Genomic DNA, 235850 nt, shown 5'->3' on the forward strand with positions numbered 1-235850 from the left:
TATTTTTATTTTTTTTTTTTTGCCCCCTTCCTTTTCCTTGGTGGCTCACTGGGCCCGATTGGGACCTGGTGAGGATCTTGTTTGACAAGCACTTTGCTAACTTTAGTCTGTGGCTGCACCGCACCGCAGGCCGAAAAGTCACAGCTCTGACCCCGTGCGGCATGCAGATGTATGTACGATGTACCCTGTATGACAATTAATTGTACATGGGTCTCTGTCTCTCGGTACTGTTCCGTAGCGTGCGTGGAAAAGAAATATCCGAAATCCCGGAGGATAACATAACAATTGACATTTCACACAACTTTATTATTCTCGCCCTGGCTTCCCCTAGCTAAAGGCACTAGTCACTTTTTCACCCTAGCATAAGGATTGTCGAAGGTTTCTGAGAGGATTGCCCTGGGCTGAAAAGGGGTGGGGGTGGGATCAGAGCTGTATGTGTAAGTAAGGGATATATCCAGCTCGTTTAATTTCACAAGATGCACAACGCAAGGACATACAATATTTTTTCTTCTTCTCATATAGGGATTGGATTGGATTGTCTTGTGCATCTTTGACTCTTCAGTGCTTCGTGGTCTCTCTCTATATGAAATATGGGATGATGTCTGTGCTGGGCTTCTCTTCATGATAGTACCCATCGCATTTGGGGTTGCCTTGCTTGATTATCGAGATACGATTATGCCGATCGGTTAATGTCATGCGATGATACTGCATGATTCAAAGCCAAGACGATCATCATACGCTGTGTAACTACTATCCCACCTCCATCATATGTCCAGCTCTTGTTGCGCCCTACTCTCGCCTTATACGAAAGGAATACGCTCAAACCCACTTGTGGACTATCGACATGGGACCATGATATCACACCGGGCCTTCTCCCTGGAATTGTATAGCACGCGTCTCCTGTGTCCACAGGCTCGTCCAGCTGCCCAGTATAGTTCTATACTAGGTACTCGTCCTTTCAGAATTCAAATAGATAGTGATAATATACTATGGAGTCATCTGAGCTAGGGCAAACCGATGTCACACATCGTGGGTGTGGGGGCACACATGCCGAATGACTCGACATGTATTTGGTCGGCGACCTTCATGACTAGTATGGGTATTCCGAAGCTAAGCATAGACATGGAATAAACTAGTGCGCTGTAGGTTCCTGATCTATCAACAGCTTATCCCCTCCTATACTAAGTTCATCTACCAGCTCCCACATAGTAACTAACACCCTCCAACAACATTGGCTCCTCCCATATAGCCAAATCCGACCCATAAAATATAGTTCCCAAACTCAGGAATCCATGCCCGTTTCGAATACGGCGTAGCGTATCCATATCCTCTTCAAAATCCCCATTTGTACAACGCAATGCCTCCAAATCCTCACAGAGTTTAGACTTCAAGGCAATGCTGATGAAAGGTTTACGGAACCGAAAATAACAATTCCAGATCAAGTTTGTTCCCCGTCCGGTAAGGGGCCCATAAACCCCATTTGGTCAAGCTCCGTCCGGGTCTGCCTTCAGCTGGCCTATGAGGGGGCTCCAGGGGGCTCCGTATACCATACCCTGTTCGGAACTTGAGGTTTCCGATACGGACCGAAAGAGTCTCGCCCCACTACTCCCGTTGACCAGGGACTAGCGGATTAGCGCTGCTACCGGGGGTTAGAGGTTAATGGAGCAAACTGGCATATGAATAACAGGTTTGGGACCTATGTGGCTATGAACCTGAACTAGTTCTCATCGAGTGGGATTTTTCCCGAGCATTCGCCGAGTTAGGGTTCTTGCGTCTTTTTCTTTTTTTTTTCTTCTTTTGGCGTTTTTTGTTCTTTGCTTTTGGGTACTTCAAAGTTCACGTTGTCTCTTTTCACTTTCCATTTTGGGCGATCATTCGAGGCTCCCATCTAGCCATACGAAGGCTAGCTGAATTGAATAGGCTCTTGTCACACGATTGTCATCGTTCTTCGAGGTGAATTTCGAGAACGTTTCTGGCCTTGTTTAGTCTCCCGCCCATACTCCTGTAGTGAAAGTAAACATTAGCCGCTCTTATCATGAGGTAGTATCTGTCAACCTAAAAAAGCGATCATTACATATGTACCCTATCGTCGGCGCGCATCCGATTCGGGCCAAGCACCTGAAGAGATTGCTGATCAGGGTTGGGGGTGTCCCCACAGACCACTGATAATCTAACCCTAACTACGCATGCTCGACTCAAGGCAAAAAACGGCGTTCCAACGTGCTTCGAAATTGAAACCGCTCTTATCCCGTCGCACGGCCCCTGATTCCCACGGGACATTGCAAATTAAGCATGCGGATGGGAAATTCCAAACTCTATACCGGAATTCCCATGCACAATATTAGGGCTCGGCGTTCTCCGGATCCGAGGGAGTGTTCCATGTGGAGTTCTGAAGCACTATCTGGTACGTATCTATATGTTATAGGGTAGACCGACTATTCGGAAAGTAAAAATAATAGTAATAATAAAAAAAAAAATTCAGAAAACAGAAAACGGCAGCAAAAGCCACCACCAGTTACATACTTTACCCAGAGTAGCCAGGAGGGGACTCGGGATTTGCTTTGTCATCGGAAGTTGTTGTACCAGAGTTTTTGTTGACTACTGTGTACGAATCGGAGCTTCATCTTGGATTTGGTTTAGTTTAGGTTGTGCTTGAGGATCATCGCCATCTGTGAGGGATGGACGGGGGTAGGTGCTGTGCATTGTTTCTCGTTCCTGGAGTGATCTGCGCTTTTGCCTTCTGCATTTCTTCTTTTACGTTTTGAGTTTGGACTGTCAATGTGACCTCATCGGAAACTGGTGGGACACACTTTCGGTTTATGTTTCCCCTTTGCCCTGGGTTCCTTCAACCGTGTTAGTCCTACTAGTTTGTGGTAGTTTAGAACTGCTCGCCGTAGTTGAATTGGTTTGTGGTGAGATGACCTCATGATTTCCGAGGACAAAAGCCGGTGCATCATAAGATGACCTTGGATTCAAAGAGGCGAAAAAAAAAACCTACCAAGTAAAAATAAGAATAATAAAATAGAATAGAAAATAAGAATCAATGGACAACAAGCCTGAAGGCTTAACCAGGCGGCTGAGAGGGATTTTCCTCGTTGTTCAAGAAGCGGTAAGAATTAGTAGGGAATCCTCAACAACTCAGTTCAGTAGCCACCTATGACCAACGGTGACTTGTTGTTGAGTTATGGTGACAGTGCAGAGTCACGTCCGCCGCTACTACCCTAATACCCATGTCTACCACCCTCCCAGGTGAAGGGCTTGTTGCGCATCCATCGTGCCACCTCCGGATTAAAGGCAACAAATCACAACGGGCGCTGGAGGACGGAGGATTCGAAAGACAGCGGATTTTAGACAGTGCGTACCAGGTGTCAGTGGAGTGGTCCACCTCTCGTGTACTTTCAAAGCCAATCACCTCCTCATCACCCTTGCATGGCTCAAAAACCAATGCAAGACTTGCTATGTTTAGCATCTTAGATCGGCCGCTAGGCTCGATCGGGTGCCATTGATGGGAACTTTTGGAGTCGTGAAAGTTGTGCTTGCTGGGGTCCGACGAGCATAGTACAGAGCTACTTCACCTACCTTGGTTCATAGGAGAGATAGTAGCATAGTCTTAATTGTTGGCACCTTGCCGACTCTGGTATGCAGCTCAACTCACTGCCGTTTTAACGTTCCCGTGGCATGGGAGGGAATTGGAACTAGTCGACATTAGCCTTCCTTTCAACCTATCGTCAGGCACCGATCTCATCGTAAGGCATCCACCCTTGGGTTTGCTTTCTTTTGTTCGACAAGAATAGATCTGGAATGCTGCATTTTGACAGAGCCGCCGCCACAGCGTGGGCTGACTGTAGTGTCGTTTTACACGACAGGGCATGCGAATCATCAGTCTGACCGGTCGTGACCTTGACGGCTCGTGTTCGTCTTCGCAGGGTCCAAGTCCCGTAGCCAAATAAACTTTTTTACCACCCAACTTAGTGGAGATATTATTAGAGATACTGCGATGATTGGTTTGTACGCGACTTATCAAAAGTATTTTGGGTCGTTAAGTTAAAGAACTAGCAGAATAACAGGTCAATCTTGGAAAGCTTTCTTGATCCATTTACCAGAGTTGGGTTCCATAGATCGCAGGTGGAGTCAAAAACCGGAGGCGTCTACCTACTTGGCTAGGAAAAAGAGAAGCAAAAGAGCAAAAGGCGGAAAACCGGGACGGCTGCTTGGATGGTAGCCCTTAGTCACCGGTCGAACAAAAGTCTCCCGGTTGTTAGGCTTCTCTCAGTGGCTCCATTCAACGATGGGTACCGTACAATTTGATTTGTCAAGACAAAGCCATGCGTCTTTTGAGGTCCCGAGGCTTCTTTTTCTTTCCTTTTCTTTTTTTTTTTTTCCCACCTCCACCGGAAGTCGGTCATCGATAAGTATACGGCATGTCCTCGGGAGATAGGCTGAGAAGTATGGAGTAACTTCTTAAAATCGGGACGGGGCATTCCCAAAGGGGAAAAGACCAGGATAAGGGCGAAATGTCGGATTAACTACATTTCGAATCTTCTGCCCCGGGCTCCAAATTAAGAAACTTCCAATAGGAGAGATAGGTTTTGAGGTTCCAAGTTGGCACCTGGGGGACAGAAGTTGCCCGATGTGGAAAGGGGCATGGGTGGGGTAGGAGCCTTCTTCCAGAGAACTAATAATATGCCATGGTTATGATGGGTTAGGGCATTGTTCCCTACGGTGCCTTTTGTATTATTTTAATTGATTTCTTTTCTTTTCTTTTTTTTCATTTTTTTTTGTCCTGCATATCGATTCTGCTACTCGTTTTACCTTGAGACAGCTTGGTTCTACCGAGGTATCAAGCTTGTCAATCCGTAAGGCGTAGGGCGTGAGAACTTGACGCACTTCGCATTCGTTATCCTGAGCTTTCTTCTATATGTACTAGTTATCACATCTCGGTGTCTGCTAGGGTGACTACTACTAGGTTCGATCATACTCCATCTAATTGGACTGGTGCTCCGAGTGGGTCTTCGTGAATAATGCATACCGAGGCACTTAACTTACTCCGTACATAGTGCAGAAAGAAGCAAAGAAACTGAATGGAAAGGTAGGGTTACGGGTCAGAGGAGAGAAGGCGGAAAAGAGGCGGTGCAAATCTGATGCTGCCACTATAACCATAGTAGCTCCCGTCAAGTACCAAGGTTCTTTAGTCAAATGAGGTCATTTCACATTTTCTGATTAGTTAACAGGGCGAAAAAAAAGAGAGAGGGTGAGAAAAAAAGCCGATCCGAGATATTATTTTTTTTTTTGAGAAAACACTGAAGAACAGAAAATTGATTAAAATACGCATCAAGAGAGAGAGAGAGAGAGAGCGTGTGTGTGTAAGTAAAAAAAGAAAGAAAGACTACTATCCTCCTGCTGGATAACTTGGACTCATCATCTTATCTTTTGACAACGTACATAAAAGGCGTAAATAAACGAAAGCCACCGGGTCATGGGAAGACCCTCAGCATTCTAACCGGCCCATAGACATTGTTGAATCCAAATCCTTCTGTGTACGGAGTTCCAAAGGTCTCTTTCTCCCATGACCCTCCATCCACTTCCCCTTCTGCAGCCCTGACTGATCCCATGCTTTTCCACCCTCTGGGTGGATCCACAGGCTCAAGGCGGCGTGGACCGCCCGAACGGTGTCTGCTGCTATTCTTTGCTAGCACCCTTGCTAGTAGGCTTCTGGATTTGGATTGGGTATTGAGGGTTTTCCTTCGAATCATATTTGCATTTGTTATTATTTTAGACCTGAGCTAACCTACCTTCAGAAAGAACACCCCCTCCACACACACTTTTTTCTTTTTTTTCTTTTTTTTTTCTTTTCTTCCCTTTCTCCCTCTTTCTTTTTGGCCGGTATGCTTTTCCCACCTCTTCCGAGAACTACCCATAGTACGCTATCTTCCGTCCTGATGGAATGTATCCAGACTAGTAGCTTGGTTATCCACGAACCACAAAATTGAGGACGGGCGGTTAAAAGAAAGACCCGAAAAAAAGGATAAGTGAATAATACAACCGAAAAGAAATCCTAAAAAATAAGACAATACTACCGAAATAAAAAGAAAGGAAAAGGGCCGCCATGAGGTCACTTTTTCTTTCTGCCTTCTGTGGATCTCCGAAGGAAGGCGGACACCGCGGAAACTTCGTCGAAGAATATTATGGAGACCGTCCATTCTCACGCTCTCCATGGACGGACTGGTAACGGTTCAGATGTGGTGTGGAGGAGGGAAACCCAAGAACCTTCGACTGGAGCAAAAACCCAGCAATTACTCTCCTTCAATCCGACCAGAATCACTAACTATACTAGTAATGGGCTCCGCCGGAGGTCATGCTCCATAAATACATCCTCCGTTACTATACCGAAATACCTATGGATATCTGGTTTAGCAATGGTAATAATAATTATTAGAATCAATAATACTCAATCACTAAACGGATTAAAAAAAATATATTAAAATCATAACAATAATAGTACTGGTAATTATAACAACCCAACTTTCAACACGATTATAGTAAGTGATCTAAAAAAAAAAAATTAAAAGATAAAAAATATGAAGCAAGAGCCATGAAGGAAAATTAGAATGAAATTAAAATATTTGATCTATATAAATTAGAATATGGAAGGAAGTAAAAAAGAAGAAAAAATTGAAAGAATTATAATAAGAACAAGAATCATAAATCACCGTCAATTTTTTTTTTAAGAAAAATCCCAGTTTTACATCAAAAGATCCCTGGGTGTCAAATCCTCTACTATTTACTTGACTTTTACCAACCTCATTCAAGCCCCAGTATTACTGAGTACATCTTACTGCTGCCTTTTGACCAGCCTATAACCACCCTCGATTCTTTACTTGTTCCCTCTTACTTTGCATCCCCGCCACACTAAGACTAAGGACCAGCATCCTTTTCCAGTGCCCTTAACCACCCCATCCCTCGGCCTTAGTGCTAAAAGGGAAAAAAATAATATATCTCTCGTCACCTCGTACTGGTCCCTTGTCTGGTTTGGCCTTTTCTTTTTTTAAACCCTTTAAACTTCTCACCTCCTCTTCCCCGTTTTATTATTACTTATCCTTCCCCCCCCCCCCCTCCCTCTTGGTTTCCTGTTATGGCACCTTGAACGGATTCGACAACTACTTCTCTTACTTTCGTTTTTACACTCGCTCATCGCACGTTCGTCATCACACTCGCTTTGTGTTTTATCGAAACTATATAACGTTCGCTACGTTGGTTGACGAAGAAGAATAACAATTTCAAAAAAGGAAAAAGAAAAAGAAAATACGAGAAGGTCTAATCAGAAACAGTGGAAGAGAAGCCGGAGAAAAAAAGAAAATAAGATCAGGTTCACAGGGAAAGGAAGAGAAGGAAGTGGATGCATTGACGGTTTTACTTGCACTTCTATATACTATTGGATCATCACGGGATATCGCGCTCGCTCTTCGTTCGACGACTTCCGTTTTGCTACTTCTGCCTGGACGTCGATTCCGTGCAAATCCGACTGATTCATCCTTGGCATCTCATTTCGACAAGAAAGAAAGGTTGTCTAGGAGGATTGCCTTTTGATTGACTGGCAGTCATTTTTACTTATTCCGTGCGCACTATTCAACTGCCGTTTGTCGGCTCTCAAAAAGGCTCACAAGCTATAGAGAAAGGACCCGCAACCTCGTTTGTACTCCGGGAGGGACATCAAGATCGTCAAGTTGTGCCCCCAGTCCACGACTCTCCTCCGTCATCTACTCTCTTACTCAAGCCTTTGTCTGGTCTCGATTCCTTCCAAGGGTGGGCCTCTAACCGGTTATCTACCAATCTTCGTACTATTTCGATCTGGGCCTACAGCATCGTGAATCATTGTCTCGGTTAACAGCACCTTTTGATTACGAAAGTCCCAGCAAAGTTCTCAAGTGAGCTCCTGGAGAATCGAAAGGGCTTTAAATTCGCTGGAGGGAGTAATCTCTTAAGGTTAGTTTAATTATCCCCTTTGCCACTGATGCCATGGTGCCTTGCATCCGTCCCCTGCCTTTTGGGCTCCTTGCTTCTCCCAGGTCGTGCCCTTGGGGCACAAGGGCCCCCAGGAAAATTAGGACCCATGATGGACTTTCCCAGGTGCTTGTCATTTCCCCGAATGGTTTTGCTCCCCTAGTCCCGGATGTTTGTTATTGACATTCTTATGGCGTAGGCTATTTCGTCAGATATTTGGTGACGGTGAACTTTGCATAATAGCTTTCCGCTAGCCTCGCCTGCGGTTTTGAATCCTTTATTACTCTTGGTCAATCCTACTAGCTTATGCAGCAAGCCGATTCCTTTCACCTTTGGACGGTTCGTACTCATTAGCTAGGTAGTTCGTGGCCCCAACTGTCTTTCAGTTCACCTGGGTCTTGTCGGCTCCAAAGAGTAAAACCTCTTTTGTTTCTGTCTGCGTCGACTTGATACCACTCACTCGTTGAGATTGGCCTGCGCAATTCAGTCATTGTCTCGCCAGCCTGGACCGTACGTGGAATTATCATACGTCCTTCGCAGATGCAAACTGGGTCCCTATAGGTGGCTTTTCAAGCAGCATTTGTTAGCGTGGCTTATCTCCAGCTCTCGTCCTGCAGCCATCCTTTCCGGTCTCACACTCCGTCGTTGGATGCTGGTCGTTGATTCGAAGCCCGTTGTTGCGTATTCCTTGTTGAGCCTGACAGCCGCTTCGTGTCGTCACTCGTTTTGTCTCGGAGAGCAATTAAAGACTCTCCGCCATCCTATCGTTTCCCCAGTTAAATTCGCTGTCATTCGCTTCTAAGCGGTTGTGTTTCGTTGCAGTTTCTGCAACACCTTCAAGCTGGCTTACTCGAAGGCACACGGTGTTTTGGTACGTCGATATACTTCGTCCTGTCTCTCCTTTTGCTGCCCAATTGTCCCTGTTCCAACCATCTTGCCTTGCTTTTCTCTCTTGTGTTTAAGAAGCTATGTTATTTTCCAGTCTCGCTAGAGACTCCCAAATTGTCCTGTTGTCTCGAAAACACTGGACGTCTGTTAACATCTTCACTTCACAGTTCGACCCTGATTTCCAAACCCCGTTGATTCTAGACGAATCCTTAGATTTATCAGACACTGAAGAGTCACGGTTTATCGGTTCGCTATCAGACGGCCTGTTGGCCAAGTCTGAACCTATCTTGTCTATGTCTACCCTTCAGAAGCCTCCACAGGCGGCCTTGCTCGGTAAGTTTGCTCGGGACTGGTATTCCGGTGCTTTATTTAGAGAAACCTGGTGGCGCCACCCTTTCTTGTTTGAGACAGAATTGCTGACTATATATCTAGATTACGAATCTGCTAGGTCCGTACAAGATGGTGCCTCCTATTCCAGTTTCGGTCAGGCCCCATACGTGACGAGTACACCAATGGTGCCATCTCCCATGGCCGACCATGCGAGTCAAATATCCGACTGTGTCCCATACATGGGAAATCAAGAATATGCCAGCTCTTACGAAGACAGTCGGTCACCCATGCTAGGTGGCGAATCCCGTCAACTGCCAGAGGTTATCTCTTATTCTCCTCAAAGAGGGTCAGAAGGGACTCGGGTATTCGTGCAAATCCAGTCCCCATATGACCTTCACACTTCATCTTATGCAACTCTTTACCTGGTTTTTGGTTCCAAGAAGTGCGAGTGTGTGCCGCATTTCCTAGGATTCCAGGGCTCTTTGTTTCAGTATGCTCTCTCGGTGGACACCCCTCCATTCATCTCGACGGGCTCGCCATCTTTCGCCGTGCCCTTGCAAGTGGCGATGAATGCTCAAAACGAGTGTCCTTCTACCACCCTTCAGGTTGGTGTATATACCTATGAGAACGCTTCCCATCCCTCGCCGTCGGACGAGTCCCGAAAGAGGATCGTGTCATACTCGGAGGAACCTAGGTCAGGCAAGAGGACGACTGGGCCGCCAATCCATGGCAAGGAGCAGCCGCCAGCCTACTCTTACTCGCCTTATTTGCAATCGTTGCCTGGGATGAATGGCTTCGTCGCTCCATACCACCCAACCTCGTCACCCCGAGTTGCTCCCGCGCAGTACTCGACTGTAACGGCAACGTCACAGTCCAACATCCGAGCACCCTCGCCCCTCGCTCCTTCATGGAGCCCTTCATACGTGACTGTTCACGGTGATTCCAGAGCTCCTGGGTTCGCTTATGCCCACAGCCTCCGCCACCAAAAGCCAACTTCCCCCGGGCGGATTACCAACCCAACGCTTATTCGCACCTCCACACTGCAACAGTCAAGCGGACTTAGTCATCACACCCAGTCGTTCAACCCCTATGCCATGTATCCCTCGAAGGCGATCTTGAAGCTCAATGGCAGCTTGGACTCGATGACAGAAAGCTGGACTAAAGAGGAGCGCGAGACCAAGAGGCGCTTGGTTCAATTCACTCGTATGCAAAGTGGGAGCACCATCCATGCGGACTTTAACCCCGTTACTCCTGAAGATCGTGCTCCCAACAGTATCTGCATTAGTTGCATCTACTGGGATGGCAAAGATGAATGCTTCATAACGAGTGTGGATACCATTTACCTGCTTGAGTCGCTTGTTGGTGTTAGGTTCACCGTGGAGGAGAAGAATCGTATTCGCAGGAACCTGGAAGGCTTCAGGCCACTTACCGTTTCGAAATCAAAAGCCGATAGCGAGGATTTCTTCAAGGTGATCATGGGCTTCCCTGCGCCAAAGCCACGCAATATCGAGAAGGATGTCAAAGTATTCCCTTGGCGGATACTCGGTCATGCACTAAAGAAGATCATTGGTAAATACGTAAGTGGTGGATTCCTTCTGCTGCAAATCTTTGACGCAAACACTGACGTACTTGGGTCATAGTCCGCAAGCTACTCTTCGACTGCTGGGGCGCTTCCCACACCCATCAGCTCAACTTATACAAGTAATGGAGCTGCATCGGACTCTGGCACTGAACCCCCGAACGCGGCATCCCCACAGTCTGTCTCGGACACTGGTCCATCAACTACCTATGGTGCCCATGTGGCAGCCGCAGCATACTCCCCTCCAGCACATCACCCTGGGCATTCCATGACCGGCACTCATGAGCTGCGGGCTGTGCTACCTGCTGTTAGCCAACCCTACCATCCTATGGCTGCCCCCTATTCTTATCCAGCCGTCTGCCAACAACAGAGTCAACTTGGTCTCACTGCACCTGTTAGTAGGACTTGGGAGATCAACCCTCTCATCAACGCTCCTGGCACAAATGGAGGCCCCACATACAACTACTTGACCCCAATGTCATACTCCGTTCAAGACCCGTCTCATTAAGCCGGGACCTCTATAATACGTTATCCCTTTTTCAATCGCATTGCACGGCGTTTTCGGTTTTGTGCGTTCGAGTTTATCCTTCCTGATATCCCATTATCGTCACTCCTTTTTTAAGCCACGGCGCTAGGTCAATAACCATGTCTAACATGTTGGGGCTATTTTGAGTTGGCTTCAGCGTGTTCTTTGATGATCATTTACATGATCGACGTCTCTCCTTTCATTCTTCATGTCTTAATGCCCCATTCTTTTCGTCATTTAAAGCCTGTTGACATGACGCATTTTAGACGATCTGTTGTCCGTTCCCTCCAGCATTTGCATTATATAGGGGCATTGGGATTTCACTCCTTTCCGGAAATTGTACAATTATTTTTGGCATAGCATGGCGCTGCTGTCGTTCCTTTTGGTTTCGCAGGTCTGGGTATTTGGAATTTATGGGTGGGATGGCGAAGGAAAAGTGTGCAATGTGTTTTGTTTTTCTGATGCGCCGTGGTTCACTTGTGCCTTGAGCATAGTGAGACTTCAGGCAGACTTTGTGTTCTTTTACTTATTTGGATCGACCTCGACTATATATGCATAGCTTTGGCGTCTGTGAATACCGCTATATTTTGTTTTTGTTTTTGTCTTTGTTGATTGATTGATTGATTGATTGATTGATTGATTGATTGATTGATTGATTGATTGATTGATTGATTGATTGATTGATTGATTGATTGATTGATCGATCGATTCCATTCAACCACATCTGTGTTATTGATTGACTTGAGAATGGCTTTATAGTATAGTACCAAGATTCCGCCCATTAATAATAGCTGATTGTTTCTGTTTTATGTACGGAAGGAATACTTGGTGATAACTCGAGCCCTAATCTCCGGACCCTATCCCGTACCTCCGATGGTACCGTACAATCGATACATACCGTACGGGAAGAGAATTCCTGACCGGGCTTATCTTATCGCCACATCACCTGACTCGGCGGGACAGCGGCGATGGCAATTTGAATGCAGAGACCAGATGCGCCATGACTCAAAACGCAGCGTGACTTTAGCCGGGACTTCATTTCCTCCTTCTCCATTGACCCCCTCATATCCCACCCATTAACTGACCTAATTGACACTCCGGGGATCCACTTCACCCCTTTATCTTCCTGCCCGTTCGCAAAGTCAACTGTCCCTGGACCCTTCCCCTCACTCACCACCGCCACCATGGAAGGCATCAAGAAGACCTTTGCCAAGGCTAAGCAGGAGAAGCGCGCCGCCTTGGTAGCGTATTTCACTGCCGGATATCCCACCGTCGAGGAGACTGTGGATATCCTCCTTGGCTTGGAAAATGGAGGCGCTGGTACGTGACAGCTCCCCCATACTATACCCCGCCACTTATCAGTCTCGTTTTGGAATGCAGTTCGCTGACGCAATGGGGCGAGGTATACAGACATTATCGAAATGGGAGTGCCCTTCACTGACCCCATCGCCGACGGACCGACAATTCAGAAGGCTAACACCAAGGCATTGGAGAACGGCGTCACAGTCACAACTGTCCTTGAGAAGGTCAGGGAAGCCCGCCGTAGAGGTCTCCAAGTGCCGATCCTTTTGATGGGCTACTACAACCCTATGATGCGTTATGGTGAGGAACGTATGCTCAAGGACTGCAGGGAGGCTGGTGTCAATGGTTTCATTATGGTCGATTTGCCCCCTGAGGAAGCTGTGCGTTTCAGAGAACACTGCACCAGCAATGGGTAAGTGAACGTCTTCGCATGATACTCCCTACTTGCTCGTTTGAATGGCAATGTGTTGACATCTTGTACAGCCTTTCTTTCGTCCCCCTCATTGCCCCCGCGACGTCAGAGTCCCGCATGAAGCTCCTGTGCAAGATCGCCGATTCTTTCATCTACGTCGTTTCGAGAATGGGCGTCACCGGTGCCACCGGAAAACTCAGCGCAAACCTTCCTGAGCTTTTGTCTCGTGTTCACAACTGGTCTGGCAATGTGCCAGCTGCCCTAGGGTTCGGTGTCAGTACTCGCGAGCACTTCCTGACTGTACAGGATCTAGCCGAGGGGTGTGTTATTGGTAGCCAGATTATCACGGTCTTGGGTCAAGCCCCTGCTGGTCAGGCGGCTAAGCATGCCGAGGAATACCTCTCCAGTGTTACCGGTCGCAAACTGGAGAGGGATGCGCAGGGTGCAATTATACGCCAGGTCAATGTGATCGACTTCGTGGAGAAGAAGGAGCAGCAGGCCATCTCCCAACCCACAGCCGTTGTCACTGATGTCGATGCTCCTTCGGGCCCGGGATTGGCCGATCAACTCGAAGCTCTCAATGGCGGAAACCCTTCTGCGCAGCCACAGCGTTTTGGTGAGTTCGGTGGACAGTATGTTCCCGAATCCCTCATGGACTGCCTGGCCGAGTTGGAGCGGGGATTCGCAGAGGCTTTGAACGACCCCAAGTTCTGGGAGGAATACCGTTCTTACTACCCATATATGGGCAGACCTAGCAGCCTTCATCTTGCCAACCGTCTTACAGAGCATGTTGGAGGCGCAAACATTTGGTTGAAGCGTGAGGATCTTAACCACACCGGAAGTCACAAGATCAACAACGCACTAGGCCAGATCCTCCTTGCCCGGAGACTGGGCAAAACGAGAATCATTGCTGAAACAGGCGCTGGCCAGCACGGTGTTGCTACTGCGACTGTCTGCGCTAAGTTCGGCATGGAATGTGTTGTCTACATGGGTGCAGAAGACGTTCGCCGTCAAGCCCTGAACGTTTTCCGTATGAAGCTCCTCGGTGCCTCTGTGGTGGCCGTTGATGCTGGAAGCCGTACCCTGCGTGATGCCGTCAATGAGGCCCTCCGTGCCTGGGTTGTTGATCTGGACACCACTCATTACATCATTGGCTCTGCAATTGGACCTCACCCCTACCCAACCATTGTGCGTACGTTCCAGTCCGTCATTGGTGACGAGACTAAGCAGCAAATGATGGAGCAAATCGGCAAGCTACCCGATGCAGTCGTTGCTTGTGTCGGTGGTGGCAGCAACGCCGTCGGCATGTTCTACCCCTTCTCCAAGGACACCAGCGTCAAGCTCCTGGGTGTCGAAGCTGGAGGTGACGGTGTCGACACTGACAGACACTCCGCCACCCTCTCTGGCGGTAGCAAGGGCGTGTTGCACGGTGTCCGCACCTACGTTTTGCAGGACGAGCACGGCCAAATCTCCGAGACCCACTCTATCTCCGCCGGTCTCGACTACCCCGGTGTCGGCCCGGAACTGAGCAACTGGAAGGACAGCGACCGCGCCCAGTTCATCGCCGCCACCGACGCCCAAGCCCTCGCCGGCTTCCGCGCCCTCGCCCAATATGAGGGTATCATCCCTGCCCTGGAATCCTCTCACGCCATCCACGGCGCCATGGAACTCGCCAAGACCATGAAGAAGGGCGAGAACATCGTCCTCAACCTCAGCGGCAGAGGTGACAAGGATGTCCAGAGCGTTGCCGATGAACTTCCCCGCCTGGGTCCCAAGATCGGCTGGGATCTGCGTTTCTAAAAAGCTTGCTACTACTACGCGAGGCTTAAACACCTATTGGTTTGATCTATTTTAGATATCCGGGCTTCGTATAGTCCTACGGTTGATTGATTCGATAGACACTCGCTGATGAGTGATGATAAAATACAGAGAAAAGTTTCTTTACTTAGCGCGTTTCTTATGACGTCTTTTCGGGGTTCATTGTTTTTAAGATCTGTTTTGGATATCCAGCATGCAGCCTAGGTGTTGTTTAGATTCATTATCCTTTTCTTTTTTCTTTTTCTATTCCTTATCACTCTATTTTGTCACACCGGTACCAGTAGATTATTCCCTACATACGTATCCAGCGTCATCAAGAGGGTGAACAAGGAAATGACCAATATGAGCTATATGATATACAACTACGATGAAGAGTATATGCAAAGTTCGTAGCGGACAAAGACAGACGAATAGCTTAACATGCAATGATAAAGCAAACACGAATAGATATCTCGGGATAAAAAGAAAACCGCCCGCCGCCGTCATCCTTCTTCTCATCTTCGGGAATTCAGTTCATTTATGAGATGAATCGAACCTAGGTCTCAATGAGATCACCAGTCGACGACTTAGTTTGTTCAGGGACGCTGTTGTCCCTCGTGTCCTTGTTGGCGATCTTACGGGAGGAGCGAGCGTAGAATTCGTCCAGGACGCGCTTGGGGATACGGTTGAGGAGGTCCTTAGGGTAGATGCGGAGCAGGTTCCAGGCAATGTCTAGGGAGTCATAGATACTGCGCGATTCGTAGGGGGACTGGCTGATGAAGGTCTTCTCGAACTTCTCCAAGAATTCGAGGGACAACTTGTCTTCGGAGGACAAGGCTTCCTCACCGACGACTGCCTTCATGGCGGCTGTTGTGATAATTTTTGTCAGTACCGCATGGCTTTTTGGGACTCATGGTGGGGGTGACTAACCGGCATCTCGTCCAATAGCGTACTTGGCGTACAGCTGGTTGGACACATCAGAGTGGTCCTTACGGGTACGACCCTCACCAATGGCAGACTTCATCAGACGCGACAGGGATGGAAGGACGTTAATTGGGGGGTAGACACCCTTGTTGTACAGCTGACGATCAATGAAGATCTGGCCCTCAGTAATGTAGCCTGTCAAGTCGGGAATAGGGTGGGTGATATCTGATACAAGGTCAACACACTGTTTCTCTGATCGAAGGAGGGAAACACACCATCGTTAGGCATAGTCAGAATAGGAATCTGAGTGATAGATCCATTACGACCCTCTACACGTCCAGCACGCTCGTAGATAGTGGACAAGTCAGTGTACATGTAACCGGGGTAGCCACGACGACCGGGCACTTCTTCTCTGGCAGCGGAGACTTCACGAAGAGCATCACAATAGGCCGAAAGATCAGTCATGATAACCAGGACGTGCTTCTCCAATTGATAAGCGTAATATTCGGCGGTTGTCAGGGCAAGACGAGGGGTAATGATACGTTCAATGCTAAAGCAAATAGTCAGTATCGCATGTACAGTAAACGCAGAAGGACCCCGAGTATTGGATGATGAACGTACGTAGGGTCGTTAGCCAAGTTCAGGAACAGCGTGACACGCTCCATACTGCCGTTCTCCTCGAAATCACGGGTGAAGAAACGGCTAGTCTCCATGTTAACACCCATAGCGGCGAAGACGATCGAGAAGTTCTCTTCGTGTCCATCGTGGACGTCCTTAGTCGGCTTGCCGACCAAGCCAGCCTGGCGACAAATCTGGGCAGCAATTTCGTTGTGTGGAAGACCAGAAGCGGAGAAAATAGGAATCTTCTGACCACGGGCAATAGAGTTCATGGTGTCGATGGCAGAGATACCGGTGGAGATCATTTCTTCGGGGTACACCTTTACACCATCCCGTTAGCGATCTATAGCTCCGTCATCGAAACCACTAGGGCATAGCGGGCGCATACTCTCGAGTAAGGGTTAATAGGTTGGCCGTTGATATCCAAATAATCCTCCGCCAGCACCTTAGGGCCCTTATCAATGGCGCGACCCGAACCATCGAATACACGACCCAGCATGTCCTCCGACACACCCAGCTTTAAGCTGTGGCCGCTGAACTCGACCTTGGTCTAAGACAAAGTCAGCATGACGATCCAGCAAGGTGTGCAACAACCCAAAAAGATTATTGCCGTTGTAGTATACCTTCTTGACATCAATACCCGGAGTACCTTCGAACACCTAGCCGGAAAGCCACGTTAATGCTCCGCCCGAAAGCAACTTGTATTAAAAACTTATGTTCTAGAGTAATTCGCACCTGAACGACGGCTCTGTTTCCTATTCACCGGATATCTGAGTTAGCTTCTCTGATCGATCCTGCCAGGGCCTCTTCTGGATAAGCTCAACATACCTCTAGCCTCCAGGACCTGACCAGACCGTTCGGTACCATCAGGAAGAGTCAGGGATACAATCTCGTTGTATCGGGGAAATTTAACCTAAGCCAACACCATTGTGAGCTTAAATACTTGACATGAAAGCTTCTTCAGCTTGTCATCTAAGACACAGTGGAGGGGCATACATTATCCAAGATGACCAGCGGTCCGTTAATACCTGCGATCGTATTGTAGCGAATACGAGGCTTGACGGAAGTCATTCTGGGGTCAACGAATTCGGACGCCATGGCTGCAGAGTTCCTGACCAGCTGCCGAGAATGGATACAGGAGGGGGCCGCGAAGGAGAGGGTGGGGAGTGAAGGAAGAGGAGCTCCTGACGTCGGGGCCAAGTGAGATCGTACGTAGTCCGATATGATGGCTGGTCTCCGCAGTCGTTGGGCGGTGACCCGTGCACGTGATACCAGCTCGAGCTATGACATCGCCTACAAACATACACATTGTTACATATATAACCGATGAGACACAATTTTAGCTGTCTAGGGGACTCGTCCCAACTCATTATGTTTTATTCTGATATTCAAATGTCATGAGGATATCCTTGTGCTGATCGTTGTCATATCAAACTGACCCCTTAACCACATGGAACTATGCGTGTAGGGACGCCATTCAAAAAAAAGAAGAAATGAAAAGAGAAAAGCAGTATTCATGCGATGATAAGAGAAACAGAAAGAAAGATAGGCAAAAGGGCATCTTCGTCCATCATGGTAACAATAATTCATAATCATACAGGTTGAGAATTGAAGGTAAATGATCGAGAAAGTGCGTGAAAAAAAGACCTGCGCCGTGTGGCTAGAAACCGTCCAGCTATCCGAAATGCAAACGCGAGAGGTGTGCTGTCAACCTAATCCACCTTTGCCATTGCAAGCTTCTTGGGTGTTGACAGATTATTTGACAAACGAATGTTCGTCTTCTTGGTCTTGGATTGCTTCTTCAGCTTCTTCCGGGCAACCATGACCGGAACCGAAGAATGCGTGACCAAATAATTGGAAAATGACCCGAGAAGTACACTGCAGGGCATTAGCTTTTGTAGGTGCTTTCGAGTAGGATGATGAATAATTACCCTTTCAGAGCGCTCCGGCCCCTGGCGCCGACAATGACCAGGGTTGGCTCAAGCCCATCGATCTAGAAAACAAGAAAGATGTCAGTCGCTTCGAGTAAGGGCAAAGGGGAAAAGGTCCATAGTTGCACCACGTACAGCTTCGGTAATCATATGTTTAGGGCTCTTGCAATGGATCACCTCAACGGCAACCCGTACTTGTAACAGAGTCTTTCTGAGGAGTCGGACACACGTTTGTGAGATAACTTCAACCGCATGAACGCGTTCGGACTCCGCTTTGGACATCCCCCGAGAATCGACAGAGCCGGGTTTGCTGTCTGTTCCAGAGCCCAGTCGGCTCAAGAGCGCACGCGATAAATTAGTGGACGAATCGTTTTGCGATTGCTGCGCCGTCTCTTCGGTCTGCGACCCCACAACGGCCGCAGCATCCTGCATGGCTTTGGCGCCCTCCCCAATTTGAACGGAGGTTGGCGCACCGGTCTCTTCATGAATAGCACAAACAGCAAACATCGTGTCGCCATCTCGAAGGATCGTGCCGATCGTCCATTCCAGGGCATAAACGGATTCTTCACTGAGGTCCGTAGTTACCAGATACTTGCGCTGTCGGCGACGACCACTTTCCGTTTGTTCTGATAGGCCGGTATAGTCACCGCGGATGATAGTCCGGATAGACCTATTGTGCACGGAACTGTCAATGGTGGACATTTGGATTCCGAGTTTTTGCGCCCGTTTTATGTCGGACAACTCCGCCTCATCTTCCGATCCAAAGGGGGTATTTGCCGCCGAAGCAGTGTCGAAGCTTGTTCGAGGATGAACCTCAGGCTTCTTCGGGATTGGGCCCTGTTTCGCCGAATGAGTATACTCCGATTTTTCAGACTTGTCGTCGGGGCTATCCGCCGAAGCTTCTATTGATATGTTAGTGATTACATAAGAGATAAAAGCGAGCAGAGGGGCACATACGCTCTTTCGAATCGGTCGTTGAGAAGCTTGTTTCATTGTCCCCGATAGGAGTAGCACGGTCTGGCGTTTTCTTTCGTCCACGCTCGGAACTAGCCTCATCATCGCTCGAGGTAGAATCATCGACTTCCTCTTCACTGGTTTCAATTAGGTTATTTTCGCTGTCGTACATGTCTTTCTCCAAACGTTCATCTCCAGGCGTTGGCGAACGGACATCGTCGTCAGATGATTGGCGGCGAGCTGCCGGTCTAACAGGTTGCTGTTTACTAGCGCTCTCTATCTCCGTCGGCTTCGACTTTTCTGCTGTCGGCTTGGTCGACTGGGATGCCGGGCTTCGAGAGCTCGGGCTGAGCCAGCGATTCTTTGGGGACAAGCGCGAGTCCAACGAGGTCCCGCGCGCTGAGTTGTTCCGTGACGAGCTTCTCCCTCTCGTGAAACTCGGCAATCCGACCCGTATATCCAGACCGGACATCACCGCTGCCATGGCGTTCCTGCCCTGCAGGGCCTTGGTGGGCGGTTTTTCCTGTGCCTGGCTCGCACGCCGTTGAGAGAGGACACTAGGCGGCATTGTGACTGAATCGTCCCAGCGGATACTCGGCCGGGGTCTATTATTATTATCGGTTTTGCTATCCTTGGTGACCGAAAGCGGGTCGCTGGATCTGCGGGGAGCGTCCTCGGAATCAGTGGAAGATTTCTTCTGCGGGAGGGGCGGGGGAGCCACGGCCGATGTCGTGCGTCGTGGGGTGGAAGTTTTTTTGACAGGAGGAGGTGCAGTGCTAGACGTAGTTGTGACCAGAGGTTCATGCCAGCTGCGTCGCGCGGAAGGGGGAGTCACGCCGACGCCAATGCCGGCGATGGACCCATGCCGTGGAGGCAGGGCCCCAGGCGATGGAGCAATATCCAGCAGGCTCCGCGCTGGGGCCGTCGGGGTTGTTCTGTGGTTCCGCCGCGAGCCCGTACCGTTGCGACCTTCATATTCATGAACAAGCTCACGGCGCTCTTCTTCCAGAGCGGTTTCCAGCGACATTGCGGCGGGTTTCCTACTGTAGTAGTGCTGCATCGTGGGTGGCGCCGCTGCGGCGGTTGATAAGCTGTGGAGAACCGAGTCGTACCAGAATCAAGAGGCTGGCCAAACAGCTGTGGAATGTGGAGATCGACCGCCTAATGACGGCTTTAGCTCGGGTCTGGACGGGGGCGTCCGCACTTCCGCATTCAGCGGCGGACGCTGTTTGGTCGTGCTAGTATAAACCGTATAGTGTGCAAATTGGAGGGGGGGGGGGGGGTTTGGTTCTGAAGAAGATCAACAAAACCACACTGTGGGTTGTTTGAAGAAGAAGAAACTGTCAAGTCGATCCAAATGCCACCACCGTCTTTAGTCGGTAGTTTTAAAAACTCAACGACTCCTCTTCCACGTGTAGGCAGCCGTGTCTATCACGGGCGATCTTCCACTAGTTTCTCTCCGGTCGCTGCCAAGAAGAGGAGACTTGTTTTGGCTTGAATCACAATGGTCCTTGGGAGGGCTTGTTTAGGGTGAGGAGGGACGTCGCCACTACTATGGTGGTGGTAATTCGAAGCGACGACGATTGGTGTTCAAGGAGTAAGAGGGGTTATAATCAATTATTATTGGGCGCTGTTAAGCTCGCAAGTTTGTCTGCAAGGGACCTTTTTTTCAGTTAGCACCCATGGCAGGAGCTCTCCAGCGTCCAGAGGGTCTTCTTCTGCTTCTTTGTCCCCGAGGAATCCACTTTCACGACCGTCGGGCCACGGAATGAATCAAAGAAACTTCGCAGTGATCAGCAACCAGAGTCGATGCCGCAAAGGATATTTGACAGAAAGTTTCAATGCAAAAAGGGGATCAGCCGAAAAATCCAAAGACAAGAAAAAAGTAAGAAAAAAAAAGGATCCCAGAGAACTCAAGAGGCACTCACCAAGAGCTCGGGCATTTATGGCGGGGCAACAGCGAGAGGGATTTGATCTGGGTTTCTGAGGGGAGAACCGAAAGGGGGGGAAGAATAAAACATAATTTAGACAAGAAAAAAAAAAAGAAGAAAAGAAGATCCAATGTCAAAAGGGCTGAACTCTATGCCGGCGATGTCATGAGTATCACTCCCTCATTTGGTGTCACTTCCAATCCCTTGCGTCTATCACAAGGTGCATGAAGACGAGACGGTGGCTTAACCCGAGTGAAGTTACTAGGATTTCAATGGGTACCAACGCCGTTACACGAGAATCAATTGTAGCCTAATGGTTCATTCACGCCATTGCCAATCATCGCCTCTTCAAGAGGAATCTAGATAATAATAATTGACCAGGGATGGTACTGCTGGCTCGTATTACCCTACAACTGTCGGGACTCTATGTAGATGTAGAACAATGGGCTCACGGTGCGCTAATCATGATGTTAAGATGCCCTTCGATAGAACTACCAACAAAAAAAAAAAAAAGGAGTCATTAGTTTCGTCTTTATGACATATGTCTTGTAACATGAAGAGTCCAGGTCGTTCGAATCTCGCTGTATGACGACGAAGTTCCCTAAAATAAAACAACCAGCAGGACCAAGAAATATCCGTATGGGTCTCCCAGAACTCCTACTCCAGAAAAACAATGGCCAGTATCAACAAACAAAAAGAAGCAAGAGGAAGTTCCAAAACAGCCAACGGGGTTCTGTCCACGCGCATCGCTTATGTAGCCCTCTTCTTTTTCGAGCTGCGTCGAGCTGCGGTGGCTTCAAAAGCTTCTTCAGGAGGCTCCTCAAATTTCGCCCCTCGTTTCTTGCCAGGGGCATATTTCGCCTCGAGTTTATCAAAGAAGGACTCGGCACGGGAAGCCTGTCGCTGCTGAATCAGAGCGACTAGATCGCTGTCATCCATAGCAGAGGTCTTCTTTTTCTTTCCCTTCTTCGCCTTAGTAGTCCCCTTGACTTCTTCCTTCTCCTCAAGTTCTTTAGCAGCCTCCTCGGCCTCTTTGGCTTCCTTCTGTGCACGTTTGAATCTCTGCTGTCGCTTCCTTTCCGGCTCCTCAGAGTACTTCTTGTACTTCTCAACCTTGCCATCGGCAATCGCCTTGTCAATGAGGGCGCGGAAGCGTTCATCGTCATCAAGCACGTTACACAACATTACCGACTCATAAATCTTGTCCATATCGCCTCGGTATTTCTCAAACGCCGCGAGCAGGTCGCTCTCTTCCTCTTCCGAGCCCTGATACTCCTGCTTGAATTTATCGAGCGCCTTTACATCGATTGCACTCGAAAATTGTTCACGATAGAAGTCTGTCCAGTTGAAGTCGTCATCCTCGTCCACTGCCTCGGCGGTACTGCCTGTCAGGTCGAATCGGCGGCGACGTCGCTCGTCCGACAGAATCGCATAGGCGAAGGCGATCTGCTGGAACTTCTTGTTTGCTTCTTGTTTTTGATCCTCGGGGGCCTTGTCTATTGTATTGTTAGAATAGGGTCACTTTTCTCACGGTTTTCTTATTCTGAGGTATCAAGTATAAATAGTACACTCAGGCCAAGGATATGTAAATGGGCGTTACTCACCAGGATGATGCTTCAACGCCAGCTTCCTGTATGCGGATTTGATCTGATCTGCAGTCGCATCCCCTTGAACCCCCAAGGTCTCATAGAGGTCAGTCTCAAGGGGAGCCTCTTCAGGGATATCGGGGACGTCATCTTCGTGTGGCATAATGAAAGGTAGAAAGAAGTGTGAAACGAAAGCCACAGAATAGATAATGATCACAGCTCACCGCCTCCCAAAGATCCAGTAGGACCGAAAGAGCAGAGAAGGAATGGGGGCACAGGACAAGAAAACACTCACAGAGAAGGCGAAGTGAATTGATTCACAGCAACAGACGCGTTGAGACGCGCCCATTGGGAAAACCATTTTGCTTACCCAACTGGGTTAGATCGGCCAATGGAGCTCTCCCCGCCTTCGATGTCATTGATCTTTAATTTATTTCCGTTTAGTCTTTCACACTTAAATTTATTTAACTTCGGTTCTCTGATGTATATACCAGTTTGATACCTTAAATCGTTGTTTTCTCTCCTTGAAACATTGCTATATATATATATATATACATATTTTCTATACATGACCATCATGCAATCCCCACACGTCAAATACCTTCGAGAATGCCTCTCTCTGGCCGAAAAATCCCCACCCCGCCCGACCAACTTTCGCGTCGGCGCCATCCTCGTCTCCCGCAAAGAAGGCGATTACAAGACTGAAGACGACCGGATCGTCTCGACCGGCTACACAATGGAACTAGCGGGTAATACACACGCCGAGCAGTGCTGTCTGTCTAACTACGCCGCCGTGCATTCCGTGCCAGAAGACCGCGTGTGGGAGGTATTGCCATCTGAACCAGACCGAAAGCTAGTCATGTACGTCACAATGGAGCCATGCGGGAAGCGACTGTCGGGCAATCTGCCATGTGTGCAGAGGGTTATCCGGACTCGTCAGGGGGATCGCAAGGGCATCCAGAAGGTCTATTTTGGGGTCAAGGAGCCGGGGACGTTTGTCGGTGGCTCAGAGGGGTGTAAGATGTTGACCGCGGCCGGGATTGATTGGCAGGTTGTCAATGGACTGGAGAAGGATATTCTGGAGGTGGCGGTGGCTGGACATGAGAATCGCGAAGAGGAGGTCAAGGCCGCTTTGGACACAGTTGAGACCAACCTAGATGACATCAGCGACGACGAGCGGCGCAGACAGCAGGAAGCGCAAAGGAATCCAAAGAAAAGAATGGTGGAAGCCAACTTGCTCAGCTGATCCAGCTGTCCTAGCACGAGATACATGCGATATGACGGAGCATGAATGATAGTTAGAGATAACGTATTATACATACTACTAGTACATACTACCACCTGCCTGACACTGCAGCTATGGTGGCCCCCTCGCGTGAAACGCAGTCACATGCCTCAACAATCATGCCAACGTTTCTTCCAAGCTCCAGGGTCAGCCGCTATCCCTGCGCCGAGAAGGATTTAGTTATCTGCAGCTTTCTCTTGGCATTGATGGCATCGATTGTGGTTGAGCTGCAGCAGTTAGCCATTATCTTATCTTACCCCACATCTTTTCCGCCGGAAAAAGGCGTCTCCACGAATTTCCGCTGCATAACGACCGAGACATTGTACCCAAGGTCGCGTACTGCGCAGTACACTGTCCGACAGGCTAAGTGGATGGAAATTAGGGATAAATTACAGTCCTAGCGGCCTATATCATGCAGAGCCAACGACGACCATACCGCTCCCACAAAGTCCCCGCGTGTGAGCGCTGTCGCCGTTTCAAGCGTCGATGTACCGGTGGAACTCCAGACCAGCCCTGTGTGCTATGCAGCCTACAGGAAGTTCCTTGTATAATATCTAGTAGTCCTAAATCGTCGTCTAGGCCCCGCCGCGGAGTGAAGCATGACCAGCGACGTACCCAGACATCACGAATTGCACCCTTCACTCCCATTGATAAAGTACCGTCACCGGCTCCGGCCGATGGAGAAGTCGGCCAAGAACATATCGGGCGTGACTATCATGGCTCACCAGGTCAAGATCAATCTAAGGTCGAACTATCCATGTTTGCCAGTCCTGTCATCTCCGAAGACATAAAAATCCTGGAGCGATACATGTCTTCTAAATCCAGTTCGCTATCGACTGGAGAAAGAAGTGGGTCCTCGGATACTCCGATGGTGTACCTTAGAGCTCCCCGGCGGAGAGAAGGCCTGTCGATGGCAGCGAATCCGGGGAAGCGACAGAAAGAGATAGTATTGCAAGTCCTTCAACCGTATACCGATGAACTGATCAGACTGTACGCCAGCTACCCCTTGGGATCTATTACACCACTAACATTTGGTAAGGTATTTCGAGGAGATCCACCCAGCGTTCCCTCTCCTTGATGAGCAACTATTCATGGAGTTGTATAAAGCCGGCGACAAGCTGTCACCAGTCCTAGTCTGCTATTTCTTTTCCGTGTCCTTAATCCTTTGGCATCATTCGCCTGTGCTCAGGCAATTTCCGAAGCCGGACATATATTTTATATGGAACCTGGCTGTGGAGGCTTTGCAACAGGACTTTCTAGCCCCTGCATTGTCGACCATGTACTCGGTGTTATTGGACATGGGTGGGCGACCTATCTATTCCATGCTTGTGAACATCATCAACAACGGCCGAGCCGTTACCCTAGCTCAGACTCTAGGGCTAAACCGTGACCCGACTCATTGGAGACGGCCCAAGAGCGAAAAATCGCTGCGTATTCGTCTCTGGTGGGCAGTCGTCATTCATGACCGCTGGTTAGTGAGCTTCTACCTCCTTTGGTGATAATTTTCTCTAACCAAACTTGCAGGTCGAGTTTTGCCCATGGCATCAGTCCAACCATAACCAAAGCTAGATACGATGTACCCATCCCTATGCTAGAGGATATAATCACAGATTCAAATCAATCGGACACACGCATCAAAGCTGCAAACTCATTCATCCACCTTTGCACCCTCACCGAAATCCTGGGAGAAGTTCTACCACTAGTCTATGACTTAAACCTCAACCCAAAGGAGACCTGGAAGCAGATCCGCCGTTTCGAGACAGACCTAGACGAATGGGAAGATCGTCTGCCGAACTACCTCCGCCGTGATCATGACGAGAACACGAGAGTGTCTGGATCAAGCAGTCTACAACTAAGTTATCTTGCCGTCCGATTACTGCTGAACCGAATCTCTCTGCATGTTAGTAATCCCTTTCATGCTCAACACCACCTCCATGGAAAGCAATGCTAAAAAGTGGCCAAAATCAAGGCAGCAGCCCTATCAACAGACATCGACCGTCTCCAAACCACACGCTACCACCTCTCCCAGCTCCGCAAATCTGCCCAAGAGATCGTAAACTACGTCTGCTCCCTCACCAAAGCCCAATTACAAGAATTCTGGCTTCCATGTATGTACCCACCCACACGCCCCTCCACATTCCCTTGAAGTGCCCCCTCCCACATACCCCCCCCCTGACATCAAGACCACCAAATCCAGATACAGCCCACCACCTAATCTTAACCGTAATAATCCTCCTGCGTTGCACCATCGAATCAACGGACAAAATTATAATCTCAACCTGCAAAACAAGCCTCCAACACCTCTGGACGACGCTCCAAACCGCCGCCGAAGACGGCTGGGATCTGGCGACGATGTGCATCTCGCAGTGTAAGGAGTCGGTGTCGAAGGTTCTTGATGGCGATGTAAGGGGGCCCAATGTTGTTGGCGGTGAGGAGCACCAGCAGTTACACCAGCAGCAGGGAGGAGATGGGAGACTACTTCCTATTCAGGGCGATGGGAGGAGTCCTGCAATGCAGAGTATGGGCGGGGGGGAGTTGTTGCCGGATATACTTCCTTTTTCGAATCCGGATATCTCGTTCGATAACCAGTGGGATTTCGGGTCGTTGTATGGGCTGGGGTGGATGGGGATGGATGGATTTGGGGCTTATGAGGCCGGGAATCAGGGGGCATTTTGATTTGTTGTATGAGGATGTATTGTATAGAACGGTTATGGACTCAATGTAGGCATGATGTGTGTATTTTCATTGTGCAAAGGTATAGATACCAGAGTGTGGAAGAAACACAGGAGATCAATATCAATTAATCTTCTGACCCTGTCCCTCATACCTCCAATTACTGACATACGCGTCCGTAGTCCCCAATCCACCATTACTCGTAGCGTAAACTCCAACAAGCGTACCTGATGCCATCAGTACATCGTTTCCTTTCCAGGCAACCCAGAAAAGAAGAGAGAAAGGAAGGAAGGAAGGGACTTACCAGTAAACCTCCCGGTATCACCACTAACAATCCTCGAATCCGCATACCCAACGACGGCCTTCTGAGCCGGCGTCTTGACCGACGCAACAGAGAATTCATACTGGGCATCACTCACAGCTTGGATCTGGAACCGGATCGGCTCTCCCCTCCACCCCTCCGGAACAGGCACGATCTTTCCCGGAAGCGAACCTTCATAGTTCCCATGGCCTTCGACCCGGAGTCGGAATGCCGGGGAGGATGTTCCGTTTTGCGATGATAGTAATACGAGGCCCAGGTCGACGTGTTGGGCCTGGGTGAGGAAGAGGGTGACGCCGGCTTCTTCATCGGTGACCTGAGGGTCGAATGCAACGTCCACACTGTAGGTGAACAGAGTATCTGTTTGGCGACGGGTAATGAGAGTTATACCCTGGTCTGGAGTGAAGGACGCATCTCCCGTGATGTTGTAGAGGGAGGGTGTCAAACGGAGGGTATTCGGGTGGTCCGGTGGAGATACAGCGAAGTTCGAAGTCTGCGGATACCGCCAATACAAGAAATGAGAAGGGATCGAGTCTCCCGGAGCAAAAGTAACTTTATCTGGCTCGTCGACAAAGTGCCCGTCGCCTTTTACGTCCTTATTCTCTCGAGGCAGCGGTCCTCGCATCTGGCCTCGCACCGGCTGGACAACGGGCCACTCTCCTTCGTCCCAGGTAGCAGGGGCCAGAACCGTCTCGCGGCCCATGGGGTAGTTCTTCCATTCGGGTCCGGACCGGGTGCTGAGGGCCACGGCCCACCAGTTTCCGGTCCCATCTTGGAACAAGTCGGCGTGGCCGACTGTTTGGAAGTACTGGGTCGTATTCCTGTTCGTTAGGATTGGATTATGGGGACATAGCTCCCACGGCCCGGTGCGTTTCTTGGAACGGACCATTGTCTCTGCATGGTTGAGCTCGGTGCCTCCTTCGGCGATCATCAGGTAATAGTAGTCGTCCTTGCGGTACAGATGGGGTCCTTCGGGCGAGGCACCCCCCGTTCCGTTCCAGAGGTAGGTTACGGGGCCGGTTTCCCCGGTTTGGAGGTCGAGGGAGTAGTGCTGGATTCGGGCGTCGTCAGCTGAGGTGACATATACGGTGCCGTCGTCGTCCCAGAAGATGTCCGGGTCGATGCCCCGGACAGAGAATTCCAGTGGGTCGCTCCATGCGGCGTCACTGTAGGGATCCGATGAGGTGAAGACGAGGCCTTTAACCTCTGGGCCGAGGAAGGAGACTATCAGGTAGAAGGTTCCATCGCGGTAGCGGAGTGTTGGTGCGTAGATTCCTCCTTGTTGATTTGTGGTGTCGCTAAGGGATGGGATTTGGCTAGGTCTGTTGAAGACGTTGCTGACTAGTTTCCAACTTTGGAGATCTTTTGTGGCATAGATTGGGAGTCCGGGGAATGCGATGAACGTCGATGTCACGCAGAAGATTGTGTCGTCTTCCTTGACATAGACACATGACGGATCAGAGTGCCATCCGGGCAGGATTGGATTTGTGTATGGCGACAGTCCAGTTGGTTGGCAAAGGGTGGAAGTCGCCAATGCTAAAAAGGACAACGTCGAGAATCCAGGGGACCACATGATGCTCGAGAAGTGTTTACTGGTCCATTGTTGGTGTTGGAGCAAGCTCTATCAGCGACTCTTATACCTGGGGGTAAATTGTGGGGAAATGGGGCTACTGCCGATCATTAGATATTGAATCCAGAACATTAACCGATTGACGCACAACGGCATGTGTATTCAGGCTAAAAGGTTGACTGCCTTGTATGGATGAATATAAAGCCACTAATCAACTTGTTACCCCGCGCATCTGTGGGGAACAGGCAAGAAAATCGGCCGATATGGGCAGGGTAAACATGGATTCTTTCGGGACAGTCAGAGCCGAGTACTCGGGTGTTGCGCTCTTCTCCTCATGTTCTGCTTAGGCCTTTTGCAAAACGCTTGACCAGTCTTCTTTTTTCATCCATTGTTCCAAACTAGTCATTGGGCAGTCTATTCCAGCCTAATCGCATCGTAAATGAGCACCGATTGCATGAAAGAGCTCGAAGATTGGAAAGAAGCATGGTCTAACTTACTTTTCGGATATCTACCGCATGCAGTAGCTCTCTTTCACCACCATCGTACCCCGGCTCGGTCGAATATGCAAACATGTCCCCCACTTCCCGACCAAATTCTGCATCGGGTGTTCGATCTATTAATTCTCCCAACGAGATCTGCCGATAGGATGCTCGCACTGAGTTCACCTCACTCCACAATCTCATATACTCCGCCCAGCTGCACGTCGTGCCTTCAGCCATGTAACTCTTCCCAGGCGGCATCTTAGCCACCGCGTACACAAAATGCCCCATATCCGCATTGACATGGAAATGAGGTACCACTGCGTCTGGAGCAGTAGGGAACGTCATCTCAATGGAGCCATCATTAGCTCTCCCGAAGTAAGCATCTGGGACCAGCTTATAGCTGGACATGAAATATCCCGTCTGCACGCAAGACATCTTCCGAGACAGCTCTGGGTGATTACTTTGCACGTAGCTTGGGAAGACGTCTGCCTTCGCATCAAAATGGTACAGCTCTTCGAATTTGCCCCCGCTACACCTCCCAGCGTGGCTCAACGTCGACACAATAAATCCATTTTCATCTAAAGTGTCGACAGTTGCTGCTGCCGCGTCGGCAATATTCTTGCCCTGTTGGTATTCAACATCGTAGGCGTACCTGCGGCAGGATATGCCCAGCTCAGCAGCCTTCTGCCGGCAGTCTGCTCGGAAGAACGGCTCCCAGTAATTGGTGACGCTGAAAATAACGTTGGCACCTGCAAAAGCTGACTTTAGGCTAGCCGCATCGTCGAGGTTAGCCTGGACAATCTCTATCCCCTGCGCAGCGAGCTCCTGGGATTTGCTCGAAGAGGGGTTGCGCGTTAGGCCCCGGACATGATAAGTGGGGTCCTGGAGGAATCGCTGAACAACAGAACCACCTTGATTCCCTGTAACACCAACGATGCAGATCGTTTTAGTGGGATGCATTATGCTGAATATAGTCTATCTCTATCCGGAATTACTCGCTGAGGCTGTATTTTCCGTGGACATGAACGCAGTTGGAATAATCAATGGAAGCTTTTGCCCCGCGTCGTATGGGAGATTAGGTGTGGGACCACATGATCCCTCATCACCTGGTTGTCGTGTCCAAGTGGCTCTTTAAAAACTTGGTGAGAATTGCTGGTTATGGATTGACCAGCGTCTTTGCTGTATCTGCTACTGCATTTCATTGCTCCGACTCTGGATTACCAAGGCAGTGTTCAACCTTTGACTGCAACACTTATATAAGCCTGAATTCAGCCCCGCTTATTGAGCTAAAGATTTATATCAAGATCCATCATTTATTCACGTTGTTCGCCGCCATCTCTATATTTCACTATGCTTTAGAAAGCATGCGACTGGAATGTCTCCTCTTGGATGACGGTTGAGCATCCACTGTTGGAAAGTAGCAATTTAGTCTAGTTTTTATCTTGAGAAACTAGGGAAGAAGAAGAAGAAGAAGAAGAAGAAGAAGAAGAAGAGGATGAGGAAGAAGAGGAGGAAGAAGAATATTTCACAAAAACAAAGCTCAATAATGGTCAATGGTTGAACTGTGAGTTACTTGCTATGGGCTAATAATGCAGCGCTCTAGCGAATATATATCATCTTCTACTATTACGAAATCCTTTAATTTCCCAAACCAATAAACCTTAGATTAGCCCTCATTTAAACAAAGTTCCCCTCAAATCTAAGTCAATATCCGCTCAGCACTATATAAAATCTCCCAAATCCTCACAAGAAGCTCACATATACAATAGTAATAATAGGTCACGATGAGATCTGACATCATACTGCAGCCTAAGGCACTACCAAAAACACCCCTCGATAGTAAACACACGTGACTAACCGATAGCATGATCGGCGCCTACCAGAAACAAAGCAACCCCAAGACCGAACCTCAACAGTCCCATCCCCCATCATCCACAGCCGGAAAAATGACCCGATGGCGACAGTCGACGATGGCGAACTCGTCTTTTACCCGGCATTCTGCTTCCGAGCATCCCCGACGCATTTCGCCTGGGTAAAGATGGGAGCAGTAGATGTGCATTTACTTAAAAGGAGGGCTGGATTTGAAGGTATGATTTTACCGTTATTTTCAACCGTTTTGTGGGTCATTCGCGGGTTTGTTGCTTTGCTTTGAACCTGGGTGTTTATTTTCGTTTTGGATTGTTTCCCTTGGGGAAGGAGGTGTGCTCGTTTGTTTTGATTGGGATTGTCGAATTGTATCCCAGATTTGAATGGCGCCGCTTCAATAAGCAACATGCACGGCCTTATTCTTTCAGGGCGCCGGATTTCCATATCTCATGTTAAGGATTCGTTGCTCGATTGTCGGTGTAGCATACATAGGTTATAGAAGACTACGTCTAACGTCCAATTTAGACCAATCCACATTCTTCTACATGAACCACCCTATCCGCTTCGTCTCTCTAGTCGGTATCATCGTCGCCAGGACAGAATACCCCACGCTAACCATCCTCACGGTTGACGACAGCAGTGGCGCAACAATCGACATCATTGTCCTCAAAGCTCCAGTTACCGATGACGATGGTGACCAGTCCGTTCAAAGCGGCAGAAGAGGGGGCCTGCAGTCTGCATGTGCGACTAAACATGTCGCAGCTACAAATAAGACAACCGTGGATACAACGGCCTTGGTCCCAGGTGTCGTGGTGCAGGTGAAGGGGACGTTATCGATGTTTCGGGCTACAATGCAGATTCAATTGGAGCGGGTTTCCGTGGTCCAGGACACAAACGCCGAAATACAATTTCTGGATCAGCGGAGTCGATATCTTGTTGAGGTGCTTTCTGTGCCGTGGAGTTTGGCGGAAGAGGAGGTTGAGCGATTGCGGTCCGAGGCGGATGATGAAGAGGAGAGACTTGAGGAGGAGCAGGAGAGGATAAAAAGACGGCAGCGAAGACGGATTGAGCGGGAGGAGAAGGACCAGAGGAGAATCCAGAAGTTATGGGAGCGAGAAGAGAGACTCAGAGCCAAGGAGGCTTTGTATAGCCGGGATGCTGGAGCAAAATTCATGCGTGAATTCGAGGAAAGAAAAGTATAGTACAGTCGAAGCAGTCATATTGAATGCTGTGTTGTGCCACCCTACCGAAAAAAAAAAATATTCTAGACTCAACATGGCTTGAGCAGAAGTATCACAGTGCCAAGAAAAGCACAACTTAATGATATGTTACATGCAGCGGAACTAAATAGACATGGCCGTAACACATAACTCATTGCAAGAAATGACTCGCTGGCCGCAAAAGCAAACAACAAATAAGAAAAATAAAGAGTGCATCATGGGAATCACTTTAAATTTCAAATCACGGCAGAACAGGTAAAGGAGGGGACAGAAAAAAGAACAAATGAAGATGCTAAAGCCACGATGGGGTTCGTTTCGGGTCATCACTTATAAGTATACGTCTTGTAGTCATATCCACTACCGCTGCCAACTGGGCCTCCTTGGCTACCGAGTGCGTCGCGATAGTAGCCTTCTTCTCCATCCCAGCTGCTTCGATGGGGAAGGTAGTCGTTATATTTGTTCTTCTCGCGTTCCCGTTCACGCTCTCGGAGAGACTCGTACAGTCGTTGGTCTTCATCGCGACTAGAGTCTCGGTAGAATCGATTGTCTTCACGTACGTCTCCTGAGCTGGTGGAGGCGCCAGAACGGTAATAGTGATTATCGTCGACTTCGTATCCAGAGTTACCATTGTATCCCAGCAAATCACCCTCAGAGTGTCTGTATTCACTACCTATCCGGGATCCTCGTGGCGGGCTCCCTGACCGCCTCATGGTGGTTAGAGGAGGCTGAGTAGTGCTTGGTCGAACGTAGGTAGGGTCAAGGCCCTGAGACTCTGAAGCTCTGGGCTCCGAGGAAGCTAAAGTATCCCTTGAAACGGAGCCTGCGGAGAACGAGGATGTATGTCGATGGGTAGGTTCTTGAAAGTCACTATACTCCTTTCCACCTCCTGGATGTACGGAGTATGGTTTCCTCTGTCGTTCTATGGGACGCGAAGGAATGTCGAGTTCTTCCTCGTCACTGTCTACCGCCGTGGAAACAGACGCCTGGTATGGCTTTCGTTCTCGCTCACTGTGTGAAGGGCCTGGAGCGGCAGTGGATGTGGCAGAGCCTTCGTGATGCGCTTTGAATTTCTCAAACTCCTTATCCAAGTCAACTCTGCAATGCTCCTGTATACACTCCTTGATATGTTCTTGCACCTCAGACTTTAGTATTTTTTCGAAAGGGAACAACGATTGTGGGATCTCCTTAGGAAACCTCTCCTTTCTGTTGTCTGGATTGCTAATAGGCATGTTCAGCACGGCTTTCTGCAGTCGCTTATATTCCGTCTCGGGGTTGACTTGTATCATCAAGGTAGCCCATGTCTCAAAGCCTCGCGGCGTGAGGCCAGGGATATATGGTCTATCATGGAACTGATTCTCTTCCTGCACGAGATGGTGTTCGGCTTTGACCTCTCGGAACAATCTCGAAACATGTGACGTCTCATCATCGAAGATATCTAAGTGGCAAAGGTTATCTGTGCCCACTCACAAAGAGTACCAAACCCAACTTACATTTCCAAGGATAATAGTCCCCTGGTACTCTGGTGTCTTCATAAAACCTTTGTAGCTTTGCGGGAAGTATGACTAGACTGTTTTTGGGTTCATAGTCTTCGATCTGGCATCAGGTTAGATGAAGAATTCATCAACTTATAGTAATACTAACCAAGTGAACAGCAATCCCACGCAAGACCTGAGTCAGCTTCTTAGTTGGCTTTCCATCCTCAAAAAGTGTCCCCCATATTCTTTCTAGCGTCGTCAACTCCGTGACGGTGGCCTCTCTCGACGGCGGTTTTGGTCGGGATTCCATTCTCTGGCTATGTTCACTCATCTGACTAGCTGGAGATCCTCGTCTCTCTGATGGCAGCGCCGGGGATGCTCTGGGTTGGAGATGGGGGCTGCCGGAGTATCCCGTGGACGGTGGTCGTGGTTGATAAGCGGGATTATCATAGGCGACGTGGGGCGACGAGACTGAAGTATCTTGTGTCGCCATGACCGGAGAAGAGGCGAAGTCATTGGGGTAGGTAGGATGTGCCTCAGTTGCCCATTGTTTGGGCGGCCGAGGCGGGGGCTGCGGGGCCTGGTATTGGTCGGTTTGTAGGTTCTCCAAGCCTGTCTCTTTGAGCTGTTGGATGACATTCGCCGTTATCTGGGTCAAAACCTCCGGGGATAGATAGGTAGATGTGTCAGCTTTGTGAAATGCGGAGTTAACAGCCTCGTTGATCCTCCCATTGTAGGGCTGTTGCCAGGTATGCGGCTGCGTTGGGGGAGGTTGAACATCCGCGTATGGATTTGCTGGGGGTGGAGGAGGAACTTGAGGTTGCGGCATATTGTGGTGCTCATGGCCATACTGAGATGGATAAGGCGGCGTGTAAGACGAAGCGCGGGGCTCGTTTAGATTCATTTGATTCGCATTGCCCGGTTGATAGGAAGGGGCCGGGTTATTCTGATATCCATCGTAAGCCATAAGGATAATGGTCTTGGGCGTCGAGTCGCTTGTCGTGTATTTCCTTCGCGAGGTGGTCGGATTGGAAGTGATCGATACGGTTAGAAAAGGGAAACGATAAATGAATCAAGCGATAAATTACGGCCGAATCGCAAGTGGCGAAGTCTTTGGTTGTACTACGTGGCTTTTGTGTGCGCAAAGAAAAAGAAGAGCGAAAAGAGTGACAAAGACCAAGTGACGATATGGAGGGGTCTTGCGGGGAGTGGAGCGTGAAACAACTCGGATGTGTGTGTATGAATGAACTTGAACCATCACACAGTTGCAGCTGCCCAGAGAAAGCGTGAAATGCAAAAGCCTGATAACAAAGCAGCAGCAGGAAAAAAAAATCATTGCATTGTTTTGGGATAGAGACAGAGAATAATAATCGTATAATAAATCATGAGGAACAGAAAGAGTTTAAACGTTGAACTAATTTGATCGCAGCCGCCAACGCCAGCCATACGTCACCGCCCATGCACATCTCCAGATGCATCGTACTTTTTTTGGTTCCTCATCTGTGACCCTCATCAATGTAGTAGCTAGCGCCGAGGACTCATAACTGGTGTGCTAATGTTGCGAGATGAATTGCGCGATGTATTGCGAGAGGCCGACGCTGCTTTGCTAGAGGCTCTACTACTAGGGGACCTTGAAGAGCTCGTTTTCTTGGAAGTGGTGTAATCGACCTCGTGGTCTTTCCACCAGCTCCTTCTCCTCGGAGTCACTGTCGTCCCAATCTTCCGTATCAAGATCTGCGGCGCCGCTCAACCCCAATGCTCGAGTCAAGAGCCATTGCATTTCTAACAGTTCAAAAGACGGCAGAGGATATTCATCAGGGTCAGTTGTTGTGATTGTTATAATATCCCCTGAATAAATCTGCTTTCCTGATTTACAGTTGAAAAGCTTAATCCTTTTCCCGGTATGACCGAGATTCGATGGGGTAGATGGTATTGTCTTAAGATCAATTGTCTTTCTGTGTTTTGATATAGGGATCCAGAAAAACCGTACTGTCAAGATTTTACGGTTGACAGATACTTCGAGTGGCTGTAAAGTAAAACGAGCTCTGCCCCACAAACCATGAGAGTCCCGGAGAGGCACAGAACATTCTGTAATATTCCGTTTTCACCCATGACAGCATTCTTCCATTTCTGGATCGTATCTAGATGCCAAAAAGATTCGAGATACTGCAAAAACAGTTCCTGTTCAGTTTTTGACTTGCCCATCATGCTGTACGGATAGATATGTGCGACTTCAATAGGTCCTTCTTTACCGGTGAGTACACAACATCTATCCCGTATGACGCACTAACTAGTGTTAGCTGTGCTTCTATGTATACTGTGACAGGTAACAGATACAAACTTACCATTTCCTTTATGGACTCCGAGCGTTTTCTCTTTAGTGTTTTCGCTGGGTCTATATTGCGCACACGACTGGCCCCTTGGCATAGATTAGTATACTCAAAAGGTAGAAGGGTATATTACCTACACTGCATTAAGACCCGACGGTTGGGACCCGTTAGTGCCATTAAAAGTGGCCCTCTTTTCATACTACACAAATCCTCAAGTTATTCTATATCGGATAACCACAGCAGTGCCCAAGTTGTGCTTTCGAATTCCGGTACTATTGAGCCGAGCTTTTCAATCAGCTCACGTCGGCGAATATCCGATACCTCAGGCACAGCATCAGCATCAACAGCAGTGTTTTCTGACGCCACGATGATGTTAAGGGAACACAAAAGGTGTCAACAACAGAATGGGTGAGTGACGTCTGCTACTGCAGTCCGTCAAGACAGCAAAGGAGCTGTGACGATGCAAATGATCCTTGGAACAATGACCGTAGACCACTGTATCTCATCCAGTAGGTGGTTGGACTGGAAGGTTGGTAGGAAGCAGATCAGCAGGAAGGTTCAGAGCAGATCAGTGCCGCGAGCTTTGACAGGAGCAGCAATGGTGTTAGGCGATGAGACATAGCGATAAAAGAGAAATAGTGGAGGGGAGACAAATTTAACAAATTTACAAGTAACAGACAACCCGCTTGATGAGGATGTTGTCTTAGGATGTGAGTACTAGTACTAGTAGTAGTACTATTGTGTACAGTGTGTCCGTATAGTACTGTAACCCTGGAGGTGATGGATAAAAGGAAGGGAAGGAGGGCGAGGATTGGAGGCATCGTGTGTGGGTCCGAGAATACTAAGCGAATCAGGTAACAAGGGCAGGGGCTCGGTGGGTCAGTGGGGATGATCGACTCCAGCAGTGACGCCATTTCATAGGCCTTATCTAAATTTTGATTGATTTTAGAGCTTTAAATAGCTTCATTTATGAATGATTTAATTGCTTGAAGTGCTTTATTTTCTAAAATTTCTACCTGCCACTCGGATCCTCAGGGGTAAGTCAGTAGACCAGAACCAAGCCCCCCAAAATATTGACACGAAAACTCCTTTTAAGACCGATTTATATTTCTTCCAGGCCCTCAGAATGCCACGAATTCCATGGAAATTTGAAATTCAAATGACATATACCCTGGCTGAGCCAAAATATCATGAGGTCCTACAAGAGGTGCCTTAGGGGCTTGGCGGGTTAACCACGGCAATGTCCCATTTGGAATCAGTGGGTTGCTTTTACCGGACTCAACCACGGTTCCTGCTAACTTAGAGAAAATCCTCGATGTCAGCATGTTCACCCTTTTCATATGCCACATTCTCTCTGGTAGGGGCGGGGGTGCGTGATGTCCAGGGTTCGCTTCTCTCAACTCGCATTTTCTGGGCACAAGTGCGAGTCAGTTCTAAACCATTGTAGCGTCAATTATATCAGCCTTACCGGAATCTTTGCGAAGTTCGATGTTTTTTTCTGCGCTGAAGCTGAGGGTTTGCCGGCCCGAAAAGTATTTACTTGCGCAGAACTAGCCTCGATGCCCCAAGATGCCCACCCAGAGTGCACGCTTCTCGGCGCTGCGGTAGGCATGCTAAGGCGATGGGACATTCCCTGTTGGTAGTATCCAATATATTCACGCTCTTTGCTCTTAGTGGGAGGGTTGCCTTGAGGGCATTCGGGCTCAACCCAGACTCCGCCCCCTACGGAGTAGTCATCGTCATCCTCTTCCTCTTCCCCGTACCCAGTACTGTATGCGTAACCGTCGTCTGCCTGGCTCTTCGAGTCCGTTAATGTGATGAAAAGTTTGTCTACGCAAGGTAGGTTAATCTTAGTAGGGGACTTACGGACGTGGTAGTATCTTGAGCGGTGGACATATCGCTTTCTGCTAGCAGTTTTTGTTCCTCGAGAACAGGCTCAGTTTCCGTATGGTTCTGCACACAAGCCAAGCACCTCTATGAAGAACCACCATTAGCTTTGTAAAATAGACGCAGGAATGTTTTTCAAGACTTACTGCATGATCACGATCATGCCTCTGGTTCTTTGCAAACTCCTCAAGACCCTTGGTTTCGTCGCAAATGACGCACCGAAGCTCTACGGTCTGACCACCTACGCATTCTCTGCATTTGGCGTGTCCACGACCAGTGAGGGCTCGACCGCCTTTGACGACTATGGCATTTCGCAGGGCATCGAGCTGTCTCTTAGAATATGCGCTCTGCATGCGCATTTTGTTGCATGTCATGCACTTGACTCTGTAACAGAATAGCTGTAAGCTTCGTAAACTTCAGCTAAATAATGAAGGAGCCGTCGAACCTGTCGGGGATTACCACCCTCTCAAGCCTAGTGTTGTTAGCGAGTAAGTCCATTTCCTATGGGTCCGGTACGCAGACAAGGGTCAGCTTACTGTCTCTTGATAGCATCGCTATAGCCACCAGCATATGCGTTTCTCACTTTGTCGCCCATCGTGATATAAGTGGAAGACAAGGACAGATCTCAGAGGGGGATACGCGTGGAGCCAGACGAAGTGAAAAGGTCTGTATTAGACGATGACTAGGGGACGAGCTAAATAGTGATGCTGAAGAGATGATGTAAGAGTGTTAAAGATGAGTGAAATGTAGTTTGTGCTGGGTGGAGACAGAGCTCAAAGTTGAAATATGTGACTTAAGGACACAAGAACAGGCCAGCGCAGAGAATAGACGTGTTTTATAGAATGTTGCAAAGACGGCAATAAGCCCATTCAAGGTGAGGATTAGAGACCGTTGTGAAAGAGCAATGAATGAGCTTTTATTTTGACTAGAAGTCTACCTCTCAAGAAAGCGAGATGAGAAGAAGGGACCCGCTGGATGTGTGAGAGTAGTATTAAGATTCACCTCGCCTCCTGTTGCATTCACTCTGTTTGAATTCTGCCCATGGTAACCATATACATATTGTTTGGAGTGTTTGTGTGACAAGTATGCCAAACGGGAGGTATGCCTTAGATACACCCACTAGTACGTCGTGATAATTAAGTTGCAGAATATCTGGTCTCTAGGCTCCAGGTGAACATTCTCGTGGAAAGTCAGTTAGAAGTGGCTTTGGCTGAGTAAAATATATATCTGAAAAGAGACAATTTAATAAATAATTGAATGCTAATTAAATCGCCTTATTTGTTTATTGTCTGTAGTTTCGTCTTGCGTAGCAGGAAGTATACTCAGAAGCCCCAATAGCTCTTGGCTTTTGTTTTCTGAGACTCTTTGCAGTAGAAATGAAGCTTCCCCATTAAGGGCCAGATAAAGCTTTTTCGAGAAGTAAAAGTATTGAGAGCATGGAACCAAGGTAAGCTGGATCGAATCCTGTCTGCCCCAAGTGAATTCTTAATGTGCTTGCTCTGAGTTGCTGATGACACGTCAACCCAGGAAGCTTGTTGTCTTTTCTGTCAAGCAAGATATGCACAATTCAGTACCTTCATGAGATGATCGATCTCTATAGACTTGTGTAGCCTAGTGTTATTGCCGTCCATTGGCTTCACAGTCAATACAGAGCCCATCTGGAAGAAGTGTGTCGGGGTCCATATCTGCTCTGGCACAATCTTCATGGATGTTGACGTGCATTTCCTTTTTAAGCTAGCATATTTTCATTTTGTTTATCTTTGATTTTTATTTCTGTTTTGTATGTCTAATCTCTGCTGACAGTCACTGGACCCAAAGAGTCCTGTATGAAGTGGGCCAGTGCCCTTTAATCCAGCCCGTACCCGAACTATTTGCTCACAACAGTAGTAGATGCATATCGGGAAATTCAGTCATCATGAATGACTCAAGGAAGCGCCAAAGTCACGCGTGTGTTGACATATGGGCTGACGTTGCACGCCTCGTATATACTGCAAGGGCTACTGGGACGGGGGTCAGATGATACAGTTCGCCAGTGGCCAGGAGTCGATAGACACGGCTACTGAGGTGCATGTATAGAGAATAGTATGATCCGACACATAGCTTTGTTCTTTCATCTAGACAGAACGTTCATCTGCTTTGTCGTTAGTCTGCGCTCGAAGATATGCCGAGCTAACATGTGGATTTCCGAGGAGTTCAAGCGACATCGCCATGCAGAGACCATTTCTCGGAGTGCTTTACAAAGGATCTGGAAGTCATATGCTCCCAACATACCATACCTAAGTCTACTGAACGGAAAGTGGTAAACTGGCGGATACGGAGTCCCTGGTGGCCGGACAATTTCCCCTAGCGATTTGCTGGATACTAGGGGTAAGCAACAGAGTAGTATCTGACCCGAGGCATCATCTGTTGTGCATGCACGATAGTTGATAGGCCCCCAAGTTACCATCATGCTCTTTCTGTCAGAACAATACTAGTAGCTTGCTAAACTATTATCTTACAACCCAACCAACCAGAATTCTTGCAGCGCCTGTTCGGTCTGGAGTCCGTGAGCACAAGACAAAGTAGCCCTGCATGTAGCTCTCACCGAATGCAAGAAATGCGGTAATACAGGGGGCGAAGACTGGTGAAATAGACCAACCCGAGTTTATGCCTACCATACTGTGAGAGAAGCAGCGCAGACAACCACCTGACAGTCCAATAAGAATGACCAAATGATTGAGATGGCTACTGCACATGCCAACCCAAGCATAACCTAGCCTAAATGCGTATAGTCAGTCCATGGAAGAATAGTGTTGCAAATTTCTGTTACAAAGATATCGAAAACGACGGACACCCATGAATAGTGGCGAAGGAACCATAGAGCATCAATATAGGTGGGAAGGTTATCGAACTCTATGAAAGGGACTTGGGTTTTCGGCACCTGACCAGGAATGGTATGATCAGTCTCACTAATCGAAGACAACACGAGAGTGTCCATGGTTTCATCTTTCTAGACACTCGGGATTCGGCCATTGAAAAGGAGAAACGACAATCGCAATGACTTATCTCGAAGAACGATGCGCGGCCCGCACTCTTCGAGGTTTCCTAATTTGGGTCAAGGTCCTAGTGTCAATGGCTGAGTAGCTACTGAGCGTTCATATTAGATTTACTGCGAGATTTAATGAGATTGAGAGAAGCCCGAGAAGCTGAATCGGAATATTTTTATCTTATTTAATTATATTTTACCTGAAGTTCTTTTTTCTTTTTTTTTTTTCCTTTTGTGCTTTGTTTTGCCCCGTATCGTTTGACCTGCCAACTTAGGAATGATGATATTACAGAAGGACAATGTTATGGCAGAGGGTTTCTTGGTGTTCTTTTTTTGGAATTGTACAAAGCGGTTTGTGCCCAACCGCATGGAGGCTTCAAATAGATGATGATGGCTATGCAGATATAGTATCATTACATAGCGAGATGTTTCAAGGATTTTCTTCTCTGAGAATTAATTGTCTCAAGATGCATAGCGATAGCGATATGGACTACTCCGTACACAGTACGGAATATGATGTGCATGCATGTCCATGGGGTGAAATGAGAGACAGTTGGGAAAATTTTTTGGGAAAAAAAGGAGGGATCCATTGAAAAGGAGGTACTTTTTTGCTGGCCCTTTCCCTCGGGTTTTCGAAATTATCTTGAACTAACACGACTAAGGGCCCAAGCAAAGATCTGACATGCACCTCAGGTGGAATCAATGCAGATACCCTCGGCCTACTGCAAGGCAAATTGAGGGATTGAGCAATCACATCCCTTTTCTGCGCCAAGATAGACTGGATTATATTCCTTGGTAGCGGGTAGATAATATAATCGATGGTCCTGCGGGATCATCGAGGAAATCCAGCATGGTGGGCAGCGCTCTGATCTCCTCGCGGCAGAAGGCAACAATTGACCTCCTATGGAATACGTCAGGTGGCAAGTTGACAGCAATCTCTACGGTTGTTCCAGAAACACGCTTAGCCGTGTTGTACGAGGGGTATCTTGATGATCCTCCACGGCACACGGCAACACCATCGCAATTAGTTCGTTCCAACGGGTCTGGTAAATGAACCTAGTAGAGTTGCTGACCAATATACGACCATCTTGTCGACACTACGAAGCAGCTAGAAGGACCATCTGGTGTCTCTAGTTCCTTCTCTGCCGTTTCTACGAACCTCCTTAAACCTTCTGGAATTCCAAAGGAATAAAACGGCGTTACCAGTTAGTGGCATGCTAAATTGTTTATGGTGGCTCGGGGGTCAGGCCAATTCGGGGGTCCTTCAGGCAGTTCCCCTAGTGCAAGAATGGCCCCATTCCATTCAGCGATCCTCACTAAGCACCATTTCTACTGGCTAATAGGGGTCCTAACCCATGGCTGGCCTGTCGGGTACTAGTAGGGACGGGCCTGCGCCGAGTGGGGCTCCGCGTTCCCCGACTGCTCCGGTGCAATAGGAAGTCCCACTATATCTCCACTCTTTGCTTCCCGGCTGGTTGGATCACATCCCCTTATGGATCATTTCCCGACCGTGGCTACTAATGGGTGGATACTAAATATGGGGGTGGTTGTGTGTGCGGTGTCTTTCCGCGGATTCTCTTCTCCATTTCTCTGTATTCAGGCAGTCTGCCTGGTAGGTGACAACTCCAACTTTTTTTTTTTTTTTTTTCCTATCGTTCCGTCTCTGATTTTGTTTATTTTATTTTAGTTTTCTTCCCCCCCTTTTCTATTCACGCTTTTCTCATTTTTGTTTGTTCCTGCAAACCGTAGGTTTGCAGGAACAAACTTTTCGAGCCCACGTTGCCCATGTAGGGGATTGTTAGTCTAAAACCAGGGAATATGTAACCGGGGCAATATATTGTACTGGTGCTAATCCTGGTTGTATCATGTCATCTAACATGAATTCCGAGCGTAAATTTTCTTTCTGATGCATTATTGTCTTTGTCCGACGAGAAACGATTCATTTTAGCCTGAAATCAAGAGGAATAACGGAATGATAATACTAGATTTATTTATTTATTTTATTCTCTTCAAAAAGAGAGAGGGAGAAGAAAGGAAAAAGGTATACCCAGTGATAACACGCCGTAAAACCAGGAAATAGCACGGATGAGTAATATACAAGGTCACAGTTAGTTAGTTAGTTGACTATCGCAAGTCTAACGCCTGATGATGGATGTGATCCATAATTTCCTTTTCTGGCTATGTATCAACTCTGGCCTACCCACCACTTATGAGTTAATCGCGTTCAAATCAAGAAAGAGACAAAAAATCATACTCCTCGGCTTCTAGCAGATACATATCAGATGCTGGATTCATATATTGCTGAACTTGGAGGATACGCTGTGGATATATCAGACGTGTAAGATCTTGATATAGGCCTCTCCATAAGGAGTCTGCAGCCGGATTAAGCATATCATGCATAGCACCATTACGAATTACCACCTGAATATTTAAGAATCACTCAATACCGAGTCATACTGTAATGTATACAGATTATTACAAGCAGGTGGGATGGGATCTGTGAGCATCAGCAGTACACTATTGGACACCGACAATGTTGTACAGACCAAGATTTTCAGCTCAGTGGAGAGATCACCACAACGTCGCGGAAGTGATCGGTAGCTGTAGTAACAGACTACACCAGTCTCAGCCTTGGAGCGAACTGTCGGGATCTATTGGTTTGGGTTCAATCCCCCAAGTAGCATGCAGAATGGCACTGACTCCAGATAAGTGGGATGGTTCATGGACTCGACCTGTAAGTGGCACTGCCTACATGCATGTCGGCAGCAGATACTTAGTACTTGCATACTCCGTTCATCCAGAGTCTTTGCCCCAGAAGACAATGGGGATCTCGAATTGCGTACTAGGACTATCTATGGATTTACGGCGCATATGCCGGACTATCTGCTAAAAATCATGTGAGCCAGGTCGGGACCATTTACGACTCCGCAAGTTACGAGACTATTCCTTCAGTCGATAACAAAACAAGTAGTTGAGTACGCATATTATTGCATCGAGATCCAATACATTAGCGGTGAGCTGAGAATCCAAACTCAGTACATCGCCTCCACTCAGCTCCCCAAAGATTCGCCTTGTCTCTGGTAGTATGTCCTTTTGCTCATCAGTCGCCTTCCAAGTATTTTTCATATCTGGCAGTATTAATCTACACGTCACACGGGTCTAAACAAAGAAGGCTTCCCGGAGCACTGGTGGAAACCCCTGAGGTATCCTTCGAAACAATGGATGGATTTCTAGTTTAATATGTGTTTCTTTCTTTTTATTTCATTTATTTACTTTAATTACGGAGTACTTTCTTCTCGTTTGGGAAGGGGTATCACCCACGCGACTGTGGTTTGACAGTTGTGATATCCACCTGTTTCCACCACTCGGATGACTTACAGATCTGGGTAATCAGTTTAGATTATCAAGGCATACTCCATAGTCCTTACCGATTAGTCGTAGAATGCTCTTAGCGAGTTGGTGAAGGGTACTTGTCGGTAAAGCATGTAATACATCGTTATAAATATTGATTTGATCGAATTTTTTTTGAGGGGCTTGGAAGCTACGCCCCCCATCCTTTCAAGACCCAGTCTCATTTTTTCCTATCATAATTCGAGAGGTTAGAGGGGGAGTCGTACCACATTCCCCTCGGTGACATTGACTTTCTCTGTTGGCGGTCAGCCACACGCTACATGGTTAGCCACTGTTGGTGGGATTACCTTAAGAGATGGAGCTGATGAACTATCCACCAATGCAGATAACAACTTGCATGAACGGTGTACCATTGTCCATGCTGCCTAAGGTTACACAAACAATGCAGTTACGGTCATCATCGCCCAAACATACCTTGGCTTTTTCTTGTCTTGATGTATGTGTATGTAGCAAGGAAGGGAGTTAAAGTTAAAGAAAAAAAAAAGAAGCATTCTGATGCAAAGAAAAGCCCCCTGAGGTCATCCACATACCAATGGGAATCATCGCCAACCCATCAAAAGTACGGGTTGAATCGGATTGGACTGGTACTGCACAGAGCATATACATCACATTACTCGAGGGTCTGATTTGTGAGCTCGAGGAGTCCGGACTCTCAAGACCCTGTGTGGGATCGGAATACAGACAGTACCTTGACCCCGTAAGTTTCCGTACACAGTGTACAGAGTCATATGAGAAAACGCGGCCCAACCCCTGGCCATCCTTGCTAGGGCCCGTCTAACGATCGCTAGAGGCGGGGACTATGTGGGTCGCTATTAAGGCTGGACCTCCTAAGTCTTCAAAGCGGCGTGCCATGGTGACCACTGAATGAGTCTTAGACCCATTTGCTTTTCAAGCTCTTTGGCTGCTTTATCCAAACCCCGGTGTCAGCAGTCAACACAAGGGACTGGTGCCGGATGTTGTGGCTCTAAAACTACCATGCTAACCCTTGAACCGTCGGGTGGCTTGAAATCATTTCCGAGATCCTAGGTAATAGTTTCTTTTACTGAGCATAGTAATATATGTAATCAGATATCAATCGCAAACATAAAGCAAAAGAAATAGAGAGAAATAGATGGGATGGAATCATCAGCCGCATCACTGGTGTACCAGGACGTTCTGTAAACGCCTCCCCCGTAAATAGGGAGCGTTCTACGAACTGGCTACTATTTATTGCTTTGGGTATTTTAGCGTATGACTGTACAAATGGAGCACATTTATTGGTAACTCTATTAATCTTTTGCGACAATCATAGCGCTAGAAAATACTAATTTCCGCTCCACTGACCACTGAACCCGAAATTTCAGGCGTAACACCATTACGACAATGTTTCAACCTTTTATGGATTAGGCCAGAAAAGAAACGAAAGAAAGGAACCAAAAAAAGAAAAAGAAAAATAAGACAGAGAAAAAAAAAGGATCAAAATGTACCTTGCGTACCAAGATTGTCAGATGATGCCTATTGACCGATAATTATTCTCTTAGTATGACGCTTTTCTCTGATCTTTATTGTGTCGAAAGCATTTACCTCTCAGGAAATTGTTAACCCATGTATAATAATGTGTTAAATCCCTGTTTACAATATTTTCTGCAATTTGCCGTAACGGCTACCCGTCTTCAGTCGAGGCCATTGTTACCGATGGCCTCCTTTTTCTTTTTCGTTTTCTTTTTTTATCGCTCATCGTTTCTGCAATTTCCATGAAATATAATGGACGATTTATTTTTCCTAAGCGGGGTGGATCTCCGGTCCATTCCTGACTCGTCTTCGCTTTTAGTTAGTGTGGAGGCCCTCCCATCCGACAGCAGGCATTATTATTAGTTCGCGAGGATAATTACGGAGTATCGTCAGAGGGTATGGTGACCAAATTGTGTTAGCGGATAAAAACTAGTCTGCGAGTATGGAGAAGGCAGAGTAATCATGTTTTAAATTATTTTCTGATGGTGGTTTTTATTGTCTGAATTTCGCGTCGTCAATACTACTAGTACTATCGCTCACTTCTGCCTTTCTTTTTGCCTCTCAGCGACCACTCGCATCCGTTCACTCATTCATACTCACTCCTCAATTGCTGCCTTCCTTTTTACATTTTTTACAGTTCTTATTTGTTTTGTTTTTTTCTTTTCTTACACACCCAACCATCCAACCTCCTTCTTTCTTAGTGACTTACATGGCTGCGTGTCTTACCTGTTGTCAATTCGAATGATAATTATTTGAATTTACCTTTTTGGTCCATGTCAGCCCCCGTCCCTCTTTACCAACTGTATTGACCCCTCAATAATCTATCTGCATTTTCCTCTGTTTTGATCTATTATTTTTATTTTATTTTATTCCCTCTTTCTCTCTTTTCAATATTTATTATTACCGTCCTATCGTTATTATTTCCCTGTGATCTGCACCATCAAACTATTACCCCCCTCAAGACTCGCTCCGTCGTCGACCGCTTCTTCGCAAGTCTCCACGGCCCGGCCCTAAGTTTCGTCTTAGAGCTGGTAAAGTGTTGGTAAAGCTGTCACCGCGTCAGGGGCTCCTTCAACTCGGCCTCCGATCATCCTTTCGTTTAGCAGTTCCCACCAAAACGGGTCCGCTCCTATCACTACAGTGATCACGTCCAATCCTCTGGGTCTTCCATCTTGCTTCCAGATCTGCTTCTCCTCCACCTTCCTGGGAACTACATGACCACCCCCTTCCCCCTCCTCTCCCACTCATTCCTGTTCCTCATCTTTCTTGCATCTAATCAATCCCACTTAACCTCTGGCCCCAACCGGTATATCGATGGAAGAGAACCATATTCGTTTCACTTACTGTGGACTCAATAACGCTTGAACTTCGAATGATGATCACCTGCTTTGACTGAATCCCTTCCGAATATCATTGGAAGAGATATCCTTTACCGCCAATACAACTTTATATAGGGTGAGATCCCCCGCGGAGACGTCTTGCCCCTGCGACGGAACAAGACCGGCTGATAGAAGCCCGACAGTCATCCGAACTCTCTTGATACATCTGCTGGCAGAGAAGGATAAGAAGAGACACCATGACCGTCTCTTACGATCACTCGTCGTTGCGGAACGCCGCACCGACGTCAATGGCTACCCTTGAAGACCGGTTTGAAGTGATGAAGGAAGTGGGAGATGGTAGCTTTGGCAGTGTTGCTGTGGCTCGTGTACGGACGGCTGGTTCCAACATCGCGCGGAGAGGAACCATGGTAAGACCCGCTGCGGCATCGTGGGGAAGCGTCGTTGTGCTGACCTCAGCATCAGGTTGCCATTAAGACTATGAAGAAGACCTTCGATTCATTAGCTCCATGTCTAGAATTACGGGAAGTCATCTTCCTACGGACCCTACCCGCTCATCCACACCTCGTTCCAGCTCTCGACATCTTTCTCGACCCTCTTTCCCGCAAGCTACATATCTGTATGGAATACATGGATGGTAACCTCTATCAACTGATGAAATCTCGAGACCACAAGCCGTTCGATGGGAAGCATGTGAAGAGCATCCTATACCAAATTTTGTCGGGGCTTGATCACATCCATGCTCACCACTTTTTTCATCGTGATATCAAACCGGAGAACATCCTTGTCTCCACATCCGCTCCGAGCGACTCTGCTTTCAGTCGTTACTCTAACCTAGTGACTCCCCCTCAACCCCTCCAACATATACCGTGAAAATTGCCGACTTTGGCCTCGCAAGGGAGACCCATTCCAAGCTTCCGTACACTACATATGTTTCCACAAGATGGTACCGTGCCCCTGAGGTCCTTTTGCGTGCAGGTGAATACTCCGCGCCTGTGGACATGTGGGCTGTCGGAGCTATGGCCGTTGAAATCGCTACATTAAAGCCATTGTTTCCCGGTGGTAATGAAGTTGATCAGGTTTGGCGAGTTTGCGAGATTATGGGTAGCCCAGGTAACTGGTACAGTAAGTCGGGCTCCAAGCTCGGTGGTGGTGAATGGAGAGATGGCTCCCGTCTTGCTCAGAAACTGGGATTCACTTTCCCCAAGGTATGTCCCCCACCATATACCGACCGAGGTAGAAATTGACCCTCTTCGCAGATGGCACCTCATTCAATGGAAAGCATCCTCCAAGCACCCCAGTGGCCAACGTCTCTTAGCCACTTTGTTACTTGGTGTCTGATGTGGGATCCCAAGAATAGGCCAACTTCGACACAAGCCTTGAATCATGAGTACTTTGCAGATGCTGTTGACCCATTGCGGCCGAGGTCCTCAACTGCCCGACTGTTGGGTCGGAAAACTTCGGACAAGAGCTTCAAATCTCCTACCCGGGAAAACAGTGACTCGCCCTCTCTTACATCCAAGTCGTCGTGGTTCAGGAGATCGTTGATCGGAAGGTCTGATAGCGATAATGAGCAGTCAAAGCAGCCTGTTGTCTCATACAGCACGGCCCCTGAGACTACCAAGACTAAGCCTGCGCCCAGTAAGCGTGCAACTTGGGCAAATGGTGCCCCGATGCCTATTTTGCCCTCGATCCGACCGGTATCCCCGCTTTCCAACGCAGTCACAGCACAAGCAAATTCATGCTTAGCCGGTGACAACGGTAAAGCGAGCAAGAAGATCGGCAGACAGCTTTCGCTCAACTCCCATGGCAATCACTACGCTGATGTCCATAGGCAAGAAGCGGAAAGGGCTTTGAATGGCGGAAATCCTCTGGTTGGTGCCAGCCAGAAGGAGAGTTTTTTCTCTCACCTTCGCAAACGTGCTCGTAGGCTATCTGGCCGTAACCAGGGAAATGTGGGAAGCGACAATGTTGAGGCTAATGCTGGTTGTATGCCTTGGTCGAATCGTTCGTCTTTAGCCTTGGACACAGCCAGTGCTAACGACGCCAAGCAAGGCTCTGATCTGTCGGAATTGGACAAAGCCCTTCAGGGTGTGAAATGCTCTCTCGATTCGACTGCACTTGGCAATGTTCCTGTCCATATTACCTCACCCGTGGAGGGTGTTAAGAGACAATCCATGCCTCAAGGATCTATACGCTCAATGGGAGACAGCCCCGTTTCAACCAGTGGTACTGGTGCGCCAATCTCTAGCCGCACTCGGCGTGCACTGCAGCTCTCAAGTCACCCTGTTCACCGCTACGAAACGCCAGAAGAGGAGGATGAGCTCCTCGATGAAGCCTTACACTCGGCAAGCAAAGCTGCGAGGCGGCTAGCGCAGACTGAGGTATCGTCCGATAGGTCATCGAATTATAGTCATCAGGCCATGGGAAACGACAACTCACGAGCATTGCCTAGTCCGTATCCTACCCCCTCTCCATCGGCAAAATGTGACGGTGTTTCCTTTGGCCACTCTGATGCCACTCCGATTAGGCGATTGGGTCTTCCTGATGGCAAGACAGACCCTGCCACAAGTACGCGCCAATGGCCTACCCCGCCTTACGAAGATGGGGACTGGAACCATTCAGGCCCTACAAACTTCATGACAGGGTCGACCTATAGGTAGTTCGCCCTGTGAGCGTTGTACCACCGGTGGATGTCGTGTTTTGATATTTGATTCCCAGTCTTGTTTGGATTTATCAAAGAGAGAAAAACGGGAGGGGAGACGCGCGGTAATTGGCGATCTAACCGAGCATGGCGTACAGGATCTGGTGTCTTGTGTTCTTTCGTCTTTCCGGTGATTGGTGTTTTTTTGTTTTCTTTTTGTTAGCCATTTTTGTTTCTTGTGACAACATCTTCTCTCCCTATTTTTGCATGGGGCAAGGATTAGCCCGGGTTCCTTTTCATTTGTCTTCATTGTTGTCTTCATACCCCAAAGGCCTTTTTAGATATAGTTGGCCTCGCAACCTGGTTTCGGCATGCGGTTTTCATATCTTGTCTTTCGTTTGCGGTGTTCTTGTTTGCACATTGTTTTGATACCAAATGCGCGAGTCGCGAGGTCTGCTATCGTTCTTTATATATACATATATGCATTGTTTGCCCAACATGTCTTGTTCACTACCAACAGCTTTTTGTTTTCTTTTGTCACTTCCTGTCATCACTACCGCTTATACACTTCCTAAACATCTTTCCCTAGCCTCTCCTTTTCCCCTTTCATCCCTTATTCTCACCTGCCGATCATTGCATCTCATCTAGGGAAGTGATGTGATCTCTCTGCGAAATTTTCGATTCACCTCATGTACAATTTTTCTTGTTGCTGGGAAGGACCACTGGTGGCTAGTCTTGGGCTCTACACACCTTGTAATATACTACTACTTAGATTCGGCTGTCCAGCCGTATGTTTATACATATATACCTAATCAAACAGGCCATAAAGTGCTCCGTACGGAGTACTTTACATCATATCATGTTTACCTGGCGTAGGATCGACAGGTGTAGCAGTTGATGAGCCTTGATGGGAACGTGGAGCGGGCCGGGAATAACGATTGTCCGCCTTTCACAGAATTTCCATAGCAAGTGCTACTTTTGTATGCTAGTTCAACTTATTCCTGTGTAGCACATTATCTTAATATTGGCTATGAATATTGTGCTCCTGTGAATAGATCGCATATTCAAGACGTGTTGCTATCTTTTCAAAGAGGTCACCATACATTAGACTGACTGATTATTTTGGGACTGAAAAATACTCCACTCACTCACGGCTGAACAGATCGCCGCGGAGCTATCAGGTTGTGTGACAATACCCACATAATTCAGAGTCTTTACTTCCGACTCAGCCTCGATCGTTTCGATTTTATTTTCCTTTTCCTTTTCTTTCTTTCTGTCTTACGTTGTCTGCTCCAATGGCGGCCCAAAGGCAGGCATCGTCCGCCTCCCAAACCCCACATATCTCGCCTGCAGAGCTTTCTTATCTCTACACATCTCTTGCTCTTCCAGGTAACCCAATTCGACCGGATGGACGCTCGGCGACACAATTTCGGCCCTTGACAGCGGAGACTGATATCCTTCCCGGAACTAACGGTAGCGCACGTGTTGGTTTTGCGGACGGCACCCAAGCAATCGTCGGAGTAAAGGCAGAAGTAGAAAAAACAGCGGTCTCGGCAGATGCGCTCAAATTGCCGCAACAGACCCAGGAAGAATACGCAGGAAATACCGACGGCGAGGGAAGTCAAGAGTCGAGTTCTGGACATGGGTCATGGGTGCAGATGTCGATCGAGATCCCAGGGTTCCGGGATGACGATGCTTTGCCAGTTTTCTTGTCCGAGATGATGCGAGAGCCTCTGGTTGAGTCTGTATCAAGTGAGGGCTCTGGAAATGGCGAGATGGCTGGTGGCCTGAAGGGAAGGCTGGTGATCAACAAACGGTGGCATTGGCGTTTGTATATTGATGTAAAGTGCTTGTTAAATTTTACTGCGTGGTCGACTCTAATGCTGTTGATTTAGGTTCTTCTTCTCTCCCAACCTCAATCATATCCGCTTCCATTACTCTCCTTAACAACTCATCTGGCGCTCCTGTCGACGAAGCTTCCGAAGTTGAAGTCCCAAGGCGAGGAAGATCCGTTTTTCGATGATGATTGGGATGCTGCTGAATACCTGTATCCACGCTCTACCTCGACGGTATCCCCTACTTCTTCCCAACAAGTTCGCCCCCCAGTAACGTTGCTCGTCGTCTCTGTGGGCGAAAACATTATCTTCGATCCTGATAGAGAGGAGATTGCTGTTGCTGATACGGTTCTGGCCATCTCTGTTACTCGGGATAGCAATTCCGATAGCCTGAAGCTCGTTTCCATCCGCACGATCGACCCTCCTTCCAGGTTAACGCAACCTGGTGTGCCTAACTCGGAAAATGTGACTACGTTAGGTTCTGCAGCTGCTGCCGAAGAAGCTGCCACTCTGAACCCATCCACAGGCGAGGAAGAGGTTCCAGGAGTTTGGAGGCCCCGTCGTGGAGGTGTGAAGAGGAGCACGGTTGCTCGCATGGCTAAGCTCGTGCTCGAGAAAGGTGGTGTTGGTGAGGAGGTTCTTGAGGGTTTAGAGGGCGTTCAAGTCGGGTGAATAAATTGATGCGACACTTCATTGTCCCGAATACGGATGACACCTTGCCCTATGTGCGCCCTCTATACGTCTTCTACCACATACTCTTTGTCGGCGGCGATAATAGGAATACTCAGCAGAAGTATGCGTATCGCTTCTGATTCGCTACAATGTAGGAGGTCTTCTGTGCGCTTTGCGTGAATACCCTGGCAGCAGGACCCAAGGCAATTACTTACAGTGCCGAATCAGCAGCCTCCCGGCAAAGATGGATCATCACATCAAAAGACAAGAGACGTCATGTACATAATGAATAATACAATGCTAAGACAAAATCCAAAGATATGCAAAGCTAATCTACATAGTAAGCTCTCCAGCAGTGTTTATACACCCCAGTCGCCCAATCATCCAACCACCCATCCACACAACCCCAATATCGGCACAGGAAGAGCCACCCTTACCAGATGCCTAACCATTTCTTGACAGGCATCTTCTTTCCCTCCCAATCAACATATTCCCCATTTCCTTGCTTCGCCTCCGCGTCAGCAGCTATCGGAGACTGATCATCAACCACGTCAGTTTCAGTCTTGGCCTGCTCCTCAGTCGGCTCCTCCAACCCATGAGCAATACGGTACTGTCGTCTCTTCTCCGCATCCTCAATCCGCTGGTGCCGCTTCTCCCTCGTTTGTACGGAGGTATGCTGCACATGCATGCGGAAAACAGCCAGCGCCTGAGAAACTGTATCAATGGGGTGCCAAAGAAGATCCGACCAAGACGGAAGTAAGTGCGCAAATGGCGACGATCGCTTAAAGTTCGTAGTGAAGGTAAACGTAGCCAAAGTTGTGAGTACGCTCTAAACAACCACATCCGATCAGCATTGAACCAAGTATTAAACCCTAAAAGTTCCATAATTCACAAAAAAGAGGGGGGGGGGGGGAACTCACCATCGCAATCCAGATATGAATCCACCGATTTGTCAAAAACTTATACATAACTGTGCCCTCAGGTGGGAACATATTCGGGTACTGCTTGCGCTCCTGCTCCTCCCTCTCTTTCTCCGTGAGCTTGGGACCATAGTTGATCGGCTCTCGGCCAATGACTCTTCCATTGCGTGTTTGCACAACCCTGCGCGCGGGGTGCGATGGCGGCCGGAACTTGTCGGGCTGTTCTAGGACTCGCGGCTTGCTGTTGTCTGATGCGCAGCGGCGGGTCGTGGTCCTGATGCGGTGGTGGGTTGCGTTTGCGCGCGAGAGGGACTGGAGGGCCCGCGTCGACGGGATTCCCCGCGGTAGGAGGAATTGTGGGATTGTGACCGGGGCCATTGCTGTGCGTGTTGTTGGGGGAAGGATGTTGGAGGTGGAGTGATCGCTCTGCGGAGTTGGAACTTTTTTCCCGCTGGGGTTGACGCCGGTGTTTAATCACGTGATTCACGCATATGTATGAACATTGGGGTTGTTTGATGGAAGTTGAACCTTGGATTTTTAATTCGCTCCTTTGATATTGTTCTTCAAGATGGCTGACTGGAATATATACTGCTTCTATAGCTAGAAAACTACTGCAAAGCAGGGGCATTGTGATACCAATGCAGTCGACCGCATATCTCCAAGCATACCTTTATTCTCGATACTTATTGCTCACTCGCGAACCACTTAATTACGTTGCACATTAGAAAGAATAACACATCAAATGGCCTATTATTACAGGCCAATCGATGCCATGTTCTGACAAACCCACGGATGCATACACAAGGATTGTCCGGAGTTGACCATATTTCGCTCATGATAAAGAGCAAGAGAATCTGACCCTACGCTAGAGCTTTTCCAAGATAGGCGGATTTCCCCCGAGTTTTCAGATGCTTCATTCACTCTTAGTCTTGTAGTAAGTTAGTGTATGTCTTTCTTTCCCAAACATCTCATTATATGCCCCGGAGATGCACTTTGTCAAGTTCCTCGGCTAGGGCTCTCAATGTCATGCGCGACGATCAGTAGTTCGGAACGTCAAGTCTAAACTATAATTACAGCTTGGGGCTATTTCAGTAGTAGTCCTTGTACTATTTGAAGTTGATTGGCAAGACTGGCCCAGAGTTCTAGAACATCTAACTTGGTTCCATGGAGGAAAGAGAACACAGTTATTTGTCACACTGTCTGGTATGTTTTAAGCATTTACCTGGTATGCCATTATGAGCCCAACGGGAAATACTAGATTCAAGCGAGCGTTCTTTTCCTGTCAAGTTGCACTCAGGTGAACTGCATTTCCTTACTGTCGTTGGCTAGAGATTTCATACATGACAGACAAGATAGCGTATGTATAGGACCACAAGACGCATGTTCTCTTTGGTTTACGAAATCCAATGCTGTATTGCAGCCGTCCACGGAGGCGAGGAAGTATGTGCATCTCTGTAGAGCTGAAACCAGAGAGGTTGACACGAGGGTTCATCAGCTTTGAAGAGTAACACCTTTACTAGGGGGAAGAAAGGCGAAAACAGGAAGAGATGTGGAACTATATTCTATACACTCAAAATGCTCCTAGACCACTTCGTGCAAGCAGCCTAGCTGAAGGTGACGGAAATAGGATGGTGCAAGAGAATTAGAGGTTCGATGAGATTTTTCAAAGAATCTAATCTTGGTAGCAATTGGGCTGCTAGGCTTGTACAGATGTTCTGGAGAGGTGACCACACGGTTGGGGCAGAGATTGATTCACCCCAGGCGGCCGTCTAGGAAGAGGGTATCGTGGGCTCCCCCGGCTGGACAAGTTGTATTCATTGAATAGGATTTATCTTAGGTAAAGAGCGGGATATAACTGCCTCAGGCTCAGACCTCAATTCGGGCCAAAGGCGGCGGCTGGACACACAGACCAGTTCACGAGAATTCTGCCCGTTGGGGGACAAATAGCAAGGCAGGCATTTCCAAAGGCCGGGTCCATCCATTTCCGCTTCGGCCCAGTTCTCCCCGTAATCTTTTGTTGGGTCAAACACCGTCGAGGTATGAGATCATACCTATGCAAACCCGGCCTTTGCAAAATGACTTTGACTGATGCTCATCGCAATAGTACCGTAAAGAGAAAGATGTAATAGGGCGTCGATTACTATACGAGACAGGGTTCTATTCCCGGGCAATGTAAGCATACGTAACGTCGTTGCATCTTTTGTAGCCGTATGAGACGCCGTCTCCCCCATAAAAATGCAGAACCAAGGAAACAAAAATAGGTGCTGAAAAAAGACACCGGTTGTTTCCCTTGTCCCGAGAGAGCCCGTTGAGTGCTGAATCATCCTGCCGCTGATTGGCCGAGGCTAGAATCACGGGAGGCCTCGGGGGCGAAGACGGCGCTTTGTACAAATTGCTGCGATCGCAAGTTTTTCTTCCTGCCCGTTTTTTTTTTTTCTCCTTCAGTTGATTTTCCTCAATTCGCTTTTGGGATACCCTCTTTTTGTATACTATCCTTTTAACATCTTTCCAGTCTCTTTAGACTTTACTACACACATTCACAATGGGCAAGGACGCTGGTTTCGCTCCTGGTAAGCTACCTCGCTCCCTGGCTTGCTGCTTCCCCGTTGCTCGTCAAGCGCGTCCCATCCTGTCATTCACTGCTGGTGTCCAAACAAACACGAATTGGTTCCTGGGATTCAGTGAATGATTGTTACTGCTGTTCGAGGAGCACAAAAATTTCCCCAACAGCTCTGTGTTCTCTAGACAATGGACAGTCTGCGACTTTTCTCTTCGCATCCCATATCATTGAAGAATCAATATCTGGATGCGCCCACAATACACAATTATTTTGAGCAACATGACCAGCTTTGACATTTTCTGCCTTCTTACTACCATCGACATGCGCGAGGCCGAACTTGAGGCTGCAGAGAAAGCGAAGCAGACGGCTAACATCCTATTTCCTCCAGGTGACTCTGCCAAGGGTGCCAAGCTCTTCCAGGTAAGCTGGCATCGATTCATAGAAGGCTTGCTGCGCAAAGGCTAACATTATCTATAGACTCGCTGCGCTCAGTGCCACACCGTCGAGGCGGATGGTGCCAACAAGGTCGGCCCCAAGCTCAACGGTCTCTTTGGCCGTCAGACCGGTTCCGTTGAGGGCTACGCCTACACCGATGCCAACAAGCAGGCCGGTGTCACCTGGGATGAGAACACTCTGGTATGCATTGTTCTTCGTGCTCCCGTCAATTATGGGTTGACTAATTCCATGTAGTTCAAGTACCTCGAGAACCCCAAGAAGTTCATTCCCGGTACCAAGATGGCCTTCGGTGGCCTCAAGAAGGGCAAGGAGAGGAACGACCTCATCACGTATGTTTACTCGTTATGTCTTGCTATTACAATAGCATTTGTGTGCTGACTGGTCATGCTCTATCAGTTACCTCAAGGAGAGCTGTGCTTAAACTCTCTTTTTTAACGTGAATAAAATTCTTTCTTCGACCCGGTTCAAGCGACTTGTCGCGTCGGATCTGATACGTTCCCAGATCCTCGGCAGTTTGACGGACAGGGCATGTAATATTACTCAATACCTTGTTTACTCGCAATAGACGTGATTTTTCCTTTGTGCGCAGGATTTGCGGGTTTCATAGAGACACGTTTCCTTCACGAGCTTGTCTATGGCGGCCCATAACCTTTCCACATTTTCCTCTCGATGGTCATGTTTTTCAGCTCTATGTATCATGGTTAAGTTTCAGGCCGTAAGGCTGTAATGAATAAAGATATCTCCTCTCATGACGACAGTCTTCTCTTCTCTCACGCTCTTGTTTGGACTAACCACAGACGCCCGTTGAGTTCCCGTGATTACACCACGTGCGTCATTGGTTTATCACGTGGATGTATGGAAATCCCGATTCGGGCACTTTGGGTTGGGCCTTTATTCCCGAGATGTTCGACGCTCACTTGCCGGCCGTTGCCTTGATCCGACTCGAGCGAGAAGCCCCTCAAGGTTCTTACGGTGTGAAGATGATTTCTCTCTAGGAGCTATCATGGTCCACTTGGACGAGTCCTGTCCTATCGTCCTGGACCAGCAGTGGGAGAGTTATGGCAAACTGGTGGTCGATCCCTACCGGCCGTGGATGTTATTGGACCGGCAGATTGGACTGGATTTCTCGAGGGAACACTCGCAACCAGTGTTTCAGTGACTAACCACGACGATATCTTACCACTAGTCTAGAGCAAACCTACCAGAGGGTACCTATCCCCAAGGACAGGACAGTAACTACGATGGACCTGTACGGAACAGTACGGGTCTGGAACACGTTGGCACATGACCCCCTGGACTGTCCACCGCCATTGGCCCAGCCACCACCTGCGCCCCTCTCTTGCTCTCCCGATAAAACAACTCAAACCCCAAAGAGCGATGCGAGGGGGGGGTATCGCTGGTTCATTCTCCTTTGGTACCTGGGCACGAAATAGAAAGGAACACGAACCGCATTCCTTTGAGAACTTGAATGACTACCCGCAGAACACTTGATGATATCCTGTTGTTGGTTGATTCCAAGTCGTCAAAACTAACGGCATTTACAGCGGACTGCTGATCACTGTGCCACAACGTTTCTAATGCAAGCGCCTCTGTAACTGCTGCAAGTACTCCGTATCTACTACCTACCCCGGGAAAGCGAGCGTGACTTGTCGCAACCCAGTTAGTCGGCCGCTCCGTCCTCAGGCATCAAGGCCTCGTCCGCTGGCATCTACTCCCTTTCGCATTCCCATGTCTTGCGTCTGTCCATTCCTGTATCTTCGTTCTGACCTGCAGACTACTCTTCGTTACTTGTCTTTTCCTACCTACCACCTGTTTACCTTCTCCCCACCACTTATCGCGACAGCGCATAAGACCGATCCCGTCTCGTCTTAGTGCGCTTGCGACTAACCCCTCCACAAACTATCACCTCACCGCGACAATCTAGGAACTGTTTTCGTCCACTCAAGTCGTCGCTTCAGCGTCGCAACGATTGAAGTGGCTTTGATAACGTCGTATAGGTTGTGCGCAACGCCGTCCACCATGTTGGATGAGCTGGATAACGTCTTTGACGAGCATCCCTCATTGGATGCGTCGCTCGAAGACTTTGAGAACCCAAATAATGCTCACCGTTCTCCGGCGTTTGGTCTACCGTCACAACATTCAGGATTTCGGTCAGAGGAGTCCGACGTGGAAGAAGATGACATGACTCCTAACGGGGAGCGCTGGTCACCCCCAGGGTTTCGGAGGTATGACTACGTCCAAGGCAGTGGGTGGTACCGGCATCAGCCCTATCTGCGCAAGGTTGATCAGGATCGATTAGGACTAAAGCCCACTGTGGGGTTAAGTCCATCACAATCGCGAGAACCCAGCCCGCAATATGAAGACGCTCTGGAGGATCCCATGGCTGGTAAAAGGAGCAGTTCTACTGATACAGGGGACCTTACGATCGCTGCCAATGTTCCACTGCCGAGGGACGCAGACTCACCGCACAAGGTTCGGTCACCTAGCCCACGCCGGGTGCCGGAGACCAGTCCCGCCCCGGAAGGACTGGAGTTTGGCTCGGATAATAATCTAAGCAATTGTAGGCTTTATCTCGGTTTGAACCCTGTCCAGCATGCTGGCGCGGGATACTAACGAGTGGGCCTTTCTCAAGATATCCGGTTCGCTGTGCGCGCAGAAGTTCAGCAGCGCGAACCCTTTGTCGCACTCTTTAGTTACTTGCGATCCAAATTCGATAAGATCACTAGCTCCAAATCCAACACCACCATTTCCATTCTGGTAGCCCTACTATCCATAGTATTCATGCGCGCCTTGTTCTTACCCAGCGTACCGCAAGCAATCCCTGACCTGGTGAAACTGTCGGGCTTTGCGCGGTCTTTTGAGCCTCTGATATACTATTCAGAGAATGGTGTACAACAGATAGGGACGTTGCAGGAGACCGGTGTTGCTGTCTGGGATCTGAGTGAGTCGGTTCGCGGTACCAATATGACCAGTGCGCCGATCATAGTGCGCCAGCTGGATGAGTTGTCCGAGTCCCTGAAGTCGCTGTCGTTAGAGTTGACGCGCTTTTTCGCTAATGTGGACTCGGACGTGGACTCAATCTTGCTCGTCATGGATTGGGCCAAACGGGAGCTGGAGACATTGTCATCCCAACCGCCCAGTACGCTACCGTCTATCATGCTTGACAATATGCACGATCTTCTGGCGCGACTCGGCACGCTAGAGCGTATCACCGTCCCGGATGGGGATGGTGTTAGTGGCGAGCTAAACACTCCGACCACCTTTGGCCACGTTGTAACTGCGTTGTTCGGTCAGACATCGGCCCAGCGTACGCGCTCCACCCTCACACGGACCTTCACAGAGTTCCTGTCGGTACTTGAAGAGTCCATTAACAGCGAGTTGACCCACTCGACTGCGCTTTTCGCGCTATTTGAATCTATAGATCGTCAGTTTCTCAATATTCAACGCACGGTTGTGCGTGAGTCAGATGCCCAAGAGCGTGCTGAAGGTGAAATGCTCAGCTCTCTTTGGACCCGTGTTCTTGGGCCAGACGCAGCCGTTGTGCGGAAGTATGAGAAGAACAAACGGCTACTCGCTAATGTCCGTAGCCGGACGGTCGCCAACAAGCATCTCCTCATGGATCACCGCGGCCGGCTCCTTACTCTTAAGGTCAACCTGGAAACTCTACGACGAAAGCTCGTCAGTCCACTCGTTCGGCGCAACGATTCCGTGAGCTTTGCTGGTGCTATTGATTCAAGTGGTGGTCGGAGTAACGGTCGGATGCTAGGACCGGTTGAGGCTGTAATTGAAGGCCAGATTCGTGGATTAGAGGGCAGCTATGATTACCTTCGATCTGTCCGGGAGAAGCAGAAAGCCAAGTTAATGGAGATGGTATATGGATCAGGACGAAAGCTACCGACTCACTCTATGCTTGCCGACGGATCAGATGACTCAGGTTCCGATACCATCGAAGGCATTTGAGAAGGGGGCTGAGATCCTATATTCGTTGCAGCGTTCGCTCCATCGCTATCCGCATTAACCTGGCTTTCCTTCTCTCACATATCTTACATTGTATTTCATGGCGTTAGTCCGTCTCTACGCTCATTCGGGATTGGCGTCACGGGTTACTACTGATGCTCGGTCTGGTCTGGTCTGATCTGCTTGCGTGTCTCGACTGTTTGGTGGCTGGCGTCTACAACTGCGGTACTAGGTCATCGCTTCTCTCATTTCCTTCTCTGCATTGACCGGCGAAAGCGAGGCAAAAGCGATAGACGCGTTGGTTGACCATTTCTGTGCTTTCTATGACTTCTTCTCGGAACCTTAACTAAGGATGATTGCTTGGGCGTTCATTGATCTAATCCTTGTTTATATTCTGTTTCTCGGGTTGGTGGACGATTGGAAGGCATTTCGTGGTGTATGGGTTTGTCATTAATTTCAATTAAGCCAGCTCTCCTTTTCTGGCTCGTCCCAAGATACGTAGCCTTCTCAAATTTGAGTAGACACATATTGAAGGTATCGATACGTTCGGTCAGTCGTGGAAAAATAGTTATGTATGCACAATCCCGTCGGCCACTAATTTCGCCGGCCCGGAATGTTTTGTATTGATTCCGCATCGGAGTAAGTCCTCCAAGATTACGTGCTTCCACCCTGGTAATTAATTCCACCGCGCCATTCGGGGTGCATTTTATATCGACATGCGCCTCTTGGCTACAGGCAGGGCGCTGCGCGCCACCAGCAGCAGATGGGCAATCAGCAGGAACGTGCGCATTCCGTTCTCGCATGTCTCGCACATCTCGGACCCTCTCCGCAGAACCTGGAGCTCAACAGCGGCTCTCAGAACCCAAGAATCTACGAACCCGGATCAGAAGCCGGATCCTCGGGTCTCCATAAAGAAGCCATCTTTAACAATTGAAGATAAATCTTATCCCACAGACCAATGGACCAACACTCCCGATACGATCCTCTCCCACGTCGGAAGACGACTTTACCTCGACGAGAACCACCCTCTCGCCATCACCCGGAAGCTAATCGAAAGCCAGTTCCCGGGTCCCGTCTACGGAAACTACCACGAGAAGAGTCCCGTTGTTACGACCGCGCAGAACTTCGACGTCCTCGGGTTCCCGCTGGACCATCCCGGTCGTAGCCGCACGGATACCTACTATGTCAATGAGAAGACCGTGCTGAGAACACATACCAGCGCGCACCAGCAAGCATACTTCCAACAGATCAACCGGAATGAGAAATCGCGTCCCGAAGAGGTTGGGTACACTGTTGTTGCGGACGTCTATCGCCGAGATGCTATCGATCGCAGCCATTACCCCGTTTTCCATCAAATGGAGGGCGCCATGTTGTGGAAACGGCCCGACATTGAGCCCTTAAAGGCTGCTGCGGAAACAGCTGCCAGGATCACGGACGATCTCAACCGCATCCCGACTCACGACGTCGCCGTCGAGGACCCCAACCCCACCATTCACGCAGAGCGCAACCCACTGCAGGCAGAGCACCACAGCGCGGAGGAGGTCGAAGCCATCGCGGCGCACCTCAAACGCTCCCTCGAGCGAATGGTGATCAAGATCTTCACCGAAGCCAGCAAAGCCGCCGCGGCCGCCGACGGCAATAACGCTACGGAACAAGAACCGCTGAAGGTCCGCTGGGTAGAGGCTTATTTCCCCTTCACCAGCCCGTCCTGGGAACTCGAAGTCTTCTGGCAAGGCGACTGGCTCGAGATCCTGGGCTGCGGTGTCATCAAGCAAGAGCTGCTGATCAACTCGGACGTGCCAAATCGCATCGGATGGGCCTTCGGGCTCGGCCTCGAGCGCATCGCCATGCTCCTCTTCAACATCCCGGACATCCGACTCTTCTGGTCCCGCGATGAGCGCTTCCTCTCCCAGTTCAAGGCCGGCCATATCTCCCGCTTCGAGCCCTTCTCCAAACACCCTGCCTGCTATAAGGATGTCGCCTTCTGGCTTCCTTCTGCGGCCGTTAGCGGCGGTAGCGCTGCCGGCGGCGCGGTGCCAGTCCACGAGAACGATATCATGGAGATCGTCCGTGGTGTCGCGGGCGATCTGGTCGAAGACGTCAGACTTATTGATGAATTCACGCATCCGAAGACAGGCAAGAAGAGCATGTGCTACCGGATCAATTACCGCAGTCTGGAGCGCACGTTGACCAACGAAGAGACCAATGACCTCCATAACCAGGTCAGGGAGAAGCTTGTTGGCTTGCTGGGCGTTCAGTTGAGGTAATCGATTTAAATCGGCATGTTGTCTCATGTGGTATGGATCCTAGTATAATATCCCACGATTATTTCATGATTGATCCCTGTGTACCTTTTATCTGTACAGTATTTGGAGAATAAAGTTTTCATCTCGACTTCAAGGTTGATCGTAGTCTGTTGTTTACTTGATCTTACTGCCGAACTGTAGGTGTGTTGGATAAATTTTGCTAGACGGCTAGAGTAAATCCAATCGAGCTGCTGAACTGCCCTGGGCTCTTGTGTCTATAACATATTGGTACGTGCCCTTTTGGTAGATTGCATTAATGGTGAGACATACAATACTACCGGTTTAGCTTGATACCCGATTAAAAATGAAATAAATGACCATGTAAAGCTTTATGAGAACCTATTGGATGTAGATGTATTATCGATGCGAAGAGAGTTTTACAAGCACCAATGTATATAAACTATCTCTATAGAAGAACATTAAAGGTCATCCGCAATATGGACCCAGGGCAAAAAGCGTCGAACTGTAGTCAATTAAGACACTACTGTGCTTGTTGTCGCTACCGTTAACGAAGTGGGAAGATACTCAATGCTCTTGCACATAGTTCATATCGAAGTCTACAACGCCGCCTAAGATCGCCCAAGGGCGAAGGAAAAGAATAGACAGAAATATAGTAATGACCGATCCAGTCAATCATCTATTAATGTAGATCATCATGACCCGTTACCGAAACGACTCAGCCCAACGAACAAGCAAAGCAAGGAAAGGAAACGAAACCCAGGATCCAATACTGTTCAAGTAGCTCATATCCAAAAAAAAAGCCAATCAGACCAACTTTTTTTTTGTAGAATGACAAGACCAGATCATTGCATGTATTATACAGATATAATGTGATATAGTGAGAGGTGAGGGGTGAGTTTCAAACGCCTGACATGAACATGAAAAAAAGACAAGAACTACGAAAGGAGGGCAGACCGTAAGCCCTCCGATCGTATGCAAACAAAATAGCCGGTGTATCATACACATGCATTCATAGAGAAAAGACGTGGTATCACGGTTACCATAACTGGTTATTCCTCGTCATGATGAAAGGTATTCGGTATATTATACAGGTAGAATAAGAGATGGTAAGGTTGCGTTTAGAGGAAACTGATGAGGTGTTTGTGTGGGTGATTGATTTAGTCGTTCTTGACAACGCCGACCTTGGCAGCCTGGAAAGGTTTCTCGTTAGTATCGTGAACCCCATTGACGTTAGTATGACAGGGAAGGGGTTGTGCTTACTCTCAGGACACGTCCGTTCAGCCTGAAGCCCTTGCTCTGAGTATACATGATATCGCCGTTCTCCTTGCCCTCAGCCTTGGCCATGAAGGTAGCCTCATGCATGTTGGGGTCGAACTTCTGGGTCGTGCCATCTTCAGCAGGCTCGCTAGGATCAAACCTCTCCAGACCGTGCTTCTTGAGGGCATTCATCAAAATGTTCTGAGTCATGTTCAGGCCGGAGACGAGATCCTTAATGTCCTTATGTTCAGGCTCATTGGAGTTGAGCTTGGCCTCGGGCACAGCCAGGAGGGCACGGTCGAAGTTGTCAATGCTCTCGAGAAGATCAACGGCAAAGCGCTGGATGGCGAAGTTGCGCGCATTGTCCATATCACGCTTGGTGCGTTCCTGGAGGTTGAGGAAGTCTGCGACGGAGCGGACATACTTGTCCTGTTGCGTGGCGGGTTAGCGGAGCTGTGAAGAACAGGCTTTGTATGTATACACATATGTATATGTATGAATGTAGTTGGGAGGATAATCAAATCATCAGGAGCATATTGATTTGCTTTACCTTCAAATCGACAACCTCCTTCTCCTTCTTTTCAAGCTCCTTACGAATGGCATCCTCGGGGTTCTGGGACTCTGATTCAGCGTTCTCATTCTTCTCCTGCTTGCCTTCCTCGGCCTTGTTCTCTGTAGAGTAGTTGCGGAAGCTGGGCAAAGGAGCAAATGGACGGAGGGTTTGCGGCTGGAATTGTGACGTGCGGCTAAGCGCCAATGGTGCTGAAGACGCCGAACGGACGGAAAGGAGAGAGCGGGAGGCTTGGGCCTGTCTGAGGATGGTACGCTGGAACATTGTGGCGGAGGGATTTGAGAAAAAGTGAGCAATTGCAGGAGAAGGAAGTGATATGGAGCTGTCGTGCTGAGAAGATGGGAGAGTCAGCGATATCGCTAGAAAAACAGATATTTCGGCATAAATCACCTGACCGCCTTGGCTGGTTGGGAGGAAAATCCTCGGGCCGATGCGCCATTCTTGCCTCCTGCATGCGGAGTTACTATGTGGTAATCGATAGTGTAATAGAAATGCTGTACATGTATTCTAGGACCCTAGGCTACAATTATAATTGATGCGTTGTCGTTGCCAAGGGAGGCGTATGAATCCTCATGGTGATATATAGTCAAGGAAGCAGACTGTTCGGATAGACGGGACTCTTAACTCCGCCGCTTCTTTGGATGCAGTTGAAGAATGTTTCAGACTACGAAGTGTTCTTTGTAACATCCATGCGAAATATTCCCTCGTCTATCTACTGACCAATGGGTGAATAAGTAGATAAATAAAGTGGAGACGGAAAGAGAAGAGTGATTCATAGACGTTAAAAACAAGGAGGTATATAATAATAAATAGACGAATTATTACCAGAAAATGATAAAGCCAAGACAGCGTGGAAGTTAAGGTATATACACGAACATTACCCCCCTGCTCTCAATCCCCCTTAAAAAGCCAAACCGACCGCGGACCGACGATATGTCGTGTAGTAATCGTGATCGAATTCATCGTATCCGTTCTGTGGATGCTGCTGCTGCTGTTGTTGACCTTCAAAGATGGTTGGATAGATGGCAGGATCATCAGCTTGTTTAGGTATATATGGACGAGAAAAGCACATAGGTACGTCTAATTCCTTTTGCAGACGGGGATCAATGTGAGACGGACGACCTGGGGCTGCTGTAGTATTACTGGATAAAGATGGAGTAGCCTTGAAGCCACCTGTTAGGCTGGTCAGACTTGAGGTGATGGTGGATCCACTAAGGGTACGGGAGCGGATGCGGAAGGGGTTTTTGTCGGTGAAAGTGGACATCCAAGGGGATGTGGAAGAAGAGAAGGGTGAGGCCTTGTTGCTTGACTGGAAGAGCCATTGAGTGACGCGGCCGGATCGGGTGGGTGTTGTTGTTGCTGAGTTAGGGTTACGATTCTCGGAAGGGGTGGTGGGTGGTCGGGTCTCGGTCGGTGTCGTCGGGGGTCGTTGAGTGGTGCCAGATGAAGGAGAATCTTCCACTGGGATAGGGGGTAATGGCCTGTCCTGCAGGTTGGTGCAGGTGGTGTTGGTAGGAGTCCTAGGGGGTAGAGTGATTCTGCTTGCTTGTGACTCTTTGTAAGACTCCGGCTTCGACACTACCAATCCGCAACCATTGGCTGTGTCCAGCCTAGTGTGACCAGAATGATGTTGACTTGCAGTCGGATCATTATCTGCATGTGAACGGGCAGAGAAGTGAGGGACTAAAGGGTTATTGAATGGAACTTGTTTGTCCATGAGCTGTTCCATGGTGGCTAGAGAGGATCGCCGGGATCCAGAGCCGACAGGTTTCCGCACTAATTGAAAGGAAGAAGAAGGTCGGTGGGATTTGGCGCGAGATATACGGGAGACATCAGCGGATGTTCTCAGAGTGCGCGAAGGCCGGGTAAGTATTGGGCATTCTTCTTCTACTTGAAAGGTATCAAACTCGGGAAGATCTGGCAGTCCATTGCCGGAGGCCTCGAAGTTCAGTTCTAGGGGACGAAATTGCCCAGGCGAAAGGATAATAAAACTGTCAGGATGGAATCCCCTGGGAGAAGTTGCGAAACTGGAAACTGTTCTGAATTCCGAGGGCCCGCTGATTCGTAAAGGAGCAGTTGACTTTCTTTTGAAAGTGAGACTCGCTCGTTTGGACCTTTGCGATGACAGCCTACTATCCAGCTTCAGTGATGGTGTAGACGATGTCCAGGCTGGCGCACTTGGCCTGGGGAGAGAACTGTCGACGGCGAGCTTCATCGGGGGAACGAGACGAGGCTGCGTATGACATACTTTCATCTCTCGCTCGACCCCTAAGATAAGAGAATGTTCAGCAACTTCCTATAGTTTTGCCGGGGGCAATATGCTTAGCAGGTATATTAGGCATACATACCCTTTCGCTTCAGAGATTGTTGGTGGTGGAAGCTTTCATCATCGCTCCCCGAGCCCGGGCAGAAGAACAAGCAGGACGAGATCCAGCCAGCGCATACCGACCCTGCTTGTTCAATTGCCCGCTTCATGGCTACCAGTGGTTCCAAGCCGTTGGTCCATCATCCAGTGGGGGTCCCAACCGTACGGAAAGAAGGAGAAGGGGAAGAATCAGATCCAAGAGGGACAGGCAGGGCACACCGGGCAAAAAGCCCCAAGTGAAAAGGGACCCCAAACGGGTGGACAACAATCAGCTCATAGGTGGCTGGCATAAAGCAGTACTGAAACCCTTGTGACCGACCCCGCGGCGGTAAGAATATGGGTCAGAAGCGAATCGGATTCGGTCTGTCCCTTTGTGCTTATGCATTGTGGGTGACGGTCAAAGTATGATGAGTTGGATTGATAAGACCAAAGAGATGAGACAAAGAGGTACCAGACCAAACGGAGAGTCTCCTGACTCGTCACGTTGCCTTGATTGGATCCCCTCCTCGACAACGTGTCTGAAGCGGTCGATCTGCGGCGTGCTGACCTGCATGTGATTTGTTGGTTATCACGGCGCTAAACTATTGGCTTCGCTGAGGCACCCAGAGTGGGCGCCTAAGGACGCATTGCCATTTGCCCCATTGAGCTTTTGCATTTGAAGGTGCATCCGTTGAACACGTTTCGCCAGTCACAGCTATCACCTCCCAAATGACGTGTGATTATTGTGGACATTGGACAGGATGGTGCCATGTTATCACAGAACGTGAGCTGTCTCACCCAGTCTCTTGCCGAAGGAGCAGCGCATTGTCAGTGGTTGACGTCTATACCCTAAATTTACTTTTTATCTGGTTTCGTGCTATTTATATATGACTTCATCAGGCACCAAAAAAGAAAGTACCCTATGCCTCCGAAACAAAACAAAGTGGGATAGAAGTAGAGGAACAAGAAGTAAAGAAAAGAAGAAAGTAACAACCGAAGAATATACACCTATACACCGAAAGTTGGAAGTAAAACATAAACCAACCCAAACCATGCGTATATGCAGTGGGGATAACTCTTGTCATTGACCCCAAACATTCTCCTCCAACCCTTCATACGACCACCCTGGGGTTTTTGATTCATCGTTGGCCGTGTCCTCATCTCTCTCGGTCGGTTGCTTTGCGCGTTCACTGGGGGAACCAGAACCCTCACTATGGGTGATCTTAGACTGCTCGCTCAATGGGTGACCGGATGGCGTCCTGGAAATTAAAGATATATCAGCCCTAGGACTGCAGTTTCAAATAAGAACCACTTACTGGAAATATCGATGTTCTGGCTCTAACAATGCGGAGCCAGTCATTCTCTGCTGCTCAAATCGTTCTTTCTCTTCGGCTTCTCGATCTTCGACTACAAGGTCAACTAATTGGCTGCGGTGTGAGTTTTGAGAAGTAGAAGAGCTCGGGCCTCGCTGAAGAGGAGCCCGGTTTTCAGTACGCTGCATGCGTGATTTGCTCGGTGTGCTGTCACCCTTTGGCTGCGTTTCTTCGCTGCCGGGCGCACGCACTTTTCGGTGCTTGCGGGACTTCTTCACTACTTCTGGTTGTTGCGAATCTTGATAGCTGAATGGAGCAGCCAAACGCTGATCTTGTGGCGCTTGATTTGCCGTTATCACCGGATACTGGGCGACGTTAGCGCGTGGAAGTTCTTTATACAGATCTGGTTCACATACATTCCAGTCACCAAACTCCAGCGCTCGAGCCTTGGTGAACAGCTGTTCATCTCCCTCGTCTAGTGTCGATTCTTCAACATCACTGGGCGAGCGGAACCGTTCCACGAGACTGCCCCGTCTACTTGATTCAGCACCACCAAGTAATGGTGTGCGACTGTTGATTTCACCCGGTGTAGGAATCCAGTACTTGCCCTTCCCTCCGCGCTCGTATCGCATGCCGTGCATCATCCGTCTCACCCGAGACTCGGATTCAGCATGCGCCATAATATGGTCTCCAGAGTCGAATAGCCTGTATGCATAATTCTCGCCTCGCAACGTCATCTTTGTGTCCTCGATTAGGTCTCTGATGCCAAAGGCATCCCGCAGCGCATATATTACTGGAAGCCGCGCGGAGGAGATGGTTGGGTCAGCATAATCATGCCAAGAGAATGCATACCAATGAGTAACCGCAAATATAGGCATTTCAAAGCAGATCAAGGAATCCTGAATTGCAGCGGCGAGGTTGTCAGGAGTGTACCCCGCGACACCGTTGGATAAAGCCCCGAGCCACTGCAAGATGGACAAGAAGAAACCTTGCCAATAGGAAGCAAAAATAATGAGTTTGACGCAAAGGAACTTTGGCACAGGACGGAATGGCGCCAGGTCGTTGTGAAGGCAAACCCAAAACATCGCCAGCGAGTACAAACTTATCGTGACGCTAACATTATACACAATCCCTGTCCAGAGGTAACCAGAGGTTAAGCCCAGGTAACCCTCTTGGTAGCTATCTGTAGCTTTCATAATGATAGATACGATAGCTAGGATTGGCTTTAACCATGTATACTGGAGTATACCGCGCTTCACGGCCAGGAAGGTGTGCGGATCGGAGATATCGAGTTTGGGCAGGAAATGGTTCAGTGGCCAGGCATGTTGTACCGGAGGACGACCGTGGGTCATGATGATCAAGGCCCGCTCACCTCCGAGAAAATTGATGAGTAACTGGAAGAAGGTGTAGATAGTAAAGGCCTTAAGGTGACTCGTCAGCAATGTTCATGGCTGCCTAGGTCGCCAGTTATACCTCATAAACATCGCGAATAGGATCCAGCCAAAGAGACGCCTTCAGTGATACAATGCTCGTCCAGGAAGCAGCCGCATATATAGGAACCCTGATATGTTTAGCTCAACACTGATCCACCACAACCGAGAGAAAACTGACATCAGAAGTATACGAACAACATATCGTTGGAGGAGCGGTTTTCGATAGTTTTTCCTTATCGTTATATATCAGTGCAAGATCGAAATGACCAAAGTAGATTGGTGTTCGTACGTTTGTAGCCATATCGACCTTTTGAGATAAGAAAAATAGACGTTAGCAAAGCTATCTCATATCGGGCGTTGCATAGTGCGGGGAAGGGTGTGCTCTCACAGAAGCGACAAAAGTGAAGCCACCAGGGACGAGACACCGGAAACGATCACCACAGCTTTCGCTAGGCTAGAGCCTGTACCTCCTGAGGATGACATGGTGACTACTGCCAACAAGACTCGCGGTTCTCGACCGCGTGTACTTTTAGGTTTGCGTCCACCGGTAAAGCATTCCGCACCTTAACAAGAGCAGCGAAAGGAACAAAGCCAAATCATACCCCGTCCAATGAACTGAAGATCGTCAAAAGCCGCCTAAAGCTCCTCCATAGACAAGGAAAGCGCTCGCATGACCGGAAGGAAGGCCGTTGTGAAAAAGTTGTGTGGACTAAGAGGATCATCGCTCAAGCTGTTATTACTGGTATCATTGGAGCTACTGGTTTCAGTTACGGCGGGCCCGTGACACCGCCTAAGGACGTAAGCATATGCGCCTCGCCGCATTTAGATTTACTCCGTTATCGCGACCTCCGCTGGCCCCTAAAAAGTTACTTTCCTAGTTGAAATGAATTGACGTTTTGCCTGGTATTTTGCTTCCCGCCTTGATGTCCCACTATGGGGCATAGTATAACCACACCAGTATAACATCACACTGGCATCCCTTTCTGCACTCAACTCGAAAGGAGGTCGATCGTCCCGCGCCGCCATGTTCGCGGGCATCGGAGATCTTGAGATACTGTAAGATGGCTAACACGAGTCTGTTAACCTTCGGCTTGACACCGGATCCAAGCTTTAATGTGTAAGTGTCAGGTAAAACGCATGTATACTGGTAGCTTACAGCCGTATAGTTTCTTCTTCCTTGAACTCGTTGTTTCCTGCATACTGTAAGGTCACCGAACTCCGCGCAGTCCAATGCAGGTCGCTGATTATAGATAGAGTACTGTTTTTCTTGCTTTACTTTAATCGTCTCTTTGCAACCCTCCTCTCGTACGGCATTCGCGCCTACACATGGCATTATTATCGCGCGTATGTCGACATCAATGCTCTTCAGATTTCTTTGCTTGGGGGGCGGATCTTCTTTAAGGGTGTCCGATACCACGGTGTGAATGAGACAATATTTGTTCACGGGGGCTTTATAACATGGCGTTATTGGAGGCGATCAGTGAGGAGGACGTCTCTATACGACCTGAAACCCAATGCATACGAAACGAGGGATGATGTGCGATCAGTCGGGGATGGGGATAATGATGGCGCCGGAGACAGTGGAATGAAGGAACAAGGAGGATTGAAGGGCACGGATTCACTTCCTTGTCGTATTACTGCCAAGTTTTACGGGCTTGAGTGGTTCATATACAATAGGACACCGGCCTATGACGGTATCCTGGCAGGCTTTACCCCCACAGGACAACCAACAGCCTTTACTAAGCCACAGTACCCTGGAAGCAGCTCTTTGGATGCTGAGCTCAAAGATAATTCAACTAGGAATTTATCTGTCAGCGACTCTGCTCCTCCGAGATCTCAAGCGGGTAATACTCCAGGACGTAGTAGAACTGGCGGGGAAACTATTGGCTCTCACATTGTTGAAGGATCCGGTCAAGAAGTGGGTGATGGGCTTTCGAGGCTGCTTCGACTTCTGCCAGTGAGGCTAGTGTGTGACAAAGGGGCTATCGTCATTGGGAATGAAAACACCAGGTCCGTTCTGACAACAACCTTTGACGGTGCGACTGGATTAGTCGAAGTATGCAATGCTGGGCCACTTGATCTTTACCGGCAATCATTCTCCTTTGAATTTACCCACCCTGTTGTTCAGATGCGCCCAAACCCAGACTTCAAACAGAACCAGCTTTCTGCGGCGAAGGGATTAAGTTCGACGCGAAAAGACCTGCCCGGGACAAAGCGCAAAAGGGATACGATTTTCAACTATCATTTCCAAAAGCGCAGAGTATGGCATAGTATTCGTGACCTTATTCCATACTTTCAGACCTCTGTGGAATCCTTTCATGTATCCGAAAAGAACGAAGACGCGGGGCCGAGAGCCCATGGCGATGTTCGCCATGATGTCCGGTGGGTTGGTCTTTCTCGATACTTAGATGACACCAATCAAGATGACCACGAAGAATGGAATTCTGTCGAATATGCTAGATTTTCTACAGTCTTGGATAGCCCTAGTATGGCTATAGCATATTATTGGGACATTCCCGGGTGTGTCAAGCCCCAAGCATTGTCGCAGGAATGCCCTCCCCGAGAAGGAACCCCGGATATCAATGGTGCGCCACCCCCAGAATGGGGCATTGACGTGAAGATCGAAGGAGGCGTTATTAATTACGGGCCGTGGGCTGATCGCGAACGTGTTGGCTTGCAAAACATCTTCTTTCCAAATTCCTACCGAAACTCTCAACCGGCGGAGCCTTTAACCGCAGGCGATTTGAGACAGAATTCTGTCTTTAAACTGCGAGTGGAGACTACTGAGGAATTAACGTTGCGTATTCCAACAAGGGAACCTTCCAAAGACTGGCAGTGGAAAGGTCGCGCTGATGCAATACGAGGTGCATCTAAAATGAAGAAGCAACAGCGAAGGCGACAGTCGAGAGCTGCAGACAGTGATAAGGGTCATGTTAGCCCCGAGATTCGGCCGTTTGGGTGGTTGTCTCTCCGCGTAACTGGCGACTCGACCATAACCTACTGTATGGATATGGTGGCTTCTAAAGTTGGCTATTTCAATCAACTTGTTCTAGACCTTCGAGATTCAACAATGTCAACAAGCGTCAATCATGCAGTGCTATGGCAATGTCCCCAGCAACTTATTAAATGTGATCTTTCAGTTCCTCTTACCTGGAACGATCTTCGTACGTGGAAATTTGATGTCGAAAGTCGTGATATGGAGTTGTTTCTTTTGCGAGACCACATCTTTCTCTTGACGGATCTTGTTACCGATTGGGCATCCGGCCCTCCAGCAGAATACTACACATTCGTGCCGTTCACCTATAAGTTGAGCCTTTCTTTTGTAAACCTACAATTGTTTGTGAATGTCAATGACATGAATATCATCAGTAACCCATCTGATCTGGACGACAACCGCCTACTGGTGATCAAGGGCGAGAGATTGACCTCTGATGTTCTGATCCCTTTGAACAAATATAAACCAGAGCAAAATGCAGTGAGCTTCAATGTCCGTCTTCAGGATGCCGGTATAGATTATTTGAGCCCGTTGTGGGATACTTTTCACACTTTCTTGCAAGGTGAATCGGCCGCTACGCTAGAGACGATGTTCATTGAAGGGTCTTACAGCTATTACCTTTCTACCTCGTCTGAGTTGACGGACACTTTATTCCTCAATATCGAGGGTTTATCCCCTAAGCTTTACTTGTTTGGATTCTTGATTCGATCGTTTATGACAATCAAGGAGAATTACTTCGGGGAAGAAATGCATTTCAAGACTCTCGAAGAATTTCAGGACCTTGCCTATGCGAAGGAACCCTCGGAGTCACATAACGGAATCAACCCTAATAGGAAATCGAATGACCTAGATGTTATAGTGCATGTCACTGTGGATAACCCCTGCGCTCTACTCCCGGAAAACTTATATGACCGCCTGAATTGCCTAAGACTCACTGCGCCTTCCTTGGAGATCGACCTGCGATTTACCAACTACTACATGGATTTGGAGTTTTCAATCGCTCCTTTAAAAGTCGGGCTGGAGTCCCACCTGGCAGACAGACCCCCTAGGATATCTGACTCTCAACTTTTCATCGATGGAGTTTCTGTTCATGGTCATCGCTTGTTTGGACTCCCCCCTGCCGAGCCAACGTATGTCTGCAACTGGGATTTCAAGCTAGGTCGAGTGATCGGAGAATGCTCGACAGAGTTCTTATCCTGTTTAGGGCCAGCATTGAAGAGTTTTGACTTTTCTTTCGATAACGAAGAGAATGCTCTGCCTCCATTATTTCCCCTTGCTCTACACGATGTTACGTTTCTTAGAGCGAAGATCGGTATGATTCATGTCTCTGTGCTTCTAGACAAGAAAGCCTTCATACTGAGCTCTGGGCCGGTGACAACGAAATTTAACGACTGGACAAATGCTAAGTTTTCAAAACGGATGAGTCTTCTTGTCCCTGAGCTCGTTATCGCTGCAGTGGATCATGAACTCGTTGGTCGACTGGGGAGTCCAACCCGTCCTGAGGTGGCTCCTTTAGCGCTCTTCGAGACAACGATCAAGCTGAAAATGGCTCAGCGAAAGAATGACATTGTGGAAAGCCGAAGATTACAGCAGGAGCACATCAAAGTACATGATCAAAGGACACAGAGAACACCATGGCTGTTATTTGACTGGGAGGAAGTCGATCCTGATTCAACACACCTTAATGGTGATCACTTAACGCTACCGACTATTGCTATACCTGCTATGCCCGAACCTGTTATTAGACACATGAATATGAGACACCTATCGGCAAAGAGAAGTGTATTCTCTGACGGCAACAGTTACACAAGCTCTGAAGGTTTCCTTGTCTCCTCAGACGCCTCAAGCGTGCAACGTGGACGCAGAAGAGGAGACCATAGCACCATCTACACCTCAAGCTTGGTATCAAAAGAAAGACAGCGCCATACCTCGTTTCAGGTAACGCCAGGGCTCCGTCAGAACAACCATTCGGCTGAAGAACACAAGAATCCACCCACCATTGTTCCGAATTCGTCAAACCCTTGGGCCATGCCTGATTTCTCACTTCATAAAGTCAAACTGGATACCTCACAATTGCCCTCACGTCACACCTCTAGTGATGACATCCGCCCATACGATTTATTCGTGACAAAGTTCGATCCTCAGTTCTCGCCTTTTGCAGAAGACAATACAACCCATACTAACTTCGTAATCGAACTACCCAATGGTGTCCGAGGCACTTGTACCCCCGATTTTCTTTTCATGTTATCATCCTTGATTGAAGGGCTGCAAGCTAAACACCCAACTAGCATCATTGATTCACTCCAAAAGGATGTTATATCTGACATTGTAGGCTACGAAAAGTCCCTGAAAAATCCAAGGAAATCAACAAGTGTTGCAATTCGAACCCCGGTAATAGTTTTGAAGCTGGTAAACTTATCTGAAGCCTCTGGCAAATACGAATCCGGTTTCCGAGATGAGTATAAGGTCGAGATCGCCCATTTGAAGACAGAAATCAGAACAAAAGTTGAGAGAGAGAAAGGCGATCTCCTTGCGGGAATAAGGAAAAGTTCCACCGTTCATGCCGCCGCCGAAAGTCTTTCAGTATCCGTTGAGGGTACTCGAGCTGATGCATATCAAGAAAGGGCTGAACTTACCTGTCTCTTTGGTGACATGGACTTTTGGCTTGTGACAAAGCCAATGGTAAAATCGAACTTCCAGGCTCGAGCTTTTGACACAGTCACTTTCACAAAATCAGTGGAACATCTTGCTCATCTAGTTCGTCGTACAGCCACAATGTTTGACTCTATTACCTCCTCTCTACAGCATAGTTCGTCCCTGGAGGACAAACGCCTACGGCTCCTTATTTATTTCCTTACTCAGCCTGCTACTACCATACCCGATCCTGCGTTCCTTACAAGGATCTCATACGTGCTCAGAGTTGCACCTACACACTTGCGACAGCACGATTCCTGGAAGATAATCTCTCGGATACGTAATGTATACAATAATCTGCCCCCTCACCAGAAGGAAGAGTTGGCTTCAAGATGTCTCAACAATGATCTTTCATTGCCAGCGGACGCCAGAACTACTGTCCTCTCCAGCCTTGATGAATGGAGGGCGTGGGATCTGACGCACGTTGGGAAGAGTTACGTCATGCAAAAAGTATGGAGTCCCTTCGTACCAAAGGTGAAGGGGACTCCAGCACCAGCATTCTTCTCTTCTACTGTGAAGTTACTTCGCTTCTCTATTGATCCCGGACCAAATGAAAGCGATTTCGTGGTGGATGATCTGTCGACAGCTTTATCTATCAACCCACAGGATGGGACACCACCGGACACTGAGGCAAGGCCGACAAACCTGACGATTGTGCAGTCTTACTGCTCTTCTATCAGCCTTCGACTGCGATGGGAGATTCTTGAGTTAGTAGAAGGATTGTTGCGGACACTGTCTACAGTAACCTTGGAGTCTACTACACCAGCCCAAGGTTCGTGTACCGAGCCGAAGGAATCCAACGAGCTGCAAGTAGTGCTTGGCGCCGATATTGGGTCCATAAATCTTGATGGTATCAATGCCAAACTTGCGTTCAATGGGCGGGGCTTGAGAAGCTCGGTTGTTCAGAAACTAGACGGCACCGGGGGTCCGGACTGTCTGAGTGCCCTAATAAGTGCACAAGCGTGCTCTTCTGAGTTGTCGGATCTCTCTAAAGTGATTATGTCATGGAGGGTTGGTGACCCGCATTTGTATTGTTCGCGTGTCTCCGAGGAAAGAGAAGGAAAACTGGAAAATGAGTGGAAAATTGCTGGTTCAAGCAAGAGACTGCGATATGATATGAGTGAAGACCCGTTGAGCCTTGCACACATTGCGGACCGACTTATAGAAGATGAAGTTCGGTATATTAATCGGCTTGCCAGCAACATAAACCCCTCAGCTCACCAATCGAGTGAGGGTATTTCAACGGCAAGAAAGCCGGTCGGCAACAAATTCCATATCGCTATGTTCTTAGGTGATTATCGACTCAGTTTCTGTATCTTGCCGTCCTTAACATACGTGATCTCTGGAGAAGTGGCACGCACATCTATGGTACCGACGATCGGATCAAAAGTCGAAGTGGATTTTGACCTAAAACGAAATTTGCACACCTTCCTGTCCAACAACGGCAATGGATGGCACCCTCTATCGGTGTTAGAAATACCACCTATCAATGGTCGAGTTGTTGCGAACATGTCGCCAGTCCGTATGGATATGGAGGTTGACGTTACAATTGAACTCATCCAACTAGAGGCCAGCGCTGTACGAAGCCTTCTGGGCGCCCTAACAAAACCGGAGTTTTCTCATTTAATGTCCGATCTTAAACAAAACGTGGAGACTCTACAACTTCACCTTAACGATGCTCTTGCTCTTGATAGAGGACCCCCACGACAAAAAGAACCCTCAAGTGGTCACAGCGTACTGTATAAGGCGCGCATGACAATGGCAGGCACGAAGATCCACGCTAGTGCTCCCGCTATTAATGGGAAAAAGTATTCGGCAGACATGGACATCAGTCTTGGGATGATACGCATGCGCCTCAACAATGGTCTGGAACAAGGGCACCCTATGGAACACCCAGACTTCCACGTCGACACGTCTAATATCAGCTTCGATTTACGAAAGCAGGAGGCTACAATTAGTCGCTCATATTGTAGTTTCACCATCGACGCTAAGCTCCAGGGCACCTCGATGTTACGCGAGAATGGTGAAGCCAGACGTGTATTCCATTTCAGCAGTAAGCGGTTCGATGTCGAACTATTCCCTGAGACGGCTGCACTAGTAGTTGATATGGCAACCCACCTTCAAGAGCGCATTAAAACTTTGGATCTCTCTCATGAGGTCAAGCGTTTCAAGAAATTACGAAGACGAGGCAATGCAGTACCGAGAGTTCCGAGCATACAGGTTAATGATGACTCCCGCTCGGAGGACCTATTTAGCGCTATGTTTTCGTTGGACCTGAACTTGATTCAGGTTGGCTGGAATATGTCTACCGTTCCCCTGCCTACATCTGGGCGCAAACCTGATGATTTGGTTTTCTCTATCAGGCGCCTGGAGCTGTCCAATAAGAGAACCAATACTGCGAAACTACGTATCGAAGATATGCAGCTGCAGATGGTGCCGTATTCAGGCAATAGGCGAAAGCGTTCTCTTAATTCGGCTCTATTGCCAGAGCTGGTCTTCAATGTAGCATATTCTTCATCAGGCCAGGAAGTTCGACTGGCCTTTCAAGCGGCTGGAAAATCTCTTGATATACGAGCCACGTCTGATTTTATACTGCCGGGAAGCATGATACGAGACTCTATTGCGGCTTCCAGCCGAATCATCCGCGAGGCTAATTCTACATTGGTGTCGAAATCATCTGATGATAACCCCAAACCCCGCGCACTTTTTGGTAACAAACGCTTCCGCTCCGTGCTGGTAGATGTGGATTTTGCTGGTGCAATTGTGTCTCTGCAAGGGAGACATACGGGTGATCAGCAGGCTCTACTAACAGCTACTCTGAAAGGAAGCAGACTATCTGAGGCAAAATACGGTCAATACATTCAAGGAGATGCAGTAGCCACTGCAGCATTCAGGGCCCCTGGGGTGGCATTGAAAGTACATTTCGAGGACAATGGCAAAGATGATCCACGACTTAACGCAGAGTTAAAGATCGATGCTTCTACGAATGTCTTATATCCAAGCCTTGTCCCATTACTAAAGCAAATGACTGATACTGTCAAAGAAGTCATGGGAGGTGAAGAAAAGCCCAGAAGGCCGTCTGGCGCAATGATGCTGCAGCCGCAGAAATTGATGCAGGAGGCCCCTCTCGACATGGATGCTAAGAACTCCATCCTAGGGAGGTGTAAATTAAACGTTGGCCTCCTGATCTGCAAGCAAGAATTCAGCTTGAGCTGCCAACCTATTGCTAGAGTTGCAGCTACCGCGAGTTTTGATACCGTTTATGTAACGATCAATACGGTACAATGTGATGACTATGGGCGATTCTTAGCACTTCTCGTGGCTTTCAATTCCCTAGAAGCTTCAGTGAAGCATGTGTACTCCAATGAGTCGACCGCGAGTTTTGAGGTGAACTCAATGGTTATGTCTCTCATGAATAGCAAACACCTCGGCAATTCAAAAGGCATATCGGTTGTTCTTAGGATAAGTCCGATGCAGGTGGCCCTCAATGCCAAACAAGTTCAGGACTTTCTACTTTTCCGGGAAATATGGCTGCCGGCCGCTGACAATGTTGAAGCGAAGCCAGCTTTTCAGTCACAGTCCGCCGAGACACAAGCATATATCGTCCAGCGATACCAACAGGTGGCATCGGCATCGGCATTCCCCTGGAATACGACAATAGCAATTGAGAGGCTGGAAATCCAGCTTGATCTAGGTTCCTCCCTTGGGAAAGCCCAATTTGCCATCAACGACCTATGGTTGTCGTCAAAGAAGACGTCTGACCGAGAACAGACCCTCTGTGTTGGCTTCAAGGCAACAGGAATAGAAAGCAAAGGTCGAATGAGCGGACTGATTCAGCTCCAAACGTTCAAAGTGCAGACATCAATTCAATGGCCGGACGACACTTTTCATAATAAGACACCGCTCATTCAGGCATCGATATCCTTCAGTCTGTTCCAAGCAAAGGTCTCTTTTGACTATCAGCCTTTCCTTATTGCGCATATCACAATGTTCGACTTCTTGATGTATAATGTCTGCAGTGCATCAGGTAACGGACACCAGCGGCTCTTCAGCATTCTGGAGGGCGACAAAATGCAAGTTTTCTGTACAAGCTTGACCGCATCACAGACTGTTGCATTATATCAAGCCTGGCAACGACTAGTGCAAGACAAACAGACGTCGTACGAAGCTGCACTACGGGAGGTTGAAAGATATATGCGTCGAAGGTCATCGGTTTTCGCTGGTAAAGCTGATTTGCCAACTAAGGATGTGGCCAGAGATGCAGGCGACGAGGAAAAGGCGCCAATCTCCCTACAGACCGGTGTTGCAGTCACTATCAAGTCGGTCAATATAGGTGTCTTTCCAAGCTCCTTCTTCGATAACCATGTGCTTAGACTGGATGCACACGATGCGCAGGCTCGCTTTGATGTATCACTACAGGAAGGTAAAATACACAGCGCACTGGGACTCACACTTGGCCAGTTACGTATCGCACTCTCCGGCATTGTGCGGCCTGATCCTACGGAGGTTGAGGAGCTTCTTGTCGGTGAGATCGCCAACCGTGTGCTGGCGTCCAGCGGCGGCACAATACTAAAGGTCCCTCGGCTCGTGGCACAAATGGAAACCTGGCAAACCCCCGGCACCCAGCAAATTGACTATATCTTCCGCAGCACGTTTGAAGGGAAAGTCGATGTTGGGTGGAACTACTCCCGCATTAGTTTTATCCGAGACATGTGGGAATCCCATTCCCGGGCATTGACCTCCAGGCTCGGAAAGCCCCTGCCGCCATCTGCGGTGCGCATTACGGGCGGATTGAATGAAGGTGGCAGCGACAAGAATGATCAACAACAAGAAAAGATCACAGCGGTTGTAAATGTCCCACAGTCGAAGTACACGTATGTTGCGCTGGAGCCACCGGTAATCGAGACGCCGCAGCTCCGCGATATGGGCGAGGCCACCCCACCGTTAGAGTGGATTGGGCTTCAGCGCGATAAGCTGCCCAATGTTACTCATCAAATCATTATCGTGACATTACTAGAAATTGCAAAAGAAGTGGAGGATGCATATGGGAAGATCCTAGGATCGTCGTGACCTCCTCGTGTTCTTTACTATACTATCCAATCAACGAACGGCCTGCATCATGCATGCTCCTGTGTATTGATTGATTAGATCTAGTTGCTTCTTGATATCCATACCTACATATGTAGGATTTGCTTGTACAATACATAATCATACATAGATATACATACACGCACATACACATGCATAGTACATAGTGAAAAGTAATACTAATGCCGAGCCGTTAAAGAAGATGTGATATCACAGCGCCATTAGTCCCACTGTTTATAGGCCACAGGACCCCGCCGCCACAGGTGGAGTGATGTTGTCCAGGTGTTGTTACTTTGCCTGCGGTGGAATGATGGGTTGGAATGAGTAACTCTGTATTACCATCTGTGAGTGGAGGTCACGGTATTACTCCGAAGAGTCTGGGACTAAAGCTCAGCCTAGGTCCTTCTGTTAAATCCATCCATCCTAACTCCGCCCTCTAGAAACGGTGGGCGGTGAGGGTAGAGGGGTAGGTTCGGGTTGTTGGCCAATCATCTGCCCTATAAGTGATGGTTCAACCATTCATGGACTCTGAATCGAAGTCCTTTTTTTCATTTTTCATTTTTTTTTTTTTGGCTTAGTAGATGTAATGGAAGCTTCCGTCCCGCGTATTACCTTGGGGCATGACTTGGTACGCCATACGTAATTGGAGGACAGGCATGAATCATGATACGATGATATCAGGACTGACTTTCAACGCCACAGAGCTTTGTCCGAGCTCCTTCACCTCTCTAAGTCAGGAAGTAACAAAATAATCAATAAATACCGTCGACGAAGACGGCATAGATTTGGTTGTGACTCAACGAATGAGCCATTTGGTTCATGAACCATGGGTGAACATTTGCAAGTAAGTAAAGCAAGAATGTAAAGCTTTCAGATGATTGCTGAGAAATACATTGTACCCATGGGCAACTGGAGACTATTGCATGGTAGCTTTGACTTTCAGGTGAGTAATGGTCGGACTGTAATGAGCTGTTAGACGAGGTAAAAGTTGGTAAGGAAATGAGGGGTGGAAATCAGCAAAGCCACTAAACGGCAGAAAAGATTACCAAGAGTCTAGAGAAAACGCACATCCCAGATTTTTTTTAGCAAGGAAAAAAAATTCCCACTGCGAAAGTCCCCACTCTCGCTTTCTTCTCCCTCTTTTCCCCTCTTCCACCGTCCTCTTCTTTTCCCTCTCTTCACCTTCCTCTGTGAAGCCCACTGCCTCCCTTTTTTTAGGAGCAACACACATAGGCCCTTCTGTCCTATAATACTCAGGTCGAGTTAGCCCTCGATCCTGATCCTCTGTGTGTCGTTTCTCTTTGTTTTTCCGTTTTACTATACAACCCCGCCTCTAAGGCTTTTCACGATAAAACACCGCCAAAATGGTTAAGTACGTATCTCACTTCCCAAGAGCGACATTCGTATGACGGATGCCGCCAGCTGTGAGTTGAATAGCCTGCTGACTATGACTGTTAAGCTTCACAATCGAGGAGGTTCGTTTTGCTGTCCCTATCAAGCTGTCTCCAGTCGCGCTGGATCCAAGACGTCAACGAAAGGCAGGAGAGAAGCAGCAAAGCTAACAACGCGTAGATCCGGGCCCTGATGGACAAGCCCAAGAACATCCGTAACATGTCCGTCATTGCTCACGGTAGGTCCACTGCCATTGCTCTATTGATAACGTACATAAGCGTGACGAGTATGTACTAATGCGCGAGCTCTTTGGCATGCAGTCGATCACGGAAAGTCCACTCTATCCGACTCCCTGGTTCAGCGTGCTGGTGTCATCGCCGCTGCCAAGGCTGGTGAGGCCCGGTTCATGGATACTCGTCAGGATGAGCAGGACCGTGGTATTACCATCAAGTCTACTGCTATCACCCTGTACTCCAAGTTCGATGACCCTGAGGATCTCAAGGAGATTGCTCAAGGCCACGATGGCAACGAGTTCCTGATCAACTTGATCGACTCTCCTGGTCACGTTGACTTCTCCGCTGAGGTCACTGCCGCTCTTCGTGTCACTGACGGTGCCCTGGTCGTCGTCGACTCTGTCTCCGGTTCCTGCGTCCAGACCGAGACTGTCCTGCGTCAGGCTCTGGGTGAGCGTATCAAGCCTGTTTTGATCATCAACAAGGTTGATCGTTCCATGCTTGAGCAACAGCTCGGTAAGGAGGATCTTTACCAAAACTTGTCCCGTATCATTGAGACCGTCAACGCCACCATTGCTACCTACGAAGACAGGGCTCTTGGTGAGACAAGAGTTGCCGCCGAAAAGGGTACCGTTGCTTTCGGTTCCGGTCTCCATGGTTGGGCTTTCACTGTCCGCCAGTTCGCCGTCAGGTACGCTAAGAAGTTCGGTGTTGACCGGAAGAAGATGCTTGAGCGTCTGTGGGGTGAAAACTACTTCAACCCCAAGACCAAGAAGTGGTCTACCAAGGGCACTGATGCTGACGGCAAGTCTCTCGAGCGTGCTTTCAACCAATTCTGCTTGGACCCCATCTACAAGATCTTCGATGCCGTCACCAACAACAAGAGAGACCAGATCAGCACTCTCGTCGAGAAGCTTGAGATCAAGCTTACTAGCGATGAGAAGGATCAGGAGGGCAAGCTGCTCCTTAAGACCATCATGCGCAAGTTCTTGCCTGCCGCCGATGCTATGTTGGAGATGATCTGTATCCACTTGCCTTCTCCCGTTACTGCCCAGAAGTACCGTGCCGAGACTCTGTACGAGGGTCCTCAGGATGACGAGTGCTTCAACGCCATCAAGGAGTGTAAGGCTGGTACCAAGGAGGACCCTGCTCCCCTGATGCTCTACGTCTCTAAGATGGTTCCCACTTCCGATAAGGGACGTTTCTATGCTTTCGGTCGTGTTTACTCCGGTATCGTCAGGTCCGGTCTCCAGGTCCGCATCCAGGGTCCCAACTACACCCCTGGCAAGAAGGACGACCTGTTCATCAAGAAGATTCAGCGTACTGTTCTGATGATGGGCGGTAAGACCGAAGCCATTGACGACGTTCCCTGCGGTAACATCGTTGGTCTGGTTGGTGTTGACCAGTTCTTGCTCAAGTCTGGTACCCTCACCACCTCTGAGACCGCTCACAACCTCAAGGTCATGAAGTTCTCCATCTCTCCGGTCGTGCAGCGTTCCGTTGAGGTCAAGAATGCTGCTGATCTTCCCAAGCTTGTCGAGGGTCTTAAGCGTCTGTCGAAGTCCGATCCTTGTGTCCTGACCATGATTAACGAGTCCGGAGAGCACGTCGTTGCTGGTGCCGGTGAGTTGCATCTTGAGATTTGCTTGAACGATCTCGAGAATGATCACGCCGGTGTTCCCCTCAAGATCTCCGACCCTGTTGTCTCTTACCGTGAGTCCGTCGCTGGCACGTCCAGCATGACTGCTCTCTCCAAGTCTCCCAACAAGCACAACCGTCTCTACGTCACCGCCGAGCCAATTGAGGAGGAGTGTGCTCTTGCCATTGAGGCCGGCAAGATCAGCCCCCGTGACGATTTCAAGACTCGTGCCCGTCTCATGGCTGATGAGTATGGATGGGATGTCACCGATGCCCGTAAGATCTGGACCTTCGGTCCTGACACCACTGGTGCCAACTTGCTAGTTGACCAGACCAAGGCCGTCCAGTACCTTAATGAAATCAAGGATTCCGTTGTCTCCGGTTTCCAGTGGGCGACTCGTGAAGGTCCTATTGCTGAGGAGCCCATGCGTGCTGTCCGCTTCAACATCCTTGATGTTACCCTTCACGCTGATGCTATCCACCGTGGTGGTGGTCAGATCATCCCCACTGCTCGTCGTGTTCTCTACGCCGCTCAACTGCTTGCTGACCCCAGTATCCTGGAGCCCATCTTCAACGTTGAAATCCAGGTTAACGAGCAGGCTATGGGTGGTATCTACGGTGTCCTTACCCGCCGTCGTGGTCACGTTTACTCCGAGGAGCAGAGACCCGGTACCCCTCTGTTCACTATCAAGGCCTACCTTCCCGTCAACGAATCCTTCGGTTTCCCCACTGACCTCCGTGCGGCCACTGGTGGCCAGGCCTTCCCCCAGTCCGTCTTCGATCACTGGGAGGTTCTTCCTGGTGGTTCTCCTCTTGACCCCGCCACTAAGCCTGGTCAGGTCGTTACTGAGATGCGTAAGCGCAAGGGTCTCAAGGAACAGGTTCCTGGATACGAGAACGTAAGTCCTCCTTTCTACCAACATTTCGCACCCAGGATGCTAACAGTTCTACACAGTACTATGACAAGCTGTAAACCCGTTGATTGCAAATCTATGTTTATGAGATCGACGAATGCAATACTATGTCCATGCTAGGGCCAACACCCAAAAATTCAAAATAAAGCGCCACAGCTGAATGTCGTATGTGGATTTTCGACCTTTAGAAGTAGAGTCCAGGAGTGCATCTGCTATGGCTTTTCATTATCTATTGTTACGTTAACGAATGCGAGGGTTTTTACATAGTTTACTTGGCTTTTCTGGTTGGATTCCATTGTAGTTCCACAGTTCAAATTTCTCCGCAACTGCCCTTGTAGCATCTTGTAGCCAGCAGTCTCGCACGTACGTGATGCGCATGGTCTGTACATTTAGTACAGCCAACATCAACCCAGCACAGTCTAACCTGTGCTGCCTCGCCATCATGGCGCTTGCAGACATGGCAGTATACATCACGTGATCGTTTCCGTCATCCGCGTCGCCTCGCGTTTCCCCGGCTTCTTCTGTTCGCAAAGCTCTTCTTATGTCCCCTCACTCTGACCTCTACATCATGGCCTGAGCATACCTTGTCCTGTTTGATCCATAAAACTCCATAGCCCGCTGCCTCTCACTTGCGCTTTCTGAATTGCCTTCCTTACCGGTACCATTTTTCATCTTCAGCCGGATTCGCTTCTCGGGCCTTCAATTATCCTTAGCTACTACGCAGGTCGGCGAAAGGCGACGACTATCGGGATAGAGTGTGGGGCTAACACCACATAGCTGTGTGGCATCATGAAGTTCTCAGAAAGTGACGCCGCTGAGGTGAAGACTTGGGTGGTGCGAAAACTGGAAGACATGTAAGATCCTTTTACAATCGCGCGAGCTCAGTCCGGCGAGGTTCCTTTGTTGTGCCCTTCTTCAATGCTTCATGAAGCTAATTTGCACGACTTTCGATGGCTATGGTAGATCTGATGCCGATGCCGATGTACTTGCAGACTATGTACTCGCGCTTATTAGAGCCGACGCTCCAGATGAAGAAATCCGGAAAGCGTCTGTGGAGGGATTGGAAGATTTCCTACGAGAGCGTTCGTAAAATTTGCTCGACTTTGTTTGAATACTTTTCTAACCAAGCCACCCTGAAATTTAGATACGGTGCCATTTGTCGACGAACTTTTCGCTACTTTTGCGCCGAAACAAACTGCTCCTCCCGCAAGCTCGCATCCGCTGAACCAGAAGCAGATTTCCAATGACACCAATGCGCTGGAACCAAGCTCTCAGCAACAAGCCCCCTTTAACCCCCCATCTGGCCCTTCGAGAGGTCCTTACGGGGCTCCTATGGGTAACACCCCTCAGTCACAGACGGACTTGTCAAGCTATGGACGCAAGCGTAGCTACCATGAAGGGTTCCAGGCAGATCAAGAGCGCGAAGAGGTTCCACATAACAGGAACTTCAAGACACCGCGACGCGGTCGGGGTGGCGGAAGAGGAGATTGGATGGGGCGCGATAGTCGTGTAGCCCCCGGCCAATACGCCCCCCCACCTGCGGGTGGATTTCCTGTGATGCCTCCAAACTTTCAGTCGTTTGATCAGAATGACCCGATGGCGGCGATGATAGCCCTCCAGAGTATGGGGTTTCCACAGATGCCCGGCATGCCTCCCATGCCCATGCCAGCTCCTGGTGGCGGCGCTGGTCAGCCACAGGATCCAATGGCGCCAAAGAGCTCAGAACGGTGTCCCTTTTGGGATACACAAGGCATATGCTATCTGGGCGCTGCCTGTCCGTATCAGCATGATACGCCTGGTATTCCGAAGGAAGATGGTAGGACAAACACCCCTACTCATTGCGGCTGGTGTTGCTAACGATATATTGCAGAATATGACCCGAAATCGTCCAATATTGTGGCAGACTTCCAGAGACGGAACACGGACAATCCACCTCGTGGCAGCGACAGAGGCCGAGGCCGCGGCCGTGGTGGGGACAGGGGCGGATTTGGAGGACGAGGACGTCGATCCGAGTACTCTGCGGCTGGTCCTAATGAAGATACTTCTATCACAACCATTGTTGTTGAGCAAATCCCGGATGACAAACTTGATGAGGCCTCAGTGAGGGAGTTCTTCTCTCAGTATGGCGACATTGTTGAGCTTTCTCTACAGCCTCACAAGAAACTTGCATTGATCACATATGATAGCCACACATCTGCCAAGCGCGCATGGTCTAGCCCCAAGGTGATTTTCGATAACCGATTCGTCAAGGTTTACTGGCATAAGGCGAAGGCAGATAAGAATAGTGATCATCGACCAGGGGCCAGTGAGGTTGAGCCGTTCAACCAGGAGGAGTTCGAGAGGCAGCAAGAAGCAGCGCAAAAGGCCTACGAGGAGAAGATGCAGAAGCGCAGGGAGACAGAGGAAGCCAAACAAGCACTAGAGAAGCAGCGCGAGGAACTCTTGAAGAAACAGCAGGAAGAGAAGGAAAGACTGATGCAAAAGCTTGGCGGGAACGATGTCAACAATGGTGCTGCGTCCTCAGACGGAGAGAACGGTCCCTCACCCCAAGAGAATGTCAGCGATCAAACGAAGCAGCTGCGCGCACAATTGGCAGCTCTCGAAGCCGAAGCCAAGACGCTTGGTATTGATCCCAATGGCGCTGATTCTGGTGCGCCCTCATATCGCGGCCGTGGCCGTGGATACCTGGGACGAGGCGGTTATGCGCCCCGTGGTCGTGGATACGATCCCAATTATCGTGGAGGATATCGTGGTCGTGGCGGAATGGCCCGTGGCCGGGGAGGTGTACTTCGTCTCGATAATCGACCCAGGAGAGTTGCCGTCTCAGGCGTTGAGTTGAACTCTGAGAAAGACGAAGCATTGAGGCAGTTCCTCATCGTGAGTATTTTTCTTTCCTTGTCTTGGCTTATCTATATCGAACTACAGCTGATGTCGTTAAATGTTAGGGCGTTGGTGAATATGAGTCCATTCAACCTAATCCGGAGCAATCGGATTCTGTGATAGTCGCATTCAAAGAGCGGTACCTTGCCGAGAAATTTATGTACGGACCATGGCAGATACCATCTGTCGGCGAAGTGCAGCTCACTTGGGTACCCAACCCTCCAATCAGTGTGGCGCCCACGACACCGGGCTCTGGATTGGATACCAAAACCGGATCCGATGAGGATACTGTGATGGAGCCCACGAGTACACCCCTCCCCCCTGATCCATCAGCCGGACGGAGAGATGGAAATCATGAAGTGGATTACGACGTGGCAGAGGATGACGATAGTTGGGGGTTACAGTAGACATGACACTTTCTTTCCCTGTATACTTAGATGGATATAACGACTCAGTGTCCTACATGGGAAAAGAACAAAAAAAAAAAAGTCCATGTTCCCGAATTCACTGAAGAGCCTTGTTTCCTCGTGTCTATCTGAAAAGTGATTGTGGATGCCCAGGCCACGTTATCATTAATCACCTGAGGTGGAGTGAGCTTTCTTAGTCCGTCCTCGGTAACTATTCACTAGACTTGTATATTTATATTGGATCTTCCCCCTCTACACAAATCCAACCCCCACCATATCCACCCAACTCTCAAGAAAACCAAAACCATGAGCCCCCAGCCCACCCCCTTTGAAGAAGGCGCCTTCCTCCCAGGCGGCCACAACACCGACCCTCCCCTCCCACCAAATGACCCAACAATCGGGACAAAACTAAACCACTCGATGCTCCGCATCCGAGACCCGCAACGCTCGCTCCACTTCTACATCAACCTCATGGGCATGCGCACCGTCTTCACCATGAACACCGGCCCCTTCACAATGTACTACCTCGGCTTCCCCTCCAGCGCCGAAGACCGGGCCGACCTGTCCGCGTGGGCGGCTAAGGTTTCCGACCCGCCGAATCTCACCCAAACGCTGGGGTTGCTGGAGCTGTTCCATATCCATGGGACGGAGAAGCCCGTGGAGGAGGGCGGTGTGGAGATGGCGAACGGGAACGCGCCGCCCAATCTGGGGTTCGGGCATCTGGGGTTCACGGTTCCCGATGTGAGGGCTACCGTCGAGAGATTGAGGGCCCAGGGCGTCAAGGTTGTTAAGGAGCTGGGGGTTACGACGAGAGAGAGTATACCGTTGAGTGAGTGGGAGGAAGGGAGGGGTGTTGGGGTCGGAGAGATTCATCCGAACTACAAGGTGTTCTTCGATCAGATTGCTTATGTGTCTGATCCGGTATGTTACTTCTTCTTCTCCTTCTTCTTGATTTGTTATATTTGGAATTGAGGGACTGTGATGGTAGGCTAACTGTGTGTGTAGGATGGATATATTATTGAGATTCTTCCGCAGAATTGGCAGTGAGCAGCAAGTGAGTGGGAGGGTGTTGATGCTTCGTACCGCTGTAAATATACGACCCTAGCTATATAGATATATCACGAATATGACCCCAAGGAATACTAGAGAATCATCAGAAAGCCTGCCATATTAACTTAGAATCATGACCGTACAAGCTCGGATGGTTGATTAACAAACTTGTGTCTCTTTTTTCTCTCCAGCTTGCCTCAGCTCCAAATGAAAGTGTAACCATCTGTAAATGATAGATACTCTGCAGTCTACACAACGGTGAAAATCTTGACATAATTGTAGATATTTGTTTATAAACGATGAGCATAATTGACGGCTTGGAGCATACTTCCTCGATATATGTACTGCATGAGCTGTATGCAGATCTTGCAGCTTCGGTATGCCAAGGAACAAGGGTAGGTGTATAGGTATCACCATCCCTAGCTTTTCTGGAGTAGTTGTTCTGGTGGGAAATACTAGCTCCCTTTTTTTTTTTTACCTGTTTACCTTGTCTTTACTATCCTAAACACTCAGTTTTTCACAATTTTTGTCTAATCCAACCAACCAAGTGCACTAGTCAGAGGTCTCGTGGAGATATATACTATACTGTACGCGCCCTATTATTGCTTTGTGGCAAAGTGAATTATAAAATAGGATATTGTTGTCACCACATGTATACACAAGAGGTACATACTTCCTCCACGCCAACCATGAAGATATACTATTATATACTATTTTACTTATAGACGAAGGACCTGATTTTGAGATTTCAATGTAGGAGAAAAGTCCATAGAGGCTTGGATCTGAGATCGGCGTTGGTAATACCAACACGAAAAAGGTTTAGATGTTTTACTTTAATCCTTCCCATATGGTCCTTTGAACCTATTGAATAACTGGAACCATGACTAACTCTGGCCGTCGTATAAGTGCCCGAGGCTCATCATTCACAGCCACCCTGGTGATATCTCCACGGGCTCAATTTGAGGTTTGCCGAATACGAGCTTTCCCAACAAGCTTCCCGTGACGTCAAGCCCTCCAATGCATATTTCCCTTACATATACGGAGCTTTTGACAAACCATGGATAGCTGCAGATCAAGACCCGGTCCAATGGTTAGGGATCTGACTTATCCAGCGACCTGCCCAGATTAGGAAAACACTGCCCCGGGCCCGATGTGCTGTCCCGAACATAGAGTTAAGCAAGCGAATACGACTGCATAGCCATGTATCTGGCAACGTAGGGTGTCGTGCCGGGGCAAGAATGAGATGTTGTATGCTTTATTCTGGATGTTAATCGAAGTTATAAATAAGGTATCTGTGTCGCGTTCATGGAAGTAGAATTCTCTAGGACAATTCAAATCTGCTTTCTCTTTACACGGCACATCACTAGATTGAACCTGCATCATGAAGTCATTGATTTGGGCACTGCCTTTTATTCCGCTGGCATATGGCAATACCAACTCCTCGTCATGTCGTTGCCAACCGCACCAGAGCTGCTGGCCCTCTGAACAAGAATGGAACTCTCTCAACAGTACCATCAACGGAAACCTAGTGGCCGTACGACCTATCGCAGCTGTCTGCCATGGAGGTGACCGGAATAGTTCAGCATGTAAGGAAGTCACGGCGTCCTGGACGAACTCGACCTGGCGAGCGGCGCAGCCCGGTGCCGTACAATGGGAAAACTGGGAGTCCTGGCCGGAGCATAATCAGACTTGCTACATCGAGAGTCCACGAAACACACCATGTGGACAGGGCCAGATCTCCCTCTATTCGACACTCTCCAAATCAGCATTTGATATCCAGGAGACGGTGAAGTTCGCAAAGCAACATAACCTTCGTCTCGTGGTCAAGAACTCAGGGCATGATTTCCTGGGCCGTGCTTCCGCTCCAGGGTCACTGCAGATCCTTACCAATGGGATGAAGGATATCAAGATTGTGGACAAGTTCACCCCTGCTGGTGCACAAAAGGGTAAAGACAAAGGCCCTGCAGTTACAATAGCCGCCGGTGTCAGTCTGCAGGAGTTGTACGCTGCTGTTGCCGCGAGGAATAGAACCGTTGTTGCCGGATCTTCTCACACGGTTGGTGCTGCAGGGGGGTATATTCAGGGTGGTGGACATTCTACCCTGGGACCATGGAAGGGGATGGCTTCGGATAATGCCCTGGAGTTCACCATTGTGACTGCTAATGTAAGTGACAACAACACATCCCTGCTCAAGAAGGTCCATACTGATATTACCACTATAGGGAGAAATAGTTGTGGCAAATGATTACCAGAACAAAGACCTATTCTGGGCTCTTCGAGGCGGGGGTGGGGGTACCTTTGGGGTCGTTGTAAGCGTCACAGTACGCACATTCGACGACGCACCCCTTATTCTAACCAACCTCAACATCACAACTTCAGTGGGGAACCCTCAGTACTGGGATGCCGTGACAGCCTTCCACGCATCTCTGCCAAGGATAAACGACGCCAAAGGCGCCGGATATTACTGGATGGTTCCAGATATTAAAATAACAGAGAACACTAGCGTCTCAACATTAACCCAAATGTTCATCTTCCCCAATCAAACAGACACGGCACAGATTGACCGTCTGTACGCCCCTCTTATTTCGAGATTGAACGGTACTGCTGGTGTATACACCCAGTACGCCTCCTACCTAATCCCGAGCGTCGGCTTCGTCTTTTCCAATATTTTCCTCACTGGCAACTCCGACCAAACAGGTGGCGTGAGCGTTTTAGGCTCAAGGCTCTTCTCTAGGGACCTTTTGTCATCCAATAATGGCTCCAGAAAACTAACCTCCGCGCTGCGCTCCATCCGCATCGACCCCGGTTCAGCCATTCTCGGCCATCTCGTAGCTGGCGGCGCCGTAGCAGATAACGCAGGCAAGGTAGACAGTGCGCTGAACCCTGCGTGGAGGAAAGCAATCACTCACATTGTTATATCCCGGGGCTGGGAACCAAACGCCACTTTGACTGAGCAGGAGGCCGTGAAAAAGAACCTTACTGATGTGGAAGTGCCGATCCTGAGATCTGTTGAAGGAGCCGATAAGATGGGCGCTTATTTAAACGAGGCGAATCCATATGAGTCGGAGTTCCAGAGTTCGTTCTGGGGAGAGAATTATCAGCGTCTGTTGGAGGTCAAGAAGAAATGGGATCCTGAGACCCTGTTTGTTGTAAGGAGAGGTGTTGGAAGTGAGGAGTGGGATGAATGGGGACTTTGTCGGGTTGGGAAGTAGATGTGTACCTCTCTGGGTGTCATGTGTTGAGAGCTATTCTGGGTTTCTGCTTTTGCTTTTGCTTTTTCTCTTCTCAAATTTCTCTCTCTCTCTCTCTCTCTCTCTCTTATATTGCATCTATACTGTTGATTGAGCTGTTAGAGAAGACAATCTCGTTAAGATATTTTATTATGTTCTGGTTGAACAGATTCCCCTCTATTCGCTGGGTTACAGGGGGTATCTAATGAACACCAGTAGCAGGATGATAACAAGAGACACTGCGGAACCTATCAGTCAGGCCCGGTTTACAGTAACCACTGTATTCATAAAGCCTATGTAGTCATGCCTAGCTGCTGCCGCTTCCTAATGATGCTTTTGAAAGCTGAAATAAACGACAAGATTCCCCGAGACCCGGTGCATAAGGCAAATAGCCACAAGGCACTACCAGTCCATGCATGCGCCATGTTGATGTCGAAGAATACCCAAACAATGCGCTATGCATCATTCACCTTTGAGCGTCGAGTGTGCAAAAGTAGTGGCGGGTAATTAAACGTCGCTGAGAGGATCAAGAACTAGAAAGTCAAAAGTATAGGTAGTCATGATCGAAACGGAGGGTTACGTCCCTGAGAACCGCCGCTTGGCGTTGAGCGAGTGCTGATGCTATTTGAGTGGCCGGAGGGGTAATTCTTTTCATCCTCGCTATCGCTGTCCATTTGATCTAATAAGCGATCGATTTCATCACCGGCTTGAGCTTCTAATCCCACGCCTGAGTCACGATATACAGGACGACGCTGAGCCGGGTCTACAAGCATGTGCGTGTCTTGACTCCCAGGTGCGCTGTATTTAGTCTGCGTAGATGTAATGCTGCTATGTGTATGATTTGGCTGACTTCGGGATGGCTGTGAATTGGAGCAGTACCCCGAGGGTCCCGGACTGGACATGAAGAGTAGCGTCTCTATCGCATCTTGTTCCATGGACGAGTTTTGTGAATGGCTTTGCTGACTGGATAGGCCGTCGTGAGGCAATGGACGGAGAGGAGGTGTCTCAGGAACTAATACCGTCTCTGAGCTAGAGTTTCGTTTGATTGTACTGACACTTTGCTGAGAATGATGCCGTCGATGGCGAGGGTAAGGGAAATTCTGTGTCTGACTAGTGGGATCATTTGGGTTCGGGCGCCTGCGCCTACTGCTGTCACTTCTTGGAATGATATCTGCAGGTGGTGCGAGTCTCGCAAATCTGGGTAGTGAAGAAAGTGGGGTGTGTGATTTTCGGGGATCACTCTTCAAAGATGGTGCAGAGTCTTCCGATCTGGCTGTCGGGGACAATCGCATAGGATCGTTGAATGTGTGGAAAGGAGATTTTGGTACTGTATCTGGCACAGACATAGAAGTAATTGCGCCAGGAGAGCTGGGCTCCACTACGCCTCCTCCCCGCCCTATCCTTTCGAACGGGTCGGCAGCGGGAGTTGAAGATGAACGGTCACCGTGAAGCAAACCCAACGATAACTTGTTCTGAGAGCCCTGTGACCGTCGGCTTGCCTCGATCTTAGCAGCAGCGTAAGACAGACGTGTGCGAAGGTGCACAGACAACTGCATTGGTGTCAGCAATACAGTTCAGAAAAGACGACCTACGGAGTCTCGTTACCGCTGCAATTCTATTTCCATGCGTAGCTGAGCTATTGCTTTTAGACCGACGTCTCTCGGTAATGGTTCCACTTGAACTATAATGTTGATCTTCCACCGATGGTTTGATAAAGCCAGTTGCAGTTCTCTTGTGACCCGCAGCTATCCCAGACGGGCTTGGGGGTTCTGGAGCTGCTGTGGAACTATTGTTGTGCACACTGGAAACCGAACGTTTGGATTCAACTTGCTTCCTCTCTGATGTATCGCCTATGGTTATTTGGGTATATCTAGGTCGCATTTGTGATCTATCTGGGGAAGAGCGAGACCGGGTAGTCGGATACCTTGCACCCGATGATTCTTGGGAGTGGGAAAGGACGCCTGTTGGCGAGGCTGGATTGGTAGCTCGGCTAGAAGCTGCAAGAAGTGTATATTCTGATGCGGGCTCGATCACTGTACTCGCAGGAGCAATTGAAGACTGCGACTCTGAAGGGTGACTGCCATGCCCTGAATTGGTCGAATCCAAGCGGTCAATCGTGGGAGCATATGGGGCAGGCTGCTTGGGATCACACTGCAGCGAAGAAGGCTGCGCATGTTGCACGTGTTGGCGCCCATGTAAATGCGGCAATCCGCTCATCCTGACTGAGGGGCAGCGAATCGCGCAGGACGCGGCCCTGTAGACTGGGACCTTGGGGGTTCAGTCCACGACAACCGACGAGATACAGACGTTAGAATGCCGACAAATGGAAGGTCCCGCAATTGGACAAAGATAATCAATCGCCCAGATGTCCTTGACCCATAGAGGTGATCTTCAATTCCAAGCGCCGAACAATCTAATCTCCGCCCGGGTCAAGGGTGTTGGCGCGGGAACGTGCAATGCGGAGCTATCAACCCTATTCCTGACACACCGTTCACAGAGCAATCGCGCTGCGCAAATGGCCTCAATTGGGATTGAATTCCACACTCTGCTTGGCTGCAAGGGATGTTTATCTAGAGTCCCGTCTTTTGAACGCAAGGAGTGGCTTGTAGTGAAGGATTAACCGGGACAAGCACGCTTCGTCCCCACACGTAACTTAGTTCCGACACTTGGTTGATTGAAGTGAGGAGACACGGGTGAGGATTGGAACTGAAGCCAGTAGCACATGGAGCATACCTGCTGAATGATCTTCGGGCTGTCAAGTCAAGTAGTATTTGTTTAACCTTCGAGTGGCCAACTCTATTCCAGTCGACGCGTTCCGCGGCGCGGTCACGTGGGTGGTTCCGCCTGCATGCTTAGGCAAGTAGTATCGTATCAACAACCGCACGTAAGCAACATGACAGCGGAAGGAAAAAGAGGCAACTCAACAACAGATGACACAAAAAAGACCCAACCCTGAAGAATAAAAAACACATTCTATTCCTTGGTATATATCATCGAGATATAATTAAACGCCATCCACCATGCAGCATATCAATAGATACATATGGGCATTATCCCAGAAAACGGACTTTTACCAACCAATATACATGCAACGATAAAAAACTGTCCAGACGTTCAAGATCACTTGCGCTTCTTGCCTCCACCTCCTCCATCTTCGTCTGTATTCTTTCGTTTCTTGCCCTCTCGCCGCCAGTAATCGTCGCGCTCCCGTTTCTCCCGGGCTTCCTTCTTCTCCAAACTGTCGGCGACCTTGGCGCGATAGACCTGTCTCCGCTCTTCCTGCTTCGCTGCGCGTCGAGCTTGCTTGTCGTTCCGCATGGTGGTCAGCTTCTGCATAAGATCTCGTGCCTTCTTCTCCTCTCCCCCAAGGACAACAGCCCGCTTTTGCATATAGGTCTGGTCTTTGCGCGATTTCATCTTGGTGATCTGGGATTTGAATGGAAGGTCTTTAGCCAGCTGTCGTGGGACGCGGAGGGGATTGAAATGACGCTCCTGTCGTTCAATGGGACGATAGGCAGAGTCCTTCTGCAGGGGCGTTGGGATACCCTTCTCACGGCGGACTTCGCCGGTGAGACGCATTCCCTGCCACCCACTATCGCCTGCATTGTCTTCTTCCAGGTCAAGCAAGTTTGTTACCGGGTTGTAGAATCGATGAGGTTTGATAGGATACCACGCGCGTAAAAAGACAATGTCACTCATAAGAATCTTATCTTCAAATGTCGCACGGAAGCAACCTTCGGGCTTGCTCAACGCTCTCTTGACTTGACCTCGAATGCCAGATACAGTTCGAATCGCGGTACCCTCAAACTTAGCGATTTCAAGGGAAGAGTTGAACATATCCTTGATGAAGGCCGTGTTTTTGAAGATCTTGTAAGGTGTACCAGTCAACTTGAGCTTCTTTACAATATCCGTATGTTCATCCACGCTCAGTACTACTCCGGTTGCCGCAATTCGGAAACCTGGGGCCTTGTTGGAGAAAGATTGCATGCAACAGAAACCGGTGTTTGGTGCAACGAGTGGTCCATAGAAGGTGGCAAAGCAATGCATGTGTTCTGGGGTGTATTTAAGCATGCGGTTACGCGTCCGATTGTCGGATGTGCTGTACATTGGTAGGGTCTGGAAACGGCGCCACCCGAGAGAGAAGATCAAGGGATCGTTACTCTTCAAAATCTTCTTGTGCCAACGGTGTCTCTTGATCCGAATCTGCACATATCCAAATCGGTCTTCAGTGGGTGCCAGTCCACCGACAATGACAGGGAAGCGAGGATTGAATTTGGTCGCAAATTCGCAAGGTACATTTTCCAGAACGATACGGGCGTAGGTTCCGGCCTTGAAACCTTCAGCTCTAGCCCTTGAGGCTGGGTCCAATGTATCAAATTCGGCCCGGTTGATGTCTAGCTGTTTCTGCAGCTTCGCTTTCTGTGCATCGTACCATTCATCTTCACCGAACTCTTCATCGCCTCCACCGTCCTGTCGTGAGTTATCCTTGGAGTTGGCGAATCCCTCACGGTCTTCCTCTTCAAAGCGCAATCTCAGCTCCTCCTTCTTCTTGGCGTTTCGTTCGCGCTCTGCTTCGAGATCCACGGATCCCTCGTTGCCTGAACCCTCATCCTGCTCCTCCTTCTCGTCCGAGATGCCATTGAACACCTCACCAGTCTCTAGGTCCTCGAAATCTCCATCTCCTTCATCATCTTCGTCGAAGGCATCATCAACATCCGAATCATCGGCATCACCATCGCCAGACAACCTAGCAGTGGCGAATCGGTTCCGTAGAGATTCAATCATCTCTTCATCCCGCCATTTCCGCTCTAACTCTTCGTAGTCGAACTCGGGGACGGCACGATATTCCGACTGCTCTTCCTTTTCGTTGTTGGTCTTCTTGAAGAAATCGTCGGCATCCTCTTCGATATCCTCGTCGGCATCCTCCTCTTCATCCTTGCCGGACCATCTCCGAATCACGTCAAGAGGAGTGATAGATTCGTCGTACATCATGCGAGACAGGTCCGCAACACGATATTTTGGTCTTTTGGCATGGAGCGCCTTGGCATTGTCGAGCATTCTCTCTTTCCACCGAACAGCACCATCCTCATCCTCATCCTCTCCATCAAGATCTTCGTCGTCGTCAGTTTCCAGTTCCTGGTCTTCAACAGACGAAATGGATCCGAGATCAGAATCACTGTCGGCGAATGCGATGTCACCTTCGTCATGGCGGCTTTTGCCCTCCTGTTTCTCTCTAAACCTTGCTTCGAAGTCGGGAGGTGCGGACACGTCAATGTTCTCTTCGTCACTGTCGCCCTCCAGTTCCTCATCATCGTCATCCTCGGCGCTTTCGAAACCTTCATCTTCCTCTGCCTGACCTCCTTCTCCATCCATAAACCTCGCATGTCTCCTGTGCTTCCTTCCTGCGCCCTCATCCTCATCGTCCGCCTTCTCTATAGCCTCACCACCTCGGAACAGACGGACACCTCCATCGGCTTCACCAAGGAGTTTGCGTTCACCCTGAAGACCAACAACGAGCTGTTCACCAAGGCCACGATCTTCATCTTCAGACTCATCATCCCCTTTGTTAAAATTGGCAGTCTTGACGTCAATATACACAGCATCTTTATCGACCAAAACACCGCCAACGTCAGACATAGGGGCGAAGAGTAACTTTTGCTTTTCCCCCAGCCTGCGTTTGCTTGCCTTGCCCGAGACTTTCGCCATTTGTTGATCCATAAAGGGGGTTGGGCATGGGTCTGGAAGTGACTCAATGCCAGAGACAGTTAAATCGCCCACTCCAGGTACATGAACTCGCGCTCCTTGAGCTGAAAAGTTTGTACCTCGTAGATAACCGTAGAGAGCCACTGTCCGGTCGCATTTCGGATTCTCTTCGATCTGAGTAGGTGGCGTAATATCCAGAAAGCGATCTGCAAGCGCATAAGGGTGTGAATTGCGCCATACCAACGGTCTAGGGTTTTTCATGACCGACAGGAAACGGGAGAGGTTGTGTATTTCGCGATCAGGATACCGGCCGTTGACGACACCAGAAAGGTAGAAGAGTTTAGCACCATTATAAAGCTCGCTCCAAAAGCGATGCTTCAAGCGCTTCTTTGCCATTCGAAGGGTGCTCTGCTTTTTGAAAAGGTCCAAATGGGTTAAGATACCGAACACATTTCCTGGCATACCACTGGAAGACAAGACGTTCAGGAACTCCATAGTCTCCATCTCGAATCCATAGTTGCCGTCAATCATCAGAAGCACAATATCGGCGATTTTCGCGACATCGACCATACTGGCAAGGGAGTCGGAGGGGCATTCGAGGAAAGTGAGCCGGCGCCGTTTGGATGTCACCACAGTCAAGGGTCCTTTGGGGGTGCTGAGTGTTTGTTTCGTGTAGCGACGGATCAAGGATTTAACGAGAGTCGTTTTCCCTACCTAATCGAACCAATTGCTGTCAGGTACTTTCCCATTCTCCGTATGTCCATCTAGAAAACTTACACCCGGTGGTCCAACAATTGCAACGACGAGGGGAGGTGCCTCTTCAGGCACACGATCCACCAGCGGAACATGAAGCCTCTTTTCTTTAATCTACATCGAGTGCCGTTAGTCCCTGGAACTCTCGAAAGTCGGAGTTTGGCTCATACATCATGCGACCGCGCGCCAGCTTTATTTCCTTTTCCAGGATTCGAGAATGCGAAGGCTTTTGGATTCGGGCCTAAATCGCGATCTCCATATCAGTAAATGTATCCCACCGGAGGGACATCAAAATGCATAGATCACCGCAATCAGATCCTATACAGAGTGCATACCATCATGTTTCTTTTTCTCCTTCGAGGGTCGATGGACCCTGTTCGCCTGGTTCTCCATTGTCGAGAAACAAGGTCAGTGACCTCTGAGAAAAAAAATCTTTTTCTCTTTCGACGACAGAACTCGTAGCAGAGTCAAGCAATCCGCAAGCTGCTTTAGGTAGCTTGGTCCAAAATTATTATTTCCATTTTCTTTTCTCGGGACGGAATTTTGCAAGCGCCGATATCTTCCCGCTAGGAAAAGTTTCTTATTGTCGACACCTTACTGCCTGAGGTACTTAAGTTTCTGATAAGAATGGTTATCTCTGTAAATTCACGTGCTCTCCGGGCCGGGGTAAGTGAAGGGTCCACTTTATCGGTCCGATAGATAAGAACTATAAAAGAGAATCAAGAATGTTGAAGACAGCTTATTGGAACTATTTAAGATTCCTTCTCTACTATCTCAATCATCACTATTGCGTAGACCTGTAGCACATCTCTATTAGCAATGATATCATGATATAAACGCTGAGACTAAATACTGATTAACCAGAACATGCATATGACTAGAGAAAGCCTATCATTGAATAAGAGGTTTTCGGTATTACCTAGTAATCTAGGTCTGGTTGTCCTCATATAGTAGGCCAGCTGGCTACTGGGTAGGTGGCCACCGCTGCGAAGTATTGTAGAAGCTTCAAACATTTCAATGTAACTGAATCAGAATGACAAGTTTTCAGCCTTGAGTCTGTACTTGATGAACGGCTGGAACTAAGATTAATTATTAAGGTAGACGTTGCATCTGCTCCCTAAATCTATATGAATCAAGTATCATTTTGATCCCATGAACCGGACCCAGTCTTTCCTCTTGTTCTTCACAAAGTACAGCGTAGTTGTTCATAGACCGCGAACTCTTGCCCAGACTTCTTCTTTAAAAGAACAGCCTGGCTACAGATATAGTGTCTCCGTAATATCAAACAAGGTTGGTGTGGGGGACAAGTTCTCTTTTGCACTGACAAAAAGAGTCAACCAGTTCTGGCCTAATGTGGGGTTGTCCCCACAGTTTGGGGTGGGTTAACATGGGGGGATCTATATAGTTTAACTCAGACGTTGAAAGATAGCGTGTAGCTTATCTACATAGTCGATGCATCATCCCAGTGGAGTGAAGAGGACGCTAATTAGTAAAGTTAGGGTGGTTTATTCAGAGGATATGATCAACGAAGCCTTTTGATGCCGTCCTAAACAGGGTATATTGGTCTACTAAGCTGGTCGTGTAAGTGTCTGTTGTTCGGTTAAAAGGTGCTAATATTGATGGTGAATTTAACCTTGTCCTAAAATAGAGTCGAGATATGATTGTTGATAACCAGGGTTTATATATATATGCCTGGTATACGAGACGACTCATAGAAGAAGCAGGCTAGCTGATAAATTGTGCACAAGCCGGTATGTGCCAGAACCGATTTAACCCGTAATATGAATGAGATTAACGAATGCTGCAACTGTACTGTACCGAGATTATGAATCCAAACTGATTAATCGATAAGGGCTTAAGACATAATGACACATGCAACTAGGCTGCACGGTAGGAGGGCTAATATGTATATATGAAACATCGCGCATTTGAACGTCACTCCAAGCCCTAGTTGGTACACTCTTTTTTCTTCGCTGTTCATTGGTCCAAACATTCTGAATTCGATATGGCGCCAAAAAAAATGGGGGGCCCAGGAATTTTCCTTATCATGATTTGATACGAGCGGCGAAAGGGGCCTTTTAGAACTTCGAACAACCTGTACCACACCATGAAAGACCTACTCATGTGTCTCACATCGATCAACCTCCTAGCGTTCAGTAACTATGTAATATTAGTGGCTGGTCAATTTTGTTTTAGTAGAAACTTCGAAATCTATACCGGTGATTGGCACATCAGACTCGAGCTGCGTTAGTCAATGCCTTATATCTTAGAGCGGGGACAACTTCCGAACCATCAAGACTCTCGGGCCGGCAACCGGACCGTCTCAATTGGGGTAATGGTTGAAGATGAGTTAGCGGGGCATTTGATAAGCTACTGGACTTGTCGGAGTGTCGCCGAGATGGGGTCAATAATAAAAGGATTGCGCCACCCCTCAAAGGGCTCTTCATTGATTCTCCCTCGTCAACCTTTATACTTCTCCCGTGATTATAAACACTCACGATCAAGAACGCAGAAATGGGTGTAAACCGTCGTCCTCCACCAGCATATACTGCTCCTCCGGACTCTACAGTCCATGCTTCTTCCGAAGTCTACAGAGCCATCTCAAACACTGCCTCAGATGACTCCCGGAGAACCCTAGAGACATCTTTCACCATTCGTCCATGCTCTGGACAAGCATGGGTTGTACCGGCCGGGCATGTTTGTCGTCTAACTACCCCAAAGGGCCCTCAAGTGGGTGATCTGAACATATGGAATGCAAACAATCCCAGAGAGCGACTTTGGGCAGCGCGCACCCGTCAAATTCATGCCTCCCACGTATCTGTTGGAGATCGCCTTTGGTCCAATCTTCCATACCTCCGGCCGCTCGTTACCATCACGGGTGATTCACTTGGAGGCGGACAGCTGCATGAAGTGCTTGATGTAGAGGGTAAACGGACAAAGGGCTTTGGAACGACTCAATGGGGAGGACGAGTTCATGATCTTCTGGGTACCCGATGCGATCCCTATGTGAATCTCCTGATGGGTGGCGAGTCCTTCGACTTTCATTGTCATTCGAACCTGACCCGCTCTGTACTCCCATACGGATTGACAGAACTTGACGTGCACGACGTCCTGAATGTGTTTCAGGTGACTGGGTTGGATGAAGAAGGCAAGTACTTCATGGAAACTTCCCCGGCGAGGTCAGGAGAGTATTTCGAGTTCTTCGCTGAGGTCGATGTTTTGTGTGCACTCTCGGCGTGTCCTGGTGGTATGTATCGCTTGTCTTCTTAGTGGATCGAAGAGTCGTATCATGCTAACGGCCGTGCTTAGGTGATTTGTCCAACTGGGGTTGGGAGGAAAAAGGCGAAAACATGGGAGCCACTACCCGTCCGCTCGGGGTGGAAGTGTACAAATTGACTGACCCCAAGGTCCTGGAGAACTGGAAGGCGCCTGAGCCTCCTAAGTATAGAGGAATACATGGGTTGACGATGCCACCGCGTGAACACGATGGATCAGGCTACGTTGGGTTGTAGTTGTACCGGCGATTCGACGCGGTGTGGCACTCAACATGTGCTGGTATTGACCGCGCGTTGGCTTTGGTACAGGGAGATCTCTATCTATCAGCAGGCTTGACAGTGTCTTTATGTAATTGGTGAAACCTTCAGCGATAAGGGTGACTCAAGTACTAGTACTATGCACCTGACACAATGTTGGCCAGAATCCAACAGACCCCGATGCACATTGAGAGCGCTGTGTTCTGGCCCAGGTCCAGCACGTGGCTGTTGACATCTCATTTGCGTCACTTCATTATCTTGCAGTATAGATAGCCTTAGCAAATCTAATTGAATAACTCAATCATTGTACCTAGCTTTGGAGGCGGAAATTATCGCGAGGGTGTTTTGGCTATTGGTGGTGATAAATCCCGCAGGCGGGCTGTTCCTCGACAAGATTCACCCGTTGGCCAGAACATCAACCCATGTAGAACGAAGATCCCTGCCGTGTAATTACCTTATCGCCATCATACGAACGATTGTCAAAGTAGGCTTAGCTTGTGCCGAGTTACTGGAGATAAAGATATCGCCTCCATATGTATATAAGGCTGTCTTGGTCGATGGCGCTCTTGAATAGCAAAAGTTGCGATTTACTGCTAGCAGACACTTCCTGGTACTCATATGCCTTTGGAAAGACGTTAGGCTATTATTTGGGTAAAACCTTCGTCGAGAACATTTAGTGATCCCGTGCAAAAGGAATAGATGTACGTCAGTCACTGCCATACTCTCTCCTAGCAATTACCTACCCCCAAATCTCTTCGACAAGAATGTATGCTTGTTAACATAGCCCCACTGCCAGTCAGTCGAGATATCGATGAAAGCACTAATCTCTTTTTAATCTAGCAAATAGCCGCTCCCTGCACTGGGATGGACGAGAACCGAGATTTCGAAAAAGGCGCTATAGTACAGAAGAGTCTGGAGAATGATACGCAGCAACCACACGATGACATTTACAATGTCCGGCCTTGGAATACTCCTTTGGATAGACTCCAGAGTGCAGTAAGCACACTGGGTGAGGCAGATGAGGATCCCGGGCTACGCAGGCCGGGAGATTACAAACAACCTCAGGTATGAGACACACAGGCGGAATTGGCCATCGTACTAAGCATCTACAGGTGTTCGGAGGAAGGATGCTTCTCTGGCTCGCCTATCAATCGATTGGTGTTATATACGGTGACATTGGTACCAGTCCTCTTTATGTTTACTCGTCAACATTCAGTGAGCCACCGTCCCGGCAAGACCTCATCGGGGTCCTCTCCATAATTATCTGGAGCTTGTTCATGATGGTGACGGTCAAGTATGTCTTGGTTATTCTTCGAGCAGATAATGATGGCGAAGGAGGCACATTTAGCACATATTCCTTGCTGAGTCGTTATGTAAGACTCCCTACGATTGCATTCCCAGTTGTAGAAACTGACCCTCGCATCCCTAGATGAACATTACCCACCGTGACCCAAGAGAGGCTTCTCTTGTCCAAATGAAAAGGCACTTGACAGATGAACTTGAACTAACAAGCAGGCATGTGCGCCATCGACTTGAGTCAAGCAGCGTTGCAAAACGCCTCCTCAAAGTCATGGGAGTATTGGCAGTTACCATGGTCATTGCAGATGGCCTCCTTACACCAGCTCAATCGGTGCTAGGTGCCGTCCAAGGGATTGAAGTAGTATCGCCCAACATTTCGAAAGGCACCATTATAGGAGTTACCGATGCTATTCTGATAGTTCTGTTTCTAATTCAGCCGCTTGGCATTACCAAGCTTACATTTGCTTTTGCGCCCATTGTCATCATATGGCTCGGCTTCAACGCTGCTTTTGGCATATACAACCTTGCAAATTACGACGCCGGTGTCTTCATAGCATTCAACCCTGGGCATGCCTTCAGTTTCCTGGCCCGGCATGGCGAGGAGGGTTGGAGGATGCTTAGTGGAACGTTACTCGCTTTCACTGGTGTTGAGGCTCTCTTCGCAGACATTGGAGCCTTTAGCAGAAGAGCCATACAGATCAGCTGGCTAGGCTGCGCCTTTCCATGCTTACTCTTGGCTTATATCGGACAAGCAGCCTATATTAGTGTACATCCGGAAGCATATTCGAATCCATTTTTTAAAGCTGCACCACCGGGCACTATCTATCCTGCGTTAGTTATTGCAATCCTAGCTGCTGTCGTTGCCTCTCAGGCCATTATAACGGCAACCTTTCAGGTAAGACGATAACCGGCTTTCTCAACACCTGTCGCTAACCCTCCCATCAGCTCCTCACGCAAGTGATGAAACTGTCATACTTTCCGCAAATCAAAGTCATCCATACCTCTGACATCTTTCATGGCCAGCTTTACATTCCGATAGCGAATTGGCTTCTTATGGTTGGTACAATACTTATAGCTTCCATCTACAACAACGTATGTACGTCTTGATGTCTCATGGTCAAATACCAATGCTGACTAGGTGTAGACGACATCTCTGGGTAATGCATACGGTGTCTGCGTCATGTTTGTCACGTTTTTCGATACATGCATGGTCTCGTTAGCGGCTATGTTTGTGTGGCGTATTAGTCCATTTATCGTGCTATTGCCCTGGCTCATAATTGCCTGTCTGGACGGTGCTTATCTCTCTTCTGTTCTCATGAAAGTCCCCACTGGTGCCTGGTTCACCCTCGCACTTGCTACAGTGTTAGCCATCCTATTTCTCATATGGAGATTTGGAAAAGAACAGCAATGGTTTGCCGAGGCTGAAGATCGCTTTCCCACCTCACACTTTGTCTCCAAAGATCCAGATGGACAAATACGCCTCACGGATAGATATGGAGGTAACCCCCTGAGTATAGCAAAAGGCCTCGGGATCTTTTTTGACAAAGCAGGGGAGACCACCCCAATCGTGTTCAGTCAGTTTATTCTGAAGCTTACTACCATGCCTGCTGTGATAATCTTCTTTCATCTACGCCCGATCGAGACACCGTCAGTGCTAGCTGAAGATCGCTATACTGTTTCCAGACTTGCAATTCCTAATTGCTACCGTCTTGTTGTTCGCTATGGCTACAATGACGAGATCATCACACCTGATTTGGCAAGCACCATCACTCAGCAGGTCCGCAGGTACTTGACTGCGAGAGCTTGTGATCAAGCCGATCCATCCACGTGCACACCTGACACAATCACAAACAAGAGTCATGCTAGCTCTGTACAGCGGTCTACAACATCTGCAACAGGGGAGTCTTCCACAGTGGACGGAGGGCGATATGATACCTCCTTGGCAAATCTCGAAGACGCGTACAGCCATGGGGTCATTTATATCACCGGTAAGGAGCAGATGAGGATCAAGAAGAGTAAGAATTACTTTCGGAGAATAGTCTTATGGATCTTTTTGTGGATCCGTGAAAATACAAGGGCGAAAATTGCATCTCTTGGACTAGAAACGGATAAGGTTATTGAAGTTGGCTTTCTCAAAGATATATAGTTGGTGTCGAGATCAGTGGAGCTAGGTGATATGTTGGTGACAGAAGTTGATACTAGTAGGAATGCAACATATGCATCTTCATTTCAAAGTGGTATAGTAAACTCTGCAACAATCCCAACTAGTCGCATAAGGCTTGCAGCAGTGCACAGCCTCGTTGCCTTACAGAGAGCGCCGATGACGTAGCTCAAGGACTCCTATTGTTGAGGCCAGAATACTACTACTCGGGGTTGAACAGGGCGGTACCTGAGGCGGTGAGGCGCACCCAGGAAGTGGACGGAATATCCACCACGTGACCTGCCCCGCCCAAGGCCTCTCCTCTCATCATCACCGTCATAGTCCGCCGTCACGGTGTTACCCCACCATCCGTCATGCATGTCACTGAGGAGTTGTACAAAGACATTGCCACAGGCGATCCAAAGCCACAAGAGATATGGAATACTATAGATAGACCTGCAAGTATAATGATGTAGAGCTCTGACGACACTGTGAAGTTAAAAAGAGACTTGAAACAATAAATACTACGGAAATGACGGAGTAGGAAACTTTGTCACGAGGGGAATGGCCCAAATGGCGCGATTCCAGGGAACTGAGAAGCCTGCGGACTGAGGCAACAGGTTGCCCTTCCGCGCTATCGGGCGGAAGTCACATTTCTCCCCTTATCAGTGGTGATATTGACTCAAACCCCCGCAAGGTGGTATAAAGTCTCCCGGTGTCCCACCCTGTCAACGATTTGTTTCTCCTACTACCCTCCAACTGACAACCCCCCTTAAACACACTACCTTACCTGTCCACTTCAGACTCTCATTCATTGAAATCTTCACGCTATCTTCCAATCCACACACGTAAAAATGCCTCTCTACAACGTTCGTTATACCTATCTTACCGCCTTGTGGTTTCCCGATGCTCATTTGTATATCTCTTTAGGTCACACTCAAGAAGGACTCTCCCTTAGCTGAGTTGGAGAAGTGAGTTGCCCTACAGTTGAACTTCAAAAATGAATAGCCGCTGACATCGCACCTTCGCTACAAGAGCCAAGGAGAAGGTCAAAGAACAAGGCGGAACCATCAAACATGAGTACACTCTTATCAAGGGTTTCACGTAAGGCAGCCTTCTACTATAACGCCGCCCCACAACACGAGCGATCAGCCTAACTGACGGCCACTAGTGTCGAGTACCCCGCGGACCATGTCAGCACTCTTGAGTCTAGTGACCATATCCACGTTGAACAAGATGGCGAAATGAGAATTCAGTAATGGAAATACGCGTCGATTCCGGGGCAGATTGCGATACCGTCGCTGCTGGCGACCAGCAGCTGAACTAGCTACGTAGCTAAACATCGACACTGACCTGGGGATGTTGCGGTTCAATGGTGGCTGTACGAATTACGAATATTCTAGTCTAGCGTGTCAAGAGAATGTGTCTCATGAGTACCGGGACTGCTGTGCGGAAAACTGGACTCACCCGAGGCTACTCTTGTTCAATTATGACTGAAATCATCAAACTTTCAGTTCAACTTTTGTAACGGCTGTTCTTTGTTCCTAACACAGTGCCATCTTCCTATCTACTGACCAGGCATCAAAGATATGCTCAAGAGATAATGACCTCACCATACATGAAATCAACCAACCAAGGCAAGCCAAGGATATGTACATACATACGATAAGCTGTAAGATCAATGAGCCGCGATAAGCGTGTGCATGTAGGGACTGGCTCATACGTGTTCTGACGCAGCCTCACTGATCTGATGTAAGGGTCTGTAGTTTGCATATAGACGCTTGCTGTTTTCTCTGCAGCTTTTTGGATCACCACTCTCTGTATCCCCTTTAGCCTACCGTATATACCTCTGAAGATTCTTCGAGTAGTGGAGGGATAGGTATAGGACATATTTATTTTCCCTTTCTACAGAGGACATACTACTACTACTACAAGTAGTAGTAGTAGTTAAAAGTAGTTCCTCTCACACATTTGACTAAGCATCCCCCACTGCACTCCACTCGCTTCACCTGATTTGTATTAGCGTCATTCCACGTGAGGATTACCCTTTTGAGTGGTATGATGACGAAAGTCATTTGATACATGACATGGATTAATGCTGAGCTAGTCACAGGATGGCTATTGCTAAAGATGGCCTTAACCAATGCTCTCGCACGGACAGCGAGCTGCAGCGTCCGACTCCGGTTTCGTCTAATCCATAATTTTCAGAAAGCACGTCAGTTCTCTGTGTCACCGCCTCCCCAGGTTGCGCCATCAACTCAGCACCCGTTCGCCTACGGGGCAAACGATGAAGTCTCACGTCTTGCGGCCAGCCGTCGTCGGCCATTGACTCTTGCGGATCTACTGAAGTACGTTTGGTGTGGGGATTATAGTATGTTTTAACTTGTGTGCACAGGATTTGCTGATCGTGGTCTCTCTAGACACGGCCGTCCGCCGTTATCGAAAGATGCTCTCCTCGCATCGGCCAATTTTACTCTTTCACTTCTCCCTGCCCGGCTTGCATCTCGAATCGAAGCTCTACGGAACCTCCCTTTTATCATTGTTTCGAATCCACATGTCTCGAAGATATATAATAATTACCTTCACTCCTTGTCCACACTTCTCCCTTACCAGCAACGGCAAATCACAACACTCGAGGAAGAGAAGCACTTTGCAGAAGTCTTGGCGGATCTAGTCCACACCCATACAAATACAATTCCCATTCTTGCGCGTGGATTTCTAGAATGTCGCCGATATATCGATCCGACGGAGGTGACTCGGTTCCTAGATACCCACCTGCGGGCGCGTATCGGCACTCGGCTGATAGCTGAGCAACACTTGGCGCTCCATTTTGCTTCACAACCGATTAGTGATGATGGCAAACCACCAAACAGCACATCTCCATCGAATTATATCGGTGTCATTGACACTGCCCTGCAACCGGCACGCATTGTCAAGCTCTGTGAGGACTTCGTTGGAGAGATTTGCGAACTGAAATATGGGGTCCGCCCACGACTTACGATCGGCGGACAACCGGATGCCACCTTTGCGCATGTTCCTGTACATGTCGAATACATACTCACAGAACTGCTGAAGAACGCATTCAGAGCCGTGGTTGAAGCTGGGAACGAACGCGAACCTGTTGAGGTGACCATCGCTGCTGCGCCTGACGTTCCAAGAAACCATGTGCGTGGGCCGTACTCCGTGTCGGTGGGAACTTATCCCAATCATCCCAATTCGGATGTTGGGTTCGAGATGGACACCGTTGTGGGAACCGCAGATGCGAACGAATCAATTAAATTCTCGTCTCCCTCCACGCAAAGCATTACAATCAGAATCCGCGATCGGGGTGGTGGAATCCCTCCCGAGATTCTACCCAATATTTGGTCCTACAGTTTCACCACTTTCTCCGATCTTGACTTGCAGGGATCGGAGAATGGGAATATGGATGCCCTCAATGCCATGTCCTCAAGCAGTGGTCATTTGAGTAGCATCGCAGGACTCGGATACGGATTGCCACTGAGTAGGGCATATGCTGAATACTTTGGTGGTAGTATCGCCGTACAGAGCCTATGGGGTTGGGGGACTGACGTGTATCTGACTTTGCAAGGAGTTGGTAAGGTCGGTTGATGGACAAGAGGATAGCGTAGCGTCTTTGGCCTTCCCAATGCCCATTGACAGCTCTAGATATGTACCCATAACTAGCATACACAGTATATCACGCTGCAGATACTGCTTATTCAGCTTGGAACCTTCTATATAGTTGACACATAACAATTGCACCCTCCAACTGTCAGTACCCTTATCATGTCTAAAGCCTGGGGCCTGACGGCCCTTGGCGCCAGAACAAATTGACAAACTCCGAGATATCCATCCCGTCGTCTTCAACAGCAGCCAGAATTCTAGCGATATGTGCATCCGAGAACATCAAACGCATGTTTCTCACAAATTTATCCTGTACAGCAGCAGAAGTTCCGGGATTCCTGACATGGCCAATTGGATACTCCACCAGCACCTCCGGTAGAACAGTACCATCATATAAACACACCTTCAAACCCGACCCAATACTCTTCTTCTCCAGATCCAGATAATCAGCTGTCAACCCATCATCCGGCACAACAACCACCCTCTCCCGCAAGCTCTCCAACTCCTCACTCTTCGCCCAGCAACTCTCATCCAGATAATCCCCCACCTCAGGCACGCCCCCCTTCAGCAGCGCCAAACCAACAACAAACTGCATACAATGGTCCCTATCGGCCGCATTCCCCAACGGTCCCCGTTTGTTAATAATAAGATCCGCCGCCCTAGTCGTCCTGATCTCAATCCTTTCCACGTCACCCACACTATGCCCCATCTCCAGAAGCCGTCCCCGCTGAACCAGAGCCGCCTCAACAGCCGCAATCCCATGCCCCTCAACCGGCATAACCTTATACAAAACATTCCTAACCGTCCAATCCCCAAACTCCCTGGTGAACGCGAACTCCCTGCCCCCAAAATCCCGCTGATAAAATCCCCACGGCACCGCAGTCAAGACAGAAGGAACACCAACTTGCCCAGCTCTAACCAGCAATGCCAAATGCACCGCCCGCATGCACGCATCCCCTGCGGCCCATCCTTTCCGCGGGACTGTATTCTCCGCGCTGCGGTAGATCCGGCTCGGATGGCCGTCCATCCAGACGTGGGAAATGGTAGCCATGGCTTGGGACTCGGTTAGGCCCAGGAGCCAGGAGACGACGGCTGCAGATGCAAGCTTGACGAGGATGACATGGTCCGTGCCGTGGGTGTTGAAGGCGTTGCTTTGCGCGTAGATGCCTTGGATTTCGTAGGCTTTTATGAGGGCCGTGAGGAGGGTGTGCATTGTCAAAGGGGGGCCTTGGTGGGTTGTTTCGTCGGTTCGACAGAGCCAGTCTGTCACAGACAGGATGGAGGCTAGATTATCTGACAGAATCCGTCATCATCATCGCCGAACAGAAACCAATCCACAACCCCTCCAACAAAAGAAAAGTAAAAAGGAAGAAAAAAAAAAGATTACCAGAAGGATGTCCCCACTCCGTACCCCCAAGCGCATCATTATGATCCAAGTACCTTATCAGAACACCAAAGTCGAACGCCCCCTTCACCGGATCCAATTGGTATCTCGTACCCGGCACCCTGAACCCGTCGGGAACGATTGTGCCTGAGACCTGCGGACCGAGGAATTTCTGCGCTTCGGTGCTTTTCGAGGCTGTCTCGATTGCGCAGCCTAGTGCATCGAGCAGGGCGGTGCGGGCTGAGGTGTAGGCTGTTGGATTGGTGATAGTGTGGTTGTAGAGGTAGGTTGTTAGGGATTGGATTGGGGGGTCGTATGGGTGTGTCATCTTTGGGTGATGCTGGGGATGTGTGTGTGTGTGTGTGTGTGTTGGGAGAGAGAGAGAGAGTTGTAGTTGGTGAGGGTATAGGGGGGTATGAGGGGACGGGGTATTTTCGTTGTAGGGTTTGGGTTGAGTTGGTTGTGTGACTTTGATACAAAAAGAAATGTACACAAGGTTTCTACTGGATGAAGGACATGTAGAAAAGGTTAACGAGGATAGAAAGCGGAGCAGAAGAGAATGTAACAAGTATCTTGAATATAGATTAAATTTCGGGAATATCCTAATCGAACAATTGAAGGAGTGCAAATCTGTCCCATATCGACTGTGCCATCACTGTATCACTCAGAGACCACCAGCACCACTCAAGCTCAAGAGACTCGAAATAGGAGTTGCCCCCGGGAAGAAACTGGTGGGCATGGGAGGAATCGTAAAGGAAGTGGTGGACGGAGGATTCGTCGTAAAATCACCGGGCATACGCGTAGCGGAATAAGACCTGGGGGTTATTCATGTCAGTAGAACTGTCAAGGCGTCAGGGGAACTAGCTTGGACGTACGGCGTTGCAGTCACAGTAACAGCCGTAGTATAGGTGGTGAGATCATCGGTGTCTTTCGCCTCTTGTAGACAGGCACCCGTGCCGTATGCATTGGCGCAGGACCAGTTGACCTCGTCTCCGTCCTCCGTCCACAAATTGACGTTGTCGAGGGTGATGTCGTAGCAGGGGACGTCCTCGTCACACTCGATTCGGATCGCCGGTCGGCTGTTCGCGACATTTTCACCGTACCAGTTCTAAGCCAACGGTTGTCAGGATTTTCTGCTTGGGTGTTCATGATTGATTTTCACTTACGCGGAAGGTCAGATTCTGAATTTGGACGCCTGTAGAACCCACGTCCTTTCCCCAGGCTTCATTCACAGCGAGAGGATAAGGGCCTCCGTGCACGATGACATTCTCCCAGACGATATTCTTGACTATTCCATCACCGTTGTGGGTCTTCAAATAACACGCGTCTGCCTGGTTCATGTAAAGGTTTCGGTAGTGGATGTTGGTAATGTTGGTGCCAGTACCCAGAGAGCCAATGGCGGTTCCTCCGCTCAGATTGCAGTAGATGTTTTCGATGAGAAAGTCCGAGGCCGGCGACTTAACAGTCACACACTCATCGCCATTGGTAACCTCGATATCATGGACCCATACGTTCTGGCCCCATATATCGAATGCGTCCGTCATACCCAGGTCAGCGATTCCTCGAACAAGAAGATTGTAGATCTCCCCATTGGAAACGGTATCGAAGACGAAGTAATACGCGGGGGAGTCAATCGCAGCAAAGCCATGGATCGAGAAGTCACTGACATCCTGGAATCGGAAGAGTCGTTCACCGTAATTCCCATCTTGAAGGTATTCATACCCGTATCCTTGGACTGCGCCTTGGGAATTACCACTGAAAAATTCGCAGTCATGGCAATCGCGCACCAGGATCAATTGGTAAGCGCCTTCATGACCGCGCGCCAAAACACCGTCCAGCTGGAAGGCAGTGGATTCACCGTGCTTGAGTTCCAGATCCGTCGCAAGTGCATAGTTACCCGGGGGTACGTAAATGAGACCCCCAGAGGAGCAGTTATCCCAGCCTCCAGAATGGCTGGGCCGACGTCGGTTTTGCCATCTGCAACGGCGCCATAGTCGGTGATATCACAGGTTTTATTCTTTGCTTTGGTCTGAAAGTCCACGAGAGGCCCGACAGACCCAGACAGCTGGGCTGACACAAGAGTAGGTGCCCAGAGGGCCAAAGTGTAGAATAGTTTCATTTCCACTATAGGGAAAGTATTCAACTGTCCGATAATGGAGGAGATGAGGCGCCAGGACGACATCCGTCATTTATATCTCCAACACTCCATGGGCCATGGCCCCATGTCTGTTACCCCCAAGCGGCACTATCGCGAGAGTAGTCATGTTATGCTGCTGGGTCTATTGTACACATCGGTAGACAATCTTAGAGCAGGACAGACAGGTTCAAATATATTAGATAGATCCTAATCAGGAAAGATATTGGCAATCCATTCCTTCGAACGGGAATTTTGCCGAGTGTGGTGGGCTGAGCTTGATCGCAGTTCGCAAGTTCTTCATCATTCTGAAACAGCGGGAGCGGAGTTGGTTCTTCGCTTGCAGAGTGGACGGCACTTTGAGTAGATCAATGCCTTTTACTGATTAGACGCGTAGTAAGCTTGTGGGGGTTCGGGATAAATCAATTAAACGCCAAATAGGGGCTTCAACTTGGCCTCTTCTTAACCTTTAGCGCCTTAGTATTGTACGGAGTACGTACTCCAAACGGTGGAGACTACATGAGTAGAGAGACTTTCTACCGAAAGCTTAGCATTTTACATGACGGAGTAACCCACGCACTTCTTTAGTAGCGCTCTACTCCACCGTAGTACTGGATACAATACTAGAGCAGCTCACTGGTGCAAATAAAAACCCTTCTTTTACACAAGTAGTATTCGGGCTGAATACGTTCCCGTCAGTTAGACAGAACGAGCACCTTATGCTTCGGGTCAACTGTCGGCTGTCTTCCGCATCGATGGCCAACTTGGGTGTCAATAAGCTCCACAAACGGCTGCTAGGACCTATTGTTTGAAGGAACACGTTTCAAGGCTTCCTAGTAGTTTCATCACTAAGCTGTAGACTTAGGATAGTGATCCTCCTGAAGTGCCTGAATAGAACATAGGGGATCGTATTGGTGGTCCCTTGGAACTAAACAGGTATCGTCAGAGAATTCTACTCTGGCCTGACCAAGCATCCCAATACCACCAAAAGGTGCCATTGGGGTTGAACTGCTCTGTATGGCCTTTGAAGCGTCAATGCCTTTTATTATTATTCATGATTATTATTATTTTGTGAGTGTGAATGTGTGAGATTAAAGCTTTCTATGAAATTGTGTGTTGTAAAATCTCCCAATCGGGTGAATGTCAAATTAATCTAATACAGAACTCATTATTCATATCAGATCAGGTACTCAACTGATATCCGAGGGAATAACTAGTGGTATCCAAGGTATCAAAATCCGCCGGCTCCTCGTACTCTCTGTACAGCGCCAACAGCCCCTTTGGCCCAGCTGAAACGCCCTGGATTGACACCAATTGACCCATCTGGGACCTTACCAGTAAAGGCGTCATGCCAGCATCCATCTTCTCGACTTACTGCACCGTAAAGAGCTGTGTTTTGGTTTTGGTTGATCGTCTCAAGCCATGAACGACAGATGATTGGGGAGTCAATTAGGACGTTGACTTCCTGGCTGTGGTAGAACGATTGAGTATCGAGGTTCCCATTTCCTACTTTCCGTTAGCCGAAGATCGAAGAGTAAAAATGACAAGAACCCCCCACCTTGGATAGCCACTTTCCCGTCGATGATCATGAGTTTGATGTGACAGCTGCGACGCTTGAACTTATTATGGATAGGCTTTGTCTGGTCCTTGCCCACATAATTATATATACGTAGTCGTGAGCGTTCATCCTGTTTCTCAAGGGAGCTATACAATCGATTAGAGATCATCTCATTCGTTCCGTTTTGGAAGGGGAGTAGTTGTCCAGCGTCGTTGTAGCCCAGACATAGGTAGCATGTGACAATGACCCCGCGACGGACAGCTTCCAGTAATGGTTCAAGGAGAGGCTCTGCATTCATATTCGGGGTCTGGATGAAAATCGAGTGTTCTGCATTTTGAATTGCAGAGAGAAAAGCGGCATTTTGAGGGGTATATATGCTGGTGTGGTTCGGGGCTAGAGATCGTAAGTATAGAAACTCATTAGGTATCTTTAGAGTGGTGCATACCTCCCCAGGGCTCCCTGTTTACTAAGGCCATTGGACATGCTTCATGGGGTGGAGATATAGTATACAGTGTCATTGGGGTATTTTGATCAACATCTGGAGCGTCACCGGTTGTATTCGGTTGCGTGGTTGTATCTGTGGCAACTGTTAAACTACATTTTTCATGAATAGAGAAGAATGTAAAGGATACATACTCAGATGGCGAGTGACTGGAGCAGTTCTAGACTCGCCAGGCCTAGGCTGGAGGGTGCCGTTGACGCGCCGTGCTTCGTTCCTAATGTCAAGGTCATAGTGCTGGTCTAATGTGGTGTGCTCGGGCAAAGACAAGCCCTGGGCTTCCTCTTGGCGGCTTACGTCCATGAGCGAAAGACTGGGAATCGGAGCACCCTCAGCGGGAGACGACAACATTGGAAAGGGCGTATCGAAGTGCTTTCCCCATGAGATCAGTGCGGTGTCATAGAAAGCGTCCACAATTGGTCCTTCAAGCCTAACCATCATCTCTAGGTTGTCATTATCCTGGACATTACTGCTTTGCAGCAGGGCGATCCTCCGATCAACAACCATGAACTTAGCATGAAACGTTCCGAATATAGGACGGTGGTAATTGACAACCTGCAGATCGATGTTGGGAATTTCCTCAGCGGGAGGGAGCTGAACTTTCTCACTTGTGTATTTCTTTTCTGGTACTTCTAAACGATTCTCATAGGCTTGTCGAGGATCACCGCGGTCATAGATCATCTTCACCACTACCTTTGTGCCACGTTCACCGGCTCGTTTTGACAACTTGCGGAAGGCATTGGTCACCAAGGTCGAAGCGTCGGAATGGATCCAGAAGTTTGTCCCGAGAAAGACTTCGGTTTCAGCCCGGGCAATACAATTGGCCATGTGCCGGCACAAATCCGGCAACGGAGCCACAATGGTTAAAGGTGCGATCCCATGACTACCCATTAATGGCGGAGAGACCACTCCCGCCATTGGGTTTTTTTCTAAGGTGCACAGTGCATCGTGGTATATCTATATCACGGTTAGGTGCTGTATGCTCCACGTATAACCACAACACTCGAACTGACCTTGAGGAATAGATTGCTTGGTTTCGTCGGACCCCAATTGCCACATTCAAGAGCTTTTTGTAGACAGTCATGGCCATCGCCGCCGTCCTCCAATTTGGACGCACCCTCTTTGACATGATCGTTACTATAAAGGTTGTGAAACACCTTGGTTGGGGCTTGATTTGGGTCTCGTGCAAGTTCGGAGCTCACAGTTCTGCTGCTGTGACAAAGCTGATAAACTCTCTCTGGAAGCATGTCGGCACGGGTGCGATTAAGACTCTTCGGTTGGCGGGTGAACCAGATTATTATCGAAGTCAAGCAAATAGAAAACAGCGTACTGGACAGCTTGGCCAACGACCCAACCATGGATTGGCCAAGAAGACCAAATGATATATGCTCTCCGGCCATGCTTTTCGGCAATGACGTAGACTTAGCCCCATAAGGCTGAGGTGAGGGTTTGATGCTTGTGGTATGGGTTCCTATGAAGAGGGAGTGGAGACAGAAAGCTGAATGATAAGCATGTTCAATGGATACAAATTAATATATTTCCGATGCACGCTGACCTATGACGCCAGCGTTGTCGAGTGAAAAGCAGGCGTATGTGGTTGCCTGAGGGCCCGACGTCATCGGTGCCTGGGGGACCGCGAGAACTTGATTTGGCCATTAGGGCAACGTTAACCTCCAAGCCAATGACTTTATGCAGTCTAGAAATTCCTTGGTTACTTGTTAGACGCTTGACACAGACAGGACCTATATTATTTTGCCAAGAAAGCAACTCTGCAGGTACACATGGAGATCTCAAAATTAGGCGTATACTATCCCAAGTTCCGCCCCCTACCAAATTTGTCCTCGTCTGGGGAAACTCTGCCTGAACCTCCGATGGCGCGACCAAGGTTAACGCAGCCAATGTACCAACCCCGCATCGGAAATGCTGCGATGCTGCAATGCCACTTGCTGGCTTGAAGCTTGTCCCGGGTATTCTTAACCATCGGCGTAAAGTCCGATGGCGGTCGGAATTATACCTACTGCTGCTGGAAGTAGGTTTCCTCGCCTCTTATAAGCAGCCTGTCTTCAACTGCAACGAGCATCTGAAGTATCGTGCACCTCCACCTTCTCATTTCCTTGTATCCTACTTGCATATAGTCTACCCTTGTTGTGGTGTCAATACAATTATGTATGTATATCCGGTCAACGGCACTCTGCCTTGACATTAGTTAACTTTATTATTGTATTGACAACTAACCTCCAATCGCCAGGGTCTATACTGCGTCGTTTGCCTTTTTCGAGGCTCTATGGGAGGTACGAACTTGACGCCCCACAAACCTCACTATCTCATACTAACTACATTTCTTAAGGCTGGGGTCACTCATGTTTTCGCCAATCTAGGGTCTGATCATCCGTCCATCTTGGAGGCTATGGTGAAGGGCCAGAAAGAGAAGCCCGATGAATTCCCCAAAATCATTACGTGTCCCAACGAGGTGAGTTGATAAGCTTACAAATAGCACTGAGTTGCCCCTCAGTTACTCTGGGTTTCTAGGAATCCTCATCTCAGGCTAACCCCACATTTACCCCACTCGGCAGATGGTAGCCCTGTCCATGGCCGATGGCTACGCTCGACTGACTGGCAAACCGCAATGTGTCATTGTTCATGTCGATGTTGGCACACAAGGACTAGCAGCAGCCGTACATAATGCCTCCTGTGGGCGCGCCCCGGTCTTGATCTTTGCCGGCCTCTCCCCCTTCACCATCGAAGGGGAGATGCGTGGCTCTCGCACAGAGTACATTCACTGGATTCAAGATGTTCCGGATCAGAAGCAGATTGTTTCTCAATACTGTCGCTACTCTGGGGAGATCCGTTCCGGGAAGAATGTAAAGCAAATCGTCAATCGCGCCCTCCAATTTGCGATGAGCGATCCCAAGGGTCCAGTATACTTGGCTGGTGCTCGCGAGGTAATGGAGGAGGAGATCGAGCCATATAAAGTCAATCAAAATGTCTGGGGTGCTGTCGCACCGTCTGCATTGCCGGCTGAGGGAGTTGAGTTGATCGCATCGGAACTCGCTGCTGCCAAGGAACCTCTGGTGATTGTGGGTTATTCCGGTCGTGAGACCAGGGGAGTAGAGGAGCTGGTTAAACTCGCAGACACCTTCAAAGGAATCCGAGTATTGGACACTGGTGGATGTGACATGTGTTTCCCTGGTGACCACCCAGCGTGGTTGGGGATGCGATACGGCATCCACGAGGCCATCAAAACGGCGGATGTCATCCTTGTTGCCGACTGCGACGTCCCATGGGTTCCGACCCAGTGCAAGCCGTCTGATTCAGCTAAGGTCATCCATGTGGATGTTGATCCACTCAAGCAGCAAATGCCGGTCTTTTATCTCCCTTCCATGGCTACGTATCGTGCAGAATCGGCAACGGCATTTAGACAGATCAACGAGTACGTTGCCACTAACAGCTCGCTAAAACAGGCGCTGAACTCTGAAGAACAAACATCTCTTGGTAAGCGCCGCGAGGAGGGATATAAGAAGATCCGACAAGGAATCACAGACCTTGCTGTTGTACCATCGGGAGGTGGTAACACGGATCTTAACGTGTCTTACATGATGAGTCAGGTCCGGGAGACTTGCCCATCAGACACTATCTGGGCTATCGAGTCCGTAACCCTCACTCCATTTGTAGCTGACCAAATCGCTGCCACTTTGCCCAAGTCATGGATCAACTGTGGCGGCGGTGGACTTGGTTGGTCCGGCGGGGGTGCTCTCGGTATCAAGTTGGCCACCGATAATGAAAACGGCGGTAGGAACAAGGGCAAATTTGTCTGTCAAATTGTGGGCGACGGCACATACCTCTTTTCCGTGCCGGGTTCCGTCTACTGGATCTCAAGACGGTATAACATCCCTATTCTTACTATCGTCCTGAACAACAAGGGCTGGAACGCTCCCAGGCGGAGTATGCTTCTCGTTCATCCCGAAGGCGACGGCTCGCGCGCGACTAACGAGGACCTCAACATCTCATTTGCTCCTACCCCTGATTACCCAGGCATTGCGAAGGCTGCTGCGGGAGGAGAGCTGTGGGCTGGCACTGCCGCTACTGTTGCAGATCTTGCCAGGATGCTGCCCGAGGCTATTAAAACTGTACAGAATGGAACCACCGCTGTCTTAGAGGTTCAGTTAGACGGCACAGTTGGCAAACATGTTAACAAGAACTGATACTTCCCGCTGGGATGAAACAGGGGAAAGCGGGATCTGCCATTGCCCGTTTCCTTTCCTCCCTATGCTATGTTAACTACGGAGTTAGAACAGAAACTCTATATCTGATTCTGGACTCACATGTAGAAATTCTGTTGCTACTTTATAATAATACGAGGTATACAGTGCCATCAATATATTGCCAATTAGGAATCCATTGAATGACCTATAACAACAATACGCCTCATAAATTAGCATAAGAATTATCCAATCTCTAAACCTGTGTAGAACAACAGTCAGATTGGCTCTCGCATAATACATCCGTGATAGATGGTCCCAAGGAGGACCAAAACGTATAAGTGCACCAATAAATCACCCGTGCATATTCCTACGCCAGTTCAACTGAAGCTAGACGCCTTTCCAGAAAGTCGAAGATAACTTGATGCAACCTGAAGAAGGAGCCTTGATGGCAATGCGTGTCGCCGCCTTCATCAGCTCCTAGACTGACAAGCTCGTACTCACATTTCAAGTGGTTGCAAAGCAACTCCGGCTGACCTTTTAGGAAGTGATCATTTTCTGCGTCGAGAACCAGACACGGGCTCACGATCTTCTGAGCTAGGCCTTCTAGTGTATAGAAATTGACTGTGCGCATCAATTCCGCCTCCGATGCCACCCCGAAAGTCCATTTACCGTTCCGCAGGGCCCAGCGAACACCCGTATCTAAAGACTGCGCAAAGCCGAAAATGAAATTGGAAACTCCATCATATTCTTTCCGAACGAGTGTTTGGACAAAAGATGGCTGGTTAGCTCGAAATGCAGATCCAAAGTCGTACACTCCATCATCCAGGATAATTGCTTGTGCTCGATGTTCCTGCGTGGCCCCTCGTGCCACCAGGTATCCGCCCATGCTCCAGCCGAAAATTGCTATGGCATTGGGATCGACGTCTTTGCGAGTTAAAGCGAAGTCAACCACGGGAGTTAGCACGTTCTCCCAGTCGGGACGGAAGTAGAGGTGCTGTCGTCGTACAGCTGCACCTTGACCGGGCCCATCGAAGGCGAGAAAGTTGTATCCTCTCGCTAGAGCTGCAGCTCCAATCGCAAACCAGGCTTCGCTCGCAGTTGAGTCATACCCACCATTAAAGATAATGGTGCGTCGTGGATTGCCTGTACCGGTTGGGCTGACGAAATATCCAGGGAGTGTTGTCCCTTGGTAGGGAATCTTGATCGATTCGTAGGCATATGTAGACAGCTTCATCGCCTCATCAAATGCCGTCTCCGACCTCTCATACACGAGCTGTGCCATTTCATCGTTGTCATAGTTATCGCGACGGAAGAACTCGGCGGTTCTATAGTAATTTGAGGCGCGCAAATATCCCTCGTAGGCACTGACTGTGTTGTTCACCGATGCTGATTTCTCGGCGCTTGAAAATGCTCGGTCGGCTGCCCTTTTCCACTCGGCCAGCCAGTCATCTTCGTTTCCAGCTCGGATTTTGGAGATGATTGCTATCACTTCTCCGAGGTCTGCTCCACCATAATTACTGTACCCTGCGGCCCGCAGAGTTTCATAACTGAAACACGCGTTGGACTTGAAAAAATGGTTGATAAGCATCGTCACCACAACTATTGACGAATTGCAGACGAATTCAGGTATGATAGTAAAACAAAGACAGGCATATAAGAAGGAAACATGGGAAACATCCCAGGAAAAGATATTCTTAGGGAAGAACTTAAGCAACTAATCATATGATATGAGTCGGTCCGAGTCGCGTAGAACACCAAATCGGTCCGAGTATCCTCACCCTGCATATCTACCCTATTCGGTCCGACAAGCAGCGCTACAAAGAAAAGATTTTACGACCAGTTGAAATTAGTGCTAGTTAGTTGTAGGGTGTTGATTTATAAGCCTATGATTCATAAATTTGTGACTTAAAAGATAAGTCTGACTGGGCGTGTCGCTATGAATATTAATAGGTCTACATTCTTCAAAGTTCGAACAGGAGTGAAGGATATCTCATTATACTGTTGCTCTACCCTACCCTTTCGAATATTCTGCACAAGCTATAGATTGGCCCAGAAAGGTTAAATTATCTTGTTAACTCAAATCCCTCATGCCAACGGAAGACGGTAGCGCAGATCTAGAACATGGTTCTGATCCTAACAACACCATCGATGGAAGAGCCTTTGTGGAGACTATCCAATGGGATGAAGATGACCCAGCACATCCTTTCAAGAGAAGTTTGATGACGAGATGGCTGACTGTTATTATCGTATCTCTCTGTTCACTTTGTGTGTGAGTATCCCGGATTTCAGCATCACTCCAGGATTTGTCGGATTGACATTGTGGTAGTGCTTGCACATCTTCCATATATACTACGACCTACGACCAACTTTTAGATGAGTTCCAGTGTTCACAAGAGGTTGCGACACTGGGATTATCACTCTTCGTCTTTGGCATGGGTAAGCCAGGCGTCTTGCCACTAATTGCGAGCTACAGATCAATAGACTAAGATTACCTCTGCTTAGGGTTTGGTCCGTTGATATTAGGCCCTCTATCCGAGGTACGATAGATACTGCCTTTGCGTTGTCTAATAATAAAGGCTGACCAGTTAACAGCTGTACGGACGAAGAGTCATATTTTTAAGCTCCTTCACATTCTTCCTTATTTGGCTAGTACCATGTGCTGTCGCGAGGAATATACAAACACTACTCATTTCTCGGTTCTTCAATGGCTTTGCAGGCAGTGCCTTCCTCAGCGTTGCTGGAGGTGCGGTTGGAGACATGTTTCCTAGGCATCATCTGGCTGCTCCTATGATGATATATACTGCAAGTCCTTTTGTTGGACCTGAGCTTGGGCCTCTGTAAGTGTCTCTTGGACATCACCTTGCTAGTTAGACATGCACTTACGAAATATTCTTTACTCCTTCATAGTTTAGGAGGCTTTATAAACCAATATGCAAATTGGTATGTATGAAGAGGCAGTCTTCAGGGGTTGTGAGTGACAATAGCATTCTGACTCAAGGGATACAGGCGCTGGACGTTTTATACCTTACTATTCTGGGCCGCCGCGATGCTAGTTGCGATATACTTATTTGTGCCCGAAACCCATCATCCAGCGTTAGTTAATTACCCCCCAATCAGCTTGATGTATCTAACATAGGTCCTCAGACTTCTAACGAGAAAGGCACAAGAAATCAGAAAACAGACTGGAAACCCATGGCCGTTAGGACCAAGCGAGGATAGCAACGTGCCTGTGAGCGAGCTCATCCTCCGTTCTATCGTCCGGCCAGTCATGCTTCTGACGTTAGAGCCTATGTGCCTGAATCTGTGTATATACTCTGCACTTCTGCTGGGCATACTTTATCTCTTCTTCGGCGCATTTCAAATGGTTTTCCAGTCTGTGTATGGATTCGAGTTATGGCAGCGAGGCCTCACATTCCTGGGTCTTCTCGTCGGAATGGTGTTGGCCATTCTCTCCGACCCATTTTGGCGTCGGAACTACCGGCGCCTCGAAAAAAATCATCATATACAAAATCCAGAAGCCTCCGGGTTCGACCCAGAATGGAGACTTCCTCCAGGTACCACCTTTCCTTGACCTCCGGATTCTTCCACCATATACTAATCTGGGGTTAAATACAGCTATAGCAGGAGCACCATTAGTAACAATCGGGCTGTTCATATTTTCATGGACAATTTACCCAAGTATTCACTGGATAGTGCCAATGATCGGAAGTGCGCTTTTCGGAGCTGGGTAAGTAGACCCAACAAACATATGGGTGTCAACGAACTTCATCAAGACCAAAAGTCAACCCTAGAGTGGAATTCCATGATAAATAAAACTATGTCTAACCGCAATGGAACAGGACAATCCTCGTTTACTCTGGAATTTTCACTTTCCTCGTCGAAGCCTACCCACGTTACGCTGCCAGCGCCTTAGCGGCAAACAGTTTTACCAGATCGACCTTCGCAGGAGCTTTCCCTCTGTTCGGGACTCAGAGTGAGTTTGAATGCCTGTCAAGGTTGATGGATGATAAGGGAATAAAGCTTACGTCCGCTTATTTGTTAGTGTACAATAAATTAGGGCTACATTGGGCTTCGTGTCTGCTCGCGTTTCTCACTCTGGCCATGGTGCCGTTTCCGTCAGTTTCTCTGCTTTTCTAGCCATCGCTTGGGAAGATATTCTTATAACTGATAAATTTGCGGGTGATAGGTATATTTTCTATAAGTACGGGGCTCGGATTCGGAAGAAGAGCCGGTTTAGCTCTTGACCGAGTACTCTTAACGTCTCTTCTACCCAGAATTACTTGAGGAAAAGTAGCTACTGTTATCCGGAGTTTCAAGGGATGGTGTTCTAATGAAGCGTTTTATCGACCACGCGTCCTGACCGCATTGAATGGTGTGCAATTTGTTGGTTTCAGCTTCTTGGAGAGATACTATGTAGAGTAATTACAGTTGGGCCCTTTAGCCCTAGAGATAATAGCCTCAGCGAAGAGGCTCAACAAATAACTGGTTCACTTTGTACAGAAGCCGCTTACATAAGAATAGAGCAGAATAGCTAGAGCAAATATCCACCTGTATTTAAATTGTGTACTATAGAAATTGCACAAATAGGTAGAGATGGCATGATTCTCGTGGAGCTGTTTTGTGGTAGCGGTCTGGCGACGAGTGACTCCAATGAGATCTTTTTATCAAGATACCTCATTGGGAATAATCGGGAGTGTGATATAGTTAGCATAATCGGGCCCAAAATGGATGTTGTTTAGACCTTTAAAGACAGCCTCTGACCTATATGCTAGTTAGAAAACAAGCCATCAATATGCCTTGCGGTATGAGTTCGTAGTTGAGAGCCAAACCTGTCAATTGGATCGTCATGACCCCAGATCCCAGTCCCTGCAGTGTCTCTGGAACTCACTTCCAACACAAGCCGGCCTCCCGCTTCGACAACTACATTAGTTGGCCAGAGCTCCACATCAACGGGATACACCTCTCCGGGAATTACAGGTAGAACATCCGTGGAGTAGTAGTTGCGATGCGGCAACCAAGGCCGGTGGCGAGGGTGCTGAGGGTCAGTCTTGCGGAGAGAAACACGGAGCCAACCCTTGGTCACTGGGACAGGGTCTCCGACGGAGCCTGTATAGGGTATCTCATCACCAGATGGTGATATATGGCGTAAACTGAGAAACAAGTCTAGATCTGTGGGCGAATTTCCCCACTGATCTCTGTTGACGGATACGTTGAGGTGAGTCACAATGTGTCCAGTGATTTCGGTTTCTTTCTCAAAAGGAGCCGATTCGAAGGTCAATATGTCAGAGGCTTCTGCCTTACCCAGGGCGCTATAGGAGAGTTTCCTAGGCGCTGTCTGGTGTGGCTGGTCGAGTTGTAGCTGATTATCTTCTGCTAAGAAAAATGGGGTGTATTTTGTCCTAGCCAATGGCCATTCCTGCTCTTTACGGCGAAGAAATTGCTTCTCCCCTGCTGGATTATTGTAGCCCACATTTCCCTTTCGCAGAATCAAATCCACCGGTGGAAGAGCCCCCTTCTCCGTCCAGCCCTCTCGGTCATGCCCTTTGAGCCAAGCATCCAGGAAGCTCCTTTGTATCTCTACTTCTTCAGGGTAGTAGAATGGCAGATCATGGCGTCCAGCAATAAATCGGAGATATTTGAATTCGGATCCAGACCACAGATACCCCATCACATTTCCTCGAAGATGCAACAGAATCCCACCGAGATTAGCAACGCTGAGAAAGGGGACAGTGACGTCTTCAAGATTGAAGTTCAGTGGTGAGATCTCTTTGTCATCGCGGTACCGCTGTTCATGCATTACGGCCTTGTGACAGTTTGCATCTAATTCCTCGGCGCTGAGGTCACCGTCAACAGTATCAGGACCCCAATTACGCGCCGCTCTCCCCGGCAGCCCATACTGATTCGGCGCTACCTGACGGTCATACCACATGGAGAAGAACTTATTCGAGAGAATTCCACCATGTCTCAATGACTCGCTGTAGGCGTCAGAAAATCCTTCCCATGGCACTATCGCCGCTAGACCTTTAGGTTGCCGAGCCGCAACCTGCCACTGTGTGGCAGCATAGTAGCTGACTCCGAGGAGGCCGACCTTCCCAGAGGACCAAGCCTGACTAGCAGCCCATTCGATAGCCTCGCAGAATCCATCAATGGAAGCTGCGGATTTGACGTGGAGCTGTCCTGGAGACTGCCCAATTCCAAACTCATCCACTCGCACGACAATGTAGCCGTGGTCGGTCCAGTACTGGGGTGTTGGCGTCTCCCATGCAGAATGCTCTGTCTGGTGGGCTGGATCCACTTCTGCAAAGCTCTTGGGATTGAACCTGTTATCTCATTGATTAATACCATTTACCATTGTTAAATAACTCAAACATTCGGAGCACAACAAGAAGGGGAGGGGGACGATTATATTCTTTTGAGTCCGGACACTTACTGTTCATAAGGGACATCCTTTCCATACGGTCCGTACGTGACAAGAACGGGATATTTGTTTCCTTCAGATGTTTCCCGCGGCTTATAGACGTTACAGCGAAGCACTCCCCCAGTTTTTAAAGGGATTGAAGCATTTTGCACGAAGATATATGAATGGTTTGTTGTGCCGGCCGTTTCAATATCCGGGTAATGGCTGAACATTTTGATTGTTGTCCAATTTGAAGGAGTTAGAAGTAGCAGATCATATTTTCCCACAGTAAGTGCCATAGCAGAGCGCACAGGTACTATATACGAATCCACAGTGTTGGCCCAAGTATTCCGGCTAACGGATAGATCTGCTAGTAACGCCGAATGCTCCGAGTCCGAGTCCGAGTCCGAGTCCGACTGCTCCACCTCGGGTATGTGCTCGTTATACATACAGATGAATGGGTCATCACTCAGCTAAAAAACCCACATCCCTGCTGAAAGAGATGTAACGGCTCGAGGCCTGCGAATTGTTCAATTCCAGCTTCCGCAAAAGAGAGATTATACCAGGGGTAGCCCTGAGTTACACCAGATGGTGTTGTGAAAGACATATCAGCGGTCTCCATATCGGATTGTTCAAAGATACAGTTATCGGACATGGTTGCCTGTGGATTTATTTGCACTGCATCGACTTCCAGAGTTCTCCGACCACTCACCCATGGATGCAGATGCTCGCCCGAAGGGCCTATCGATGGTACTGATGCTTCGTGAGTGCTTGGCTGCTCGTCGTTCACAGAGCCTTCTGGTACATGGTCAGAGAGTTGTGATTTAGGTTCTGAAGGGTTAGGTTCTGGTGCTCTGATAGCGTGTGGGCTGGCTGATCCACGTTGTGGTCTATGGCAAGACATATGTAGCTGCAATGCAGCGTCGAGCTTTTCCCACTGCATTCCAAATAGTTAGGATCCCCCAGTTCGACTATTTATGAAAATGTACTCACAGAAAGCTGCAGAGCCCTCCAATAAAATCGAAGTTTATTGAGTAAGTGAAGGGTCCCTTTCACAGTCGACAATCTACGACTCTCTGAATGTGCTCCGGGGACAGGCCTTCGTGATGTTTTGTCTTGAAAGGAGACCTCAGTAGCCAGGAACACAGCACCTATGATGAAAGCACCATATCCTACGAAAGGCGGTAGAAGTGTAACATCGCCTTGCCCATATATGTAAGGAGATAATAGAGCTTCGAATAACTCCGCATGTTGTGTAACCGTCTCGGCACTTTGCTTCACAACTTCCGGGTCTATTGTTGGCCCATGGTGTGTACCAGAAAACAAAGGAACAATTATTGAATGCAAAGTGATCTGGCACTGGTGGTAAAGGGCACTGATAAATAGCACCAGGGGGGTATTCTCCGTTCCCTGGTCGCTTCGAGAGGTTGCTAGACCCCTGATAGACATTTCGTCCTCAAATATCGACCTTGCCAATTGCGACAGTCTTTGCAGCGAATCAAGATTCTGAGTAATGCTAGAGGATGTCCAATCGCGGACCAAAAGTTGAACTTTAGCCCTATAGAATAGACAGCATGCTGATTTAGCATCGAAACCAAGAGAGACTAATTTTAACATTGTCAGAGATCCTTACCACACTCCGACCATTTTAACCAATAATGCTGCATCCACTGGGGGGCGAAAACCTTCGCACTGAGATGTCGCTAAGCTTGAGCACCAGTTATGATCCATCTTCTCATTTAAAACAACTTCTTGGCTGAAAGCCGTACGTAGTATAGCAGCAGGGAGTGGTATCATGGATGCTTCTGCCCAGGCCAGTCTGACGTACGGCTCTGGTTCCATGACTATGCATGTGGATATCCAGCAAGCCCAGAAACATCGACGTCTTGACTCTGATTCGAGCAAGAAATCGGATTTTTCAACCCCATCAACAGCTTTTTTGTTGTATCCAAGGAGATCGCACGAACGGTAGGCCAGGGCTAGAACAACGTTAACGGAGGTTTTGTGATACGCGAAAGTCTTCAATATTATGACAAGGTGCGACTAGTCAGAGAAGGAGAGAAAGACACAAGACCTACTAAGACATAAATGGCCGGTTCGCGGCTCACCAATCCCAAACCAATACAGTTGTAAACAATGAAGCGCTTGCAAAATCGTCAGAGATGGTTCCGTGCAGATCGATGACATAGCTTCCCTTAGAGCTGACTTGGCCCATGGAAGACCACATGATGAATATGCGCTTAAAAGCTTCAACTCCGACCACTCCAATTGTTCCTCATTGTTGCCTTCATTTACTCGAGTAAGAAAACTTCGATATTTTCTTAGCTAGCCGGTCCAGCCGTAGATGTGGCAACTTACAGCGTAGCTAACGCAAAGAGAGCCTTGAGAAGGACCTCGGGAATCTTTCCATCAAGATACTGCTGGAAAAGAATAGGTTTACAGAACAGTACAGATGCATTGTAGATTCGCGTATAATATATGTCCAGCAAGGCCAGCCCAAGGGCTCGTGGTGGTAAACGTGGCCAAGCTACATCAGAAGCTAAGCCTTCTCTGATCAAGTTCGTGTTTTGCAGGTGAGTTGGGTATGATTCGGAAGAAACATTGATTGATTCGACACCAACACCATTTGTAGGATGGCTGGATCGGCCTCCGGAGCGGGGGGTACCTCTGGTTGACCTAGCAGCTTCGTCGCGCGCTTGGTACTGAGTTTGAGCGAGATCACTTTCATTATGCGGCGTATGGTGCTGAAGGGGCGTCAAATTATTAGGCGGATGACTTAGGTTGCCGGTAGACTCTTGAGCACCAGGAGCGGATCCGCTGAGAGTGCTGTGGGTGAGTTGTACGGTACTCTGGCCAGCTACTCGACGCACACCTCGGGTGCTGCGGCGCAACCTCCGGCCGCGGCGAACTGGGGGGGTAGGATAGGTACAATCGGCTTGAAGCCGCTGACACCGGGCGCATGCAGGACATTCCCGACTACATTTGACCTAAAACAATGATTCAAGAGTTCAGCATCATATGACGATAATTCAGGCAAAGACGAGAAATAGCTCACTTTCTGATCTCTACACCGCTGACATGCAGTTACAGAGTGCTGCAATGTGTGACTTGCGGCAGATGAGCGTGCTTGCATTTCGCTATGGTCCCTATACCTGCTTGCACACAGGAGAAGAATGCTCGAGATGTCGGACCTCACACAACTAGCGAGTCGGACCGAGTCGAAGGGGGTTTTTTTTACCGCCTTCCCCCGCAAGGCTTGCTTGCTACAAGCTCGGTCTAATTCCAGAGCTTCCAGATGCTAACTTTACTACATGGATCTAGCATCGGCCACCTGTATTCAAGTCCATCAATGTCCAGATCCCATAGGATCGCTGTTGAGCAGCGGAACTCATAACTAAAACAAGCTGACTGATAGATATCCTGCAATCCTACCCAGTAATTAACTTACAGGCTAGAGAACTTATTCCTTGGCGACAGATCCAACCTTTTGTCTTGAGCCGTCCTCGATTGTCCAAGAATCTACTATGTTGGCCTTCCTGCCATAACTGGCTTCACTACTAACCTACTAGGAGTTTTCGTTAATAGTAACCTCGTTTCGTCTATACCAGGAAGTCAGTAACCTAGTTTACCTAGCTTCGTGGTATAAAATAAGTTCTCTCTAGAGATGCGTCGATTGACATGGTCGGCACAGGTCTTAGGGCACTTGATTAATTTACCTTACTTATCAGACAAGGATAGGTGCAAGGATTAGACAGTGCTCAATGCACATATAGTTTGTGCATGGGAGTGCCAGAATATATGTCCAGGATATGTAGGTTTTTCGAGAAGTAGTATAAATTCCAATTACAAGACTGCTATTTACCTGTACTGGGGCGACCATTCCAGGACATGGGGGACTTACTATTGCTAGAACCCGTCCTTGCCTACAGTGTAACATGGATGAGCAGCCGTGAATAACCATGGTCTCCGCGTCACCATCTTTTGGGAAGAGAGCTCGTGACACAGGGCGAATTAGTAATAATATTGATTGGTAGCCGATCCCGGCGGTAGCCTGGTCTATGCGCTCGGACTTTTACCCGGATTACCGAGCATTACAGCCCAGGCGGGGTGGTGATGCCTGATGTTGTCGCATGTAATTTGTATTGTAATACCACACATTACCATACTTATCTGTCCATCCCCGCGCCCTGCAGGTGATTTAAGGCGCGTTAAGCATCTGCCGGAGCCATTCAAATGCTTGGATCTCTTTCTCGATTAGATAACAGAAACCTAGTAAAGGGCAATAATGCGGAAATGATATAGCTAAAATTAGGGTTTGACAATTCAAAAGGATTCTGGCGTTATCGCTATCCCTCAATGGTGTCAGGTAAACCACTGTGAGCGGAAACCGGTCCGCTCGGCGTTCCAAGCGGAGACGAAAAAAAGGCGCTTATCGGTGTGTGACCTTTATCATTCTTTCTCTGATTCATACCTACTTGTACTCCCGCTTTCCCCTACAATCGTTGTCTTTCCAGTGGAAGATTCAGATTGTCATACATTTGAGACTTCCACAAAGTAATTTTGTACGCCAGTGAATTAGGGGTAGCTTTTATCATACTGAATCCACTCAATCGCAAACAATAGAGAAAATGAGCCCCCCCGCCGCTCTCGATCATGCGAATGGCTCCCCCGCAGCACCTCTGACTGTGGAGGGCATTCCTGCTCTGAGGGCCAAGAGTGCCCCAATCCCCAAGGGTGTTGCACCTGCGACGAGTAGTGACATGTTCAAAAGCCCGGTAAGCTCCCGTGTGCTGGAATTGCCCTTGCCCGTATAACGATTATGTGCTAATTGGAATATCATATTACAATAGGCATGTTATACGAAGCCCAAGGCTAAACGCTGGGATCGTGAGTCTCTCGACAACGACCCCTGTTTCTGAACCGATACGTTCCCGACCACAGGACAACAACTGACCGACTCTAGACATTCTCTCCATCGAAGCTAAATCTCGGAAGGTTTGTGATAGTATTGCTCAAGCAGGTTGAAGTGAAAGGCTAAATGGCTTTATGTGCTAGGTATCTACATTGAAAGGCGCCGCGAAATACTTGAAGAACCCAGGTAATTCTGTTGCTCATGCAAGCTATATCTCCTTCTGACGTTTGTTCTCCAGGCCTCATTTCTCTGGGTGGTGGACTGCCCTCTCCTGAATACTTTCCTTTCGAGGAGCTCGATGTCAAGGTTCCCACTCCACCAGGGTTCACGCCTGAAGCTACTCGCGAGTCTGGAAAAGTTGTACACACCGGAAAGAGTGATATTCGTGAAGGCAAGAGCTTATATGGTTAGTCGGCTCTCAGTCATCGTTCGCAACCGGCCTTGGAATTAACGTTACGAAGATCTTGAGGTTGCTCTCAATTATGGTCAAGCTACGGGTGCTCCGCAACTGTTGAGATACGTCACAGAACACACAGAGGTACGCTGGGTGATCTGAAGGATCCGAACGAAGCTAATAGAAACAGCTCATCCACAACCCCCCCTATTCGGACTGGCAATGTTGTCTGAACTGTGGTAGCACCTTCGGATGGGATGTGGCACTCAGAGTCTTTTGCGAACGAGGCGATTATATCATGATGGAAGAATATACCTTCTCTAGCGCACAGGAAACTGCCCTCCCTCTTGGCCTGAAGGTGGCACCTATCAAGATGGACAAGGAGGGTCTTTTGCCCGAGTCCCTTGACGAGGTCCTGAGCAACTGGGATGAAAGCGCTCGAGGTGCTCGTAAGCCCTTCGTTCTTTACACTATCCCTACAGGACAGAACCCCACGGGCGCTACACAACAGGCGGAGAGACGCAAGGCAGTCTACAAGGTTGCCCAGAAGCACGACGTTTATATTGTGGAGGACGAACCCTATTACTTCTTGCAGATGCAGCCATACGCTGGAGCTGATGGCGAGCCCGTTCCACCGCCTGCCAACCACGAAGAATTCATCAAGTCTCTTATCCCTTCCTACCTCAGTCTTGACACTGATGGTCGCGTGCTTCGGCTGGAATCATTCTCTAAGGTCATCGCTCCTGGCTCCCGGGTTGGCTGGGCTGTCGGATCCGAGCAAATCATCGAACGCTTCACGAGAACCTGCGAGACTAGTTCCCAGAATCCAAGTGGTATCTCGCAGCTTGTGCTTTACAAGCTGTTGGAGGAGCAATGGGGCCACGCTGGGTACTTAGACTGGCTGATCAACCTTCGTATGTCATATACGGCACGCAGAGACTCCATGGTGCATGCGTGCGAGAAGTATCTCCCCCAAGAACTAGCTCATTGGAACCCCCCTGCAGCAGGGATGTTTGTAAGTTCAGAGCTTTCCACAATCCTTCATTCCCCACAACCAAAGCACTGACAAGAAACAGCATTGGATCGAAATTGACTGGCGGAAGCACCCTGGAATTCCGTCTGGCAAGACACGCGAACAAATTGAGGAGGAAGTTTTCCAGGCCGCAGTCAACAATGGTGTCCTGATCTCTCGTGGCAGCTGGTTCAAAGCTCAAGGCGCGAGCGAGGAGAAGTTGTTCTTCCGTGCTACATTTGCCGCCGCTAGCTCTGATGCTATTGCTGAAGCAATTTCCCGTTTCGGTACAACTTTGAGGCAAGAGTTTGGACTGAACTGAGTTGGCAAATTTTGAAGATGCATGTTGGTTTATAATGAGAAATACATAGATAAATTGTAGATATTTCACACGCAAAACAGATTAACATCTATATGAACTGCCTGACAAGTTGGACATATAACTGGAGGTATAAGCATCAGCTGATAAGTTTGAGGCATATGTTCGCCGAGCGCCATACATTGACCTCGGGTGCTGTGAAGGGAGGGAAAAAAGAAAAAGAAAAACACTGGGCAAATACTCCTTCACACGGCAAAAATAATGTTCCGCATGGATCAGCAGTAACGTGACATGCCTGGAACTTTAATGGAACGTTTCTTATCCTTCACCGCGGAAACCCAACATATCCACTATTTCTCGGGGATTGAAGATTTTATTCGGCCATAATGTTTCATTTTATTCTTTTAGAGCCTATGTTGTGATTATTAATAGATTGTGATCTTCCTTCTTTGGCTCCTTATACCTCGTCCCTCTTAAACACGTTGATTAATTAGAGGATCGTGATTCGTGAAATACTATAGTAATTAGATTTGGATATATTCATGATCGATTGTTGGGTAAGTCTACTGGAATTCTTGGGGAAACACCTTTCTTGCAATATTGTCCACTGTATACGCTAGAAGTGGTGTGTCTATAGCTGCTGCTGTCCCCTTTGATCCTTATAGCATGAGGATAAGTTTTGATGCCAGATTGGAAATGGTTTGATTCACTACGTGGATACTGGGGAGCTCTTTACTGTCTACTTCAATATAATTTTGCGCCCGCTTTTATACCTTTAGCTCTAACCCCTGTGTGAATATTGACACTGTGACGTGTTCCACATTTCCGTGCTAATACTAGGGATGTTAGTTATTGAATATTGCCTGTTACTACAAGAAATCGGGGCCGATGCTTTTTGGCTGGTCACATACAGAAGCTCCTTCGTCTTAGCGAACTATCGGCCGAATAAGTTCTTCCGGCATAACAGCGATTGGACAGGATCACCTACTGTTCTTCCTGAACTGGATATCACTGCACTGCATACCAACAGTGACTGAGAGCGAATTGCAGTGACAGCCCGCCACCTCTCAGTCCGGTGATCGGCCAATTGATTGGTTTCACGCTAACATTAGCGCCCGCTCTTAGCGCGGCTGGCATTATCTTCGCTTTCAGTGCCAATCTTGCAATAAAAGCATCGACACATTGATTCCATTGCTATCAACCCCAGAACCCCAGTCCGCATAGCAGGAACCCCACAATAGCTAATTTATCGTGGAAGGTGCTGGTATATTGCGAGGTGTCGGTAGTATCGATAGAACAAGTAGACCTGCTCTAAGATCCCCCTTGTCAGGGACTGTCTGTCGTTGATGTATTAGAGCAGACACTGCGTGGCATTGACCTCCAGATCATCTTATAGCAATCTTTCTACACCCTGGAAAGGGGTTGTATTGCGATTAAAGCGCAGGTCAGTATGCAGGCTTTTCGTTCCTTTCCCCCTCCCCGTTTCTGTTCTGTTGTTGTTTTCCTTCCCTGTTGTTTCCCCTCCTTCCTATTTCTTCCACCCGCCGTACCTGGTAAGCTTGGAAGATCAGGCGTGTATCCCTTCATCCACATCTTTGTTTACCTGCCTGCGATACTGCCATTGCTCGGAAGTGTTCAGGGATGGGTAGCTCAAAGGTGGCAGTGGATCGAAGATGCGCCTGCCGGTTTGGCTTTCTTCTGACCACCTGGCTTGTCGTACGCTGACTTATACCTCAATGCAGAGCTAGGGCCTACCCGGAAGGTTTTGTGCGCTTTGGCTTTGGGGTCTCAACCGAGCTTAAGCAGAGAGGGCTCCATAACGAGAAGCTTGGACAGCCGTTAGAAAATACATTCCGTGCACCTGGTAGCAGGCTCGCGTCAAAGGAAGCCTGTCCCTGTGAACGGACTCGTTACATTTGCTCAACCGCGCCTTGTGACCCTTTCAACACTAGTTCTTCGAGGCATCTCCACTCGCCTATTGTAAAGCCATTCAAAAGCGCATCGAGGAAGGCCAGTAAGTCGATAGGTTCTCTTAGCCTTACTTCGGCAATCAAAAATCTTTTCGGTCACGGGAGAAAAAAGCCCGAGTTGAAAGATCAGGACGACTTCTGGGAAAGGTATTGCCAATCTTACAGTGAAGGGCCATCATATCATTCGCGACAATTCTCAAACCCACTTTCTCCAGCGCGCCTCAGGAAGTGGAAACCGCGCTCATTTAGTGACCCCTTACATAGAAGGACAGGCAGCGTTGGGCAGAAGCCGTATTCTTGGTCCGAAGAAAGTGAATTTCCCATTTCGCAGCCATCGCAGTATTCATCACCTTACCACCAAACCTCCTACCCCGCCGACTATTTCTCACTCTCCCCACACGACGAGCCTATCGACGAAACAGCTCCGATCCAGAAGCTGAACTCTCGGGGCCTGGCTGAAGAGCAAGCAGTCAAGAGCCAGGACTCGTTACTTCCGCCAACACCGGAGCCCTTGAGATACTGCGATCTGCGTGAAAACAAGACAGTCTTCCCCAAGCTCCCAATCTCCACCATGGATCCCCCCCGTGCCTCCAAATTCCTGGATCCGACGTCCGCCATGGCTGCTATTACGAAGCACAAAGCAGAGGCCATCAAGCTTGCGCGTGAGCAGGGCGTCGCGGTCCAGGAGATGTGTCGCAGAGCTAAAACTGATACTCCGCCGTACGAATTCGAGGAGCTGATTGGCAAAGGTGCTTATGGTCGCGTGTACAAAGGCCACCAACTGCCCTCGCGCAGAATCGTTGCGATAAAAGTCATGGATATTGATTCATTGGACTACAAGAGTGTTCGGGATTTTCGAGATGAATCTATAAAGGACTTTATTCATGAAACGAAGGTCATGAAGCAGGTTAAAGATTCAGGAGCAAAGAACATCAACGAAATAATCGAAGCCATCTCTATCCACTCCCAGCTATGGTTGGTTTGTGAGTACTGCCCCGGTGGAAGCGTCAGGACATTGGTAAGTCTGCACTGCCCTACCCACCCTATAGTCCATCGTGCTTTTTCTTTGATTATCTGCCGTCAAGAGGATCAAAGTCTGCTTATCACTTTGATTGCTGATAATACCAGATGAGAGCTACGGGTGACCAACTGGATGAAAAGTTTCTGATCCCTGTAGCCCGTGAGCTTGCTGCTGGCTTGCGTGCTATCCACGACGCTGGCATCATTCACCGAGATATTAAAGGTAGGATTGATGTTAGCAGCCCAAAGTCCACGGATGCTAATAATTTCACGAAGCGGCCAATATCCTGATACACGAGGAGGGACGATTGCAAATCTGCGATTTTGGTGTGGCTGGAGTGCTACAATCACAGTTGGACAAACGGTCGACCTGGATTGGAACACCCCACTGGATGCCACCTGAGATGTTCTCTATGCGCGGCGAAGCGCACAAATATGGTAGCGAGGTTGGATCTCCTAGTCCCTGGCGTAGCGTCACATACTAACCGGGATAGATCGATGTATGGGCCTATGGCTGCACGCTGTTCGAAATAGCGACGGGAAACCCCCCGAACTCAAATTTGCGAGAGCGAATGCAGATAGGAAGGCAACTCAACCGCGTCGCTCCCAAGTTGGAAAATTCAAAATACAGTGATGGGCTGAAAGACATTGTCGCTTACGTATTGGAATCAAACCCATCTACCCGACCAACAATGGCAGACATACAATCGCATGCATACATTGCGGATACCGAGGAGGCCTATCCCACATCGTCTCTGAGTGAGCTAGTGCGGATCTATTATCAGTGGTCGCAGCGGGGAGGACAGCGCATCTCCTTATTCCACCCCGGAGGTGCAGCGGCCGCGGAGATGCCAGGCACAACTATGGACTCAGATAGCGACTGGAATTTCAGCACCACAGATGGGTTTGAACGAAGATTTTCCGTCATTGACCTCGACCAGATAGCCGCATCTTTGGCCGAGATGGAGGACGAACTCGGCACCACGAATATGCAGCCTGCACGAGAGTCGTTCGATGAACCGGTTGAGCGGGTAATGACGAAGGAAGACCAAGCTAACTTCGATGAGCGTGTCCGACGAGGCGCTGAAGCTATGGAGGGACTTTTCAATGAAGAGAAACCAAGCTATACGTACGAGACGAAGAATGATTTTGTTCCCATTGAGGAAAAGCAGCCGGTTTCGGACTTACCTCTCCGCACCGAAACCGATCGCTCTTCCGTCACCTCGACATTTATCGATATTGACATTGGCTCATTTGATTCCTCGCACTATGCAGCTGGAGCTTCGTCGTCGCAACCCTTTCAACTTGCTGATGCAGATACTATCAAGGCGAACAGGTCTAGCGGTCGTCAATTCCGCAATTCTAGTGATAGTCGTTCTCGCTCGTCAAGCAGTGATGTCAGTAACCGGGAAGCTCAAGATTTGACTTACCAGCCTCAGAGTGGCCCGCGACCCCCAACCATGGATTGGAAGTTCCCAGTTTTCATGCAGCCCCCGGAGGAGGAGGAATCCCAAAAGGAAGCCTCGCAGGAACCGGCGCCTGTGGAGCCTGAACCCACAGCAAGGCGTGCAACGATGGAATGGACCTTTCCTGTCATGACCGCGGCTGCAGGCGAGGACCAGAGCGGTACCGACAATGATATGGATAACAGTCGCTATGATACTTTAAGGGCACCAGTTCTAGACCTTGAGCCAGCAGTGACGATTCGACCTACCAGTATTGGGGAGCCTGGTGACTCTCGGCCATCGACGTCGGCATCCACTCATTCTCGTGCTAGTGTGTCGATAAGCTCGGATACTGACTATGATCCATTCCGATTTGACCGGCCTTCCACTCCACCGGGCATCCCACAGCAGCAAGCCCTGAAGAATGACTACCCAGAACTCCTAGCAATTACTGAGGACAAGGATGATGATCAGTCATCTGTATTAGACGGGCCTGGACCGGATGAGGAGGAGAGCCACCCTGTTTGGCAAGATAATTCTGATGCATCAGATCCTGCTCTGCAGTCCGAGCCGTTCCCGACGGCCATCCCAACCAATGAGCTACAGCCCAACCCTCCGTTTGCCGGAAGGGATGACTCTCCATCATCTGAACCATTACCCACAGCTCGACGCGCTCCAGCTACAAGTGCACTCGATGAAATGGAACCTATTGTATTCCCTGATCTTGTGCCTCCTCGACTTGAAGTGATGCATGAAGGAGCAGACGAGAGTGATGTGACGGCTGAGATGGATCGACTGTTAGGTGATTTGTTGAGTGCGCTCTCGGCCACGGGCGAGGCGCTATCACGCACCAGGTTCGGACCAGAAGTCGCCAATGGAAAGAGCTCGACGCCTGAGATCCCTGAGTAGTTGTTGGCCTTTGGTCGGTCGTCATTTCTACTAGCGGATGAAGGCTTTCCTGAAGAACATGGAGGGTCACGACTTACGACTTGTTCATTTGCACGATGGAGCCTCTGCTTTAATGCCGCAATTGCCTACAATGGTGGCTAGCGTTTGATTCATTCTGGAGCCCTGTAAATTATTTACATCTCGATGACTATTTTATTTGGATTCGTCAACGTTAGTCTGATCGTAACAGACTGTTGGCCAGGGATAAAGGGACAAACATCAAGAATACGTCAGAAATAGGCAGAAAATAGTAATGAATGAAAAACCCTAATGGGTCCAGTTGTCGCACCGCATCAAGTTCGAGAACCACTCAGCATGCAGTCTCCTTCCTCCCGAAGCACGTAATTCTAAACTTAGCGGATAATCCCAAATGATCCGTAATCCACATTTCCTGCCCTTTTTCATCGTCACTCTCCCCATCACTCACTTCGGGATACTCGATCCAAACCGTCTCCCCGGCTCCAATCCGCTCCAGCCCCTCCACCTCCAACCCACCGCAAAACAAAACCTTGTCCATACGAGAACATCCATACTTGTCCCTCAGCCAATCGGGAATCTGCTGACCCCATGTGAAGCTTTCCTCCGTGCCATCCTCCCCGCCAAGAACCAGAAACGCATCACGGAGCCCACTCTCATTCGGTGCGGCGAGATCCTCAGGTGCAAAGGCGTTAAGGTCACCTGCTAATATTGCCGCGTGTGGAGTGGGTAAGTTTGTCTCTCCTGGTCCAGAGCCATGCATGAATTGCGAGGCGAGATGAATTTGGTTGGGTCTGATTGGGGGGTTGGAGAGGAGACTTTCGAGGTGGGTGTTGCAGAGACGGAGGGTTCCTGGATTCTTAGCAAATTTTTCTTCAACGCCTCCCGAAGCACAACACCTCTCGAAATAATAAAGGAAGAAGGACAACTAGAGAGAGGAAGAAAAAAAGAGGGACCATACCAATCTCATCACCACCCCCTTCCTCTTGACCCTGGAAGCAATGCAAGTCCACAAAAAGCCCATCTCTCTGCATCCTGGACGTGGCATACGGGACCCTAAACACCCGCTGCACATGACACCGCTTGTCGATCAGTGTTGTTGTTCCGTAGGAGCCTCTCCAGTGTGTAATGCTGAGATCAGTGATGAAGAAGTGATCCTGGACCCATTTGGTCTGTTGGATGATGGTTAGGTCTCTGAGAACCATCTCTTGCAGGAAGATTATATTTATTGGTGCTACATCTTTATTGTTATCGTCTCTGGACTTGAGTACAATCTTTGCAAGATAGTTTAGGCCAGCTTGAGTCCGCTCTGCCTTGCAGGGCTCCTGAAAGTCGATATTCCAGGTTGTTATGGTGAGAGCTTTGAGGGGAGCTGTGCTGGTGCTTGTTGTGATTGTAGGTTCCGCGGTGGTGTCTGTTTGGACCGGGTTCCATGCCTGGGTGGTTTGGTTGTAGCTGTAGTATGGTTGCGGGTTTGGCAAGTCAACGGCGAGGGGCGCTGTTGTAGACAACTCCTGGAAGCGCTTCCCGATGGAGATTGGACTTTGAGCCATGATGAAGATATTTTGGCGTGATGTTGGGTGGGTGGGGAGGGTTGGGAATTAAACGGATGAGTATGACATGCCGTGGCCCTACGTAGTAAGGAATTACATCGAGGTGCAGTTGTGTGAGTTGGTTGTTTTCGCGGGGGGGGAAATAAAAGTGACTGTCCAATCAAGCTCTCGGGAGGTGCATATTCAACACGTGGAATGTAACGGATAGAGGATAGTAGAGTCTCAAGGGTGAGTATTACCTTTTAAGGGTGAGCGAGTGGCTACAGTCAGATGAGTAAGTTAACATGAAGGGTGATTATATTATCTGACTCTCATCAGACTCGCCCTGCTAAAGTGATCATGACTGAAGAGGGCAGGACAGGAGAACTTATAGTTTTTGTAACGATATCATCACCTTTCAAGCCCCTGCAGCGAGCTTTGTACAGAACAGTCGTCACGCCTATTAGTGCCCACTCCTAATAACAAAAGTTTATGATATGGTTGCCGCGGCGTCAAAACACGTACGCATGCTATATTGGTGCAGAGCCTTCACGTTAAGTCACGTCACGTCCTTTCTCGGCGACATGCTTTTGTTCTTCTTACAACCAGGGGGGTGACCTTACTCTCGTTGTCCTCCTTGTCTCTGCTGGATCCCCCAATTAGCACTCACAATGGCTTCGATCGCCAGCAGGTCGTCTCTGTTTGAGTCCCCATTAGTTCCTAGATCATCTCAGCAGTGGAAGGCCGCTCTTCAGGGCGTCAAGCTCCTGTATGTCCAGCGCCAGTACAAGCAATGCACCGTCCGGGCCACAGAGCTGCTCGAGAAGTCAAGAGAACCTGTATGTCTGTCTGTCCCATACAGGGCTAAGACTAATTTAGAGCAGCTACACCCCGTCTACAAGACATACCTCTACTTCTACAGCGCAGTCTGCTACGAGGAGATGGGGCGAGCCGCTCACAGGTACTCCAGCACGAAAGTCCCACTGCTGCAAGGCGCGTTGGATCGCTTTGACATCTGTAGCACCGTTCTGCCTTCTCCTCTACCGGTCTCGAGCCGTCCTTCGGAGGAGTCGAACTTCCCTTCCCTGGAAGAAACCTCTTCTCCTTCGGAATTTTCAGACAGTCCCTCAACGATATGTAGTCTTGTCAGCAGCATCACAGATATCATCGACAAAACCATGCAGTGGAAAGAAGAGGACCCGTTCATCTCAGACAGTGATTCCTGTCCAGATATGGACATTGGTACTATGGCCACTGTTGCTGATGGCAGAGCAAACCAATTACTTATTCCTCCTCCATTGAGACTTAAGAAATCTTCCGATGAGGCTCTCCCCCTTAAGGCAGTCCTCCGTGATTCAGGCCACACTTCCGTACGGGTCGAGAGATCAGATCGAGCTCGTCTACCTCCTCCACTGCCTCTCAAGATTGTTCCTCGTGCAGTCACAGGCAAATACGAGAGAACGATGGATTCACTACTAAGCAACAGAGATTCCCGACTATGCACAGATGGCTTGCTCATCGATTTAAGCGAAAGGAAGGCTGTACCTGCGACCCCACAGTACAGTGATTCCATCAGGCGCTACAACAGTAGTATCCGATCCCTGCGGTCTCAAATCGACTCGAGCATTAACTCAATTCATGTGCTGGTTGACGAGGTCGAAGAGAAGCAGCATACCCGCAAGATGGCCAAGACTATCAAGCGATCGGCGTCGTTCTGGAGTTTCAGTCCTGTCCAAGGTGGCGATGGATGCTGGGAGAAGGTTGGCGGTCTGAAACGGTCCCCGGGCAAAGAGACTAAGCAGGAGAGAATTGATCGACTACGTGCTGAAGAGTGGAAGACAGTAGGGCTCCGATCCGCAGCGCGAGGATGGAAAGGAGGAGAATACTACAAGGAATATTGCAGTTCTGTTTTGGATGAGCTTTATTTGGAGTCGTGATGGTTGATACTGGGGTGGAAATAACAGTCTGGATGCTGAGATGCACCGACATGTGGCTTGGCTATTGGTGTTGGTAGGTCTGATTGATGGAAGATATCTTGTAGTAGTATTGGGGCTGTGTTGAATCGTCAAGGTTTCTTTTGCAACGTCTTTGTTTTGCACCCCGTCTCCACGTTCATTAGTGTTAGGTCTTGCCATGAAGATTGCAGCGTTAGGGGGCTGTTAGGGTACCATAAAATAAATCTAGCATAGCCGAGATTATGCCCCTTACCTCCCAGCATGCATATTTTCTTCAAGCTTCCATCGTGCTTCATATATGATATTTAATATATAATCACGTACTCATAGAGTGGCATTGCATATAAGCATTCACTCGTTAACCATGCAAGATGGTTCACATTCTCTGTAGTCTGTGCCTGCTGGCTCCTGGATGAGACGGGCCAAAAGCTAGTAGTAGGCTTGAAGCCACTTAAGGATACTCTCCGCTTTAATGTGGGTGTGACTGTGGAGTTCTTACACTTGTTTCCTTCAGATGATGAGCGGGTAGCAGACATATTTCGAAGTTGCAATCCCCGAGCCGGATAGTGATAGTATTAGGTATATCGTAGCTGAGATACTGTGGTACTATACCGAGCCGATCTGGACGTATACTCCGCATCTTAACTCGGAGGCTTGGATTTATTATGTACCTTCTCGTTGTGTCATGGATCAAAATTGACACATTGACGGGGTTCTCCTGGATTCTGTTTGTTATATAACGGACAAACTCGTAGAGTATTGTGTGGGTATGTTGGTCCTAAGCCTGAACTGGTTCTAATACGACGAGAGAACAGATTCTATCATATGGAAATCAAATGCTAGACAGTCTCTGAGCTGAAGGGAAGCTTTAGAAAATCAGTGTGGCAGTGGAATAAACGGTTGAATCTTCTAGATATCGCGATACGCAGATGATCGAGGAATGGCTCTAGCTCCAGTTATCCTTGAGAACAGTCACTTGCACATGAGATGTGTTTGCGGCTAGAAGATAATCTAAGATTTCCATACTTCTAGAGTCGGTCTCGTGCAGCGCAAGATCGAACCGTGCGAAAATGTAGGCGAGAGACATGGTCATCTCCATTTGCGATAATCTAGTCAATCGTCAGTGCGGAGTACAGTACTATATCCCACATCCACACCTTGCATAGTATACGTACTTCATTCCAATACAGGCATAAGGCCCTAAACTGAACTGGACCCTCCACTTTTCGAGGCTCTTTCCCTCGTCCCCTAGCCATCGCTCTGGCCGGAACGAGCCCGGGTCTTTGAAAATCACCTCGCTCTTGCTTATACCGGACAAAGGCACCGAAATGATTGTCTAAATTGTCGGTTAGATACAGTAGCGCAAACAAATGGAAATGAGCGCATGTCTTCTTACCCCACCAGGGATGAATGTAGACCCAATGAAGCGGCCGCTGGGTGGTACTACCCGAGGTAAAAACCCTTGAACTGGGCAAGAGATGCGCAGTACCTCTTCAATTACCGCAGACTAAGTATATTAGCAAATTAGCCCCTCTGCAAGTGTATTCATGCCTACCAAATACTCCAGCTTTCGGATGGCAGGCCAATCATGTGATTGTATTTGTCGTTCAGAGTCCCTAAGCTCGACTTTCAGTTTCTTGAGCACGTCGGGGTGGGTCAGCAGGTAGTATATGGCGAACGATAGCGCGTATGCCGTCGTATCTGTGCCGACGAACATAAACAGGACGGACTCATCAATGAGGTACTTCCTGTCAATATGGATCCCGTCACTCTGGCCAGACTCTAATAGGACATCGTTTAGCGTACGGTGTCCTGCGTCCGGTGACGGCTTCTCCTTTTGTTGCCTTCTGGCGTAGACTTCGCCAAGACGGGCACCGCAGTACTGATCAAAGGGAGTTAACGATGAACCAGGGCAGCCTTTGCTCCAAGAAGTGGACGAAACTGACCTCTCTCAGTCGCACATATCCCGGAACGACCATTCTCAAAAGAAACTCTGGCAGAACGTCCACTAACTTTCCTAGGCTAGGAAAATTGACAACTAGGAATTGTCAGTGGCCTGGAAGTTGACATTTTAGAAATCAGGGAGCCCACAGAGAAGGGACTGTCTGTGGAAGAATTGCAGCGTGGTAGCAATATCATCCAGCTGGTCCTTTTCATCGAGTAGGCTCAAAGAAGAGCCAAACAGCTTGTCAGAAATCATGTTGATCTAGCAGTTGCCCGAACATTTAGCAAAGCCACATATCCTTTTTACTGTGCAGACTAACTGTGAGGTAGAAAAAGTGTGCTTGAATGTCGACTGCTGTTCCATCTCTCTTAGCTCTCGAAAGAATTTCACCGATGCCTTCAATGTTCTTGGACAGAGTAGGCAACGCCTCTGCAACCGCTGACGGGGTGAACACTGGATTTAGTTGCTTACGCCGTACGCCATGCAACTTGAAGTCTGCGAGTGCAGCAAGGGAGTTTGCTAATGGCAGGCTTTGGTAGAAGGTAGGATCTCGCTGAAATTCAGTTCCAGGTTTGAAGACACTATAAAATGGAGGGGTTTAGTCTTATTTGGTCACTTTAGGTGTGCTAGCCAGCGCTCACTCATGGAAGAAATCAGGATCGTTGATAAGCAAGTGATTGTGGGATATTCGGATAATCGTTGAGTCTAAAGAATCATGTAAGATTCCCCTCCCCCTTTCTTTTAAGTAGTAATTGCAGGAATGACGCTTACTGAATTCCTTCTCTAGCCGCCAAATATGGAAGATATATTGACCACCGCGGATAACATCGTAATAAAACTTATACCATCCAGTTGCGGCAGCCAGCCATGGTCCGGGGAAATTCTTAAGAGGATGAAAGTGTAGCCGATAAAGAACCTTCAAACCTGCCTGACATAGATAGCAGCATATAATAATAACAACCCTAGCGTTATCGTCAGTTTCTTATCTGTATGGCAACAAAGGGAGGCCTTACCAACTGGCAAGTCCCTCGAGCTTCAGCATCACGATCTCACGTGGTAAACTCCAAAGATGTAAATATATGAAGGGTTACCAGTGGAGAGGAGGTCAAGCCCTTGTCACAGCGATAGCTACGTTCTGGGCGAGTGGCTGTTTTAGCCAACTTTATTGGGTGCCTAGCCTACTCTATTGGGGCACACCGCCAGTTCACATCAGGTTTTTCCACCGATAGCTTCCCCCTGACCCGAGAAGTAGGTCTGATCCATTCTAGACACCGTTATATGCCGCCACTAAAGTTTCCATGCCATTGGGTTCTCATGAATAGCCGAAAGCTTGCTATTCTATGGGAACTATAGTCTGTATCACATTAACAGAATAGGAAATAGCAACGAGACGAGTCTGCCAATTCCACAATATGTATTCGTGGATTGCTCCCCGCAATCTCCTCGTTGCTTCAAGGGCACACAGCCCACATGCAGCCATGGATATGGATAGTGCTCGAAACTCTATCTAGCCAAGACTTTGGTCAACTGAGTGTAAAAGCGATCATATTGTCATCATCAATCTCTGATTGATCGAAGTATCTTCGCCCAGAATAGCTATCATCGTGGTCACATCAGAAACCCATTATGCAAGGAGTGAAAAGTGTTGGACTGCCCACATACCTCCAATGGGTTAATCCCATGACAATATTCTTACATCCTTCCAGAAATGCACTGGGCACTTTATTAGGTGTCTGCCGGGACATACACAGCATGTTGTGCTCGACTTCGTGGAAGCCACGGGTGGTTTCCTCAACTAAGTGATAGGAAAGTTGCATAGCCTTGTTGCAATCGATGCCTTGATTGAGCATCAGGACTGGGACAAGGTTCTCAGCTTGGTGATCTGCCTATATGATGTGGATCAGTAGGGGGCAGCTGATCTTCAAGGCAAGGGCACTCATACAAGTTCTTTTCTGAGTGAGAACATATCATTTATCCTTTATCACCAAATTAGTTCTCATTCTTGGCGAAGCCCCTCAGTCACATAGGCACCCACATGTGTACCAAATATGAAGTGTGTCTCCAAAGCAGTCGCATTAGATCGAACGACAACTCTTGCTTGGAGACGTCGATCCCGTAAATGAAACTAGCTAAACATTAGCATACATTTCGACTACAAGCTTTCCATTGACGCACGGGATTGTCGCTATGACTGGGTATACTCCTGCCGTGCGTTCGCGCCGTCTCCAGTACTTGATCAACGAGGGAGCCTGGTCCTCCGCGTAGATGGTATCGACAGTATCCACACTTGATACATAGAACAGCTTCTTGTCCAAAAGAACTTCAAGTGTTTCTACTATCAATTAGTAAGGTGTATCACAATAGCGGGCAAGTGGGTAAAGTGACAAAAAAAAAGGTTGTCTTCAGGGATAAGGAAAACATGGGCCAAAGCACCTCGCGAGCAAACCTCCCGCAAATGGGCCGCAACTTCATCCCAACACTTCAAGGCATTCTGCAACTCCTGAGAAAAACATGACAGATCTGGATACTCGCCCTTTGCACAGAGCACTGCCCGAAAATACTGCAAAGATACGTCGCGGTATTTGCTGATGCTGCACTGGTCATTGGTCAAGGACCCGCAGTCAAATACTAGACATACTTTGTTAGTCGTTTTCCTATAGTAAGGCAACCACAAGGATCTACAGTCGTCCCAAATAAAATACTGCCTCCTATTAGCTCTTTCTCGTCATAGGCAAGTATGTGACAATGTCTCACCCACGCAAAAGCCTTCGCTACCGTGCATAACTTGGCAAAAGATGTATCTGCACACATGATCGCCGCGAACACTCCGAATTCTGCCTGCTGGAACTTGCGACAGGTGACCGCATTGGGCACCCACCTGCATAGTGTCAGCTATTTCGAACAGGATGGTCGAATAAAGCAGTTCTCACCGTTCAATCCAGGGATTGAGAATTTCGTCGCGGGCTCTAGGGTATTCGGGGTGGAGGCTAGGCTTCCAATCGGCAAAGAGCATATATAGATTTGGTAGCATGGCTGTCTGGCCGCGGATCGATTGCCAAAAGTCGGCATGCAATGTCGGTTGTAGCATAGTGAGATAGAGAAATAAACAGAAGGAAAATCGTACGTCTGCTTGTTAGTCTTGCTTATATTTCCGGAGGTTCAAGAACTTGTCGAGCCTAAATACCTTCCTGGAACCAGCAGATCGGCAAGAGCATATCTGGTTGGTAAATAAGCTTTGTGTTAAGGAATATGAACTTCACTACGTGAAAGTTTCAGGCTGGCCCACTACTTGAACCAGGTGACTGATTCCTAATGTTGCCAATATTAGGGTTGAGAATAATAACCATCTGCAGCAGCGAGTATGGCCTGACCTCTATGAGTCCATATGCATGCTAAATGGCCCGCAAAACTAGGGGAAAGTTCAACTATTCGGCGGTCAAGCAGCGAGGCGAAGGAAATGGTGCTATAGTCCAGCAAACCCGCTCTAATAAATGGTACGATTTGGGTGGACTTTGATAGCATCACGACTACTAAGAAATACTATCTTCTTGTTCATTGCATTTCCATCATGTCATATTCCGTTCTTGTTCAGCGGGCGCGGGATCTGGTTCATAAGATCTCTAAAGAAATCACCTCTGAGTATGGCTTAAGCTCCATGGCACCGTCCATATACGATACTGCCTGGCTTGCCTTAGTCCCTGACAAGACAGCAGACCAAAAGGGCTGGCTTTTCCCCGAAAGTTTCACCTACCTTCTTGACACTCAAAACTTGGACGGCGGCTGGGATCCCCTAGAACAATCTAGCAGAGCGGTTAAATACTCGGACTCTCTCTGGCTGCCTGACTGTATCATTCACTCCCTAGCAGCCCTACTAGCTCTGTGCCGACACTTTCGTCTCGCCGCATGTCAGGGCTCAGGCCTCCCGGAAGATGCCCTCGCGAGGATCTTCCGTGCGAAGCGATTTTTAGACGAGAAGCTTGCCGCCTGGACTCTAGAAGGGACAACTCACTTTGGATTTGAACTCCTAATTCCCGTCCTACTGCAACTCTTAGCGGAAGAAGGCCTCTCGTTCGAATTTCCCGCCAAGGAAGAGCTACTCATCCGGTATGAGAAGGCCTCAAGCATTGACTTAAACTGGCTGTATGATGGTCCCTGCCAGGTTCCACTCCTATCACTCGAGGCCTTCATTGGCAAGTTAAACTTTGGTAAGATTGAGCACTTAGTCAGTGATGGCGGAATCATCGCTTCTCCAGCCTCCACCGCAGCATACCTGATCTACGCTCCAAAGTGGAGTGACAAATGCGAGGCCTTCCTTCGCCATGTCGTAGCAAACGGCCAAGGGCAAGGCAATGGTGCAGTAGGAGGAGTGTTTCCTCTGGAGCTTTTCGAACCAAGCTGGGTATAATACCCTACCCCAATTGTCGCTCTTAATGAACTAGACAGTGCAAGTGCATTAACAGATATTTAGGTGCTGACTGCACTCCTTGAGCATGGATTCACGGCCGAGAACCTGGGCGTGGACCAAGTAGACTCTATCCTCAGGGTAATACATAGAAGCCTCAACGGGGGTGTCATCGGTGCCAGTAAGTCTTATGTTACCCACCTCTTTATCAACCCAACCCCGCAATAGTTAAAAAGCGTTGTCATTTAGCTCATGTCTTCCTCCCTGACGCCGACGATACCTCCCGAGCCCTCACAACACTGAACCTCCAGGGTTACCAAATCAGCCCGAAAGGCCTCCTCGATAAATTCGAAGTGGACCACTGCTTTGAAACCTTCGACAACAGAATGCCGAACCGCGTGACCAGCGTCAGCGTCAACGGCAATGTCCTATCCTCTCTCCTCCATAGCCCAGACCCCAGTGCTTTTACCGCACAGATAGAGAAAGTCGCCCGGTTTATATGTAGTCGATGGCAAGCAGCTGGGAAGCTCGAGGATCATTGGGTATGAATAGCCTGCCCAGCATCAACCCCCTCCCCATCCTAATGCTCACAGATAACTAACAGGAGGATGTATAGAACATGTCCGAGTACTACGGGATCATGCACATAGCCCAATCCCTTATCCTTCTTCTAGTAAAACAATCCCAAGGCGCTTTACCCTCCATTTCTGTCGTCTCCTACCACCTCATCCACGACACAGTCCCATCCTGCCTTCGTGAGGCGCTGGATTACATTCTGAAAAATCAACACGCGGACGGCTCGTGGGGCGAGCTGCATTGCAACGAAGAAACGGCCTATGCAGTCGTTGCTCTAGCCAATCTAGGGTCCCATTTGGCTGTTGTTAGGGAGAATGACTGGAAGGTCGACTTAGCGATTGCTCGGGGCAAGCAATTTTTGTTGGAGCATTGGCTGCCCGGAAATACGAAGCCGGACCGTGTATGGACAGGGAAGATTCTTCATGGCCTTGCTTATGTTGGGGAAGCATATATTCTTGCTGCGTTGAAGGTGAATAGGGTTAATTTGGCGGCGGCCAGGGGAATCTACCCTAACTGATACCTTTCGTAGTCGGTGACTATCAGGAGGGCCATTACTGTACTTAAGCGGAATAAGCATATCTCATTAGATAAACTAATACAAAGGCTTGGGCAATGACCCTGCCTAGTCTATGATTCATGCATTGGTCAAGAGCTCCAAGAAGTGACCGCCCGCCGTGGCCGCAGGCTGAGCAGCAGACTCTATTCACAACTGCTAATTTGGCATCAGGAGGTTGACCTGTTGTCAGACAAATGCGCACAAAGAGACTCGGGGCGAGGTTTGGTGACAGCAGGCCATATGGTGTCGGGGTGTAGAATACTGCCGCAAATAGTCAAGTTTCAACATATTTACAACTTGTTTGGAGAACGCTAAACGGCACAGCAGACTACTAGTATTAGGGAAGACCTACCCAGGAGTTATCAAGGCCTCGGCTAGATGCAACTTGAAGGTATTACTCTGCAACAGACGATCATTAGAACATCAAGTTCATATTTCCTTGCTATCGTACAACTTCTATAGTTAGAAATTACAAAATTTATTACTTACTTGTTCATTCAAAGCAGCGTCTCAAATGCGAGAGATTTCCTACCTTTTGAGAGCTATAAATACTAATAGCTAATTACACCTGTCGTGCTTAAAGTATTTATGTCTTTGGGTAGTTTGGGCACTATACTTGGCTGTTGAATTGCTTCAATCTATTAGTCCGCGCACAGACCACGTGAGGTGGCTGGCTCGCGTGTGGATTGCGCTAATATATGACAATCCGGTAGCATAGGTTCGGACCCTCGGGCACTCCTCCTCACACCCCCCAGCAGGATCACTACTTGGACAGCTCAAGGGGATTTGTTTCTGAGTTGGACCTCATTGTGCCACCAGTGACTCTACCTAGTCCCCGTCTCCTCTTAGTGCTGCCTGCTCCCATGTCAGACCGCGAGCCCACTGGAAAATCTACTAACCGGGTTATCCGCCGACGCCGCAAGTGTCTTGCCTGCGATTCTTGTTCCAAGAGAAAGGTAACTAATATCCACTGGTCCTGTTTACGCGCCATTAGTACACTACTCACGTCTGTATTAAATACTCGAAACTTGAAGATTCAATGCGACCGAGCAACTCCCAAGTGTAATTGGTGTTATCACCACGACCTTCCTTGTCTATATACCCGTAATAGTGGAGCTCGACTGAGGCAACAACAGCACCGCATTTCAGAGTAAGATAATGCTTAGCACCTATTTATTGACTGTTATCGTTTGACACTTAGCTAGCCCTATTACTCCGTCGTCCGAGAGCGGTTTTAATAGCACTCCAGGTATGTTGGGTCAACGAACTATCAAGCTACGCAATTGATTGCATTCCATTCTCTAAGAATTACGAAATGAACATAGATTTCGCATGGAATCCGGCGGTTACACGCATAGAGACTCCCGATCTTAATCTGCACTTTCCGGGACTGGCCTTGAGGAATATCTGCGTGTTCAATGGGTTGCCCTTTTTTTCCTCAGGGGGTCGACAGTGGATCAAGGCACAGACAGGGGAAGACGTGGATCTGAACCAATATCAGCCCCCGAGACGGATCTCGTCGCTTCGCCCCAAGGCCACTCGCACCGTATACCTACCGAGTGAAAGTCTTCTTTTTGAACGCTTCCAAGAGTACAAATCCTCAGTATTCTGTCAAATATTCCCGTTCATTAGCCCGCATTTTTTTGAGGACACAGTTCGTGCGGCTTATCAGGAGCAATCTACCTTAACCTGCAGCAATGATAGTGCCAAAGCATGTGTCTTTGCATTCATGGCAGTGACTTCTATGTTCTCGAATTCTACAGCTAATCATGGGTCTCTTGACTCCGATCATTATGCCTACGCTGCTTATGATCTAGTACCGGAATTCTTTCGGGACACCGTAACAATAGAAGGATTACAGGCGTTACTTATGTTGGTACGTCTTGCCCTTTCCATGGTGGAGGAGTACTTCTAATCTGAATCACTACAGTGCCTCTACAGTCAATCTGTTCTCGGTGACCAGCTGAGTGTGGAACTATTATTTTCGGCTGCAACCCGGTTTGTCTTTCATCTTGGGGGCCATATCTTCCCTAAAAGGGTTGGTGAGGTCGGTAGCAGATCTTTGGACCTACAATTACATATTCGGAATCTGTTCTGGCTCTGCTATATCTTTAATCAGGAGTACAGCCTGCGAACAGGCCTTCCTCCTATCTTGACGACGCAAACTGCGATCTCACACTTTGTGAAACCACAACTACAAATGCTCAGAATACCGGGCTATCACCTTTCTTCACCCCATTCGCGCGCATGGCAATCATCCAATCGCAGATCTATCGCAGACTCTACTCTGTCGTATCTCGAAACAAAACGGATGCCGAACTCTTATCCACCATTCGTGATCTTGATCAACTTTTGGAAGACTGGAAGCTCTCAATTCCCATGCATGTACGACCATCCCTTACACATCGGCCGACAGGTGGTGAAGACATACCATCAGCTATCTTTCAGCTACAATATCATTATTGCATGGCGACAATCCATCAAGTGAGTGGTCGCTGCATATCATGGACCCAGGACACACGTGGCCTTGACTCCAGTCTGGCCATAAGTGTCGAGGCAAGTCGATCACTGTTAAATATAATATCGCATTCTGAGCTTCGCCTTCACCGCTATAACCTACTGTCAGTCTACACCCCAGTTGATGAAGTCTACGAGGATCCAGAATGGCGCTTACAATCTCGCTTTCTAGTTTCTGCCTACCTTATGTTACCGCTGCGACAATTCACCTCTTCTGTGACATCCTCCTCCACCCTCGTGATATGGCCAGTCATGCCAACCTAGAATTAATGGACAAGGTTCGAGAACGGATGTTGGCGCAGCTATGGCCGCAGGCTCCTATCTCGTTCAAGATGCAGGTCCAGTTCGTGGAGGACCTCAGTGTAGAAGTGCAACGTCTTGCGCGAAGTGCGATTCGGAAAGCGACTGTCTGACTTTGGCTACGTCTCGGGAACTAATCTCCTTCATCAAACACACCCTTTATTAATATCATTATGTCACAGGTACGATCCGAAACTACTGTAATATGGATTCAAACGTAGTGTATAATGAAGCTATATCAAGTCTATAATTACATATAAAAGGCCTGTCCACAGATCTCGGAAGAATCATCGACAACGCGAGCCATATTTCGAGCCTCCGTATCTTACAGCTGTCCGGCTACTTCGCTAGACCGGCAATAGCATCCTCTCTCCAGGACCACAAGGCAGCCCAAGTAGCACCTGGGCCAATCATGAACTGGCCCGCTATAACTGCAAGGGCAGCCTTGACCGCAGTACGTGTCTGAATATATCCAAGGCGACGGAGGTCCCAGATCGAGTACAAGTTGCCACCAACATAGCCCGCCAAGGCTGTCACAGCGTCGTACCGGAAGAATGTAGCTATCTGCCCCGAAATGGTTGTGATGTTCCACTCAGCACGGAAGGGATTTGGCAAACCAAAGAAGGCCTTCCCGATTGCGATATTGGGATGGGACCACGCGTATGCCATTGTTGCGATGTGTACTGTTGACTGCACGGCAACCGCATATGTGTACACTTGCTTGAGGAGCGGCACATCATGTGTCTTGTAGTGCTCGAATGCCTCTCCCTCCTCTTGTGGGACGTCGCGAATTAGTCGCGACCGCTTGAAGCCGGCTGACAGGACCGCAGTCATGACGCTAACTAAGGGTGGTGCGAATTGCCAGAGCGCAACCCAGTGCTGCCAGGCTTCGAGATTAGAGGTTGACGCGAAGACCATGATTGTCGGCAGTACAAAGCCCAGGGTGACCGCTGGGATTAGGGATATGGCTACCTCCCTGGGAACTGCACGGCCTGGAATGCTCTCGTGTGCATAGAGGGAGCTCAGAATAGCATAGAGGGGAGCTATTCGTCCAATTCCCTGGACTTGCATGCCCGCAGTAAAGATGGCTGGCAGGGCTAAGAGCGATCCCTGGTTCCCCAGGCGGTAACCCTCAATAGTATATATCAGGAGTGGCGAGATAAGCTGAGGGAGAAAATTGATAAGATGTAGCCTCGCCGAGGGGTCTTTGTCCAGGATGGGGAAAGATAAAACTGACACCAGTTTGTTCAAAAACTCCTGTCTGGGGCTGTCACCTAGCCAGGAGATGATAACCGAACTGGATTCTCCCCAGCCGCCGAGACTCGAAAAAGGCAAACGGAAAGCCTTCGTTGTGACAAAAAGAACGAGCCCCATGCTCCCTATGAAACCCCAACGAATGAGCCTAGACATGCTTTGGTCAATGGGTTTAGCTGGTAGCTCATCACTGAAAGGAATGACCTTAGACCGACGCGGGACATCCAGTTCCTCTACGGTGGCGGCACCAACGAAAGTCTTTCCCATTTGGTTGAGGACAAACTCATCCCCTACAAAGGGTAGGATAAGGTTGTTTGCTATGGTAGAGACAAGCGGGTTCTCGTAAGCATTAAGTGCCTGCATGTCATGGGCACTGCGGACGATCGATTGGGCACGATCATATCTGTTAGTCTGTGTTTCGCGCAGGATGTCCTCTATGTCTTGGTCGGATAGGTTATCCAAGCTACCACCGTGGCCTTGTTTCTTTCGCAAGATAGCATTGAGAAACTCGGCGCAGGATTCCATTGCTCCATTAGCACCTTGGCCGCCAATAGGGTTTGGCTACAATATAGACGAAGAAACGTTGTCAGACATATGTATAGGCAAGAGTAGCAACTTTCCTGAGTATACAACACTCATGGTACGTACCTTGTGCGCTGAGTCTCCAAAAGTAATGATCCTCTTGAAAAACCACTTTTGGTAAACAATCTCGTGCAGAGGTGTCAAGGTCGACGAAAGTCGCTTGTCCAAAACGTCGCCGAAGGTGACTTTTCTTGTGATGGGAAGATTGTAATTTTGTTTGACGAATTCAGCCTCATCTTCCTTGGTGTACCTAGGTATATCCTTCCCATACTTGGCCTGTGGCAGCCTATCGAACAGAAACCAATACACCCGGTCATCTGGCCCCGACACAACAAGCTGCGACTGGCCATCGCCCATGACAATATTTTGCTCTCCTGCGACCCATCCAGGAACATGCTGAGCGATGCCGAAGCTGCAACGGTAGTAGCAGGGAACGCTATCCTCCTCTTTAGAGGAGAAATATCCTGGCTGGAGCTTGTCGCCTAAGCCTCTCATAAGAGATCGCACGTTGCTGTGGATGCCGTCTGCGCCCACAACGAGCGTACCAGTGTAGACCGAGCCATCTGCGGTCGTGACATGGACACCCCCATCGATGAGATCTATACTGCTGACCTTTTTGTTGAGCAATACCCTATCTTTGTGCTTGATCGTTTCGTGTAGAATCTCTAGAAGTTGCTGCCGATCAAAGAACAGCAGGCCATATCCATGTCTGTGTCTGGGTTAGAAGCGTGATCCATCGGCACGATATGACTCAACATACCGCTTCTCCAAGTGTTTGAACATTTGATGCATGCCGCAAAGTACGTCACCTTTTTTATCCCGCATATATCCCACTTTGAGTTGCTGGATGGACAGGTTGGTGATTCGCTCGTAACATCCAAGTTGATCTAGTATACGCAGACCATTGGGAAACAGGCCGATGCTAGCACCGACTGGTGGTGCGATTTCCGAGTGTTTTTCGAGGAGAACATAATCGATATCAAACTTCTCTAGCATGTTGGCCAAGGTGAGGCCGGCAATGCCTCCCCCGGCGATAATAATCTTAAACCCCGCCATGGAGCCAATCTACCGGGACGAAGTGTTCTGGAGCTGAGTGTGATATGAAAGATACATATTCCAATGTCCATGGTTGCGTGAGGGCTACCGATATTTAAATATTCGTCCACAGACCTGTACTATACCTACCGCAGCTCTCCATCATGAGGTATTCTCCACCATAGCCACAGGAGTAGTTTACATGCGCTTATGTCAGCGGCCTTAAGCACCTTTGGTTTCAAAGCTGCTGGAGCCTGACCCACTTAGGCCTTTGGACTGCCGATTCCCGCTATCTTGATCTTCACAGGCACCCTAATCCGGGAAGGATGGGCACCTAAATACCGGCATTGACTGTTGCCGGAAGATCCAGCGGAGGAAATCCGTGCAGAATCGCCATCACTCGGAGGGAACTTGTCTTACTAAAAAACACACCCTATGGATGTTCGGTAAGTTTGTTTTGTGCCTTGCGAAGGCCACACCGGTTTTTTCGGGGGTAGGGTCGTGCCGCCGACGGGAGAAGCCTCCCGTACTTGACCTCTTGGAGTGAAAGGGGGCCATCCCACCGGGCGGGCTCCTGATGGTGAAAAACCCCCACACGGAAGGGACAAATATGCTGTGGCTGATCATGTCGTACAACAAAAGACATAAAATGAATTATCGCAGGACGGAAATGAGTTGATTAACTTAGACTTTCTACCGATATTGTGTTTAGAACTACCATCAACTGCTCGTCCTCTTAGTCTAAAGCTGAATGCGACATGCCGTAGGATGTGTAAAGAAAGCAAAGGTGTTGGCCAAAACTATGTGTTACGACCACCGACCCAAAAATTGTTCTAATTCTGTGGCCTGTCCACCAGACCTTCAAGCGCCAGTAGTGACTCAATGAGACAACTTGTTGTCTTTGAGCCTCTGTCTACGGATATCCTTGAGGTGGGGATAACCCCGGCCCAGAGACTAGAAACAGTAACTCTGTTCTTGAGTTACTACTGGCCTTGTTGCATACACCCCGTCATCCGCTTGCGTGTCTCGCGGTATGGCCCCTATCTGCCCTCGAATGAGAATTCCTCCGAAACCCCCGAAATCTAAAGATTGAGAAATGTTACAAAAGTCAACTTCCTCGACGTATCAGTTAATCACCAACATGATTTCATTGTATGGGGTTCCAGCCACTGGATTGCTGCTCTGGGTATGAGGTTTTGTATAGACCGAAACACCTAGTTCGGCAGATAACAGAAGGCTTCAATTATCCTTGACAATCGTTTGAGATTTTGTAAAGGGTAACAAATGATCCCTAATTAGAATCAAGATGATCAATTATCGAAGCCAACCTCCTGCGTGGAAATTAAGCTAATTTACGGCTATGCCCGTTTAGTTTATATCGTGGTTCACCCAGGCGGGAGGGAGTTCCGCTACGGCATGTTGACGCAACGAACTCTATCCGAAATAGTAGAGAACAGTGAAACGGCCAGCCCCCTCAGTAATCCTACAAAGGTCTGCTGACATGGTTAGGAATCCCCTCTGTGTAACAGTAGGCCATGTTCATGCAAGACCTTGAAATTGCATATACATACCGTAGAGCGGCCTTCACCAACGCACCCTACACCTCCAGCATCACCGCTCCATATCAACGCCTAAAGGACACCACCAAAGAATGGCCTCAACCAAACTATTTGAATCCATTCCCCAATTCCCAAACACTCTCCCTGTTGCGAAACTCCTCAAGATCTCTCTATCCAGCCTGATATCCGGCGACCCAGACGCCGCTAACGACGTCCTCACGGCATGCCGCACATCAGGCTTCTTCCACCTCGACCTATCCAACTCTCCTCTCGGCGAAGCCATGATACCACTCATCGACTCTATCTTCCCCATTATTCAGCAGACAATGCAACTTCCACTAGAAGAAAAGATGAAGTACACTCAAGATGCGCCGAGAAGCTTTCTAGGGTCAGTCTTGTCTCTCCTGTCTCCACCTAATCTTCCTCCCTCTTTTTTTCCCCTTTGTCTTGTTATCTCTCACTCTAACAAACAGTAAATACCAGCTACAAAGCACTCGGCGTCATGAAAACCGAATCAGGGGCCCCTGACCGCTGCGAGTTCTGGACTATCTCCCAAGACGACATCCTCGGGACCACTGTCCCGGAACAGCCGATGCCCTCCATTCTCACCTCACAACGGGGGCTATTCAAATCCTATTTGTTTTACGGCCGTAGCGTGATCGAACACATTTTCCACGCCCTGGCGACACAGCTCCGTCTCCCACACGACGCATTCATTCAGTTCCACGACCCGACACGGGAATCGGGGACGATTCTCCGGCTGATGCAGTATGAGCCGGGCATTCAAGGCGAAGACGAGGATCAAGTGCAGACGGGACTACTGGCGCATACAGACTTTGGAAGCATCACGCTCCTCGCGAATGTTTTGGGCGGGCTGCAGGTTCTCAGCCGAGCTGGGGAATGGGAATGGGTCCAGCCGGAGCCGGGCTGCTTGATTGTGAATATGGGCGATGCGATGGTCGAGTGGACTGGGGGTGTGTTAAGGTCGAATATGCATCGGGTCGTCTGTGCGCCTGGGGAGCAGGCGGCGTTGGACAGAGTCAGTTTTGCGATGCTGGTGAGGCCGTGCAAGGAGGCTAGGATGAAGAGGTTGGCGGGGGGTTCTATTCCGAGTATTGAGAGTGATAGTGAAGAGGGTGTCGTAGCAATTGGGGCTGAGGGAATGACGGCTTGGGAGTGGGAATTGAAGAAGGCGATGGCATTGAAGGAGGGGAAGGACTGTGCGAGGAGTCGCGGGGGCAGGGATCTTGAAACTGAGAGGGATTCAGTTGGGAATACTGAGGCTTGATGGGTGTTGAATCTCGACTCGTAGAAATCTTGTTTCGGGTATGTTATCGACTTTTAGGCAAAAAAGCACAGGATATCTAGGTACAGTTTCACAATTTATGCTCGTGTAATCTCCCAGTCCAAACAGGTCGCGTAGCATTATACGCCTTCATCTTCTTCCTCACCTCTGCAAATGGCAACGGGGCAATGTCAACCGGACTCCCCAGATCCACCCGTTTACAATCTGGCATCAACCATCTCACAGCCATCGACTGCGGTGCTCCCGCCCTAATTTTGCTCCTTGTAAAGGACTGACAGGCCGCAGCCCAGAGCTGAAGAAGATGCTTAGTTTGCGGCAAGGCACCAAGGAAGATCGGAAACTCATGCGGCATGCCCTCATATTCATTCCAGACCACTGAGACACCGGACCTCGCGGCCTGGCTTGCAACCACCCGGTTCCCATCTACTCCGCGCTCCTCGCAGCCACACGCAAACCACATCGGTGGTGCGCCCGTCCAATCTTCAACGGCCGCGGGACTTACAAGTTCATGGTCGAGAATCGCAGCGATGCAATAGGGGACTTCACGCGGTGGACTCGCAGGCCAAATGCTATCGGTGGGATGGCCGGGCATACATGCGGGCTGAAGCACGTTCAGGATATCGGTCTCGCCTTTACAGTGCCAGGAGGGAAGTGAATCACACTGATCGCACCAACCGCTTACAATCGCAAGACCGGCAGGGAGAGGTAGAGTCACAGACCGTCCATGGAAATCAAAAGTTGCGTCCGAGGGAGGGAGTTTCTGCATTTCGAGAAGGAATTTCATAAGGCCGAGTGTTAGATTCGCCCCGGCGCTGTTTCCAGCCAGTACAATCTGGTTTGCGGGAACGGCTGAGTAAGGAGCGCCTGGTGGGGGGTACAGTAGACTCGCATATGCGACGAGAATGTCAAGGATCGGGGCGGGGAAGGTATGGGATGGTGCAAGGCGGTATTTAATGGAGGCGACACGCGCGCCGGTTAACCTTGCCAGGCGAACAGAGGAAGCACGATACTGTGCTGGACTACTGAAGCTGGGAGATATATTAGCGGATGCTGTGTTTGCGTTCGAGGCAAGGAATCAAGGCCTACTAAAGACCACCACCATGAGCATAGAGGATGGTCAGTCTGCTATCGCATTCCTGCAGCAAAGCACGAAGCTTGTCTTCCTCTGGAATATCTGGCTCGGGGGCATCACCTGGGACTTGAGAGCGAGGGCCGATGAATTCGACGCCCACGTCGGCGATAGGAGTTTCTTCCTCCGGCGAGATGCGGTGGTACTCTCTCTTTAAACGGTGGATAACTGAGAACAGGGCGTTTCTGATAGCTGGGTTAGAAGGTGCTGAAAAGGTAGTTCTTGAGATCCAGATTCCTCCACGGGCTGGGGCATCGAGTGAGGTAGCTTTCTGGAGCCGAGAGAGGGGAACCCATGGTGAGTTTTGGTATTTCTGGCAGATACGTTTGACGAGCTTCTTTTGATTATCGATCGAAGCCATTCTGGAATATGCCTGGGGTTCTACTAGTGGTTGTAGTCATATATCTCGAAAGATTGATCGAGATCAAGTAAGTACCTCATTGCAGAAGATAGTAACGCGGAGGAACAAAGAGCATCTTTCGCTTTTTTTGTGTTACTTTACCTACTGACCCCGCGCGGCCAACCAAGGCAATTCCATTCTCTCTATCAGCCCTTGCACGACCCTAACAATCCCCCGTACTAAATAACGGGTCCAAGTCGGCCTGCACTCCTCCTCAGTTGTCTCAACGTCAGCAAAGGTGTCACAATCCCCTCCAATTATCTCCTTCGCCACCTGCAAGCCAGCGACAAAGCCATCCTCGTGAAACCCATACCCCATCCATGCCCCTGCAAAACTGACATTGCCGCCGGTCCTCAACAAATGAAGACGCTTGAGAGCCCGAACACTCTTGGAGGTAATTTTGGGATGACGGTACAGGTGCCAGCTGCGAGCTTGGCCGGGGGCGGTCATTGGGTTCATAGTCACCAGCACCCGGCCTAGACTCCCCTCTTCTCCTGGACCAGGAATCGCCTGGAGTCTGTTCAGGTCGTATGTTACAGAAAAGCCACTTACATCGCTTGCCATCCATGATGGCCGAGTGACCGGGTGAAAGTGATCCCTGCAAGCATGGGGGCTTCGGAGGATACAGTTCCAGGACAGACGGGCCGACGGTCGCTGGGGGAGAACCTGTCACTTACTGAGAGTGATTGTCAAATACCGGGGATAGACACATACGGTTTCGTCCGAATGAAGTACACAAACAGTCCTGCTAGTCTCAAATGCTCCTAGGACATCAGCTTCCACAGTGCTGATCTCATCGCCCAGCATTTGCAGCGCAATTTCAGCATGCACAGCCAGTACAACACGATCGAACCTCTCTTCAACTCCAGTGCGTGTGATGATGGACACGTGAGAATCTGGGTTTCTCGTTACACTTTGTACTGTTGTCCCTAGATGCAAATGATGGTTTTTCTGCATTTCTCTCACAAAAGCTTCTATGTATGATTTGGACCCATTGCCGAAGCTGCGCCACTGCAGTTTATGGGTAAGAGTGTCCAACACGCGATGCTGTGACCTAGTTACTGATCAATAGCATTTCTCTCGTCGCACGGGGGGGGGGGCTCACATGAACCGGATCAACGTCTCCGCCGGGAATGTACGTGCAGCCTCCTCGGGATCAAGGCACCATGGAGCCGCCACCATGGGGATAAGATAATATCGCTTGAACTGTCGGGAGTATCGCTGTCGAGTCAGATATTCCCCGATCGACTCAAGTTCGTCCGATTTGCTGCACTCCGCCTTTTCATGAAGGATATCTGTTGCGAAATGGTTAAACCGCACAATGTCAAATACAAGCCTCCAGAACCACGGTCTGAACAAATTCGAAAAGCAGCCAACGAAGCTCCAGAACGATGCACTTCCCCACTGCCTGAAACCATCACTATCCGAGACACTGAAAGACATGTCGGTAGCAATTGTCTCAACACCAAGGGCTTTGATAAAGGCGCTGAATTGTGCTGCTATGGTAGTAGCATGGGTTTCTCAGCAGAGTTTTATCATGTCTACTTACGGTAGCTTTCCTCATTCGTAACGACAAAGGCTGTGTCAACGTCTCTCACGATGCCATTTCCGTGAAACGGGACGGAATTTGCATGCCCGCCGAGTCGGTCATCGGCTTCATATAGGTGCACTTCGTAGTTGGAGTCCCGCAAACCCCAGAGACAAGCAATACCGGCAATTCCACCTCCCACAATAGCAACCCTCTTAGGAGGGCGAGAATCTCTTGTAGTCATGTTCAACCAGAAGAGGCTTAGAGTCCCAAAGGGTGATTATGTCAAAGCAGAACGTTTGTGTTCTCCTCTCGCTGCCTCGGCGGGCAGATACTTAAATTTTCATGGACAGCGGCATATCAGCAGTGGATGGGTAAGTCATTATCACACATTCAGTGTCATGGTGGTGTTTATGCGGCTTACCTACCTAGCAAGGCAAAACTTTCTCCGCACATTTACCCTTGTCCATCAGATGATATGCGACTCGAGAGGAAAGAATGTAGGAGTTGGTTGCACGACGTATAGCCGAATAGAATATGCGCATGTAGAAAAATGTTTGACCAATGTCGGGCTTACGTGCTACGATGTTCAGTATGAGCCCTGACCGGTTGCTGCTGACAGGACTATCATGCAGAGGGAAATTGGTAGAGTATGGCAGGGTCTTCCAAATCCCAGCCCAAGCTGGGCTGGATTGATATTTCACCCCGCTTTATCTCCTTCATGGCGACCTCGTTAGTCACGCAGAACTTGTTCAGCTTTCCAACTTGTCCACTTCTGGATCTAAGTCTGGACTACTAGGGTTCACGTATGGCTCAAACCTAGGCAAGCCATACCTTCACCGTTAACCATTAAGGGGGCTGACACATCGCTCACTCGCCGAGACATGCGAGGGACCAGCTTAACCCAGGTCAAGGAGCCATCGCTATATTCTGGCCAAACTGAGAATCTAGAGATCGATAGAGTGACGCTCTATAGTCAGCAAACATAAGATCTTTGTAAATCCTCCTCGCCCCTGCGGCTCTTGTCAGTGGATTTCTTGAAACAGGAACCAACGCCTATTGCAGGGTATAGTTCAGACCTTTATATCGGAAAACAAGGTTTCGTATCTGGGATGGATACTGAAACAGATGTTAGCCGTGCCAATGACCTGTACATTACCATCAGCATCATGACCGTCGCAATAGTGGTCACCACGAGTATCCGAATTGTCGGCAAACTTATTTGTCGCCGGGCCTTGGGGCCCGAAGACTACCTCATCGTTCTCGGAACAGTAAGCCTGCCTCTAGTTCTATGCTCGATCATTTAGATAACCAAGAACCACCCTCCGGGGCTAGGCCCTCGATCTCATTGCCAATGCTTTTGACTATAAAGCTACAGCTAGCGGCTTCGGCCGACACACCCGCTTCCTCTCACCCCCTTCCCGTATCCAAGCCGTTAAGTACGCGCAGCTCGCCGTCGGTGTCGCAGCCTGGGCAATCTGGAGCATCAAGTTGTCTGTCTGTTTCTTTCTACTTACGCTTATCCGAGGTACAAAGCACCGCTACTTCCGGTGGGCAACGTACGCGCTCATGGTTCTCACAACGGCATTGACGCTCGTGGGCGTTGCATTATGGGCGACGCAGGCGAGGCCATTGGCTAAGCTGTGGGATCACAGGATCGAGGGGACAATCCTCAGTCCACACAGTTTCTTGGCTGTTATATATATATTCTATGGTAGCCCTACCTCATCGACCCCTTCCCTTTTCTGCTCTCCTCCTAGGCCCCGTTCCGGGATGAAGGGAGAAAATTAGGTAAACCTAGCTGAATGAATGAGGTATAGGGCTTGGTTGCTTCACGAATATCTTCTACGCTCTTTCCCCAGCATACTTTCTCTGGAATGTGCAGCTGGAATGGCGCAAGAAGGCGCCTGTGCTGGCTATTATGGGTTGTGGAATCATGTACGTTACAACCATTACCTTGCTCCTATTCCCCTACCGTAACCCCAAACCCCAATCAGGTATAGATATCCATATTTACAGCACCCATAGCGTAACAATAGTTGGCTTCCTCAACATCGCATTCGCACGCGACTTCCTAAACCGCGCCGATAGCACCTGGGCGCTGACGAATGAGTTTATCTGCGATATCATCGAGCGCAATATCTCTGCTTTTGTTGCCAATCTCCCTGCTCTATGGCAGTTAGCGAGAAGATTGAGAGGCCGGTCATCTCGAACGAAGACAGGGGAACACCCTACTAGCAGTGAAAGCAGTCGTTTTGGTCGGTTCGAGTTCGGTCGGAATAGGTATAATAGTAGGCTGGATTCTGAAGAGAGGAATACTCACCCTTTGCGGGAGATATCCCGGTGAGGCGTGGGTGGAGACCGTGGGTAAAATTTGCTGAAACGGGAGTTCCTGTGGAGTCAGTGAAAGATGGTTGATGGTGTTAGGATGGTCAGATTGTGTGTGCCATATACCTCTATCTTACTTTAATATACATAACCGAATCATCGTCTCAGAGGACACAATTTCATAAAGTCAAGAGACGAAAATATACTCCGTCTTACGCAAATAAAATATACGACATGAAACTTGACCCTGTTTTAACCCCCCAAGTCACGCACCCCCGACCAACCTCAGAACTCCTTCCCAAATTAAGGCCCTAACCACCGCCGCCACATACCAAACCCACTGCGAAGCCCCATAATGACCCCTCACAAAATCATCCAGAAAATATCTCTCAAGCTCTCTTTCTCTTGTTACATAATCACTCCCATCCACCGGATCCGCAGGTAGAGTCACGGAACGAATATCCTCTGATCGCAGACGGGGTAGTCCCGGATGCGGATATACAGCACCAAGGTTCCCTCTCAGCGGACGCACAGCAGCTAGAACCCAGTCGAGGAGGTACTGAAGCGTGGTAATGAGAAATGGCGCTGGCCTATTCTGATCGCGGATATATCTGTTCTCGTAGGATCTCTCGGCACGGGCTATAAATCCGACAAGCTCCTTTTCACTCCTGGGTTCATCTGTAGGGACAGAAATAGGAGTGACCAGACAGGCTTGAGCCGTACAATTCTCTACCACAGGATCTAGACATGCGCTCATAAGTACACCCGCCATGGAGCGATGACCTAGGAGAATTGTATAGAATCGTGGAGTGAGAACCGTAAGCACGATTGTTGGTGCTAAGGGCGTCTCAGCTGCGGTGGGTGTTGAGAAGTCAACATAGTTATTGTGCGAATGGGTTGGGGATTGGAGATGGATACGAAAAGCATCTGGTGCTGAGAGGAGGATTTGTTGTATGTATGCGGATAGAATACGGGAGAAGTAGCTGTTGTTTTGATTTTATGGAGAGGTTAGTTCTGAACGTGTGCTTTGAAGAGGCTCTCTGTTCTGGGGTGGCTCGCATTCATACCTTTCAGGGCTGGTAGCTCGACGGGGGATAGTATCGATGCGAGGCTCGGGGCGATACCAGATGTGTAGTTTGCGCCGATGGGCTAGGAGGATGGCCTCAAAAACGATCCGAGGGTCTGTAGCGGGGCTTAGTTGGTCACGACAGGCCGAGCAGCGATAAATTGGATAGGATAGAACGGGGAGTTTACATGTTAACAGACCTACCAAGCACCAGGGAAAGAGTAGACGTATTGCCTGGTATGCCGTGGTTGAAAATGGGTCAATTGGTCTCTTGTCTGTCCATAGCCGGGTTACCATCTTTGGACGGCTCTTAGATGAAAGGAGCGTGGCAGTGATATGAATTATTCCATTTTGCGAAGTCGGTGCTTGGCTCGGATCTCGCGCAGAGAGGGAATATTTCCCTTTTCGCGAGTTGAACGGAGAGACATGAAAGTCTTTTGGCCAGGTATACCTGAATCTGGAACTATGATACCCGGATTCTCGACTGTTGTCCGTTGCAGGTAGGAAGTATAACCGCCGTTCGTCAAACGTGTTATTAACCTCCACGATCATCGCTCGTAGTCGGGAATCATTCGAGTAGAGGAACCAGAAGGATGCCGGGCAGAACTTGTAGTTCCAGACCCTTGGAGATGTGACAAGATAGACTGTAGGGTACGAGGCTGGGTTTTCGCCCTGAAGGAGAGAAAAGAGGTCAATAGGGATGGAAAAGCGATAGCAGAGAACACACTTGCGATAGTAAGAATTCATCCAGTTTCTCGCTGATCGTGAGCTGTGTACTGTGCCGTCCAAGGTGGTCTTGACCATTGACTTGGAGCCAACCTCGTCGCCACCATGTGCTCGCATCGACCGATAGGAGCCAGTTCGACGGGCAACGTCTTATCGGGATGCCGACCATGAGAAACGGGTACAAGAAATCATGTCTCTTCGGGAACAGGCGCCTATGAGAAATCCGGCCCCTTAGTATCAAGGGTTTCTGTATGGTGAACGTATTCTGCTCCTTGGCTTGAGGGCCATTTCGGAGGGATAGGCTACATAGGCTCCGTAAAAGGACCAGGAATAGACCGGCAGTGATAAATAAAACAATGCTGCCCTGTATTGGGCGCAATCCTAAGGCCATCATAAAAGTTCACGCGTTTCAGAGTGCCCCGATAATCTTAAAGCTGAGATATGAACAGGCGTTGATCTAGCAGCTGCGTTACACAGAAACCCCCGCTGCTAGTTTGATGGAGGAGCTTGTTACTTGTCACTTTCCCTTCTCCTAATTGAACTTTCCTCTCCACAAGGATCATCCTTCTAAGACAAAGAATTTAATCATTGTCTCAGTATGTCACCAGAGAGTACGGACCAGCGACACTTGGAGGCCATTGATCATTCAACCACGGAGGCAGACTCTCCCTCTTCACCGGTTACATCACCTCCCCTGACGAGGCGACAGTGGATGCAAGTTTTGAATGCCTTTGTAGTATTCCTAAACACATGGTTGGTTGCCCCGTGGGAACAGATTGTATCCCTTCCTTGTCAGCCTCACTGAATGGCCTAACAACCTTACCAGGGGCCTTCTTCTTGCATTTGGAGTCTTCCAAACATACTGGGAACAGGTGCAGTTCCCGGACAGATCCAGCTCTGAGATATCTTGGATTTCAACCGTCAGCGGCTTCCTCCTGTTATTTAGCGGCATCATAACTGGCCCTCTGTTCGATTACGGCTATTTCCGGTCGTTGGTCGTGGCGGGCAGTCTGTTAGAGGTTTTCGGGTTAATGATGATCAGCTTTCGACGAAATACTACCAAGTCTTTCTTTCTCAGGGTATCTGCATTGGTCTGGGCGGGGGCATGCTCTACGTTCCCAGTATTACTGCTGCTGCCGCGAGCTTACAAGAGTTTCGCCGCGCCAAATTTATAGGGCTCATTGCATCCGCCACCGGCATAGGTATGTTGCCTTCCTATCGGGTTTCTGAAAATAATCTCAGATTCTAGTTGCAATGAACAGGCGGCGTGATCTACCCGATCATGTTCCGCCAACTCGTGTCCAGCGTAGGATTCCCCTGGGCAGTCCGCAGCATTGCCTTTGTAGTTTTCGCCACCTATCTCCCATCCTGGGCTGTTTTACCCTACAAGACTGCCCAGAACACTGCCATACGACAATGGTTCGATCCATCAGCCCTCGCCGAGCCTCCATTCGTCCTGGCCATTATCTCCGCCTTTTTTGCCGGCGTCGCATACTACCTCCCACTAATCTACCTCCCTTTGTTCGCCGAAACTACCATCCTAACCCTTCACAACACAGATCTACCCTTCTACCTCCTCTCTATCGTGAATGGAGCGTCTGTCCTTGGCCGTCTCCTCGCCGGCCTCCTCGCCGTGAGAATTGGATCATTCGAAACATGCACTGCAGGGCTAGCCGCCAGCGCCAGTCTGCTCTTCTGCTGGGTCGCAGTGAGTTCAAAGGTGGGTGTTATCGTCTGGTCTGTCTTCTGGGGCTTCATATCCAGCATCATTGTATCGATGCCCGGGGCCATGCTTCCGTTGCTTTGTGCGTCGTTTTCGGTGTTGGGGACGAGGACGGGGATGTACTGGGCTAGCGTTGGGCTGGGGGTCTTGGTTGGTGGGCCTATCGGGGGGGCATTGGTGGGCAATATGACAGACAAGTCAGACTGGCTGCCTCTGCAGATCTTCGCGGCTTGTTGCATGGCCCTTGGGGCGGTTTTTCTTGTTTATCCGCTTGTACATGTCCGGAGACAGAGGGTTATATAGCAGTGGCCAGTGAAGAAGTAGCGATAAATCACTCCTCAGAATTGTATTAGAGGCGGTAAGAAAGAGCTTCCTGGCCCTCAGAACAGCTAGTTCCCGTCCATGGGCCCTCAATCAAGGTTTCTATGCTTATTATTATCAATTTGAAAGCATTCACCACAACTTGATCAACTCCAGTATGACCTCGGGTTAAAGGGGATTCGATGGTAATCTAGCATGGTTTAAAGACGAAATGGTACGTATTTGACCTATTGTAAATAGCATTTAGAATGGAGAAGGTTAGCTCAAAACAAGTTTAAAGTAGAATGCGCTAAAAGAAGAGTATACACGTATTACAAGATGCTATCGAGTCGAGGTATAGCTAGCTGCCATCGGTAATCAAAATTGCATTATCACAGAAACTAAAGGAGCTTGGACAAAGATTTCAATTGTTTCCGAACCCTGTGTAAATTTTATCGGCGAAAGATATATGTATTCTCGCGAAAAGAAACTGCAGGAATCAACTGAATCACTGATCTAGGACCAGAAGCTATCAGCACGGGAATTTGTATTGGCCGTGCCTTTGTATAGCGGTGATATACATTTTTTACTGCTCATTTAGAGGCGTCTTGAATCGTGATGTTGTATATCCTTGTTGAAACTTGAAGGTCAGGGTTAGCTCTATAAGCTTTATACAGACCAATCACATGACCCTGTACTATATCTCAATCCGAAGATTCCCCACTCGTTATCAAAACGCTTATCAATTTCCATCTTTTCCACTTTGTGGCACTTATTCCATGACGTTAGCTGGTCTTCTATGAGTAGTAACAATCGTTCACCAGTTCAACCCACCAGTAGAACCCGTCTGGGGCGTCATAAAGCTTGGTGTGTAGATTTCCCACTCAACTATCCTACAGTATACGGATTTCAGGGCGTGGGACACTGTACTGATAAATCTTTAGTGACCGGTGTCGGACTCGTCATATACGATGTAAGCTACCGTGTATAGTAGCTCAAGTCACGAGGACTAACAAGATAAAGGCAAAGGAGGCTCCGGTGGTAATTCTTGCCATGGTTGCCGGCGGGCAAATAAGCCATGCACAAGCCACAAGGATGGCATGTTCCGCTTTGTTGAGTACACCTCGGTAGAGAACGATTCGGAGGATTATCAAGCCCAGCCCAGCCTTCCGGCAAGCGACATTACGTTTATCAGCGAGAACAACGCGGACTTTGGCAGTAATGGTCAATCCAACAACAGGCCAGCGGACCATAGCGACTATCAGCAGTCGTTCCAAAATTCTCCTTCACAGGTGTCCACATCTGCACCGACATCATATCCCGTCGGGTCTCAATCTGCCCTTTCGCCCTTAAAAAGCGAGTATGAGGCGTCTCTTTTCAAATACTTTATGACATCCCTCTCTCCTTGGGTAGGTATTCCCTGGCTTCATCGTAACTCTAGAGCATGGCTAACCGAACTCTCCTGCGACTTTACGTAGTTTGACTACTGCGACCCGAACCGGCATTTTTATACATACATCGCCAGCTCTGCCTCGAGTAATCCTATCCTTTTGTATGCTGTTCTAACAGTGGCTGCTAGACATCAGCGCTCGCATTCAGAGCGCGAGCGATTGATTGCGGATGAATATCAGCAATACTGTCTTGAATCATTGATATCCGCCCTTGATGACTCTGAGAAGACATTAGATGAGTCACTTTTTGCATCGGCAGTAATTCTTCGTCTCTCTGAAGAAATGACAGGTGTGTGGAACCTTGTGCTGAAATCCTGCACTTACAAAGAACATGTATTAAGTCGTCACATGCAGAGCCTTCTCCCAGGGAAATCGTAGACTCCCACACCCTATCTGCCCATATCCTTGTTCGAATTAAAGAAGGAAATATCTGCACATCAAGCTTCACAGATGCCGCCTTGATCGTGGTCTTGCGACAGGAGATCTTCGTCGCTAACTTGACACAACGACCGGTGGGGTCTTTCACCGACCACTGCAATATCGATACGTCACTGGGTCCGACTTCTGAAGCAATGTGGACGTACCGGATCATCGCCCACGCGGCCAAGATAACCGACTTTGCGTATGGGGACGTCATGTTCAGGACTAAGGATCGCTGGAACGATCTTATTCAGTACGTCCAGGACTGGGAAGACAACAGGCCGAATTCCTTTCTGCCGATTTATACCGAAGCAGAAAATCTGACGTCTAGTTGCTTCCCTAAGATCTGGTATTGTAACGACTGCCACGTCGCGGCGCGTCTGTATTTGGAACTATGCCGCATCCTCCTCTTGGCGTCCGATCCAGATGCCACAGCACTTAGAATTGGGCGATTCCGTCGTATGCAAGAGAACGATGACAAGATACGGGAGTGCGTTCGAGTCATATGTGGAGTTGCCCTCACAAATCCTGAGTTCCATACTACCCGATCTACTGCGGGCTTAGCGATCGGGTTATGCGGCGAACTATTCCATGATCCGAGGGAGACGAAGGTTCTCTTGGATCTGTTATCAGCTGCAGAATTCCATCTCGGGTGGCCTTGTTTAAAATTGAAAGAAGATTTGCGGAGGTTTTGGAGGCTACCCGTGGTTGAATCCTAACATTTGCTGTGAATAAAATGCGAGATCTCGGTGCTAATGTTCTATCGCCCTAGCTCATGTCTTTATAGATGACTGAACATGTAGGTTTCAATTAACACTAGATAAGGGATACTATGAAACTTTCCTCGAGACTTGTCTCAGTTGTTATCTCGACCAACTACGGCGCATCTCCGCTCGTTTTCTAGCTCTCCAGCCTTAATTTCTGCCCGTTCTCCCAGTGAACTAGCACATAAATGACTCTAACGGTATCGTTGTTAAAACTAGGGACAAAATCGCCAGCTACCCTCTACATACTGTTGACGATGCCGCCACTCGTCTAGTTGAGGTAGTCGATACCGCAGTCGATATTGAGGTCGGGGTTATAGATACTTGGTCCTCTGCTCTAGGCTCTCTGCGTCTTCCTTGACGGCGTAGCATTTGTTCAGGTCCAGAGTGGTCGTTTATTGTGTGCTTCTCCATCGCTATAGAATTCACAAGATGCCTTTAGGAACAACCCAGTAGAATTTGGCTCAAGCTCGGGATTAAGACATTTGACGGAGGCCTGGCCATTTTCGTTACGGACAGCCACAATGGTCGAGATGAGGAGAAGAATGCGGAGGAGGATTGTAGGTGTTTCTAAGGTGGGTGTTTAAGTAGTAAACGTAGTAAGTAAGATATCCCCTATCGATGATGTGTATATACATACAGTTGAACGCTTCTGGTCGGGCTATTTATCTCTTTCCTTGGCCTATTCGCCATGACGGGACCTGAGACTTTCGTGCTGAGTGTCTTAAGGTATTTTAGCAGTTCTCTTTATCCGTATCTCGAATACAAACCTGCTTCTTTCAAACTGTGACAGTGGTCAAATTTCTGAGACATGATATTCCTTCGGAGGGTTTGTCTGGTGAGACTGGTAGTGTCACTCGGGAGATACAAAGCGATCTTGTCTCGGATGGCCTTGTCTGAAATTAAAAAAAATGTCTGAGAAGCCTTTGAATTCTACACGTAGTTGAATCCTCAGAGCATTCTGAGATGCCTGCTTTTCTGTTTAATAGATCGCTATTGGTTATAAGCGGCTATGATGCGACACTCCCTGTTCCACGTCCTTACGCCTTGAGGAATAACACAACATCTCTTACTGATTCCAAATACAGCTCTTTCGAGAAATAATCATTTCCTTAGCACCAACAACTTTCTGTGACCACACTGACGCAATTATTATGACTGTATGCGGGGGGCTACACTACGCTTACCTATCTAGAGAGGTTCTACATTACCAGAATGCTCGAAACAGCTCAACACCCCGTTGCGGATAGTCACAACCTTGGCTATGACTTTATTAGAGCCAGTTCCATTGTATCCATTTATAGCAAGGCTAGTACTTACCCAAATCCGCGGTTTTTCTTTGGGACCTAACATTATGCCACCCGTTTCTACACCCGTCACATGTGATAAAACGTGGCATTTGATTCTGCATCTAATATTCGACTATGAATAGATTAACTAGCCTCAGCCATACAGCAGTCCATCTAGCAAAGCGCTTAGTAGTGCGATACATTATCTCGAACATACGTAGGCCAGTATTATAGCGATCATAACCAGTGCTAGACAGCTCATATTTGATTAAACCATTTGTCTTCAATAAGATCCTTCGCAGTTAACCTATCCCTTGGATCGAGTTTCATTATCTTTAAGATAAACTCCTTGTCCCGTTTTGAGATCTTATTCTCGCTATTGAGTGAAAAAGATCTTATATCCTTGGGTGGCACTTTGTATATGACCCTAATGGCCCTGGCCCCTCTAAGATCAAAAATCTATCCTAAATTTGAAAAGTTTACGGAAATTAAATTAATCTATGTATCTGTATCTTTTGAATATATAAGTAAAAGATTCAAATCCAGATATGTCGGGTCTCTTAAGCTTATTGATAACCAAGTCTAGTCTATAGAGCCAAACTTAAGACTTAAAAGGTAGCTCCTATAATTGATCCTCAATATCAACTATAGAACACGCCCGTAGTCTGTAGACTTTGTGCTGCTGCCGATGATTGGTAAAGTCTGCCTACCATTTACACCGCAGAAGCAACAGGGCGCTTGAATGGCCAAAGCAGCCACTTGTTCAGAGGAGCGCTTGTCAGGGGCATTGTTCGATCTTGAGCACACTCTTGTCAGTTTCGTGTGTCCCTATCACACTCGTTAAATACTGCATACTGTGTCTGAGCTTGGGTTTGAAGCGCTAGACTGACTGGCTTTCGCGTATCTTGTGATGATCTGTATTGTTATTGTTAAAGCCAGTGTTTTTGTATAGTAGCTCTAAGAGCATGTGTACTTCGCTATTTGCTAAGGGCTTTAGGTCTGAATGCCTTGGGTCCGGACGATTCTTTATCTGAAGCTGACGCATTGGCGCTCACGATCTGCGCCAAAAACTCTAAGCTCGTTCTTACACATTGGCTGTTCAAAAATACCTATAGCATGGCCCGTTGTCTGTTCTACTCACACTGCAGGTGTCAAAATTCTGGAGCTATTCCAATGCTTGAGTCCTGGCCTGTTAGTGTAAATAACAAGTGATTAATGTTTTCTTGTGATTCTGAGCAGATGGTAAGACTGATATTGTCGCTCTACCAAATCCAAACCTTTATATTATACTTACTAGCACTATACTTCGTGCTATTGCCTTGAAGTTGTCAAGCCACCATTTGATCTTGCCGGCTGAGCTTCTACTACGTAGTTCAATGGTGGGCGCTGTGCTTCAAATGTATCCTGTGATTCCTCGATCGTAGTCTCCATCTGTTCGCGGCTGCTTTTATTGTATTTGTTGCTTGAATTGATTCTCAACTAGAGATAGAGTTGAAACTTGACCGGCAAAAAAAGTTTCGATATCTTTTGAATTCATTATGATATCCATTCGACGTCGTTCTGCCTTGAATATTGCTCCGTATTGTCCACAGACTGCAACCGATGTAGTTTTCACTGTACCTGTAGTCTCGCACACAGATGGGTCAGGTTTCGTACCTTTGTCTCCCCCTCAAAGAATTGGTCTCCACCTTGTATACAGGGCTATTCAACAGCGTCCCGGGGATCAACGAGGTCTCCATGATACTCCTCGACGCCCTCTTTATCTTATTAGTGCACGGGCGCAGGCAGCGTGCCATGGCCCTCGTCAGTAGCTTGTTCTGGATTCACCACTGCGGTAGGGTCAAGGTCTGCCAAGAGAAAGATGATGTGGGGAATCTGAGAGAAGCAGTTTTCCTTGAAACCACTTAGACGCAAACCTTGTTTAGGAATCGGATTTATGTCTAGGCTGATTCAGGTGCACGTGCAGCCGTATGCTGCTGATCATGGTCCTCATTCTCAGTCTCATCCGTATCCTCCCAGTCCTCATCGTCTCCTGTTTCCATCGTCTCCAGCTCATCGTCCAAGTCATCAAATTCGTTACCCAGCATACTAACCAACTGCAGCAGGCCAGTTTGTGTTGGCGAGTGCCAAGCCTCTGGTGCCGAGGAGCCCACGGCTGTTGTGCTTTGGGCTGTATCGGCGGAAGACTTGTCGTTAGAAAGGTCCGGGGCTAAGCTGACGATGCGGATGGCTTTAGTCGGGAAGAGGCGGGTGTGACCTTCCTGTTCTTGTGGAGCCGCATCGCCTGGGAGGGGTTGGCGCCAACCAAGTGTCTGCAGGTCTTGATATTAACTTTCTTGTTTCCATCTTCGTATTGGCCATTGTAGTGGAACATACAGTGTAAGTGGTCATTATTGCATCGTCATACAATGCCATGAAACTAACCGGCACAGCGAGCTGGGGCGCGGAGCTAGTGAGAAGTGAATATGAAGCGCGAGCGGGACAATCGATGTCTTGAATTCTATTATCATCGTCAAGTGCCACGACATAAATCCGGTCTTCGATCTCGAACATCAGGCGGTGGTTGCGCACAGATAGCCAGCCACCCAGATCAAAGCCTGACCCATCCGACTCGCATTCAATTAGGTAGCTGTGCGCAGCGAGACGACCTGGGCCGTGCAGAGCTTTACGCCAGTCGGCACAAACGAAGACACGGCCAGCGCGTGAGAAGCCGACGAAAACGTTGCCGTGCAACATGCCCGCTCCCCACTCATCTTCACCATGCCTAACATGTCCAGGGTCACTGGGCGGTGGGAGGGGGCCTTTAGCAATCTTGAGCGGCATCAGGCTATCTTTGCGAGGTGCTCCGAGAGGAAATGTTCGATTTGGCGGAAAATGTCGCATTGCTCCCGCCAGGGCCGCGCTCGCCGAGATAGAACTAACAGGCGGTGGGCGGATATGATACTTGTCGGTACAATGCGACGGCTGCAAAGCACCCAAAAACGCACCAGACATTTTGTCGTAGGCATGATAGCCTCCCGGCCCCATGGAGTAAATCACGGCATCTTTGCTTTGGTCTAAATGGCCTATAGCGCCATGCTCAATCTCAACATGCGTGGTCAACTTGGGAGGTCTTTGCATCATGTCATACACAAAACCCTGTCCCTGGCTAGACACTACACAGAGTGTCCAGTAAGACAACTGAAAGCCTCTTGTTTGACAATCGTGATTCAAGACCGCGATACGCCGGAACTCTCCATGTGCTGCGCCTTCCAGCCCCGCCTGCCAGACCTCAACAGCATCCCCTTCACGATCAAAGACAGCCATCCCGTCCTGATACTCCAGGTGCGCGTATGGACGAACCGCATCCTCATCACTATCTAACGTGGAAGGAAGACGCCACAGAATCTGGCCCGTGTCCATATCAGTGACATTTAATCCACCCGCATGGGATGTGGAAACGAAGAACCGACGCTTGAAGTCCGGCCGAAATCGCCAGACAGGGTCGTTGCCGATTTGCACCACTGACTCCCGGCAAACCGGTTGGGACTCAGCCCAGTTACGGGCGAGCAGCGTCTGGCGCTTACAAAGATCCTTCCATGACGCTATGTCATCGAATAGTTTTGTGAAGCTGGTATTGTCCGAAAGAAATGAGAAATCACGGGCCCCTCCAGGCGGTTGGACGGTTTTGGAATCGGAGGTGTAGATGGCTTCTTGGTGCGTGACGTCGATAAATTCGTGCCAAGCCTTGGAGACTGCGGTAAGAGATGCGAGGGCGGAGACTGGGGTGAACTCCAAGATACGTAGAACTATCTCAGGAGGTAAGACGGCAAGAGGGTCCGCCACGGGGGAAATGGCTGTCATTCTTTAAAAGGCACTGGTTTTTCGTTGAATTATGAAGTTGAAAGAGTGGGGGAAGATGCTACTGTATGAGAATACTGCCATTCCTCACCGCCCTATCAGATTATCAAACAAGCTGCTTACTGGATGAACTATTATGGGAAACTTTTGGCTGATTGAATCCAACGAGAATGAGCTAGTGCCCCGAGCACACAATCAAATTGGAGATGTAGGCAGTCTTTTTCTCATATCCCTTTCTATGCCGGAGCAGCTCAAAAACAGCCGCACAATCATTTCGCTCAGCCCATTCTATAGGGTTCCGAGGGATGGGTCGCTTATATAACCGTTCATGGTTCATCAAGAAGAGAGGCACTAGGTAAAGCCCTTCTTGTCTTGCCCTACTTTCAACGATGGAATAATCATCATCCTGACAGTCAGGATCCGCACCGTAATCCAACAAAAGCTCCACAGCATCCGTATGACAATACTCAGCGGCCCAGCTTAAAGGAGTTCGACCATACATGTCTTTCTGGTCCGGGTCAATACCAGTCTTCAGTAAAATTGCAATAATATCAGTATGGCCATACAATGCTGCCATTGAGAGAGGTGTATAGCCATTCCTGTCTTTAGTAGTCGTGTCGAAACCGCTGTCTATGAGGGCCTGAACTACTTCAGTGCTTCCACCATTTACCGCTGCTGACATCGGTGTGTGACCAAGGGGGCTCCATATAGTATATTGCAGATCAGGCTCTTTAGTCCGTGGACAATATTCTAGCAGCTTGCGCAGGGTTTCAGCGTTTCTCGTTGCTGTTGCTTGCCATAATGCCCCGGCGGTGTTCTTCTTGTAAAGTGCCGAATTGGAAATAGAGTAGAAATTCCGGCATACTTGGCTGAAATAATTGAGTGCTGATTTGGAGAAATATCCCTGGATATGCAGAAGGATCTCGACGGGGAGATCAACTAGCGTTGCCATTAGCTGTGTTGGGGGTTTACTTTACTGAGCAGGATATAGCGAAATGTCAGGTGCTTAGATCAACACTTGACGAATACTAATTTAGACCAGTAAAATATATTGAACGTTCTCATGGCATAGGGACACTCCCTCAATATATACCACGGTCCGCATAGCAGCCAATTTAATTGTTAAGAACAAGTTTTGGTCGTTGTGTGGCCATCCCTTTGTAGATTATAACGCATGGTGGCCCATGACATGTGAGATATAATGAAGCATTCGATGCGAGATTCTGCCTTTCTCGTCCTATCAGGGGGAAGGGGGTCTGACACATAGAAAGGGTACATGAGGCTTGTAAATGATAGATTAATATACATTTATTCCAATGTAGATAATATGGACATGTAAGTTAAGAATGTGTTTCTTGGCTGCCAAGTACGCTTTCTCAGCAGAAGTTCTAGTATACTGGCAGGTTACCTTGGCCATGTTCTAGTTTCAGCAACCAAGTCCCGTTATTACAAAATGCTGTATTTAGGGCGTAATGCTTGGAGTTATTGGTTGGTTCCATCTCCATTATTTCTAGTGCTACATCATTTTCAGTGCCTCGAGCATCATCGAATGTCTCGGATCATATTTTATTCCATATTTTCATTATACCAATTGCCGGTTATGAAACCGCACTTCCTTTATTAAGAGTCTCGTCTGTTTGTTACCAATGCTGAAATAAAACACTCACCCTTTATGTGGTACTTAACCCATATTATCTCATTATATAAAAAGGAATGATATACTCTTTATGAGCTGCATGCGTCTTCACCAATGGAGAATTCAAAGTGTAACATAACCCTATCAGAATATAATGGCCTTTCGATTCAGATTTCGAAACCCAAGAAAAGATGCTCAGGGAAAGTTAAATGATCTTGAACCTACGGCAGTATCTATATCCATAGTCCGAGAGAACATAAATAGCTTGACTATAACCAATTTACGGACACTGAAATATTCTCAAAATCTACTCCTACTCTAGTGTCCTTACTTGACAACCATGTATTGGATTTCGGTGGTCATTTATCTTTCTTGTCAGCTTTGGCTGCCACCCAACCTGATGTCAAAATGGTCAAATTTACTGTCAACTACAAATCATGGCATATGGGCCAATCACTGGGTATAAATGCTGTGTCCTATTAGTAGTATCTCGGCAACATGTCCAGACTGGAATGGTGATGGCAAGGACAGTTCTTTGGACTTGAATCAATGTTATGCCTACAATGAAAAGGGTCAACTCCAGTTCAAGGAGGAGTCTATACACTGTTTTTGTTTGGAATTAATTGCAAAAAGGGGAGAAGAAACCCTCACTAACATTCTGGTAATAGTGGGGCTGCATTCAAAATATGTGTCGAATATAAATTGGAAAAGGACCTAAAAGACGGTCCATTTCATACTTGTGACTGCAAGAATAGCGGGTTTTTGATGTCTGTGTGGGGTTATACTCACCCAGCGAACATAACCTTGGGTATGTGATTTCTTCATACCTGACATTATCGACGTCAAGTGCTTACTTCGAGATGTATAGACTCCAATACTTTCAACAGGAATGGTCAATTGGTCTGCAAATCTTCTGTGCATGATGATTGATTTGCTGCAGGATCTTTGTCTCTCCTCTCAGCCATTTTAGGTCACCCAGCCAGTTGTTATCTTTCTTCTGTCCGGTATCTGTTTATGTATCTCGGTTTTCTTTCCTTTTTCTTTGCTATATAGGATTAAAGGCGAAAATAAGATTGGGTACAGTATATCTATGTTATAAGGTTCACTTCTCAGACGAATGGCGTTTTGAATTATAGCCCACCAGAACATATGCAAAGTAGAAATCTGAAATTCACGAAATATATAAACTGAAATCTCACTTACTATCCTCCACCTAAATAATGAGGAAGCAAGTGTACTTCTATTTAGTCTATCAACCCCTGCAAAATAAATTTCTTATTATAGATGTTATGATTTATTCAACTATATTCAAAAGAATAGCTTTGTCTTAATATGATTACATAAAAGTGTATAGTTGAGCACCCATACCTCAATTGGGCATGTACCCATGATGCCAGGAGTCCTATGAGCATGAGATCTCTGCATCACAGTGGGAAATGATGCTGAACCTCGAATAGCGGGTCATGCATCCATCCGTGACCCGTCAACTATCGCTTGAGCTTGGCAAGGAGCTGTGAAGGAATGTCTACCCCTTACAAGCATGTAGACATGATGGGCATGTATGAATGAATGTGTCCTAGATCAGAATGTCTTGGGGCTAATTTGATACACTCATTCAACTGGTAACTGTAGCTACCCATGTGTTTGGGGACAAAAGAAAACCTGAAAGTTCCCTATTGTTGTCAGATTGAGCTATGTTTGGTCCCTGTGAGATTGATAGACCATGACAACTGCCGAATTTGTCAAGTGAGATGGCCAAGACACAGGTTTGGATTACTAGATGGTCATCTAGATTGGGCTGGGGTTGATGGCTAACAGCCAGGTCTCAGTCCAAAACGGCAGGGCTGTCAGATTAAATTAAAGACTCAGCCACTAGGGTTGGCATTGATGATACGAAAACGAAGTACCTAGAATTCCCTAGCTATTCTAATTTTACTCGAGAGAAGGGACCTTCCATGGGTCTTGTCAATAGTGCATTTCCTGAACGCGTATTTTTATTGCCCAATTGAGTTTGATCTTCTTGAGATTTGTGGGGAAAGGAAGGAGACGCAAAAAAGAGGAAGCCTGGTGAAATACCTTTCTTACGGGGTGGGACAAGGCTGAAAAAACTGTGGCTGTTGCCTGCAAGAGGTCCTTTTTCCCACATGCAAAATTAATGGGCAACGGAGGTGGGCCAATCCGCTGTCCCAAATCCGATCCGAGCACAGCCACGGGGTCAACTAAACTCTATCGGAGGGGCCAGACTGAACTTACGTTACCCAGTGCCCACCTTCTCTTGCCCTCCTCTGGTTTGCTCTTGGCCTGGTGTTTCATGCCATTATCTTTTATATTTGTCCACGCCTGAGGCTGACTCAAGTCTTGTGTTCAGTTGATTTTTTTTTCTCCATTCTCTGTCTTTCTAGTATCCTCACAGTGGAAGTCAACTTCCTCTTTATACTTACAGCGAACGTTCGAGTAGGTATAGCACCGTTTGTTTACTCCAGTCTCCCCCCGCCCCCTAATCAAGCAGACAGTCTTTTCTGTTCAACAGCTCATCTAAGGATCTGTGTCGCTGGCACCATCTCTTTAACTTTCTCTTGTCGCAGTATCACCCCCTCACTGACTGTGATATCTTTCTCCAGCCTATACCTGAACGATAATTATAATAACCTGTCTTCTCGACTCCTTAACCACGATTTTCTCTCCGCCCCGCCAATCCCCCCTCGCGTGCGGGGTCTCATCGGCGTCAAGCCTACTGCCTTAGCTCGCCGCACATTTAATTTTTTGTGACTCAAGGTCGTCATTACAATTCAGACACAATGAGTTGTGAGTTTCTTCGTTTTCTCATCGCTTCCGTGCCCCCTCTTGCCAATTGAGCGGAGTGGAAATGCTCCTATTTCTTGTTCATTGCCCCGCCCTTGTTGAAGCCTGTTTCTTTTACCTACACCAACTGGTGGCGTGCTTCATGCTTTCCCAAGTTTTCGAAATGCTCTCGTCAACTGTCGCGATAGCTCTGTGGAGCAATGGCGCAAGCCTTTGGCTATTGTTCATCTCCTCGTGGTTACATGGTCTGAGCATACTACATCGCCTGGTTTTTGGCTCACCCCCTGGACTACCGACCTTGGTTATTTGGCGTTTTGAAAGTATTGTGGCAAATGCGCTGACTATTGTTTTGCTCTATAGTCACTAATATGCTCAACAAGCTCTCGGGACAGCCCGAGAGTTATGAGAAAAAGTACGGCCTTTCCCTTGTGTTTATCGATTCGTTGACATGCCATTGGACAGTTAGTAACGAGTGAGAGCTTTTTCTAGACAACTATACAAGTTTGGGAGAACACTTGGTGCTGGAACGTACGGTATTGTCCGTGAGGCAGACTGCAGTCGTGGAAAAGTCGCTGTTAAAATCATCCTGAAGAAAAATGTCCGGGGCAACGAGCAGATGGTTTACGATGAGTTGGAGATGTTGCAAGCCCTTGATCATCCGAACATCGTCCATTTTGTCGATTGGTTCGAATCTAAGGTGCGTGCCTTTCACCGCGCTATGCCAGTGTCTATAGTTTAACGGTGGTAAAGGACAAATTCTACATTGTCACCCAACTAGCCACCGGTGGTGAGCTGTTCGATAGAATTTGCGACTACGGAAAATTTACAGAGAAGGATGCATCTCAAACCATTCGGCAAGTGCTAGACGCAGTCAATTATCTGCATGAACGGAATATTGTCCACCGAGGTTCGTTTTGCACCTTCAACCTTCTCGCCTTGTATGATACTGTGTTATGCGCTAACTCTGAGTCTGAATTGCTTAGACTTAAAACCAGAAAACTTGCTTTACCTCACCCGTGATCCATCCTCGCCTTTGGTTCTAGCCGACTTTGGCATTGCCAAGATGTTGGACAGTCCCAGTGAAGTATTGACTAGCATGGCTGGATCATTTGGATATGCCGCACCCGAAGTTATGCTCAAACAAGGCCACGGCAAGGCCGTCGATATGTGGTCTCTGGGTGTCATCACATACACCCTACTGTGTGGCTATTCACCCTTCCGGTCCGAGAGCCTGTCCGATCTGATTGAAGAGTGCCGTAGTGGACGCATTATTTTCCATGAACGCTACTGGCGAGATGTCTCAAAAGATGCCAAGGATTTCATCCTTACGATGCTCCAGCCGGATCCATCAAAGCGTGTCACATCCGAGGAAGCCCTCAAGCATCCCTGGTTGAAGGGCGAATCTGCCAGTGACCGTGACTTGCTGCCTGAAATCCGCGCCTACATTGCCAAGTCTCGCCTCAGGAGAGGTATTGAGATCATCAAACTGGCCAACCGCATCGAGGCACTCAAGATGCACGAAGAGGATGAGGATGACATCCCTAGCCCTGCTGACATGGCAGCTTCTGCTGAGGAGCCTAGCAAATCTGGATCTGCCCCAGCCGAGCCGTCAGCTAATGGTGAAGCTGAGGCTGGCACAACGAAGAAGCGGAGTTTGAGCAAGGTTGCACGCGGAGCTATCTTCCGCGAGGTTGTTCTTGCCAAGGTTCGTGAGCAGAAGGACACCGAAGAGCGTGAGAGACTCGAGCGTGAGGCTCGAGAGAAAAATACTCATGCTTGATTTCTATTATGCTATGGCGTTCAAAGTGAGAGCTCATTCATCCTTCCCTGGCCAGTTTCGAGGTCAAGACACATCATCTGAGTTGCTTTGTGAATATTATCTTCATGATTCCCCGTCCATAATCCGAATGGTGTATACAGTAACTGTGTTGTTATTCTTGAGAGCTTTCGGTACTCGTTCTTCAAAATCACTTGTCTTTTGGCTCGACTGTCTCTTTTTGCCTTCGTTTCCATACCATCAACAGCTTTTTCTTCTTCCGTTATTCAAACATTAAATATACTAGTCCTTGTCCACGTAGTCTTTTAGAGAATGACCTTATCAGGTGGATAAGCATCACGTGCCAGGCCACCATTCGACCACTCGGTGCGTGAGCCAATCAGATGATGTGTGTCGGGGAAGTGAGCCCCAGGCAGGTGATCGACTGGGGGGTGTACTAGTATAAAGGTACGTCCGGCGGTCGTTGAATCACTGATATGCCTTCGGCCGGCTTGCTGCTTTTCTTCTTCTTCTCCGAGCAATAGTACTTACGCCTCTACGACTTTTGAACCTCTCCTGTGTTTGCCCACCTCCTCATTCCTCCCCTTCAACCTTCCTCACGTCGCTGCAACATTTCCGAGGCGGTGGATCGCCCCACGTTAAGAGTCAGACGTCATACATCTTTGCGGCTCAAAGATTCTGCTACCTATGGGAGTAACTAGTGTGCGAAGAGAAAAAGTCTGGTCAAAAACCTATTCCGCAGTACTGGGAACAAGATACCAACGATCTAAAAAGCATCTCTCTCACCATGTTTGCGGGCAAGCGCTTGAGCAAGGTAATTGTACCCATCGTTGAATCAGTATTTCGCAGACTAACTTGGCGCAATAATAGGAGCTCCTCAAGGTACCTACGTCCCCTTCTATCCCTCACGCCCCAATTTTGTCTACCGCTTTGCAAGACAAGTTACGACCCCAGTCAACAGCAGCGTCACGTCTTTGCTATATACTGTCATGCCCAGTGTCAATTATGCACAGAAGAATTAACTGTGGTAATTGATTTAGATGAAGGAACATCTGCCACCCGGTATATCAATAGCTAAATCGGAGAATCTGGAAGAGTGGCAGATGGATATCCGAGTCCTGGACGACAATCCGCTTTATCAGAATCAGATCTATCGGCTCAAGTTTACGTTCTCGTCCAAGTACCCAATAGGTACGTTTGATTTTGCACCCTGGTGTTACATTATCTTGTATTACTCTTTATATTTTAGTTTTCAATTTTTTCCCCCTTTGCTTTTTGTTACATTGATCATACTAAGCAACACTCCATCGCACAGAGCCGCCGGAAGTCCAGTTCATCGAGCTGCCTAACGCATCTGAGACCCCTCGTCCGATCCCGATCCACCCGCACATATACAGCAACGGAATCATATGCCTAGACCTACTAAGCTCTGCAGGTTGGTCACCTGTACAAACAGTTGAGAGCGTCTGCATGAGCATTCAAAGCATGCTGACCGCAAACACGCGCGACGAACGACCTCCAGGCGACAGTGACTTCGTCTCGTACAACCGACGCCGGCCCCGTGACATCAACTTCTTCTACGACGACGACAACGTATAACTGTGTACGATGGTACTGTCAAAGGTGGCTCGCTGTCAAGATTGAACACCATGCTTTTGTTTCCCAAACGATAGTAAACATTTCAGCCTGCTCTTACATGTCCTAGGACCAATCTACCCTCCTCCGACAGCTGGTCTTCCACAATCACCCAAGCTTATCCAGAGGACTGCCGATTGCTGATCTAGTACACATTCAAACTTATGCATTCGGTCGTTAGTTGGTTGATATTTCCATTCTCAAGTTGCATTTGCATAGGCGCATGTTTTATGGGCGTTTTGGGAGTGGGCTAGTAGTTAACTTGGATCAACATATATTATCAATTACATATTTTATTCGCATAGTTCCATTTTTGTAATGATATTCGTTGTCCTACTTTTCCTACTTTTTCATTGTTCAGTGTATCGCTAGAAAACGGATAACCATCGATATCGATGTATATATATATCTTGCAACTACCGAAATATATCTTCTGTTCCCCTACGTAACACTGACCAGTAAATAGTATAACCATCACTTTTATTAAGTAATAAGTAATATGCTAGGCACGTTACACATACAATTCTAAAAACCTACAATTATAAAACCCACATTTAGTTAACACATGATATTGTAACTTGAAATTCGGTCACTATACACAGGGTAGATGATGGGAAGAAAAGAGATAGAGATTGGGATTCAGGTAGAGTCGACAAACAAAGGAAACAGACAACGCCATTAAAAAACGGAATTGGTACAGCGAGGTGGTGATGATGATGATCCAACAGCACCACTGCGATGAGATTGAGCACGGAGAAAAACCAAGAGGTAGATGGAAGGTTATTTTTTAAAAGAGCTTTATCTTTGCTTCTTTTCTATTCTTTGGAAGAATCAAGTTAAAGTCGGTTTACAGAAGCTTTGGAGATTCCTCTTGTTTTTATTTGTCTACCGGTCGACTTCACCGAACACCAGATCCATTGTACCTGGATTTGAAGATTAGCAGAACGTTCGACCAGGTTGTGGGCGTTTTAGAGTTATGGGGACTTACCAATAATGGCGACAGCATCTGCCAGCAAGTGACCGCGAGCGATCTGATCGAAACCACCCAAGTGGGCAAAACCAGGAGCACGGATCTTGCAACGGTAGGGTCTCTCGCTGCCATCACTGACCAGGAAAACACCCATCTCACCCTTGGGGGCCTCAATGGCAGAGTAGGTCTCACCCGGGGGAACGGCGTAACCCTTGCTGAAGAGGAGGAAGTGGTGGATGAGGGCCTCCATGTTCTCCTTCATAGCTGCACGAGGGGGTGGCGAGAGCTTGTAGTCCTCGACCTTGACAGGGCCAGCGGGCATCTGGTTCAAGCACTGGTGTATGATACGGAGGGATTGGCGGAACTCCTCCATACGGCAGAGATAGCGATCGTAGCAGTCACCGTTGACACCGACGGGAACGTCGAATTCAACCTGGTCGTAAGCGTCATATGGCTGGGACTTGCGGATATCCCATGGCACACCAGAGCCACGAAGCATGACACCAGTGAAGCTCATGTTCAGTGCATCAGCGGCGCTGACAACACCAACGCCCTGGGTTCTGGCCTTCCAGATACGGTTATCGGTGAGCAGCTCCTCGGTCTCGTCAATACGGTCACCGAACTGGGTAGCCCACTGGTAGATATCGTCGAGAAGGCCGAGGGGGATATCCTGGGACACACCGCCGGGGCGGACGTAGGCGGCGTGGAGACGGGCACCGGAGACACGCTCGTAGAATTCCTAAGCGAGGGATTGACCATCAGCTACTTTGTCTAATGTGCTTGTGGTGAAATTAATGTTGCTTACCATGAGCTTTTCACGCTCCTCGAAACCCCACAGGAACGGCGTAAGAGCACCAACGTCCATAGCGTGAGAAAGAACGGACATGAGGTGGTTCAGAATACGGGTCAACTCTCCGAACAATGTCCGGATATACTTGGCTCTCTCAGGGATTTCAATGTTCAGCAACTTCTCGACAGCCAGGGAGTAGCACTGTTCATTCGTCATCATGGAGACATAGTCCAATCGGTCGAAGTAAGGCAGAGCCTGCATGTAGGTCTTGTATTCGATCAACTTCTCGGTACCACGATGAAGCAATCCGACGTGAGGATCCGCGCGGACAATCTCTTCACCATTGATCTCCAGAATCAGTCGAAGCACACCGTGAGCAGCAGGATGCTGAGGGCCGAAGTTGACTGTGTAGTGACGGATTTTGCGGCCGACCCCTTCGCTCTCGGATTCGAGACCAGCGGCAACATCGGGTTCTTGGGGACCTTCCTTGTTAGCCAGACTTGTGAAGGTGGGATCAGTGGGAATAAGTCTGGTAGCCTGGTAGCTGGTCGGCTCCGCTTGCCGACGAGGAAGCGACGTCGCTATCGAGCGGGATCTGGGGATGGCGTTGTATTTGGTGAAGTTGGAGGGGCGGAGACAAAGCCTTTTGGGCGCACCGCCCGCCAGGCGAGTAAAGGAAGCAGCCATTCGGAAGAGAGAGGAGAAGGACGAGGAGGAATTGGAGGTTGTCGGTCCTCAGTCCGGACGCAATTGATGGAGGGACTCTGCGGAGTGGTCTACACGGGTTGATGCTTGGAGGTTGCGCTGAATTACAATTTGGACGGTCACGTGAGGAGGAGCTTATGGTCATCAGGCCGTCTCTGGTTGGTCTTCAGTTCCGTCTTATTCTGCACCCACGCTAGCTCACACTGCAAGGGAAATCGGTAAATCACGGGCCGCCCTTCCACCGAGTTGTCTGCCATTCCGGGTGCAGTATAGTGAGGCGTACTCTCCGCCTTCGACCTGCAGACATACTGCCGGTTTTCTAAAGAACTTTTTTCCCTTTTTCTCTCCATATCGTCAACGACTTGATACCCGCAAATTACTCACCCACCATGGCGCCTCTCGTTCCTTCACAGGCGGAGCTTGATCGCCGGAGGGTAATATATCCTATCAGCACCTATTCGCGTTTGCTTACTATGCTAATTATTTCCTAGCTCGTCGATATCAATCTGGAAACAGTCTCCAACATCCCCTCCACAGACTTCCCAGGTCACTGGCCGGGTGAGTCGCATGAGTGGAATTTGGAGAAATTTAGAAATGTACAGTCCTGGCTTCTCCCTTGCATTCTATGCACTTACCTGCCTCTATGTTCTGCGTGTGCTTACATTATTTTGCTCCACAGGAGTTCAATGTTGAGTTCCATCGCAATGAAAGATTCGAATCTTCCTTCTCTCTCATCGGCGTCGACGCTTCGATCGCAAATGCCTTCCGCCGTATTGTCATGGCTGAAGTGCCCAGCGTAGCCATCGAGTTCGTCTTCGTTCACAACAACACCTCCGTTATCCAGGATGAAGTGCTTGCACAGCGATTGGGTCTGATTCCACTGAAGGGCTCCGTGGATGGTATAAACTGGATGCGCTGGTTCAAGAAGGCTACCGAGGATGAACCCGAGGGCAGTGATCCTTCCGATTACAATACCATCGTCTTGCGACTGGATATCGAATGTACCGAGAACCCTAACGCCAACTCCTCGGAGAATGACCCCCGAAAGCTATACAAGAATGCGCATGTTTACGCCAGAGACATTACCTTCCACCCTGTCGGACGTCAGGAGCAATTCTTCACTGGCGAGGATGCCATCCAGCCGGTCAACCCAGACATCCTGATCGCTAAGCTTCGCCCGGGTCAGAAGATCGACCTGGAAATGCACTGTATCAAGGGTATCGGAGCCGACCATGCTAAGTTCTCGCCTGTTGCTACCGCCTCGTACCGCTTGCTTCCCGACATCCAGATTTTGCGCCCCATTGTTGGAGAAGATGCTAAGAAGTTCGCCAAGTGCTTCCCTAGGGGTGTGATTGGTTTGGAGCCTGTTACCCGGGAAGAGGCCGCGAAGCAGGGGAGCGGATACGAGGGCCACGAAGGCGAGACGAAGGCTGTTGTTCGCGACGCCTTCAAGGATACTGTTAGCAGGGAATGTCTCAGACATGAGGAGTTCCAGGGCAAGGTGAAGCTCGGTCGCGTCCGCGACCATTTCATCTTCAACATCGAGAGCACAGGCCAATTCGATAGCGATGTCCTTTTCTTAGAAAGCGTGAAGGTCCTGAAGCTCAAATGCGCCAGATGGAAGCGGGGATTGGCAGATCTTATGCGATGAACGTGCTCTATGCTATGTTCCCGCACTTCATGTTAAAATCTTTAATGCATGGTCGGCGTTGGTTTCGTTTGCTATTTTGCGAGTTTGTACAGTTCATAAAAGTTGGTCAAGACCTTCTTTTGTTGGGAGTCTGGATAGGGCGATTTTTGTCATATAGAAAACGCACAATTGATATTGAAGCCTTGATCTAGCAAGAAAGTCTTGTATTTATCGTAACGACTCATATCTCATATGAAGAGTAAAAAGTTGTTATTCTTATTTGAACAGCAACCGGTAGCGGAAATCGATAGTATAAGCGGGGTCGCTGACTGCGATCTCTTGCCCGTCTTCTACTAAATCTCTAAGCTTGTAGTTTAGATTGGCCCTGGTCTGTTCCTCCAATTGAGGCGGGAAACGCTGGTAGAGTGTCTTTTCTTCCGTTCTCATGCTAGGCTTCTTAAGCTGAGCTTCCGGCCGGTCGCCAAGAGTGTCGATGTACTCTTGCAGCGTCATGTCCGGATCAACGGTCATGCTTCGCGCGAGGTTGCCACAGACAGGGCAATCCGGTTTCTTTTCAGCCTCGAACGTATAGGTGTACACACCTTCTTCGCCGGCGTACATCATATAGTTGTCAAGGTACGGGTTGCACGATGTGGCGATCTTTAATGCCTCAGATGTTGTCGCAGCGGCAATGACGGCGTTTGTAGAGGCGATTGCAGGAATGATGTTCTTGACTACACCCTGGGTCATCTGGAAGGTGACTCCGTGGATATGGAATTGCTTTGCTCGCTCCAGAGCCGCATTGTACAGCCAATTAATGTGGTCCAGATCATCACTATCGAAAGGGTCGTCCTTGCGCTTTTCCTGCCAGGCGATCTGATGCGCCCACTCGATACAATGCTGGGGCTGCGAGGTATAGTCGCAATTGTGCATAGCGGAACCGCAGGGCGGGGAGCATGCATGTCAAGCTGACATTCAATGCACGAAGACAGAGTTGGTAGAATAACACGCGCCTGCCCTTTGAAGCCTGGTCCTTGTTAGCCTCCTGTGATGGCCCAGGGTGGTCGAATTCCATACCTTCAGTTCCTCCATCAATGAGAGGCTTCAGGCTCTCAGGGTTTTCAGGATCAACCATGCCAATAAGGGTGGCATTGATCCATCGTCTTGCTTCTATGCTATCGAGACCGCAAACGACTATCTTGAACTGCATATAGTAATCCTCATCCTTATCTTGAATCTTCCCTACATAAGGGGTAATTTTGACGCCTTTGACTCGTCTCTCTACGAAAGCAGCCGCAACCTCGGCTTTAGGTTTGCCGATGTCAGACTGACGAAATAAAAACTGACGATTCAGATTAGAGATGTCGATGGTATCTGTTATAGTTAGCTGTGGACCCAGGACAAAGTGATAGGGGAAAGACTCACCCATATCAATAACATGGATATCCTTGAAACCGGACAAAGCAAGGTTCTTCAGGATCTCGCATCCTAGACCTCCAGCCCCGCTAAGATCGTTTCACTTAGTGACCATACCCATCTACAACAGGAGGGGCGCGTATATACATACATCACTCTGGGCTACGTTAGTGGTTGATGATTTGCTTAATCACTTCAGAACATACAGAATTTTTGACGTCTCCAAAGCACTAATGGTTTCCGGACCAGGCACCCAGTCTTCATCGCTGAAAGGTCCCGGCTTGGTTAAAACCTTGTGGAGGTGTTTCCTGCGTGGAGTAAGCGAAACTATTAATGATAAAAGTGAGAAGGGCATCTTACCACCTAAGGTAAGAGTCTGCGGAAGCCATATTGGGCAAAGGTTGCGCTCTATTCAATCTAGGCTACAATGGGCGTCTCTGTAATTAGTTGATTTCACCGCATCCGTAGTTAATGACGCCAGTAGCTCGAGCTGTACACTTCACTAAAATGAGTGTTTCAGAAGAGTCGATGATAAATACAAGTCTCCTTTTTAAAAGCCACCTAAATCCTCAGGGCACAAATGAGACAACCTATGCCTGGCGGAAACAAGTGCAGGTCGTGAAGATGGGGGATCGTTGATTGATTGATTGATTGTTCCAGATACACTCCGCTGCACGTGACCCCTCCGCTTATACAATTTCCTCCAACCTTTGCCAATCATTCTATTTTCTTCCAACGCCAGTTACTCAAGAAAATGGACGGCTTATTGACAGAGGTTAAGACCGTTACTCATGGCCGGGATACGTCTCTGTCGATTGTCAAGGAGGGACCTGTCGACGGATTAGAGAGGCATAAAGCCACTTCAGAAGCCGACACCGATGCAGATCCAACATCTGCGGATTATATATTAACAGTACTGCAATCGAAGCCTGACCGCGCGGGACTTTATGGCGTCTTAAAAGTACTGGATCCATCAAATGAAAGCATAATCCCAAAGGCCTTTGATATTAGAGTCCCAAGTCCGACAGCAGCTCAAATACTTAATGCCTTAGGCACCGTCACGGTCCCTGATCATTGGGCCTCATTGAATACAAAGTCAAAGGGTTCAACGCCAGAGGACAATAAACTACGAGCCGCTCTGTTGAGATGCTTTAGCAGCGTGTCTGGTACAAGTTGCTTGGTGGCTCAACTCCGCTCACTTATAACTGCGGCGCGGTCATCCTCCCAACAGACGAAAGAATCAGGGCCTCAAATTCAGATCCGAGATATTCTGACATTTCTTTCTGCTCTCCTGAAGCCCAAAGATCTTACATTGCGCATATACATGGATATTGAAGCTCTCTACAGCAATACAACTCAGAAGCAGGTTGCCTGGAGAGAATTCCTATCTCTTGTTGCTGCTAGCAAGGTTCTCTCGGCTACAGCGGAGGCTCTCACGTTAGCTGGGAATTTTGATGGATTGAGTACAATCTTATGGATTGGAGACGGCCCTAAATATACCTCTTGGTTAGGTACTAACATCTGTCACATGGTGTCAAAACTTGATTTCGATAACCGGGATGCTTGGAAAGCGGTTGCCTCTCTAACCGGACGAGCATTGAGCCTTGGCTATACAGGTACTTTGCACTACTCATACCCCATTTCTTATACTGATATTCATACCCAGATTATTTGGCCTGCGAATTGTACACCAGCTTGCTCATCAACGAGACTCTCCGAGAACGATATAGTTCTCTCTTCGATGAACTTCGGCCGATGGAGCAGTTTGCGGTGTTGGAAGCTACGTTCCGCGAAGTTGACAAGAAATATTTCTTGACATTGATCGATGAGAGCAACGAGGCTATTCTAGACCAGCATGTTAATGTTGTTGCAGGACTGTGTTATAGCATTATTGGAGAGCGCCAACATATGCAAACTCAGCTTCTGGATTGGCTGTCAAAAGGCCAGGGTGGCTCTATAAAGACTATCGGGTTACGCCGGGCATTGCTGGCTAGCTTTGCAGATCAGAAGGGTAAGTTCAACTCAGCATTGTCTTAAAGTCTTTAGTAACATGGGGTGGTATAGACTCAATGATGACGCTGCTCAAAAAGAGCCTGGAACAGTCTAGTGACAAGTTCTACATTAAGCATGCGCCAATTGTGAGCCAAGAAGGTACACCCACGTCTTTAAGACTGTAGTTAAGGCCTTGATAATGACATACCTCAGCGAACACCCAAGTCCTCCTTCTGGCAGCAGGATACCTTAAGCGGCTTGATTCAAATGCCATGATGGAAATAGGACGTTCGAGTGCGTTTCTTAACGCGGTTTCCAACCGTTTAGCCGCGTCATCATCTAAAGCTCGATTTCTTGGAATGATCATTGGGATGTCAATTTCGCAGCTCATTGAACAGCCAGGGAAAGCAATGAAATTCGACCTCGAAGAAATGGAAAGCGAACGGGCTTTATGGTACTTCAACTTGGTCAACACTCAAGACAGTGTTGGGTCTTTGGAATCAATTAAATCGCCAACTGACTCAGAACCTGCCAAACGCTCATCCAACCCGGCAACTGCTACTCGAAAACCGCCACTTCCGCGGACAGCGAAGATAGTGGCCATTGAAGAAATAGAGTCCGAAAATGAAAAGTCTGAAGATGAGGACCTTATCCCCTACGAAAAACCCGATGAAGATCCATACGATTCAGACGAGGACCCAACGTTAATCCAACGCAACAAGCCAACAGCACCAGTGTGAGTCGGGCAAGAATATTCTCTTGTATAAATGTGACTGACATGCTTTAGCTACATCCGCGACCTCATAATCTGCCTAAGAGACACGGAGAATATAGAACGTTTTGAACTGGCGATATGCACTGCGCCCTCATTAATCAGACGTAAAACTGCCTTTGGGACTGAGCTCGTTGAAAATACCGAAGAGCTGGCTCTTGTCATAGTTGGTTTACAAGAGCAGAGCAAATTCCCAAAATTCCATGAGTATCGGCTCCAGAGTATCATCGCCTTGATCGTGTCCCAGCCTTTGAGGATGGGCCGATGGTTCACTGCGATGTTCTTCGACGGAGACCTGTCTCAAGTCCAACGATCCGCAGTTCTGACAGGTCTAGGTCTGAGTGCTCGTGAAATAGCTGGGAATGGCGAGAATGACGCTAAGACACTGGGCCTCCCAACACTACCAGACACGTTGTTCCCATCCAAGAAGTTACCAGCCAATCTGGAAGCTTTATACTCGAGCAATGAATCTCCAATCGCCAGTCTAACAAAGAAGCTAGCACAAACTTCCCTCCAACCGCTGGCAGCTAATGCTGCCGATTCGCTTTCTGGCCCGAACGCGCTTAAAGTCCGAACATTCTCTTCCCGAATGGAGGTCGAGAAGCAACGTCAGCAGCGAGAGGCCCAACGACAGAAATCTACAGCTAAGGATCTCTACAAAGTGTTGGTGGAAGGGTTCTTCTACCCACTAAAGGGTCGATTTGAGATCATGATGCTACAGTTCTCTTCGTGAGTACTACCTAATAAATGACACTTCTACCAGGACCTCATTCTGACAACGATACAGATCAACAGCACCTTCATATAACCCCTTCCTCACTCCTAATCTCCTTACGTTATTCATCCAGACCCTTACCCTCACCCTTTCTACTATGGGGCCTCATACCCCGTACCTCCCTACTGTCACTGAGGACGCATTAACATTCCTCCTCTCGCTCCACACACGTCCCGTTTCTGATGACCCCATAATCCTCTCTGCTCTTCTGGCTTTCTTCCTCGCGATGGTAGATTTGAACGTCGCATCAGGCTCTACTGGCGAGGAACGACTCGTCACCGAGTTCGCGTCGCAGGTCATCGAGCTGCGGGATTGGGCAGGTGAGGTTTTCGACCGTACACCTTCAGTCAAGGGAGACGAGCCCAGAGAACAGGTTAGAACGTTAGCAGCAGGGGTCATGGTAAAGCTAGGAGAAGTGATGGAACGGTACCAAGGGCGGTTGATGGGCGTGAATTCTGGGTTTAAGTATTGATCTGTGTAGATAGAAATAGTGTACTCCGTACACTACCCAACAATCCAGTATAAAGTGCTCAGCGTATCATTTTCATTCATGGTTATTAACTAAGTCATGACGATTAAGATATAACTATGCATAACAATTACTCGCAAAGGCCCTCGTACCCCATGACCAGTTATTCCGTCTTCGTGAAATCTTGCTTCTCAATCGCAGCCTCCATCATCTTATCCCCATTGATAATGCTTGTGGTACAGATCACGATCTTCCTCCTCGGTGCCTCCTGCTCAGCAATAAACCGCAATGCAGCAATTTCCGTAAACGTAATACCACCCAAGAAAAACACATAAACTGTCTTGGTAGCATTGTTACCGCTAAGTGTTTGTCGGGCACGGATCGCCTTGTCATCGCCCTTTTGGACGATACTGAACGTTGCGCCGCGGGCGCTCTTGACTACGTCTTCGAACCCAAGCCAGCCTGGGGACGCGGTACTCGCTGGACTGGGCGAGGCGGAGGCAGCGACGGATCCACCTCGGATGAGCGAGAGGACGTATGGCTTTTGCAGGACGCATTGGACGAGACGGACGCTGAGGGGGGCGAAGCCGCTGTAAACGTAGGCGATGTCGTTCGGGTCCTTCTCGCTGACTTCCTCGACTACGAGACGGAGGTTCTTACGTAGATAGCCATAGTTTGTTTTGGAGCCTGGTTGAGTTCCCGTTGTCGGGAGGAGCATGGCTGTAGCGGAGGATCGGGGTTGAAGGAGTTCCATTTTCTCGAGAGCAGAGAACGTGAGTAGGTGTTGGTGGCCGTATGCGTGGACGATCTGTCGCTTGAAGTTTTCGAGGTCGCGTGGGCGGAGACCGCCTGCCATGCAGGATTCCAGACAAAGGAGGCGGAGGACGGTTTTGAGAGGGACGTCGCGAGCGATGAGCTCTTCGACAGAGTCGTGTTGGTAGGTTGGGTCAGCGCCTGCAGCGTTGTTTTGCTGGACTTCAAGGACCTTGCGAAAGATGTCTGAGCGGGTGTTTCGCATGATCTCCTCGGCGAGGTTGGTGTGGACGCGGAGGCTTTGATGCTCCAGTTGGTATGTTGGTAGCTTGTTGACGAACTCGCGGAGTTCGGTTGTGGTCTTCGCTGTGTGGCGGCTTTCGTAGTCACTTTCGAGACGACGGGCTACCTTGTTCAGAATGTCGCCGACAATGGCGAAGTTGGCGTCACGCAATTGGCTGAAGAGTTGATCGGAGGCGTCTAGCTGGATTTTGCGCTTTTGGCCCTGCTTGGATGTTTGCTGTGGGACTTTGGAAGATTCTTGTGCTTGGGGGGCAGGTGTTGGGCCGACGATGGCTGTGTCCACATCTGCCTGATTGTGCTTGATCCCTACTGTTTCATCGATCAAGCCTTCATACGTGAGTTGAGTGAGAAGGGCAGAGCCGAAGTCGACTTCTCGGTCAATGATGATCAGGCTTTCAGTGTCTGCGCTTGGGAGGAGCCCCCTGGAGCTGAGGTCAGTCAGGCCAGAGCTCTCTTCAGCGTCAAGCTCCTTCCTCATGCGTAGCAAAAGATCTGCCAGTCGTCGTGCATTGTCACCCTTGCCGATTATACGGGGGAAGTAACCGTGCCTCTGCTGAATACTCATGAGAGCCTTGGCGGCCAGGTAGACACAGCCTGGATCCTTGTGCTGCGACAATCAATATGCATCCTTTCGCAGGACAAGGCTGAAGCTTACCAGGTACAAGTCGCTAAACGAGTCATCTAGCTCTAATGACAAGACATCTTGCTCCAGAGGCATGAAGTGCACGGGAAGTTCTGCGATGTTCACATCCCCGATGATTCCTGCATCTTCTAGGATTGCATTGCTTACAAGCGTACGTCTTGGGGCCCAGAATATAGAGAATTCATGTTCAACATTTCCATTCCGCTGTAGGCGTTTAATCTGGTCTAAGAGATGTCAGCTCATTCTGATGGCATTCAGTCGGAGAAATTGAGAAAGAAAGCCTTATGGATGAGCTGATATAAAATAACAAGATTCTTAATTTAGGGATCATTTGACTACGTAGAGTAGGAATGCATCTGCGTAATCTACTGTTTGTCCCATGTGTGGTGTCCGCGCTTCACCATTCATAAGACGAGCAGACAGAAACAAAACTACGAGACGGTGGTAAGCAGAAAACGACATACCTGCGACGGTCCGCACCTGGCGTGTCTTTTCAGCATGAACTAGAAATACGACATTGCGTTGAGAGGAGTCCACATTGGCATTCTCCAGTAGGAACACTCGGTCTACACCGTACTCTTGGAGTAGAGAGAACTTGACAAATAGCCCGACTGGACCGGCCAGATCCTGGCTGACAACAAGGTTCTTCTTCCCACGCACCTGCACCGATTTCAGCTAAGCCCGAGAGATATGTTGGTGCCTTGAGAGACCCGGAGCCTTACTCACGCCTTCAAGCAGAGTCAACAGATCCCTACGCGCTTTATCCTTAAAATAGTCAGCATCGGACCCAAAATACGGCGCCATGGCTGCCAGGGAAGCACTTGAGGACGTGTGATTGGGAGAGGAAGGCAAAGAAGCCAACCTTGAATGTTTTCGGCGACGTCCTTTTGAGGCTTTGACGGTACACGCTAAACCCTGTCCGGCCTAGTCACTACACCGCCCAGCACTGCCACATGGGGTTTGTATGGATGTACTGTACAATACAGGTATTGCAGTTAGGTAGCCTTTTTGTCAAGGACCCTTTGATTAAGCCGTGGTACTGGTAATATTTGTCGCCACGGGGTCTCGACTCTCCATCCAATAATTCCCCAGGAGGGTCTCCTTTAATTGTGCCAGTTTCACATTTCCTTTCTCCTGTCTCAGTTCTTCCCCCTCTCGGTTATTGGAGCCATTCCACCTTCTTCTGTTCAGTCTCATATCCTGCTGTATTTGCTGTTTTCTTTTCTTTTCTTTTTTATTTTGGCTGTATGTGTTTGTGTGTGCTTCATACCCATTTGCACTAAGTTCAGGTTCTACTACAAGATGGTATTCGGACGTAAGAAGGACGACGACGATTCCTCTAACCGCCGTGCGCTCTTCGGCTCTAGGTCGAAGAATAAGAGCCCCGCGCCTCCCGCCAACCCTTACGCAAAGCCTATTCCTACTGACCCTTATACTAAAGCCAAGATCAATGCCGGAGTGGCTCCTCTACCAGCGGGCGAACAGCCACCTGCTCACAACACCCCTGCGGGCGCAAACGTCCCTGGCGATAACAAGCTCCAGGGAGGTTACGCTCCCAACAAGTTTGTCAACCAAGGTGGATATGGAGGTGATCGATTTGGTGGTGGGGGTCCAGCCCCGGCCGCGTCGCGTTATGGCCCCGGTGGCTATGGAGGATTAGGTAGCGCCGATCCCAATGATCCAGGTGACGCTGGCAGAGAAGCATTGTTTGGAGGAGCTAGGGAAAGAGCGGAACAACAGCAGCCACAGGGTGCACCACCACCCCCGTACTCCGAGGGCACCCCCTCTTACGGCGGCGGTAGCAATGCATACACCACCTCGACCTATCAGGAACGCCATCTTACAGCAGAGGAAGAGGAAGAGGAAGAGATCCAGACCATCAAGCAGGACATCCGGTTTATCAAGCAGGGTGATGTGGCATCCACCCGGAATGCCCTTCGTATCGCGGCACAGGCCGAGGAGACAGGCCGGGAGACTCTTGCTCGTTTGGGTGCGCAAGGCGAGCGTATCCACGATACTGAGAAGAGCTTAGACATTGCCACGATAGAAGGCCGTATTGCCGAGGAGAAGGCAAAGGAGTTGAAGACGCTTAACAAGAGCATGTTCGCCGTTCATGTCTCAAACCCTTTTACCAGCGCCCGTCGTCGCCGAGACCGCGATGAGAAGATCTTGAATACTCACCGGGAAGAGCGTGAAACACGTGAAGGCACTCGCAAGGAGGCTTTCGGCACCAACCAGCGTATGGAGCGCACTTTCAGAGAGATCGACCGTGAAGCCGGCAAGCATAACGGACGAGCGCGTACGAACGCTACCGAGCGTGCTAAATATCAGTTCGAGGCTGATAGTGAGGATGAGGCGATGGAGGACGAGATTGAGCAGAATCTGGACTTGCTTTCCGGAGCAGCTGGCCGGTTGCATGGGCTTTCTAAAGCGACAGGTCGCGAGCTGGATGAGCAGAACCGCCATCTGGAGCGTATCATGCAAAAGGTGAGCTTCACTAATTTCGACCATGCTTGTAGAATAGGAGCTAATTCCGTAATAGAGCGATTTTGTCGACGACCAGATTGCTATGAACCGCGCCAAGCTGGACCGGATTCGTTAGATTCCCCGTGGTATATAGAGAATTTGCGGGAAAGTTGTCGACGCCTGGTGCTCTCAACTTCAATGCGAATTGTCACTGTGCATATTTTTCCCATCAACTACATATCCATGGCGTTCTGGGTTCTCACATCTTCAATCCTAGTGTTTGTTGCCTACCTTGATTCTTGGGGGTTTGCATTGGAGGAAATTAATGGTACTTATTACTTTCGGTCAAATAGAGCATATTCTGATCTATAGCCAAGTTGGCCGCAAGTTATATGGTAGGCTCTATTGTAGAACATAAAGATTTGATTATCTGCTCAAAGACATCCACTAGGCTGGTACGGAATTCCGTCTCCGATTGCTTACCACAGCTACTCATCATACACCTAGTTGGAAATGACCAATTATGAATCTGGCAGACCGAAAACAATCCAGCACTCTATCGAAAAAGCATGTCAATAGCATTCAGTACTGGCTCAGTCAAGCTCTTCTACCCAGCTACCATTCCTGAAGCCCAGGACTCTGGGCATACTTGTCAGGGCGGTTGATCCTTTTACTGAGACCACAGTACTGGGTTCTGAGCTTGCTAGATTCCTCACGTGGATTGAACAGGTCTGTCTTGTCAAATACCTGGCAAATTTCCAGGAATTGTAGCCCATCATAAATCATCAACATATACTACCGCATATAAGACTCCACCATACCCACTACAGACGATAACGAAACCCCACCGTCTTCCAATCAGTCACATCCTCATAATCTTCTGGCCGCAAATCGACCGACCTCACCAACTCCGAAACATCATTGTCACCCCGTCGCCGCTCCTGGACCACCTTGCCTCCAACAGCGCCCGACAAACCAGCATTGCCCTGCACGCCCTCCTCATGATCCCTTCTCTTATTAGTATACTGCAAATAAACCCTTAACGAGATAGCCAAGCCACCAGAAATGATATAGCAGATCAAAATTGCTTTAAACGAAGTCTGATACGTTGGTGCCTCACTCGCTCTAAACAACTGTGGGCCTGCAATATTCCCCGCACAGTATGCCACGAACATCATGGCAGTCATCGTCATTTTCTTCGTGACGCCCCTGTAATTCGCCTGGACGAGAGACATAGCCAGGGGCAAGGCACCCGGCCCCGTCGCGAGGAGGAAGTATCCGAACAGCTGAGCACCTAGAGGGACATGATGAGCGCGGGCGTAGATCAGAGCACTTCCTATGATTGATAAAGCAACAATACAGACGATCAAGATGCAGTTCATCTGTCTATAGCGACCCGCTAACCAGCCTGTAATAGTGATCGTAGAGGCGCTGACCACACTAGAGGGGATATTAATGAGTGTGGATTCAAGCGACGTAAACCCGAAGGATTTAATGACAAGATTTCCAAAGTTTTGCGTACCCCCGTTCGGAATCTGCGTTAGAATGGCGATGGCGAAGAGATGCCAGGTTTTGGGGTCCTGGATACACTCGGATGCCTGCTCCCATTTCCAGTTTGTTTTCTCGGTGCGTCCGGTTCCGGCAATTACCGCGCGATGCGCCATGAATTCCCGTTCTTGGGGTGTTAGGAACGTGGCTTTTGATATGCTATCTGGTAGGAAGGCGAGTAGTACGAATCCCCATAGGAAGGTGGCAATGCCCAAGATGATGAACATCCACATCCATGGTCGGAGAGGGTGCTCGATGTGTCCTATGCCATAAGCTAGGAGACTAGCGACGAGACCGCCGATGGAGTTTCCTGAGAACCAGATCCCGGTTCGGAAGGGGATCTCGTCCCGTGTATACCATGTTGTCGTGATGAACATGAACGCCGGGGTGATCGTTGCTTCTGCGATGCCTAATAGGAATCGGACTGCAAGCAAGCCGCCGTAGTTGACGCAGGCTGCGGTTAGGGCCACGACAGCGCCCCAGAAGAGGGTGTTGGCTGCCATGTATTTTGCGACGGGGAGTCGGGGAATGAGATAGTTTGTAGGGACTTCCCAGAAGAAATAACCGAAGTAGAAGATGCTGGACACCCAGCTGTATTGCTGTCCGACGAGGTGCTGGGTGCGGTTAGTTTGGGGTGGTTTGTGGGAAGTACTAGCTACTAGTAGGGTATAGATGGGTGCATACTGTGTCGTCAATGAGGCCGAAGACGGACGCGCTTGATAGAATGGTTTTATCCATGAAATTGAACATATATGTAATAAACAAGAGAGGAATGAGTCGCATATCCACTTTGCGCAATGTTCTGGAGGCAATGACCTGGGCGTTATCATCGTGGTTGCTTTCGTCTATGGCTCGAGCTGTCGAGGCCATGATGACGCGTTTTATGTTTATGATTTGTTTTAATAATGGGAATATTGTTCATTTCACGATACTGCGCAAAAGGCCTGGTGGGGAGATAGCATTTTATAGATCTACTATTCCAAAAGGAATAAAGGGAGGGGGCATGCTCTTATCATGATTTATCTACTGTGCAGCTGATAAGCCTAAGATGTCGGTAAATTAACCGATTGGAATGCAGGTAAATTAATGTCATGTAGACTTCATCTTTCTACTTATACTCACCCCTAATATATGGTTCTACATAATGGTATGCTACTTTGAACAAGCAATTAAGGGTAATATCTTTAAATATGTAACGTAAGCAAGATGTGTGGTAAGTGAACATATCTATTGTATACCTTCACAGACGCTGATTCCTACTCTTTCGGGGCACAGGCCCACTATTGATTAAGAAGAACTTACAATCTTAGATGGGATTGCTGCAGGTAGGATAAGTCATACCGACTAAGGATTTGCTTTCTACAAGAACGGAATTTTATTCTCACTACACTAGCACAAACCTGAGACCGTTGACCAAGGTACCAAGGTACCAAGTTGTTGTGTGTGGTGAGGTCTAAATCCGGTGGGTTCGCGCCGAAGTGAGATACTCTAAACAGAATCTAGCTTTCACGGTGAAATGTAAATCTAGCGATGTTCGCTCGATAGTCTGACATAAAAGCCGCCAGAGGTTCCTCTTGCCCACAATCGTCTGGATTGTTCATTCGAGGACTGTTCATCTTCAGCGGCTTCGAACCTCAACAGAGCTCGAGCACACAAGCGCTCGATATCACAGAAACAAACAGTATTGGAAGTATAATCGACCATATTGGCCTCCGCGATCCCTTCTTGCCAGGTGAATCCCAATGCCTAGTTTTCTTATGGTGATTCTCCCGACATTAGATAGCTCGAAGTCACTCATCCTCTTTTGGCCCACCTTATATAGCATCCAGGTATGTTGATTTGAAATATGGCCCAGATATCCGACTGGTATATCATTTGCTTCCTTTGCCAGTTCTTAGTGAATGATTCTTTTAGTGCGACAAGGCTCCCTCTAGCTGAAAGTTCCAGTCTACCGTATGTCATAGATAATGAGCCAATATAGCAACCCAAGGAAGTAGCTCTGACAAGCTGTCTCATATACCGTGTGGATAATACAATTATAGCAACTCAAACTCACCGTCTACGTAGGGAGTTCTCAGGTGGCTTGTCCGAAGGATTCGAAAAGCACATTGGCCGTGTCAGTAAGCTAATTGAGAGGTCTCCAAGCCCGAGCAGAAAGTCACCTGCTTACAAGCACTTGATTACCTGATGAAATAATCTGAGGCTATCAAGAACGCGGGAGGACTATTGGAATGTGGATTGATCTACATGTGGCCTCTTACAGTAGATGAATAATTCCTCGGCCTAGTTAGGGCACAATTACCAGGTGTTTAATATTCGTGCTGAGAAGAGATAAGCCCTCCTTATCAATCCTTGTCCTAACCAGTAGATAAAATATGAAAACAAAGAACCCAGTTGTACGCGTTGTATACGTGACGGACCTTACCAGAACGCTGACCATTACTATATTAGACCCACTCATAACAACCAAGGCACGTGCGTATAGGGACCGTTAAGCCACATTCGGTATGTACAAATAGCAATTATGGCTGATTGCAATCCAGAACAGCTCGTGCTCGTTTTGATGGACCACGATGTTTGAACCACGAGTACCTTCGTTATGTTACTGTCAATGGGATCCATGACTTCGGGGTTCACAAGTTCATCTTGTTACCAGTCACGTAGTATATGGTCAAACATTTGGATTAGTTCTCAGTTCTATGGCAGCAAAATTATTGTCTTCCGCGGACTATTTAGTGGCAACTTTTACATTCTTTTCCCGATGAATTATATCTAGTGTCGTAACCTATGACTTTAAAATATAGACATAAGGTAATACGGCAACCAATGCATACCCTGGACAAAAGGAAAGTCGAAGATACTCAAGAAATCAATATTAATTAACACTTATTTGCACTCATCGGAAGATCTCCGCAAAGATATGTAACGGCAATGAGGGGAATCTAAAACTTGGGATGTCATTAGCTACGGCCCCCGATCCTTCGCACCTTTCTTATCAGAAAAACGGCCGATTGTCGGACAGTGCCGCCGAAGGAATGACTCCAATGGACCCTCAAATCCATTGCCCAATGTCCCCATAGATTGAGATACTACTTACAATATACTCAGAGCATGACTGAGAGAACTTGAGCCCTAAACATACCTTCCATCAAGAGTTGGATACGAAGCATGAACGGCCTCCAAATAACTCCTTTCATAAGCTCCCTCCCCAAAGTCGAACTACATGTCCACATCGAAGGCACCCTAACACCAGCCCTCCGATGGAAGCTCGCTCACAAAAACAACATCCCTCTTCGATACCCCACCTACGAAGCGCTGGTTGACTCATACAAAATAACGTACAATCACCGTCGCGAGCTCAATGGCGACAATGGTGCCCCCACCTTCCTAGAAACCTATTACGAGGGCTGCCAGGTCCTCTGCACAGAAGATGATTTCTACGAGCTTACTATGACGTATTTCGAAAAGGCAAAAGACATGAACGTGCGCTATGTCGAGCCATTCTTTGATACCCAGGCTCATACTAAACGAGGTATTCCCATTGAGGCAGTGTTGAATGGGTTTCTCCGCGCCCAGCATGATGGAGCCAGAGAACTCGGAGTGAAGAGTAACTGGATCTTCTGCTTCCTGCGTGACCACCCGGTCGAGGAAGGACTGGGGGCGTTTCGCTCTGCGTTGCCTTGGGCTCGAACAAAGGATGGAAAGGGGAAGGGGTTATTCCATGCGGTCGGACTGGCGAGTAATGAGTATGATCGACCTCCGGGACTCTTTGAAAAGGGGTTTCTGTTGGCCAAGGAGGCTGGTTTACATGTGACCATGCACTGTGATGTTGACCAGAAGGATGTGGTGGAGCATATGCGCGAGGGTATTTTCAATGTCTGTGCGGGTTCTGGAGCGGATCGGATTGACCATGGTCTCAATGCGACTGATTCTCCGCAGTTGATAGCCGCGTTGAAAGAGAAAAATATCGGGCTCACGCTTTGTCCACATGCGTACCATCGCAGACAGGCGACGGAGGTGCTTTTTCCTAAGATCAGGAAATTGTGGGACGAGGGTGTCCAGTTTTGTATTAATAGTGATGATCCGACTTATATGCATGATGTTTGGATTGATGGAAACATGATGAAGGTGTACAAGTATTGCGGTTTTACTAAGTCGGATATGGGCAAGCTCGTTCAGAATGCGGTTGAGATGAGCTGGGCAGATGAGGTTACAAAGAGGGAGATCTTTCAGGATTTGGAAAGAGTGCTGGGTGTTGAGAACTTACCTAGTTAGAGAAGCGTCCAGAGTCATGTCAATCAGCTCTGCAGTGCCTTGATTAGACTCATGAGGTGTTTCTCGGATTGAATTCGTGAGGCATTCAGGCTCCAGCCCGAGTATAAACCCCCCCTCCTCTGTTCCCCCTCTATTTCCTCTCCTTTCGTTCCTCACGCCTCATCAAAGCTCCCCGCTTTTGATTCATCGCCATCCTCCCAGTGATAAGTCAATGACCTTCGGGACGGCATTCTGGCTACTGCTTCGCCTTCTCATTATCATCCTGTCGACCTGGCAAGGATGCTGTACGAAAGCCACATTGACGAGGTCTTAATACTATCCTTCATTCCCTCGTTATGCTAGCAGATAAACTATTGGCTACCTCCAAATGTACACAAGTGGCCAAACAGATCCACCTTCATAAGAAACCCCGTATCTCTCGAAAGCACTCAAACCCCATTATTCATATACGGACACCTCGAAACGTTAACCTAGTCAGGTTGATATCAACCACACATGAATCCCATAACTCTAATAAACCCTCCATTCGACTACATCTCACCATACTAAAGAGCCATTCCCTGAGCACTCTAATCCCTCGCAAAACCGAATTTCCTCCTGCAACTTATCAGAGGAATCGTGCTGCGGCACAGCCGGCCAAATATCCTTCCCAACTTCCTCTTCTCTCTTCCTATGATCAAACACCAGCCCTCGAACCATTTTCTGGAAATACAACGGGCCCTAAATACCGTATTAGCATAAGCAAGCTTTTCACACATTGTGATTAAACAAAACCTTCTCAGCCCGAGGGTGCAACTCCCCATTCACAAACACTCCTGCATTCAAATTCTTCTGCGCCGCATTACACAGATCCTTATCCTCGCGCAGGACCTGCTTAAAGAACTCATTGATATAGGTGAAGTCTTCATCTGAAGCGTCGTTATGTCTGTAGACATCATACTCCATGCGAGTCTGCGTCGCGGAAACAGGAACACAGCGCATCATGTACCAAAACGACGGTCTAGAATCTTCTCAGCAACTGCTACCAAACAACAGCACAGAATCAATAAGAACATACGAAACCGTAATCGACGCATTGGGGAAATAAAAAGTACTAAAGATTCCCAGGCCAGGCGTATCCTTCTTATCAGCATTAAAGTGCTGGATATGTCCCGCTTCAGTCTCGACGTAGTATTTGGTCAGATCCGCGACGGCGTTCACGCCTGGATGGCCCGTTGGACAGTGGTAGCACTATTCATATGGCCATCATCAGCTTCCTCCCTTGTCTCTCTCTTCCCTTCGAACGAGTTGAAGATAAAGAAGGGGCAAGGGATGGAGGTATACTTCATTATAATTATCCGCCAGCGTCTTCCAATTGTAATCGCCCATCATACTCCACGTATGATCGAAATGGTACTGCGACAGATCAAACCCCCGCAAGCGAGGCTGCTGGTCCACTCCCTCGAAGTCCTCTTCCCAGGAGACGCTCGGCTGGGAACCAGCCTCCATATTCACCCACACGAAACCAAGATGGTCGATGTGGACGTGAATGGGATAGAGACCCATCTTCTCTTTCTCAAACCCTTCCACATCTTGATACCGAGGTGCTTTCGCAAGCTTACCATCCAGGCCGTAGGACCATCCTGCATAATCACTGTTAACAGTTTGCTTCCTTACCCAAATCCAAAAGACAATTATGGCTTACCATGGTATCCACAAGAAATGATATTAGCAGTCCCAGAACCACCTTCCGTCTGAAGAACAGGATACGCCCGATGTCGACATACATTATGAAAAGCTTTAATCGCACCCGTTCGATCTTTAATAATAAAATAGCCGTATCCGGCCACGTTGAGCTGCACATAATCACCTGGCTTTGAAAACCGGGTGCGGTGGGTTACTACCATCCATTTCTTGGAGAAGATTGCACGGCGTTCGAGAGCATACAGCGCCTCGGAGCGGTACCAGGAGGATGGGAGGGCTTTGGTTTGGAGTTGCTCCTTGGTGGGGGTGCTTGTGGACTTAGTGAAGGGGAAAAGGCGGTTCATTTTTGGTCTTGATGGAAGGGATATAGATACAGGACCGGGTTCTGGTTTTGATGGAAATTTGTGGGGTTGTGGGATGTTTGATATCGGGTCTGGTTCATACGGGTTGGTATTATGGGTTTTCAGGAGTTGATATACTGTGTTTAACTTTTACGCCTTTGGTATCTTGGATCTTCTATCAATATTATCTTGGTGTTGATGAGGGGGTGTTGTCGGATCCGGACCGCTTCCGGGTGGAGTTGGATAGGGCTATGTTCTGGGCTTGGTTAGAGTCCGGTGCTCGATGATTCCACTGTGGCCTTACGCATGAATTGTATTTCTCCTAAGAGTTATACACGCATATCAGTAGCGTGGACTCTGTAAAAAATGCTGCAGGACCATTATATGCTAGTAAGATCGAGGCAGCGACAGTAGGACTAGATGCACTATGAAAGATTGAAATGATACGATAATACTTTACTTCGTTTGGTCATGATGTGTTTGTTCTCTAGTCTCATTGACTAACCTGTGGCAGAATTGTAACTTAAACCAAGAGATACATCTATACAAAATTTAGAACTCATGCTCAGGTACCTCAGCACACCATAAAGATGCCAAACATGCGATGTACCACATGCTCTCCTTCCGAATGCACAAACAAAGCTATGTCATCATAAATCCCCCGGTTCGAACGGCAAAGCCAGTGACACAATTCCGATAACCACAAAGAATGCACAACAGACCCAGATAGGCACAGCCGTCGTAACATCCCCGAAGGTCGCGATGAATGGGGCAGAAAGAGAAGCAATCCGGCCACAGGCGAGCGTTAGTCCACAGCCAATGCCCCTATATGCGTCTGGCATGACTTCCGGCGTATATCTACCCTGCCATGTCAATATCGAATTGCATGTTCGGTTAGATTAAGTAACACTCACCCATAAATGATGCCGTACAGCGCATTGAGCCAAAAGTTAATCATGCTGGAAAAAGCCAAATTCTGTGGCTCGGTCTTGACGGTGGTGAAGGCGCCCGCGAAGGCGGCGGAAGCGCAGGCTGTCAGCGTCATTGAGCGTCGACGTCCGAGGAAGGGCACCTGCACAAGGAAGGCACTTAGAATCGGTCCCCAGATTCCGACTACCGAAGAGATAGACCAGTCGCGGTAGGTCTGATAAGTGCTTCCATCGCCTAATGTGGCTCCGTGCGCTTCAAGGTAATATGGGAGAAACACCGTATAAACGGGATATCTGAACTTGTTAGCATTTATTATTAAAATTCGCAAGCTGTGGACGGGTGTGGTACGCAATGCCGATAAGTAGCCATAGAATGATCAAGCATATCATTGAACGAATCTGCTTCGAGCCATCAAATAATGCGCCCACCATGGAGACGACTTTCTTGAAGGCGCTCTTAGAGTCTTCCAGCTCATGAGGACGCAACTGATCAACCATCATCACATACGTTGATTTGTTGACTTTGCTGATTGTATTGATGGATGCCACTGCTTCGTTCAACTCTCCCCGTGATACAAGCCACTTAGGCGACTCGCTCATTCCCAGCGCAAAAGTGCGCAGAATTGACATGGCGAGACATAATCCCCCAAGGATGATATACAGATATCGCCATCCCATATTATTTGCTTTGGTACATGTTTCTGGAGTAGCGCCAGCTGGACAACAAAAGTTCACTACAAGTGGCCAGGCTGTCCATTGTGGGTCAGCGAAGCTCTTTCAGAAGAGAGAAGGCAATGAGAGTACCTATCAGTCCAGTGATAGCATTTCCTAGGCCCCAGAGACATGCAAGAGAGGTAAGGAGGAAGGCCCACTTGCGTGGTAGAGACTCTGCAAGAACTGTAAGGTCAATTGCCACTATATGTCCATATCAGTATGAGCACGCTCAATCAGAAAACGGAGTGCTTACGGTTCCCGCCGCCAAAGAAAGCAGAGAGCACAACAAAAACATTCAACGCAGCCCAGTTGGGTGAGGCGGCACAGATGGCAGTAAAGACAGACACTCCAAAGATAGATGTCTGCCACGCCAGACGACGGCCAGTAAAATCAGCAATAAGCCCAAAGATAACAGCACCCGCTCCTAAACCTGCGTATTGTGCGGCGGAAAGCAGTGTCGCATATCGAGGACTGAATTCCTTCGAGGCTTGAGGCATGACCAGACTGATGGAAACAAGAAGCATCTGAGGGCCTATTAGATATGGACGACGCTTTTAGAAAAGATCTTGCCTGATCTGCAATAAAACCAAATCCACAAGAAACCATCAGCTGCCATTGATAGCGCCCCATCCCGATTGTTTCAATTGCATTGTTGATAACGTGTTGGTTGAAGTCCGAATGGTTGGCTCCCTGGTGAGATGTTACAGTGCCTTCTGCGAGACTTGCCTTTCTGGTTATTATCTCTTCTGTTTTCTTTTCGGTATCCATCTGACTGATAGCAGCAGTGTCTTGGTTCATTTTCTAGGTGATAATCCGTTGATCAATATGAGGACTACATTCCAAGTTTCTTGGATAATGGTATTATATTTCACCTCCCCAAGAAAAGCCTCGTGACAAACTTGGACTGACCAAAGCCGTCTGATACCTCAGCGGATTCGGCCCGCATCCGTGAGGGGGATCAGAGTCGATAAGAGAAGTTGGTCTGGAGTCGGAAAGACAAATTTAACTTTAGTCAGACGGCTCTATCTCCGCAACGTTTCTTTAGTTGGTCGGATATTTGCCACAGAGAACAATTGGGTTGCTTTACAGCCATGCCTTTGTCCGTGGCACTTTAATGAGGCCCAGGGGTAGATAGACTTCTTCATGCGTAATCGTCAACAATCCGCGAATCGACGTTCATATAAGACTGCCCTTGAACCATTATTTGTAGCAACCTCGGCTGTTAGAACAAGTGTTAGTCAACATACGAATAGCCTGGATTGCAAGTGACTGCCAAACCGGATTCCTGAATTACCGGAAGCCGCATTGCCAGTGTCATTGTTAATCAATACATCACCCACTAATGGCTCCCCACAATGTTGCGTTGTATCTGCCTCGCTGCTAGGTTATTCAGCAGGTTTGGAGGGCGGGGGGCGCTTGGCCCCGGTCCTGCTAGTGTGGGAATCCTTCGTCTTCCTTGTGCTCAGCTCCCTGATTTGCAGTTCTAATCTTTATGTAATGCGCGACTGAACGACGTTAGAGAAGCGCAATTGCTTGGCTTGAAGATATGGGACATCTATAACATCCAGTAACCTCGTGTTCACGAACTATGGGTACGACCATATTTGACAGATTGGTAAACGAACGAAACGGATGTGTTTTATCCTCGCTGAGTAGCCATATGTATCTGAGATCAGCTTTTAGGACTCTCTTGTCCCAAGGATACGCCCTCTTAACAAGCACTTTTCAATCTTTCTGATAAACGAGATATCGATTATACCGCCTAATAGAGAAGAGCTGGCATCTTGGAGTAGTCGTCTCTGCTGACTACGGAGAACTAGGATTAAATTTGATTTTGGAGTGATTTTCTGTACTGGTGGGGCATGAAGCGATATGGATGCAGGGAAATAAGTCGCTTCTTTAACTTTCTTCGAGGTGGGTGGAGATGCTCTGAATTCTACTTGGATAATGTGCATGCCCGACTTGAGTAGCATCTGGGCTTAAATTTAGGTGGATCAAGTCACATCAGCGGTCTTTTCAGCGACTGCATATACTGTCGCTATGGGGTTCGCGTGGGGAATGAGCTGAAAGATACTCGCATCCACTACCCGCAAATTATTCGTCCCATAGACTCGGAGATCTTGATCCACCACGCCCCCCAGCCTGCCGGGGAAGCATGGCGACAGTGCCACATGTATGGTGGGTGGTCAAGGCAGCCGCCTCGCGCAGAATTTTCTTGATGACTTCCAGATCCTGTTGAGTGCTTCCACGAGAGAATGTGAAGCTTGAAATGACGACTAGGAGAGCAATTCCCCCGAGCATAACGCTCAAGAGAAGATGCAGAGGCCTCATCAGGGCCACGCAGAATAGATTTGATGACACGTTTAGGGTCTCATCTTTAAGGCTCGATGAGAACACCTGTTCCTGTTCCTCTTCATCGAGGCAGGTAAAGGCCAATGCCATTATGCTGTGTCTAATCCCTTCAGCCTTGAGAGGGGTCGGCAGAACGCTCATCAAATGATTATGTAGGATTTCACCTACTCCGGGCTGATCGTTCACCACAGGAATACCAGAGTCACTCAATCGATCCTTTTGCCCCACTCCTGATAGTTCGAGCCATTTGGGGCTATTGAAAGCACCCGCGGTAGGGATAACATCTTTATTTGCGTTGATATTGACAATTTTTCTATTCCATTCGACCTTCACCCCAGTAGCCACGGCGTCTAGTGACTGAGAGGAGAAGATAATCCTGCGGGCTGTTGCTTCCGTGAAGATGTTGAGGTTTGACCGGCTGGGCCTACCGTATTGACTATCCGCACTACTGCGCGAGCCGGAGACGGGGTCTACTGTAGCCGCATAGGCACGAGTGCCAACATCTTTTGCCCACCCAAAATGTTGCTTGTGAAGTCGTATCCCTGCTCCATGAACGCTGTATTCCACGCCTGAATGACAGGTGAATCCTTTTTCTCTGCAAACGACGGATTAGTTACTCGGCTTGGACCTCTTTTGTGGTAACCTTCGCCGGGATGTGACACAGTGTGCGACATCTGGAGATACGGCAGCAAGAAACCCCATGTCCACATTGGGTTGCCCAGCTCAACCCAGGCATTGATCCCCACGGGCGAAAGAGGGACCCAACAAACCGTTCAGAGAAGAGGAACCACCTAGCATCCTTCCAGCGGGTTGATCTTGCCCCCAATTGTTGAGGCCAGCCTGGGTGAAAATAGAAAGGTCAATTTGATCATTCAAACCATGCACCATACTCTGACTGACTATACTTAAGGCATAATATTGAACTGCTACCCAACCTCCAAGCCAATCAAGGTGGGCCAAGCATTTGGACCCTGCACCCGAGGGTCTGTAGTTCGATCTGGGCCGCTCTCCAACACCATCACCTTAGTCTGTACTAAATACACTCAGGTACAATGTTAAAGCTGGTTAGGTCGATCTCTTTGTTTTTTCAGAGCAGTATAAATATGAGTTCAGCGCCACCTAAATTCTAGTAGGAAATCACGACCTCATTTTTCATGGGGTCCGATGCATTGCCAAAATTGTCATATTATCTACTATATTCTATGGGAACTGTGCTCTTGGCATTGTGCATGAGATCGCACATACACCTGGTCTGTTTGGAATTGAATAGTGATCAGGTCTAGAAACCGTACAGTATACCCCGTTCCCGTTGCATGAAGAAACCTGATTATGTACACATCGTCCCCTGTGCTTTATCGCATCGCCTGGCTTAACGGTCCGATATTCAATAATAAATCTGTCTCGGATAGACCCAGATAAAAAAGGTCTTGTTCTGACTCGAAATAGAAAGAGCCAGTCTTTGTATGTTACTCTACTATTTTAGAATATTTGGTGGTCCCGCTACAAATTGTCTGCGTATCCTTACCTAGTCCAACGAGCCTTCTATCCTGCATAGTAGATCCTCTATTATATGCTCCGTATTCTATACTAATCCAAAAGTTTGGTGTCTACAAATCTTTCCTGATTATCTGTCCTTTTAAACAACATACAATAATCTACGTAATTCAAGCAGTTCAAGCAGTATACATGATTATTAATATGGAGTTTTATAGGTAAAGAATCCGTAGAGGATATTATTGAGTATAATATACATTATTTCTGAGCTCGAACCAGGCTGGGGGAATCTTTTATAAGCAATTGAACTCCTACTCCAGTCGGAGCATATATTACCTGGTTCTGGTGGTCAGATTCTTCCATATGAATACGACGGTAGGCAAATTTCTCTGCGTAGAGCCTGTAATCAACGTTATAAATGCTAATTGCTATTTAAGTCTATAATAGTCTGTTACCTCCGATCAATCCTTTCCTTCAAAAAGGTAGGCTGTCAGTTGTAATACGTTGGACCTTAATAGTTAGCTATTAAACGTCTAGTTACTAAGTGAAGGTCGCTGTGACCGTTACCAAGCCCGGTCCGGAGTATCGTAGTGGATACAAGTCTTGTCCCGCGCGGTCCGCAAATCTACCCCGCTCCCGTGCCAAGCTATGTAAAGGAAACTTAAGGTTCATTTATTCAAACTTACCATTCCGCGCCGGTTCCACTGCGCCCCTATTCCGTACAATTGCCGGAATGCCGGACCAACTCAGGTGCCCGATTTCGCGTCCTGTTGCTCAATATTGGACTTTCCCCCAGACAACTCAGAACATGAGGACAGTGGGGTCCGGAAGACTTGCGCACTTGCCTTCTTGGGGAATATTGCCAGTTGAGGAATAACGAATGGTCGGGCTGCTGACCACACAAATTAGTATTCGGTGGTCCTGTGACCCCTCATTGAGAAGAGCTTACCAAAGAGTCAAAGACCGTGGGGGCCCGAAACTACGCAGCATTGTGCCCAGAGAGTCAGCACGCTTTCCAGCCTATGATAGCGCTTAGTGAGATTGATTTGTCTGTGTATCTCGCTTACATATCGGTCCCCCTGCTCCATTTCTAATTTTTAAGATTTAACCCATATGTTCATTGGATTTAAGAGCATAGACTAAATTTTTAGGGTCGGCGTTTGATGGCTGGCCCAGACGATCTGTTGGATGGCATTGGCGGATGGGACTAGAGTTATGGAGCCATGCTGAACGCCGGGGAAATATAAACTTTACCATAGCTGTTAGTTTCTTTCTTTCCCTGCGGTCATCCTCTGCGAGGTTGTTTTGAATCGAAGCCAAATTTAATGGATGTCACTGTTACATTGTGATAGTTATAATCTTGTGGTTACAAACTAGATAGAGAGATGTGCACTCTTTTGTGTTCACTTATCTATAATTGCTAGCAGTAGTTGCTCAATTCCGAAAGCCATAACTACCAGGTTTTATGAGAGCCTCCAATGGGCCAGAACATTCCACAGATGTACCAGACTTTGGATTAATTGAGATGGGCAGTGCTATGCAAGTTGTGATGTCAATTGTATATTGACTTTTGCTAAATGTAAGGGACAAGGAAAAGCACGGGAAGCAGAGAACAGAAAGGAAAGGAAAGGAAAAGAGAGAAGGAAATAAGAAGAAAAACAAGATCCAGATCGCCAAAGGTCCTTCCGCATCTGACTGATCCACCGAGCTCTCCGCAATCCCCCACGTTCTTGGGTATTGCCATCATCCCCTGTGACCGCCTGCGACCAGGCGTTCAAGCGATATGCTATAAATCACTCCCGGTATCCATGTTCCACTTTTCACCGTGAACGAGAAAAAAAAGCAGAAAGGAAAGACCCATTTTATCCGGCTGAAAATAATGGGTTTGGATACCATGGCATCCGAAAAGGAAGCGGCTGGTGGAGGGGTTTCTAGTTACCATTCTGACCTAGAAACCTCAAAGCCAGGTATCGAGCAACTTGAGGTGATTGCTGACCCTGACGAGGGTTTATCTGAAGAGGAGAAGGCAAAAATAGTATGCAACTCTTGGTTAGAAGTAACATGCAGGTCAACTGATCTTCTTAGGATCGACGTTTGCTGAGGAAATTAGATATGCGTCTCATCCCGTGGCTGTCCTTACTCTATCTAGCATCATTTCTTGACCGCACAAATATTGGAAATGCAAAATTGGATGGTCTCCAGGAAGCACTTCATATGACTGATGGCCAATACAACGCTTCGCTAACCATCTTCTTCATCTCCTATTCTATCTTTGAGCCCCTTACTAACGTGCTGCTCAAACGGACACTGCCCAGTATTTTTATCCCAACAATCATCGTTCTCTGGGTATGTAATGTGACATAATATGCTTGGCTGAAAAGAAAACGGTTCTGATCGGAGATTATCATTATCCAGGGCATTTGCATGACAACAATGGGGCTTGTACACAACTTTTCCGGCCTCATGGCCGCACGATGGTTTCTTGGATTAGCGGAGGCCGGTCTTTTCCCGGGCGTAGCTACTATCTTTCCTGCTGGTATAAACGGTCTGAATTCGGTATTCGGATGGCCATATTCTTTTCTGCTGCTGCGTTAGCGGGCTCATTTGGCGGCCTTCTGGCAGCTGCCATTGCCAAGATGGATGGGGTGGGTGGAAAGGATGGCTGGGCCTGGATCTTCATCCTAGAGGGTCTTGCAACCGTTGTCATTGGGGTGCTTTCCTTCTGGCTGGTGTACGACTTTCCAGACAAAGCTAAATTCCTATCTGACATAGACCGAAAGCGCGTAATGCGACGTCTGGCTCTAGACCAGCAATCCAGTACTGCCAAGGAGCACGAGTGGAAATCCTCATATCTGTGGGATAGCCTGAAAGACCATAAGACTTGGCTCGGTGCTATTATTTATATGGGTGCTGATGGAGCATTGTATGCTTTTTCATTGTTCCTGCCAACCATTATCAAAGAACTAGTAAGCTAGCCATGTGTTCAAAGTTCTTCAAAAAACGGACATCGCTAACTATCTACCAATCCAGGGTATTTTGAAAGTGTTTTATTTGTCCAGTGATTTGCTTTGCTGACAAAAATCAGGCTACTCATCTACTCGTGCACAGCTCCTCAGTGTGCCTCCTTACGCTTGCGCTGCTATCCTAACAGTCTCGGTTGGCTACATAGCTGATCGCACGCGTCAGAGAGGAATCTATAACATCCTCGCATCCATCTTGGGGATAGTTGGTTTCTCAATGCTACTAGGCACTAAATCGCCTGGTGTTAAATATGCTGGAGTCTTCCTTGGGGCTATGGGCATTTATCCCTGCATTGCTAATACCATTGCCTGGGTCAGTAACAACGTAGAGGGTAAGGCATTCTTTCTATTTATAGACGCTGCCATAGTTCAGAGCTTGTAGTATATATTTATATGCAATTACTGACGATATCAAACTTAGGCATCTACAAACGCGGTGTTACCATCGGAATCATGATCGGATGGGGAAACTTGAACGGTATCATGTCCTCTAATATATATCGCAATGCCGATGCACCGAATTACTATCCTGGCCACGGCACGGTTCTGGCGTACTTGACCCTCTTTTTGTTTATTGGATCCATTTCAGAATATTTCCTGCTGAAGAGGGAAAACCGGAAGCGCCGACGTGGCGATAGGGATCATCGCGTTGCGGGATTAACTCCTGAGGAAATTGCACAGCTCGGCGACAAGAGGCCTGACTTCATCTACACGATATAACTTCCTGTGGTGGCGTCGTTCTTGCGAAGTTTGATGAAGGTGTTTTATTCGTTTTTGGAATGGATTGAAAGATGTGTTTGCGAAATTAGGATGTGAGAATACATTGGAAGGCTATGATCTCATTTCCCATTGAGCCTTGCCATCAATTCAGTACCAAGAATAGAGTATTTTAGGGGGACGTAAGGGCTTCCGTCATTTTCTACTTGTTCCTTGCCGATATTCATCCTTGATAGCAATGCTGGGCTGTTTGTATGGGCTCCGATACTCCCTGATCCTGAGACCGGAACAGACGAATATTCTAAACTGAAGGAAAAGTTCTTGGAGATCAGTCTCGGCAATGGTATGAACATCAACGATGGAGATAGTTTTATTCCGGACAACCCTGAAAGCGGATGGTTTCGAATTACATTTTCATACGATGAAGACAGATTAGCGTGGGTCTGGAACGACTGACAAGAAGTTTAAGGCAGATCAAGAGTGAAAAGCTGAGATAGGTAGGAACTCTTGAGACTATCTAGTGGGGAACTCTACTACTGTATCTGAGCTATACACAGGCTTCGTGATTGGGCACTGACCTATTTACCCGATCTATTACATAGCAGATATAGGACATTTCATGGACTTCTGGGTTTGGCCTCGATTACTCACAGTCTAGATTGTATGACAAGCTTTAAAAAAGCAGAAATGATTCTCTAGGTGATTGGTATGCCGTCTTACTGTACTGTACATGAGAGTTTAGGTTTGTATACCGTTAGTATTGTCGGTTGCAGACTCGGTATGTAATGGCGAGGATGTAAATAAGACTGGGAAGAACCGATAGACAGATTGAAAATTATGGTTCAATTACAAGCGTAGCTATCTACGAGGAAGTGAAATTCCACCAATCCTCAATTGCCCTTCCGTAGCTCTCCGGCGCCAAAAAGAGATTATCATTCAGCATCCCTTCCGCCGGTGTTTCAATCAAACCAAAAGGCTCCGCAGGTGGAGCCTGGTGCATATCCGGTCCGGTTGTAAAAGAGGCCGGTGGAGTCGAAACAGATTCTGGTGGATACGCAACGACTTCTTTGGCCACTGTCTTGTGGCCAGATATCCCTGCTGATCCAACGAGGGGGAAATCTGGATCTGGAGTCATGAATCTAGAGTCTGTATGCTTGGCGTTAGGGTCTGATAGCGTTGCCCCAAAGAAATCATTAGAAGATTGGGAGCTGCTGGCCCGGTCATAGACCAGTAATTCCCACAGAAGTCTTGCGTTATTAGACCACGACTGGCTATTTGTGCTTGTGGAAACGCCTTCCCGTAGGCGATGTAATTTTTGCATCTGTTATATTAGCGATGCTTCACAAGAATTGTTCACGGTGATTTCCAGTACGAACCATATTTCTGACATGGGGCCATCGCTCTCCCAATGGCTGGAGAAAACGGACACATTTGTTATAGCCATTTCTTGCCGTATCTCGCAGCCCTTGATCATCGACAAAGCTATGTTGAAGATGTATAGTAGCGACAATAACTACACAATGGGCCAAGATCGGGTCGCAGATCTCAAACCCCTTATGCTCTACAAGGTCAATCAAGTGCAGAATCCAACTCGCGTGAAGGGTAATGTTCTCAAACGATTGCCGAATGAAAGAGTGAGGCATAGTATGTCTGAAGCTTCGTAATCTCATCGATAGTAGGAATGGGTGATTCAGTAAGCACGGAATTGTTTCGAACATAATCTGGACAAAAAGCCAGGGCCCCCAGAAGTCTCGACGCTGGTTTAATTCCTGCAAACTGTGATTTTGCAGGTTCTTTGCATGGTACCGGTATTTTAGTGGGACAAGGCTATCAAACTCAGTATGTCGAAACGAGACCACAGAGTAATCGGATTCAGGAAACCAGGGAGGAAGAGAGACTGGATCAACCTTGGTGGCGGCGTAGTTCATTGCCAGGGCCCACACCTCACTCAGTTGAATAGTGTAGGAGACGAGACCAAGGTCCTCCTTTGTGTTAGATCCTCGTGGTTCTCTGATTGACGGTGGGGTGTATTTAGGCGATAATCCTGAACCAGTGTTGAAGGGCGTGCGAACGCCTGATATAAGTCGACTTGTTTGAATCCCGTCCCCTTGAAGATGTTGCAGCATATAAATGCTCCATGAACAGCGACGCTTCTCGTCCGCGTCTGTTTGGATATTGGCCAGAATTTCACCAGTAATGCTGACGCTCTGTGCTAGATAGGCCGCCATGTTCAAAGTCAATCCTGCCTGGATGGTATGTCCCACTACCACGAGTCAATAATGAAAAACTCGGGGTTTTCAAGATTCCTCACCTGAGAACTCGAACATAGCCAGTAGACAAAGCGTCTGTAAAGCTGAGAGCTCCAAGTTCCCATTGTTAATACGGTCCATAACCAGGGAGCGAGCATTTTTGGCATATTTTAGGATATGTGCTTCTCCAATTTCTACTTCGCGTTCGAACCGTAGACTGATCGCCTGGATTGCAAGGATAAGTTCCGGATCTCGGGTGGCGATAGTTTCGACGAAGTCCTCCGGATCAAATAAAGGAAGTGGTTGGTAGTTACAAAAGCTGAGATACAGTTCAGCAGCTCTCAATATTGAGCTCTGGTTATCAAGATCTCCTCTTGAGTCTCCTGTATGCTCCTCTCGTGAACCAGACTCCATTTGAACAGTCATCGGCGTCATTGTCTGTCTAGAACTACTATAACATATATCAGCATCGGCTCTTATAGATTATAGTTATATATATACCCACCTTAAGCTACTTATCAATTCCTCCAACCTCCCCTCCACATTTTCCAGCCGCCTCGCCTACCAAATTAGCCGTGACTATCACCGGAAGGGTCGGATATATACATGCCATTTCAGTGGCGCCGGGACCTAAGTCTGCAGAGTCAGAGTACACACATTGTTGCCCCAGCCTATCGCAGTACGAACAGACTGGTCTTTCGCCTGGACATCGTGACTTTTTACGACTGTAGATGTCAGAAATTATCTGTTTGCGAGGGCAGTTACTGATCCTTACCGGCATGGATCACAGGCTTGGCGGGCACGTTTGGGCGGTCGGTAGTCATCAGTCGACATCTTCGAGTTGAGCTGATGATATTGCTTTGGTGTGAATCTGATACCTCGGGGGTACTATTGTAGTTGCGATGATTGGGCAGCCTTCTTATAGCTCATGCCAGCATGCACGCTAAAAGTCTGATACTGCACGGCTACCTTATCTTTCAGTGCGGGGTAAAGTGGAGAGAGATATCGAGAGAGAATCAAGGCCACTTGAATGGTTGATCGAAGTCAAGTATTTCGCTAGAATCTCATTGATTCACCCTTCACAATGTTTTCTGTCAGCTGGCCTGTCCATCATCTATAGTAATTAATTTTGAGCAGCTACGCGCATAACTACAATGCGGTCTAACTTGAACACTGACAATAAACGCGAATTTTCCGTAGGGAATATTAACATAAATTTGTTACAATTTGCTCTGTTCTTCAACAGTCAACATCCGTAAAGGGGGTCCTCCCCGGCTTCCATCCCCAATCTTCAAATCCCCACTGCCATCGGGCAAACGAAGCCTCCATTTCTGTCGGAGAATCTCTGGGGCACAGTTTTCATAGCGGTCGGCTATGTACCGACCAAGAACAGGTAAGAATTTGAAGCCACTGAGATACCTAAGTTAGTGAAGGCATAGAGCAGGCCTTGATTACAACTTACTGTCCAGCCCCTCCGATAGCAACAAAAAGCCCATCCATCTGAGGGTGATAGTCAACAACAAAGTCACCCTCTGGGGTGTCCGTATACCAACACAGACGACGATTCGACCAGGGGCGATCGGCAAAGCGTGGTATGAGCTGCCGAAGGCCATCCCGTAGAGCTTTATCCGCCTCCTGAGGAAGGAAAGATTTTTTGGCATTATTGGAATCCAACTTCGGCGAGGACACGGCTCGATCCGTAGCATCGGAACGTGTGGAAGTTGCAAAGCCGTAGCTGTGTCGGGCAACTTTGAGAATGTTTGTTCCTGGTGTTGGAGGGAAACAGAATATGCCACTTGATAAGTTGATCATCACAGGTGTTTTGGTGATACTGCGGGCCTCCTCCGGACTGAGTTGGATGAAGCCTACAGGCTGGCCTGATGCAGATGCTGTATGGGCCACATCCAGAAGCAAATTTGACCAAGCACCAGTACTCAGGATAACCTGATTTGCAGGAATAAAGTCTCCACTGGCCACATTCACACCAACAACACGGGATCTCTGTCTCCGTAATGAGAGAACTGTTCCCCGTGGTCCAGTGACGAAGGACACACCCGCCTCACTACATCTGTGACTTAAATGACGAATACTTCCCTCAGCATCTGCCCAGCCACCTTCAGGATTATAATATGCCCGAAGACTACTGAGATCAGTGTGGAGATCTGGATACATTTCTTTCAGGCCATTCCCATTCACAAACTCTTTCAGTGACCGACCTTGATCATGGATAATTTCCAATGTTTTGTCGATGTAAGGATTCGAAGCTGTCTCTGATAGCATCACAAATCCTGTATGGTGATAGTAGTCTCTGTACTCAGATTTCCAACCCTTGAGAGCCTCTTGAGCCATTTGGGAATACACGGGGTCGGCATATTCGGATCGGATAATTCGAGAAATGTCGACGCTGCTACCATCTGGGACTGGAGGCGGATAGCGGTCGAGAACAGTAACGTCTTTATACCCGCGCGAGCTCAGTTCAAGTGCCATCGATAGACCGAAGACGCCTGCACCTATGATGAGAACAGTGTCTGTCTTAGGTGGAGTTTTGTTTGCCATCTCGGCTAAGTACGATATACGCAATGGCCCTGCAAAAGTTAAAAAGAGAATAACTATGCTTTACTCAAGGAAGACTTGTTAGTATACCCTGGGTGAAAATAATGGTTCCAAAGACAGTTCAACAGGTATTTGCAAAGGGATTATACGTACTCCGTACTGGCCAGGGCGGACCCGGTCCGTCCTCCGTCCCCACCCGGAGGGCGTAATATCACAACTCTGATAGGAAGAGTGCGATAGCCTCAAGCAGCATAGATTAGCAGAGTAGCTTAATCAGGCCATAATTAACTCGTTATCACAATATAGTCTAGACTCTATTCACAAACTACTTCTATGCAACATATGCCTATTATCATAGGGCACTCCAAAGAAAGTATTAATAACACTTAGAGGGACCTCCTCCGGTGTTAGGATTCGGGAGATCTAAGAATCCATCCAACGGTCAACGACTGAATATCCCATCTTTGATCGGGTTACATTGTTTAAGTTTGAGCGTCAAAGAATTACTAAGTAATGTTAAAGGGTGAATTTCAAATGTATGTCCTCTTATTAAGTTTAGTCGATACAGTGCTCTATTGACTGATCGGAGATATATACTATCAACAGTTGATTACTAGGAATTGTACTACATCTTTACACACATTAATTTCTGTATATTAAACCTTCACCCATTTCCCAAAGTACTAGTAGTAGTGTACCCCACTCTCCATTAATTTTCGAATACTTCATTTAATTAGACATACAGGCACCTTACATTTCATCATATAAAAAGGAAACACGGTGAGTTAAAGGGTGGTTGCAAAGCTTCCACAAGTGCTTAGGGCCGGCGGTCATAGCTCTGCACTAGTCCACTTTCACTGTCGCTATCATGTGACTCGCATGAGTCAGCAATTACCAGTCCCGCCGCCAAACGTCGTCTGGCGCTGAAGGTATTTTCATCATCATAGGCATCAACACACTGCACCCTGCACCATCCCCTTGAGTTCCGCGATCACAGGGTATGATCCGGATGTAGCTATTGCTACCCCTTCCTGGGATTATATGTTCTCTGTCTGATCTCTGAGCGACTCTTTACTGTCACCATGTCTGACTGTACGTGTCACCCCATGACTTGATCCACCCCGTGACTAACCCCTTTCGCAGCCGATTTCGAAGCCGTCCGGAGGCTCCAAGCTGAGCGGAATGCCGCTGCAGCTGGAAAAAAAGGTTCTAGGACCTTTGATCCGTCTAGCCAGCGCACTGACAACTCGACCAAGGCCTCCCTGACTGAATCCTTCGACACCACCCTTTACGAACGCGAAGGCGCCGACAAGTTTGCGGGCTACGACACTTCGATCGCTGTCAATGGTGATGACGAGGAGATGGAGGATGCGGATGGTGGCCACCGTCTGGTGGGACAGTATACCGCAACCAAGAATCAGATGGATGAATTTGCCCACGGTAATGGAGTGGAGGAGGAAGACATACTTCTCGGTCGCGAGAAGGCGGCGAGGATTGCAGACCGCGAGACAGACTACCAAAAGCGCCGATTCAACCGTGGCCCTTTGACCCCCACCAGAGCGGACCCTTTCGCTGCGAACACTCATGCGAACGTTGAGGGAGAGGGCCAGACATATCGTGAAGTCATGGCTCTGCGTGAGCTTGAAAAAGAAGAAGAGCGTGTTCAGAAGCTGATCGCAGAAAAACAGGCCAGTGGCGAGGACGATGTCGCAGAACATGAGGCCACGTTGAAGTTGGAGGACAAAGAAAACGCTGACGCCGGCTCGACCGTCTCCGTTGCTACGGGACGCAAGCGCAAGCAACGATGGGATGTGGCTTCCGAGTCGACCGAAGCAGCTCCTGAGGCTCCCGAGTCCCAGGAGGCAAAGAAGAAATCACGCTGGGATCAAACGCCCTCCCTTGCTGTCCCGGGCGCCGCCGAGGAAGCGCCTAAGCGTCGATCGCGATGGGACCAGGCGCCATCTATCACATCAGCCACGCCTGTTGGCAACCAGGGGCTTGCAACTCCCATGCATCCTTCACAAGCAGGTGCAGCGCTGATTCCAACCAGCTTTGGAACTGATATCTCTGGCCGCAATGCCCCCTTGTCGGATGAGGAGCTTGACATGATGCTCCCGGGCGAGGCCGATGGCTACAAAACCCTTGACCCCCCTCCGGGATACGCGCCAATCCGAAACCCCGCAAGAAAACTCATGTCGACACCAGCTCCCATGGCAAGCGCGACGGGTGTGGGGGGGTTCATGATGCAAGAACCTGAAAGCGCCCGAGCTCTAGGCAAGCAGCTCCCAACAGAAATCCCAGGAGTCGGCGATCTTCAGTTCTTCAAACCCGAGGATATGGCATACTTCGGAAAGCTTATGGAAGGTGGAGATGAGAGCGTGATGTCCGTAGACGAGCTGAAGGAGCGAAAGATCATGAGGCTGCTGTTGAAGGTCAAAAATGGTACACCACCAATGAGAAAGACTGCCCTGCGTCAACTCACAGATAACGCGCGTCAATTTGGGGCCGGTCCCTTGTTTAACCAAATCCTTCCGTTGCTCATGGAGAAGTCGCTTGAGGACCAAGAGCGTCATTTGTTAGTCAAGGTTATCGATCGTGTTCTCTACAAGCTGGATGATCTTGTCCGCCCCTATGTGCATAAGATTCTCGTCGTCATTGAGCCGTTACTCATTGACCAGGATTATTATGCTCGTGTTGAAGGTAGAGAGATCATCTCCAACCTAGCAAAGGCAGCAGGTCTTGCTACCATGATCAGTACCATGCGTCCAGATATCGATCATGTTGATGAGTATGTCAGAAATACAACCGCACGAGCATTCGCCGTGGTCGCCTCTGCACTTGGTATTCCCGCTCTCCTTCCCTTCCTCCGTGCTGTGTGTCGCAGTAAGAAGTCTTGGCAGGCAAGGCACACTGGTGTCAAGATTGTCCAGCAAATCCCCATTCTTATGGGTTGTGCTATTCTTCCTCATTTGAAGGGTCTGGTGGACTGCATTGCCGATAATCTTAGTGATGAGCAAGCCAAGGTCAGAACGGTTACCGCTTTAGCAGTAGCAGCCTTAGCTGAGGCCGCTAACCCGTATGGTATCGAAAGCTTTGATGAAATCCTCAATCCTCTTTGGACGGGTGCTAGGAAGCAGCGTGGTAAAGGTCTAGCTGCATTCCTCAAGGCTGTTGGATATATCATTCCTCTCATGGACGAGGAGTATGCCAATTACTATACCAGTCAAATCATGGAAATTTTGCTCCGAGAGTTCTCTTCCCCGGATGAGGAGATGAAGAAGGTTGTTCTTAAAGTAGTGTCTCAGTGCGCCAGCACTGATGGTGTGACGGCCGGCTACCTGAAAGAGCACGTTTTGACCGACTTCTTCAAGAGCTTCTGGGTAAGGCGCATGGCCCTTGACAGGAGGAACTACCGCCAAGTTGTGGATACCACCGTCGACCTTGGACAGAAGGTTGGCGTGGGCGAGATCCTCGAGCGCGTCGTCAACAATCTGAAAGATGAGAGCGAGCCTTACCGGAAGATGACGGTGGAAACTGTTGAGAAGCTCATTGCAGCCCTAGGCGCGGCAGATATATCCGAGAGGCTGGAGGAGAGACTTATCGATGGTGTTCTTTACGCCTTCCAGGAGCAGAGTATTGAGGATATTGTGATCCTGAACGGGTTTGGAACCGCGGTCAACGCACTTGGCACTCGTTGCAAGCCGTATCTTCCACAGATCGTCAGTACTATTCTTTGGAGATTGAACAACAAGTCCGCCACTGTTCGTCAGCAGGCTGCAGACCTCATTTCTCGTATTGCAATGGTTATGAAGCAGTGCGGAGAGGATGCACTGATGGGTAAGCTTGGTATTGTACTCTACGAGTACCTGGGTGAAGAATACCCAGAGGTCCTTGGTTCCATTCTGGGTGCTCTACGTTCCATTGTCACCGTTGTCGGTATCAACCAGATGCAACCACCCATTCGAGACTTACTTCCTCGCCTTACGCCCATCCTGCGAAACCGTCATGAAAAGGTCCAGGAAAACACCATCGACCTTGTCGGCCGTATTGCGGACCGTGGCCCCGAGTCTGTCAATGCTCGGGAATGGATGCGTATCTGTTTCGAGTTGCTTGACATGTTGAAGGCTCACAAGAAGGGTATCCGTCGTGCGGCAAACAACACTTTCGGTTTCATCGCCAAGGCAATTGGTCCCCAAGATGTTCTGGCAACACTGCTTAACAACCTACGTGTACAAGAGCGTCAGTCACGTGTTTGTACTGCTGTCGCTATTGGTATCGTGGCTGAAACTTGCGCCCCGTTCACTGTCCTTCCAGCACTGATGAACGAATACCGCGTACCTGAATTGAACGTCCAGAACGGTGTTTTGAAGGCCATGTCCTTCTTGTTCGAGTACATCGGCGAAATGGCAAAGGACTACGTTTACGCCGTTACGCCCCTTCTCGAGGATGCTCTTATTGATAGAGACCAAGTGCATCGACAGACCGCCGCCAGCGTTGTCAAGCACATTGCTTTGGGTGTGGTCGGTCTCGGGTGTGAAGATGCAATGGTCCATCTTCTCAACTTAGTATTCCCCAACATCTTTGAAACCAGTCCTCACGTTATCGACCGTGTTATTGAAGCCATTGATGCTATCCGTATGGCTGTTGGCACGGGAGTGGTCATGAACTATGTCTGGGCAGGTCTGTTTCACCCTGCTCGTAAAGTCCGTACACCATATTGGCGGCTTTATAACGATGCATATGTGCAAAGCGCGGATGCAATGATTCCATATTATCCGACCTTGGAAGATGATGGCTTGGAGAGATCTGAATTGTCCATAATAGTTTAAAAGCGACTTGCTTGCTTATGTATCGTATCATTTCACTTTCTAGCTGTTAAGTTCGTTTCGCTGGCATTATGAGCCTGTTTAATCGCGCACGGTGTTCTTGATGGTGGGATTGGCGTGTATTTATTCTCATGGGGCCAGGTATCAGATATAGGAAATGACATTATGGTTATGCCAGTCGCCGATACCATCGGTACTTATTTAGTGTAATACATCAGACTAGTGATCGGACGTCCGATATTCTCCTTTATTCCCCCGCATTGCTATGCGGATGCTCGGCGAAGGTCCGCGGCTACGAGAGTGTCTTGACTCGATCTCCAACTACTCGGCTATATAAAGCCAAACCTATTGCGAAAACATCTAACCTGAACCAATTTCGAGCTTCACTGGCAATAATGGCTCTACCTCCTCACTGCGACGTCCTCGTCATTGGAGGCGGCAATGCCGGCTTCTGCGCCGCCATATCAGCAGTTCAATCCGGTGCTCAGAAAGTGATCATCATTGACAAATGTCCTCAAAACTGGGCAGGAGGAAATTCTTACTTCACTGCAGGAGCATTCCGGACTACCCATGGTGGTCTGGAGGATCTCCTTCCCATTGTGAATAATGTTGATACGGCCACAGCACAGATGATTGATATGAGTCCGTACACAGCGGCTGACTTCACGAATGACATGGAGCGAGTGACAGGAAAGAGGACGGACCGTGAGCTCAGCCGAGTCCTCGTCGATGATTCAAACGCAACCATTAAGTGGCTTGCGGAGAATGGTGTCCGGTTCCAGCTTTCTTTTAACCGACAAGCGTATGAGGTGAACGGTCGGATCAAGTTCTGGGGGGGTCTGGCCTTGAAGACCCAGGATGGAGGCAAAGGGCTCATTCAAGACCACCTCAGGACGGCCCAGAAACTAGGTATTGATATTTTCTTCTCAACGGCTGCAGAGAAGCTCGCCACGGACCCAGTGACCCGTGCTGTAACGTCGGTGTCGGCTGTGCACCATGGCCAAGTGAAGGTGATCAAGACAAACGCCGTGGTACTCGCTGCTGGTGGCTTCGAAGCAACCCGCGGATGAGAGCACAGTTTCTGGGGCCCCATTGGGACACCGCCTTAGTTCGCGGTACACCGTATAATTCGGGCGACTGTCTCGAGATGGCAATCCGCGATGTATCAGCGAAACAAGTTGGCAACTGGTCTGGGTGTCACTGCGTGGCATGGGACGCAAACGCACCCGCCAATGCAGGAGACCGCGAGATCTCCAATGAGTTTACCAAGTCCGGCTACCCATTAGGGATCATGATCAACCGTCAAGGCTCAAGATTTGTGGACGAAGGCTCGGATCTACGCAACTACACCTATGCCATGATCGGGCGACAGATCCTGCATCAGCCCGGTCATGTTGCGTTCCAAATCTGGGATTCGCGGACAATCTCCTGGCTGCGAAAGGAAGAGTATCGACCAGAAGTGGTGCAGCACATTACAGCATTGTCGATATCGGAGCTGGCAGAGAAATGTGCGATGGAACATGGCCTGGAGGACAAGGATCGGTTCGAGCGAACGATCCATGAGTTCAATAACGCTGTTTATGAGAGCCAACGGCTGAATCCTGGCCAACAATGGGATCCAGCCGTAAAGGACGGCCTCTCAACTCAGTCGAAGGCATGTACACTCAGCATCCCCAAGTCCAATTGGGCGTTGCCTATTGACCAGCCTCCGTTCCTGGCTGTAAAAGTCAGTGCGGGTGTCACCTTTACATTTGGTGGTTTGGCGGTGAATCCAGAGACAACTGCTGTGGTTTCGTCTACCACGAACTGTGATATCCCCGGGTTGTATTGCGCTGGGGAGATGGTTGGGGGACTCTTCTATGACAATTATCCCGGAGGTAGTGGGCTGACGTCGGGAGCGGTTTTTGGACGGAGGGCAGGGAGAACTGCTGCAAGGGCTTCTACGATTGCTTTCCGATGATATCGTTCTCTGCATGGACGGGGATTCGGTCGATTGATGTCAGATGCTGCGCTTGGTGGTACTTGGTGTTACCCAGTGCTACCGTCCGTACTACTTTGATGTCCGATTTGGTGCTGTGCAGATGAATCGGACACTGGTGAAATTTAATTTGGGCTGGGATGTTGCACGACATTTACTATTCTTTTTAATGTCTGGCTTTTCTGTCTTTCTTCCATTTTCTTCTGTTTTCTCTTCCATTATAGAACAAATGTATGAGTCTCAGATTGATGAAAATATATATATATTCAACTTTATCCCATTGAAACAGGTGCACACTGGGTAAATGTCTGATGACAGGCATTCTGCTTTGTAACTACTGCATATATATTAAGCGGGAGTATATATATTTCATGGATCTATCTGATACACTCTTCATGAGAAACTTCTATACATCTGCTGGTATAAACTACTCCTATGATTGCGATGTGAATATAGAAATGCTGACCTAAGCAGAGGGGCAACAATACGCATTATGTACGCTTCCAGTATCTGGCAACCGTTCTGTACCACCAGACCAACAAACTCAAGAGACAATCACCATAACCCTAGGGAAACCTACTGACATATCTCACTTTAAGGATCATGAAATGTAACACACACATACACATGCATCGACACCTCTCCTGCGAACTAAAAAACTACCCTGTAAAAAAAAAACCAAAAAAGGTCGACTAAATTCTGTCTTTTTGATTTATTTGATTTGTTTTATTTTTCTCGCTCTCTTTTTCTTTACTGATTTGCCACATGTCGCGGATGCCAAGCATTCGCCCTGCAGCCCGTGTCTGTAGTTGACTAAAGCAAAGTGCCGCGTAAGCCTTCTCCATCGCCCTTGTCATGTGCGGGCTTGGCGGCAGGGATCTGTGGGGAAAGGTCAGCCAATGGTCGAACATTCTCGGATGAGCCCTGCAGACTGAGTGGTCGTCATGGAATGGTTCAGGGATTGCGTGGGATTTTGGAACGTCTGTATCAGATATGTTGTTGTGATGACCTTCTGACTGGTTCGGAGGTCACCTCAGTCTTGTCAACTAGGGATGTGTCTACGTAGGACCCTGGATGATGAGAATACTACCCATCCTTTGATTTAATTTTATCTATTTATATATGCTGGATTGTGAGGTATTTTTTCTTGCTAGATTAAATCAGATGGATTGATAGTGGATGATGTTTTGGTTTGGGAAGTAAAGTCAACGAACTAATCCACTAGTTAGTAAGGGTCTGAATGGACGCTCGAGCGTCGGCCTCCTAAATTGGGGTCTTACATTTCAGTTTACTTCATTTCAAATTAATTTTTTTCTTTTTATTTTCAATTTTCAATTTCGCATCTACGAGCTGAGATCTCATACCATTTAATTTGAATGTTTTTGTGTTTGTAGTTATGTGGATTTTGACTGGCTCGGAATGAGGAGGGAGAGTACCTCAATTGTATTGGTATGCACGGAGTATACTGGAGCTACCATAGGCATTCGTCGGCCCTTCGATAGCGAGTCGAAGCCCGGTGACAGTCGATAAGTCAGATAACCAATATCCCAAAAACAAAACAAAGGAAAAAAAAGAAAAAGTAAAAGTCGATCTATTAGACATCCTAGTATGGAGTACAGACCGAGGAACGGCAAATACCGATTCTCTCTATCTGCAATGCAGACACCACAGCATGGTACCCCTGCATCCTCCCCTCGCTCACCTTACCTCCGGACACGCGCCTGATAGGGTTGAATCGCATGGAAATAATTTCCTAGATGTGGCTGCTTTCTCCTACTCAATTTCCCTGTTTTTGTCGGCGAGACCGAAAAGGAAGTAGGGCACAGGGTAACTCGTAGCTAAACTACTTCTCGTCCCGTCCTGGGGGCGAGAGGTCCGAGAGGAGTGCATTACGAAGCAACCTGAAATTAACAGCGATTAAAATAGAACATATCGCCTTCGTCGTCCGCGAAGGCAAATTTGCAGTTGCAATCGTCGTCTCGAATGAGACTCTGGGGTGGAGGGAGAAATAGATAGTACCTGCGTTGCCCCTCGGTTCATGTGAGAGATCAGGTACCGAGCGTCTCTTTTGTGTGTTCAGACATTTCGTATCTGCACATGGACTGTTAGCTTCGTGTTGAGATACTACAAATTGCATAGCATTACTCTACGGACACTACAATGGCTTTTCTCCCGTCGCCATCGTGACCGGTGGCAGACTAGATGACGACCCCCATCCGGAAGGATCATCTCTATAACATGAAAAGGTCCCCATAGTGATACTCAGGAACAGAAACCACCATTTTCTATTCTTGTCCATGTCATTTTACTCAACTGCCCCTTCCAGTTAGCCCCAGATGCAGGGACTCCCATCCATCCCACCTGGAAGTCGTAAGCTCGAACGCTTTGATCAAGGTCTGCCTCGACCCATGTTTGCATTTTGGGGTCGAGGAAACGGGTGCCAGCCCGACCGAATCCACTGCAAGGTGACAACCACTGTACGGAGTACGTACGCAATCATTCAATCTATTTCACCGAATATTAGCCAAAGAGAAATTTGGATTCCTGCATGTGGGTTTCAAAGTTAGTTGGATGCACAGTGTCTGTGTGGTTTCATACTGAGATTCCTCCATCCATCGTCTCTCCCTTCCATGGACGACCAGCACATGCCCACCACCGCCATTGACATACGCCAAGACCGTGGGGCTCCACTTTCTGCACACTAGATGTGTTTTTCCCGTTGGGGATCACGCCAAAGGCTGCTGCCAGGTGAAGCTTGTTCAAGGGTCCTTGTTTGACCATTCATCTTTGTGACTCTTGAAGAGAGAGAAAGAAACGTTAGAGATGTTGTTGTAGGTTGCTACAGACTATAATTGAAGATCTATAGTTTGGCCGGCACGTTGAATTCACCGCAAGTATCAAACCTAACAATGAGAACTAGCCGCAAACGCAACCAGCAAGGTAAAGATTTTACCCTGAAGAACAAAAACAGGGATACCCCTGAGACCTACGTAATGCTGCTTAACCAGTTGAATGAGACTTAATCAAACAATGGATACCCATACCGTAGAAATGATAACAAGTCGTTCTATTACAAGCATCACTCGGCCCCCTTCCCACGGCAGCCCAATCTGACGGTTAGGGCCCAGTGATATCATGCGCGATATCAAACTCCAGTTAGAGTGCTGTTCTTGAAGAGGGTGGGACGCCAGCTCCGGCTCTAGTGTGGATGAACGGCGCGTTTCATCTGACTGCTAGCCGCAACCCTGAGAGTGGCAGTGTTGTGGAGCCGGGCCAGGATCGCACGCAGGGATTCAGGGTAATGGGCTTGCGGGGGAGCGTGCTTTTCTTTTGCTCATTTCCCTATGGGGGAGGTAGTATGCTATTGATATTGGGTAATACTATTTTCTTTTTCTGGTATTTTGGGAAAGTCTTTTCAATTCCAAAATACCCCCAAGGGACCCAACAACCACCATCATGCCCCCATTTAAACACAGCCAAAAGCAAACCTTCCACGATACCATACCCAAAGCAGTAAGGCCCCTCCAAAATAAGGAAAGCTTCGTGAGATGTGCACGCGTCAGCTCCTGTGGGTCCGATTCCTCTGATTGGGTTATCTGGCTGAGCCAAGCTCGGCTATCGACTATCTGCCGTCCCTGGGGCATGTGGCTGCATCACCCTGTCTTTTCCTTAAAAATGAATCATGCCTGCGCACCAATCGCGTGCGCCATGAAATTTTCTTAGCCGCTGCTCTTTTTGCAGTAGGCTTATCTTAGTTCGGATAGGGGGTATGGGATCCGCTCCCACACTATACCTCTCTCAGCATAGTAATTACCATTCCAGGACTTGGTGCTAACCATGTGTGTGGGTTAGATCCTGGATTGAGTTGGCTAGTCAGCCTAGCTAACCTACTTAAACTTAGCATCCTCTTTCGAAAGAGTTTAGCACTAACCTCTCTAAGCTACTGAACGAGGCTACTAGGTAGTATTTACCGATGTAGGCAGTTGGTTGTCGGGAATCGCCACCAATTGAGAGTGATCAATTTCCCCTAGAGGAATGCGCGTAGGCATAGCCTGCCCTTTTGGGAGTGTTAGCTGCATCAAGTACTAACAGTCTAACCCTCTTGATGGAGTCAGATGCGGTTTGATCAGAATTTTGGGGGGACACGCGGAAGTGAAATCCCCCCCCCCTTATACACGACAAGTTTAAATCGTAAATTAATATCCATACTGGATGGAGATTTTCTTTTTGTCCTTCAAGGCGCATGGTCTATCGGTTGCTCTATTAGCTTGGCGCTTCGAGTGGTTCTTCCGGCCTTTCGGGGACCTCAGCACGCGGGTTTGTGATCCGTACCCCGTAGACCTTCAAGATACAAGGTTTTCCTTAGTCCGTGGAACGGAGAGATTTTGGAATTTCAGGTACACTGTTCTCTGTATGTCCATGGGGACGAAATAGCTACCAACTAATGTATCAACCAGCCTGCAGACAATTCCGCAAACATACCCAACGAGCATCCTCCCCTCAAAATCTCAAACTTCCCTCACACATGCATATACAATCCAATACTATATTCCAGGATGTAAACAATGCATTATACAAACCCCTTTCCCTTACTGGGTTCTTGCGCCCGTACCAGAGACAATAACGCCAATCATGACGATCTGCCGAATGGATCTGCCAAGATGGACCCCGTGCAGATGACAGATGTTTAAAAAAAATTTAGATTTTCTTTTTTTTTTCCTTTTATTTTTTTTTTCTTTTTACCCAATACCTGAATCATTATACGTCTCATCCGGGTAAACAATTTTCACAATTAAAGTATCGGGGATCATCAGTTCCTGAAGACTCGAACTCAACCTTCTGGAACTAAAGTGCCGATGGCGGTCCCCATCTGCCGAGATTATCCGCTGCGGTGCCAATTTCTATGACTGTTGTTTAGTCCCTTTTGAGTTGTTTTGAAATGTACTTCTTATTGTGCACGTATACAGATGTCAACTGTATGTATACATAAAAGGACGTTGAAGCCCGGATTATACATCCATCAAGCTCCTGCGGACAAACACGGACTATACAAACCAGTGCTTATTCGGATCCTTGGCAACAAGATAGCTACGTACACTTCAGCGGACTATCCACCCCCCTCGAGGGAAGCGAAATTAACATTCCTAAATATAACCAACGCGATCATAACGGTGTGAACTACATTGTGATAGTTCAGCTAGTAAAATCATCTAACAGTCAGTGCACAATGCAGACATCCATTCTACTAGCAATTCTCCCCATCGTTCATTTTACTAGTAAATAGTTATTGGAGAGCTTCAGCTTCAGCGCACGCATAGACCATCAGCACTTTCACCACCCAAACAAATTTCCCACGGCATGTCGCCAAAAAGCCACTCTCTCTATAGCAGCCTCCCATCAAACTCAAAAAAGCAGTAAAAGAGACCCAAGCCAAAAAGTTTAGGGTTCCGGCAAAACCACCAGTATCAACAAATCAAGCATTGAGGCACAAGCCGCAAAGACCGCCACTGGGCCCCTCATCATCCATCCCGCACTGGATAACCTCCCCCTCGCCCAAAGCGGAAACCATTGCGGCAGACTCCGACTAAGAAGTAACTCGTATCGAGTGCACTCTTTTCGACAAATGAGTGGCCCCACCGGATTACTTGATCAGGAACCCCGCAACGAAATTGGGAATAGTGGTGGTTGCTGCAGGCGGGGCCATGATTCGCCAGCGGGTGGCTGGAGTTCAAGCGTTACGCGTTTTTTCACTCCTCTGATGTGCCGTGTCAAGGGGCGAGCGAGTCCCTATTGGTGTGGGCTTTTGTGACCTGCCAAGAAGGGTTTAGACCCATCCCTGTTGCGTGGTGGAGCCCGGGAAGGGAAAAGTTTAAGGGCACGGCATCGCATCCCCATTTTTGTTTTTTCTTTTTCTTTTTAGTCTTAGTTAGGGTGACGGTTCGAGCTAGTCCCTTTTCGGGGGTTGGTTTTTGTGGTAGAGACTAAGGATGAGACTAAAAGGGGAGAGGTTGGACTCTGACAGGAAAAGCGGTGAAGTGTTGTACCCGAATGGCTGGCGCTCCAAAATTTTGGCTTTTGCAGAACAGAGGTCACTGCGGGTCTTGGGCGGCCAAAGGAGGCAAACCAGCAGCAAAAAGCCTGTCAACCCATGGTTAGATTCAGAGCCAGAGTCAGAACTCAGTATCATATTAGGTGTGTGCTGGTGGTTGACGACAGACTGGGTTTGGTATTACACTGTTGGACCCTTACTTTATTCTGATTTATTCTATTGCGAATACAAACCCTTGGTTAACTGGGGTAGGTTAAGCGTTATCCTCATTCATTTCCCAATCTGTTTTAAAAATAACAACCATCCTCCATCCATGCGTTACTAACCATGCTTTTTTGTTCCCGCGGGTTTACGCAATACATGTCCGCTTGGGCCTCTTCCATCGCGCGAAATCCTCTGCGATTTCGGGACTCCTGTTCTGGCCATCTCCGTTTCGCCAGGAGCGGAGGACATTCGACCATCACTGCGGTGGAGCAAGGCGCACGAGATATCCTGAAGGCAAATTTACCGCCAGATGGCAGGTATCCCGCATGGCTAGGATGGACTCGGATACAAGTGGGCTTTCGCAAAATTACTGTTCATTGCCAAGGATGTCCCGGACATACACGCAATATCCTCGATTCCGGTTATATTTAGAAGTAATGTCATTTCGCGCGGTGGTTGTTACTTGCGATCAAGGTAAGTGTTCTGAGGATCATAATAACAATGTGTTCGTGGGTGCGGCTCGGCTTCGACTCCTATCCTGTAACGGTTTTTGACGACGGGGAGCTGTATCCGAAGGATCTCGGGATAGATTCCGTAGGTATCAGCACCGAAGTTAGGGGTTCGTTTGCCCTTGGGTACAGACGTATGGTTGGATAGCCAGCCTCCGAAAAACAAAGTATATCCGGTGGAGGTATAGAGTACGGAGTACTCTATACTCAAGGTTAATAGTCCAGTTCAACTAAGTTAAAACTACAGGGGTAACAGTCTGCAGTCGTGGGAGGTTAGCAGTATGACCTATCCTAGTTTCTTCCTTCACTCGTAGACTACCGAAATCCAATCCAATAGAGCAGCATACGGAGTATGGTGGCTATTACGAACAAATAATGATTACGCACGGTATGAAAACCAAATGCATGTTCATTCAATCTCCCACTTGGACGAGTATACAGTCCACACAGAAAAAGAAAGTCCCCATCATGTTCGACTCCATAGCTTCTCAAATGATTTTCCCTTTTAATTTAAAGTAGCTGAGGTTCCTCATAACCTTAGTGGACTAGCGCCCACCGCTCTATACCCTCACTACCCCTCTAGCCACCACACTAGGAAGATCCAGTTTTCCTCTTCGCGAAGGGCTGAAGAAAATCGAAATGTAAATCCTTAAGCTTGACTCCACGTTAACAAGTTGCTGCTCTAGCACGATCTAACTATGCGTGCGTTCCTCACGCCCATCCTCATCACATGGCTTGCCTCGTGCCCAGCGTGTGGACTCCCTGACCCACGTTCTTCTGTTTTCCTTGAGTTCCGATTAAGATTGGTTCTATTCGGGTTCCGCGGATGGTTCCCCTATCATTGGGCTCTGGTTTCCTTTTTTTTTCTTGGTTCGTTCTGGTTGTCAACCCGGATCGACTCCAATTTGCGATTTTACCCATACTACGGAGTACAGCACTGTATACATACAAAATAGGGTCTTCTAACTACGAAAGCCACAGATGTAACCACCTCCCGCGTACTCGATAGACAATGGATCCGAGCACAGTCTCGGAGATGTTCTCCAGCCTATGAAGACCCGATTTGCTCATCCTTCACAATAAACCCATGCAAGCCGACTGAGCGACAGGGGAGCAAAAAACAAAAAACACAAATTAGTGGATCCTTGCATCAAGAGTGATCCGCTTCTTCTTCGCTTGGGGAACATCAATGTGGACGGACAGCAGAAACTTTAACCAAGCTAGTCGATGACTTGTGCCTATCAGAGTGGGCATCTAGTAAGGCGCCCCGACCGAGTGGCTGCAGATGTCAATTTCGAATTTTTTTTTTTTGGGTCGGGGACTTGCTTATCCACTTGACATGTTGTTTTTCTTTGAATTGGAGGTTTGGTATTGTGGGTTGCTGGTTTGGTTTCTTGAGAGCAACTTTATGATATGATATGTTTTCTGGGAGAGACTATTGATCGTGAAGAACTAGTCATGTTTTAGCGGTATGTATATTAGATTAAATTGTTGGTTTTCTTATTTTCACGTTTTCCACATAGACTTTTCAGTTTTTGTACACTCGGTTCACTGAGAGTTCAAGAAAGTCAAGATGTCAACCAAGGTTGGTTGTGGCAAAAGCGGGAAAGGATGGAAATCCCCCCCGCTTGTCGGAGTTGCGCCGAAGTATCGACAGGTTCCCAACTGCACGCAATGGATTATTTCCCGAACGCTGGGGATCTTCAAGATAGCATTTGCGATTTGCAGTAGCTGCATATTTTCCTCGAGCTATGCCTTGTGATTGTCGATGATTGTCTTTGCTTTTTCGATCTTCTAGATTTAGGAATATCTACATGTTGATGTTGTAGAGTTATGTAGACGCTTAAGTATAAGGGGAAAAGTACATAGTTGTATCGGATACTTTTCCAGTCCACATGGATGGAAACAATAGGAGTATATCCCGCTGGACCGCCCGGCAGTCTACCGCCCGGGTTTTCCCCTTCATGGCTGATTTTACTTTTCGATCGCAGCCACCATGTAAAGGTTCCGTGGTCGAGCGCGTGTATCCTCGGTCCGTGGGAGAAAGGAAGAAAAGTTGCAACGCCTTGATCGCAACCTCGGTGTAGGATTGAATGCCATTATCCTAGGAGCTTTGTCCCATCCTCGCAGAATGTCACCATCAAGTTTTCTCGAGTACTCCCTTGAGGTTGTAGGGCATGAGCGAACGAACTAGGAAAACTCTCCACACCGACGTCAGAGCGGGAAGAGAAAATCCACTAGCGGTCCCAGCCAAGTGACGATGATAGAACACATCACACGCAACCTTGACATCCGCTTTCTATCTAGAAAGAAGTATAGTGGGTGTGGGCTTGCAGATGGTATCATCGGTAAGTGGCTTGGGATGGTGCCTCTTCCATCACTGTACGTAAGGACGTATGTATGCTGTATGTGGCATGTATGTACAATGACGCGCCGTTCAACCTCGGGCATTTCACCCCGAGAGATGCTTTACCATGATAGATTGGTGAACACGCGGGAAGAGCATGATCTCTGCAGAATAAATGTCGGGTGTAACGCTTTGTGTTTGTTATGTCGTCATTGTGCAGCGTTTTCAGTATTGCTCTCTTCTTATGCTCATTTTTTTTTTCTTCTAATTAATTTTTGTTGTCGTTCGCTCCCCCCTCTTCTACTTCAATCGCTTAACGCTTGTACATATGGAGTATATTCCGAATGGATTCAGGTATCCAAACAGAGTTTATGTATGTGTCCGTGTCCGAAAACCACCTCACCTCCGAGATCTAACTCACTCCATGGATGGTAGTTCATATGCATGCAAATGCCATGAAGTATAACGTACCATACCTAGACAGACTACTACCCTATCTAACCTAATTATCTATTTTGTCTATCATCTTCTGTCCCCCTCAATGCTCCCCTCCCCCTCGGTTCAGTCCAGGACATCGTATAAGCAAGGCAAAATCACCACCTCGACGCATGCATGTATGTATGTACATGCTACCAAAGGAATGGAGTACGCGGCCGGCATTTGCAGCATGAATCGCACAGCACCATGAGGGGGAAAAAGGAATGTTTGTCAAAGCTCCTAACAGCTATGCAGCTCTCTATATGCACGTGCTCCATACCGAAGGACAGACATGCCACTACAAGATCTCGCAGGCTGGCTTTTTCCATCGTAGCCTCAGAAAGTCAAACAGGAAAAGTAAAAAGAAGGGTAAAGATACAAGAGTCATGTGGATGGTTGTGCGAATCAGAGGTCCTCGAAGGAGTATTACCGGTATTACCGCCGTCACTGCATCCCGCAGCACACTGCAGGTTGCCAGGAGGCCAACTCACCATCCTCTCCGAGCAAACAGGCCAATCGCTGTGCGGGAAGGCTCGGGACTCGATTCTTGGCCTTCACTGGACTTTGTGATGGTCTGCTGAGGAATGCGTACTGGGATTTTTTTTTAATAGATTTGCTTCTTCTTGTTTTTGACCATTGTCTATTTTATAACATTTTTAATTGATCTATGGTATTTTATTTCTTTGTAGCTACAATGCATACATCTATCCTAAAGACTACTACGGTAATCTTCGGGAGGCTTGAAAAGTTTCCACCTTCGATGGGTTGGAAGAACAGAGCCCTCCGTAAAAAAGAGAAAAAGGGACACAAGATCAATCAATCAGCGTACAGGAAGTGGAGTTCTAAACTAAAGTGGACCCACTAATCCAGCACTACTTTCTCACTGGGAGCTTTTCTATCTCCAGTCGGCCAGCGAGAAAGTCTCCCCCACGGAACGGGTATACCCTTTGACGCATCTTTGTGATCTCCCTCTTCCCCGCTACCTTGAAACACACCCAACTCTCAAGGGCTCACGGCGAACCTTGGTCGCTGCATCTAAGCTCAAGTCTTGGCGTTGCCTGCGCCAGTGGAAATTTTTTACATTTTTCTGACCCTTTCTGACTTTCTGCCCACGCTTTGCTGCTTTAGTGCTGGTTGCCCCCTCCAGACACACTACTTGCTAGAGACACGGCACAAACTGTCTCCCCCGCCGCCCCCCCCTTTACACTAAACATTCGACATTGGCTGTGAGGGAGCTTCTTCCCTAGTGCTAGTCGTCGACATCTCTTGTGTTCAGCCCACCGCCCCTGATGATTATTCGCGCACACTCCCTCACACACACCACACAGGCAAGACACACCACGGGAGGGCAAAGCACGGAAGTACGGAGTTACTATGTGACATACGGTGTACGTACGCATGTAGTTGGACTCCATACCTCTCTCTCTCCTGAGAGGATATCCGTAGTTTTAGTCAGAGGGTGCTTTTTCGACTCCATATGTCTTTTTACTTCACTGTTTCTGCGGAAAACCCACATCGATTCCCTCCTTTTCATTTTCTAGATCATTGGATTATATTTTATTTTTTTAATTCTCTTATTCCGTCCTGTATGGCTAACCAAGCACCACCGACACCTTTTATTAGATAGTACTAGAGCCATGATATTATCGCAGCTTACGCACAGCCTATAGAATGCAATCCAAAAAGGAAAGAATAAGAATGACTCTACTATACTTTTCCGATGCCGGAGTTTCAGATGTCTCCCCTATCCTCCCACTCTCCCCTGCTTTTGTTCAGATTAAGAGGGAGTCTTGGGGTTGGTTAATTTATCGCGATTTGTCAGGGATCTTACTTTTGAAACAAGTGTTGTTTAATTCCCAAATCTAACTCTTTTTTCCTTATTTCTTTTTGAGATTATCATAATGATTAAACGCTATTACAATGAGGATTATGATGATGTTGAAGACGGTGGAATTTGCCCATGGGTAAAAATAGAAAATAAGCAATTGGGTTTTTTTGGTTTTAATTTCCCGTGAGATTAGGGTGTTAGACTTTTTGGAGTGATGAGGGAAATGAGTTCTTTCCTATAATTCGAGATTATAGAGAGAGTGGGTGTGAGGGTTGGAGATGTGTAGAAAATAATAAATAATAAAATAAAATAAGCAAAGTCTTGGATAGTAAAATAACCACTTCCCCTCTCATCAGAAAAAAAGGGAAAAAAAGAGAGAGGAAAAGAAAAGAAAAATTCAAAACTACAAAACCAAAAAAACCAAAACCAAGGAAAGCCAAAAGAGACCCATCAAAACCTTGAGGGTCACCCGAGGAACTGGTTCCTATTTGGAGATTGAGAAAAGCCCACACTGACTTTGGGACTAAAAAAGCAATTAATATTATTTCCTCTCATTTTTTTTAATTTTCTTTTTTCTTTAAAAAAAAATAAAAAAATAATATTTATCATTATTATAAA

General features: G+C 48.4%; 74 protein-coding genes across 74 annotated transcripts; 37 read left to right on the plus strand and 37 right to left on the minus strand.

The window, feature by feature from the left end:
* Positions 1-8969: 8969 nt before the first annotated feature.
* medA (transcriptional regulator medA) lies at positions 8970-11306 on the plus strand (the record flags this gene model as incomplete). Its single annotated transcript, XM_022533204.1, has 3 exons — positions 8970-9222; positions 9322-10796; positions 10860-11306. The coding sequence occupies 3 exons, from the start codon at positions 8970-8972 to the stop codon at positions 11304-11306; spliced, it is 2175 nt and encodes a 724-aa protein (XP_022388576.1).
* Positions 11307-12508: 1202 nt separating this feature from the next.
* Positions 12509-14838, plus strand: trpB (tryptophan synthase TRP5; the record flags this gene model as incomplete). Its single annotated transcript, XM_022533205.1, has 3 exons — positions 12509-12644; positions 12735-13038; positions 13110-14838. 3 exons carry the CDS (start codon positions 12509-12511, stop codon positions 14836-14838), a joined length of 2169 nt encoding a protein of 722 aa, XP_022388577.1.
* A 553-nt stretch (positions 14839-15391) lies between these two features.
* On the minus strand, positions 15392-17475 carry ABOM_006077 (H(+)-transporting V1 sector ATPase subunit B; the record flags this gene model as incomplete). The annotated part of the gene is made up of 9 exons (XM_022533206.1): positions 15392-15702; positions 15766-15984; positions 16035-16309; positions 16381-16697; positions 16766-16927; positions 17001-17036; positions 17113-17132; positions 17206-17290; positions 17374-17475. 9 exons carry the CDS (start codon positions 17473-17475, stop codon positions 15392-15394), a joined length of 1527 nt encoding a protein of 508 aa, XP_022388578.1.
* Positions 17476-18089: 614 nt separating this feature from the next.
* Positions 18090-20322, minus strand: ABOM_006078 (universal stress protein family domain protein; the record flags this gene model as incomplete). Its single annotated transcript, XM_022533207.1, has 4 exons — positions 18090-18255; positions 18309-18370; positions 18444-19210; positions 19266-20322. The coding sequence occupies 4 exons, from the start codon at positions 20320-20322 to the stop codon at positions 18090-18092; spliced, it is 2052 nt and encodes a 683-aa protein (XP_022388636.1).
* A 1621-nt stretch (positions 20323-21943) lies between these two features.
* ABOM_006079 (DnaJ domain protein) lies at positions 21944-22942 on the minus strand (the record flags this gene model as incomplete). The annotated part of the gene is made up of 2 exons (XM_022533208.1): positions 21944-22689; positions 22798-22942. The coding sequence occupies 2 exons, from the start codon at positions 22940-22942 to the stop codon at positions 21944-21946; spliced, it is 891 nt and encodes a 296-aa protein (XP_022388575.1).
* Positions 22943-23356: 414 nt separating this feature from the next.
* On the plus strand, positions 23357-24025 carry ABOM_006080 (putative DRAP deaminase; the record flags this gene model as incomplete). The annotated part of the gene is made up of 1 exon (XM_022533209.1): positions 23357-24025. The coding sequence occupies one exon, from the start codon at positions 23357-23359 to the stop codon at positions 24023-24025; it is 669 nt and encodes a 222-aa protein (XP_022388586.1).
* Positions 24026-24476: 451 nt separating this feature from the next.
* On the plus strand, positions 24477-26740 carry ABOM_006081 (Zn(II)2Cys6 transcription factor; the record flags this gene model as incomplete). The annotated part of the gene is made up of 5 exons (XM_022533210.1): positions 24477-25054; positions 25104-25535; positions 25589-25964; positions 26034-26172; positions 26262-26740. The coding sequence occupies 5 exons, from the start codon at positions 24477-24479 to the stop codon at positions 26738-26740; spliced, it is 2004 nt and encodes a 667-aa protein (XP_022388585.1).
* Positions 26741-26860: 120 nt separating this feature from the next.
* ABOM_006082 (glycoside hydrolase family 43 protein) lies at positions 26861-28629 on the minus strand (the record flags this gene model as incomplete). The annotated part of the gene is made up of 2 exons (XM_022533211.1): positions 26861-26964; positions 27042-28629. The coding sequence occupies 2 exons, from the start codon at positions 28627-28629 to the stop codon at positions 26861-26863; spliced, it is 1692 nt and encodes a 563-aa protein (XP_022388588.1).
* Positions 28630-29114: 485 nt separating this feature from the next.
* ABOM_006083 (NAD dependent epimerase/dehydratase) lies at positions 29115-30068 on the minus strand (the record flags this gene model as incomplete). Its single annotated transcript, XM_022533212.1, has 1 exon — positions 29115-30068. One exon carries the CDS (start codon positions 30066-30068, stop codon positions 29115-29117), a length of 954 nt encoding a protein of 317 aa, XP_022388587.1.
* Positions 30069-31062: 994 nt separating this feature from the next.
* Positions 31063-32176, plus strand: ABOM_006084 (OB-fold domain-containing protein; the record flags this gene model as incomplete). The annotated part of the gene is made up of 2 exons (XM_022533213.1): positions 31063-31195; positions 31500-32176. 2 exons carry the CDS (start codon positions 31063-31065, stop codon positions 32174-32176), a joined length of 810 nt encoding a protein of 269 aa, XP_022388582.1.
* A 341-nt stretch (positions 32177-32517) lies between these two features.
* Positions 32518-34636, minus strand: ABOM_006085 (uncharacterized protein; the record flags this gene model as incomplete). The annotated part of the gene is made up of 3 exons (XM_022533214.1): positions 32518-33629; positions 33685-33787; positions 33836-34636. The coding sequence occupies 3 exons, from the start codon at positions 34634-34636 to the stop codon at positions 32518-32520; spliced, it is 2016 nt and encodes a 671-aa protein (XP_022388581.1).
* A 2662-nt stretch (positions 34637-37298) lies between these two features.
* On the minus strand, positions 37299-38481 carry ABOM_006086 (uncharacterized protein; the record flags this gene model as incomplete). The annotated part of the gene is made up of 6 exons (XM_022533215.1): positions 37299-37409; positions 37468-37797; positions 37866-37973; positions 38033-38270; positions 38332-38358; positions 38423-38481. The coding sequence occupies 6 exons, from the start codon at positions 38479-38481 to the stop codon at positions 37299-37301; spliced, it is 873 nt and encodes a 290-aa protein (XP_022388584.1).
* Positions 38482-47389: 8908 nt separating this feature from the next.
* On the plus strand, positions 47390-49813 carry ABOM_006087 (meiosis induction protein kinase (Ime2); the record flags this gene model as incomplete). Its single annotated transcript, XM_022533216.1, has 4 exons — positions 47390-47560; positions 47616-48019; positions 48094-48358; positions 48410-49813. The coding sequence occupies 4 exons, from the start codon at positions 47390-47392 to the stop codon at positions 49811-49813; spliced, it is 2244 nt and encodes a 747-aa protein (XP_022388583.1).
* A 1276-nt stretch (positions 49814-51089) lies between these two features.
* On the plus strand, positions 51090-52301 carry ABOM_006088 (exosome non-catalytic core subunit RRP42; the record flags this gene model as incomplete). Its single annotated transcript, XM_022533217.1, has 2 exons — positions 51090-51635; positions 51690-52301. 2 exons carry the CDS (start codon positions 51090-51092, stop codon positions 52299-52301), a joined length of 1158 nt encoding a protein of 385 aa, XP_022388580.1.
* A 433-nt stretch (positions 52302-52734) lies between these two features.
* ABOM_006089 (uncharacterized protein) lies at positions 52735-53599 on the minus strand (the record flags this gene model as incomplete). Its single annotated transcript, XM_022533218.1, has 2 exons — positions 52735-53130; positions 53222-53599. 2 exons carry the CDS (start codon positions 53597-53599, stop codon positions 52735-52737), a joined length of 774 nt encoding a protein of 257 aa, XP_022388579.1.
* Positions 53600-55763: 2164 nt separating this feature from the next.
* ABOM_006090 (c-type cytochrome) lies at positions 55764-56658 on the plus strand (the record flags this gene model as incomplete). Its single annotated transcript, XM_022533219.1, has 5 exons — positions 55764-55791; positions 56170-56201; positions 56259-56417; positions 56472-56566; positions 56634-56658. 5 exons carry the CDS (start codon positions 55764-55766, stop codon positions 56656-56658), a joined length of 339 nt encoding a protein of 112 aa, XP_022388620.1.
* Positions 56659-58256: 1598 nt separating this feature from the next.
* ABOM_006091 (uncharacterized protein) lies at positions 58257-60197 on the plus strand (the record flags this gene model as incomplete). The annotated part of the gene is made up of 2 exons (XM_022533220.1): positions 58257-58797; positions 58870-60197. 2 exons carry the CDS (start codon positions 58257-58259, stop codon positions 60195-60197), a joined length of 1869 nt encoding a protein of 622 aa, XP_022388621.1.
* Positions 60198-60910: 713 nt separating this feature from the next.
* On the plus strand, positions 60911-62461 carry ABOM_006092 (phenylalanine--tRNA ligase; the record flags this gene model as incomplete). Its single annotated transcript, XM_022533221.1, has 1 exon — positions 60911-62461. One exon carries the CDS (start codon positions 60911-60913, stop codon positions 62459-62461), a length of 1551 nt encoding a protein of 516 aa, XP_022388618.1.
* A 1157-nt stretch (positions 62462-63618) lies between these two features.
* On the minus strand, positions 63619-64553 carry grpE (mitochondrial nucleotide exchange factor MGE1; the record flags this gene model as incomplete). Its single annotated transcript, XM_022533222.1, has 3 exons — positions 63619-63651; positions 63722-64147; positions 64269-64553. The coding sequence occupies 3 exons, from the start codon at positions 64551-64553 to the stop codon at positions 63619-63621; spliced, it is 744 nt and encodes a 247-aa protein (XP_022388619.1).
* A 637-nt stretch (positions 64554-65190) lies between these two features.
* On the minus strand, positions 65191-66764 carry ABOM_006094 (uncharacterized protein; the record flags this gene model as incomplete). Its single annotated transcript, XM_022533223.1, has 2 exons — positions 65191-66557; positions 66638-66764. 2 exons carry the CDS (start codon positions 66762-66764, stop codon positions 65191-65193), a joined length of 1494 nt encoding a protein of 497 aa, XP_022388624.1.
* Positions 66765-67714: 950 nt separating this feature from the next.
* ABOM_006095 (OSTA/TMEM184 family protein) lies at positions 67715-69862 on the minus strand (the record flags this gene model as incomplete). The annotated part of the gene is made up of 7 exons (XM_022533224.1): positions 67715-67892; positions 67950-68311; positions 68363-69367; positions 69420-69507; positions 69558-69611; positions 69669-69686; positions 69768-69862. The coding sequence occupies 7 exons, from the start codon at positions 69860-69862 to the stop codon at positions 67715-67717; spliced, it is 1800 nt and encodes a 599-aa protein (XP_022388625.1).
* Positions 69863-70440: 578 nt separating this feature from the next.
* On the plus strand, positions 70441-80138 carry ABOM_006096 (putative fermentation associated protein (Csf1); the record flags this gene model as incomplete). The annotated part of the gene is made up of 3 exons (XM_022533225.1): positions 70441-70496; positions 70546-70581; positions 70634-80138. 3 exons carry the CDS (start codon positions 70441-70443, stop codon positions 80136-80138), a joined length of 9597 nt encoding a protein of 3198 aa, XP_022388622.1.
* Positions 80139-80982: 844 nt separating this feature from the next.
* Positions 80983-84392, plus strand: ABOM_006097 (elongation factor 2; the record flags this gene model as incomplete). Its single annotated transcript, XM_022533226.1, has 4 exons — positions 80983-81000; positions 81729-81786; positions 81869-84318; positions 84375-84392. 4 exons carry the CDS (start codon positions 80983-80985, stop codon positions 84390-84392), a joined length of 2544 nt encoding a protein of 847 aa, XP_022388623.1.
* Positions 84393-85258: 866 nt separating this feature from the next.
* ABOM_006098 (CCCH zinc finger and RRM domain protein) lies at positions 85259-88667 on the plus strand (the record flags this gene model as incomplete). Its single annotated transcript, XM_022533227.1, has 6 exons — positions 85259-85415; positions 85478-86149; positions 86204-87210; positions 87279-87519; positions 88057-88541; positions 88626-88667. The coding sequence occupies 6 exons, from the start codon at positions 85259-85261 to the stop codon at positions 88665-88667; spliced, it is 2604 nt and encodes an 867-aa protein (XP_022388626.1).
* Positions 88668-90051: 1384 nt separating this feature from the next.
* Positions 90052-91882, plus strand: ABOM_006099 (FAD-dependent oxidoreductase; the record flags this gene model as incomplete). Its single annotated transcript, XM_022533228.1, has 2 exons — positions 90052-90834; positions 90893-91882. The coding sequence occupies 2 exons, from the start codon at positions 90052-90054 to the stop codon at positions 91880-91882; spliced, it is 1773 nt and encodes a 590-aa protein (XP_022388627.1).
* A 575-nt stretch (positions 91883-92457) lies between these two features.
* ABOM_006100 (uncharacterized protein) lies at positions 92458-94117 on the minus strand (the record flags this gene model as incomplete). Its single annotated transcript, XM_022533229.1, has 2 exons — positions 92458-93450; positions 93506-94117. The coding sequence occupies 2 exons, from the start codon at positions 94115-94117 to the stop codon at positions 92458-92460; spliced, it is 1605 nt and encodes a 534-aa protein (XP_022388613.1).
* A 903-nt stretch (positions 94118-95020) lies between these two features.
* On the minus strand, positions 95021-98749 carry ABOM_006101 (GTPase BMS1; the record flags this gene model as incomplete). Its single annotated transcript, XM_022533230.1, has 4 exons — positions 95021-98317; positions 98381-98470; positions 98527-98597; positions 98692-98749. The coding sequence occupies 4 exons, from the start codon at positions 98747-98749 to the stop codon at positions 95021-95023; spliced, it is 3516 nt and encodes a 1171-aa protein (XP_022388614.1).
* Positions 98750-100870: 2121 nt separating this feature from the next.
* ABOM_006102 (urea carboxylase-associated family protein) lies at positions 100871-101868 on the plus strand (the record flags this gene model as incomplete). Its single annotated transcript, XM_022533231.1, has 2 exons — positions 100871-101603; positions 101666-101868. The coding sequence occupies 2 exons, from the start codon at positions 100871-100873 to the stop codon at positions 101866-101868; spliced, it is 936 nt and encodes a 311-aa protein (XP_022388594.1).
* Positions 101869-102753: 885 nt separating this feature from the next.
* On the plus strand, positions 102754-105334 carry ABOM_006103 (potassium transporter; the record flags this gene model as incomplete). Its single annotated transcript, XM_022533232.1, has 5 exons — positions 102754-102954; positions 103002-103262; positions 103319-104083; positions 104134-104280; positions 104333-105334. The coding sequence occupies 5 exons, from the start codon at positions 102754-102756 to the stop codon at positions 105332-105334; spliced, it is 2376 nt and encodes a 791-aa protein (XP_022388595.1).
* Positions 105335-106182: 848 nt separating this feature from the next.
* On the plus strand, positions 106183-106587 carry ABOM_006104 (uncharacterized protein; the record flags this gene model as incomplete). Its single annotated transcript, XM_022533233.1, has 4 exons — positions 106183-106197; positions 106259-106299; positions 106364-106432; positions 106500-106587. The coding sequence occupies 4 exons, from the start codon at positions 106183-106185 to the stop codon at positions 106585-106587; spliced, it is 213 nt and encodes a 70-aa protein (XP_022388612.1).
* Positions 106588-107458: 871 nt separating this feature from the next.
* ABOM_006105 (alpha-ketoacid dehydrogenase kinase family protein) lies at positions 107459-108937 on the plus strand (the record flags this gene model as incomplete). The annotated part of the gene is made up of 2 exons (XM_022533234.1): positions 107459-107676; positions 107749-108937. 2 exons carry the CDS (start codon positions 107459-107461, stop codon positions 108935-108937), a joined length of 1407 nt encoding a protein of 468 aa, XP_022388591.1.
* A 181-nt stretch (positions 108938-109118) lies between these two features.
* On the minus strand, positions 109119-110664 carry ABOM_006106 (putative 2-methylcitrate dehydratase (PrpD); the record flags this gene model as incomplete). Its single annotated transcript, XM_022533235.1, has 2 exons — positions 109119-110245; positions 110364-110664. 2 exons carry the CDS (start codon positions 110662-110664, stop codon positions 109119-109121), a joined length of 1428 nt encoding a protein of 475 aa, XP_022388592.1.
* A 336-nt stretch (positions 110665-111000) lies between these two features.
* On the minus strand, positions 111001-112455 carry ABOM_006107 (putative rhamnogalacturonase A precursor; the record flags this gene model as incomplete). Its single annotated transcript, XM_022533236.1, has 4 exons — positions 111001-111151; positions 111212-111444; positions 111503-112313; positions 112394-112455. The coding sequence occupies 4 exons, from the start codon at positions 112453-112455 to the stop codon at positions 111001-111003; spliced, it is 1257 nt and encodes a 418-aa protein (XP_022388593.1).
* Positions 112456-113701: 1246 nt separating this feature from the next.
* Positions 113702-115927, minus strand: ABOM_006108 (IQ calmodulin-binding motif protein; the record flags this gene model as incomplete). Its single annotated transcript, XM_022533237.1, has 5 exons — positions 113702-113976; positions 114029-114421; positions 114474-114605; positions 114665-115484; positions 115541-115927. The coding sequence occupies 5 exons, from the start codon at positions 115925-115927 to the stop codon at positions 113702-113704; spliced, it is 2007 nt and encodes a 668-aa protein (XP_022388589.1).
* An 884-nt stretch (positions 115928-116811) lies between these two features.
* ABOM_006109 (putative thiamine pyrophosphate enzyme) lies at positions 116812-118729 on the plus strand (the record flags this gene model as incomplete). Its single annotated transcript, XM_022533238.1, has 3 exons — positions 116812-116818; positions 116906-116997; positions 117101-118729. The coding sequence occupies 3 exons, from the start codon at positions 116812-116814 to the stop codon at positions 118727-118729; spliced, it is 1728 nt and encodes a 575-aa protein (XP_022388590.1).
* A 367-nt stretch (positions 118730-119096) lies between these two features.
* On the minus strand, positions 119097-120317 carry ABOM_006110 (alpha/beta hydrolase family protein; the record flags this gene model as incomplete). The annotated part of the gene is made up of 1 exon (XM_022533239.1): positions 119097-120317. One exon carries the CDS (start codon positions 120315-120317, stop codon positions 119097-119099), a length of 1221 nt encoding a protein of 406 aa, XP_022388565.1.
* A 499-nt stretch (positions 120318-120816) lies between these two features.
* Positions 120817-122866, plus strand: ABOM_006111 (MFS transporter; the record flags this gene model as incomplete). Its single annotated transcript, XM_022533240.1, has 10 exons — positions 120817-120998; positions 121056-121165; positions 121232-121266; positions 121322-121566; positions 121637-121669; positions 121736-121822; positions 121874-122283; positions 122345-122456; positions 122569-122702; positions 122772-122866. The coding sequence occupies 10 exons, from the start codon at positions 120817-120819 to the stop codon at positions 122864-122866; spliced, it is 1443 nt and encodes a 480-aa protein (XP_022388574.1).
* Positions 122867-123497: 631 nt separating this feature from the next.
* On the minus strand, positions 123498-125359 carry ABOM_006112 (CocE/NonD family hydrolase; the record flags this gene model as incomplete). Its single annotated transcript, XM_022533241.1, has 2 exons — positions 123498-125049; positions 125160-125359. 2 exons carry the CDS (start codon positions 125357-125359, stop codon positions 123498-123500), a joined length of 1752 nt encoding a protein of 583 aa, XP_022388573.1.
* Positions 125360-125595: 236 nt separating this feature from the next.
* ABOM_006113 (uncharacterized protein) lies at positions 125596-128259 on the minus strand (the record flags this gene model as incomplete). Its single annotated transcript, XM_022533242.1, has 5 exons — positions 125596-125787; positions 125839-126063; positions 126120-126684; positions 127485-127943; positions 127997-128259. The coding sequence occupies 5 exons, from the start codon at positions 128257-128259 to the stop codon at positions 125596-125598; spliced, it is 1704 nt and encodes a 567-aa protein (XP_022388572.1).
* Positions 128260-129754: 1495 nt separating this feature from the next.
* On the plus strand, positions 129755-131766 carry ABOM_006114 (aminotransferase-like domain-containing protein; the record flags this gene model as incomplete). Its single annotated transcript, XM_022533243.1, has 8 exons — positions 129755-129901; positions 129977-130013; positions 130090-130121; positions 130182-130224; positions 130277-130444; positions 130500-130576; positions 130623-131447; positions 131509-131766. 8 exons carry the CDS (start codon positions 129755-129757, stop codon positions 131764-131766), a joined length of 1587 nt encoding a protein of 528 aa, XP_022388571.1.
* Positions 131767-133404: 1638 nt separating this feature from the next.
* Positions 133405-137107, plus strand: ABOM_006115 (putative serine/threonine protein kinase; the record flags this gene model as incomplete). Its single annotated transcript, XM_022533244.1, has 5 exons — positions 133405-133448; positions 133506-134751; positions 134862-134976; positions 135030-135199; positions 135248-137107. The coding sequence occupies 5 exons, from the start codon at positions 133405-133407 to the stop codon at positions 137105-137107; spliced, it is 3435 nt and encodes a 1144-aa protein (XP_022388570.1).
* Positions 137108-137456: 349 nt separating this feature from the next.
* Positions 137457-138675, minus strand: ABOM_006116 (endonuclease/exonuclease/phosphatase family protein; the record flags this gene model as incomplete). The annotated part of the gene is made up of 2 exons (XM_022533245.1): positions 137457-137974; positions 138084-138675. 2 exons carry the CDS (start codon positions 138673-138675, stop codon positions 137457-137459), a joined length of 1110 nt encoding a protein of 369 aa, XP_022388569.1.
* Positions 138676-139325: 650 nt separating this feature from the next.
* On the plus strand, positions 139326-140591 carry ABOM_006117 (uncharacterized protein; the record flags this gene model as incomplete). Its single annotated transcript, XM_022533246.1, has 1 exon — positions 139326-140591. The coding sequence occupies one exon, from the start codon at positions 139326-139328 to the stop codon at positions 140589-140591; it is 1266 nt and encodes a 421-aa protein (XP_022388568.1).
* A 964-nt stretch (positions 140592-141555) lies between these two features.
* ABOM_006118 (cytochrome P450) lies at positions 141556-143596 on the minus strand (the record flags this gene model as incomplete). Its single annotated transcript, XM_022533247.1, has 10 exons — positions 141556-141718; positions 141785-141945; positions 142006-142116; positions 142165-142491; positions 142556-142647; positions 142701-142815; positions 142874-143135; positions 143196-143259; positions 143326-143516; positions 143568-143596. 10 exons carry the CDS (start codon positions 143594-143596, stop codon positions 141556-141558), a joined length of 1515 nt encoding a protein of 504 aa, XP_022388567.1.
* A 481-nt stretch (positions 143597-144077) lies between these two features.
* On the minus strand, positions 144078-145642 carry ABOM_006119 (terpene synthase family protein; the record flags this gene model as incomplete). The annotated part of the gene is made up of 9 exons (XM_022533248.1): positions 144078-144150; positions 144217-144440; positions 144497-144530; positions 144590-144679; positions 144730-144886; positions 144988-145182; positions 145237-145255; positions 145309-145432; positions 145485-145642. The coding sequence occupies 9 exons, from the start codon at positions 145640-145642 to the stop codon at positions 144078-144080; spliced, it is 1074 nt and encodes a 357-aa protein (XP_022388566.1).
* A 480-nt stretch (positions 145643-146122) lies between these two features.
* On the plus strand, positions 146123-148049 carry ABOM_006120 (uncharacterized protein; the record flags this gene model as incomplete). The annotated part of the gene is made up of 4 exons (XM_022533249.1): positions 146123-146953; positions 147023-147137; positions 147206-147498; positions 147573-148049. 4 exons carry the CDS (start codon positions 146123-146125, stop codon positions 148047-148049), a joined length of 1716 nt encoding a protein of 571 aa, XP_022388617.1.
* A 1354-nt stretch (positions 148050-149403) lies between these two features.
* On the plus strand, positions 149404-151018 carry ABOM_006121 (fungal specific transcription factor domain-containing protein; the record flags this gene model as incomplete). Its single annotated transcript, XM_022533250.1, has 3 exons — positions 149404-149964; positions 150019-150572; positions 150778-151018. The coding sequence occupies 3 exons, from the start codon at positions 149404-149406 to the stop codon at positions 151016-151018; spliced, it is 1356 nt and encodes a 451-aa protein (XP_022388608.1).
* Positions 151019-151244: 226 nt separating this feature from the next.
* Positions 151245-153737, minus strand: ABOM_006122 (FAD-dependent oxidoreductase; the record flags this gene model as incomplete). Its single annotated transcript, XM_022533251.1, has 3 exons — positions 151245-152720; positions 152808-153450; positions 153502-153737. The coding sequence occupies 3 exons, from the start codon at positions 153735-153737 to the stop codon at positions 151245-151247; spliced, it is 2355 nt and encodes a 784-aa protein (XP_022388615.1).
* A 1690-nt stretch (positions 153738-155427) lies between these two features.
* ABOM_006123 (uncharacterized protein) lies at positions 155428-156623 on the plus strand (the record flags this gene model as incomplete). The annotated part of the gene is made up of 2 exons (XM_022533252.1): positions 155428-155723; positions 155819-156623. 2 exons carry the CDS (start codon positions 155428-155430, stop codon positions 156621-156623), a joined length of 1101 nt encoding a protein of 366 aa, XP_022388616.1.
* An 88-nt stretch (positions 156624-156711) lies between these two features.
* On the minus strand, positions 156712-158131 carry ABOM_006124 (uncharacterized protein; the record flags this gene model as incomplete). The annotated part of the gene is made up of 2 exons (XM_022533253.1): positions 156712-157669; positions 157728-158131. 2 exons carry the CDS (start codon positions 158129-158131, stop codon positions 156712-156714), a joined length of 1362 nt encoding a protein of 453 aa, XP_022388606.1.
* Positions 158132-158272: 141 nt separating this feature from the next.
* On the minus strand, positions 158273-159942 carry ABOM_006125 (NAD(P)/FAD-dependent oxidoreductase; the record flags this gene model as incomplete). Its single annotated transcript, XM_022533254.1, has 4 exons — positions 158273-158836; positions 158885-159224; positions 159276-159666; positions 159720-159942. The coding sequence occupies 4 exons, from the start codon at positions 159940-159942 to the stop codon at positions 158273-158275; spliced, it is 1518 nt and encodes a 505-aa protein (XP_022388607.1).
* A 2349-nt stretch (positions 159943-162291) lies between these two features.
* Positions 162292-163935, minus strand: ABOM_006126 (uncharacterized protein; the record flags this gene model as incomplete). The annotated part of the gene is made up of 3 exons (XM_022533255.1): positions 162292-163009; positions 163094-163208; positions 163293-163935. 3 exons carry the CDS (start codon positions 163933-163935, stop codon positions 162292-162294), a joined length of 1476 nt encoding a protein of 491 aa, XP_022388604.1.
* A 481-nt stretch (positions 163936-164416) lies between these two features.
* Positions 164417-168431, plus strand: ABOM_006127 (uncharacterized protein; the record flags this gene model as incomplete). Its single annotated transcript, XM_022533256.1, has 8 exons — positions 164417-164571; positions 164645-164837; positions 164897-165020; positions 165081-165738; positions 166786-166814; positions 166865-167250; positions 167320-167581; positions 167647-168431. 8 exons carry the CDS (start codon positions 164417-164419, stop codon positions 168429-168431), a joined length of 2592 nt encoding a protein of 863 aa, XP_022388605.1.
* Positions 168432-171705: 3274 nt separating this feature from the next.
* Positions 171706-173608, minus strand: ABOM_006128 (F-box protein; the record flags this gene model as incomplete). Its single annotated transcript, XM_022533257.1, has 2 exons — positions 171706-172077; positions 172142-173608. 2 exons carry the CDS (start codon positions 173606-173608, stop codon positions 171706-171708), a joined length of 1839 nt encoding a protein of 612 aa, XP_022388609.1.
* A 172-nt stretch (positions 173609-173780) lies between these two features.
* Positions 173781-174557, minus strand: ABOM_006129 (ankyrin repeat domain; the record flags this gene model as incomplete). Its single annotated transcript, XM_022533258.1, has 1 exon — positions 173781-174557. One exon carries the CDS (start codon positions 174555-174557, stop codon positions 173781-173783), a length of 777 nt encoding a protein of 258 aa, XP_022388610.1.
* A 3848-nt stretch (positions 174558-178405) lies between these two features.
* ABOM_006130 (serine/threonine-protein kinase) lies at positions 178406-179823 on the plus strand (the record flags this gene model as incomplete). Its single annotated transcript, XM_022533259.1, has 4 exons — positions 178406-178455; positions 178533-178740; positions 178794-178950; positions 179027-179823. Coding segments are annotated over 4 exons (1212 nt in total), but the record flags the coding sequence as incomplete, so codon positions are not given.
* A 784-nt stretch (positions 179824-180607) lies between these two features.
* Positions 180608-181419, plus strand: ABOM_006131 (ubiquitin-conjugating enzyme E2; the record flags this gene model as incomplete). Its single annotated transcript, XM_022533260.1, has 3 exons — positions 180608-180634; positions 180861-181011; positions 181136-181419. The coding sequence occupies 3 exons, from the start codon at positions 180608-180610 to the stop codon at positions 181417-181419; spliced, it is 462 nt and encodes a 153-aa protein (XP_022388596.1).
* A 921-nt stretch (positions 181420-182340) lies between these two features.
* Positions 182341-183902, minus strand: ABOM_006132 (NADH-quinone oxidoreductase subunit D; the record flags this gene model as incomplete). The annotated part of the gene is made up of 3 exons (XM_022533261.1): positions 182341-182378; positions 182444-183164; positions 183231-183902. 3 exons carry the CDS (start codon positions 183900-183902, stop codon positions 182341-182343), a joined length of 1431 nt encoding a protein of 476 aa, XP_022388598.1.
* A 407-nt stretch (positions 183903-184309) lies between these two features.
* ABOM_006133 (DNA-directed RNA polymerase core subunit RPC40) lies at positions 184310-185571 on the plus strand (the record flags this gene model as incomplete). Its single annotated transcript, XM_022533262.1, has 3 exons — positions 184310-184354; positions 184412-184516; positions 184600-185571. 3 exons carry the CDS (start codon positions 184310-184312, stop codon positions 185569-185571), a joined length of 1122 nt encoding a protein of 373 aa, XP_022388637.1.
* A 255-nt stretch (positions 185572-185826) lies between these two features.
* Positions 185827-187355, minus strand: ABOM_006134 (NEDD8-activating protein UBA3; the record flags this gene model as incomplete). Its single annotated transcript, XM_022533263.1, has 6 exons — positions 185827-186456; positions 186524-186924; positions 186976-187055; positions 187118-187123; positions 187173-187274; positions 187327-187355. The coding sequence occupies 6 exons, from the start codon at positions 187353-187355 to the stop codon at positions 185827-185829; spliced, it is 1248 nt and encodes a 415-aa protein (XP_022388600.1).
* A 365-nt stretch (positions 187356-187720) lies between these two features.
* ABOM_006135 (telomere length regulation TEL2 family protein) lies at positions 187721-190977 on the plus strand (the record flags this gene model as incomplete). The annotated part of the gene is made up of 6 exons (XM_022533264.1): positions 187721-188582; positions 188633-188977; positions 189031-189117; positions 189172-189694; positions 189746-190459; positions 190518-190977. The coding sequence occupies 6 exons, from the start codon at positions 187721-187723 to the stop codon at positions 190975-190977; spliced, it is 2991 nt and encodes a 996-aa protein (XP_022388599.1).
* Positions 190978-191137: 160 nt separating this feature from the next.
* ABOM_006136 (Sec1 family protein) lies at positions 191138-193477 on the minus strand (the record flags this gene model as incomplete). The annotated part of the gene is made up of 4 exons (XM_022533265.1): positions 191138-192637; positions 192686-192897; positions 193138-193333; positions 193400-193477. 4 exons carry the CDS (start codon positions 193475-193477, stop codon positions 191138-191140), a joined length of 1986 nt encoding a protein of 661 aa, XP_022388601.1.
* Positions 193478-193957: 480 nt separating this feature from the next.
* ABOM_006137 (putative plasma membrane SNARE protein (Sec9)) lies at positions 193958-195275 on the plus strand (the record flags this gene model as incomplete). Its single annotated transcript, XM_022533266.1, has 2 exons — positions 193958-195160; positions 195216-195275. Coding segments are annotated over 2 exons (1263 nt in total), but the record flags the coding sequence as incomplete, so codon positions are not given.
* Positions 195276-195754: 479 nt separating this feature from the next.
* ABOM_006138 (allantoate permease) lies at positions 195755-197557 on the minus strand (the record flags this gene model as incomplete). The annotated part of the gene is made up of 3 exons (XM_022533267.1): positions 195755-195934; positions 195988-197301; positions 197372-197557. 3 exons carry the CDS (start codon positions 197555-197557, stop codon positions 195755-195757), a joined length of 1680 nt encoding a protein of 559 aa, XP_022388603.1.
* A 2298-nt stretch (positions 197558-199855) lies between these two features.
* ABOM_006139 (adenosine deaminase family protein) lies at positions 199856-200962 on the plus strand (the record flags this gene model as incomplete). The annotated part of the gene is made up of 1 exon (XM_022533268.1): positions 199856-200962. The coding sequence occupies one exon, from the start codon at positions 199856-199858 to the stop codon at positions 200960-200962; it is 1107 nt and encodes a 368-aa protein (XP_022388602.1).
* A 537-nt stretch (positions 200963-201499) lies between these two features.
* ABOM_006140 (aromatic ring-hydroxylating oxygenase subunit alpha) lies at positions 201500-202989 on the minus strand (the record flags this gene model as incomplete). The annotated part of the gene is made up of 5 exons (XM_022533269.1): positions 201500-201682; positions 201737-201962; positions 202020-202192; positions 202286-202584; positions 202647-202989. 5 exons carry the CDS (start codon positions 202987-202989, stop codon positions 201500-201502), a joined length of 1224 nt encoding a protein of 407 aa, XP_022388628.1.
* Positions 202990-203636: 647 nt separating this feature from the next.
* On the minus strand, positions 203637-205126 carry ABOM_006141 (sugar transporter; the record flags this gene model as incomplete). Its single annotated transcript, XM_022533270.1, has 5 exons — positions 203637-203844; positions 203901-204209; positions 204265-204664; positions 204720-204830; positions 204883-205126. The coding sequence occupies 5 exons, from the start codon at positions 205124-205126 to the stop codon at positions 203637-203639; spliced, it is 1272 nt and encodes a 423-aa protein (XP_022388629.1).
* A 1597-nt stretch (positions 205127-206723) lies between these two features.
* Positions 206724-209563, minus strand: ABOM_006142 (uncharacterized protein; the record flags this gene model as incomplete). Its single annotated transcript, XM_022533271.1, has 4 exons — positions 206724-207576; positions 209317-209367; positions 209425-209495; positions 209543-209563. The coding sequence occupies 4 exons, from the start codon at positions 209561-209563 to the stop codon at positions 206724-206726; spliced, it is 996 nt and encodes a 331-aa protein (XP_022388630.1).
* An 806-nt stretch (positions 209564-210369) lies between these two features.
* On the plus strand, positions 210370-212215 carry ABOM_006143 (MFS transporter; the record flags this gene model as incomplete). The annotated part of the gene is made up of 7 exons (XM_022533272.1): positions 210370-210510; positions 210561-210821; positions 210891-211011; positions 211071-211441; positions 211506-211533; positions 211561-211827; positions 211917-212215. 7 exons carry the CDS (start codon positions 210370-210372, stop codon positions 212213-212215), a joined length of 1488 nt encoding a protein of 495 aa, XP_022388631.1.
* Positions 212216-213074: 859 nt separating this feature from the next.
* Positions 213075-215285, minus strand: ABOM_006144 (fungal specific transcription factor domain-containing protein; the record flags this gene model as incomplete). Its single annotated transcript, XM_022533273.1, has 7 exons — positions 213075-213533; positions 213589-214475; positions 214524-214912; positions 214967-215022; positions 215068-215091; positions 215149-215186; positions 215237-215285. 7 exons carry the CDS (start codon positions 215283-215285, stop codon positions 213075-213077), a joined length of 1902 nt encoding a protein of 633 aa, XP_022388632.1.
* A 396-nt stretch (positions 215286-215681) lies between these two features.
* Positions 215682-217017, minus strand: ABOM_006145 (NAD(P)/FAD-dependent oxidoreductase; the record flags this gene model as incomplete). The annotated part of the gene is made up of 2 exons (XM_022533274.1): positions 215682-215871; positions 215924-217017. The coding sequence occupies 2 exons, from the start codon at positions 217015-217017 to the stop codon at positions 215682-215684; spliced, it is 1284 nt and encodes a 427-aa protein (XP_022388633.1).
* A 1079-nt stretch (positions 217018-218096) lies between these two features.
* ABOM_006146 (U2 snRNP complex subunit HSH155) lies at positions 218097-221843 on the plus strand (the record flags this gene model as incomplete). The annotated part of the gene is made up of 2 exons (XM_022533275.1): positions 218097-218106; positions 218158-221843. 2 exons carry the CDS (start codon positions 218097-218099, stop codon positions 221841-221843), a joined length of 3696 nt encoding a protein of 1231 aa, XP_022388634.1.
* Positions 221844-222235: 392 nt separating this feature from the next.
* ABOM_006147 (extracellular 3-ketosteroid 1-dehydrogenase) lies at positions 222236-222910 on the plus strand (the record flags this gene model as incomplete). The annotated part of the gene is made up of 1 exon (XM_022533276.1): positions 222236-222910. The coding sequence occupies one exon, from the start codon at positions 222236-222238 to the stop codon at positions 222908-222910; it is 675 nt and encodes a 224-aa protein (XP_022388635.1).
* Positions 222911-222987: 77 nt separating this feature from the next.
* Positions 222988-223800, plus strand: ABOM_006148 (fumarate reductase flavoprotein subunit; the record flags this gene model as incomplete). The annotated part of the gene is made up of 1 exon (XM_022533277.1): positions 222988-223800. The coding sequence occupies one exon, from the start codon at positions 222988-222990 to the stop codon at positions 223798-223800; it is 813 nt and encodes a 270-aa protein (XP_022388611.1).
* Between the last annotated feature and the right edge of the window lie 12050 nt (positions 223801-235850).

The sequence above is a fragment of the Aspergillus bombycis genome (genome assembly GCF_001792695.1).
Source record: "Aspergillus bombycis strain NRRL26010 chromosome Unknown contig00049, whole genome shotgun sequence".
Classification (NCBI taxonomy): Eukaryota; Fungi; Ascomycota; class Eurotiomycetes; order Eurotiales; family Aspergillaceae; genus Aspergillus; species Aspergillus bombycis.